General features: G+C 28.0%; 1 protein-coding gene across 1 annotated transcript; it reads left to right on the forward strand.

The window, feature by feature from the left end:
* The first annotated feature begins 87,412 nt into the window (after nt 1–87,412).
* On the forward strand, nt 87,413–230,678 carry LOC148233862 (opioid-binding protein/cell adhesion molecule-like). Its single transcript, XM_088188806.1, has 7 exons — nt 87,413–87,629; nt 151,794–152,095; nt 172,300–172,529; nt 180,006–180,219; nt 199,104–199,281; nt 217,528–217,664; nt 230,012–230,678. Exons 2-7 carry the CDS (start codon nt 152,023–152,025, stop codon nt 230,101–230,103), a joined length of 924 nt encoding a protein of 307 aa, XP_088044932.1. The 5' UTR covers nt 87,413–87,629; nt 151,794–152,022; the 3' UTR covers nt 230,104–230,678.
* Nucleotides 230,679–288,358: the final 57,680 nt, after the last annotated feature.

Below are 288,358 nucleotides of genomic sequence, written 5' to 3' on the forward strand. Positions count from 1 at the left end.
ATAGCAAAGCAAATCTGTCCGGCAATTATCCAATAGACTGAAAATCTGGGAATCGGTGACATCTATATTAATAAATATAAATTATTATGTGTAATATAATTTATAAAAATATATGTTACTGCACCTGGGGCTGTTTTTTTTTTTATTAATAGCGCACTTTTATAAATAATAATTCGAGTGATGCTGCCGTGGCTCGAACCCGTAACCTCAGAGTTAATAGTCTGAGACGTTACGGACTACGCTATTCCGTCCTTAATGTAAACACTTATACCAAAAATGCAAACTGTTTTAATTCCGACTATAAATTTTGTATTAACATTTTACATTGTAAGTTTGTAATGCATTTTTTTTCAATTTACAAGAAATCGTGTATTTATGGATTGTATGAAGTAGTATCCAAAAATTCACCATTGCATTCAATAGAAAATACAAGGATATACGGCACAGCCATTTTGGCGCCGATTCTCAACCATTACTTATTTATTTGTCCGTATTTGGGTATTTTATCATAAAATAGTCGTACGTCTCGTTAGACGTTTATGATTCGCCGTATATCACATTCCGCATTCGCATGAACGTAAAACATTCGAGGATTTCACTGGTGGAGTACCGCAACAACCAATTCGTCCCTGGGCTGCAATTTGTCAGCCCTTTGATGAAAGGGTAGCTTCTCGGAGCGGCCAACCCCTCAAATCTGTCATTAATCTGAGGGGGATGCAGAATGTTTACGCATTGCCGTTTGACTTGTGACATTTATCTTCAGTTCTTGAAGTGTATAAAGTGGAGATCCCTTTTAGCTGTCGCTTACGATTTATGGTATGTTTTTAAAGAGAAAATAATTTACAATAATGGTATATAAAAACATTGACGGATAAAACAGATTAGATCAATGAATTACTTAGATGATCAATCGATTATTTATAGCATGATTTATACAATTATGCAAATCAGAATTCGATATATCAGAACTATCTTATTTTATTCGGACATTACCTTACTCAAGCGTTGTGGTCTTTTAAAGTGTTTAAGACTCTTTTTTTTAAAACAATAGTGTGCTCAAAACCATAATAATCTATTGTGCAAATAAAATAAAATATAACTAAGCTTTGAAAGGTGGCCCATTTCAAAACAAACCAGTCCATTAATACATCACACGTGTTAGAGTTTAACCTGATATAAATAAAATAATAAATCAAGTACTGTATAATCAATAAAATATTTTTAATAAAATATATTTTCCGCAAAATTTAAATTCGATTAAATTAAATTATCTTGGGTTTATTAAGGTTATTGTTAAAATATTTATTTATGCACAATGTATTCTAAAAGTAACTTCATTGTAAGTAAATAATGCCTTTATTGATAATTAAGCATCGTGTGTGAATATTTAAGACTTGAACTGAGTTTGTTCGTTTGCTTGTTAATATTTCATCGCTATACAAATATCGTGGTCGTGTAATTTCATAATGTTTCGCTGAGTAAAAAGTTTAATTTGTGAGCTAAAATAAATCTTGCGTAATCTCGCTGAAAAGTTTGGATGTTAAGCGATCACGCTGTTTAAATATGTTTCCATAAATAAATAAATAATCTTATTTTTGAATCTAAGAACATACATATATTTATTAATTTTTTATTCCAATTATAATATAGAATATTATATTGAACAGTGGAGAAATCTAAAAAACACCAATATAAGAGTTTCTATACACAGTATGTATTTATAACTAGTTTAAACGAATGCCCTAATTTTATTCGCTAAACAAATTAACTAAACCTAAAAATATCAGCTTTTCCATAGCCACAACAAAATATGACTTATTACAATCAAAGAAGCAACAAAAAAGGTTTTAAAATAAAAACAAGTTGATATATTAAACAATTTAATAAAGATAAGAACTTCTAAGAAAACTTTTATTTTGTCTCTTTTCTATATAATATGACCTTTAACCCCGGCATGTTCATACTCTTTCGGAATTAAATCATCAGTATTTTTATGATAATAATACCATTTATATATATATATATATCATTAATGTATTGATATTGGTATATGGAGAACTGGTGTAGCTGAACTATTATTTAATATAATAAAAAAAATCTTTTTTATTTTAAATTCTAGACCAGTGTTTTTCAGCGTGGGGCGCACGTTCCATCAGAAGACAATTTGAATGTTTTGAAGGGAAATGCGCAAATTAATAAAACTTTTGGGTTTTGAGGCCGAAGTGGTTTGACTCTTTAGCCAAAATAGAGGCCGGAAAAATCTGGTAATAAATAATGTCGAGTTGTAAATATTTTATAGATTAAGCGCTAATGAAGAAGTGATGTTCTCTGAATGATCCGCTGAGATCTGTTGTGTTTGTTGTTATTGCTTGTTTTTAGTCTCGGTCTAATGGGCTGCCTCTTCGAATCGCGTGCTAACCTCGTCTCGAATCGTGGACATCTGCTCTCGATGCTCGTCTTTAACCCTCTTGTCTTGAGTCGCTTGCTCATCTACTGACATGACAAAGTGTTCGATAGTATATACTCTTGATTTGAGACGTCGCTGTCTCATCTCAGTAGCAGATGTTGGTTGGCCAATTGCATCGCTTGCATATTCGAGCAATGAAATATGTTCACGATTTTTACGCAGAAGATACGCATTGTCTATTGCATTTTTTATGCACAAAAATGTGTTTTTTGTAATAATAACGATCAGTTAAACAGGCGGCAATATACCAAAATTAAATGGTTGTCGAAGGAAAGAGATTCATGAAATTATTTTATTATTTTTTTGAAAAGTCCGAAATGACACTTTTAAAAATGCGAAATTGAATATATTTGGCTTTATTGAATATCAGTAATTGTATAAAAACTGTTTCAGACAATAATATTGGCTAATTAAACGTGAGGTGAGTGATTATGCTATACTTCTTATTGTGAATTATTTGGGTAAAATGGCTTATAACCTAAATAAAAAAAATGAAACTACAAAAGAAATTGCTTTGCCAACTTAGACAACTTAACCGATGTGAGTAGTTAAAACTGTTAAGGCCGTGCAGTATTAAGAAGAACTGCAAAATGATGAATCTTTTTAAACACTATTTAACATAAAAAATACAGTAGTGTGGCTATGTGCAAACAAACAAATTACCAACTTTTAAGAAGTTTAACAGAAAAATTATAATTGCTATTTCTATCGTTATATTTAAAGAAATGCAGCTATATAAATGATTTATTATTGGAAAAATCAAAAACCATAGAGATTTAAGATTAAACTTGACCAAATTAGTATCATACATTAGTATTGTTTGTAGCATATATTACATTTACTTGCATGTTATTTTCTTATAAATTGTAACATATACAAATATATATTTACTTACGTAAACCATTTCGGAGGAGTTCGTCCATTTTCTCTCTTTTGTAAATAAATATTGGTAATTAGTTGTAAGGTAATTTTCCTGGATTACTCGTCGAGACTGGTATAAAAATAAATAAACAAGAATATCTAAATTATAAATAGTTATGTATAAATTAACATCCCAACTACATTTACATAAGCAGCACAAATAAACAATTAAAATAGCATGTTTTTATCAATGTAATAACTTAAGCTAGGTACTTATTAAATTAAAAATTTAGGTTTCTTGTTGTAAAAGTGTAGTAAATAAAAAATAAAATGATAAACTAGGACCTTATAAAAAATTCTAACCAAAATTGTTTTATAATAATTATTGAACTTCATTTCCCTTATTGCTATATATTTTGAAACTTTTATTATATTACTTATTATTATTATTATCTTACAATTTCTTGACTATTTTTCCATCTAACTTTAACTGTCCTTTTCTTCTTTAATTTTTATGTTTCATGAACCTTGTGTTTTAATACAGGAGAGGCATTAAGAATTACAGATTCTTTAGTGCGGCATGACATAAAATGGTTTATAAAGACTGCTCTAGACCCTTTTGACGATATAATACGTACTAATTTTATTTCATTACAATGCTAATTAAAAATACATTTATACAAATATGCAATTAAATCTCAACTTAAAGAAACAATCTTAATATAAATTATTATAATACTTTTTATTAACTTTCTAACACAAAAAAATCATATTTTTCTTTAATTATAAATAAGTATTGATAAGTTCATATCTGAATATATTGATCTAATAATAAAAAAACCTTGTTTCAAATAGCAATAAAGATACCAAAAATATCATAATATTTATATTCCAATATATTCTGCTATGTTTTAAATTAAGTCAATATATTATAATTTAGTCCACAGTCACCTTACATTTTAACCATGTATTTGGGGACTTTAGATAGGCTCACTTTCACGTGATGCAAATTAGAGCTTTAAGGAATCTTTTCAAATGGAAGAAAGATAAGCACATATACAGTGAGTCACAAAATGTCACATGGTATTACCGACAAGAAGCATTACATACAACAGAGGATATCTAATAAATTACATAACAAAAATAAATCATAATTTTGGCTCAAACTGCTAAATTTTTGTAATTTATTCTTTATAAAGCATTAAAAATATTAAACAAAGTTCACAAAAGCAATTTATTCAGATATGATTTTAATCAAGAGGTGATATTTGTAAAATTAGGCATAACTATAATAAATGATACTATATAAAATCGATAAAACCTAATTCAAATTTTCATTTTTAAATGAAAAAACTACACAGTGGTTAAAGTGAGCAGATACTATATTTGCTTTCGATTTGCTTTTAACCTCATTGTAAATACGATATCTACCATACCGCGCTTTTGTATTATACAAAGACAACATAGAGAATTTTTAAATAGAGCACTACGTTAAAAATCCAGTTATCATCGTATCAAAATTGGTGTTTGAACAGGAAAATTAGCTTTTTCGAGAAAAAAACTAACATCGTTCATTTATCAAACGGTCAAATAAACTGGCTCGTTAAACTGAAATATTCCGTTCTTATTTCTTTTCGTGCAAAAGGTCCGTCTTGACATTGTCTTTATTAAATACTAGCCAGACCGTACTTGAACATATTTATGAGTAACCATAACAAATAAGCGTGGAAGTCGTTCGTATTGTGTACGAAAATATATACGCGGGTCATACAAAAACTGTTACTTGCTTAACATACGAAGACGCTCGCATTAACGTTGTTTGGATGTAGGAAAATATAATAATATATTTATCATTTAGACTTACATAAGACGCTCCTAAAATAGAAATGCTTAAGATATTAGTAAAAAAATTCAATATTGTTATTCAACAAAAAATTTATATTTAAAAAACATGTAGGTATTATATTTTTAAAATGTAGTTTAAAAAGATTTATTTAATTATTGCCTCAGTATTTATTTGTGAAATTTTATAATACAGGTAATACAATTTACAATTGAAATTATGTGGGATAGATCCCAAAACATATCTATAGCTAAATGTTTGTTAAACACCAGAGTTTAAAACTTATTCAAATTAATTTTCCTTTAATAAATCGCTTTATATGATACTTTTAGCTTTGTCTAATGAAATTAAACTTTCAAGAGATTTGACTAATTCCTGAGAAACACCGTTTATTCGTTTAATTATAATTTACACGTTTTATATTTTATTATTAAAATAGTTAAAAAAAGGTATTTGACCATCCAAAAAAAATTTAAAAATAAATAATAAATATTTATCTCTAATATTTTTTTTAACTACACATGAGGTGTAATTTTCCTATTGTTTCAAGCAAAAATTTTATTTTTTATAGAGATATTTAAGATTAGGTTATTTTTTTAAATCCCTTTTATTTATTTTGTTATTGTTTTTCACCAAAATTTTATTTTTTATAAATATAATTGTGATTAAGGTGTTATTTTAGTATTAACTGTACTTTAGTATCGTTTCTGACTATTTTCTCGTTACTTTTAGCACTAACTTTATTTTTTTAAGAGATATTTAAGGTTCATGTTATATTTTGCTTTAAATTGCACTTATCATTTTTATTTATTTTTCTTTAATTTAAAGCACAAACCTAATTTATTTTAGATGTATTAAAGTTTGGTGTTGTTTATAGATTCTTGACTGTGCATAAGTATCTTTTCTATTAACTTTCCTATTATTTCCAACACAAACCTTATTTTTTCTAAGCCTTTTGGTAATTGGGTAAGGTTTTCAAATGTTACTTAAACTATTATCTACTTATACCAATATGTAATTTTTAAACCTGTTTAAAAACTCTTTTTCCTATATAATTTATATAGCAGTCGTCTCTCTGACGTTAACTGTATCATCTACGACGTAGACTACGTCGTTATCTAATCCATCTTGTAGTGCCAATAGCACTCAACTAATACGATCGTATTTATTTTTTTCACAAACATTATTTTATTTTTTGAACATCTTAGTCTAACGAGAAATAAGAATATTTTAAAAAAGTACAAATTTACTTGCTAATTTGTTAGTATTGTACAAAGACTTTTTCAATCGTAATTCTTTTTATGCACAAACTGATAAAAATAATATTTATTATCAGTATCAGTACTCATATAAAATAATTATACAATAAAAATAAGTAAATAAATATGCCATCGATAAAACGATTTCACTTTATTAGAAATAAAATTTCGACGATTGTTTTTTAATTATAATCAAGTAGTTATTTCTATACGGTTAATTGTATTGTTCACTATTTTATTTAATAATAATTAGATTATTCTTATTTATTCTAAACTACATAAAGATTAAAACATGTATGTCGAATTAACAAAAACGGTATACAGGATGTAGCATATAAAACATGATTGAAAAGATGATTAACTAAACGTTGTGTCTTGCGTTGGTATAGATTTGCTGGTGGCTATATTGCATGGAGTATTAGTATTTTTATTACGACTCCATAAAACAATATAAAAACGACTCTGATAAAACAATATAAAAAATAATTCACGGATAAATTAAAAAAAAATAATACCTTTAATAAAAAACTAAATTTGACTAATAATTCCTTATAGAAAACAGTTGTTGAAAATTTAAAACTTATATTCTACCGTAAAACCCGAAAATATCAGGCACTACTAATTTAAAAAAAATGTGAGATGCTAGACAAAAAATTGCACTGCTTGAAAATGCTAAAAAAAGTCACACATATAATTCGAATATTAAAAAGATTGTGATAGATTTTTTATATAACGTTTGTTTTAATAATATAAATTCTTTAAACCTTAATTATAAATTAATGTTAAATAAAAAAAACCTACTACGGTTTCTTAATTTTTGAATCATACGTGTGATTGATAATAAGGCAGTAAAACTGGAAATTAGGAGTTATGTTATAAATTTTAAAATAAAAAATAATCTAGATTAGATAGCTTTCATAAAAAACATTTTTTATAGCTTTCACTACTTTAATAAAAAATGTATTTCATGTTTATTATTTGGGTATTTCCCCACTATATGGACAACAGCCAAAATTCATCCAAATAAAAAACCTGGTAAGTATTGTCCTATTAGATACTGACCATTGCATTTTAATTATCGTGCTTAAGAGAATATATTAGTAATTTAAGGTTTAAGAATCCTAGGGGGTGTGACTTCGTGGACAGTGAGACGCTTGGTGGAATCAAGTTAGAGTTTTATAAGATTATATTAAAATAGCGACAGACGATAAATGGTGAGATGTTTTTTCCGAGCGGTGGTAGAAAAGCTGGCGCTGGTGATAATGTCCGTGGAAGGTCTTAAAAGGTCTTTTAAGTGGCGTAGCAGCGACAGTATAGCGGAGTATGATCCCTCTCTGCTACGGTGGTGCTCGTATGGAGGAGTCCCTCTTGAGATATGAGCGCCCATGACACTATGTTGTTATTCACACTATTCTCGTCGGAGTCCAGGCTTAAGTATCCAGATCGACGATAAGCTGCGCTTTGTAGCCCACGCGGAAGTAGCTGCAGCTAAAGCCGCGAGAGTCGCGGAAGACCTCACCAGGCTAATGCTGAACATGGGTGGACCCAAACAGAAAAAAAGATAAATGTACATTGAGGTGGTCTATTTGATCCTTCTCTACGGCGCCCTTATATGGGCACAAGCCACAAAAGTAAAGAGGACCAGGCTTACGCTGGCGAGAGTCCAGCGCAGAAGCGCCCTTAGGGTAGCTTCTGCTTACAGGACTGTGTCCGAAGATGCCATACTTGCCCTGTGCGGCAAACCGCCACTTCCTCGCACTAGAAAGGCAGGCAATTTATTACGGTCAGGAGAAAGAAGCTGCCAGAAAGGTGACAACCGAACAGTGGCAGCGCAGATGAGATGAGTCCATCAAGAATAGGTGAAAACACAGACACGTCGGTGACCATCCCTCTGGACGGGAAGGACCCACGGTGGCGAGCTATCGTACCATCTAACGCAAGTGATGACCAGGCACGGCTGCTTCGGTCAATACACTACGAGGATCGGCAAGACAGCAAGTGCCGCTGCGACACCTCTGAAGACGACGACGCAGAGCATACCGTCTTCAAGTGCACAGCCTGGTTGGCAAACAGAACGGCGCTGGGGAAGGTCATAAAAAGGCCCGCATCAACAGACACTATGATCCAATCCATGCTGGAAAGCCGGCGCAACTGGAAGGCATGAACGGACTACGCGTCTGATATCTTGAAAATCAAGGAAGAAGCTGAAAGACAGCGAAAAATAGCGGCCCTAACGGGACAGAGTCTTTAAGAGAGGGCTGGCGAGAGGTTTTAGCCAGTAGGCCCGGAATCCGGCACAATCACCAACAACCTGGTGAAGTCTTACAAAGATTTTCTCTCCTCATAACAAAAAAAAAGGCATAAGTATCCAGAGCTGCAAAGTTTACTGACCAATCACAATCATGCAGCGATCATCCAGCCAATAGATGAACTCGTTTCTTAGAACAGCAAAATAGATATACGCCTTTATAAAGCGACATTTTCTTGATGGGAATTGTCCAAGGTCGTATACTGCAACTGGAATCTTGTGGATCCGGTGATTTATTATATCTGTGACCATCCTATACTTTACGCTGTTGTCTTGTTTCCTTGATGCTAGATAATCATTTGTGTGTGGTCACCACAGTAAATATTTAGTTGTTTCAAAATGCATTAAACAAAGCTACACAGTTTATAAAAGACGTTAAAAAAGTTGTGTAAACAAAATCACCTTTTTATTTTATGTTGATAATTTTTTTTTTTTCGAATTAAAGTGGTTTAGATATAGTTTACCTAAAAATGTTTCTATTTTTAAAACAATTTGGTTTAAATTCTCTATTTATTATTGCAGTCGCTAACATGTGCTGAAAAGTATGTTATTGTTATTTTTTTAAGACATGTTTACAAAAATTTATGATCTATGATATGAAAACTTTCTAAGGTAACAATACGCTAACTATAAATAATTTAAAATATACATTAGACCATTAAACGTATATATTATATCGAATGATCCCGTTCGTTTTGAAGATATTTATAATGGAAGTATTTAGAATAAACATTTTTAAACAGTAATATATTATTATACGCCACTCTATATGCTCGATAACTGCACTTATAAATACGGTAAGTAGTAAACCTATTATTCGCAAAGCACGATGAACAATCAAAGGCAAACATGGTCCGCATTTTTCACGTTTCTTTTTATATTATCTCAATCTTTTGCTAAAAGTAAGTATGTAACATACGCACCTTTTAAGTTATTTTAATAAAATAATATTGTTTTTTTTGTCTTTTAGAACATATATTTTGTGGCTACCAAAGTTTTGATCCTAATATTAATTGTAAATTCAAACCCGACCACATTGAACCACTTTCATGTACTCACATCATATTTAATCACGTCGGAGTAAAACATAATGGTTTAATTGATATACCTGTTTATAATAAAGAAACTTTTAGTAACTTTAACAATATTAAACTTAAAAAACCTGGTTTAAAGACAATACTTCAAGTTGGTGGATGGCATGATAAATCAGCATTTTATATAGTACAGTATATAAATTAACCATAATATTATAACAAATTAAAACAATAATAATTAATTCATTGTTAAAAATAGATATCACAACAGAAGAATAAAATAGAAAAATTTGCTAAAAATATATTTAACACTGCTATTAAATATAGATTTGATGGCGTCAATTTAAATTGGTTCGACTATTATATGAAAAACAAAAAGCTATCAAATAAAACAATCAATAATTTTTCATTGCTTTTGGAGAAAATGCACATCGAAGCCAGCAAAAATTATATGATTTTAACGTCTACAATAATTAGTGTAGAAAACAAAGTCGTATCTTATGATATTCCAAAAATTTCCAGGTGACTTTATTAGCATTTTATATTATTTTTATTTTATTTTTTAAATTAACTTTATATTTCTTTAAGCTTTGTGGATTTTCTGTTATTATATAATATGCCATCTGATGAATCTCATAGAACTGGTCCTAGATATAAATCAATAAATTTAAAACATACTATTTATAACATAATTAGAGCAGGAGCTCCTGCTGAAAAAGTAATTTATTTTATAAAAGATTTTCGAGGGCAAAAATTTACTCTTAAAAATCGTTTTGTAAATTATTTGGGCGCTCCCTCAGTCAAAGGACGTTTGAGTACATATCATTATAAAAAAGTTAGCACATTTTATTTTATAGTATTAAATCCTTGTGATTCATTTAAAATGAGATATTTATTTTCAGATATGCCCGAAAAGTTTAACCCGTTATACAAAAGTTTGGGATTGGGAAGAATCTATAAATTACGCTTATAGAGAGAAAGAATGGATTTCGTATGAAAATAAGAAATCTATTGCAATAAAGGTTAAATTCATGATGGTGATGAATCTTGCTGGAGTTATGGTCGAACTTGATGAAGATGATGATGATAATTCTTGTGGCGAGGGAAATTATCCAATGTGTAATCATGTAATAAAGGTCGTACGAAAACTTGATGATTCAGATGTATTTATTTATACAAATATGGCTGATACAACTAGGATGACACGCCAAAATTCATTACAAATTCCAGTGGAGAATCTTTGTACATCTTATGGATATGGATTTAAGGAAAAATGCAATACATTTTATTATTGCCAGCATATTGGAAACGGAACATTTAGAACTCTACAGCATAAATGTCCCAAAGCAAAGGTTATCAATGAGGGTCTTCCAATCTGCAAATTTTCAGACGTACTATGGTCGTCACAAACTCGAAGTCGTTATTTTAGCGACAGCCCTGAAAGATTATATAACCATTACAGAAGGTTGTAATCAATATTCAAAAGAAAATACCACTTTTTGACTCATATTTAACATAAAATAATATACCTTTTAATTTTATAATATAAAATATACTGAGTTAAGGTAATACACTTTATATTTTTGTTTAAATTTATTTATATTTACTACCAATAATATTATATCTGTAAATTTCATAAAATATATTTTTATACTAAATAAAATATACAATTTTTAGCTGATTTTTATAATAAACTATTATCTATAGGCCTAATTGTATTGTCAAAAATTTTTATTATTTATTTTATAGCCTTAAAATAAAAATAAAAATGGCTTGTTAAAAACAATTAAATTTAATAATACAGTTTAACATCACAATTTAAATTAACTGATATATGTATATGTATCATATGTACAATATATAAACCCACATGACTTAGTGTGTTTTTATTTTACATTATTAATTTATAAAGCAGAAATGAATTAATATAAAAATATAATGATAAAACATCATATTTGTTATTACTTATACATATAAAAAATGTGTTTGTAATCGAAAGTATAACTGAAGTTGTCGTAATCTAATATTATCTTATATTAAAGCTTATTAAAAGTCCACTGTTTTGCAGGTTTTAAGTTTTTCATATGGAACAAATGTCCGGCCATCTGAAGGTCACTTGCGTCTATATCTTGTGCCTCAATTCTGTTTTTATATTTGTCAATATTTTTTTAGTAAACTTACTGATAATACAATAAAATAAAACATTAAATTTTTAATAAATCAACATTTATTATTTTAATCTTGAATACGTGTTTATATAAAAGTCGATGTCACATAACGATAAAATATTTCTTAGCAGCATCATTTTAATACAAAAAAAAATTTTTTTCATGCAAATTGATTAATAATAATTTGAATGTACAACTCAATATATTTATCTTATAAACACAACAATATAAAAACAGATTTTGGTAATTCTTTAGATTTTTACTTATCCGATCTATGTACATTTTCTTGTTGAATTGCTAGTAGAGGTATTTTTACAGTGTAAAAATCTGTTGATATTTTCGAACCTGACACGTCACTTGAGAGTTATACCAATATGCATTAGTTTCTCGTTGCATCCGTCAATATAGTACTCTGCAAAAACCCGATAAGAGCAATCTTGCAAAATATACATACATTTATTCCGTAGAAACTTTAAAATCCTACTTTCCTTTAACATAAGATATGTTTGAAATTCGTTATATTTATTTTGCATAAAGTCTTACACTTATTTCTTTTTTTGACTGTGTTGTAGTAACCTTTTAATTTATTTAAAATTGTTATAAATTTAATATGTTTTATAGCGATATATTGCCTAAAAAAATCAATGTTTTGATATTTTTTTTGATTTTGTCAATAGATGTTTTCACCTTAATTTTGTTACAATATAAAACAAAGACTTTTATTACTAATTATAAAGAATTTTTGTATATTGCATTATTGTTGTATTTTTTAGGTTGGTTTTAAAGTTGAAAGCGTTACACATTTATTAGCTAGTTTAAAAAAGTAAATGCCGATTCTTTGACCTTTACAATTATACTTACAATTTGGATTTATCAACTACAATACAATACAATACAAAACAATATCAACTATAATACAATATAAACTACAATACAATACAATATAATACAACTATATTTATCAACTGACTACGCACGTACAAGAGGGTCACTGTTTCAAACTCTAAACTCGCGTTAATGACTGTGACCAAAAATTATCATTTAATAACAATTGCGATAAATAATTTAATAGATTTGCGAGAACACGAGTTCACATTAACTATTCTTCGTCGTTAAGAAAATCCATTTAAGTCGAAATGGTCACAAATATCATAAAACACTACATCCGTGACCGTTTTCGAAAAATTCAATACAACTTTGAACGAGCGAACGTCGCTTTCTAAAGGCGTAGACGTATTTCGCCGTTCTACAAAGCCATTGCAGTGATTGGCTGTAAGATTGCTGCACATATGCGCTTGGCAAACAAGCCTTAAGGTATATAAGCCCAGACTCCGATGAAGAGAGGCAGACGGTCAGAGAGGAAGACAGCCAGAGAGACAGACAGTCGGAGAGTGAGAGTCACCAGCAGCCACTCGAAGAGACCAGCAGACGCGCCCTCTCTGACAGACAAGAACTACCTCTTGACGTTCGCTGCAGGCAACCACAAAAACCCTGATGATCATTAACGGGCATCAGCACTTGGAGGAAACGTGTCGCCGATAATCATCCGTCGCACTCATGTAAATATATCGACAAATAGTCTTACTAGATTTATATTGAGTCTCATTGGCAGCGAGGTCAATCACCCCTAAAATAGACTTTAAAAAGCTGGATGACTCGAGCGTTTGCGCTATGGCCGCGACGGGCAAGAATAAAAGAGCCAATCGAGATTATTAGGGCTCTAGTCTCCTTAACAAAAAGGAATATTTTGCTTTACTGTAGTTCCAGGCAATAACTCGATAAAATGACATGCGTACGTTCTAACAAAGCCAAGCATTTTTGCCGTCTTATCGTTTGTGCATAACTTGTGCATATTAAATATCCACTACTTGAACATTTACTGTTAAGTCTATGACTGAAGTACTTCTAATTCAAACGCTTATGATTAAACTATAAGGTACTTCCGGGAAAAAAATATAGAAAATTTATAAATGTGACATTTATTAACACTGAAAAAAAAACAGTTGTCAATCGAGTTGATTAAAAAAGAATAAGTTTTCACACAAAACAATATGCTAACCACACACTTAGGTTTTTATACCAAGGTCCATACCAATTATACATATCATATGTACAGTTGTATGTAATAAGACCTGGTATTATTAATAGGCTTCGCAAACCACGATGACGTCTAACGTCACGTTTGATTGACGGCAACGGGGTGAGTCAACATTTAAACAATTCATTTCCGAGGGTTGAAATTATAGGAGCGTAAGGAGGTCGAACCCCTCGCGGATATTTGTATAATGTACATAAAAGGGAAGAATATCCTCAAAAAAATATTCTTTTTTCGAGATCAATTCACAATATTTACATAAGCCGACGCTGGACCAGAGTTTTACGCTAAAGGCCTTTTCCTGGCCTTATATGTGAAAGGGACGTTTGAAAAGTTTGCGACACTCCCTATGCTAATGGTGTCCAACGTAGTGTGTTTAGGTCCAAGCTATTGGTGTGCCTTTATGATATAAGTTAATTACCTCTCGTTTTTTAGATTTACTTTGTGGAAATGATTTGGTTTTAAGCGTTATTCTAATATACATAAACCATATTAAGTACGATTTTGAACGTATTTAAATAGCGATTACTAAGCTAAATAAAATAAAAAAGTAAGATATAATTAAAAGAAATAAAACTACTAAAATCTTAGACTTTTAATATGTCACTCTTCCACCGCTGTTTTGCCTCTTCTAACATACCGCTAATCAACATTTATCATAGATGCATTGATAAGTATTTATTGGTTACAAAAAATTCTGGCAACGCGTATTTTAATCATTAGATTTGTATATTTTGCTTATTAAAATATTAAATATTTCATTGTATCTCATTGTTGCTTTTGTAAATTAAATCTCATTGGGAAACATACATACATATATGAATTAGATTTTTCTTATTGCTGTAGAAAAACGATTATAAAATAAAATTTAGTAAAGATGATTGTTAAGCTATATTATATTTTGTGATGTACTTACAAAACTCTAAAAAATTAAACTAAAAATTATAATGTGTTTAATTAAGTTTAAAACAGCATTATCTTCATCTCATTTAAGGTGAGCTGGTAGTACTTTTGTTAGAATCCATAATACTGCTTAAATGAATTAAATATATTTGTTAGTTTTAACGTCTTTACACGGTTAAGTTATAACATTATCTATTAGCATATTATATTTTATTACAACGTTTAGTTAAGTAGATTACTAGCTAGTTTGTTGTGGTGAGTTTTTAATCTGTTCAGATATTGTATATTTGTTTTTTTATTTATTTATTTTACACTGACACAGTTGAAGTCACTTAATACATAATTGCTAGGCATCATCAACTTAAAGAAAAAATTCTGGAATCTCTCAAAAATGTTAATATTAGATAATGAGATCACAATAAATCTGACTTCCATAAGACCACACAGGTTTTTAATAATGTTATATATTATCATTTATTTTTACAATGAATAGCCTTAATTTGGTGAAACAGAACATCTTGCGTCACAGATGCTTTCCAGAGCAGACTGAAATAAATTCCAATATATGTAGCAGAGTTTCCTTGTTATATTCATTTCTTGTTAAGGGGTACAAGAGGACAAGGTTATTTGCTTAATGTAAATGTAACATGTTTGTATTAGTTTGGTTTTATTAACTCTGAATCCCCATTAAGAGATTACAGCTTGTACTTTTAAGAGATGATCTTGCAGTCTCTTTGATGCTGCATTATTGTCAGTATCAGAAGCTATTATTGCAGTGTCGTCGGCGAATTTACAAATTCTTGTCAGGTTCGTTTAAGAAAGATTTATCGTGTATAACAAATATAGCATTGGTTAGAAAAAATTGCATTTAGGCATTTTCAACAATAAGGTATGAAACTTACATAATGCATAAAAATGATACTTCAGAATACGAAAACCACATCTGTGACTATCCTAGAATTTGTCGCCATCGATTCTAAATAATAATTCGTTAAGGTGTGACAATTATATAAACCAATCTAGGAAAATACATAAGGATATTCGAAACGATTTTTTTTAACAAAATCAAGTACCACTAATTATTTTTAAAATATTTAATTTTATATGAAAAAAAATATAATAACGATATCTGTTAGAAGTAAATACAATTAAAAATATAATCAATCCATTTTGGTGCCCTAAAATATTCAAAGATGTCAGTAAGGGTCTGTTGAAGTCCCCGATAAGCATGTGATATTATAACTTGACCACGTGATCACAATGCAGCGCTTGTATGGACGCCGTCGGTCCGTTTGCTGACAATGTTCGGAAGCGCTTGAAGCTGGCTAAATCGACTGAATTACCCCAGTTTACCTCCCGTTCTCGGTAACCTCGGACAACTTCCGAGAGATTTTAGAGCGAGCAGAACCGAACTCCGAAGTAACCCACTATATTCTCAGTCTTTGGCCAACCTTGGCCAACTTCCAGAGAGTGTAGTGCCGGCATAACAATAACTATTTGTTAAGTGAAAAAGTGTATTGTTATGACGCGTATTGTGTTACGATGTGTTGATGTTGCCGTCGTTGTGTTACGATGCTCACATTACTATTAAATAATTAAATTTACTGTTTAAAAATCGAACACAAGTTTCAATTGAATATAAGTTATTATTTACTTTTTAGTTCAAAATAATAAAAATTAAGCAAAATTATATTATTAATTATTGGCGGATTTTTCATTCATTTGGAATTAATTCTGTTGCGGATACCAAGCCCAGGACTCTTTTTTATCAGTCCATCAGCTTACGGACTATGCTATTAAAATTATATGTATGTTCAAATACACCAAATTTTAATTAAGATGAATAAATATAAATTTAATCCGTACCATTTCCTAGCTATGTTTAATCATAAATCATAACTAATTGAAAACAATACGCAATTATTATTCTAATTTTAATTGTGCTATGTATGCACATAATTCACGGTTTAATTTAATTCGCGCAAGTAAATAAATTACCATTAAGCTGTAGGCTATAAATCTCATTGTGCATTTAAATATATAAAGTACATATACTACACAGATAATAAAAATCTTACCAAAAATAATGCATTATATTTTCATTCGTGGCAAAATAAAACTTTTCGACGTCATTGTGTAGTACAGGATGTCGTAAAACTTTGCAAATATTTGCCACAGCTATATTTTCAACTTCCATCAGGACTCCCAGTGCACAAATAAAAGTCAACTAACGACTCATATATATGAAAGGAACTAACAAAAGGTTAAACCTCGACACGCTAACCTTGTTTCGCCGCGTGTATCCTTGCGAAATTAACCTTAAAAGCAAATTTGACTCTTTGCGTGTATATGTGTGAAAGAGAAACGTTCAACGATCGCATCTAGTAACCAAACACGATAAATTTGAAAAGTTTCCAACTAGCAGATATAAAATATCTATGTTGTTTTTGTGTACGCAAAACGTTCTAAAAATTATTTCGGCCCAGGGCGTGAGCTCCCTGCCATTAAAGTAGATTAATGATTTTTATTATGGGACTCGGTGTGTACTCTTTCTGCGATTTATATTGATCCTTTGTTAAAAAGGTATCTGTGGAATACAGTAATTTTTATTTTTTTTCAGAACGTACGAAAAGTTGTTTTTGCTGTAATTGTTACATATAAATATTAAAATAAAATATTTTTATAAAAAATTTTAAAAGTGAAGGATGCTTAGAATTTTTCTAACAACGTGCACTTTCAGTAGTAAAAATTAAAATTAATAGAAACGTTTTTTATATACGTTCTTTTAAATAATGCATATTAATGTTTTTAAATAATGAGTATTAAATACGGAGTGTACATGTTACAGAAATGTTATATTATCACTAGTACAAATATAATGTCACTCAATGTTTCAGTGAAATCACATCCACATACCGAAAGACACATATTTTTACTAGTTAAAATAAATTAAATTTATAGGTGCTAGTTAAATTATGTGTGCTTTAAAAGTTCCAGGAAAAGTTGACTAAAACATTTGAAAAAGGCCCTTATGTTGCACTCAACCCTGACCTTTAATAACTAATCAAACATATTTATATTTTAAAAACTTTATTCATAGTAAGTTAAATTTTATTAATTTGTTTTGGTTAGGTTTAGGTTTCAACAACAAATGGACACTTTTCAATCGTTTTGGTGAATGTGTATTTTTCAGTGAAGATATATTTTCACTAGTATTGATATAATTTTACCAACTAGGCCAGTTAATACGTAGCAAACAGCTAATTTATAATTGCACTATACAATATCAGTGAACCTGTATTTATTTATTTAGGAACACAAGAAAGTTTTGTAGCCCTACAACTATTTTTCAAAACTAAATTCGTTGGTAACGTACAAGATTTTACAAGAGCGTTTACAACTGTAGTTAAAGACAACCACTTATGCCGCTTTTCAAATACGTTTTACGCCTGTTAAATAACAGTATAGAGCAAAATTTAATTTCACTAGCACCTGTCAGATAAATTATATCTTTATTAATAAAAATATTTAACGATAAAATTCAAATCCAATATGAATAAACTTAACTCAATGTAACATATGCATTTTTTTCATTTTTATATTATACATTTTTATGGTTAAATTCTGAAAATTGTGAAAGTGTTTGAGAATTAGAAATAGTGTAAGACTTAACATTTAAACGATAGAAACCTTAAAAACATAAACTTTATTACAATACAAAAAGGTAACAACAAATTGATTCTGATAACCAATCATAGCATTTTTATAGCCAACTTTTAGTACTGATTTTATGGAGGAAAAAATAGTTGATAATTATTTTAAAATAAGTAACGTAATAGAAAAAAATATTATTGCCAAGACAACAGAAAATGATCCTACAAGTAGCAAAGTGATGAGAAAATTTCCAGTAAAAGCCATCAGATTAATAGCCATCATATTCAACTCAGTAATGAGATAAAACTACTGATGGGTATAATAAAATCACCTTACATTGGGAAGAATGCAACAATAAGTTGTTTGAAACATACAATATAGCCTTATTAAGAGCAAGAAGTATTAGTTATGAAAAAAATATAAGAAAAAACCAATAAGAATAATCATAGGTTGGCACACAAAAAATATTTTTAAAATAAAAAATATTGCTCATCCGTATTCTTAGATATAATCCATGCTTTTGATAAAGTATGGCACCCTAGCTTACTGTACCTAATAAAGATGTTTTTACATATCTTTTTAATTATTTATTTCTACTTAAAAGGCAGACACTTCCTAATTTATATCGTAGAATTAAACACTAAGCTGTACCAAATAAATTTAGGTGTGTCTTAGGACAGCATTCTTGAACCGATGCTATACTTGTTGAGCACGATGGTTCTTTCCCAGACGAACTCAGCAAGAATTGCTACATTTTTCGACGATACTACAAAAATGTCGTCTGATACTGGTTAAAAAATAGCATCGAAGAGATGCAAAATCTCTTAAAACTCTCAATGGCGTATCAAAGATTATAAAAAAACTGAGTCAAACCATGTTACAATTACGCAATTGCTTATTATTATCGATAAAAATGATATTTTTACCTTGTTTTATTATTTTAGCTATTCTTACTAAGCAATAAATTATTATAGCTATAGTCAGATATTCACGTTTATATGTCTTTATTGACACTTTTTGTAGCAAATGTATAGGTAATGATGATACAGAAAATGTATGCATGATACACGTATTATGTCAAATTAACCGAAAAGCGAATGGGTTAGCAAAGCTACATTATTTTATTAGCGAACATTATAAACGCATTTAAGAAGGTTATTTGCTGTTTTCGTGTACTTAAATAATAAAATATATAATTTATATGGAGAATACTAAAATAGCAACATACAAAAATATGTTCTTTTATAAATATAATGATATAGAATCACACATTGGTGTTTTTTTGGTTAGATATTGTATATTCACATTTTTTTATTAAATTAAAATTAAAAGTCTTTGAACACTTTTAAAAAAATATTTAAATATATTTTGCATCATATATAACTAAAGATTTTGAGGATGAAAAATTATAGTATTCTGCAGTAAAATCAAGAAAGATCAATCCCTTATCCCTTTTTTTAAACTTAATATTTTTTTTTGATATTGCAAAATCAATGATGTTATAAGTTTATTATCTCTCTAAATAAAAGGTTAACAGAAAGTTTTACGTCTGAACAGAATGAGGAATATTTATTTAAAATATTTATACGATATTTTATTGACGATAATTACAGCTGTAAGTTTTGTTACCTTTGACAATCATTGATTTGATTACGTCCACTGTTACGCCAATAGTCTTCGTCATTTTTTGTCGTTGTAAAATTGAATTTAGGTGGCAAGTATATTTGTTTTTCTTTTAATATTTTATTAGTCTTTATTTTCGACTAGCTTAACGAGTTATTATATAGTGTTTTATTTCATCAAACCAAGAATTTAAAAATAATAAGATAATTGAACTTTATCAGGAACATTGACACACTAAATAGTATTTCTTTGAAAAGTAAAAAAAATAATAAAAAAAAATTTATATTAAATTATGCTAATAAATATAATAAACATGTTTAGGCTCTTTAATGCATATGTTAAGCATAAGAATGAGATATTTACAACCATCGTCAAAGAAGTCTCGTGCCTGCTTCTTTACAGCACCCAACACGCGCAGGATTTCTAGTAGTCTAATATTTTGGTAACCGTTTTTTTAAGAAAATAGTTTTGGATACGTCTTTTTATTGCTCTAGACATTTATATACTGTTAGATTTTTTATTATTTTGTTATATTTTTTTTTGATAAATGACTTGGAATGCATTTTATTAACTTTTTTAACATCAACGTCAGTGTTTTTCTTACTTTAAATTCATGATCGAGTACGTGCCGTCATTGCCTTAAACAAAGAATGAGTTTCGACAGCAGTTCATCTATTTGAGCAGAATAAATGGATCACTAAATAAAACTAGCACTAATAAGGAATTAATTTTATGTCGAAGTAGTCCTCAGTCACATAAACTACGTTTAAGTGCCTGAGGACTGCAAAACTCTGATTTGTAATGTTTAACAACTTGGTAATAAAAATCTCGCTTCCTTTTTTGTATATATGTATGTATATATGTATGTACATATTTTTAAAATAACTCTTATCATATTACCATTAATGTTTTCCACCTTGTATACTAAAGTTCAGTCTTTGAATTTAGAATAAATACAACTTATGTATTGAATATATGTATGTTTCATATTTTTATACTGTATAGTATACATTATAAAAATATGATTAATTGTAAACTTTTATGTATACAGTGTATACATAAAAGTGACAGAAATTATATGATCTAATGCTTTGGTGATTTGATTTTATTGTAGTCCCCAACTATTCGTATATAATCGAGTCATTTTTCAAACAAAACATATATCTTTTCATATCCTTTTTTTATACGCAAAAGGTAAAAAGGGGCAAAAGACTGACGGCGCCGACACTCCCGATAAGGACAATTTAAACTGTCCTTTTTTTACCCATCACAGCCGATTGCGTTTGGCCCAGAGCGCACTCAATTAAAGCCATACGAATCCCCGGAGAAGGGAAAACCCTTGATGTATTTCTGGGCGTATTCCCCTGCCGAAAACCTTGCGATAAGTATGCCGGTCGCGGGTCACGGTAAAGACCCGACACCGGCATGAATAATGTGTTGACAGTGTTTTCGCAAAATGGTAATTTTCACACTCGCCCAGTGTCTGTTATACGTGCATGAATTATTGAACGATTAAGCGACCTTTTCCGGAGGGCTTTTCCGCTCGCGGATCCGTATATGCTACTTTCACACTAACGCTGAGTAATGAGCTAGTAATGAGCGAATAATATCTGTACCCTCGCCGGAACCACGTTCAATGCAGGATTGTTTTTATTCTAATATATAGTACATAACTGTTTTACAAAAAAAAAATAGCATAAAAACTAATGAATTTTAAAGCAGATAATCTAAGAACGAACGACCAAGTTTAAGAATGGATTTATTAGTATGATATATAATATTTTTTTTTGTATACAATACATGTTACATTTTAACAAATGTCCAAATCTTAAAGAAAGTGAGAGTGCCTATTTTATTGACAAATAACATTTTAAATAATAATATATTTTTTATTTTATATATTAAATATATGTATATAATTTCAACATGATAGATGGTATATGTCTAGTTGATTATCAATCTTCCGAACCATGACATGAAATTCTAATTGTAAATGTGTTGTACTACAATGTAAATTTTCCAAGCCATACAATGGTAACGTATAGCACATCGGACTTGATTTTTTTTAAATAATAGATAAAAATCAGCATTAAATAAAATTGTGAAAAAATAAAAGTAAACTCAAATTAAAATTATTTTATTAAAAACATTATTTTGTATTGAAAAAATAAGCTAAAATTAAACATATTTTTTTATGTAGACTCCATGGAATTTATTAAAGGTAGTTTATAGCACATAAAAGAGAAATGGAAATATTTAGAAAAAAAACTTTAATCGGCAAAGTACGCAGTCGTAAATATTCCGAATTTTTATGCTTTCGATAGAAGGTCTAATGGTATAATTATCTAAAGTAAGAGCAATTCTTACTACTGCAAAAAAATAATGGCACTACATGGACAAGAACTATCTGCCGCTGATTTCACTCTTGTCCACTTGTACACTTGCTGAAATAACAAATATATTAAGTAGATCAGAAAGAAAACCGTTATTTTACGTAGTGTTGTTTGAGCTCAGTTTGTATCCATACACGATAAAGGAAGAATTTTTACAAGTTGTAAAACTATTGGTTAACCTATGTTTCTCAATACATTTTATTTTATGGTTAAGGGTAAAATGAACAGACCCGAAACAGACATAGGACACATTAGAGATCTGTTTAGAATGCTAACAAAGCCACTAAAGCAATTAACAAAAAATACTAAAGCGTTCTAACAGTAAACCTATGTCAAAATTGCTTTCGAATGTTTAAATTCGGTGATAGAAATCACATGATACTTATAAATTAATAAGAGATTTAAAATTCGATTAATTTATAATTTAATCAGAACCTTAAGAAAAACATTAAATAATTGCAATATTTAGGTCTTTTTTTAAAGTCTGAAAAAAATTTAATACATAACCACAAAAAGTAATCTAATTTTATATGGCTTAATAACCTGTATCAAAGTTACATGATTGATGAGTTGATTTTAAAATAATGCAAGCCAATTTTCTACATGTTTTTACTGTCGGTTTGATTTAAAAGTTGGAAGACTCATTCAATTACTAAGTGACATACTTTTAGAAGGAGTCCTAAAACGAATATAAAAAATACAATTACGAAGACTTCGATCGAGCATGATTTGAACGCAGCCTCACATCACAAGGGCCTCGCAATCGGACCGTGCAAACACACCTTATCTGGGTCGAAAGGCGGCGCCGTGACGAGATTCGTTCGCAGCTTCCCTAACTCAAATTGACTTAATCTGGAGTGTGGTGAACAAAACGGGAAGACCTTCTTGTCTTTTTGCCCGGAACTTAACCGGAACGACGTTAAGCGGCCGACTATGAAAAATAAATGAGCCGGTGTTGCGTGTCGAAAGGCGGCATTGTGCCCGCGTGACTCGCCGATTTATCTCTAATTACAGCGGCCGGCGCATAGTGCGTGTTTTTTTTATCTTAGCTGATAAAAACACAATTCACTTAGGACGGGGGGAATATATTTTTGTTCTGCACAAATATTATTTTATTGTATATTTTTCATATTATTTTAAATATAAGTATTATGAATTGTGTAAATATACATATATGTAGGCATTTTGATTTCTCGAAGATTTTCATTTATCGAGAAATAAGAATTCATGACTTCATTTCTCAAATTTCTCGACAAATTTTAATAAGTGAAAATATGTTGTATTATATGGACTACAGTAAAGATTATATAATTTATAATTTAATATAAAAAATGAATAAATAAATATTTGATATAATTTAAGATACATTATCATATATTATTCTTGAAATAACCATTAAAAAAATGCACGCCATCTAAAGTAGAATCAAACATTCTCGTTCTTTTTTTTGTTAAAATAGTTTCAGCCGTGGAAAAATTTCTTTTGTTTTGTTTTGATGTTGGTTTAATTGACAACAAGGTTTCAAATAGGCACTGTAAATTATTTGTTACTTGCCCGTATACTTAAATATTCTTTCTCCATAAATACGTAAGTAGGTGGTTTTCCTACACTACTCTCTGTAAGAATGAAAGAAATTTATATCTATAATTGTTGCGCTAATGATTCATTTTAAATTTCTTCAATAGACTCTAATGATCCTTAGAATTCGATAAAAACATCATTATGTTAGGTAAGTTTGTTGAAAAGCTTTATAGCTCATGCAAGAGGAGTGTTCTTGAGCGCTGGCGTCCTGGCCATATAAAATATTTATAAAAAATGATTATTTATTATTTATTATAAATGTAAAATTCAGCTAACATGTATTTCTGTTAATGTAAATTTAGTTTAAAATTGTATACAATTTTTAGTTCTATAAATTGCTCTTATTATGCAAAAACATTTTTAATTAGGTTTTTACAGTCGATATGTATATAAGCGCATCTTTACTTATTAATCTGGATTCTGTGTTAGAAAAAGCTTAAATTGGTTGTACCGCAAATATAAATATAATTTAATAAATACTATTATTTATTACTTTCAAGAGTTTTCTTCTTTCAAATAAAATATTATTTTTTATCAATCCATTCATTATTATGTAATCAACTTTCTGTGATTAATTATTAGTAGTAAATGTTACAAAACTCTAATTGGATTCTGTTTTAGCGTAATTAAATCAATTGTAACGGACTTCGCAATTCCAATCTTTATTTATAAATATTATTAATTGACACAATATATTTTAAAAACAGAATAAAAATCACGATCTTGATTTCAAAACAGTGCAATCTGACCTTGCCGCTCTATTGCCAAAGTCACTGGCTCCGTTTAAGGGTTAAAATTACTCGTTTTCCACTAAATTAACAAAATGGCTCATCGTGCGTTACTAGCATTTTTCACACAAGGCTCTTCGTCTTTGTGGACCTCTGGAGGTTTTATCGTTTAATATTATGAGATCGTTTTTCCGATCTGGGAATTCGGCTCACTCGGCGTAATGATATTGGGTGCGGTAGAGTTTTTTTTATATTACACGTGTAATTTTATTTATGAGCAGACACACAATAAATTGTATAATATATCTTTCAACGAGAATTTGGACCAATATGTATCGATTTATTTATTTAATGTGTATACTTTGCATTTTAAATATTATGTTTTAATTAAAAAAAAATTATATAAAATCTTAAATGTACAGATTATTTAGCTTATGACAGTAAAATACCTGTGGTGTGTCTTACTCGCTCCTTTTCATGTCTAATTTTTAGCAAAAATTGAATCAAATATAATTTATGAACCAAATTAAACAAATATTTTTATGGTACTATATAACCTAGTATATAAATACGTTTTATATAGTAATTCATTTTAATTTTAATCCTTACTTTATATATAGGCATAAGCATTTACCAACTATTATTTTTAAGCACTTAAAATATACGTTTTTTACATTTTTCTCATGCAAGTTTTATCGCTAGTAAGTATATATTCGTCTAGCATAATAAAGCAACCCTTGCACTTACATAAATGTTATTCTTCTTTTTGTTAACGCCTCTGTAATGGTAATTCTGAAGCTATTATAGTAACCCATTAATTTAAGTAAGTTTCCTGAATCTTTTTAACAAAAGTAATTAATGTAAAATTACAATCGCAGTTATAAAAAAGTGCTTTGATTTTAAAAATAAATAAAAAAGTATATTAAAATAGAAAAACACTCAAATGTTTCTAATTTTTCAATCCCATTATGTTTTAAATATTAAACACTTTTATGTGATTAATTTAAAAATTCTTGTTATTTTCTCCATGTATACCAAACCATATATCTTTGGGTTGGCAGTTTGGCACGCTTTACAGTATAATAATATTTTTTCAAAAAATCTTCTAACTTGTCTTGTTCGGTTTTTATTGTCTTATATTTGGCCTTTAGAGTGATGTCATCTACATGTCATTGACTAAACGTCCTTTGTCCTTTGATAAAACAATTCTTTCGTAATGCATGAATATTTTTCTCATAACATATTCATTGTACAAATTGAAAAAATCCGGGAATAAAATACATCTCTAAAAAGTAAGGTTCATTTTATTCAGAATCAACCAATCATTGTGCGTAGATCACACGTCCTTGAATATATTTTCTAAGAATGGAAACTAAATTGAAATGTTACACGAGCGTTTTATTAAACCATGCTACGTCCTTGCTCTGCCCTCGAATCTTCTGGGTAAAAGAATTACTATTAAAGCGCAAAATCATATATTAGATCTTTATGGCTCACTGTCTGGTTGAGAGAGACTAGATTTTGCACTCACCTCTAAAATACGACCATGTGCAAAAAAAAATCATACATCTATACATTCAGTGCTTTAGTGTATCGTCGTAATCTGAGTGTGTGTACGAACAAGTACGATAATCCGGACAAGATTAATTGTTAAATTATTCTTGTCAAACTAACAACCTGTATAACTAACTTTGAAAACGTAGATTAGAACATTAAGCCCACGAGTGTCGCTTTGGATCGTAATTCATAAATTCGTCAGATGGTATTAAGTGCGTTCATGTTTTGGGTTAAGGTTAATCATCCGCATAATTCACTGATATAATTTTGAATATTTTATAGTTTCATGGATGGTGTATAAAATATTTCAAGACCCAGCGGGACAAAAAGTAGGTGATTGATTGATAAGCTTAATAGCTTTTGGCTTGATACTTGGCCTGCGATGAAAAGGTGAAAGGAAACCTGAGGGTTTGCTATTCATAGGTATACGTAACAGAGTATTGTATATTCACTCAAGTGTTCACATAGTATGTGTAGTATAATAAATAAAAACGGGGTATGAAACCCATCAATAATTCAAAGTAATTGCTGCTTTTCGCCCGTTAGCTCCAACATTTATTATCTGGAAAATTGTGCCACAAGTTTGTAACTTTGATGAAATTTTTTGTGAAGTTATTTTTTAATATAAAAAACAATCTCGACTCAATTTTGTTGTAAAGCAGCAAGATACGTGTTGAAAACTAAAGATAAAAGAAAACGTTTAAACTTTTATGACATGTCACATATTTGATATATATAGTATATATATAGAACTTATTATTAATAAATTTAATTAATACAAATACTAATTTATATAAAATGCTCTTAAATTATTGACAAGTAAAATAATATAATACATATTTTATTATTGGTTTTAAGGTAAAGCAAAACTATTTTTTTAGCAGGCTTGACCATAATAATGGTGCACCTCAATAATTTTTTCATATCTTAAAAATCGTAAAAAAATATAAACGAAAAACTAATCATTGTTGTTTAAAGTGTTAATTTCAAGCTTTTTTTTATTATTTAGTAGGCACACCTTAGTTTTAATTACAGCTGCAACCTTTTTTGGCATACAGTTAACTAATGACTTTCAGATGGATAGAGACAATTTTATCTATTCCATTTATAATTTTTTTCGCAGCGTAATTCGTATTGGGCAACCTTTCCTTTTATTTTTGCCCATAAATGTTTATAAGGATTTAGGTCTGGTGACTGCAGGCTATATTAAAAGCGTCAAACTCTTTGATGCAAACTAACGTTTTCTTGCTGAAACCGGATGATAGCTTGGTCTGTGCGTAGAAATATTTTCCTGTAGGAATCCATTGAAACAATAATGTCACTATTCATATTACCCTCGCAAGTGTACTGATTTTCTACCCCTGCTGCTGCCATGCAACCCCAGAACATAACACTTCCCCCACAAATTTGACTTTGGATACCACGCAATCAGCTATATATTCTTCTCCGACAATTATAATGGCATAAAACAATTATAATGGCATGCGGACCGCATGGTTGTATCTTTCATTCACTCTCGTTACTTAAGACGCGAGCGATTAAGAGGGTATGTATCTCACCGCGCGCGTCTGATATATGGAATTAAATTTTTTTACTGTGGTTACATTATTGGTAATTTAAAATAAAAAACTTCATGATTTTCTGTTTTTTTTTTAAATATGTATTAAGCTAACCTTTTAGTCGATAATTTTAAGACATGAATTTAAATGTTTGCCCTTAATTTGGTAAGTGCTTTTATAAATTCAATAAGTTTAATACTTAGGCAAATTTTTACTAAGTTAAAGCAAAAGCGATTAAAATAATTGTTAAAATAACATATAAAGGAAATAAACATTTTAGACATAAAGTACAGTTTTAAGAAGCTCAAATCGCGTAATTATAACTGTTTTTTAAATGTTTATTATTGTTTGTACAACAGCTATTACAACGCATTGGTATAACCCTTTGATAAATGTTGGCTAGCTTTGTAATAACATTCTTATAGCAAAATATTTAAATCAATACTAGTAAAATAAATATTATTATAGTTATTATCGGTACGCGACAATTGGGCGACGGACAAATGGGTGATTTCGGTCAATTGGGCGACGGTCAATTGGGCGATGGTTATTTGGGCGACGGTCATATGGGCGACAGAAAAAACTTGCACGCTTTGCTTTATTGTAAATATTAATAAAATATATAATACATTAAAACGAAAAAGTATATTAAATGAAAAACCATTTTATTTTCAAATAATTAACTCATATTATAATTATATGCAATACTACGTAAATATTCTATGATATTTTCTCTATTGTACCTCAAAACTTTTATAAAAATTCTTTGGTCTATTCTTTTTATAAAGATATCCATTCCAAACATATTTTTCCTTGTCTTTTTGACTTAATATGCCTGAATTATCCATTTATGAAGAATATAAACACTCAAATTTGTTGTTCTCAACAATGATCTATAAAAAACAATTATCTATAAATAACACATAAAATATAACCCACATGTGAATAAAACGATACATACTTATTTTCTTGCTGTACTGATTTTTTTTACCAAAAACACAATGACAAAGGGTTTTAAAACCACGACAAAAATACTTTTCAAAGACGCAACGAAACTTTTTGCGAACATTTTCAGTCAAAATTCAAAAGTATACTGAGCGCTAGTGGTTATGGATTATTATATTTATATATAACTACCCTATCTAGTTTTAAATAGATAACTGTAAAATATGCGATTTTTGTGAATTCCCAAAGTTTATTCTCACACTAATTTCCATGGCGCAAAACATAAAAAAATTCGCGTTAAGGGCAAAATCCACGATAAACATTTATCAGCGCCAGTTCTAGGTTATTATATTTATATATAACTACCCTATCCAGTAAAATGGATAACGGTAAAATATGCGTTTTTTGAAAATTCCAAAAGATTGTTCTCACAGTAATTTATAAGTCTCAAAACATAAAAAAAATCGCGTAAAGGGCAAAATCCACGATAAAAACTTATCAGCGCTAGTTCTGTGTTATTATATTTACATATAACTATCCTATCTAATTTAAAATAAATAACTGTAAAATATGCGATTTTTGGAAATTCCAAAAGTTTGTTCTCACAGTAGTTTCCAAGGCTCAAAACATAAAAAAAATCGCGTAAGGGCCCACTATTATCATTTATAAGGTAAGTATTTATAATAAAATTATCGACTTAAGCCTAAGTGTTTTATGATATCGGGTAACTCTCTTAAATTCTTGAATAAAAAAAATCGAACTGTTTAAGTGATATTTTATTATTAAATAAGCACAAATGATAAGTAAATATATACATATATCTTATGTAGGTATATTATATTCTGTTTAGACCGAATAATGTTTTCGTCTTTTAATTCTTTTCTAAAAAATATTACTAATATTTTCGTATGTACGTATATGTATATATATATATATTAATATGTATTAAATTATGTTAATTATTTAATTAATTATTAGATCATGATTTGCATCACATTTATTTGTAATGCATTATTATTGTATCGCCCAAAAGACCATCGCCCATTTGTCCGTCGCCCATTTTGAATCGCCCATTTGACCGTCGCCCAATCGCCGTCGCCCAATTGACCGTGTATATATATACATTGAGAAGAATCCGTGCGTTAACTTTGTTATATTTTGCGTAATGACGTTTTAGTTTTATCTATTAATTATTTTTTTAATTAGTATATAACATATTGATATGTGGGCTCTTCGCAAAATGTATTTTACAATTAAATACAAACTTAAGTAAATTATTATTAAGCCGCTTTGATCAACTCGTTTTTAGTGTGTCATGATATATAATACATTTCGAATTGTACTTCGTAAATAACAATGAAAGGGCAAGGGTCCAAAATAATTAGTAGCTTGCCATTTAAGAATAATTTATAAAGCTAGTCAGTTGAGATGAAAAAGGAGACGTCTAAGAAGGTTTTCTTCGCAGAAACTACAAGTCCAGTTAAGCGTCAACAATGTTTTTTTTAATAAACTCTAGCTGATTATAGGTTAAATATTATGAGTTCACCAGATTATAAAGCTGTCGAGCTTTTATTAATAAATATTTTTTTATTATGTCAGAAAAATAAAACAATTATATTTTGGTTATAATAGTTTACAAAAATCATACATTATATTTTTAAAAGTAAATGTACCTTTATTTATTTATATAAATTTAATGCGTTAATATTAAAAATTTAATTAAATTTCAATTATTAGTTACAAGTGTAATTATAAAAATCCCTTTTAACAATGATGATTATTTTTTTACTTAATTTTAGTTTTTAATTTTAATTTCCTTAAATGAAAAAATTATATTAAAATATATATATTGCCATCGGATTTTTTTCATTGTTTAAAAAGTGTATATATTATATCATCTATAATGTTAAAATATAACCTTTCCCAACTAATAAAAGGAATTAAATCAACCGAAACAATGGGTATGTTTACCTACCGTTAAAACGGCAATAAATTATGGTATTTTCACATATATCAACGATAATATCTGTCAAAGATTAATCGCTCTGACTGAATGAGATTATTGATGGCATTTTTGCGTATTTCATATTTTAAAACCGGAATACGTAATATTCGGAAAATTAAGCTTTATATTAAAATATTAGCACATGCTTTTTACATAAAGCATACAATTTTTTATAATAATGTATTATACATATATGTATAAGAAATCTTCACACGTAATATGGCGCGTAAAACACATGCGAAATATAATATTTGCACACAAAATTTAATTTGCATGCAAATGCGATTTTGAAAATGAATAAATATATGTATGTATATAGGACGCAAAGATTCTCCCTTTATTATTAGACCTTTTGCGAGATCATCTATAAAACTATATTCGTTATATTGCTTTAAAATACATAATATTAACTCTACACCTATATGAGATTAGGCTTTGAACATATAACGCCTTTAGAGATTTTCATAATAATTAAAGTGTGGTATTATGTTGTATATACAATTATTTAAATATCAACATCATAGATATATGAAAGCAGACGTGTAAAAGGGTATTCTATATCAATTAAATAATAATAATATAAATAGTGAGTCAAACATATCTGCAATGCAGTTGTATTTGTATTTCTACTGATTTCACTTTTAAGGTGCATCATTAGACAACTTCTACTAAAATTTGAAGTTCTAAGTCATTATATTGCCGCTGACTTAATGGTAACAATAGTTTTTCTAAAAATCAACTTCAATTCCAAAGATTATAAGAGCTCACGTTAAGTGACTATTTTATAATTTCATAGGATTCATACAATGTTTAATTAATGCAATGATATTTTTGTGTTTTATTGACAAGTTTTGAAGTTCATAAAAAAATAGTTTTAATAGTATTTAAGGTAATTGACGGACTTTAAAAAAATGCATGGTTATTATGGTTATTCCGCCTATCTATTTCTAGACAATTTTTTGACGTTCCATGATTTTTAATACTATAATTAAAGACTAAATAGACATAAAACTGAATAATGTTTCTGGGTTTATGGACGGAGTTGTGTAACTCTGTCAGATGTATAAATAATAACCAGTAGTCTGTAGTAAAATAGTATATAGGGTGAAGTAATGCTTTAAAAGCTGCTATTAATGTATTTTAAAATATGTATGGGTGTGTCTAGTTTATGTTCATGCAAACCTTTTTAAATAACCCTTGCGAGTAGCTTATCCAATTAAAAAATAAGCTCACTTCGACCTAAATGTCATTATGGCTATCTCTGGCCGTCTTATTCATATTTCTAATAATGAAGCACGCTTATTTCCTTAAGGTGCGGATCCATATATAAGTCCATTGTAATAGTTTATTGGTTCTTTCACGAATATGAATGAGAACAACGTCTTTGTCGAATACAACAATGACAATTTGTTTCTTAACAAACGATTGAAAATCGCAGTGGTAGTAAACGGCTAAATATATATTAATTCGACTGATTAAAATTGGTTATTTCTTTGGAACAATCTCGTAACGTTCATTGTTTATGTTTTTGAATGTCTGGTGGAGATTTTTGATTCTTGGCGATTAAAATAAGTACTTTTTAATTTTTTTAACAACCACAAAAATTTACAGAAATATGCATTAATTTATATAAAGTTTTAATAAAAATTGTTTTTAGGAATGTATAAATAAATTTATGATTTTATTCTTTTAAATATTTGGTAGAAACTAAAATTTTAAAAATTCTTTATTTCTACGCTGCTTATTTCCATCTTTACTCCATATTTTCATATCAAGAAATGTTAAAAAAGTTTTGCTTAGATGCGTATTTTTTGATTTGTATATTTTTAGAAAGATAATAAGCGTTTGTTAAATAAATTTTAAGATCCAAGGAACATTCATCAATAAAACAGGATTTTTATAATCATAAATTTTGGAATTTTAAAATCATTAAAAAAATCTTAAATGTTTAGGAATAAATGTAATTGGTTATATATAGGTAATTGGTTTATATATTTTTTAATTTGCCCTAAGATAAAATTTTCTGTGAAATGTAGCTATGATTCACTATTTAAAACATATTTAATATAAAATTTAAAAAGCATAACGATATAATTATAATCAGGGTAAAAGTTTTGTTTCTTTCGATATATCAATTTGCTTATTACCTTTCATGGTCAGTTCATCTGTACCTAAATACATTTTTGTTGTGAATTTAATATAAATTCTAAACTATTGTAAAATTATATATACATACAACAAACATAAAGGACTAGGCTTCAAATCTCAAATGGGAAAAGCTTAGATCTAACTAGTGAATAGAAAATAAGATTAATTCATAACCTTATTTTCCATAAATACAAGTATCTGTATTAATTTTTAATTTAGCTTTCCTAATCAATCAATTAAATTAATTTAAATTTTTTGTAGGAGATATAAATACATATAAACAACTAAAACAAATTCGTTTTCAGCTAAAGCTCGTACCCTAAGAATTCAAGTCACCACTTTCAATACACAAAGAGAAGGATTATGTATATTATTATCATATACGTAAGAGCACTTATGAAACTCTTCTAGATCAGCATCCACCAGTGATTCTCAAAACAAAAGTACACTATTATTTTTTATAGATATGCGTTGACAATACTTGCTTGGTCCGCGTTCCAGTTTGCCCGGCATTCGTATTAAATATAAGCTTCGAAAGCGTCCGTCCCCTCTTCTGGATGGATTTTCGTTAAGTACACAATTGACCAGAAGACATTTATGTCCATTGGCCTGTAGGTGTACCCCAGTAGATATAAGAAATAACAGTATTTTATCGGCAGAAACGGCCAAACACAATGGCCCCGGGGAAATGGAGCGTCGTGGCGGAAAACTGCCCTAACGATTATCCACAGGATATTTCTTTTATCGGTTTGGCTTCTCCACGTGCGGCACAAATGGCCCGAAGAAAAATATTATATTTCCATATGATTAATCGCCGTCATGCGATGATGGGCCGGGCCGACATTAATCACGACGATGACAAAAAAACCTAGGGGGCGACAACGAATACAGATTTTTTTGTGAGTGGGGCTTACCTATTTCAACGCCTATTCAATATAAACCGCTGTTTTGAGGAACACTGAAGTATAATATTACCCCCATAAAAAAATGCATTGTGTTTTGGCAGAATGATTGAATTAAAAAGCCGTTAGAATGAACGAACATTTTTTTAAGCCTTATATTACAGCAAAATATTTTTGCTATGACCTGAAAAACTTACTTTAAAGTACATTATGTCTTAATTGACTTTATAAAACATATGATGTAGATAAGAATGTGTTATATATAGCAATAATAACATTTCATTGTATATACCCAATTAGTAAGAAAAGCGTTGGCAACTGCCCAAAGCAAAGTGAAGGTTTAAACAAATCACGCTCATTCAAAACATTCACTTGACTAGTCTTTATCATGCTTATTATTTGACAAAGCATAAAAAATCAGTGCTAGTAAATAAGAGACAATACTAGCATAATATGATTATGTAGATAAAAATAAAATAAATACTTGCATCGAAAATACAAAATAAATTGCGGAAAAAAATATATATACAAACATAATACAATTATTATTTTAAATAACACTCATTCTCACTAAAATTAAATATATAGTAGTTAATCATTAAAAAGTAAAAAAAATATGATAATAAAGAAGAGGCATATTAAAAAAAAAACATTCTAATATATATAAAACTTGTATTGCTTGTTTTTATTTTACACATTTATTTTAGAAATGGATGATTGCTTAAATAAATAAAGTTGCAACATCTTTATGACTATTGATTACTGTAATATTTTTTAATTGTCATTTAAATATTGTATTAAATGATTTAGTTTAGATTCAATTATAGTTTGAAAAAACTAAGTTTGTTTTTCGCAGCCAATAAATGTGAAACCAAATATAAAATCAAACCTTTCGTATAATATCATAAGCATCTATTTCTTGTGATTAATTGAATGTAAATATTTAATTTTATTATCAATTATAAATTAACACTTTAGTTTATACCTTTTATTTGTTTAAATGATCTAATTTTGCACTAAATTGTATCCACTTGAATATTAAATTCAAACTTTTAAAAGGAGAACCTTGTACAAATTAAGCATTCCGTATTCTGGGAAACTTTTGGTAAAAAAAATATACACGCATATATTTTGAGGACAATCTACGCAAAGTTTATTTTTACGATTTTAATTTAATTTACAAATGTTGTATTTATATTAAAAAAACAATTTATAAAAAATTAATTTACAATTATAATTTAAAATAGCATAATTATTATATCTAATCTATTTATATACGTTTAAGTAGATGTATTATTCTTTTACTTTATCATAATATGGTGAATTAAGATTTAAGATTATAAAACGTGTTTTTATTATTTAAATATAATAATATATGAGTCATAATGATACAATAAAACTTAAAGAAAATTTTATTTCCTATAGAATAATTTAATGAGATAAAATTAAAAATAGGTATAAGCTAGCTGCCAAAAGAACAACGATTTCGTTTCACAAAATTAAAGGTATTTTTTGCACTTTTGAGGTGCAATTCTACTAGCTATTATATATAAGTAAATAAAAACATATATGTTATATATATACGTATGGTCTTAATCGTTGAAAAATGTAGAATTTAAATAATTGTAATATTTATTTACCTTTCAAAGTTTTAATATATTTAATATCTAAAAATTTAAATTATAAACTCAACATATTTTTTAATGTTATTTTTATATAAAATTATAATTTCAACGTTTACTATACATTATAATCACAGCTAGAGTTTGTGGATATTTTCAATTTGCAATTTAAATGTTTGCTAAATATATTTACTCGCTTCAACATAAATGTGTACTTACATGGAACGTGCAAGGAAAAAAATAAATATATTATTTTAATTTCGTCGTTAAAAGCAATTTACTACCCTTTATTTATGTTGGCTAATTTAAACAAGGGTCGCTGTCCGTTTGTAAGTAAGCACTAATTTATTATCAACTAAAACACTTACATTTGCCTCAATAAATAATTATACATTAACACCTTAAATATTTTTGTAGTGCTTAAAAAAAACGATTGCGTAAAATTTCGTTGTATCGACCTATTAATCTTTAGGGGCCTTCGTTTTCTCTTTTTTCTTGTGACGTTAGTACACTTCACTATTTTTGTGTTGGAACCCCATTGAAGTACTTTATTTGGCGAAAAAGATATCTCGATGTCCCTCTAGGAATTAACCCTTATATTCCACACAAAAAATCAGACGTTGCTTCACATTTGTTGTCACGATAATAAAATGGATGTACATATATACAAAAAAAAAAAAAAAAATACATAACAGTATAGTTACTATAAAGTGATACTTAGTTTTACTTATTAAGCCACTATTTTGTATCATTTGAGGATATTTTTCGAATGTGTATGCAATATAAATATTAAGTATTTTGTTTGTATTGCTATTTAGCCATTTAGATGTCTGTTTGATGATATTTACCGATCCACATTGTTAAGTGTGTCATTCAGTGTTACATATATATAAATATTTGTAGGTATATTAAATATATTATTGAACTGGTGAAATATGTTTTATTTTGTATTATTTATACTAGATACTCGATTACACTTTTACTCCCACTTAATGTCTGATCAAATTACACGGTAAAAATGTCTATAACTGACATCAAGAAAAGACAGCAATTAAACCCACAGGAATACAAATATAACATCATAAGTACGTTTATATAATTAAACCCTTATCACTTAATACATACATTTATTCTGATATAATATAAATAAAATGCACTTATATTTATATCTATATTTTTTTAATATTAAAATTAATATTACATGCGATATATAGTTTATTAATTAATAATTATTTTCCAAACAAAAGGGTATTGATTTGAGATTATGTAACATAAGCCTTTGGCTATTCGAGAGCAAGATGAGATGGCTAATAATTAAATAATTAGTCGAGGTCAAAAGCTAACAACGAAATTTACAATGAGTTCAATCTTTGTGTCTATATCACTTTGTAATATATTTTATTAAAACAAAATTGTTATTATTAATTTAAGATGTTATTCAAAACAATAATACACAGGAAATTGGGACAGAATATACGGTTCAATTGTAATCTAATTATATTCATAATCTGATTAAACTTAGCTAAATTACCACGAATATTATAATGTAGTTTCTAAGTGACGCACTACTGCTATATTCGAATATTTATTGATAATTGAAATTCTTGAGAAATAAATCGATGTAATTTTTTAATTAAATGATTATTTTTTAATATTTTTTTTCTGTATGGATATTATTTCTAAAATTAATATTTTATGTAATGTTTATTTAAACTCATATTTCACTGTATGTGAAATTACTTTATCCCTTTTTAAATTAAAATATCAATATTAAATACATTTAATATATTATCTTATGAGTTTAAATAACCCATTTCTAAAGAATCTTTAATACCAATTATGTACGACCTCCATCGAAATTACAATTATTTTTTAATTTCTAATTTTTTCTACATGACTATAGTGATTGAAAAGCATTAAGGTACATATGGGATTCGAGCCCAGGTCTTTAAGGTCAATAGTCAGCGACTTATACCTTAAACCTCATACCTCGTACCAGTTTATCGTGTTGTTAAAATCCAGTGAGTTAACAAGTAGATATACATATATCTAAATAGATTGCTGCTTATATGTATATGTTTTGCTAACTTCACTGTTAAGAATTGTGTGGCATAAACACTTCAGCTGACGATACTTGGTGCTATTTTCGTATTTTTAATATAAATATTTCTTAATAAGAAGTAGTTGATTTGATAATACAAGTAAAATTTTTCATACATGTAAACATTTAAATCGTCAAAGTTTATTTTATTTATTTATTTCTTTCATTGCAAGTTTGAAATTACTTTAGATCATTTGCTGATTTAAAGTTATGGCTTTTAAAGCTGTTAAGCTTGTTAGTTTTGATTAGATAAACAATCAAGTATAAGATAATTTCATGGTTTATTGATAAAATAGCTAAATTAAAGGTATTTATTGTATTAGGACTAAAAAGTAATATTTGAATAATACTATTTTTGATTAGAATTTAATTAAAAACGGGGTGTTATAAATTATATTTGTTGGATTTCATTTAAATTTTACGGCCAAAACCCCAATAAACAGAAACCGTATGTTTAATCAATCTCTACTATATGTAACATTAATTTAAAGCAATATCTCTCAGATATTTACGTAAACAAAATGTTTAAAACAACAGTTTTGGGATGATCTATTGGAATTAAATTTATCTTGATTGAAATATTATTAATTATTCGTATAGTACATCGACATCAAAGAAAATCTATGAATTTTCGATCTGATGGTCTCAGACTCTAACGTTTCCTTTCTGTCTCTCCTCCGATTATCTTCATCCGAGACGACAGATCATTTGGACCGAAACTTATAACCGAGTGGTCTTTTCATTACGTAAATGGGAAAAGTTTTCGGGTTCCAAGGGCTGAGTCTTCTGAGGGCGCGTAAGTGTTTTTCGTATTCACAGTCCAACTTCAAAAACTATACTCTCCCACGTGAGATTTTCATTGGATTCAATGGACGAACTCAGGACAAACGAAGGCGGAGGGAAAAAAATATAAAAGTTCGCAAGCGAAATTATTTTCTTTGTTTCTCGGGGCGGTGCGAGTGTTTCCTTTAATCAAAACAACCCTCGGTTAATGAAGCCTGAAAGGGATAATTAAACCCTTACCCCCGTGCTTTTGAAACGCTCCAAACAACGGTGGAGAGATTCAATGAAATGTTCACGATATTTATTGATTTTAGGTTGTAAACGATTATTGATATATAGAGGATCACTCTAATAGTTGTAGTTAATAAATATTTATTAATAATAATAATATTAAAATAATACGGTTTGTTTATAAAGTTGCCTTAACAATAAAAAGTATTAAATAACATACTTTATTTCGGTGTATTACTTAGCGCGATATTTGGTTAACCAAAATAAGGAAATCCGCACATTTGTCTGCCTTGTGCTTTATCTCTCTATTCCATTACTCAGGATAACAAAAAGATGCTTTTAGTCAAGTGGCAGTTACCCTTTCTTATTTTATATAAATATAATGATAGATTAACAAAACATTATATTACCGCTGAAATAATTATATTATAAATATTATACATTTTTTAAGTAAGTCTTTTATGTTTCAATAAGAATAAGTTACTTTTTATTTTTTTAATTAATAATAACCTAAATCGAAATCTATTGGCCAACACAATAAAAGAATAATTTAACTTAAACTATTATACCAAATAGTCTTTAAATTAAAAAATCATATTTTATTTGATAACAAGCTTTAGTTTATCCTGAAGAACTATATTCTAAAAGATATTAAAAATAAACTAAAAAATAAATCTTTTTTTTACACTTTTAAATATTGGTCTATTTTCTATGTACATAATAAATACTTGTCGTATTTTTATGACGATAAAAAGACTCATACACAACACCATTCAGGATATATTATGTTTATATTATGCGATACAAAACCTGACTATATACACTCGACTCCATTGAACATCAATGCTCGGACTACTACTTCGCTCCAAGCACTTCTCCGCTGAGTAGACTTTTTCGACATCGGACCTGCTCGGCAATCACCTCCAGGACACGTGCTCAAGAAGAAGCACCGGCTACTTCTAGAAGGACCTATCGACGCAAGTAAAGATCTAATTTCGAAGATATTACGAACAATCTGTTCATTTTATTAACCAACTCAAACGAAGACTTACTATCGTAGCGATTACGTACGACCATAGCTTCAAAATAAGTTATTTTAATTTATTTTTACTGTTAGGTTCATTAATTAGATCACCCTGTAAATAAACAGCTCTATAAATCAAAGACAATGCAAATGCCTACTATAAATAGTGCTCAATGCAGACCGTGCGTGACAATAGATGGATTTATCACAATAGCCATTTGGAATCTTTTTAATTGGTATGTGCTATTTTATATTGTATTACCAGCATTTTGAGGATGCTTTTAGCTATACATGTATCATTGTGTATTTTTATATTGGTCATAAATTTGCAATCCGAAATGCAGTTTGGTGATTATTACATTTTGACAATATGTTTTTGGATATGTTAATGGACGTTTTTGTGGTCATATTTATTTTTTATCGTTCTCCAGACCATGCTTCTACTTTACTTTATTCGATATAATTTTATTTTTGTAAAAAAAATATTCTTATATAATTAGAGTATCATTTGATTACGTTTTGATTTGAAACATCTATTTTTTCATTTAAATTTGATTTAAGCAATCGAGGTAAATGAATCCATATATACTAAGGTATACAAGTTAGGTTGAATAATTTGCCTATTTGTTATAACTAGCGTTATTATATTATTAATTGAAGGTATAGAAAATTTATTATTCAAGGCTTCATTTAATAGCGCTAGTTAATCGATTCAAAAGTTATAAAACAAATTTAAAACACATTATTTTATCTTGATGCATACAAATAAAATCTTACAGGAAGTGGATGACTTCCTTTAAAAACAAACGGAACATAAAAAAACAACGATTAATGACTTCTACACCACATATTTATAGCTCGAACGGAATGTACACAATATTAATCATTTAAAAGCTGAACGTGTTTGCGTTCCTTTTTTTGTGTAAAAACATCGAAAGGGGAGCATCTTGGCAGCACTACACCGCCACTGGAAGCTTGAAGCTCTTCATATTGAACAATCCATCTCTGTTCGTGCCATAAACCCTATTACTGTGGGCGAGCGCCTTTTTTGCTGGTTTTCCGCTTCCAATTCCTTAGTTGAGTCAATTCCGGTGCAATAAAAACGAGCAAAAGTGTAACGAGTGCCTCGGCGGCCGCGATTGTTTGTTTCCATTCCCCTTGTAGTACTCTGTGCGGGTATACCGTGCCCCCAGATATTAATTGGCTCCATTACATCCCCGGGACAAAAATAGTGGAGGTTGAAAAGAAAAAACAGCAAACAAACTAAAGAGAGATCTGAATCGCGTTCGCGAAATTGGCATAGCACCAAAGCGGTAAGAACAAAGTTTAACTTTTTCACAGTTGACCTTTGATTTGTTGCTCTCTCTACCGGTTGCCTTAGTAATGTAGGTTTTGCAGCATTAGCGCAGTGTTGATATTCTTAAGCTTACATCTTAGTTATTGTATTTATTTAAAAGTAAAAAATAATATTCTCTATCGTCGAACGATAAAGACAGCGGCACGTATGATAGATGTGGAGTGAAAGCATTTTATATTATCGATAACCTTTACATTGTTACCGTGATTCATATTTAATATAAATTTTGTAATAATTTCTCCATTACTTTACAATTATTTTTCAATAAGCGATTATTTAATTATTTTTCATTTAGGATATACATATGTATTCGTTTTGTTGTGTTATTTAATGAGTATGCCGTACCTCATATCATTATATTTAAATAGTCAGCTATTGCTGTTAGTGTCTAATAAAATTTATTTGTTCTATTTAAAAATAATTTTTAAACCTTTCTACTATTAAAGTGTAGTTCATTCTTTATAATAAATACATATATAATAATGAAATGAGCATAACTAAGCAAAAATTAATTTTTCGTTGTTATATATCATATATACATTCTAAGAAGAATCGCAAATGTAATTAAGTTGAGCGTATTTTTTTTATTCATGTTTTGCAAACGTGTACCTCATTTATGATATGTAGGCCTTAGAATATGCCCATGTATCAAACACGAACGCCACCGGATTAAACATTTACGACGGAAACGTTTTTTTTTCGTGTGACGTCAATAAAAATGATAAAGGGTAACTTTCGTCTTGAGAAGTTTCTACCAAGTGGTTGTTATTGACTTGGGTGTTCCCAAATGATGCATTATGGTTCCGATATCAAACTATAAGTCAAAAAAATACGACATAAAGGGTTATCGCTATGAAAAAATAAAGTATCACTTTTTTAATATTGTATATCAAAAAGAATCTGCCATATTGTTTAGAAAATCTTTTAATGCTAAGAAATTATTCAGTAATTCAATTCTTGGATTGCACCTGGAATAATATGCAAAAATATTTATAATATGGAATTTATTAAATCTTTGGCGTGTTTGTTTTGATCCAGAGAAATATTTACCAAACAGGAATTTGTATTTCCTAGAAGGGTGAATGGTTAATACATACTCCTATTAATATTTATTTTATTATTAATATATTGCAAAATATACTTTTAACTAGCTTACATATGAAAAATCGTATTAAACTATATACAAAACTTGATTTTGTGATTGGTCATAAATATTGAGAGGTAGTAAATAATAATTTTCACAAAGAATTTTAAAAAGCACTTTAAAAATTGTGTAATAAAAAAAATAAGGTTTATAAAGCATATAAAAAAATCATGATGTAATTGTTCTACATTGATTTAAGTATTCAAAAAAATTAAATAAATGCATTACAGAAGAATGAAAGATGTTTAAAATATATATTATATAAGTATAAGAAAACGTAAAAGCAAAAAATGGAAATAATAATAGATACATGCGTTAAAATGAGACACCGCTGTAGAAAACTTTTTAATAGCTTAAATTAAAAGGTACCTAAGGAGATAATATATTTAAGAAAATATTTTTCGTGTATCCGGCATTGTCATTGGAACGGCCATTCGTAATCTACCCTTTTAAGAACTTTTTTTTAAAAAAAAAACATGCTGCTCGTTTGTGATAAGTCGTCCTGTCCAATAGGGGTGGACAACAAAATCTCACTTGAAAGGGGCCATGGATATAAATACGGACACTCGGGTAACCAGGAATTACTTCTTAGGACCCCTCTGAGACTCTCAGAGATTTATTCTATTGACATTTACTCTCGAGCTTGACTTCAGAGTTAAAAGAATCAGATTATAGTCCTCCAACTACAAGTTAGAAAAGGCTGGCCTAACTTTAGGCCATTAAAGATTGCAGAAGCCGCCGCTTCTCCCTTCGCATTCACTGGTCGAGTTCAACGTAAAGAATGTGAAACAAATCTACTTTAGAGACGCCTGACGCCTACGTACGCACCCACAAATACATAATAAAAATAACAACAAACTTGTCCTAAAAAAGTATATCCCCTGACTCTTAAGTTGAAAATAAATAATGATGAAAATCTCTTATAAAAAATAGGTGCAAATGAGTTACGTTTTCAATATTTTCTTAGCACATTCAAAACTTGAAAATATTTTTGAGTTAAAAAAACTAATAATGTAAAATATTAAGTCACTAAATTACTTATTGTTTTCACATCATAATTAATGGTATGTATTTTAAAATATGCATAAAAAGAGTTTTATGGAAATAATTATTTAAAAATCTATTATTATTATTAATTTAATTTATTTTTTCTAATAATACAAAAACAGTGTCCGGGAACATAAATATGTGGGCTATTTAAGTAAGTAAAATTATATTTTAATGTTTTTTAGTATTTAAGTTAACAATAAATGCTGTTTTGGTTTTGCCCACCGCAAGAATTAAAATACGTGTTTACGTATTTACGATGTTTTTTTCAGAAACAAACTAGCAAATAAATATTATCGAAGCAATAAAATAAATCTAGACATTGAATTGACTATTATGTTGTTTTTATTGTTTTGTTATAACTATACTTGCATTTTAGTTTGTTGCCTAATATTTATGACAACTGTTTTTATTTTATTTATACAGTACCACAATAAAATAAAATATGTAAAATTTTGCTTAAAAATGACGTCGCTTATTTATATATCAAACTTTACATAATTCTTTTTCACAGTGAAAGTAAATAACAAGTTTTCACTCGCGTCTTTTGTGAATAGTTGTTGCTGCCTAGGCGTTCCAAAAATTATGCATTAGGGTCCCCGATATCGGAGTATAATTTAAAAGCGAAAATGGAAACCTGTCCTAACGATGATAAAATGCCTTTCAAGGGGCAAATCTCAAAGTTTTCCCTTCAGCATTGTGTCGTCGGCTCCTTTTAACGACCGCAGTCACGCTCCTCTTCCACGGTAATTGTATATCCTTGATGCGGGACAAGTCGTTATTATTGAACCAGGCCAAGTTTGCGATCTGGGTCTCTAGCAAAAGACTAATGGTCCCCCAAGTCGCATTTGTACTTGCCCGGAATTAATTTTCGCTAATGTGGTCCGCGTGATGATGGTAAGCTAGCTAAAGAGTAAACACAGAGGATAACTTTGAGTGAAGGATGTCATCAATTATACAAGGGCTTACCATGAATCACTGTACTTAGGGGATGTCAAACATTAGTGAATTGTCTAGATAGATCACGCATGTTGTGTATTGATAACAATGTATTTTAGTCCAAGAAATCAAGTTAAAATTACATTGCCAAAAAATACAAGGGCGTTGCTCTGTTACCAAAACCCAATACACTTTTCAAATCGTCGTCATGGAGGCACCCTTAGCCGAAACACAATCTCAAGATGATTAGAACTCTTTTAAGGGTCTCCTTATAAAAGTAGCAAGAAAGCGTTTCATAAAAAGTTTTGTCTTTATTATACACGATGGACTGGAGTGTTTGAAATGTGTCTATTTTTAATCACATATTCGTCACAAAATAAAATAGTAATGTTTTGTTGCCAACGGATAAATTAATATTGTGCTGAATATTAATAAATTTATTTTACCTAAATAAAAGTGATCAGAATATATGATATAGTATATTAATACAATATCATATATTTTATTATCTGCGTCAACATCAGGAAGAGCTTGCTTTGATTAGGATAGAAAGAACATCTATCCCTTGCCAGGACATGTCCATTGTAATCAGCGTACAATTAATTTTACATATTTAATGTGTATAACTTAATAGTTTTAGTGTCGAACCAGTTTCAGAATAATCACGTCGATATGAAAGAACCATAACTGTTTTTTTACAGCTTGTGCTCGTAGGTTCAGTATTAAAAATCATCTGACTAGGTCGGTCGGCAAGGAGTTAAGTACTCGCCGAACAAACATTGGTTGTGTTTCAGTTTATAAGCCAAAAATTGTTTGTGCTTGCGTCAGTCTCTTGGCTTATATAATAATAATGAAGTACATTCAATGCTTAATTTTGACGGGATATATGTATATACTAAGTCTCGCTTAAGTTTTAGCACTTTGCGTATTTAACGATCTAGCTCATTAGTCGCTATAAATAAATGCCAAAATCCAATAAATTTACCGGTTATATTTTTTATGGTAAATATTCATTGTACTTGACCTACACCGCCTTCAGGTGAATACGTTATTATTTTTATATAATACAGAAAAAATGTGTTTCCATCCTTTTTGTTTTATTAAAATAATATTCTAAATTTTTACCAATGCGAGTTATTCTAAACATAATATTTTTTAAATCCATGTCAGAGTATCGTATTCCCTTAGCCATTCTCGAATATTTATACTTTACAATTTATTACTTATATTTTACTTAAATCATAGTTATTAATTATTATAAAAAATATATATTACTCTAACCATCTTAGTCAATATGTTTTAAAATTTTATTAACTTTATTAATTTATTGGGAATATTATATTACAAATAAACTTTAATTATTATTATTTTATTTACACCTATTATATTTTAATCTTAAACATAAAAAATATTCTTTAATAATTTTTACGCAATAGTATATTTATAGATTATCAAGATTATCAATAAAAATGTATTCTTTTCAAATTGAATTATTTATTAAAAGTATATTACATTTTTTATTTTTAACAATTGTAAGAAAACCTGATTAAAATATTCTATTACATTTTATATTGGCAAAGTGTAAATATTTCGTATTTAGCAACTTAAAACAAAAATATAGAAATAAAGTAAACTAGTTTGTTTCATAATAAAAAAGCAGCAAAAACTTTAAGCTCAAAGGAAAATCCAGCAACTTCAGCTATAAATACTCTGCAGTTCGAGAGAACTGTTTTTAAATACAAACTTTAAATTTAGCGAGGGTTAAGTTACCATCAGTGTTATTTCGTCCAATTGCCCACGATTGTCCCATGTCTCTTTAAAGGATTGGCTGGAGCTTTCTAACATGAAGCTTGACTCACGTAACAAGACCAATAAATCGATACAAACACAAGTTCAAACAAATTATGTATTTATTTACTCGAACTTGTAGGTATATGTGCGTGATTCGTTCATTTATTACTAATAAAAGTCATTATAAAGTTATCAAGCCTACGAAAATTTTCAAACAAAAGTTTGACAATACGATTGGATATAAAGTTAGTAAAAGGTTACCAGATGATGCACGAGTGAAATACGCCTTTGACGTGTCTAAAAACATTAGGTCCTTTCAATAGATATTTCAATCCCAGTATAATGAAAAAAAAAACTGTTGATTTAAGTCGAAATGAGTTTTATAAATGTGTTGGTTAGAAATAATATACATAATTAATGATTATTAACTGTTGAAAAAGTATAAAAACTATTTTACATTAGTTTTTGACAGCAGCATAAAAAATAAATAACCGAAGATTTTTTTATTTTTTTATAGCTTGATATAAGGAATAAAAAAGCTCGTTTAAAGAAAATTTTAGTATATACTAGCTGATCCAACCTTTCGCTTGCCGCATAGATAAGCACAACCCGAAAAATTTATTGCAAACCACAAAATATCCACGGACTGTTACGCCCTTCTATGCTGCCCCTAAACATACGTGTATAGAATGAAATATAGGTACATAAATACAGACACGATAAGCTAAATATTCATTTAAATACTAAGTGTTTCAAGTGTGACATCATAGCACCTCATATATTTACACTATTAATTGTAAGTCCTGACATGGTAATAGTTTATTGTTTTTTTATACACAATTTTACCGGTTTTTTAATAAACGTAAAAGATGGTTCTGATTTTACAGTTCAACAAATTATACGTAAAGCAAACATTACATTACACTTAATTTCAATAAAAAAATAGATACATATACGTCTGGGAATAAATGTAAAATATATTTTTCTTTGTTTTACTTTTCAACGTTTTGTGAGATTAATTACTTACAAAGGATTTCAATCATGTCTATAACAAGGAAACTTAAAACAATTTTATGTGGCGCTTTATTTTGGAAATGATTCAGTAACTTTTTGTCATAAGAGCTATTTTTTTATTAAGCCCTAATATTGATTTACATTTTTTTCTCTATACTTTGTATACATACGTGAAATTTCTATGGTACACGTGAAAAGGGAAGCCGCTGCTTTTTCGGTATTCTTAGTCTATATCGATACGCGACAATCAAATACAATAATTTGGGGCTGTAATTGTATTCGTTTATTTCAATCTGTTTTCTTATACAGAATATTTACCTAGCCGTTAGAGTTTTTATAGGTATAAATTTATAAACATAGCACTTGGAATTTTGCACTCAATGAAATCTAACTTTTAGAAACAAACTAAGTTAATATATGATATAATTGAAAATCACGAAAAAGTTAACTAGACTCGCATGCATAACAATGAAAGGCTCCAACGTTGCAGTTATAGTCCAAAGCCGTAAAACTGATCCCTTTGAAATTAATTGTGCCGTGAGACAAAGTGATGAACTATTTATAGGTTTATAAAATTATATTTTAAGCTTTCTATAAATGCACAAAATTTATTAAAACGTATAATAATATTTTCTTTCAAGTAAAGTCAGAATAGTAAAAAGCTATCTGAAAATACATTCTAGTTTAACGAAAATAAAATATATAGTATGTTTTAATAAGTTTAAGACTGTTATTTTTCAATCTTTTCTAAATTTAAATGGAATAATATTTGAGTAACTGTACAATTTTAAATTCATAGAATTAAAGCTCAATCTATATAAATATATAAAAAAAATATTTATTTATTATATAATTATCTTTTACAAGTATATTTAATAAGTACCAAGTAATTTGTGTTTCTCACATAAATTACAGTAAATAAACGTCGCTAAAGTCTTAGTGAATTTTTATTATAATACAACATAATAAAATTTAACGTGATCCGCCATTCCAATTACGTTTTTTCGTATCTTCAGCTCCCAACCGCGAGAGTATCGCAACGTTTTCCCGTTATTATATTTATTATTATCATCATTACAAAAAAATGCCCCGCTTCAATAAATCACACATTCGAGATAATAACCAGCGATATAAAGTTAATTAAAATTGTTTGAGGACAAACATTGCAATCGCGATTATCCGCCATATACTATGCGAGAAGCTTTAACGGGAAAACGTTCACCTATATATCTCTCCTCCGTTCGCTAACTTGTTACCCGCAACTTTGAATTTATGAACGCGAATTTCACTTTTGAAGTCACGAAGTGAGTGTGTGCGCCCTTTAGACACAGGGCCATATTTCATTTTAGGAAACATATAATTTATGTCTGTGCGTAAGTTGTTCGGATCACTCATACGCGCCGACGCATAATATGTATAGGCTAAAAACACGACTCGTTAACTTGCCGCGGGCACGCAATAATTTTTATTTAGACGTTAAGTGCTGCGAAAATAAATCGATCCATCAATTTGTATGTATAAATGTGCAAATTAAAAATATGTGCTTGTACAAAATTTTTTACCAAGTCAAAAAAAAATTGTAAAATTTTTAGCAGCAAAACTTTAAATTTGAGGTGCTTACCTCTATCTTTAAAAACTACTTTTTTAATGTATTTATGTAATTAAAATTATTAAAAAATATGAAGAGAGTCAGCATTAACTGAATAATACTTTTAAAATGGTTAAATGTTCGTAAACAAACTTTGTGCGTAAGCGGTATACGTCTCTTAAATAATTTTAATATTTTGAGATTCCTAGAAACGAGCAGAATTAAAGTTGCCATGTTTATTTTTTTTGCACAAATTTTGTCACGTATTTATTATGTTAAATATCTGAGTTTTAACTTCAAATTAATGGATAATTGTCTTAATAATATTTAAATGCAATATTTTTTTTTGCTAAAATGTCATTTAACGCAAATTTAACCCCTTTATATTACCAAAAATAAATATGCCTAATATCATGTGAACAATTAACAGTTTTTATTTAAATTTGAACAATAAGCAACACACACTTAAGTAATCTTGAAAATTTAATAACTACAGAATTGTTATTAGTATGTCGACATACTAATAACAATCGGCTACTGAATCGGTTGTGATCGAGCAGTCTTACATAGGCTCAGGCGTGTACGGTGAGACTCTTTTTCGTTTGGTTGTGTGCTAAGTGACGAGAATGAGTGAGCATGCCTATTTCTTTTCATTCACTCTCGTCACTTACCACGCGAGCAAGCGAAGGGGAATGTATCTCACCGTACGCGCCTGTACTTTTCATCTCTTTCATGCGCACCGGGTGCTAAAAGTTTTTCTTTAACATTTTTCGTTTAATAAACTGCTGTTTTGTTTAAAAAAATATAAATAATTTATCGATTATTTAATACAATTAAATTTATAAATGCACTTTAAAAACATATTATTACAGAAATATTCTAAACAAAGCATTTTGGTATGTTTTAAGAAAAAATCAAAATATAATATAGGAAAAACTTTACAGTTTGAGGTTCAGTAACCTAAAAAAAATATTTATTTATGCAACATTGTTCTATATCGTTTTTATTTTTTAAAATAGTTTATCAATGTATATAATAAACGAAGATAAAATATTTCAGCAATAAATTTTATTATTCGTTGTCTGAGTGATTTTATTCTATTCGTAAGCATCGCTTCAGGCCTAAATTATTTTTTCGCTGAATGAATACAAAAAACGGGTGTAATTGAAAAATCTTGGGTTATTTATTTCCTAGAGGATCTTTATTGACGCAGTCGTAATTGCAGCTTCTTTGTGGGTTGAAATAAATTTTATTGCCGCAGAACAATGATTTCAAAGGCCAAATTAAGTTCGTTTTTTACTCACACTTTCTCTTTCGCGAATAAAACAGCGTTCGTGTTACCGCGAAAACGACGCAAAAGAGACGGAATAACACCAAATGTTCACGTGGCAAATTGAATTTTATTCCTTTTCGATATCCAGTTTGAAGCCTGAAAAAAATGTAATCAACGCGCTTAATGTATGAAGCTTCAGTTGAGACTTTATAAAGTAGGATAAGATGTTTAAAAAGTTATGCTGTATAATAAACCTTAGAGTTTTATTATATATAATATATTTCCTTGTATAAATTATAAGAAACTATTTTTTTGTATTTTGGTTAACATTTATTCGATATTATTCAGTTTATCTTAACTATTGAATTAATCTTTGCCGTAATAAAAAAATATAATTTACCACATCCTTACTTAAGATCTTACTTTTGATATTTTTTTAATTAAAAAGATACTTATTTTTTAATATTAACTATTTTTATTATTTTAAATTTATAAAATATACTTACAGGTTATTTTTTTTATGTATATGCTTATTATTTTTTAATTTCAAAAATCTAGGTAAAAATAAAATAAATTATTATTTTATAAGTCAACACTTAATTTATTTTATATATTTTTTAGGTCTATAGGCTGGTATTTGCTTTTGCATTTATATTTCCTTAGAACCAAAGAATACTTTTTAAACTCATTTGAAAATCTTTCGTTAAAGAAATATTTATATCTTCAAATCCAATGTCACACTTAATATAGGTGTAGAGTGTCTCTAAAAGTTTTTAATGTATCAAAACTTCAGCCTTAAAATTTTGTTTTAAGAAAATATTTATAAAATGGTAAACTAACATTTAAAATTTAGGATTTATAACACAGAAAATATATGTATTTGCTACTGACTTTCTTAGTATTTTATTATGGCCCACTCTTGCTCTTAAATTTTCTTGACCGAAATTCTTTCATTTTCCTCTTTGCGTTTTTTAAGATTATGTAGCTGCCAATTAAAAATCTAATAATACATTGATAATAGGCCATAGAGCTAAATAAAAAATAGCAAGAAAGAAAATATATTATATATATAATATAGTTTCTTCTTTTTAAATTCTTTTTTGGTATATTTTAAATATACTAGCTGTCGAGTGTGCAAATACCAGACCTTCAACTTTTTGGGTTTTAAATATAATTTTTGCTTCGTTCTGATTTTTTAAAATATTTTTTTAAATTTAATGGTTCAAATTGGACATTACTATTTAGGATTTTCAATGATAGACAAAATAGTTCAATCTATAAAAAACTACTTAACATTTTCAATTCATTTGAAAATGGGTTTACAACTTGACTAAATATTTCCAGAAGAAAACATTTTATATTATTTATTAGATTTACAACGTTAGATTTTATCGTTATATTGAAACTTAGATATTTAATGATAAATCTAAATATTGTTTTAAATATATGGTTATTAAAATTATTTAAGTTTCACATAAATAATTTGCCTTTATGAAAAAACTAATATGATGAGTAAGACTCACTAATAAAAATATATGTATTTTTTTAAATTTTAACTAACGTTGTATTAATTAGATACGTATAAAAATATGTTTGGTTAAACTACCAACAGAAACTTTGCTTTAATTAATCTGATATTTAATATTATATATAAAAAAATACATCTTCAAAATAGCATGTATTAATAAAGGCATTTTAAGAAAGCTTTACAACTCTATTGTCTTTGTAAGTAACACTACAAAATGGAATCACTATTTTTTGTGTACCTGTTAAAATACAAAGTACGAGAATATACTAATTAAAAAAATAAAAAAAAAAATACAATTTATAACATTATTTTTGTTGTTTAAATCGATTTATACATTTATAATAAAAGTTATTTGATTTTTACATTGATAATAAAAACCACGTGCTACCTTTTTTATGATATCTTGGTCAATAAAGCTTTAAATATATATTAATCTATATTATAAAATATATTTCAAATAATAAATATTGTAACATAAAACTAATAAATTAAACTAATTTTGCAAATAAATACCGTATATATTGAATTTTACTTCGTAAAACTTTATTATTACCTTTTAATACATAAAAATTTTAAACTTGATAAATATATATTTTTATTTTTTACATAAATTATTTAAATTAATCTACAAGTTTAAATGTAAAATATGTTCACGATTAAAGAAAAAAAATATATATGTACAGCATAAAAATAAATCGCTTGTGCAAATTAATGAGGATTTGAACCGACTTTAACCTGAATGTCTAATTAGTCTTGATTAATGGTAATTAAGTTCGAATAGGCGTTACAAATTCCTTAATTCGAATTGAATACATTTATTTTTGTATTACGGAACTTTGCATAAAACATTAGGCGTATTTTTTTCTACATTGAACACGGCCGCTGAAATTGACAGTCAACGATCGAACTACACATTGTTCTCATCATTGCAGCTTCCGCAAACGAATATTCAACATTTGCGAAAGCTGCAATGCTAGTGAAACGCTGCTGAATCACTGACGATAAGCAGTGATAATTATTAAAGTTAGTATTAATAACCGAGCTAAGTTGTACGATGTTTGATCAACTTGTTTAAATATGTGTGGTTGAACGCCTACCTGAACGCGTTAATGCTATACTATATATAATAACTATATGTTCTATCAATTTAGAAGCATTGTTGACTGAGGGCAGCAGTTCTTGAAACGAAAAATCAAACGTATAGATACTAATATTTTATTTTGAAATATTCTATACGGTAATTATAATGAAAAATATAACTACTACAACATGAATTTTGGATAATATATACCTACTCAATATGTAAGCATTTCACTGCAATTTATAGTGTGTCTCAAACACTAAGCAAAATTGGATATATAACGCCCCAACGCTAAAACTACTATTTTTCTTTAAGAACTTCATCGATCTCAGACTAAGGACTCACCTTATGTGATATCCAAATATCACCTGCAGAACACGCCCTTGAGAATAAGCGCCCACGACTTCAAGAAGAACTTACCGACGCAACCTATCTGTACGATTCAGTTAATAACACAAAAGCATGATCTATGGTAAAACCATAGAAATTGGTTTTACCTAAACAAAGATAAATATTCACACTATATTTAATAGTCAAATTAGATGGCAAAAGCATTACAAAATTTATAAAATATTTGTGGTATATATTTTTTATTCATTCACGGTGATATTCTAAAATAAGATTTGTTTACCGTGATTTTCAAAGACTTAACTTTTAGGCGACCAGGATTAATAAAAATATAGAGTGCTCTTCTCACATGTATTTAATGAATTTATTTTATTACTTATTTCTGAAAACTTGTAAATGTCATTGTATAAAAAAGTTCACTGTATCTCTAAATAGGACCAAAGGGATAACAGTAAAAATATTGTATCTTGAATATCGTGCAAATGAAAATACATAAAAAATATAAAAGATAATATTTGCGTTCCTACTTTCACTGCATCCAAATCGCTTTCAACATTTAGATAAGCACCTAATAATACACCAACCAGCATGACAAACTTATGTGGATTAAAAAAACAACTATTCATAGTCTCGGTGTTTTCACGCTTTTCATAATCATTAACTATCTATCTACTTGACTAATATATTAATACATATAATGCTGTATAGTATGGGCCCTAAATAACAAAGGGCACTTGTCTGTTTATGCCAACTATCATATCCACTTGAGCTACTGACATCATTTATTTGTTTTTAATTATTCAATGATCACAAACAATCGACCAAGTGTCAAGTTTTACTAGTTGCTTAAAAGCAGATTAAAATAGCAAACAAATATTATATTTCTACGACCTACCTCCGATGGCATCACAAATGAATGACAATAAAAAATTGTATACTATCACTTACATTTTTAGGCGAATAATAAGTTACACAAATATAAACAGCGGTTTGAAGGGACGCAATTTTGACTAAAATAAGCTTTTGCGACCACTTAATAATACTCCACCCCCTCACGTGGCTCTGTTTCTCCGAAGCACTACGTAACAGCTATCAAACAACTAACAGGATAAAATAAAATCGATTAACCAGGCCTTATTTTAAATATTTACGCACTTAAAATCTCATAACATATTGCACAATCAGCTCACTTTCTGATATGACAGCGAGAAGCCAATACACTGTTAGTGCGTCTTTGATACTGATGTTTATTTTTGTACTTATTACAATCAATACGTGCACTGACTAAGTAATGTATGCATTGTCTAACATAACTAATAACAGAGTACACGAAAAAATGACTTGATACTTTAGCTAGCCAATGCATGCACTAATTATGCAAACTTAGTTTAAGTATTCACAAATTTAAAAACTTCAGGTTTTTAAATACTTTAGCTAAGAAAAAAATATAATTAAATATAAATAATAAACATAAGATTTCCAGACGTCAGATCGGAACATTTGGCCGAACTGATTCTAGAAAATAAAACATAACTTTCATGTCGTACATCGGCTGCAAAAACGAATTTAAAAGAAAAGGTAATAATATTAATATTGCCAGATACAAAAATTATAATAAACGATCTCTTTATGAATCTCTTAAACCTAAAATTTAAATTGATGTATTAAATTCTTAGCTTTGATTTAACCTTTTGAGGCATCGTGGAGATGTCTGAAAAGACACTTGACGAAGTATTATTTTTGGAGGAGATATCTTCCGGATGTCACTTTGGAAGGACCTCATTCTGAGAGACTCTTTGCATGTGACCAGATGACAAGGGCCGGCTCTAGCTTATTTAGCATCCCAGGTAGAACCTAAATTGCCCCCCTAAATTTTATATATGTCTTTATTTGACAAGCGTACTCTTTCAATAGAGCTCTGTACAAAACTCTAAGAAGAAAGAAGACCGATCGTGACGGCATTTAATTAGCCAGATGATCCAGTACGAGCTTAGACCAACCAGCCATAAAATCAAAATCCTATCTCAGGCAGCTTTGTGGCCTTTCCATTTCATTCAACAGATGCTGGTTCAGCCCTGCTTTCACTTTAGAGCAGCCATATATGCCATACATCTTAAAACGTTCAGATCTTATGATCTGGACGTTTTAAGATTTATGGCATATAAGATTCATCTACGTTTCTATTTATATATTGTATATATATATAATATATAATTACACGCACAGAATTTGTACAACATAATATTAATTTTAATTTTAACTGTAATAAACGTGGATACCACGCATAAGTATGACACAAACATTTTGCTCAGACTTAATAAACTTGATAAATACAGTTTAAAGCTAAGCCACATGAGAAAGTACTATATAATATAAAAAATAATGTATATCTTTTTACTTATGAAGCACCTGTGTAATATCATATAATCCACTTAACTGAATTAATCCATCAACCTGAATTCACAATGTTTGTTTTTCTGCCTTTCATGTTTTTGTAATAAAAGGTCAGTTCCGTTTAAAATCGACCGAAAAATCACAAAAAATCTACCCCAAACGAAGGTTTCCGATTTTGGTAAGCCTCCGCTATACTTTACATTCCAGCCGCTTTTCCCACGGCGCCTGCCTGTGTTTGACACCTCAGGAGCTTAATAAAACGTCACGGCTGGATGATGTAGGGTTCGGCTCCAGTTTCTAAAACTTTTATTGCATACAAATTTTGGCACATAAATAACGAAGAGCGTAGTGGTAGAAGAGAAAATCGCAATTTCTTACGAGCGTGCGTTATAAATAAACAGCGAAATATCGCCAAGGGAGAAGAATGACCCTGCGGTCGAATTAAGTGCCTTCGGGCCCAACGGCGTGTTCTTTGATGAAAACATATTTTTCTCATAAATTTTGATCTCAAAGTGTGTCCGCCCCCTTCCCCTGCCGGGGGTATACCTGAGTATAAACATTTCTCAAAGGGTAAGCTTGTTCACCTTACACTGCGGGTCAAAGGCAAGACTTGCAACGCATTAGGTCTTATCCTCGTTACATTTCGCCCAGACTCTAATTAATTGCTCGTCTAATGAAATAGTTTAGCGCCCTTGCCGTATTGTTAAAATATCTACCACCTCGTTCTATAGATTGTTAAGTCGGAAATGTCGGGGTAAAGGCACGGAGATAAAAATCGCACGAATTCGAAATCCAATTTAAATAGAGCTTCAATATATTTTTTTTAATTAGGTTTATTATTGTTGGTATCTAGCTAGAATGTGTATTAAAAATTACTTTTATGACTTTACTTTAGATAACTTATAATTAAAAAAAAACAGAGACAGTGGTGTTACCCCACATCTAGTAAGCATACATAAAAATGTGTATTATTGTCATAACTACAAACAATTTAGAGCAAATATAAAAAGGGTAATAGATCAATTTAATTATAAAGACCCTCTGTACTTAACGCTCAATTTTAATTTTATATTAATAACCCTTTGAAAACTTTGCAATATATTAGCTTTGATTAATTTTATTAACTTGCAAAATATTTATTTTAGCTTTCTACGTATATGATCAGTGTATATATAATAATTGCATATTGCGATATTACTAATAAATGTATATGTAACAGTAAAATTATATTTTTACTGAAATTTTAGTAATTTTATTTTTAATTACATTTTTAATCCGTAGATACATGTAGATGTATATATATTTTTTGAAGAAAAATATATTTTAACTGATAGGCGCTAGTAAAATTATATGCTGCTTTAAACTGTCGCTGAAACCCAAAATGTCAATTTTTGAGACTTAGTTTAAGCCCGAACCTAACTAAAACTAATTAACAATACCAAGCTTGACCCAATTAAAGTTCTAAAACTAGCTATCATACAATAGGTATGGTTTAGTTTATTTTTAATATGTTAGTATTTTGTCGAACGATATGACCTCACAATTCTATGGTATATATTTACTGTAGCATGCATATATATTGCGGTCAATGTCCAATTTTAGTGAAAACATGTTTTTACTAGCAATTAATTTAATTTATCATATAGGAATAAATTTTTACCAGTAGATATATATATACTTAAAAATATACGTAAAAATGTAATTTATCTGACAGGTGCTAGTGAAATTATATGTTGCCCTAAATTGGCATTTGATATAGTTCTCGGTCGCGTCCACTATTCTTGCCTGTTAAGTGTAGAACTAGAGCACTTGCCAACTCTTCCCTGGCCAAGGCCATTTATCTGCTCAATTCTGTCCATAGTAATATTGACATTTTCTCTTGCACTTATGGAGTTTTGGTTCAATTCGTATGGGACAATGCACACCTGTTGGGGTGATTTGTGTCTGTTGTTTTGTCTTGTTTATATTTGTATGTATTATGATGTATTAGTACTTTTGACTATCGTGACGCATTAGGTTTGCCTGTCAGGTCACGATGGTTATAATTTTAATAAATAAATAAATAAATAAAATAAAGAAAAACGTGTAAAATTAGCGACGCCAGTTAAATCTTGTACGCCACCAAAGAATTTTGTTTAAAAATATAGTTCCTGGGCAGCACATTAATATTAAAAACGTACTTGTACAGGAAATGATATTGACCAGCGAAATTATAAATTGTTTACGACATTTTGACTGGCTTAGATGGAATAATTATTACTGAAAAATACACAATACATTAATCTAGACTTGATAAAACTTTTGAATCTAACCATATTTTTGTTAATTCGATAAGGTTATTTTCTTCTTGATTTTTTAAATTTTAACAGAAAATGCATTTTATTCAATGGAAAAATTAGGTATTTTAAACATTTTTATCTAGCATCTTATTTCCATAAAGCATATAAGTTAAATTTAGTTTTCCTTGAAAAAATATATGTATATATCGATAAAAATATATTTGGATTTATTTGACCTAAACAATTTTTGAAATTAAATTTACATTAGTAAAAATATAACTTTTCTGAAAAATACTCGTTTATTGTAACATATATATCAATAAAGAAAAGCCGTACAAACAAACTTTTCTCGCTAGACTTTTATGCGGTATCAAGTATTTATTATTTAGTAAAACGATAAAGCATTTACTTATCAGGTATAAGTATATTAGTATTTTATTTGTAAAGTTAGTAAATAGAAAAAAAAACACATATTGGAGTGATTTTTATACATCTAGTAAAGTTTGGTCAAACTACTAACTACATATATGTGTCGTCGAGTGGTTTTTACTGAAGCCGTACTGCTCTTTAATAATTTACTTTAAAGAGATTTCTTTGAACTTGATATTATTATTTTTTAATATTTTAAATAAACTGATAAAAGCTGTGGCTTCTTTATCGAGTTTTTTAATTAGGTGGATTTCTCTGGTTTTACAAATAATAAAATATTGATAAAATTGGCAGGCTTTAAGAATATTCGTAAAATAATAAAGCAATGTTTAGAATGGCGTTTAATCAATAAGTTATTAAATATTAGGGGTACCGGACGAAAATTTTGCGTTTCAAATAAAAAGACAAATATAGCAGTAAAACATTTATTTCTTATTTAATGATCTTTAATATAATTTCTGCTTATTTCTATAACATTCTTCTACCTTTCTGAAACATTTTTAATACCATTTGAATAAAATTTTACAAGATTCGATGCAAAGTATTGTTCAAGTACCGATTTTATTTAGTCGACGGTATTGTAATTTTTTTTACACAAGAATGATCTAAATAGATGGTTAGCTGATGGGGCAAGATCAAGTGAATAGGGTGGGTGGTAAATTTTTCTTCTAACCAAGATTATTCAACTTCTTGGGAGTGATTTTAGCTTTATGTGACCGCGCATTTTCATGTTAAAAAAATCTGCATATTGAGGACTCTTTAGTTTTTATTGCTTCGTTTAAATGGTCAAGTTGACGGCAGTAAATCTGATATGTATATGTCTAATTAGGTTTGCGAAATTCCGGTAATGAATCTTGGACAGCTTATTTATTTTCTGACAGGCAAGGCAATTTAAGTGTCATGATTATGTAATACGCATATTATTAATTTTTAATTTGTCGAATTATTAGAGGCACCTACGAGCGTTTTATTTTTTTCAATTAAAACTTACTTCATCAGAATATTTATATTAAAAAAAAACAATTATTTATGTATATATTAAAATACAATACACACATAAATAATAATTAAATACACCAATTTATTATATCTCAAATAAAATAAAATTAATCTTTCATCACATGTTCCACGTGTAAGTTTACCAGCATTTCGCCCCAACACACGTGCTCGCGATTTCTGTCTTGTTTCTGTGTTCCAACACGCGCGTCGTGTTAGACTGTTATGTCTCTTAGCAGTCGCTTTCACCTTTAATTAGGGGATGAACGTGGTTCGTTCGCTAGACGTTGACGTTTCGTTTTTAATGGAAATTCTGATGCTGTGGGTGTCGTTCAAGTCAGATCAACTCGCACACGTACAGATGGCTGAAGGGTCAATTATCACGGGTTGCATCTTTGAGAAAATTTCACAAGACGTGTACCTTTTTGCAGCCACTATATATAATAATGTCTTCTCTCATGCCCTGCAGGAGAGGCAAGAGACAGAGAAGACATTACCTTTAGCATGGAAAGCATGCAACATTGCGACTGGGATGAAACGAGCCAAAACATACATACACACGTTTGCTCGTATAAAATTTATCCACGTTTAACGCGCTGGTGTTCCAGAGGAGATTATATAATACATAAGTGTGTATACCCAGACGATCTGCTTGAGATGGTAAATTTATAGACCGTTATCAAAATGATCTCTAAAAAATGAGCGGCGGAAATTTGTGAATAAAGATGTTAAGTAGATATGGAAATAAACGACTATCAACAGTGAATTTATTCCATATTATATTACAGTATTTTATATTTTTTGTAGACACGTATGCATTGTTTAATAGCTTTAATCCACTGTACTTTGTGCATTTTAAAATAAAAAAAATTAACAAAAAATTGGTCTACTAACAACAATTAAAATAATATTTAATACATGTAGATTTATTATTTTCATAATTTTAAACTTAAAATTGCACAACATGTTTAAGTTATATTTAGAATGATCGTTATTTATTTTTATTTAGGTATATAATAAAAAATATTAAATCTCAAATATAAATTTATTACTCGAAATATATTTCATTTAAGAATAACTATGTATGATAAAATAAAAACAGCTAATAGATTATTTTACAGGGATGTGTACATATAATTCAATAGTGTCTCTAGGATAATGCGTTAAAGTAAAAAATGTCAGGGTTTCTTTAAGAAATAAGGAATATATTAGTATCACATAATTTACCAGTAGGAATGGTATAATTGCTGACTATTGGCCTGAAAGTCCTAGATCCAAATCCTAAATGGACGTTCATGTTTGTATATTTCTATCGATTTTCAGAATAATTTTGTTTACTTAAACAAAAAACAATTCTTATATTATATCAATATATTTTTTTCTAATTTATCTCAAAAAATAGGCACTTAAGGAAGGCAACATAAAAATAACAAGTAAAAAGTCTCCCAGTGGAGGCTTTCTTTAAATATTTAACATTGAAATTTTATTAAAATTAAATCAAAATCTTATCTGTTTATAATTATATAATATTATCAAAGGTTAGTTAATTATACTTTTAAAAGTATATTAAAAGGATTGGATGATTAGAAAAATGTCGTGTAGAATCAGTCATTTAAGTTTGCCCATGTTATATCTAAGAATTCGGGTGAGCGATATTGTTTATTTTCAAAGTCATTATTAATATTTTTGCCAACCTTTGCTCTATTGTAAAATATTTATTACTAAATTCTAATTGCCGAATATTAAGCTCTTATTATCTATATATATATATTACCTTAATCTAAACAAGTAATGTAAAAAATAACAAATCGAACGTTTACCACAAAGCCCGCGGCCGTGTGCCCAATACGTAAAATTTAATCTTTGCCAAATGTAAACACCGTCCAAATTACCATTTTCCATGGGTAGGACGAGTATCGAATTTTATAGGGAAATTCGCTAAATTCAGCGCTTATAACAAGACTGTAAAATCAAATTAGTTTGCATAGCCTTCACTTAATAATACGCCCGAATCACACGTAATCCTTTAAACGCCGCAACATGCTTAACTTATTTTATATCAAAGGAAATTTCGTAATTTCGTGATGGTAATAATACTAATATAGTCCATTTCTGTGCTAATGTTATTAGAGTACTCTCAAAAATAACTTGAATATTTACAATAGAAACATGTATGAATAAATTAAATAATAATTAACCTATATAATTTACTTATTCCGTCACAGTTATCCAATATTACCGCATGGTACTGCCAAAGGACTATTGTTAATATTTAAATTAATTCTAAAGAATTAAATAATAAGTAAAAAGGAGAATTTACGGTTTAACTGATATATTTAAATATTTATTTAATTAAAATACCCGTTGTTTATCAAGACAAGAACATTTAAGAGTAGTTTAAGACGCTCGAAATGGATTTTTAGTGCAACAATGGTGCTCAAAATTTATTTCTTAAAAATTTTTAGAGAAAAATGTTGAATTGTCAATTTTTATGTCTTTGGAATTTTCATAGAGCTTTTTTTCGACTGAAATTGATTTTGTGCAAAAATTTTTAAATGTTTTTCAACCACCGCATTTTTTTACTATTGCATATAAAAGTGGATCTGTACCAGATGTTTATAAATATGCTTTCTCTAAAGCTTTTTATAGAGGTCGAGAGTATTTTAATGCCAAAAAATTGTTAACGATTTTCACAGCAATCATCATTATTTTGGTAATCTAAGAATTACAATATAAATCAGATGAGAAAAAACCGCTCTGCGTGAGTATCATCAGATTGCAAAAATGTATGGGAGCTTTTCACGCCATAAAATTTGCTATTATAACAGAAGAACTTTGTTATATTTAACGATCATCTACTTCTCTGTTAATAAATAATATAAACAAATTTTAAATAAATTACTATATTATTATAATCATATTTTATATAATAAATATATTTTTATTTGGCAAAAATTTTCGAGAATTCTTGAGAAAATCATTATGAGAATTGAGTTACAGCATTTACAGTGTTTAGCAAGGTTGCAATATAAGACCACCTGCTTTCTTAATAATTCCTTTAGCGTATGATATTGTCTTTCATTTTTACACATTACTTTATACGTATAATACCAACTACACATTTAATATCGAAAATAAGTTTAATTTAATCCTAAGTCGTTTATTGTCTACTTAAGAGTTTTTATATTTGCGAACATTGCCCTACTTATTAAAAAACACAATTAAAATTCACATATGACTTGTTTTTTTATTACAAATTTTTGTTGTTTTTTTATTTTTGAGTAAATATACTAATTGTTAGCTGAACCATGAAACTAAAAATTATGCTTTTATATACGTTAACTTTTAAGTTAGCTGTTGGATATTGTTATTATTTTTCTTCTCTTTCTAACTAAGAATAAAAAAATACTGATTTAATGATAAATAATGAACCAAAAATAAGTAGGTACACCTAGTATTACACCTAAGTGCGCAAAGCAAAGCGCGAGACTATGAACGCGTTGACATAATATAATAAAATGCATTTTACTAATTTATAAATATATTTTCTCTATATTTCAATAGTTTTGTTAACAAAAATAAATTTAATTTAATTTTTTAATTAAAAATACACAGTAGTGTACTAATATTTATTTTAATGACTGACATCATTAGTTTTGAGAAATATGAGCAGATATTCTTTATACTATTTTTTAAAAAGACGACCTATATGGTAGTGGGTCATTTAAGTGTGAATGGTGTTTCGTGTTTCTTTATAAACATTACCTGTCTTCATTATCTATGAATGTAGATTTTTACATTTTGCATTCCTAACATTTTTTTATAATAATTAAGATAAAAATGTATGATAAATTTCACAAGACTTTGGATTGAAGTCCACTTTTTTATATAATACTCATTAGATCACAGGTAATAATGATATATAAACTAACCATTTGAACTCAGTATATAATACTATTTTTTTATAATTTTCGAAACATCGATCAATGGGTTTCACACTTATTACTTTAATGCTATAATTATTGACACTTTAATAAAATCTGAAAATTATGATCCTTATAAATTATTCTCAGATTTAAGGATTTATTTATATCTATAAAATATGTATATATTTTTATTGAAAAATAAAGTTTTTTTTATTTTTTATTAATATTGAATAAAATCGACTTTATTAAATTAAGTCGTATGCAAGTCAAAACCTCCGACCAAATAAGATTAACAGTGTAGTAAACCACAACTATGAATGTGTGAAATAAAAACAGGAGTAGCTACTAAATATTTTTAAAGAAGTTTTAAGAAGCGGTTAAGATTAATTACACGGAATAACATCATTGAATAAATACTGAAAAATGTACTTAGAGCAGAAACAAATCTCTTAGTTCGAAGATATTATATATAATAGCCGCACCTGCCAAGTTATGCTGATTTATTAAGTAGACATTTGTAGATTCAAAAACACTCTATCAAGCGTTATTGGCTAACTCAAAAAGACCAGTAGTATAAATTTAAATTTCAATGAATATTTAAAAAAAAAATGTACATATATTAGTGCAGGGCAAATACGCAAAATTAAAACTTAGATTTGCGCTTTTACAGTTGAGCGTGACTTGAGATTTGTATTTGTATAATTTGTACACTGTAACTCGCTAGAATATTTTAAGATATGAGACTTGAACTATCCTAAATGTCACTTCAAAGAGCTAGGTTCAGTACATGAATTTAAAGGTTTGGGAACCCTAGAGGGGTGTGATTTTGTAGCTAGTGAGTCGCTTAGTGGAATCTAGATAGAGTTTTATTTGATTATATTACAATTACGACAAACGATAAATGGCGAGATGATTTTTGCAAGCAGTGGTGGAGAAGCTGGCGCAGGGATGATGACCGAGGGAGGTTCTGAAAGTCTAGAAGGTGTCGTGGCAGCGAGTGTACATCGGAAGTTGATCTCTCTCTGATATAATAATACTCGTATGGAGGAGTTCTTCTCGAGATGTGAGCGCTCATGACAGTGGTCCAAAATCCAAAGGCATGTATATACACATGTCATGTCCAAAATGAATTTACCATTGTATTCCAAAGGTAACTATGGCATGCCTATTATAATTTATATTTTCTAAAGCCGTTTTAAATGATTGAATGATATAATTTCTAGTATTTTTTTTCATAAATTAAGCAAAATGTTTTGATGATTTTGTCTGAAATTGTCAAATTACTCAAATTTGGTGCATAATCTGTTAACTCATCAATTAATTTAAGAAATATTTTTTTACCAATCTGTACCGAAAATCCGCCTATTATTTTGTGAACATCTAATATAAAACATATAAATTTTAATCCAAAAAGTTTTGTTTTAAAATTATTACCGTGTAATAAAAAATTATATGAAGTTAATGTTAATAATGGGAAAAAGTAATAATATTTTAAATAAAATCTGGTTGACGATAATTAATAAACTTATACCTAATATATTATTATATTAATAATGGCCACTTATATGACTACCATGGCAACCGTTCGCCCAACAAGATAACAATGTTTTAAAAATAAAATTCAACTGTTTCTCGAAAACTATTTGTCAGTCAAGATCGGAAGTGTTAATAATATTTTCTTAGATATATAAAGTGTTAAACCTTGTGTGTTAATAATATTTTAATAATATTTATAGTGTTAATAATATATTTATAATATGTTATAATATTTATAGTGTTAATAATATATTTATAATATGTTATAATATTTATAGTGTTAATAATATTTTAATAATATTTATAGTGTTAATAATATGTTAATATTATTTATAGTGTTAATAATATTTTCTTAGATATATAAAGTGTTAAACTTTACATATTTTTTACTTATTCAAAAATTTGTAAGTGCTTCTAAATAACTCTGTCTCTTCTACAGAAGCTTGAGATAGCAACAGCCACGTCCAGCAGCTTATCCTTTGTCGTCAACCAAAGTAGAGAGGTAAGTGCACTTTATTTTCTTTGGCCTAAACCGTTTTTAATCTTGTCTTGGCCTTGACCATCTAGCAAACCAATACCATAGCAGCTGCCATTCACTAATTTTCTGTCTTTCTGAGTTCGAAGTAGTCAGGCGTTATTTAAGGTTTTCTTTAAAAAGAGGCTCTTATATTATATAAGCCTTTACATTAGGGCTTTTAATCAAATATTGGAATTCTTCGCTAGATTTGAAACTATACAAATATACAAATAATGAATCAAATATTAGTAAAATATTATTTTATATAAAAAAATTCAAAGAATATTTAGAATGAAATTATTTGCACACTTAAGTCGTTTTTTATTGCAATATAATCGAGTGACTAATGTCACTTCAAAATTCACGGTCCTCTTATTTTTATTTTTGGCATTATTTTTTTTAAAAATATTGTCTCTTCATCTATATTTATTATCCATTTGCTAATAGTTGACCGACTAATAGTCGAAAATCGTATACATAGAAAGCAATAAAAACGGATTTTTTTTATATTTGTCGAAAGTCACTCTTAAGTCCGCTGAAAATTTGCTTTTGACATTCTTAGAAATACGTCTCTGATCAAAAATAATGTGAGATAATAAATTACGCATTTTTATTTTGACGCTGTTACTGATCAGTAACTTGCACATCATTGTGCTATACATGTTTTATAAAATTATGAAAGTAATTAGTGATTAGTTAAGGTAATTATTATTAATCAATAATCATATCCAAATTAAAAAATATTTTACAGGCAATAAGTTGTTTTATGATAAATTAATATCAGTAAAAACCGAGAAAAAAATTATGAATATTTTTAAATATTCTAATACTTCATCTATGTTTTATTCAATATTCGAATAATTAAAAAATAATAATTATTAAGAACCCTTCTCTGCAGCCTCCATGCTGCGTTTATTATGCGTGTCTCTGCCTCGGGATAATGTGCTCCTTAGCCGGTGTCTTCAGTGGTGTTTCTTATCAGTGTCAACTTTATCAAATAATGTAAATCCAAGAATGTCAAAAATTTTTTTTTTAATAATTTATAAAACTGATAATTTTTACCAGCAACTTAATATTTTGACATTTTTGTTTAGAAATGTCATAAATATTGCGTATAAAAAATTAAATCACTAAAAAACTTTTTTGCTGTTATAATATATAATTTATATCGATTTTTGCTACACATTATATAATATTATATAATGTGTAGCAAAAATCAATATAATTACGAATAAATCGTATATGTAACTATTTTAATTTATTCATTTTCTTGATTCGGTCAAGTCTAATTTCATTCGTTGAATATATTAGTTTACTTTTAAAATATATACTCACCTATTGACATGCCCAGTTGATATATAAAGTTACAACATGAATTCTTTTACTTTGAGATCAGGGCGATAGTACTTTTTTGTTGTAAAATAAATTATTTACGTTCAGGTTACGTGTAAAGGTTTAAAAGGGGTCGAGGTGTCCACGTTTGGGGATATACATTTTTGTTTCGTGTTTATTGAATGTCCTTGAAACTAAGAGCACAAAATAACCATATAACTGAAACTCGAACATTTTCTGAAAAATTTTATACAATTCCGTTATTTTTGTTTAATCTGATACTGCAAATATTTTTATTAAATTAAAATTGATAATTTATTTAGAGTATATAATAATTATTCTTACAGTTTAGACTTGCTATTATAATTAGCATGATAAAAATGGTTTATCTGCTATCTAATTTATTTATATGCCTAACTTAGTGTTTAATCTTTGTACCGAACTGATTTTTACAGTAAACTGTTTATCGATAAAAAAACGTGATTAAATATGTAAAAATATTTGTTGATAAATTATAATATAAATATACATATAATAATAGTAAAATAATAATATTCTTTAAAATCCTAAAATAACAGCTTTTGATTTCTCGAGAACGGCTTAGTATTAAATATTAGTTTACGCAACTGTTCATTTTGCTTTGATGACAACTAGTTAATTGCATTCTAAGCTCAACACATTGTAAATTTAAAACTTTTTTTACATATATTTTTTTAAGATTTTGAATAGTGATTTATCTTATAAACTGATTCTTAGAGAAATGATAGCATAGATAAAATAACTGTTTATTTTAACATATTATTGTTATTTATATTTTTAAGTTTTATATATATTAGGTTTTACATATACATATATTACTATTAAACAAGCTTTTGCAATTTAACAGAATATTTCTTAACATTTGGTTTCTGCTTAAAATTTTTAAACTGACATATTTATATTTTTTGTTGAGCTGGAGTGCAACTTTGGTTTTGTAGATTTGTGAAAAAAAGCTATCCCATGATACTCCTAACTCAAAACGGTATGTGTGCACATAGCTTATATTGCAAGTTAAGCGACGATATATTGAATCTCTCAGATGTTTCTCGAAACGGGATTGGAAATTGTTTTATGTTCCGCAATAGTAAATCGTAGGATAACGACCGTAGCTCTGAGTTCCGAGTCTTATTTCGCAATTTTTGACAAATCGCTTTATTGACGTAAGAATCAATCAATTTGGATTATCCGGGTCGTTTGCAATTCGGCCGATTGATACACAAAGGCTAGATTACGACGTACTATAAAAAAGACGACACAACGTAGGATTTAATGCTTCTCGTATTGGTACGGTTTCGACGTGGGAAGAGAATATCTGAAAGTGTAGCACAGAAAGCGAGCATTTGTATTCAACCTGGGCTTTGGACGTTGAATAAGATTTTCCGGGCATAAGGCACTCTCGGCACTTTGTTACATCTTATACTTGATATAGGAAAAACACGAGATGAAGATTTTTCCGCCCAACTCCACTGGGGGGTGTCCATAGCTCGCCTAGGTATCGGAATTATGCTCCGGAAAAATGCTTATTTAAACGGAATGCGATCCGTGGCCCGGTTATGGATGGGGAGTTCCGAGTCTCGACGGGGATCGAAACGATGTGTAAGGAATCGAAGAGGACGTGCAGAAGCAGCAGGAAAACAAATTTCTGAAATGTGTCTATGCTGCTTGACGTGGAATTGCTTCATGTCTTAGTTTTAAATTTGTTTGGATTCAAGAGGTAATTTTTTGTTGGTATTAAATATCTAAAATTGACGAATTATAATAGACTCGATAAATTTTTCTTTAAACCTTTTTTTTAATACAATAAAAAATTTGGGTTCCGAAACGTCTTCGAGAATCACGATTGCGTTCTCTTCTAATGCCTGTTAGAGCCTGGACTCACTTATGATTGTCATCATCTGGCTCCTTAATACGCTAGATTTGCACATTGATATATTTAATGTCAGCTATGAGGAGCTAGTTTATCTTGCTGGATAATTCATCTTATGAGATTTACTGCTATAATATAATGGTATAAATTTTGGGTTCTGAAGACTGTTATAATCCAGATGGAGCTTTCTCGGAGTCATCTCGATAGCGAAATTTGCGTAAATGTAGCTAGTTTAAGCATGGATGAACTGACCTTTCTAAGTAAACCTGTGGACTCAAGTTCACCTCTATTCTGATATAACTGTAGTTGAATACTAGACTCTTATTCAGGTTCGTACGATGAGATTGATTCTCTTTCGCTCACTTGCGTATTAGGTAATGAGAGTGAGTGAGAATAAGCAGGCATGCGGAACGCATGTAACGCACGCCCTCATCTCTCACTCACTCTCGTCACATAACACGCGAACCAGTGAAAGGGAATGTATCTCACCGTACGCGCCTGCACTTAATATAATATCTTAAATCAAATACTATATATCTTAATTTAAATCTGGAATCGAAGTCACTGTCCAAGGCTATTTACCTATTTTAGCTAATCAGCACTTAAAATAATACCAATAACACTGTTTCTTATTACTATTAAATACGTATATTAATACATGGGGCCTTTTTATTATTATTATATTCTACCTTCTGAGAATAAAGCACACGTATCTTCCAATGATATGATTTATTTAAGCTTTTTATAACAGTGTGCGTAATTGAATTTCTGGAAAAAAACATTATTTGCTGTAAAGCAAAGATTAGATTTTTTAAGCCTAGTTTATTTATAAATCGTAATAAAATTTTAACTTTCTTTATTTTGTGTTTTTAAATTTATGACTTACGCTCGATGGTGCAAGAACACATTTTGTGTTAATTTCAATAGTTTCTTGGACTAATATGCGTTATCTTATTTATGCATTTTTTTATAAAATTATTTTTTTAATAATCGTGTGGTTTTACTGTTTTATATTATATTTGTACACTTTTTTCTCTGATGTCCAAAAGGTATTTCGTAAAATAAATTTTATTGAACATGTATTGTGCTTTAAATTGAAGTGTACGTTCAATCACTAATCGTTCAACTTCAAATAATGACATACTTAAGGTCTAGAGGTCTAGACCACCATTTTAATTTGATTAAAAATTACGAGTCTGAGGATTATTGACTGATTTAAAAACCAATGTTGTATCATTAGAGAGTTACTTACCACATTAGCACATAGAAAATATATATACTGATATATGTAAAAATATATTGGGATTTGCTCACGCTCATATCTAATAAACCTGCGCCTTTTGTTGTAATTAATAAATAATAATTAAATTAAAAATATATTTCTTAAATACCTTTATATGAAAAATTATAAATACCACCTATGCATATGCTCAAGAGTCGTGTAAACCAGTGAACAAATGCTTTGCTACGATATTCTGGGGTTGGTTCTTGCTTTGATTAATAAAACAAAAATTATAATCTATAGATAAAGGCTTTAGTTTTGAGCAATATTTTATAAATTTAAACTGTGAGAATTTCTGATTTTTTTCAATAATCTCAGGAGAAGCCTTAAAATGTAATAGTAGCATGTGCGATTTGCGTCCGCGATCTTTTAGTCGTAGAAGCTTACTTATATTGTTAATGTTATGAGCGAAAACATCGTGTACTTTTCTAAATAAACATGCTGAAACTTTATTATTAACTTTTATAAAAAATCTGCTGCTTCATTACTTTGCTCCCTGGAGAGGGCGAAAGCCAATTTATATTTTATTTTATCATCCTATTAAAACTCATTTTATTCTCTTTGGCAAGACTTATTATTATACAACAGTTATTTAAAGGCATTCAAACTCTCGGCAATAACAATTACCTTAATTCAGCTAATGGACTAAATTGGATGTAAATGTTTTTTTGCCCCTCGATTTATTTTATATGGTGGTTTTTCGTTTATCCCATGTGAATCTTTCCGTTCAATTCATTACACGACTCTGCCATTAACGCACTAGCATCCCGACAGTAAATTTTCTACAAGGGTAAACACGGTATATGCGTTTTGCACCGTTCGCTTAGCATATTTAACACGATTTAACGTTTTTAAAAAAATACTAGAAAAATGTTCAACTCGTTCTGGTGAAAATACTAAAAACATATATTTTAACTGTTTTTGTGTTGCGGGAAAAATAAAGTAAACAAGAGTGTTGCAATACTAGAACCAAAATATTTTGCAGATATTTAAAAAAATACTTATGATGGGAATGTGGCTTATAGCTTTTAATATAATAATAAACTTTGTATGTTTTGTGTTTTTTGTATTCATTGAATTAGGTACAGGTGTGTTAGAATAAAAGGTACATATTGGATTTTTCCTATCTATTTATATTTAAACTATCTGTCCATCACGTAACTTTTTAAACAACTTTATACGCTAGGAAATAAAATAAAACCATGAGATAAAAACTTTCTAGCAATAATTATGTTTTTGATCTGCTCTTTTTTTACGGATAACACTAAAATATTAAATATATTTTTACTACATTTACAATGTAACTAATAATAAAAAAATAATAAATATCTTTCTTGAAACATTATTTTATTGCTCGTAAATAATTTTGTGAAAAATGTAGTGAAACTTACTCGTACATATTTAAATATGATCTCTCAATTGATTATGACATATGATATAAGCTTTCAAGACAAAAATGTAGTGAAAAATTAAATTTTAAAAATAATTTTAATTCTCATAAAAATCATAACAATTTTATGTGATATTTTTTTTATATTAAACCTCTTATTTTAATACAATATTTTTAAGTTCGAATTTGATGGCAGCACTGTAAATCAGACAGCTGTCAGTAATCACGCTTGTTCAATGTGTCAAATATAAGCTTGTATCAACACATTTTCATTCTTTAAAAAGAGACGTCTACTTTTAGCGCCTTTCCTTAAAAAGGGTTAAGATACGACTCGCTAAGTTATTGCAAAAATATTTATGTCACTAAGTACATCTTGAAACTACTGAAGGGTACAATCGACTATTTTTAAAAATTCCAGTTTTGAGATGCAAAACGTCTTCTTAATTTACTATCGCGTCCTCTTCTGATAACTGTTAGAGTCTTGCAATCCGCACTAGCCAATTCACCATCCGGCTCCTTAATACACATTGATAAATTTAATGTCACCTACGAGGAGCTGGTTTGTTTCGTATCAATCAATTTTATTATTTTTTTCTTTCTTATTTTGTGTTATGTATCGAAATAATACTTTTTTTCGAGCACTATGATTTATTGGGATATATTTTTAGGTCACTATAGTCTTCATTTAATTTATATAAGTAAAGAAATAAACATCCAGTAAATCACATTATTGAAATGTTGATTCAATTATTTTTTATATCAGGTGCTAAATCACGCATTTCAATGCAAAAGAGTTTATATTATCATTACCAATAAACGTTGTGCGCAAAATAAACGCAAAAAAAGTTAGGAAAATAAGAAAAAACCAAAACTCTGGTGTTTAATTTTTTTTAAATATTATTTCGGAATCAAAATATTGACTTTAATGCGTGGATATGATTTTAAAAGCTCAAATAATAATTAAATAACGAATTTGTATTGTAACACGTCAAACTGATCAAAAGACTGGAAATCAGTGACATACATTTCATAATGAGAATATTTTATGAATGAAAATTCAATTTTGCTTGCGAGAGCCAAATCTACAGCTTTAGATTTTAATCAATCTGGATTTAGCACCTTAAATATTGCGTCATTCCAGTTATGCTTTTTTCGTTATGGCGTCTGTAAATGGATTATTGTAAGATATGTGACTGTAATATTACCGATATACAACATATTTAAAAAAATAAACTGTTACAATTACATAATACTGACATTAAATTTATACATTTTTTAATTTTTATAACACTGTCTTGACTTTTCCTTACCCTTAATTATTAAAACATTTTCATGGAAATAACATGTTTTGTTTGACATATTCTTATACTAAAAAATTTAGCCTTAATGTCAAAGCTATTTTAAATTCGAATTACTTGAGAATTTGCAGTGTTAAAAATTGTATGTAGGTTGTTAAAGTATCACTAGTTTTGGTATAGAAAATAAACGAATTTAATTTTTAGAAACATTTTTAAGATAAACTTTATTTAATCGCTGTAGTATAACCAGACTTTCTCTACAAATGCCAACAAAATAATTTCATATTTATGCGTGTTCAAGCGATGAAAACACCGAAGGCAATATCGCTAACCCGCAAGGAGCTGTTACTAACAAATTGCTTGCGGTCTTTTGACAGGCGAAACGAGATGAAGTTCAATAAATAAATAAAGAAAAAATGAAAGGGAAAGAGGCAGCGAAATAATAACATAACCGACAGAACAGAGCAGAAAAAAATCGCGAAACGAAAATATTAACTAGCACATGACGCAACGCGATCGATACCATAGACACGTTAGCAAATTTGTTTTCAGTTGCCTCAGCATATCCTTTCGTTCAACGTCAAGACATGGAAAATTCAAAGTTTATATATGCAATGTGATATCTGATATGTTATAAGATATCTTACATGTGGAGATGATATTATTTTAATTTAATTACATTTCGATTAAAGATATTTTTCTGGGGAAAAAATAAAAATAAAAACTGCAAGAAAATTCTAATGACACATTGATTTTTTAAATTTTAAATTAGTTTTTAAAATAGTAATCCGATAGTGATAAGTGATATTGTAATAAATTAATTAAGTAATTATTTAAGAAAATACAGTATATCGTAATATACGAGAGTATGAATTCAGTTTGCGAATAAAGTTATTTTTAATTAACCTATGATACGTTTATTTTAAAGAAACAAGAAAAAATATCATTATAAAATAATAATATAAAACCTAAGTAATCATTAACTAAAGGCAAATAACACAATTTTTTTAATTAGTTTAGATAAATTTATGTTAGATAATAATGGTAAGAAAGTAACGAATAATTTTATAAAAGATTATAGTATGAAATATTAAAATGTTATTAGGGAAATATTACTAAATTACAATTTATGTAACTATATGTTACAGTAAATATGTATTTAAGTTTTTTTTACTGGTATAAATTAATTCCACTTACTGCTTTAGTAAATTTATATCCCAATACATTTTTTTTAGCGAATAGTCGCTATTGTAATTAAATGCTGATCTAATATGTTTATAAAACTCAATTTGGTTTGCGTTTGAAAAGGAAATGGAAGTTATATTTTTACTATTATAAATATAATTTCATTAACTAGGCCAGTTAAAATGTATATAAAAGTTATAATTTACTAGTCAATATCAGTGAAACAATATTTATTCATTGTACAAGTGATATGTCGCACCACAAATATTTTTTAAAAAGAAATTCGCTGGTGGTATATACAACATTTAAATAACAGCTTAGAGCAGCATATAATTTTACTTATACCTGTTAGATAAATTAAATTTTTACTAGTAAAAGTACATATTAACTAATAAAAAGGTATTTTAATTCAATTTCATTAAAATGCCAACAAGAATATATTTTCACTTGCAATATAAATTCATTATAATATATAATAAGAAATAAGATCAGTTTGAGTAAATTCCGACTGCCATTTTTTACGACATAACTTTTTCCTTTCACACATTACTTTTGGATAAATCTCTGCCCTTTTGTATATTGACAAACTCACCTACATACGCGACTACATGTATATTTTATATTAGATTGGAATAAGGTCGGAAATAAACTTGCGGTTATAAATATATATTACACACAATCGAAACGTATTGCCTTCAAGCTTGTGTCTGAGTTAAAGGAAGCGGAAGTACTTTCACTACAAGCCAGTTGCAAAATATATTTTTATACATCCTGTTTATCCCGTTTATATGTGTTTTCAAGTTGTGAAAACGTTTAGGCTCGAGTGCTCCCCGTGAATTATATGACCCTTGCGCACGTTTTACGTTCAAATTGAATTCTGTCAATGCTTCGATATGCAAAGCCAGAACTATCGCATTTTTTTTTAAATCAGTTAAATTGACTAACTGTACTTTAGAGTAGATATAAATTTAAAATGCTAATTTTTCCTATCATACTAATACAAAAGCTATAATAGTCTTACATTTCAAAAAATATCAATACATCATTTCATTACCTACTGCAAAATTTCTAATAAGATTGTTTATGTAATGAACCAAATATATTTAAAATGCGACTTTACTACTATTATATCATTTTATGAATTAAATTAAACCGAAAGGTTTTTTTATCTGAACCATTTGTTGGTACAAAATTCAGAGAAGATCATTTCATTACAAATCAACCGGTCACAGCTATTTTTTAAGGCCCTCGTTTTTTTCTTGCAAAATTCGACATCTCTTTTTAATTTCAAGTTGAAGACCCTTAAGGTGAGAACGATCATAACCATTGTTACAAGATATTTTGACATTTTTAAATTGTCCTGTATTTTTTATGATTCACATAAACAATGAGGTGACAGACAAGTGTTACAAAAGTATTTAATTCCAATACCGCAAAGATAATTTAGCAATATACTGAAATTCAAATAAGTCGTTCAAACTAGTTATTTTTGTGAAAATTTTTAATAACGACCCATATCTTAAGCTCTTGGCGTTTAGATTTAAAAAATCAGAAATAAGTTTGCATTATTAAATAGGCGACTATTGCGTCTAAATACTACAATGGCAAAAAAGCACAAAACCCTTCGAATAGTATATTTTTATAAATTTTACGTAGTATATTTATAAAGGCGATAATAACAACAAATTTATTTAAGCCTCATACATAAAATAACCGAGTAAAGAAATTTTCAAGCTATAACCAAATAGTAATCAGGATATCTAGGAGTCCACTTCGTAAAGCCCCAAATAAAAAAGCTACGAAACTGCTACGACAAAGCCCATCCGTTTTTGAGCCGAATCAACGTTTTTGCCGCTCACTGAGTATATTGTTTAATTAAATTGTATTTGTAGCATAGCAATGTGTTATGTATCTAATAACATGATATAAAATTAAAATAAAAAATAATATAATTGGTTTATATTATTTATTAAATTATTTATTTATGTGCATATATTTAGTATATTTATTTAAAATATCCTTACTATTATTTATTTTATTGTTTGAACATTACTGATACATATAAATATATATCAAACCAATATTTGACCCAACTGTGTGATAAAAGATAAACGGGCGACAATCTCCAAAAAGTGTATAAAATTAGATCTCTGAAACAACCTTGTGCACCTGGTTTCTAGGGTCGATCACTGACCCTGGGTTTTCAATCGGGCCCTGTTTTGTGACCTATTATGCTCTGAACGTTTTACAACGCACGGGTCTTCCTTGATCTTTACCTGAAATTTGCCGTTGTGAAAATGACAGGCGTCCTTCGCGTAATAGGAGTTGTGGGACTATTGATCGTAATTGAAAAAGTTCATCTACATAGAAATGTATAAAATGAAAATATTATTATTAATAAAATATAATAAATAAATTATTAAAGCTGTATTTTTATATTGAATTATTTATTCACTAGATAAAAACAAATACTACATAATATTATCAATAAGTAAATTCAGCAATGTCGTCAATAATGTTTGGCATCTGCGATGTATTTTTTCCACTAAAATGTCAGCCTGTGCTTGAGATTAAGATCTCCAAATCAATCAAATATATTTAGCTATTCGTTTTTTTAACAAAGCCTATCTGCAAATTACACGGACAGACCTTCTTTATCGAATTCGCATCAAGTCACTGTGAAGGCCATTCCAGCGTATTCATTGTAAACCAATTCTGTATTTTGCGTCACAATTTTCCCAATATTGTGAGAGTTTATGTCTGTGACTCGATTAGCAAGTCCAAGGCAAGTAATCAAACATTATTATTACTGATCATATAAAATAATATCCTGAAAGGAATAACGACGAAATTCGAATAAATCAGGGATGGTTCTCTGAATGACAATTTTATTGACAATTGCCTTTTACGTCTTGTGCACTATATTAATTTTTATTAAGTAATTTTAAATGCATTTTATGTATATATATATATATATATATATATATATATATATATATATATATATATATATATATATATATATATATATATATATATATATATATATATATATATATATATATATATATATATATATATATATATATATATATTGATTTATGGTGTAATTATTAAAAAACAAGAAAAAAATAAAAAAAACAGGCGTTAAACATCTAAGCCATTGAAATCAAGAAACATAATTCTAGGTTTCAAAAAATGTATTTAGATTAGTAACAACTATATCTAAATGTATATTGTATAAGTATTATAGAGGTGAGTCGAATTCACTTTTGTTTCTTAGCTTTCTAATTACTTGTCGAAGTACCTAAATAATTTTCGTTGATGCTGCTTAATTTTCTACTATGATTGTTAAAGTATTAAAGAACTCTCTTTCTAAATTAAAGAGTACGGTTACAATGTTCGCAAGTGGTAATTTTAAAATAAAATAACTAAACTTTATAAATTATTTTTAGTTTAAATTTCGGTTCGAATTTCGGCCGTTAAAACCTGTGCAAAGAGTTATTATTTGGATATATATTTATGCTGGCGCTTTGCGTCATAGTATATCTTAAAAATTTAATATATAAACTCTCAAGGATTTAAGGTTGTCTGGACTGGCGTTAACCCAATACATTACAACCTAGTCAACATATTTAACAGACACAATGCTTAACTAAAAGTCTTTAAATCAATTTTATATATTTAATTCCTTATAAATTATCATTAGCTTAAAATCAAAAAATATAACTATGCATTAGTCAGCTAAATTTTATTTTAACTTTTCATCACAATATTTATCAGTTAAAATAAGAAAATCTAATCTGTGATAAATAATTAGATTTTTTAAAGATAGAAATAAAAATAAAGTGGTTTTTATGGTATTTAAACCATTATAGGGTATGGCAATCGTCACTTCGATGCGTATTTCGATTACTCTAGAGGACCATAAGAATACAATCTGGGTCCTTTGTTCTGTTTGCTCCTAATTAAATACACATGCCACAATAAATAACTTGAAATATTTTTAATATACTGATGACCTGAAAGTATTTTGGAGTATTGGCACAAATTCTTATTCACTCTCTCCACAGAAAAACCTGGAGTTGTTAGGGAGAAGGAAATCGATCACTTTCCAATATCGCAAAATGTTACAATTTCCATATTCCCTTACCAGTCAAAATTCTTTTACAGTTAAGGCGGAAGTATTTTAAGCCAAAGATTTTGATGCATATCGCTGAAATTAGCGATAAGGCTTCGAAGATACTCGGCTTCGTTATGGAAAGCGCGTGTCGCATTCTGTACAATACGCTAGTTTGTAACGTCCTTGTATGGTGTCATTGTCTGGAATCCAAATGATATGAATTGCTTTTTGTCGATAAAGAGAATTTAAAGCAAATTTCAAAAATATCTCTATAAAAAAAAAGTATAAGTATCTTTACAATTGAAAAAGCGATTAGCGATCCTTTATATCTCTGACTCAATCAAGCATAGATGTTTTAGTGTGAAACTGTAATCTCTGTTTTTATATTGATAAATTGTTTTGTATATTTATAATAGATTTTCTTATGATGGTAGAAATCTTGAAAAAAGCGTTTGGTTTTGGTCATTATATATTGATAAAACTGTACTTGTGATTCACCATTTTATATTTTGCATGCATTTGATTTAACATTTACTTATTTATTGCCAAGCAATCTTCAAAAAACATCTAAAAGGGTTCTTTGAAATTAATATTTCGAAAATATAATGGTTTCGATATACATAAAACTATCTTCCCTAGTATACAATTATTTTGACCTCTTTAATTTCTTAACAAGTATATGTGACCAAACTAATATCTCTGTAGTTTTTATTATGTAACCAAATCTGCAAAAATAAAATATTAACAACCGCCTTAAATATACATATACATATGTAACGCGAATATATAAAGAGAAGAGAAAGGATTGTGGTCACTGAAACGAAGCTAAATGTAAATTGAGAAAAAACCGTCCAAAATGGCATCTGTTTCGAATACACCTGCTGCGAGTCTGGATTTCTAAAACAAAAGGTATTTTTTCGTCAGACGTCAACATCCGGCCGATCCGAAGTGGGCCGGAAAATATCTCGTGAAAATCGTTCTGTAGCTGAGAGAAAATTCCTGAAAAGCTCTGGCCTAATATTCAGAGCAGTGCTCTTTAAATTTATGCGTATTAACATTATTTTATATTTGCTTATAAACGAACAGCTCAAGTATTCGAGCTACAATTTTAATTTTGAAACTATAATTAAATTCTAGATTAAACGCTGCGTTCATTTTGTATGTATTAAACATGTGTATGTGCTCAAAGCATATTGTTGAGAACAACAATGCACAACTCGCGGTCTTCGTGCCAAATGTGGCCCTAGAGCCCGTTTCGAATGACCCTCGTTGCATGTCGAAACTTCTAACTGAATTTAGTTAAGTGAATTTTAAAACGATATCACATTCGTTATAAATCGCGTTAAAAGGCATTCCTCGCTTATATTATACATTCAATTTGCTTAGAAACGTTAGAAATATAAATTATTGTATGTTTATTAATACAGCTTGTGATATTTTTTGCAAATATTATTCCTTTCTATTTTAAATCCATTAGAATAATTGTACAGTAATTAATCCTCTTTTAAAAAAGTACAAAGGATAATGCAAAGTGTTCCTTTGTATAAATATTTGACTATTTATATATTAAAATATTTATACAAGGAGGTTACATCTTCATCTATATATACATCTTTTGCAGAAATTTAGTTATACACATCAAAGTGCTATAAAACATGTATTTGGATATTTAGACAAAAAATATCTACGTAATACTCTATCCAAATATCTGTATAGCCTTTCTAAATAAAATGCTAATAGCTAATAATAATTTTGTCGTATTTTTGTATTAAAAAATATTAGAAACCGTTCAGATATTTTAGTAACAGTATTATAAGAATCCTACTTTAACATTAAAAATATCCTAGACTATATTTTGCTTAAATAAATCATTAAAATCATACAATTTTTAGTGTAATAAAAAATAGCATATGTGATTTTCAGTTGATTTAGTTTTTCTAGAACCTATTTCAAAACTTATTTATCTTTATAAATAATTTTGTAAAATATGATATTTTCGAGTATTATTCACATTTCTTTATTTATCGACGTTTACATATCTTCGATATGAATTGATAAATATTAAAAACAGGTCACGGTTGAAGACGGGTCTGAATACTCAAGGGTAGAGGGTGGAATGTGACTGTGGAATTCCAATATGCACCAGTCGCGACCATGCCACCCCTGCTCCTTACTGTTAACGATCACTCGTTTGTGCTTCGTTCTTTAATACACAGTCGAACTGTTCGCATGATCGAACTTAATTAATATGCAGATAACGTTGCTGTTTCGTATCATCGACATGATCATTGAATAGATTACGTTTGACGATTAAAGGTATATCTATAATTATATGTTTCAATATCTCTAATACTACTAAGGTTCAATATTCAATCGGTATTCTGTATAGACCATTTGAATACAAATAGTAATCTCTAAATCAATTTAATATAAATATGTTAGATAAAAAATATAAGATCATTTATCTGATTTTAATATAAATTGTTATTAACCTATTTATACATCTATAAGCAAATTGAAATTTAATAATAATTAGGAAATATTTAAAAAATATTTATTGTTGTAAATTTATTATATTTAAGTATATAAATGGCATAAGAAGCATAAAGTAAAAAATCAACATATGTTTTACACTGCAAGTACTATCTTCCTTATGTGTTGTTACCAACAGTGTTTTTACTTCTATAAATGCAGTTTTATACACGATTTAGCTAAAGAAATCTATGCTGGTTAAACTACTTTAAATATTACTGAATTTTATAAAATGTTAATTGAAAGTCTTTGTAAACTTTAGTCTTATTCTATGTTTAGTATGCATACACGATAAAGTTTTATCCTAGTGTTTTTGTAGTAATCAATCGCGATTGTTGCCTCGTTGTAACATATTGTACTTTTTCTTTTAAAATATTTTTTATCGTTGGAATTATATTAATAATAGTATAAAAAAGGGTTGAAACTCGCAAGCGACAATCCTGAATAATCTATTAATGACTTTTAAAAATATGAAATTAAAAGCTCCTGAACTTTATATTATTTTTTGGATCATAAACTATTTTAAACACATTTTGACACATGTTAGATGTATTACAAATAATGCTTTAAAATATTAAGTTTAATTTCACAAAATAGCAAACAATTTAAAAACTAATAAATTTTAAAAATATGTTTAAAATAAAATATTCTATAAATTATATCTTAGTTGAAAAAGCAATTTTATTTCAATAAAATCAAAAACTCTAAAATATGTTAATTTTTAACTTAATAAATGTAAGAATATATAAATTAAATTTCTATTCTGACCAATATATTTAAATATTTTAATTAGACAATTAATTTTATTCCAAACGTATAGCTACATTTTACACTTGATCGTAAAAAAAATAAAAAAAATAAAAAAAATGTTCCTATACTTAAATATATTTTTAACAAAATACATGCTCAAGTTTAAAACAAGTTTAAATAAATTGCATTTTATAATTGAGAATAAAATATTTTTATAAAATCCTAAATATAACCTTACAAAAAATAAATTTAAGAGCTTAAATTAGCGTGCAATTTACATAGTTTTACTAATATAAATGTTGATAAGTTTGATTGTTAAAAAAATAGTATTATTGTTTAACTGAAATTATTTTTATATCCAACCTCACTGGGGCGCTAATCTTTAAAACGTTTTCGCCGATTATTAAGCGAAATTAAATTAAATATTTTGGCTCGAGGAGTTTCGCCTGAAACATAGGGACACACATCAAAAGCGCTCCCTCGCAAAAGCTTTCGGTTGAATATTCATGGGCGCAATTTCCACTCACACACACATACACCAAAATTATGTGAAATATTTTATTTCATCCCTGTGTAAAACCAACCCCGTCTCTCTTATACTATACTTATGTATTCTCGATACTTACGTATTTTTTAACAGTCACCGCCAAATGCCCCAAGGACGAAATTCTGACGACGAATACGAAATTTTCTCAGCCCTTTGATTTTCGTTATTCGTAGGCCATTCAAAAAGTTCCTGAACTTTTATTTTATCATTTTGTGAAGGACATTTATAACTTATTCAAGCTTGACGCTTGTGAGTTTTAACCCTTTTATATACTATTAATATTATAAGTCCATCGATAATACATATTTCAATGCATAAGTTCAATGCGTTACAACGGGGCAACTATTAATACCTACAATTAACCTCTATAAATAATAAATCTGTAAGTCAGTAATATATATATTTTATCTAAATCGTGGCTTTAGAATAATAATAATGCGCAATATCAATGTATTCAATTGTAATTAAGGTAGTGAAAGGATGAAAAGTGTTTTAATTGTATTCTTAGCGTGCAAATAAGCTTTATTTAAAAAATATGACAAGCAATATTGTCATGATCTAAGTGTCATGTGTTTAATTTTTTAGAAGTCAAAGTTATTTTATTATAAATAATTATTATTGTGCGTACAGTTCGTGTAATTATTTCAATTTATACGCAGGTTCTCGGTGGTTTGTCTGTGTTCGTAAAATCCAGCAGTTTTCATAGAATGGGGTTAACTTTGAATTTTGGACGTTGGTAAGAATTTATATAAAGAGGGAAGCAACTGCTTTTTTAATAAATCCACCTCTGCTCACAGTCGGCATGGCTACAATTTGTGAGAGTTTTGAAAAACTCTTTTGCGTTTTTCAAAACTCAGAAATATCACGTGAAAGTTCTAAAGTATTGAATTAAGTATTGTTTCGAATAAAAGTATGCGCTTTTATAAGCTCTTATATTATTGGTTCGCCAAAAAAAAAATGTTTTTTGCTAGCTCACTTCACCCCAATGGCAAAAATCGTAAAGTTGGGGGTAACACTGAATTTGTTGATGTTCGTTGGTTTTTTTATTGAAACATTCGTATTATATGAGCGTTTGAAGTTAAAGCAAGATGACCATTTGCCGACGTAACACTTGTTATTTAGAATTCCAATTTGGTACATTTGTTAACATAACCCAATAACAATTGCGTAAAGGCATCACCGCTGGATATTTTTAGCCAACCTTCTGAAATTTTAAACCCACACGAATAAGATGGAAACTGAAACTCTACGGCATAGCAAAGAAAACGTAGCATCGTAAAGACTACTGGCATTTGTTTTACGTCGCTTTTAACGCTAGTGTGTTATTTTTTACTACGCTTTGTATCTGTTTTAATGGTCTAGTTTAGAAATCATGAAACTTTCTAAGCTATTACTTAAAAATATATTTATTTAATCGATATTACCATCTCTAGACACAAAAAATTAAAATTAAAATTTGTTCATTTATATGGAGTATATTATTTACTATAATATTTTTTTGAGCTTTTGCCATATTTATGTCAAAGTAATTAGAAAACTTTATTTAAGATAAAATTTATTCATGTGCTTTTTTATATTTTTATTAAAGTAAAAAGTCCTTGTTGCCATTTACTAATTGTTGCTAGGGTATACATTTTTTTTGAGAACCCACTGCCCCATAAATTATTCAAAAAAACTTATTTTTGGGTCATTTATTCCAGTTCCTGATCTATCGATTTATTTTTTAATTTATTTTACATTTAATATCGGAAGAAATATTATTTTTTGTTGGACTTAAAGTGCAATAGAAGACGATTTGGAACGTGATACATTTATTGAGAGACCAACGTTTTTGACCAACAATCGTTTTACGAATCATTTATATGGAGTAATATATATTTGGCTATTGTTTATGCTTTTACAAGCCTGAAAAAACATTACTTTTATTTTCACAAGCTAAGAATGTACATATATTTACTAACCAAATTCTCCTGTATGTACGTACATATATGGATTTATTTTAACGATATTATCGATACCGGTAAATAAGCTCTTAAGTTTGTTATTTTTACAGACATTAATTATTATCTGTTAGGTTAGCTTTTTGTTGATTTTTCAACAAGTGCTATGCTAGTACAGTATAATTCATATACAGTCTATGTATTTTGTATTTGCTCCAGTTCGCTCGGTTAACTTTGGGATGTTTTAAATGTATATACACATATGGTAATTCTTTACAAACCCAGATCTCAGAACAAGTCCCCGATACTTCTTTGTTTATGCTAAAAACGGATAATGGAAAGGAAAACAAAACATCTTTCGGAAAAGGCAATTTTAATTTATGGCGACATGAAGCCTATAACTTATTGAACCATGCAAGGTTGTACTTGTATTTGTGTTAGTTATAAAAGCTCTTTGCTCTTTTTTCTAATAAAGTTAATATACATTGAATATTATATTATGAATTATATTATTTACGTACAATTTATCAATTGTGTTTTAAATTTTTTTCTAAAGGTTCGCGAATATAAATATTATTGAAATCTCGGGGTTCATCACGATTTAAACTAACTTATCTATATTAAGGCTATGGTTTAATATATGCTTATTATATTAAATGCAACTACTCATATCTATTGAGTCGTAACAAATCTGATCACTTTCGCACTGTTTCCATTCAGAGATAATAATACGTGACTGTCCGTTAATTCACGTGAGTAAATGCTAGAGCAAATATTTAATATAAAACCCTACTAATTGTCTGCTAAACACGCAAAACACCAGCACTGTTGTTAGATAAAAGCTATAAAGTAATTTTTATTTCATCTTTAAAACATTAATACTTTTTTTTAATATATTGTGAGGTAATGTAAAAAAGGAACTCACACTACATCGTATAAAGGTTAAAGCCACCAGACTAATCAAAGTGTCCAAGGGAAATTGGTAATGAAATTGATGGTTCAAGTCTCTTGAGCGTCTTGGTGTATAAAAAGCGAAATCAAGCATTGATTGGATAAATGTGTATTACAAACTACTACGTGTATATAAAAATATATAAATCTACCGTAATTTAAAATGTTTTTTACTGTTAATTTTAAAATTAATTTATAATAATATTTTAGTTATAAATTACCCATTATTAAGTTCCATTATATTATTTATATTTTTTTGGTACTAAAATTTTCTCGACACTCGTCGTAAAGCTTTTCTTATTCCAGTAAACACTTCCATAAACTCTTTTTAAGTGCTTAATAGTTTTAGGTGTTCGATAAATATTGAAGTTTGAACAAATAATCCTTGTTTTTCTCTCCATTAGAGAGTTTAAACATATTCCGATAATTCCCTTCGATCAAAATCATATATTTGCCTGATTAAAGGATTATCATACATTATATAAATAATAATATATGTAAATGTATGTTATATAATTTTATGTTTGTTTTTAAAGTTGATGTAAATAAAAAAAACTGTTTGGTATCTATATGCAAATCTGTTAAACAAGTTTAACTCTTTGTTGTCATGAAACTATCTACTCACATGGGACGTTAGATAACTATGTGGTTTTACGAAATACATAAAAAGATATTCTAATTTAAAAATCACATAAAACATATATTTTTCATATAAGCTTTTAAAACAGGAAAAATAATAGAACTATATAAAAAATATTCTTTCTCATATTTTTATTATTAAAAGCAATTATTATTTTACTATAGTTTTTAAGTACATTTTAATAAAAATTTGAACGTAATTTTCGATGATTTAATTGAAAAAAATATTTGCTCGAAGACTTTTATTTAGTTAAAAGCTTTAGTTGCTTTTTTGTCCAAATAAATACGTATCTAGAACTCAAAATACGCATATATAAATTACAAATTAAATTACTTTGTAAAACTTATATGTTATTTTTATATATAAAATTTAATATTTTTGTTTAGATCTTATTGCACGTTGCGCGAATTTTAATTACGTATCTACTTTCCTTTAAAAATAGACGCGTTTAATGTAAAATACAAATACAGCCTACAGTCAAAAATAAAAATCAATTTTGTTGTCTTTTATGAAATTGTGTTCAGCCAAATTAGAATTACTATTGAATTTTTTAACATCATTCTCTTGGTGTGCGATACGTCTATTAGATTGTCCAATATAATATTTTTCGCAATTTTCACACAAGATTTTATACACACCTTGAGATTAATTTTTTAATCAACCTTTTCCGTTTGCAAGCATTTAACTTATTTTGTTTTCAGATTGAGAAATAGGTGTTTCATTAGCAGTTCTTTCGATATTTCCCGTCACCCCTCGGATGTGTGGAGGACGTGCATGTCCAATGTATTTTTTTCTTTTCTGTTGTCTCCAGATTTTATTTTCTGAAACCATTTGATTGAAGTGTAACTTTCACGGTTTTGAGTTCGGCGTAAATACGTTCTTGGTTATTTGATAACGTTTTTCGTTTGCTCGGGTATTAATAATTTTAGGTATGCGGGGTAAAACTGACAGAAATCCGTCTTATTATGTTATGTTATGTCAGAGACCATCAGTAATTTTCGCGTCAGTTTACCGAACTGCAGTTATCACTTTAGACAACCTAGATGAGGTAAGGCCCAGATTTAGTCCACGCAGTGTACCGAAAAGAAGCCTTACAACGATTTATATCGTAATAGCATAGTCCCCACGGTTTTGTTTGGCAGCGACTCGAGTTTTAATTTATAAAATTGCGCTTTTTTTATAAAAATTAGTCTCAGCTTAAAAGTGGCATTTACTGATTATAAATTTTAGTACATATAATTTTTTAAAATTTAAAAAAGCAAGAGAACATCGTTATCCCCTTTTTTACAAAAAAAGTTGTAACCGCTTACTACAAATTCATATGACTAAACTATTAGTTTATAAAATGGTGGACTTAAAATAAGCTCTATATTGTTATTTTTTATTAATTGACACCGATAATCGATTGCAACTATCATTATCATTTAAATCTAAGTGACATTGCATGAGGACTAGAAAAAATAGCTTATAAAGCAATGCCTCGAATAAGCTAGTAGAAATATGTAGATACTATTACTGTGGGGCCTATTAATTTACTATGGCCAAAACTTGGCAAAAATCTTATGACGGAGGCGTAGGGCAACACGTTATTTAACGAACCTAGACAGGAAGACGACAACTTACGGAGCCTCGTCTGCCGATCTCACGTATCATATAATTTCCAAAATCTAATACAACGTCCAAATATACTACTGCAGCTGCCCAAATTACTATGTATTGTATATATGTTAAACTTTTATATTTTTAAACATTCTCCTTGTTGATTTTCCGTATGATGTTTAAACATCGTACAAAAATAATTATTTATAGTACTAATGTGTTACATAAGAATTTATATCACAGCATATAAGTGGCGATTGAAATAAATAAAATTTTCAAAAACCCAAAATTAATTAGTATTATCTTCTGGACATAATATAAATAGTATAAATAAATGTACGCCTGATTTTTTTCGTATAAATTATTATAGAACATGGTTATTAATTAGTAAACTGTATTTAATACTTATTTTTCTTTATTCCCTCTAACTGCCCTGTATTGATTTTTCAACATGTACTAACATTTGATTTAAAAGTATCTTTCTCAGATATATAGCGCCGATTGGTGGCCAGCTGAGTATCGCGCCTAATGGAGGGTTTGCTCAGAAGGGACCTATTTCAAAGTGGACTAGGTTTTTAACTAAATAGATAAGTTAGTTTTTTTAGCATAGGGTTAGGTGATCAGCATATGTACATATTATATGATTCAGAGAATTTTTCAAGCAGCCCTAGTACCTAGTAGTCAATGTTTTATTTTGGCTTTTTTTTAATCCTCCTGAGACGAGGGGGGCTCTCAATTAAACGTCCGATGGGCCGAAAAATTTATATAAATGATCGTAAATTATAATAAATCCTCGGCTGTGACAGTGAAGTGTGGCAGCAACGCCGAAGAAGTAATAGGATACGTGGCCAAAGAGAGAAAAGAGAAGAGAAGAGGAGCCCGCGCAGGCCTCGGCGCTAGCGCGACCCCTACACTTTGAGTTTAGCCTCAGTTCAAACTCGATCGCCGAGCACCGAGCACGTTTACCCCCTGAAAAATTTACAACCCCGACGAATAAGGGACGAATAAACGTCATTCGTGCAACTGCACAGTGATCCCCCACTGCGAAAACTCGCCCGTTAGCGGCCCACAGTGAAGTTTCGAGCACTTTAAAAGTTTGTTTTCTTTGTTGGTATTGCGTATCAAAAGTTATGTTGAACTGCACACCGAGGGAGAACTAGTTTTTGTTTAACGGTATGTGAAACTTAAAGTTTATAAAATAGGTTTAAAGTGTGTGATTATGTGGGCGATGGTATAGATTAATCACGATTTAGCTTAAGACGTTGATTATCTTACTCCGCCTGAGTCGGTGATTAATGATGCTATATTTGTAGAGCTTGGGGTTGCTTTTATATGAAAATACATGTCATTGCACTTATGTGTATTTAGATTATATTATTAGTTAAATATATTTAAACGAATTATAATAATGGCACAAATTATTTTTTTACGATAGCATATATTTACCTATAAAATCTGCGTTAAGGTCATGATGTCTTAGAAAAAAAAATTTATGTATTTAACAAAAATGTTAAAGAAAATTATACATTTTTTTTATTTAAATTTGGATTTTTTTATACTTAAAATATGGATTTATGTAGATAAAATTGTTTAATTTTAATATGTTCCATGCTTTTAATACCAATTCGCAAATTAAAATTTAGATTAGGAATTATAAAATCGAAAATTAGTGGTTTCGAAACAATTTGTAGAAATCTTAAAAATGTGAAATAAAAATACTATTTTAAATTTACGATAAAACATGGCTAAATATATATAGAAAAACAACACAAAAATATAAAATTTATAAACAACGATTATTAAATTAAATTTAAAATTCAGCTAAAATTATGTACAGATAATTAATATTAAAAAATGTAGATATATTTTTATCTTAATTTAAATAAATTTTTATATATTTATAGAATGCAAAATTTAAGTCCTTTGCTCTTTGCTTATATGCAAATGTGTGCTATGGTAAAAAAACTCTACTGTTATAATTTATATTTGATTTTAAATTATGTACAGAATATAATAATGTGCTAATTAAACTATTTTGAAATTAATTATATATTAAATTTAATTCAGTGTATTTTTCATGAAAAAGTCTTTATTTTATACTTTATAACAGATTGTATATAAGCATCACAATAATAAAATAAGGATATATCATAAGTTGTTTAATGTTTTCGTTCGTTCCATTTAAACATAATGTTTTAAATTGTGATAGATATTGTAATTTATCTTAAAATTTATAATTAGATTAGTACATTATTAAAATAAAGATTGCCTAACAATTTTAATTAAGTATATTCTTTTAATTTTCAATACACAAAATTTGTGTTTAATAAATAATATTTTTTTTAATAAATAAAAATGACAAATATTTAAAAAAAATATTTTTTAAAACTGTATATACAGATTCAATTTTTTCGGTAGTTGATCGTTTAGATAATGATCTGTCTGCAAGTTAGTTTATCGGGAAGTTGCTTTTCGAAAGTCTATACTACACAGATATGTAATAAAAATACATCACCGACGTGGGACATTTTTCTCGTGTTTCTTCAATATAAAAATCTCTTTTTCGACAACAACGTAATAACGTTTTGTGTGTAGGTTATCAAAACTCGTCGAAAATCACAATACGAGAAAATTCTATTTCGCGATTCGATATATAAAGAGCGCCAAGGGAGAGAGCTGTCTCTATAACGTCCAGACTTTGCCACTTCACTGTGGCAAAACCTCCCCCAAGTCTTATTTTGTGTACATAGGTGGTGAAACTACGTCATCGTCTAAACTCATCATCCCTTGCCGTGAAAAAGTGCTTTCGCGCAAACGAGCGAATCCCGAAAATAATTTGCTTTCCTTTCGCTTTGTTTATTTATTCACCCCCGTTGTTGTTGAAAATTATTTCCAAGCGCGATGATTTATTTTTGCTACAAACAAAAATACAATTATCAAGCTTTTGAGCTAAAGATCAAATTGTATCAATAGAGGCATCCGCCTCGTTTTAATTTCTCATGAACAAACACTCAGTGCGCTCTTTTCTGTGTGTGTGTATCTTTCGTTGGAAAACGTTAAAAAGGACAAAGGAAACTTCGAAAGGAATACACAACGATAAGGAGTAATCTCCAGATTTGTCTTTGCCGGTTAAAGAAGGCGATGAAAACTGTATTACGTATAATTGCTTTCGAAATTTAGATAAAAGTTCAAATTCAACAGATAAGGCGACTCGAAACGCTAATTCCTAAATAATTGCGATCCAAAAACGACTAACTGGGATCAGATTTAAGAACTGCCAACTCTGATCTTAATGCCATTAAGTTTATTAAATGTACAAACATAGATCCCTAATCCAGTTGTGTATATATAATGTTAATAAAACTTTACATAGAAGTATTAAAGCAGTGATGCTTATATAATAACAATACTTTGAAACAAATGCTTTCTGAATTTCTCACACGTTCGATCCAAAGCGAAAAATCTGATTTACGATCCAAGCAACCCAGGCTTGGCGTTTTCCGGCAGTCGCCGCAGTTTCAATCTTATTTTTCAATAAACTCGGAGGGTTTCGAAAATAAAACCCATCCTTTATAATATCAAAAAGTCGGGTTAAGTTATAAACTTGTCACTTGATATCGTTTCGTTGTAATATCGTATAGCATATATAAATAAATCCGTTTTACGTCAGGACTGAAAGTCGCTTTGTTAATTCGTTTACTATCTATCACCGCAACAAATATACGGTAACACCAAATCTAATAAACATGTGTAGGTCTGAATTAACGAAATTATGTTGTATTTTAGCAATATTATTGGTTTTTCGGGAAAAACTCTTGAAATACGTAATATGATAAATATATTATATACGGTATGTGTATATGCTGACCCAGGAGGTCTAGAAATATTTTGACCGCATTTTTGCGGGTCAATTTAATATACGGTTAAATCTGACGGATATATGACAAAAATGTTTCATTTAAAATATGATTTTTTTCATATCGAAGATATGTAATATAAAAAGGAAGCTGTAGAAAAACTAAAATAAATTTAATATTAAATAAATGTGTATATTACAAACAAGATACCATTTTTTTAATTATCATAATATACGTCAATCGAATAGTTCTATTATCATATATTTATATATGTGAATAATTTTGTGATTTAAATAGTGGTTGTGTTTTTGCCTATCTTAAAACAATTATTATTCACTCTAATAAATTATTATTAAATAATTTATTTTCAACTAATATTAATTCACAAAGATATTAAATTTTGATTTATTATTTTAATATCCTTAATAATTTGTTTATCAAATATCCTAATGTGGAAATTAAAAATAGAATCAATTAATGAGGAAACTTGGCTTGATGAGAATGGTCTTACATTATTTGAGGTTGCTTACCATTAACATATAATTGTCAATGATTAAAATTAAAGTTTAGATAAATCCTAATATGTTTAAAAAATAAAATCGTAACTTATAGTATTTAATTTATATATTCTAGACTTTTGACAAAGTGACTGCTTCTACACAACATCTTATTTATCCAATCAACATGAAAAATAAATCGAAAAAGTTAACACAAAACTGTACAAAGTAGCAAAATTTGTGCATCAGGGCAGCGTTCTTAGACCAGTTCTGTATTTTTAATACACGATAGATCTTTCTCAAAAAATCTTGTTCCTTTTTATCGGGAAATGGATACAAAATCGTAACTCCAGCAAATACCTTGAAGTTAATCTCTACAGAAGAGTGGCATACTCAAATTTAGTACAAAATTAAACATCTGGGACTTCTGAGACTGTAGTAGCTTACAGGATAAAATTTAGGTTTATCTTTAAAAAACAAATTAAAAATATGTAACTCTATCATAACACTGGCGTGGTTTTAGAATGCTCAGGTTTGGGGTTTCACCCCAAAATATTTATTATTACTATTTTTGAGATATTCTAAAATTAAATCAGGTTAATTACCAGTGCTCTGTGGTTTAGGCATGGCAATTATATATTAAGTGATTGCAACTGTGTCACTGTTAATATAAAAAAACAGTAAGAAAAATACATAGTATTCACACAAATTTAAAACTCACTATATTTGCTATATAACAATGTTATAACTAAACGTAGACTTGAGCATGTAAATATGTTAAAACTTACAAATAGATTTAATTAACATATGCAATATCATGACAACTAAAAGTACTACTGCCTAACTTATAACAAGATAAGGATAGGACTATAATATCATTAATTAAACATATTATAATTTAGCCTTAATTATATAAAGAAAACTTCCAGTGGGAGAATTCCTTAGTATTATTTTTATCTTCTCGATGTGCCCAGTTGATGGGAGAATATTTTATCTTTATTTTTTTAATAAGTTCATCAGTAATAGCAAATGGTCTTTGATCTCTTTTTAAATTATAAAAATCAGATTTGCTTCTTAAAATTGTATTTTTATAAACTAAAACAAGTTAGAAAAAATCAATAATGGTACATTTTAATCAAGCACAGCAAATTTTTTTTGCTGCAATTAAGTTTTAAAAAATAAGAAATCAGCAATGTATCTAAAAAAAATTAAAAAATGCCTGATTTATTTGTTTTATTAGGTTTTTTATTACTATTTATCTTAATCGTTTAACTTTTTTACCTTATATTTAGTATCATATTGTGTACAATATTTCTATACACATTAGGCCACTAAATTATTGATGGCCATAAGGATGAAACGAATAAGAAAATGCGCGATCCAAACATGTTGTAGTGTTGCTTGGTAGCAATCACGAAAATGGAAATAATAAATATGTACTATAATGGCACTTTATTCAGTATATACCAGAATTCATAACGTCCATGTCCATTACAACCTCATATTCTGGCATCTTTATAGTGATATTAATATCGAGTAGATCCATAAAAAACGAATTATAATAATTTTGCCAAAGCAATATTCTTGTCGCTAAACAATCACAATCGCGGCTGCCATCATGATAATATAATAAAATAACATACAACCACAATATTTTTAGTACTGGAAACTTTTCAAGTTCTCGGTACACGAACGACACGCGGTTGCGTAACAATTTTCATATAAATAATGAATTTTCATGGCGGCTCGAGAACAAAAACGCCCGAAGGAATGTGTCCGACACGCATGGGTAGTATTTTATTTTTCTCATTAGTTATATGGGGCTGATGTATTCAAATTTCGCCCCGGGCGACCAAAATCAAGATCGGACTCGGAGAAATAATTCCGCTCCCTTTTTTCCATTAAACGTCTCAATACACGTGCTCGATATTTTACCGTCCGACTGGCGCAAATTGAATCAAGTTCTTTTCTATGTTTGTGCGGTGGCCCTATTCCATTACATTTATTTATGCTTTTTCGTTAGAAGGTATCCTGACGAAGATAAATAGGATTGTGCCCATAAATTTATTTATCATATCCAAAAAAATCTTGCTTGACATTACAAATATAAAGCAACTTTGAATACTAAAAATATCTTCACATTATTATCTCAGTTATGGTCAGTGGTAAAACTTTTCGAAGCATTCGCAAAAAATAATTTATTATCTTAATTTATATAAAAAGCTATATTTTTTGTCATTCGAATACTGTATAATTTATTTGTTAAATAAATATAATAATATGCTTTGGTTATATGATGCTTAAACACGACAGCATATTATTTATTAATATATATAATTAAAGAAAAAATATGTAAAGGTATGTGATTTTTGCCTTTGGCTCTTTTAAACATAACTAGATATATTTATAAATATTAGTTGCATATATTTACAAATGAAATGTGTACATAGTGGCATATATTATAATAATTCACATTCTGGTGTAACACTACTAACAAGTTTATTGTATTTACGCATTCGTTATGTTACGACATAATTTTTACAATATAAAGCTTCATTTTTAATAAGTTAAATCTCTTAGATTTTTTTTATTAATAATTTTTTGAATTTTATTTGTAGTAGAAATAAAAAATAAAGTAATAAAGTAGAGATGAAAAATATTTTTTTAGTTAAACAGATAAACTCTAATAAACACTTAACAAATCATTGCTATGGTATCTTTATTGACGTATTTGTCGGTTAATTATTTTTATGTTAAATCATTACGTTCCGAGAAGAAGATTGTGACTGCGTGCGTTAAGTGTTTGTGAGCATTCAAGTTGTAAGGGATTATTCGCCGCAATAGGTTTGCGGTATTTTCTCTTGGCTTTTTCGTGTCTGTGGCCTTCATCTGTCTATTTGTCATTTCTGAAAAGTAAGCAGTGCCTATTACTCTGAGCAGTGTATAAACCTATTTTTGTTTTTAATTAGAAACACCATGCATAAAATGAGTAGCGTAAACAAAAAAAGTTCAAAATTATTCAGATGCCTATTTTAATTTCTAATTAATACTATTTTTTTCAAATTAAACATTTACTATTCTGTATGTTATGCAAACATAAGTTTAATCAGCAGAATAATAAAAAAATTGTTTCAAGGTACACTTTAAGGGTATTATGTAAACTGCAATACGAAAATGATAAAATACGTATTTAATATAAAAAATCACTTCTAGCGCTAAAAGCGCAATAAACAAAATACTACTAGTCTTTAGGTGTTACTGATTTACGAACGCATTCAGCTATCGCAATTTTCTCATTTTTTTTTATTTATTAATATGTATTTTTGTGTATTATTATATTACTATGTATTGTTTATGGATGACGCATAAGTGTAACTTAATAGGTCACAATGATATTAATTGTACTGGAAGACCTGGGTTTAAATCCTGCTTGAACCCAAATTTTTTTTATTTTTATTATATCTAAGACGTCGGAATTAGTAATTATTATTCAAAAATAATTTAGATTGATCAAAACAACTTAGTTTACCAAGATTTTATTATTTTCATGGATGAATATTGTGATAAATATTTCAAATTGAGCTAGATTCATAAAATTCTCTAATAATTATTTATTTTCGCTTACAGCTTATATGTATTTAACAAATAAAATATACAGTTCTAGAATTTAAAGTTTTGACAAAAAACTTAAATAAGAAGTGAGTTTTAAAAATAAAAATTATTAATACATAAAAAGTATATGTATTTTCATGTTTTTTTTTTGTAATTTTTAATTTATTATAATTCTATAAATTTATGCTAAAAAATTCTATATTTATTAATAAAAAATTGTAAATAAGAAATTCTAGCTATTTTTTTTGTTCAATAAATACAATATTTTACTTTTAAAAAGTTTAAAAGAAAGATTAAAGTATCTATAGACTGTTATCAACAACAACATATAATAAATATGTTACAGTTAAGTTATATTTTCACTGGTGTCTTAGAGAAATTATATTCAAATACATTTTAATCGGTAAATATATATAGCTGATAGGTGCAAATGAAATTACATGCTGCTCTAAAATATTCATGAAATTCAATTTGACGGTTGCAAGATGTTCATTTGCTGTTTAAACCCAAAATCTAACCTAAACGAAAAAACCAAACTCAACTTATGAAATTTCCTTAAATATTTTATTAGATTAATTTATTAAGGTTTGGTTTAATCTATTAAAAATCTGTATTTGTCGAACAATGTGACGTTAAATTCTGTGGATTTTTATTTAGATTATCCATTTGTAAACAAATATACTTTTACTGATGATGAACAGTGAAATTGTATATCTATTATTTAATACATATTTATTGGGTAAATTATTAAAATTATATTTATTTTATAGTTTTATTTACCAGTAAAACTTTTAACATTTGCTGTAAAACTAATAAAAAATACGCTTTTCAATAACAAAGCATGTTCAAATCGCAGATAACTACATGTATTGAAAAGTTGCTGATTTTTTCATGTCTAAATATTTCTCTAAACTAAAACATTAATTTTAGAAATGTTTCATTGTTTGGTTGTTATTTTATTAAAAATGTTAAAATCCCCATATATATCTATAATTAAATTATATATTTTATTATTGATTTTTTATATTTTTATACTAATTTTGTAACCCATCTCTGACACTTAAGAATATTTTTTTGATTAGTTGCAAAAAATATCTGTTTTGAATCGTGTTATGACTGGTTTGAGAAATTGAATTTTATTTGGATACAATTCAGAATTAGTCACGTAGAAAAATTATATGAGTTTAATATAAGTCTTACAAAATAGCTCTTACTAAAGAATTCATTTTATTTTTTGATTGACACATTTGTGTTATTTATAAAAAAAATACTTATTTGGAATATATTATATTTACAAAACGTTTATAAAAAAACTTCAATGAAAGTTAATAATGTTTTATTGAGCTATTGATGTGAAATCCTTTTAATTTACTTAGAAGTCTGGTTTTGCTTAAATATAATTAAGTAATTAATTAAATTTTTAGTAAATCCTTTCTATTATGATTGTCTTAAAAGATGTAGTACTTTAAACAAATAAAAAAAAATTTGAGTCTGTAGAGTAGCTAGAAATATTTTAAAAAAATCGTTTTTTTAAATATTTCTAGCTATTTATTAGGAAAAATACCTTTTTCTTATAAAAGCTTATATCAATAATATTCATAGGTACAGTAGCACACAAACATGTTAAAGGTACAATACTGGTTTATAACCTTTTTTTATTGTTAATAATTAGTAAAGGTAAAACAACAAAAATTTAAGGAAAAATACATAAAACCTTTTGAAAATTAAAAAGAAATGAAAAAAAAAATATAAAATATAAAGATACTTTAATTAGCCTTTTAAGAGTTTGGAATTAACATGATTTATTTATTTGTGTAATTATCATTTATTTAGTACTACAATAGTATACCAAGAAAAACCAGACATTTTAGATGAACAGAAAAAAACGTTGTTTTTTTGACATATGAGTTCACGCGTTTAATAGAACTGACGTTAGCAATTAAAAGATTGCCAGCGCTAAAATTATTTACATTTTAATGTTGTTTTTTCATACAATAAAATATATATCTCAAATTATTACCTTTTTTATTTATTGTATGTAAAATGTAAAATTAAGCCCTGCATTTAAACTTAATTGTGGTGTATGTAAATTTAGCCACAAAGTGACGTAAGAAATAAGCGTTGATATTTATGGTTTCACGAATTTTGAATCACCCGGTACACACAATATTCGTACGTAATTTGGAGTATGTAAATCATATAGCGTTTCGCATTGTAGACATATTTGTCAAGTTTGGCCGCTGAACCTACGCATTTGGAATAGCTCCAGAATCGTATTCCCGAATAGTCATGTCGGTTTTCCAAGCCCGACTTTGCCCAGCAGAGCATTCTACAAAAGAATTTTAACACGAATTATATAATATAATCATTTTTCACAGAAATAAAAAAATATATTTGAAACAATTCACAGACCGGTACGTGCGCAAAGACAGGGTGAGAGGGAAATAGCCGAGCAAGGGCTGTTTCCGTTATTATTTTCATAACGAATCTGTCTGGAACAGAAGGTCAGCAATATTTTGATACATAAATTTCCATATTTTTGTCTTCACACTGGAAGAATTGGGATTAGCATTTAAATGAAACGTTCAAAGATCAGGGCGGCTCTGTCTCCGCCCATCGTCATATTCGTTAAGTGACAATTTATGAGGCTGGCTTAATTAAATTTTTCTTTCATATAGACACCGATCAAAAAAATCCCCGAATAATGAGCTTTTTATTGATTTTTAAATGAAGCTGGAATTAATTATGTGTCATTAAGTTTTAATATTTGGCTGGCAATTCCAAAATGATATTTAAAAATTCGTTATTTTTTATTAGCATAATAATGAAAATCTAACTTGAAAAGTACATCGTAAAATTTGAAGCCTATGCAAATTGACAATTTATTATGAAATGGAGTGTTAATATTTTCTTTGTTTAGTACAATTCATGAAGATAAAAGTTATGCTTCTGATTTACTTAATATATACTTAGGTTATTCGAAAAGTTCGCAACCTGATATAAATATTTCAGCTATGTATATATAACGCAGTAAACAAAGCGTTTACTGCGTTGTATTGATACTTATATTTAATTAACAGTTGTCAAATATTTAATAAATTACGTAGTTCTTATAAATAGTTGTTAATTATAACTCTCTATTATTGTTTAAAAATGAATAGCATGTTGTAGTAAAGTTAAATGTTAATGGAGATTTTTAAAAATCAATATTGAATAATGTGAATCATATAAAATGAGTTCAAAACACTATCTATACCATGAATCTGTATTATGCTAATGTAATGTTATAATTGGATATTATTTCTTAAGCAAACATACTGTTTTGCAGTTTTTTATAAATATGCATAACTTCATAATTTTACTTCAGCTTTTCTTGAATAAAACAAAGATAATTTATAGCACGTTTTTGATTTATTACGAATTAACAAAGTCAACAACATATTTAATACTGTGATATGTTAAACGAGTCGTTTGTAATAATTCAAATAGGTACTCCCCTCTTATTTATTGTTATAGGAGAGAAATGTGGAAGCAGTAAAAGAAATGTCGAAAGATTTATTGCGTGAGATAAAAGATTAAGGACCTCACAAAATAGGCGCACACACACATATTCACATAGCCGCACTAAGGGGGAAAGAATGATTAATTGCACCTTCAACGGCGACGAATAACGACAATAAAATTATTAATTTCATACTTTTTCGCTCTGCATTAATCTCTATCGAGTGGATAAATCGGAAAAGTGTCGCGGTTAATATTCGTTCATATAGCACACAAACCTGTTCGAGAGTTGATGTCCCGTAAACCTATTTATTTATGAGATTTATGTGCTATGATAAATAATTAACGTACTGGAATGTAAAGTTCTTAAAAAGTTCATATAGGAAAAAATAGAACACGGCCCAGACACACGCTTTCATTTTTATTTCACTTACATTTGTAATTTATCATATTTTTTCATTACTTGTTGCAATCAATTTGATAAAATACTACGGCAGTGGTTCAATCTGTATAAAACTGCCACCCGTAAGTAGCCAAAGTAGTTTTTCCAAATAGTAAACGAGTTTATTTTGACTAATTAGGCTAAAAGACTTTCCCGCCCCCTCTTGTTAGATTAATGGACATAAAAAACACACTTGTTTCAATATTCTCTAAGATCACCCATTTATACCTGTCTATCTTTTATCTGCAGGTCTTAACGATCCTTAAAACGCGTCGAATCAGGACTATTCTATCGTTTCAATTAGACTAAATTGTGACTACGATAATTACGCTAGCATATCCAAAAAAATAAATATGTTTTTCATGCTAGCTACTTGTCTTTTAAAGGGTCCATTAAGCGCTTAATTTGACATTATAAAAAATCTGGTCACCTCTAATTCTAAGTATTCTTATCTTATGATTTAAAAAATACATTTTTTAAGATTTTTATTTGATGTAAATATCATAACAATGAGTACAAAGTTTAAGCTTTTACCTTAATTTATTTAACCGATTAAAACGTACATCAATTATTTTTTTTATTTTAAATATATTTTTTATTACCTAAAGATTAAAAATACAGTATCATTAGATGTGTTTTATGAAAAAAAAACATTATTATTGGTAATAAACCATGTTTTTGCACAAGGCATATCAATTCGCTTCTAGTCTCATTTATCAATATATGTACATTTTTAATCTTTAAAATGTACATATATAGTAAAAAAAATTTCATTGGAATTGCCTTTTTACAACTTAAAAACGTGCTCTTTATAAAGATTTTTAATTACACATTGATCTGTATTAGAACGTTTAGTTTTTGCACTATAAATTATATATAAAAATTCAAGTAAAACTGGAAAGAAAGTCCTGTGAAGATAAGAAGTTTATAGTAGGGGAATCATAAAACCACAGTATTTTTATATTCAATAGTTTTCAGTAAAGTTTTCCGTCGGTGCATCCGTAGGCTTCAGGCGTCTCTGAAACAGGTTTAAATCCGGTTTGCGGACGTGGTGGGGAACCAGGAAATGCGAAGAGGAGAGCGGTGACCTCTGCGATCTTCGATGGTATACAATTAGGTCGACTTCATTTGGGTTGAAGTTCGTTCGAATTAAATGCGTCCAAATTAAAAAGCTCTTTAAGATCATATAGAGTGATTTTTTTGCTGTGGGGCTTAGTGCTCCCGCCCACTTCCTCAGGTTGTGTGTAAGCCCTTACCTATCGGCTCACTAGCGACTCTTACTTGAGTTCAATTGCTTCCCATAGTTGACGATAATCCACTGCCAAATCTCAATGAAAGACAGCCACAGAGTGATGCTATTAGACCATCAATACTTGTCATAGTCGAGAACAGAGGTGGAACACTTCGTTGGCGCACAGTCGACTATGTAAAGCTTACATATTGTTGAAGCTACTGGTTGCTAATGGTCTGGAAAGTAAAAACCTATACTTGCCCATAAAAAGCAGGTAGAAACATCCAGGCTTTCCTTAGCTCTTTAAGTATTAATAAATTTAACTCTGAGATAAATAGAGAAATAATAAAATCTTTAAAAGAGTATCTGAAAACGTAATGGTTAGTGTTCTGAATTTCCGTATTTATGCCTATAACCTCTTCTAATGGAGACTTGGTTTTTCATCCCTTACGGATGAACGGCCAATCTCAAAAGGGTAGCCGTCAGGTATTTTTTTTCAAAACAGATTATCGTTTGCCAATAGAGTTTATTACGAATCTCTCTTTTTCAAGGCATTCGCGACAGATGATTTTAACCTTTTCAGTAGGATCTTTTCCAAGAAAAGTGAAATAGTAAAAAGTTAAAAAATTACAGCTTTAAATAGTTACAATAGCATATATAGATTATTATTGCATAAATAAAATATGATAAACAACACAGCATCGCTTAAAAAAAATCAAATATAACGAATTACTGTACCATTATAATAACATTAAAAAACAATGTTGTTGTTGTTAGGGATTAATTTATGCAATATTTAATAGTGATTGATTACAGCCAAAAAAAAGATAGTGTATAAATTAGATTATCAGATATCAATATTAAAATTTATGGTAATCATACCACTTTTATGTACATTTCAAAATAGAAAATAAAATGTATAGTAGTACATTATTCTTCGAAATAAGTCGTTACAAACACATACATATGACGTAAATACACACGAATTTATGAACGGACCTGATATATTATCGCACTGAATAATAGTAAAAACGTGTCTAGTTAAGCGTATTTTTTTGGTACTTGTATATCTATTATAATACATCCGTGTATATTTTTGCCCTATTTTTTCACATACATATTACGTTTTCGATTTGGAAGACAAATGGCGTACAGAGAATAGTACTCTAGGCCGACGGATGAGAAATAGAAAAAATTGCGGTTGAAGATGGCTATAACAATTAAGTGTACAGTGCAAATTTGCCTGCGGACTTTGTTTTTAGGAAAAGGCAAATTTATTCAACTGATAAAACGTCCCGCCATTATGAGAATTGAATGCGAGCCAACTGTCTTAAATGACTGCGCCATGGTGAGATCTTTTTTATTTCGCCCTTTTTTTATCTTCAGACTGGAAAATCGAATAGGGGAAATGTGTATAAAAGCCTTTAAATTAATTCAATTAATTCGCTATTTTTATTTATGTCTATTAGCAGAAAATTCACACCTAATATATAAAAATAGAAAACATGTCATTAAATGTTGATTATTATTATATTCCCTTGAAAATATAAACATAAAGGTGCGGCATACGTCACGGCACAACTACAGGCAATGATACACATACACGCTAATTATATAACGCACGCTAAGGCGATACACAACTGAATGCGTTGCGAATAAAATTCATCGGTCGTCGTGACGTCACAATTGTGACGTTCAGCGTGATGTTTTACCAAATATAAAAATATACAAATATGCGGTTCTAAAATTCGAAACCGACATAAGTCTAAATGCTACAAAAAATATTATTTGTAGTATTTTTGAGTTTAAAAAACAATTTTATTTCGTAATTTCGTGATAAATTATAGCGTATATTTATTTATAAATTAAATTTCTTGTCCCAAGAATACGTTATTATTTATTGCCTCGGACGAATAGAAGACGAAGACAATTGAAAATTAATCACATTAGCATCTAACAACACCTCTAAAAGTCAACTGCCTTTGTTAAAACAATATAAGATACTTAGCTTATTGTCTGATAATCACAAAACAATATTATTTGATAAAAGTGTTTTCTCTATGTGCCAGTCTCAAAACTCATATGGGTTGATTTTTAATGCTGCAGTAATAAGTAGGTTTTAAAATATTAAGTCGCTTTTATGTAATATTGGGTGTTCTGCACAATTTACATATTAATTTTTGACGGGATCTCCAAATCACCGTTAAATTTAAAAACATGTTTTACTATAATAAACTAAGCATCAAACAAGTTTTTAATGATCCGTGAGATTAGGAAAATGTAGAAAATCTAAATATTTAATAACTTTTTCTGATCTCCCAGACATAATAGAAATTAAAAAACACAAGTCCATATGGGATTACGCCCAGATCTTTAAAGTCAATAGACAAAGAATTAAACGACTTGCTTATCGTACTGGCTGACACAAATTCACTTTTATGTATATACATAATATATAAATATTTGTACCTCATTATTAATTTCGATTTGATTTTTAACGACATGATAACAATCTCCAATATATAAAAGAATCAGGCATATTTTGAGGCTTATAAATACATGATATTATTATTATATAATAATAAGTGCTTCTTTACCACGACGTGAAAATATATTATTTTCATACAAAATTTTATTAATATTATCTTAAACAAATCGTATGGGTACGTTCGGATTTTAGTTAAAATCGTATATTAAATTAGTGTCTCTCGCTAACGAGCTGATATATACTCTTTAGAAAATCTTTGAGTCACGACATGTTGCCCTGCCAATTTATATACCCCAAGGGAAATTTGTAACAGCTATAGAAAGAGAGGATTACCGCGTTCTGTGTATACAGGCACGAAATATTATGGAATGGAGTGCGTTTTATATAGTTATGTGTGTGTAAGGGGGTGTCAGCAAATATGACATGAACAGGCTCGCGTATTAACACCATAAATCGTCCGTGAAAGCCAATATGTATGTATATGAATTAACAATTACACCCAATACCTTGTTCGGAAGGTGTAATTTTGTGATACCCGCGAGAGACTACGCTTTGGAATTTTGTCAAATTGGGTCAGTTGATTGAAGTTCATAAATATTTAGCACTGTCGAATTGATGAGTGAATTGGATCGTAAAGGCAATTCAGTGAAAGGTCGCAAAATGTACACCTAATTAGACTAATGACTATAATTTAAAACAAAGATATTGATAAAAAATTGTATTATTTTAAATAAAAATATGTGTACAGGGCGTAACGTTATTACACCCTGCACATAAAAAAAGCAAAAAAAACACAATAATGACTATATTACAATGCATACTAATTATTATTTTTGACATATGGTTAAAAAGTCGGATTGATGTGCTTTTTGTGAGTTGTTTAATACCCGTGCTCCTTAAATAATACTCAGAAACAGAAACACAAAATACAATTTTACAACACAAAAATTTTAGAATCACAAAATTTAATATATTTTTATATTTTTACCAGGAGCTAAAAAGGGTGATTTTATAAATACACTCGTTGACATGAATCACGGGAATCATATCTCTGCATACCTTGTAAAAAATAAAAATTAATAATATTTATATTCCCTAAAGTACAGATATCTGTAGTTTTTTTTATTATATTTTGAAAAATGCAAATATTATCACCCTGTATGTTGAAGATTTTTTACAGTAAATGTAAATCAGGAACTTTAAATAAATCATAAATTTATCAGATTAAAGATATTTTATTATTGGCAAAATACTATGGGGGTCTCAACCACCTTAATTTAAATAGTAATACAATTATAAAGGATGATTAATTTTCATTAGGAAGAATATTATTACTATTATATTTATTTTATTATAATATATGCTGGTTATTAACATTTACGGTAATTTGTTAATATTGTAATTTACACGTTTGTCTTATATCTTAAAATTTTATTCGATATTCTAAGTAAACACCATCCTTTTTGATGTAACATTTTATAAAGTACACATATATCTAGCTACTTTTAAAGTTAGAAATACAGTGATAATATCAATTTGCCATATTTACTTAGGAAAATAATATAAGTAGATTAACACATTACAATGGTAATTTGTTCTTTAATTTTAAGTTTATTAATAAATTTCGCTTTTTAAAAATAATATGTCTAAAACAAATAACTTTTAAGCTACAGTATATTATATCGTTTTAGATACATAATTATTAGGCCATTAATTTATGTAAGTAAATGCATTTGAGTAACACAATATATTATTATATATTATATTTTTACATACTGTGATAAAAAAAACTTATAAAATCATAAAACTTGTAAGTTTTTATTTGCATTTAAAAATATATTTCTGTACCATAATATAAGCCATGCTTTGAGCTGGATGAAAAGTATCTTTGCAACTGCATATCATTAGTGTTGTTCAATTGCAAGAAACGCTTTGCGAACTTGCCCATTGTCATGAATCAGCATCATGCCTTTGAAATGTTAACTTGTATTTTCACAATTTATTTTTAAAACGATATAATAGTTATTTGTATCATTGATTAACATAGGCTTTTTTATAAGACTTATATAACAATGAATTTAAAATATTGCCTATAAATAGCAGATAAACATTTAGACTTATTTTCCGTCGTTATCTTAATAGCCTAAAATTATAATATATTATACTTAAATTTAGTAAGAAAAATATGTTTTGATTCAGAAATTCTGTTTATATACTTTTCAAAGGTTTCACAAAAATCTCTGATTTGTAGTCTGATGATATTTTAATTTTTAAATGGCATGTAAAATTATGTTAAAGTGCTTTTCATATTTTTTCGTTAAAAAAATATGAAAAATTTCGAATGAAAATATATTATTTTTATTTTTAATTTTTTTTCAATTAGTTGATTTTCAAACTATTTCACAAATATTAGCTTAAATTTTTTAAACTAAGTATTTGTCGCAATTTTTATTTTTTAGAATTATAAACACATAATGAATTTTTAAAGGATACCTTTAATCGTTAGTTATAACGCTAATACCGCTATATTTTATATTTTAACACAAGTAGCGCTTATAACGTTTAATATGCGCTTTAACAAAAATTATGCAACATAAATAGCTAGGAGAGCTTCTAAATGTTGTTTGAAATTAAGGTAAAATAGTAATTACTATGAGGTAACACTGTAACCAATTTTATTTATATTTTTACCTTTACTTGATTTTGATTAAAACATTACAATATTGAATAAAGTTACGAGAAAGTTAAAAATACTCGTAAAGGAAGTCCTTTAAAGTTGTCGCATTGCCAATTCACATTTTATAAAACAAATAGCATTTTTGTATACATTATGCTATACAATAAAACACATATGTTTTTTACATTGAAGTTACAAATTTATTAGAAGCATAAAAATGAATGAATATGTAACATAATGTTCCTTTCAGGAGCTTTTGGAGCGTAACTGTAAAATTTCAGCCCATCTCAATACGTAGGAATATAGTAAAGCTTTAAAGGCCGTTTATCTTCCCGCGCTCTTTGATTCAATGACTTTGTGGTTCACAATGGAAGCGAGTGCGATTTCGCAGATTACTCTAGTACCAATTCACTGGGAGGACAAAAAGCCGAATTCTAAATGTAAAAATACGTTCAAACAATCACAGCCTCGTAAATATGCTACGTTTATAAATTTTATCCAGAAATTCATTCAAGTAAAGGGTGGGTGCGCAATTGAGTTATACACCAAGTTGAGAACAATTTGTTTAAATAAATGACTTCCGGCCGAACAATTTATTTTTCTTCTCGGAACAGTCGTATTTTAGAAACGTCGATTGCATCACACCTTCGAAAAGTTTTCATTAAAAACTTATTCTATTTTCTTTTGTGCAAACTTTGGCGGCGAGTGGCTGTCGAATGTTAAACACTGCAGTGTTTGGGGAAGCGCCTTTAGGTGCACATATACATACACACAAGTCCACAAACAAACCCAAATCGAAACTGCCTTTCATTCCACTTTCATTATTTTCTCTTGGAACTCAATTGAAAAGCCATTAATGAACCATTCAGTCGACAACCTAAGGTCGATAGCACAACGGTAAGAGATTCATCACAGACACATCTGAAATCGGAGCTCAATCTTAATTATCAATACATTTAGATGTTATAAATCGAACTTACGCAATTAAAAGTCATTGCAAAAGTAAGAGTTATTAAATTTATATCTTTATATTTACTAAATTTATTTTTATTTTAATTAATTTATTTCTATATATGTGTATGAATATGTTAACACCATGAATACCATCAAAATAGGGTTTACTACTTGGAAAGGCAAACTTTGTTATCTGAGTAATTTCCCATGAAAAAGACGTCATATGTTCAACGACAGTGTCTGCTTTACCGACCTGGTAGTTTTGCGATTTTAACGGCGCTCTAATTCGGCAATTGCGTTTTATGGCCAAATTAAGACCAGAATTCTTTCGAGCCTAACCCATTGTGCCGATCGTGCGTGTATAATTAAAAGGCATAAACGTGTGGCTACGGTCATTTTCGTGAGGAATGGCACAATGACATGAACCCTAGGTATGTGTCACGCGAGCGAATTAAAAAATAAATGTACCAATGTATACTAAACCGAGTGTCATCTGAGACTTTAAGATTTTACTAGACAAATTAACTGTGGCCTAATATGACCTAAATAAATTTTCTCTCAATATATTTTTTTGTGCGAGTACTAATTCAAAAGAATACAATCTTATTTTGCGTCCAATTGTGAGTTCGTGCTTGTGCAGTGACCCTTTTATATGATAAGACTTCACATTAGCTTATAAAATCGCAGTAAAATATGTGTGTATGGCAAAATTATGAATTGTGTAAAAAAGAAGGATGCTGTAATCCACTTCCTAGTATGCTGAGAATTACACTTTTGTAAAAAAATCCATTGTTTTTACACAATAATAGTTTTGCTTTTTATTTAATGATAAAGTCACGAATTGTTATAAAAAATCGGGTTTATTAGCGCAATAGTACGTTTTTTATTATTATTTTGATTTTATTTAAATCAGCTATAATTTTTTTGGTCACAAAACTTAAGAAATAAAATTATTTAAATTTGATAACAAATTACTTAGTATTAAATATATGTGCTTTTCTCCGAGCACTGGTAGAGAAGCTGGCGGAGAAATGTTGTCCTTAGGATGGTTCTATGAGGTCTCTTGTTGCTTGTCGTCGTTTGTGGTATGTCAGCTGCCTCGTTTTCCTGTCGTTTCTGCAGTATGTTATGCAATGTGTGGTTGTCTGCGATGTGTCTTCAATAATTTTCCGCTCTGCAGTCTGTCTTAATCGACTTTCTATCAGCCTGTTTGTACCGTAGGTTGAAATGGTTAAATAACATTAAATGAGTGATTTTGCGATTTCAACCAACTTCTTCAAAATATAAATAAAACTCGAGTTGGCAAAATAATATGGCAATTTTATATTTGTATGACTTTGATTGTAAATTTGTTTTGTACTTAAAGTTTATATTACATACAATTTAACGAGCATTAAAACTTTTATTAATTAAAAATAAAACTATTTTATTGTGTTTTGTACTGTAAATAATATAATTTTTACATATTGCCTAAGTTTATGAATAGAAAACTTTTACCTTATTTCTGTTTTTTCTTTCAATAGTAATACGATGATCCTGTATTCAGACTTTCGGATACCGTGGCCAATCAAGCATCACTTACTAATTAACACAAAATCCTAAACAATTTAGTTAACACACTTTACAAATAGAGCGTGTTTTGTCTCCACCCTTTATTTACTCGCATTCCATCAGCTTTGTAAGCAAGCAATCCGTGAGGAGTATGTTTGACAGGCACTCTCTTAATCACAATTTATTTCCACCCAGCGATTTGGCAGTCTACAAAGGGGAGTTTGTCACTTTTGATTCGGCACCCTTTCACACAGTACGTTTCGCGTTTTTCTGCTGTGTCTGTATCATTGTATGGCAGTGGCTTGAAAGGGCAGAGTTTCTAACACGACTTGGGTTACAGTTTCGATTCCGCGGATTGGCTTCCTTAAAATACGACCCGCTTTGTTCAGCCTCACTACAATAGGCTTCGACGGTGTATCGAGACGTGAAAGCAAATCCGCTTTGTTTCCCTTCTCCTACCTCCAAATCTGAAAAAATATATCTTAACTTTAAAAAAACTATATAAGAAAAAGGGATTATTTATTAATATATAAACTACAATAAGAGCTTATAAAATAGTTAGATTATATGTGAAATCACACACAAATTTTAACTGTATTGAAGATTTGGGCATAACTTTTATTGCTTAGTGATACTGAATAATTGCATCTAACACATCTTATTCAAAAAAAATCATATAAATACAGAACTAAATAATCAAAATTTCTTGAGATAATTTAAACAAAATTTTAGCTGTACATTGTATTGTCCATGTTAAATAATAAAAAAAATATAGTGAAAAAATACAGAATGTAGGTCAGTCTAATGACATTATCATCACGAACGTACATGCTTTTTGTTTGTCACAGATACGTAATAGATTTATTTTCCTTTTTGTATGTGAATATATTTCATAGTTTACAAAAGCACGCCATTTAACTGCAACGTCGAATAAATTTATTTTAATAATATACGACATTAACCAACAGCAGTTTAAGTTTTATAAAGACAATGCAGTACTGCTTTATTAATCACATAATAATACAGTGATTTATAAATACTATGATGACTCATTGAAGCACATTATGTGTATATTTTCTACATATAGAATGTATTATAATAACAAAAAATATATTAATAAGTATATTTTTCAGTTCAAGTTATATTATAAAATATATATATAGTTAAAATATGAACTGTTTTACATAAGAGAGCTTTCGCTGAAGGAATTTTGTCATTAGCATTCTCAACGGCCAAACAAACAACATCAATTTGTCTGAGACTGTCAAACGATTAATCTATCAGAAAACTTTTTTTATATTATATGTATTATATAAAAGTTTAAATAAGAATGAGCGATCGTCGAAGGATCAACGGAAAGTAAAATAAATGGTATTCAATACTGCCTCGGTTAATTGACGGTTAACTTCTTTAACAATTCGAGTTCGTAAACTTGTCAGACAATGACGCTTTAAAAGCTGAATTAATGTTGAGATAGAAAATAATACGACAGTCGGGCATATTGAAAAAAAAAGTATCGCTTAGCATTGTTTAATTTATTTGTACTACAAATTTTATTTAATTTATATAAATTTTGAAAGTACTTATAAATGCGCTTGTAGCCTTGTTTTGTTTTCTCTAGATTTTGGATGCCAAAATGGAGCAAGAGATGCGAAGAGAGAAGCAGAGACTTCTGTAATCTTTGCTGGCTTAAGGTTGAGTTGGCCTTCCTTTGATTGAAGTCTAAATCAAAGAGCCCTTAAAAATCAGATGCTTTGAAATTGAAAGTGAATGTTAAAGTATGTATTTCTTAGATGAATTGTATCTACAAAAGAGATTCTTAGTTTCTCGCGTTGTTGTCCGCCTTTTTACGGTAGGATGACTAATTACAAAAATTATGGGTGGCAAGTTGTTTGAAACAATTCGCCACTGGCTGTTACAGCAGATTATAAACTGTTATTTTGAGGAAAACCCCAAAGACCTACGCTATTTTTTCACAATGCGACAGATAATTTAATCTTTTCTTGTGTTATGCCGCGTACTTTTCAATTTAAGCTCTCAAAAGCTGTTTCACGGTGGTGTCCCATTTTAACTAAAAGTGAGTTAGTTTTTTGTATTTTATTTAACTTTAACGTTTTTTTAGATATTCAGAAAATTTAAGCGATTAAAATAATATATTATTTTTTCAAGTAAGGCTTCTTATTTTAAATAGTCAAGAAAAAAATGCAAGCACTACAAATTTTAGTCCCCACATTGGAGAATCTAAAAAGTTATTTTTATTGTATGATAATGCACTATGACGTATTGCATGTTTGACCCCCTAAAAGGTAAATTAACTGGGTTATAAAATATTGCATCATCCACTTGACAAACTTAGACTTAGCGAATTGTTTGAAATAAATTGCCACTGGCTGTTAGACCAGGTTAGAAACCGCTGTTTTGTAAGGAAGCTCAAAGGCACGCGTTATCTTTTTGCAATACAACAGATCATTTAATCCTTCTAAGTTATGCCACATACTTTTCAACTTAAGCTGTCAAAAGTTGTCCCACGGTGGTGTCCCATTTTAACTAAGATCAAGTTACTCTTTTTCTTTTACTTAGCTGTGATGTTTTTTAGATATTCAACAAAATTGCACGATTTAAATTTTTAATTATTTTTTTCATGTAAGATATCTTATAAATAATTAAGTATTTCTTTAAATAATTATGATTTTTTTTTAAAAACGCAAGAACTACAAATTTTAGTGACCGCATTGTGTAATCTAAAGGGGTGGTTTTATTGCATTATAATGCGCTATCACGTATTGCACGATTGACCCCTTAAAAGCTAAATGAGTTGGTATATATTATAAAATATTGCATCATCTACTAAACATACTTAATTTTTTTGCATACAGGTAATCACTTTTTATACATTTTAAAAATGTTTTCAAAGTGCAAACTACTGTAAAACATTTTTTTTAGAATTTTTCAAACAATCGGAATAAATAAATATTTTAATAAATTGCTAGATTAGATTATGCTAGAAATAGGTTGTTATTATTTAGTATAACCTGTCAGTAGATAAAAAAAACATGATTTATTTATACTTGCGATATAAATATGTGCCTTATATTATTATAAAGTAGCCTTTTTAACTTACAAACGTACATGTATAGAATATGTACATATGTAATGTGAATACCCGGTTTACAGTTTGAAACAATATATTTTGTTGTGCGCGCTTTACATCTTAGCCAAAGACCAAAAGTTTTCGAAAATTGTTTTACTTAACTATTTTGCTAAAATATTTAATCCTAAGCGTCGTTAAATAATTAAATCGCCCTAATCTCAAATCGCTATATACACATGACGGCAAAATACATACACACACATTCCGGCAAACAATGTCACGAAGACAAAGTGATTAAACCGAATATAATTAGCAGGTGGAAAAGTTTTAATCGAACCCATACGACTTGATCGTTAATTCAAAAATCGGTTCGACAAAGCCAAACAACCAAAATTACAACGTATTAATTTTGTTTACGTTAATATTAAACCAGACGTTTAATTAAAAAGTGTGTATGTGTGTGTTTAATGCTCAAATTACATGCGAATAGCGTAAAAAAATTTAGGTGGCTTTACACATCTATTAAAAAAACATGTATGGCGTGTTTGCTAGTTATATTTCTTTATGCGCAGAGTTCTAAAGCATATAAAAGATCTTTCTACCAAAAAAAATCAGTGTTGAATAATTAAAATGGGGCGTTTCTCATTATGTGAATTTTTATAAACGACGAAACAACGCGATGTATAATACAAACGCTTTTTTATAATAGGTTACAAAATTTGAGCTTTTTTTTTTAATAGATTATACAACTTTAAATAACGTTAATGTATTTCACGAATAAAAAAGTTAATTTTGTATAAAAAGCGATTTCATGTGTCGTATTAAATTTTACTCTGTAGTTAACTACTTATTATATAAAAGTAACTAAATATGTATTCAATGTAAAAATTATTTAATACATACGTTTTGCGTATTTATTTCAATTAAAAAGCTTTATAAATATATACAACTCCTATTTAAAATTTGTGAAATCATTAACGATAAATATTTTTTTAAAATACGTAGAATTATAAAATATATATATTTTATTAAATTAATATGTAATTGAATTATTTTTGTTTAAGACAAATTTAGCAGTGACAAAAATTAGGCATTTCAATATTTTATAAAAGGATACATTGATATAAAAATCGCATATCAATAAACTCTCAAGATAAACCTTGAAAAATAATTTCTTTAAATGTTTTTAACACCCTGTTTGTGATTATTCGTAATAAAAATACATAAAATTGATTTATATTCTAATATGACAAGTTTCAACGTGTCAAATAGAATTTTTAGTGACATTACAATATTGGAGAATTTCGCATGTCGCAAGACAAACCCCAGTTAGATTTAAAAATAGATAAAATGTCAACTCTTTTGTGAAATTTCCACTTTTGTGAAAAATTTCATCGAGATCGTAGCAAAATCTTTCATAGTCATACTTTCTAGAAAAGGTTACAACATGACATATGTATATCAACGCTGAACGGTAAACGATTTACCAAAGGCAATTTTCACATTATTTTATTTTATTTATTTATTATTTTATTTTATTAATTTATTAAGCTTAATAGCTAATATTTACATCTAACAAATTTAGTAAACATATATAAAAATATATAAAAAATACATAACAGAAAGAAAAAATAAAAATATACAATAATAAAGTCTTAATATTATAATTTATGTCTATATGTACGAAGATGTTTTTTTATTCCATTTATGAAACCCGTTATATTTTTGCTGTTTCGGATTTCTCTTGGAAGACTATTATATAAATCAAAACCTCCGTACATAATTCCCTTAGCCGTACTAGTTTTCTTATACTTAATTATCTTTAAATTTTCTTTATTTCTAGTATTATATTTATGTACATCTTTATTTCTTATTAAATACTTATTAAAATATTTTGGTAACATATTATTTTCTAACTTATATATAAATACTAAAACATTCATACTCAATATTTCTTAAACATTCAACCATTCTAATCTATCAATCATACTTTTACAATTAGTTAATCTATTTTTATTTAAGATTACTCTCATTGCCCTATTTTGTAATTTTTGCAACATTTGTTTATCTAATTTATTTAACATATTTAATAGTGTTGCACAATAATTAAAATGGGGCAATATTATACTATTGTAAATTTTTTTTTTGTATTTATACATAATATATTTCTTAATCTAGATAATAAACCTATTTTTCTACTATTTTTTTTAATATGTAATTACAATGTTCTTTATAATTTAATTTTGTATCAACAATTACTCCTAAATATTTTATATTATCCACTATTTCTATACTAGAGTTATTTATTACTATTTTGGTACTATTATCTAACACATTTTTATAATTAATAAACATACATTTAGTTTTATTCTCGTTTAATTTAAGTACATTATTCTTTAACCATATTTCTAATATACCTCATTCATTATTTAAATTATTTACAATTTCTTTAATGTTATCACCTATGCAATACATTAATGTGTCATCCGCAAATAGATGAATTTTACATTTTTTCACGTTATTAACTATATCATTAATATACAAAACAAATAACAATGGTCCCAATTTAGACCCTTGTGGTACTCCATAAGACACTAATTTCTCTTCAGAATATACATTATTTATTTTAACTTTTTGTTTTATTTTATGTGAGTAATTATTAAACCATCTTAAAACTATATCACTTATACCTATACTCTCCAATTTCTTTAACATTATTTTTCTGTCTATTGTTTCGAAGGCTCTCTTGAAATCCAAGAAAACTGCTCCAATGATTTTGTTTGTATCCTTAGCCAACAGCCAATCATTTATTACTACTTGTAATGCAGTTTCAGTGGAATGCTTTTCTCTGAATCCCTATTGTTGTTCACATATTATGTTTTGAGAAGTAATAAATTCCTTTAATTGTTTGATTACTACTTCTTCTATTATTTTTTCTATACACGGTAGCATGTTGATTGGTCTCATTTCTTCAACTTTTTTACTATTTTTTATTTTAGGTATAGGTACAATAGTAGCAATCTTTAAATTTTCAGGCATTTCTCCTAAGGAGAGTGCTTTATTTATTAAATAATTTAATTTAGTTCCTATTATTTCCCATGTTTCTTTAATTATATTTATATCTAGTTCATCAGTACTAGTTCCTTTTTTAAATTTACATATTATGTTATGAATTTCATCTAATGATACTGATTTAAATATACTAAATTTTACAATTATTGCTTTATTATTATTTTGTACTAAATTACTAATCCTTGGTATTGAATTCACAATTTCTTCTATGCACTCAATGTAATATGTATTCATTTTTTCTGCTATTATATAAATATTATATATTTATTTTAGATATACAAATTCAGTAAATTTTACAATGGGTTTGAATATTTTTGAGCCTTTTGTAAATAATTACAAATAAATTGAATAATTAACGAGTTTATATAAACAATCCAAAAATTAAAGCATCTCTCACAAATTTAAATTTGTAATTTTATTAAATAAAATCATTTTCTATTTGGTCTGCATCATTTTAAAATCACTATTAAGAAGATCAGTAAGATCAGTCAGTGTACGGGTAAAAGGCATGGATACTCACTTTAGAGTTTAAGTGAAGGATCTTAAAGAACATTTTCGCGCCTATATGACATTAAATAAAACTTCTAATATAGACCATACATTTGCTCTGCATTAACGACTTAAAATCTGCAAAGCAACTTCCTTTTTTAAAGCTTTGTGGTAGGGGCAGATAAACCAAATCTAGATTAGGTAAACAGTAAAGGATAGAGCGGAATAAGAAATAATCTTCAATGATGTTAATTCCCATTCTGGGCTATTATGATGCTTTTCTGACTTTAAAATCTTGAGGAAAATATAATAGTCGCTCTCTTACGTTTTTTTTTCTTTTAAAATGTGAAACAATTAGTTATTTTTTTCTGATTTTAAGGCCAAAAATGTTTGATTTTGCACTTAAAATATAAGCTGGTAACTGATTATTTTAAAAACATATAAATTATCACATATATTACACATGCTGCTATTAATCGGCGGAGTTGAAATGGTAGATCATGTATTTTGGAGTCTTCGCTGGCGTGCCAAGTTGTATTATTGTCAGCTGTAATTTTGGTAAAGCAGCTAGAATTGTTGTGATGTGTTCTCGCGATGCTCTCTGGATTATCCGCTGATTTATTACAATATTTTTTATTGCTTTTTTGTGATAGCTCTGGCAAATTCCAGATAAAAATGTTTGCGAGCCAATTGCAGAGATTCGAAATGTGTTCATGCTTAAAACAAAAAACAGTTTAGATGGGCAATCCGGCGATTAGTAACCGAAAGATAGAAGAGCAATATTATTATTTGCAGGGTATTTTGTATTGTCTATCTCGTTTCTTCTTTAAACAAAAAGTAGTTTTTGGCGGTACTTATAAGTGATTAATGTCTTGGATTGGATGTATTATTAGGTGGCTCGTGCAATATTTGTTAGGTCACGAGATTTCTCTTTGATTGCTTTGAATATACTGTATGTGAGCTGACTTTCGAGACATTTGATCTCTCTTTTAATTTGTTTAAATAGTCGCTGAAAAACCCTCTAAATTTTAACAAATAATGCAGGCGGTTAAAACTGCCATAACTTAATAATCATAAATTTGAACGAAATTTACATTTTCATTTATTTTTAACTACTATTAAGGGAGTTAGGGAAATATGCTTTTAATATAAATAGTGACAAAGCTTAAAACAATAAAATAACCGTATCGTTGACTAATGCATTATTTTTAATTTTTTTCTGAAAAGTCTTCTTTCAAATTATGTTTGTAAAATACATAAATACAGCATCATATCAGTCGCTGGGACACTTTAAAGTATGTTAATTAAGTATTTTCGTTCAACAAATCAATAAAAAATACTGTAAGGTTAATAAGAATTCTGGTATCAATCTTGGTATCAAACTTGTTTAATATAAAGAATTATTCTCATTTAAAATATTTTTAAGGAGCATTTTATTATTTACCCATTTATCTAGCATATCATTAAAAGTGTAAAATAGTCGTTTAAGTGCGAAAGAAGAAACTACTACTGAAATTGATCACTGACTTATTTTTAATTATTGCAGTGATGTTATTTATTGTAGTGTATAAAAAGTAATAAATATTAAATTAAATAAAGTTAAGTCTGTTATCATTGATAAATTAATTATTTAAATTAAATACAAATTTTTAATAGGCGACCGATTAATTTGTTAAAAAGTGTCCAGAACGAATTTTCTAACATGGTTTAGGCGGTATAATAAGGGTGATAAAAAGGAGAGTATGACTTTTATATTTAAAAAATCAGTAACCTAGATTTTAAATTAAAAGAATGCATTAATGAAAAATAAAAAAACGTGCTAGTATTAAAAGCACGAGGGATACTAAAAGTATCCCTCGTGCATATTTCGAAACATACATCTTATTTAATTTTTGTAATATTTTATGCGTAGTAATATACCTTCTTAAACTTTCATAAACACATATTTTTTTACCTGTACGAAACTAGGGTAATTCTGTTTACTATTTTTTGCTGAGATTGCTTTTACCTTGATTTCCCTTGAAACCTCAAATCGCGTTATCGACTGTATGGTTAGAACTTTCATACATACAATAATGAATTAATAATATTTTCATAAAATAAGCTTCTTGCGACAGTAATACTTTAATAAATTATGCATAACGGTATTCTGACGTTTAATTACTAAGATCTTAACGGTCATTGTCGTATCAATTTGTATTCACGTTATTATTGAGTAGTATAACTGTCAAATGTCTCGCATATAGTAAGCACATATTACGTGACTTAATACACGATATAAGTAAACGTGTAATTAATTTACAGTTAAATAATTTATTACAATTAAATTTTCTGACACCTTTGAGATTTTACAATTCTGGAATGATTTACTGTCGAACGCGTTCTAAAAGGATCTTATATCAAATGAGAGCCAAGCAATCGTATTTTTTGTGTATTCTTATGGGTTTTTTTTATTTTGTATTTTATATTAAAAATTCACCGAGTTGATGTTAAACATATTCACAAGTTTTGAATATTCACAAAGTTGAGTAGAAAGAAGGTTATTCATTCTTTATATCGCATTGTCGTAAAATATTGTAGTATTTTTTGCACGTCTGCGTCGCTGATACGTCCTTATTTATTAAATCTTTGACATTGTATTGTTGTCGGAAAAGTCGTGTAAAGAGAAATATAAAGAACATAACTTTGAACTAAAATATACAAAACGTACAATGTAAAATTTCTAGTACACGTTTTTATTTTCGCTGCGTATTTTTATTTTCTTATTGAAACGTGTTTTATCAATATCGGAACACTTGTAGTACAAAATTTGCATAGCATTTCTGCAAATAAAAATAATACTTTTCATTAAAATATTTTTTATCATTTCTTTATTACAATAACAAAATTATGGTTTTCTTTTTTCTATCATCGCAAATGCTGTTAAAATAAATTGAAGTTTTTTAACCTATTTGTATGTAAAATTTCTGTATATAAATAAAAAAAATATGTATGTTTTCAAAATGTACAATTTTATATAACTTAATTATTCTACTATGATTAAAATAGAGGATTATAAGAAAATAGCACGTAGATTGAAAAATAATAAGAAATAAAAACATTTTTATTTAAATTTTTTTAACTTTAATTTTACCTTTAGACAGCAATGTAAATTCACAAAAAATCTAAGCCTAATATATTTTTACGATACCAGAGATAAGCAATAGCACTCGACAAAAAAAAGATACTATACTCTACAAGTCACATGATTTTTTTTTATCTGACATATGTCCAAACACATAATAAGATTATTATAAATGTATATTAGAAACTGAAACGGAACCTGTTAATTAGCGAAAACTTGCTTGTATCTGATGCTGACAAATACCCAAAATCCAATTTATCAAAACGGCCCGACTCTACTCACTAGGTAGCAATACTGGCCTTCTATGATAGTTGAACCTTTTGGCTAATCTATAATAAGAACAAACCGGGGACTACTCTTATCGTCGCGGACGCTGTTCCAATCATGCGGCCCACTAACCGGAAATATCACATACCACCACCGTCAATAATGGCGTTAACAGATGACCTCTTCCAGATCGTTTGCAAAAGCCAGAATAACCCATGCGATATGACAGAAGAGGGGTTGAAATGAATAAGGTCACGTCGAAACTTTAGCGAACGTAACTTTGATCGTAAGCTGATTATATTGAATAAAAATTTATGCACGTAGCTATTGCTCAATATTTTTTAGCTAATTATCACCGATTAGCAAGGATCAGCAAACTATGGCCCACAGGGCAAATCTGGTCCATTCTCTACTTGCGTGCTGAAAATATGTTTTAAATTTTCAAACTATTTAAATATTTAAGTTATGCGCTGTAATGGATTATTAGGTGGTGTTTCTGTTGCTTCACATTCTTTTATAGCAGCATGTGTAATATATCTGAAAATAAATAATTAACAGCTTAGAGTATAATTACATATGTTTTTTTTTTACTGTATGTATCTAAGATTTTTTTTTTTGTAAAATATCTTATTTTATCTGCAAAAATATATCCTTTTCAATTACAATATATTTTTTCTATTTGCTCTACACAATCTTTATTTTGTACAAAACCTTATTGCTTTCAAAAAAATATATTAATTTATCTTATTCTGCTACTTTATTTATAATTTTTAGCAATTCGTTTAAAAATTAAGGGTATGTGTCTATGTCTCACTAAGGATAAATAAATAATTTTAATATAAATCCAGTTGCTGCAAAATACCCTGCATAACATTTTTTTACTATGTCTAATATTTATTTTTTACAATAAACTTAAAAATGCTAATCTTGTTACAATTTATTTAAATGTACCTAAAAAGTATAGATGATTATAGTTCTTTGTAAAAAAATTATTTTAATATTAAAAATGATAAAATATGACAAAATTTCACGAAAAAATAGCACGAATGAATTTTACTTAATTCAATCCTGAATAAAATTAAAAACAGATTTAATTGACTAATAAAAATAATAAATTAATTTTACGATGAAATATTAAGTTTTTTAGTAAAACATATTATTTTAACAGTCATTTAAAGTCAGTGTTTTATTTCAGGAACTTAATAGTTAATAAATATTTTTTTGCAGTATGTATTAATAAGTATTAACGTTAGTTTGGATTTTAAAATGACAATTAAAGTTAAAATAAAACTAATGTTGATACTTACTTTTAAAAAATATGGAAAATGATAACGAAATAAGTGAGATTTTATTTTTTTTAAATCAAAATCTTCATCAAAATATAAAGGTGAAACTACATATAAGAAACCATAGGTGGTTTTAACTCAGAGTTTTTATCCTCATGTTGTAGTTTTTTAATGTGGAATATTTATTCTGCTTCTTCATAATGTTTAAGATAGAGGTGCAAAAGATGATTACAAAAAAAAAGTTTTTTATATAAAGTAAACATGTGATACAGTTTTTTTTAAGTGTAGACTAAAAAACTTTTTTTTTAATAAATTTAAAAAACATAAATAAGCCTAATATATTTTTGTATAAATAGTATATATGTATCTTCAGCAGCCCTTTTGAAAAGGGCAAATTGACGTATGGTTTGCACATTGCTAATTTATAGTATTGTGCGTCTAATAAATCCAGAGATTTATTGGACACAAATAGATTCAGTTTTATAAGTCAATTACTTCCTAATAGCCTAAAGAGCATAACCCAAGAACTAATTTATATTTAATGTCTAATAATATCCATGTATTTGTAAAAAAATTGCGTTTATTATTTACTTTTCAAAACAACACACAGCGCATAGTATATAAAGCATATATTTATTTTTAATTTTTAGGAGCTTTTGCTGTTTTCTTACTTTAAGATATTATTTATTATTTTATAATGAAAACGCAAGTTCAAGATAATACCCTATGTAATATCAAATCATCTTAATTTTAATTAATATACAGTTATTTGGGAAATTACAAAATAAACAGTTTAGTATTATAAAATGATCGAAATATTTATATACTATATATAATATATAAAATTGATACTAAAATACTTATATTTTTATTAAGTAAATACCTATAGTAAAAACTTTAAAGATAGACATATAGTGACGTGTTTTTTCTAATATTGAAAATCTATTTTTACTGGAATTGCCGTAAAATTATACGAAAAAACATTTTTACTGTTAAATATATTTATACTAGGAAAAATTATGTTTATTTGATAGGTACTAATAAAAGTATATGCTGCTCCAAACTGTCATTTTAAAATCGGGAAATGTATAAAAAAGCATTTCTAATTTTGTTTAAAAAAATATTTGTACGGCAAAACCTTCAATATTAAGACTAATACGTTCCAAACGAACGTTTAGGTCTTAAACTTGAATACAATTTCAATAATATCGCCCATTCAAATTAAATATAAATTTTTGATACATTTTAACGGGCCTGGTAATACTAGTTAAAATATGAATTCACTTGAAACTGAACATTTACTGTTAAAACCCAAACCAGATCAATATTAATGAACCTAATGAAAGTTAAAAAACTATAATTAGTTCAAGAACTTATATTAAATTATAATGACAAATGGTGAATTAAGTTTAATAGACATTCTTAAGCAGCATTTAATTTCACTATCATCTATCAGTTAAATTATATTTTTTTTTAGTAGAAAAATCTACTATTAAAAATGTATTCATTTATGATTTCACTGAAATATGTTTGGAACATACATCACATTCCATGTAACATACATTTCTTACACATTTTTACCTTGAACCTGACAGCTATCAATATATAATCAGGTGCAGACTTACTTTTTAATAAAGCAATGTTAGCTTTTGCTTCGAAATATCTACATATATGTGAAAATTCGATGCTATATTAAACATGTTACCAGTTTATCGGTAGTAATATCCGGTACAGACAATAAGGAAAATCGGCAGTTGCCTCGATTAAATTCGATATAAACACAAAATGTAGTAGAAGTATACAAATCCTGATATCAAGTCGCTTGTATATTTTTATAAGGTTCTCATAATGAAATTCAAAAGAGAAATAAATCGAATTCCAATGAAACTTCCGAGAAACTCTCTCATTACGAAATGTCACAGCCTCTGGAAAGTTTATCAGACAAAAACGAGGACCGCATATATAAATCATCGTTCATTAAAACCGGCCATGAAATAATAATTTTTAATAATGGAATACCACCGTTACGAATTTATCTAATTGCGTTAACGTCCACCGCTCGTGAAATTATCAAATAAACGGATATTGATTCTGGTTTGCGTTTTGCTTTATAAATATACAGCGCATTGTTATTGTGACCGCAAACGGAACCACGCACGTATAAATTTGCGATTTGCTCTTTTGTGTGTAACACGTTTTATTAGCGCACAGCTGTATTTGCAATCATGCGAGATTATTTATGTTATTGATGCTGATTATTCATTGTGTTATAACAAAAAATAATATATATAGTTTAACATACTTGTGAAACATAGTATTATAGTATTTATGATTTTTGACAAAAAATTTAAGAGGGCGGGATATTTAAAAAATCTTGTTCAGTCATTTACCGTGTTGTTATTTCTATATTTAAATATTTCAGGTGTTCCTATCAATATTTATTTAGACTCTATTTTAGGTACAAATAATAAAATTTACTATTTTTTTGAACAAATGTACAATAATTATTGCACATATAGAGAAATAAGCCATTTAGACTTGCTTAAAAATTTAATAAACTCATTTAAAATTTAATTTAAAAAAATACACTATTTCAATGTCATATAAAGTCGAGTGGTAAAATAAAGCTTAATATTTTGATTTGACGAAAAAACTTTTAATATACGGTCAACAATATTTTAATATATTGTCCTAGCGTCAGCCAATCGACTTTAATTAAAGCATGCTTAAAATTGTTTGTAACGTTATTATCGTGTAGATATAAAAATAGATTTCGATACTTGCTTCTGAAATGAGGTTAAAAATTTTATTCTTGTTTCTTTTCATTTATGTAATTTCTACACCTGCATGGCGGAGTGGTAACTTTTATACGCGGCTTCCCTTGTCAAAAGAAAGCTTTCAAATGTCGGGTAAAGTGACTTATTCTTTGGCGGCGATGTAGCATTGCAAATAATACACCTTTGTGTTTAATATATATCTTTTGAGCTCCGTAAATGCATTATGCAATTTAACGTCAAAGCTTTTAGCGTGTCTGCTATTGTTCAATAAGTACAAAATTTGTTTTATTCGTAATATTTTATGATCTGTATAAAATATTTATAGGACACTACATTGTTTTAAAGTGGTGGAAATGAACATTCAAGTAATTTATTTACTATATATATTAAAGATCTGTCATAGTAGTGGTGACCAATATTCGATCTATTTTTTTTTGGAATAATAATAATTTAACAATATAACATAAACAATATTATATTTAGTCAATACATTAATTAGAGAGTTGTTCATCACGACTGCAAAATTAAACTTAAAAATATGAAAATAATAATTGTCGCAGGGCATTTAGGTCTGGGGAACCTTTGTATTTCTGAGGGCCACATTAATTTATCAGATTCAACATAAGGCTGCACTCAAAAAACGTTGACAACCCCCCTCCCTCTAATAAATATTTTTATTTAAAAAATCTATTAAAAAAATCACAAAATTACAAATTGATATTTATTGTTAAAAAAACATATACTGAAAATCACAGGAATGTTATACATATTAAAAGGAATCATATTATATTATATATTAATTAAATGTACGGAAGATTTTTAATCCAATCCAATTTATTCTTATTTTTATCTCAATTTTTTTTAACTACCTTTCAGTCATCCAGCTACGTATCTACAAGTACATGTTTAATTAAAAATATTTGGTAATGTCACAATTTACCAACCTTTAATGGCTGATTTGTGTCTGTTTTCTGTTGGAAAGCATTTGAATATTTGTTTTAAACCTAGACGTTCACAGTTTCAGTTGATCTTCTAAATGTGTGTCAGTTATTTGTGATCGTAATTATATCTTTATTTGCTTTAAGTATAAAAATTAAGATTCACAGCACGACTGTCGAATATATCATGAGTTGATTACGCTCTTTTTCCAAAAGCTTGCGTTTAATTCTTTGAATTATGAAATTGTGTATCAATTTTATTTATTAAAAAAATTCTGGCGTCAGTCAAAAGGCCGCACATAATTTTCTCTGTGAAAATTCTAGGAATTCACTAATATACAATATTTAGAATGCAAATTTGTAATAGGCAGTTTCAATTTATCTGGTTTCATACGATCTTCAGATAAAACTTTTGTATAAACTAAATACGTTGGTTTTACGAAGCCATTTATTATATCATAATACTTGTGAACCATAATGAATTTATAATCAATAAGATGAATCATATTTTATTACTTAAGGGTATATATTTTTTATTCTATTCCCACTATCTTGCTTTAGCATCGGTACAATTATTTTATTGAAATTTCTGTTTTTATCAGTAATAAATTCGTTCTTTTAATCATCTTATAATAAATGCATTTATAATAAAAAATTAAAAGAAAAAGTTTTTGAGTCTAATATTAAAATAAAATTTAATATATTTTCTGCAATTAATTATAAATACTAAACCATAAAGAACTTCCTGTCTTTATGGTTTGGGTTCTGAGTATGGGTTCTGATACATGTACTGAAATATGATTCTGCCATCTGATTAAATCTTAATAAAGCTTTTATATAAAAAATCATAGAAAATGTTAATTTAAAATTTAATTCTTAAATATATTTGATCGTACTTAATCTAGAATTTGACTAACATTGGATAACTAAAATTTATTTGCTGTCGACCATAGCTAAAGTATTTTTGTATGCTTGCTATACAATGATAAGCATTTAGCAATGTCTGAAAACTAGTTACAAACGTTCTTATTAAATTTATGAACGTGAAATAAAATTTCAATAAAGATACTTCATTAAAAACAAATAAATAAATGATGCTACACCTCGCTGCCGATCGCTTAGCTCTTTAAGTTTTGCTAGTATTTTTTTTAGCAAACACCATCGCTCTTAAATTTTTTCACCCATCTTAGAATTGTTTCACAGCTAATGATGTAGCAAAACAGACCGTCCCAAATACGTCCCATTCCTCTGCCGTACTTTGTGCTATTACATACCTATTCTATATATATTTTTTTACATAAAAAGCAACAAACTTATCCATTATCGCAACGACATACTTGAGAATCGAAGTGTCCCCACAATGGCAACACACACACCCAATTCAAGACACAATCAATTCAAATTTGTCCCTCAAAAGCGGAAAGCTTTTAAAACTCCACCGTGGGGAATTTTCGCCGTGGGGCTTTTTTAGGTGCAATTTCTTCTCTACGCTTTCAACTTTCACGTAACTTTCGAGTTATACAATTGAATGTTAAATGCCCCATTTCACTTGTCATCGCTTTTATCTTTCTCTCTTTCTATCTACTTGTGCGTTAATTGTTTTGGAAAAAATTACCTCACCAGAAAATTCCACTCGTTCAACATCAAACACCCGCGTATTGCCGCATAAATTATTTATAATGTACAAAACGCCCATTAGCGTCGCACAAAATGTGAATTATGGCCTATTTTACATTTTACTTGCCTATCCCATTATCCGGTCATATTACAAATAGAGTTTGCGGCTTTCGATTAATATTTTTACCCTTAGTCATATGCATAAGCTTTATATAGATAATCGATCATCAAAGAGTACATACCATAAAAGCAAAAACATTTCTTTAATACACCGACACAAGTGAACTGTTAAATTAATGCCGTAAGTAAAATATACAAACCCCTGTATATGGTTTTCGTTCGCGTCGTTCTATGCTCACCAATCTGTAATGATTTACGACGGCGATGACCAAATCCCTTGATGCTAAAATTCAGGTTGACGTCGTCCATACCAAATTTCAAAGAGCATTTAACAAAGTTTGTCACGAGCCACTTCCTAGTAAATTAATTGACCTCGGCTTATTTAACAGTCTTATCAGCTTATTCTATAGCGACTTAAGATGCCTTCAATACTGTCGTCTGTTATTGTCGTGCAATTTTAGCCCACTGTTTTTTATTGTTCGTCAATAATATTGCACGCAGGAGGTTTTAACGCCTCCCTAAAGTTTATATTTTATGTTGAAACCGTGCTAAGTATATATAATACTTAGGAACACTTTGTAACTGTTAGAAGAAATTCAAGTTTTTTAAAACAATTGTTATAACTTTAACAGCATATAACGTAATGTGATACTGATTAAATAGGTAAATTGTTATTTGTCAATCATTTTTATGAAAATATTTTTTAGAGCTTCTCAGGATAGGTTATGTTAAAGTTTTTGGAGGTGCTCTAATGGCGCAAGTCCTAAAGGGCACAGCTACTTCCCACAATGGTCCCCATAGTACTGTAAAGTAATTTAGTCAAGTGACTGACTGAAGTAAAGTGAGAGTGCCTGCGGCGTTGTTCCGACGTTTATACCGTGGAATTAATGAAAGGAATACACTTTTTCATATTTTAAAGAACTATTTTTAATGTATTATGCGTTATTGGTAAATATCCGCTTATTATTTTATAAATAAAAAAATATTATGTCACTTGAGTTATTTTATTATTTTATTTTATTAATTTATTTAGCTTAATAGCTAATCTTTACATCTAACAAATTTAGTAAACATATATAAAAATATATAAAAAAAATACATAACAGAAAGAAAAAATAAAAATATACAATAATAAAGTCTTAATATTATAATTTATTTCTATATGTACGAAGGTGTTTTTTTATTCCATTTATGAAACCCGTTATATTTTTGCTGTTTCGGATTTCTCTTGGAAGACTATTATATAAATCAAAACCTCCGTACATAATTCCCCTAGCCGTACTCGTTTTCTTATACTTAATTATCTTTAAATTTTCTTTATTTCTAGTATTATACTTATGTACATCTTTATTTCTTATTAAATACTTATTAAAATATTTTGGTAACATATTATTTTCTAACTTATATATAAATACTAAAACGTTCATACTCAATATTTCTTGAACATTCAACCATTCTAATCTATCAATCATACTTTTACAATTAGTTAATCTATTTTTATTTAAGATTACTCTCATTGCCCTATTTTGTAATTTTTGCAACATTTGTTTATCTAATTTATTTAACATATTTAATAGTGTTGCACAATAATTAAAATGGGGCAATATTATACTATTGTAAATTATTTTTTTTGTATTTATACTTAATATATTTCTTAATCTAGATAATAAACCTATTTTTCTACTAATTTTTTTTAATATGTAATTACAATGTTCTTTAAAATTTAATTTTGTATCAACAATTACTCCTAAATATTTTATATTATCCACTATTTCTATACTAGAGTTATTTATTACTATTTTGGTACTATTATCTAACACATTTTTATAATTAATAAACATACATTTAGTTTTATTCTCATTTAATTTAAGTACATTATTCTTTAACCATATTTCTAATATACTTAATTCATTATTTAAATTATTTACAATTTCTTTAATGTTATCACCTATGCAATACATTAATGTGTCATCCGCAAATAGATGAATTTTACATTTTTTCACGTTATTAACTATATCATTAATATACAAAACAAATAACAATGGTCCCAATTTAGACCCTTGTGGTACTCCATAAGACACTAATTTCTCTTCAGAATATACATTATTTATTTTAACTTTTTGTTTTCTTTTATATAAGTAATTATTAAACCATCTTAAAACTATATCACTTATACCTATACTCTCCAATTTCTTTAACAATATTTTTCTGTCTATTGTTTCGAAGGCTCTCTTGAAATCCAAGAAAACTGCTCCAATGATGTTGTTTGTATCCTTATCCAACAGAGTTGGGAAGTATCTTGCGTTGCGTATTAAGTATTATTTGATAAAAAAAGTTGTAGTATTGGCAAATATCATGTTTTTCATAATATTCCTCTCTTTAAGAATTATTTTTTAATTTACAAAGATACATTATTCGGAAATGCTACGTTCAATAACCAATGAAAAAAATAGTTGCAGATTGAGAATGCTAGGTTTTTGTGTAATGAAAATTCTCGTTTTGTATTACACGGTAGTTCGTAGCGTCTTCAAATCTGGGTCATTCGACTAGAATCTCAGCAAATAATACTTGTTAGAAATAGTTGAGACAAAATTCCACCAGTGTCTTTACAAGAGAAGCGTCTTTCAGATTTTAGTTATTTATTAAACAATAAAATGTTTGCCTACAATTGAGACTATCACACTAAAATGAATTGTAAACAAACTAATATGTAGCAAATTATTAAACCCTTATAAAAAAAGTTGTATCTATGTGTGTATGTACATTAGCAATTAATATTCAGGATAAGTACAAAAACTATAGGAAAGTGTAAAAAAATATATTGTGAAAAGAAAGGTATTTAATAATATAGCAGTATTACTAGTATCACAAATAATATTCATAAGTTAAAAAATCAATATCCATAAACATTTCTAAAGTATTTAATTTAGAGTGTAATATCTAACAAAGTGTAATGTGTTTATTAAACTTAAAACCAATTAAATAATTACAGTCACACAATTTTGCTTTGTTTTCGGCACCCAACGCGCGTAAAGTTAAAAATAATCTCAACTTTGGTAAGATAAAGTAGTTTTTAAGAAATTATTTGATAATACTTACATACATTTATAAAAATATATCAATTTTTTAACGCCTAAAGAAACAAGTTTATTACATTATTATTTTAAATAAGTTTATCACTAGCAATGAATGACTATATTCATACTTATACCGACAATGGTATAAAAATAAACAAGTTAACATTTAATTTAAGTGACAATTTTTCTGTACGCGCAGAAAAAAACAAAAATTGCACTTAGCAGGATTAAGAACAAATCCTGCCACGGTTATGGTAATCACATACTGTAAACTTTTTACGCCTCTGTGACTAGTGAACGCTACATTTACATTTCAAATAACACTGGTTTAATTAAAAACATAATTTAATCACTGAGTTTGGTTGTAAAAGCTTTAAACTGTTTTTATTATAAATATATGCCATTGAATAAATTATAAAGAAAGTATTTTCAAATACCATACGTACAATATATAAATAACTAAAGTATAGCAAGTTATTTGGTTATTTTAATAATATTCATAGATTTTAGAATTTAAATTAAATTCAATAACCTTTTGAAACTGCAAATTTGCGAAACGTAAAATGCACCATCTGCTAATGACTAGCGATGTTTACAAAGTAGTAACGATCAGATAACAAACATAGTGTTGAACTTCGCAGAAGTTAATTTTGAACTTAATTTTGAATGCATTAATTATTCAAGATAGAAACATACCAAAGTTTTGGATCTTACTACTATTGGATTAAAGCAGACTTACAGATTATGTAATTTATACCATAGATAAATATGTTTAACATAAAAATATAATTTATGAATATTATTTAAGACATTTATACAATTTTAATTGACTTACAATAATTTGCAACATTATAATTACCCACACTCAGCACTGTTTAAATATTTATAGTACTATAATTCACTTTGGGCAAATTTGATCCTGCAGGGTTCCCTATACATTCCTGAGTAGCCGAGGGCGTCATATTTTACAATAAAATCGGTTTTCTCTCTCGGATAGATTAAAAGTTAGTGTTTGACACGTCACATAACTAATGTACTTGTTTTTAGTCCCATTTCGGTCGCTGTTTTGAGATCAAGCGGATAATAAATTTTAAGATAATTTATTTTACGACACAAACTCTAATTGATTGTACGTATGATTTTTTCAAATACAAATATAATCACTATAGTTTGAAAAATAATAATTACGTATAACTGAATGTAAATATTAGATTACCATATTATAATAATTTAAGTATTTGTTTTTCAAATAAATTTAAGATAAATGTCAATATTTGATCTTTTGCCAAAAATGTAACACATTTTTTAATTATTTTTACTGTTGTATTACACTAACACTGGGATGCTTTTAGTATCTAAAGCTTATATTATTCATCCTAATCAGAAAAATGATAATGCAAATATATGCATAATCAAAAACACATTTTAATATTTTATTAGCTCTTTTTAAGCAGTAAAGATTTAAACCGTAATTTTGCTTTTAAGCTTCTGTGTTACCCACAATCCAATCGCGTTTTTATATTTCAATTAAAAAATAATTTAGCAAAAGACATATTTTGCTATATGTATAAAATTAATTGTTAAATGTTTATATTATTTATGCTTTTCTTACAATTGATTTGCGTTTCTTAAACGATAAAAGCGTCACGTATAGCAATTCGAAGGGTTTGTGCCATACAACACATAGCAATTAAGCTATACATATATAATATGTGTGTAGAGTTCTATATATTCGTAACAATTTTAGGGTTCAGAGAGAAATTTTTGCCTTAATTTCGAATATATTCATCAGTTTGATTAACTTGTTAGCGATGCTTGGTTTGCGTCTAACTAGTCGGAGATTATCTTTTATAAGACAAGGCTTTGTATTAGTAGAAATTATAACTGTATGTACTTGTCTAATTCAATATAAAAAGTAACAGCTGTCTAACATAAATCGAAACGTATTTAATACTCTCTTAGATACATATTAAAACTATTATTTGACAAGTACTTCGTCCAGTCTGTATTTTCCCAACGTTTATTGACTTGAAAACAAAATGTTATTATGGTAAATATCGTATTATTATTTATGCTTGACATTTATTACTTTAGACATAAAACTAGCACATGTTATTTTTAATAGCAAAGGCGTATAAAATTTATTTGTACACCCCCTGCTGTGTACACTACAACAAAAAATAAATACACACTATCGCCGAAAGTCTTACGTTTGTTCTCCGGCGTATTTTGACACTGCGTCGGAAATGCCGCGATTGTTTGTTGTATCATCACGCCAGTTTCAGTAGAATTTTCCGTAGATAAACATGTACATAACTCGTTCTGAATCGACCAATAAGGGGTGTGTTGCCCGGGAGGCATATAAATCCACGTCCCTTTTATTTTATATCCCATCGAGAATTTTCCCATATTGAAAAATGGAAAGGTCACGTACTTAACTATCTGTCGTAAACGTTCATCGAATCCTCTTATTCTTTTTTTCCCTTCTAGCTGCTCTTCTACTTATTCCCGAAGCGTCTGTGTGAATAGACACGGATGCCTGCTGAACGCGGATATATTGGTAGTTTTTCACGGGAAAATCACAAATGTGTTTAACTCTCTGATTTTTTTTATCTCACCGGGAGGCCAAGTGGTGGCAAGCCTAATAAAACGTCGCTATGCGGCGTTTTACGTAACGAAAAATAAATTTGACATTATACTTTTGACCTCACCGTTAGCTACGAAATGGTTCTTTAATTTTATGTGATGTCACCCTCAGATTTTTACCGAATCGTGAAGAACATCTGTGGTTCAGTAACAAACGTTTAAATAATAATAATATTAAAAACTATTTATTAATTAAAAAACTTTTTGTGGATTTTAAGGCCAAAAGGGTGTGACTTTGCAGTTTAATAGTCTAAAATCATACTATAAGTGCTTAAACTTTTTTCTTTGTGACTACAACACTCAGTAATGAAAGGGTCTGTATCTCAAAACTTTAATTTACTGCGACCAAAATGAGTGTTGTTCTTTCTGTAAATATTATCCGTCATTGAGAGAATATTTCTTTGTTGCGAATGTCATGGATATAATAAATCACCGGATCCTCAAGATTACCGTTGCAATGCAATATAACCTTGGACAATGCTCATCAAGCAAACGTCACTTTCCAAAGGCGTATACCTATTTCGCCGTCCTAATAAACGACTACAGCGATTGACTGGATAATCGCTGCATAATTGTGATTGGTTAGTAGGCTTTGCAGCCTAAGATATATAAGCCTGGACTTTGATGAGGAGATATAACTACGTATAATTCATTGTGTGCACCACTGCCGTTACCGGTAATAAGACGTTATAAGTCCAACCCTTATGGGCGGGCACCCAGCTTTTACCGCACGGGTGAGCCCCGTAGTAATAAGTTTGTTATTGAAGATGCATTAGTGTTTCTCCGAGCGCACAGGGAGACGTTGTCTGATCTACATTGCTTTGCACTGCATGCATTGCGTATCATTCCAGTAACAGTTCCACTCCCCAGCTCTACGGGGGGTATGCTGCCTAAGGCCCTCGGACCCCAGGAAAGGCCGACGCTTTTGACCCTGCTTGCGTTACTTTGCTATGTTTTGTCCGTTCTACAGAGTGACTCGAGCTCTACCTCAGACGGCCAGCCCACAAAGTCACTACCCTTCAATGTTTTGGGTTTTAACCACGTGTGTGGACTGGCGCCCAACTCCGATGAGGAGAAGGCAGTGACCAGCAGCACTCGAAGAAACAGGCAGATTCATCTCGCCTGGCAGACGCGCCCCCACTGACAGATGCGAATATACGACCTGAGAATCCAGAACACGATCATCACAGCAAGAGAAACTGCCTCCAGACACTCTCAATGCAGTCACTAACAAAGCCTTTGAGGACCTCCCATGGACATCATCCCAGCCAGCTTCTCTACCACCACTCGGAGAAAACATCTCGCCATTAATCGTCTGTCGCAACATTTGTAACTCTTTCGCAAACCCTAAAATATCTTTTAAATTTTGGGCCAATAAGACTATGTTGTTGTCTATTAATTTTCTATAAAAAAAGACTATGTTGTTTTCGGTTAATTTTCTGATAAAAACGGCTTTTGCGTTACGGTCATAATTCGATTTTACAAATTTAATTTTTTTTATAAGAACACTAACTGACATTTATTAAGGTCTATTGAAAACATGCCTTTTCAAATCCAAATCTATGATCGCTTCGTAAACTTGAATAACGTCGGTGTGACGAATAAACTTGTTTTGTTAGGCAAAAATACTACCATGTATTTTGCAAACGGTTTCGATAAAATAAATTTAAAAGAGTTTGCTGTTTTTTAGCAATGATTCTCTAATATTTCTTTGTTTTTTTGCATTCATCGTTTAATTCTCCAAAATTTCTTACCGTAATTTGTTCTCAACTATTACAAACCATTTTCAGTTTCATTAAGATGATAATTTTGGTGTCTTCGCATTTTTTTGCATAATTTTTAAATAATCTAGTGTCAAAGTTATGAGTTTTTAAAAAATATTTGTGTTTATAATATGCATAATAGTATGTTACTAAAAAAATAATAATACTCAGCGAATAAACTTTTTTATAAGAAAATCATGTAAATTTAACTTGTTGATAAACTCGACCCAAATAATTTTTAATTTGTGTAAATATTGATGATTCTTAGGTAGACAACGAACATTATTTGGCAACCACTCTATGAATAAAATAAAAATTAAAATTTGAGAATTATTATTACTAAGAAAATATGTTGCAATATTGTAAAATAGAGTAATAAAAAAATCTAAACATACAGTCGAAACTTAACTTTACCTTTAAAAAATCTTGTTGTGGTTGTATTATTTTGTGATTTAAATGTCATGCATTGTCTTTTGGGCCAACTCTTTTAATGTTTAATCAACATAAATGTTTAGCGTTAGCTATGAAAAAGATCATTGCCTTTTTGTTAGCAATTAAAAATTAAACATTAAATTTTGTGTTTACCATTTAAGAAGAAATACAAGTGCTAATAGGATCATTATCTACATCACAGCTATTTTCTTCACTAACAACGTGTACAAAATCCACCAGTGTTTGCATATAACCGAACTTTACATAATTTTCCCGCGCAATGAAAATTATTATGCTAGGAGAGACGGTCCAGTGTAGAATTATACCGGAAATTAAAATTTAAATTTGAAACTATAGCGAAACGTACTTACTATGTATAATTTTGCTAGTACGTAATTGCGCCATAACCGGGGCTTTTCTTTCCCGCACACTATATATTATCAAAATGATATTTTGCATTTATATAACGTGAAAATGCACGTGTCACGTGGCATAGGTTTAGCTTGCGTGTTAAATCTCACAACGCTTTCACCATCAATGCCTTATCACGTAAATATACCGCGGTGGCAATGCGTCAAAATGCACGTGAACTAAATATTATATTAAATCATTTTTATTTAATAAATATTTACACGAATATGTCGAATTATTTTACTGCATATAAAATTACGCATTTAATTTTACATAACATATTTTAGTATTTAATATAGACCGAAATTAGAACTTCTCATATTTTGATATAATTAAAATTTGCCTACAGCTCTATTATGTGAGATATTCGTAGAGTAGAGATATTAAATTCAGAACATAATTAAATAGCAATCTGTAAGACTAAGAATATATTTCTTTATTCAAATGTCATCGATGTCTTGCTTACCTTATTTTTTCATTTACTGTCAGTAAAAATCGGCCGCTTTCTATAAAACCACCTTATACATTTATGCAATAGCAAACATTTTTCTGATATGCAAAGAAATATAATAATACTTAAAACTAAAAATGAATATAAAATTTTATTGGTTGCTACTGATACTATTACTATGACTGCACAACTTCTCCTTTCATCTATCAAACGTAAACTCACATAAAAGCCCAATTTCATGTGTAAAATCTCTTTCTATTTGCTCTCGGAATAAAGTTTAATATGTGTGGGTGTTTATATGTGTGTATATCCTTCCTTATTATCTTTCCACTTCATCGGGTCCAAATAAAACGTGATGTAACAAATGAATTGCAGATAAGTTATGGATATTCTGTCACGTCATATTCGCTCTCTAGTGGCGCGGCAAACTTAGATATAATATACTATAGTTTTATATACTTTTCAGCTCCCATTGTAGTCCCCTGGGTCCAGTGAAGATTTATGACAAGAAAATACTCTCGAAAGGCCTACGATTCCTATAAACATTTGTCGCAATAAACTTTTCCTAATGGTCACTTGACCCGGAAAAGTTAACGACGTAACATGGCTTCGGTTAAGCAACGGGAAAATAATAACGTTCGGCTTATTAATATTGATATAAGAATAACCGCTTTATACGAAAAGTGATATTAGTAAGTCATGTAATTCATACAGATTAATCAATCAAATAATTATTTTTAATAATTTACCCTGTCCCTTAAAGTCTGAAAAAAAACTCTATATAATCGATATACATATTTATAAACAATGTATATTTAATACATGTACATATGCATTTATCTAGTCACATACATATGTATGTATTCCCTTATAAGAAATAGTGGCAATATTTCATTATGACCAAATGCTGATAACGTTGCTCTATGATTTATATATCTTGATTCCCCAATTTCATGAATTATGGATTCTAAATTTCTTTACGAAGTTGCTTGTTATTTCAATGATAAATAATTATTATCTTATATTAGAGAACTTTATTAGCCTAATTTTTTTATATATATTACATATAGTCAATTTTCTAAATGTCAATTGAACGTACTTAATAATACATAGTTATATCGGTAAATTGCTATTAAATGACTAGCGTGCTTGCCTGATTTTCAGCACAATATTTAATTATGCATTTTCTGACAAGTCCTATTTATAAAAGCAAATCTTAACTTTCAAGACTTCATTAGCCATTAAAAAATTATAAAAAAGGGGTTTTCACTCCAATAACTTTTTCTGCGTCATCACTTTATATTTTCTAGTAAAAAATAAAATATTTTATTGTGAAATACATTATAAAACTGTCTGGAATTCAATTCACGTTACATATGTAATCACGCTTCATTTGATAAAGCGCTGAATCTGATATGCGTAACAAGCTTTTTCAAGTCAAGCAACGTAAAAATAGATTTTATTTTCCATTAGGAAAAGAGCGAAAAAATAAGAGATGAAATAAATCAATAAAAGAGAAAGCTGAGCTAAAAAATACAAATATCCGATGTCATAATTTTAAACACTGGAAATATAAAGGTTTATTTTTTATTTTCGAAAATATTGTTTTTTTATAGCATATATTTTTAATAAATCATTTCAATGTTCTGCTTATTAACATATGTTTTTTAATTTTAATAAGATAAACCAATTAGCATTTAATTTATTTATTTATTATAAATATAATAGAATATACATAATCAAAACCATCAAGTCGTTGTTGTCCCACTGCGACGGCGCCGACACGATTTTATTGCTTTTGACGTAAATTTTTGACTTCTGAGAAGTCATAATTGTTTTTGCGCTATCTTATTGAGCAAATTCTATTTTAATTCACTTTTATCAACACTCTTAAATCAATAGATTTTGAAATAAATAAATCTATCATATAAATTTTCTTTAATTTTGTATGCGCTTGATGGCATAGGAAAAGCTGCTTTAAATTAAATGTAAACGATATTTAAATATAATTTTTTTTAGTTACACTTATTTTATTTTATGGTAACTAAAATATTGTCATTTAAAGATATAATCAAAATTCGGGCCGTATATAAACTATTCGTAATATGCCAAAAAATCATTTAACCTCATAATATAAATAACAGCGCAAACCAATCCATATGCTTAATTGTATTTTAAAAAAGCAATTCATTAAACAACAAAATTTATAAAAGTATAACCTTAATCCAGAAAAATATTTAAAAAAATTAAGCTTAGATGAACCTGTTTCACACTTCTAGCCCATTAAAACAAAACTTTTACAGTTAAAATATTTTAATATCAGTAAAAACAATTTGAATAAATGTTCCTTAACAGTCGCCAATAATAAATTCACATAAAAATGTATTAACATATACGTAAAAATTGAATATCTAAATAACAAATTATTTTACAGGAAAAAATATAGCAAAATTTCGTCATTTTTGTAGATCAATTTAATTAACAGTTGTTGCACTTATAGTATTCAACAAAATTACTTTGTTCAGAAATAAGACAAGATTGTTAATGTCTATGCTAAGAAACTTAAAAATTAATATATTCTAATTTATATTATTTTGTTACTTCAACTAGTACGACTCTCGGGCTGTCCCTTCAAGCTTTCGGACCCTAACTTTTCCGTATATAATTATAATATTGAATTCTATACAGCACAGAAGCAGAAGCAGCAGCAGCAGGTGTCTCGGCAGACATGCCAGAATGGAAAACTCTTTTATGGATTAGCATATGCAAAAGTTTAACGGTTCATTAGCGACATCTGTTAACTGCTAAAGTTGATCTCGAGCTTTTGTACGTCGACGGACTTGTGAAAGCTCTCTAACGTTCATTGGAACGCTTTAACAATTTTGCGTTTTAATTAAAGCGAATTTATTACACGTTAATATCGCGATCAATTTTGTTAAATGAGTCGCAATAAAAGCAATTCGCGGTATAATAATGTTCGACAACGCAGTAATCATTGAAGATAAAGAATAGATTAAAAAGCTCATCTTGGCGAGATACTATAAAATATAAATTTCAAAAGAAAAACTAATTTAAATAACTTAAAATTTGATCATGAAATCCAATTATCTAAATATTTTTTAAAATATTACATTGTACAATATTATATTTATTTCTTAAATATTTGTGAACCACAAAATAAGTAATGGTAAAACCAATTTATAAAAATAAAACATTTTAATTCTATACGTATAGGTACATATATGAACAAAAAAGTATAATAAAATAATTTCGTTAGTTTCAAAAGCATAAGTACAAGTGTATTACATAGCTAGCGACTTACTTGATGCGTTACATGCGAATAGCCGTGTTTATATTATAATTCTAAGTTAGTACTGTTATTGTTGTCGTTACTTCTTTTACATACAATAACAACGTTACGCTTTACTTAAAACTTCAGTAGACCTCGTACACTTAATTAGCATACAAACACTATAGTTATTAATTTATTTTTTAACAGAGATAGTTACACATTGGCGCCGTCGTTAACACGACTATCACACAAGTTATCTCGGCCATAAAAGTCGTTAAAAAGCGTTGGTTCTCAACATCATGAATAACACCACAAAACGAGAATAACCCGAAACGCGCAAGTTATAATTTTTAAAGTCATACCCGGCGGCAGGCAGCACATGGCGGCCGTAAATGTAAATAATTAAACGGCAGATAAGTTACGTTTTTACGGTATGTTACGTTTGAGAACCGCCGTTTGTTCGTGCCGTATAAAATTATGTACGTTAGGTTTTCATACAACACACACTCACGCGATATGCCCGCATACGTCACGACTTAATATTCGACTCTTATCTTAATTCTTCTAACGAAAGCTTCTTAAATGTGTCGCTGAACGATATGATCTCTAATTATTTTTATTCTATTTATTATAAAATTTTATAATTATAAAATGCGACCACAAAAGGAACCACGCAATGGTGGAATAAATAAAAATGATTTATATATTGTATAATATATATATACATGGTCATGGTTAATTAATCGTTTATAAAAATAAAATGCTATATGTTTTTTTATAAAATAGTTTCATGGTTAACTGTTAAAAGTTGGTGAAAATTTGGGTTAAAATAAAAACTTAAAAATGTAATTTATTTTATATTTAAAATAAAAAAAAAATTGTCTTCATAATTCTTAGTCGAAAGCTAAGCCATGAAACTATTGCTTTATCACTAAATTAATTATTCTTGTAAAACATATACACCTTGTATCTAAACCTTTATAAACTTTTTCATATGTATGTGCAATGTTAAAATAAAATGGTTTAGTTTCTCGACCAACTGATGCATACTTTAAGTAGGATTTGCTTCCATTTCTGCAGATAAGACATCATTGTCTATATTTGCTCAGGATTATTTTGGATATCGTAATTTACTGTTCGATTTTTTTTAATATCTTTACTATCTCGGGATATGTTATAAATCACCAACCACTTTACAAATGTTTTAAGTAGCCCTAGCTAGCAATTTTTTATTATAGAAATTGAATACCATGCAACCTTGTATAAGTTTTTCATTTGCTAAAAATTCTGCCATCGTAAATTTTGAGGAAAATTTTTTATATATATTAGAATATGTGATCCAGATGTGTACTACACAGATGTAACAAAATACGTACTTAGGTTTCAATGACTGTTTAAAAAATATTTTTTAAGCATTGCATATTTTTTTACTATCCTAATTTATTTTCTCCAAATAAAACACTATATTTACTATGTTAAATTATTTTTTTTTATAGAGAGTCAATAAGTTTATTAGATACAACTGTCACGGTTTTTTTTAGTTTCACATTCTCAAATTTCGAGTTCAATAAATATGTATTTCAATGTACGAGTATATTTCAATGTTATCATAGCAATTTAAGTTTTGAAGCACTTAAATAAAAATGTATGTTTTCAAAAGAAAAATATGGTTTTAGCATAAAATGCCAAAATGTTAAGATTACAGATAAGTGTTATTCATAAACTACACTAACCGCTTTTAATTATTTATTTATTAAATTATTAATTTTTATAAATATATGTATATGATTATCTATTTATACGAAAAAACTGTCTATAGTAGATATATAATTTTTTTAAGTTTTAAATCACCCTATATTAAGTCACCGTAAACTATTTCGCCTCGTTGAACTTAATTATACCTACAAAAATATTTAAAGCAATTACAATGCTTCACTTATGTGGGTATAATATATATAAAACGCCCTTATTTTGACCAAATCTCTCGATATGAAAATATCAGAAATTCTATTTCTAGTGACCATAACTTTATAGCTTTCTCCTATTTTGTGGAAAATTGGGTTAAGTGCGAATGTACACGTTTTCACGTTTTGGGAATTAGATTTCTATATATGAGATATTTTATACTATATGAAATATATTTTTACTGATATGTATGAATCATATATATTATCAAAAATATTTTATGATTTATTTTGACATTAATTAAAATCTTGTTATATTCGTTTCACAAGCTTAATGTAATATAATTAACTAGATGTGTATTTTTGTTACAAGCATCACAAAATTACACCCACTTTCTCCAGGAAACCACTAATAAAACAAAAACGTAATTTCAACACGTTCCGGCATATGTAATGGAAATACTCTATCGAATATGTTTACCTCTTAGTAAATGTTAAGTCATTCATTTATTATATATTTTAGAAGGGAAAGTATTTTATTTTATAATGGAATTGAATATGCGACGCGTTCATTTTTAGATGCTTATTATATATTTCACAATTAAATCATCAGTGTTTTTTATACTTAGCTAGTATCTATATAACACGATATTGGATTTTGTCAAAAATGAACATTTTCAATTGTGGAAGCACTTAAGTTATGATGTTGTAACGTTGTTCTACTCTATGGTAGCAAGTACCTATAGATCATTTACAACGTTTGTCAAAAATTTATATACTAATACATAATTTTAAAATTAAATATAATAGTGGTCCTTTAAAAAAATTTAATAAATAAAAAATAATAAGAAATATTTGAAAACGATAATATTTTTTTAGAAAACAACGAATTAGAAATTAAAAACGTTACATTTTTTTTTTATATTTATTAATTTTTCGTTTTCCGGTAAATATTTTTCCAACTCTAGTTTTTTTTATATTTTGAAGAAGTTGGTTGAAATCGCAGAATCATTCATATTACGTTATTTATTCTTAATCTCAACTTATTAAAAAATCAGTCATACATTTATTCGCTTCGCATATTCAATTATTAAAAGTAAAAATTAGTTTAAAATTATATTCTGTAATATAGTATTAAATAAAATCTATTATTTAATAAGCATCTTAATTTTATTTAAATTCATAGCAAAATAAAAAGATATAGCGATAATTATAAAAGCTAACTAAAAAACATACTATGATTGCAATAATAAAGTTCACAAAATGTTGTTCGGAAATTATTATGAATTCTGTTAAATATTTTAAATTGTGTTTTTTTTTATTTTTTTTTATATTATTATTTGGCTAAGCATTATAAGTCTTTTTACAACAGTTATCAGCTCACCTAATAATAGTCGATTTTTTTTAAACGCATATTAATAAATACTAGGATTATATAATAGAGTGTACCTTAGTTTATTCTAAACAAACTAGGACCTATGATATTTTTTTAGATAAAATAGTTTTCATATACAATTTAAAATATAAAAAAAAGTGGTTTTTAAATTGAATAAATTTATTTAAATTAAGTTTTGTAAAATAAAAAGTTTATTTACAACTACTTATTTTGTCTAAACAAAAACAAAGATTCTGGTTTCACCCTGAATTGTCTATATTAGTTAAAGAATCGATGACTGTCGTTTCCAGTTAGTTTCTCATACTCCTTAATGATGCATTTTAAGTCAGAACATTGACGTGCATTACATCTGTTAGTTCTTTTACCAAAACTTATGATTTATAATAACAAATTAAATTAAAAACTACGCAAATTAAACGAGACGACAAAAAACAGCCATTTGATTTGGTCTGGTCGAATATTCAACCCAAATATTTTAGAGTTTAATTTGCTCTTTGATATGACTTATTGTACGGCCATTTTTTACAATGTTGTAATTAACAAAAAATGGTATTAAAAACGATATTGTATGAAGTATGCAAATAACATTATATATTACAAATCTTTTATATTTTTATTTACTTTTTATTGAAGTATGATTATTAAAATTAATTTTATTGATAAAATGTATAGCATTTTTTTAAGGATTAATAACATAGAATATTGAGTTTTTTCTGTTTTTGATTACAAATATAGTTATTTTAGTAATACAAAAGCAATTTATTACTAAACTTGAACATATAAATTTAATAAGTAAAAATTATATATGATTTTGAATATTCCAATTTTTTTTAGAATTTCCTATTACGTATTTTACTTATAGAAAATATACCGATCGATTTGAAAACTGTCACATTGTTGTTCAGGCTTACATGCCCTTATTTTTTCGTAACGTAAAAATGTACGGAGAGCTGTCAATAAAGAGAGATTCTTTTATACACTTTTTTGTAAATGAATTCCACACATGTATTATATAAAAATACAAACATAATACATATTTATACATTTATACAAAAAATCCAATATATTATATCCACTAAACATACAAATATAATGTAATATATACGCGACTATATGCATAAATACCGCACGCTCGCTTTTTGCAAAGCGTCCTTCAATTTTTAGGGCTAGAAAAACGACGGTTGCATATAAATTACGAATATTTTCAGTTTCGCGACTACAAATCCAAAAAAAGGGTAGGATCACGTTCCACGTCAATGAGACAAAGGCAGGCATCCCTGTAAGATTGTGCAACTAAGCGTGGATACACTACATAATATATGTACGTACGAATATAATACATACACATGTGTAAGAGGAAACAGGACAAAAAGAAAGTCCCTCTGGAATATTTTAATATATGTATATGGAATATTCGCCTGTATATTAGATACAGTTAACGTGAAACGCGAGTAACACATTTTAACGTTAAATGTGCACATCTGCCGTCGGGTTGATTTAAACGTTACTGTGATATATTATTTCACAAATTGAAATAGGGTGATATTTATATGGGTTTAATGTAGTTCATGCACTTTGTACTTATCAATGTATGTGTGTGTGACTTTAAAAACAGGTCACGGAATAATGGTACCTCAGGTAACTGCCTCTGCAATTTTCGATTGAGGTCAACCGCAATTGTCATTCAAAGCTTTGTCTTAAGGTTATGCTACTGTGTAAGCAAAAAATTATAGCTTCTAATAGATGGAAAATTTAAATAAAAATCCAAACTAACACTGCTTTTAGCATATTATTTAAGAAAAATCGATTCCCACAGATGTTTTTTTTTTGTTTAATAACATAATAAATTCAAACGGAACTAAATGAGATGAATAAGGTGAGTTTGGCACCAAATCGTATGTCAGTTCGGTGATTTGCTATATTGAAAGGAATGTGCATTACCAATTTTTTTTTCATAAAATTAATCTTTTTTATGTATTTGATGGTTTTGCTTGCCATTTCTTAAAAAATTTAAGAAGCAGCATTAGCTTTTCTGCAATAAAAATTGCATTTGCCTTCTAACTAAATAATATTTAAAATGTAAAATAACTTTATCAGTAATTACATATTAGAAAATGATATAGAATAAGACATGTCCGTTTACATGTAATGCTCATACCTAAGTCATTTCAACTATATTTAATCTACATTCCTTCAAAACAAAATTTCCCAAAAAAAAGTTATATATATAGACTATTTTTTTCAAGTAAATACAACCTAGTTTAAATTTTCCATTATACGCCAAGGATTAGTTTTTTAAATATTCTGCAAATATGTACTTATACAAATCAGTTAAAGTTTAATGAAAAAAAAAAACTTTTTAAATGATACACGTATATAAAAGGCATAGATGTAAGGTAAAAAAACGTTTTTATCATACAATTACCTTTTTTAAAAAAATCGAAGCTTTACATAGTTAACTATAGTCAATAATCTTTACCGATATTGACTATAAAGTATGTGTATTTTTTCAGTTTTATAGTGTTTTCACGAAAAGTTTATAAAGCAATGAATTGCACCCCAGCACTTCTGTCACTAGGATATATAGAAGTTAACGATATTTTAACAAGTGATATGATAAATACCTACTGATTATGCTACATAAATTTTGAATAGCTTATAAAATTTTAATAGCTGCTATAGTTAAATGTTAATTGTTAAAGCATCAAAAATTATTTTAACTATCATTCATAAAATCACGCTTCCTAATGCCTTCTGTGTTATAGCTTAATTTCCTATGATAGAAATAACCCAAGAATTTATTTAACATTACCCATTTCTTCCATACGGAAATGAAGAGCGTCGCTTGAGTTCTAAATTATTGAAAAAGGGTTATGTGACACGTAGCAAAGTTTCAAATATCCCTGTCCCCTTTTCAATTATTCAAACACTCCTGATACTCCAGTGTAATACTAAACTTTATATTTGATTTTCCCTTTATTACTATTACTGGCTATTTTTAGCTACAACCAATATTAGAAAATGTTCAATAAATAAATAAGAATTATTATTTACAACGCATTTCTAAGTCCCCATAATAAATAAACTTTTAAATATTTACATTTATTAAAAATGTTTGGGATTGATTATTTTCATATTTGATTATAACCTTAGGGTATATTATTTTATTTTTATTTATTTACAAGGAATATAAAAACTGATTACAAAGTTTACTCTTATAAATTTTGATAAAAGCAGAGGAGATTTTTTTCCTAATTTATTATAGTTTAAAAGCACATATTTATTATGTTTTATATAGATATACAATAAGTTAAATTAGTATTATTTTGCTTATATGAAATTATAGCAAGAGACTGTTTTATTAATAAATAATAATAAAAACACTCCAGACTAAATAAATATTTTTTTGTAGTTTTAATTGGACATAAAGAGTACCATTACGCTTTAAACTTTAAGTATGCTCAAATACAGATGTTTATAAACATATATAGATAAATAAAAAATATGAATGTGATTTTATTTTTTATTGTGAATCTGAATATCCTATAAAAAGCTATACATGGTTCTCCAATGCATCATGATGGACATTATACAAACAATAATTATGCAATTAAACAATAAATACAATATAATTTTTAAAGTCAATATTTTGTACAACAAAAAAATGAGGACCATCCAACATATTTTTGCAAGCTCGTTAATTAGCAAGATGACTCGTGCAAGAGAAACGTTCTCAAACGCCGACGTTCTGACCGCAATAAGAAAAAATAAGGGATGCAATCGCGACTCTCTAGAGCTTACAGCCGAAAGCCAAAGAGCTCCAGAATTTGCAAAATTATTATTAGAGCAACGATTGTCATAGCTCACATGCTAGTGGCGGCTACATTAATAACTCGAAAAAAGCTAAAAAGACAGTTTCAAAAACTGAAGTTTTAAAGTACTTAAGATTGATTGAGTCGGATTCTCGGTTCAGTAAAAAATCATATCTCTCTTTATTTTTTTCTCTCTTTTCCTAATATATATGTATATATATACAAATAATACGTATATAAAAGGAAATTAAGTTTTCCTACTGCCGTAAGCTCACGATTATATTGAAAACGATTGTCCGATTTATACGCAGCTTTCTCCGTCGTATTGTATATTTTTCCAAGAAGGTTTAGCTCCATTATTGAGATGCTGAGTAATTAAAAATATCACGTCTTCATTGTTATCAACTACAATAAAAATAATAAAAATAAAAAATTCTAGAATATATAATATAATCTAAAAATATGTCATACATAGAAAAACCCAAGTGATATTAGTTGCTCTTGTATTGAGCCACAGAATTATGTATGTATGTAATGACGAATTTGTAATGTAAATCCAAATCCGAAAGTCAACGGTGTGCGATTTGGACATTTCCAGATTTAACAATGAATTATTGACCATTGTATTCGGTACCAGCGTATATAATGTAGAGGGTGTCAGAATCGGTCTGGGGGTTGGACCCCCTAAAACCCCACCACATATATAGGTATCATATAGAGTTTTTGGCTGAAACGCTTGGCACAGAAAATATAAATTTAAACAATAAGTTTTTTGAGCGCAATTGGACCCAAATTACGACACCAGTACGCGTGATTTGGGATAAAAGTTGTGGAAACACCCCTTTCTTATGTATTATTGTACGGGGGCGTAATTGCCGCAGATGAAAATTAAGAAGATCAAGACGGTATTATGTCTGTGAGTTTTCGGCCTTTTGGTGTGTGTGACGGAATTGTGTATCACAGGGAATGCACAGGGTGGCCGTAAAGTCGCGCGCTTACTTTATGGAGGTTATCCGGAAAAGTGAGCGCGCAGCTGCGCGTGTAATCTTATTAAAACAATATTTATGACCAGCAGAAAATAAACAATCCTAAATGTGATGGTTTTTGGAAGCGTAAAGTAAAGAAAATGTACGCTGAGTAAAATTTAGGTTCGATCGATTTTGAAAGATTCCGATGCTATTATTTTTTTGAACAACTGGTTTAATCTTTAAAAATAAAATAGTTTTATATTGACAATTTTAGTAGAACAGATCAACTTTTAAATATATAGTATAGAATAATGAATATTTTATAATCATAATCATTTCGTTACAACGCTTTCCCATACATTGACTAATATAAATAGTATTTTAGAAACCCTTGACGTCCTTCAACTGGATCATCATACATTAGCTTATTTATTTAGCACAAATTCAAAGCTTAATATTCCAATCGCACTCGAGACGCTACAGAAAATGGTTGTTTAATCTTTAGCACTCGTGTACCGGAATAATAATTGAATTTCAACGCAACGTGTTTATTATGCCGAAACGTCTTTTGCTTTAATATCAACTTATATTTACATTCGCATGTATATTAATTAATATTATTTGACATTGAAGTTAATTTCGTATTGGGGTTAGCAAATGATTCTAGAATCTCAATTGTTAGATTTTGCGTTTAGATATGCGAGACACGTCCGACATTTCTAATATTTAACCATGGATTTAATAATGAAATTATATACATATAAATATTTAATAACTCAAAACAATACAAAGAGTCTATGTAATTCAGAAAATAATAATTAGCTGTGTATTTTTTAATTATAAAAAAATTAGGTTTATTCGTGTATATTTATTTTAACATTTTTTTAAAAATGTTTATGCCGTTAAAGAAAAAAATATGCCTTACTTTTTTAAGTAATAAGTGATAACCAACAATTTTTTAATGTAATCTATCTATACCCTTTATGACACTATTATTAGAATTTTAGGTTTTAACGACCAAAAGCTTGTCTCTTCTGATAGTATCTTATGTGTTTTACTATTCCTAAGCCATGGTATCTTATCAGCGTATCTATTTTTGCTAAATTTTTGTTTTGAAAAAAATCACTTTATTAATTTTTTGTAGTTTTTGTAATCCTGAAATAAATGTCTTTTTTTAAATCTAATTTTCAACAGTCATATTTTGGCCGTATTTGGTTATCTGTGTTAGTACAGATCTGGACTCCATATTTCGATATTAAAAAAAATGACCCTCAAAATTTACGATGGCAGAATTTTTTACAAAGTGATGCGAAATTATTTATTTTTACAAATACAAAATTTCATATTATATGATTTTTTTTTTTTAAATTCAATCTATGATCACCAAAAATAATTGTAAAGCAACAACTGATTCATTAAATTTCACTTGATAGCAAAAATAGTTAATAAAAAATCGAATGGGAAATTACGATACCTACTTAAACTATCTATCATCTGTCATTAAACCAGTTCGATTAAACTGTGCATGGACACATAATAAGATTGAGGATAAAGTGTATGAATTCCACATGAATCGATGAAAAAATTTGACGCGTATATGCATATCTAAAGAGATTCCGGATCTTGAAGCTGGTCGCCTTTTCTTGATCATTAAAAAACAGGAGATGAAAAATGTGTGTTATACGACAACAATCGCTATAGAAAGCAATTGTTATCTAAAGGTCATGTAGCAAAACCTACGTCAAAGTCCGTGCCCACTATAAAATATATATTTTGTGTGTATGGTGATTTTTCAAAGGGATTGTTCATTATAAAACACTTAAGCCTAGGCAAACAATACCAGCAATCTTATATTATGATCAGCTGGATCGTTTGCATTAGGAAGTAAAATAATAAGCCCGTAATTGTCCACAAAAGTCGAATAGTTCTACAACACGACAATACAACAATGCTATTTAAGAAATTTAAAAAAAATTTATTCGTTATTATTTATTACAAAAACTTTTCGTCTTGGGAATTTTTTTTGGTTCTCTTAAAAACATACTAAAAAAATACATAAGCTAGTGTAATAATGATTAATATTTTTATCAAAGAACATTTTTTTTATAATTATAATTTGTAACACAACATAAAATAATAATAACATAATACATAAAAAACTGTTTTTACTATTAAATAAAAAAAAATACTATTTCGATAATCAAAAGTCAGGGAATATTTTAATGATCCGTTTTATTAATTATTACAGTTGGCGTAAAACTATTTACTAAAGTTAACAAATATTTTATCATTTCACTATTTGGTTATTAAATAGAAAGCGGCAAAATATTCGAATATACGAATGAATGAAAAATACTGTCAATATTGAATACAGATTTATACACACATAATTACGTTATAAAAAATGAGTAAAAGCTAGTTATTTTAATTTAAAAATAATAATGCGCAGTCTTTTAAGCTTTAAATATGTACGAATTGTAATTATTAATATACTTAATGTAAAAAAAAACATTATTATAATAAAGTACTATAGACAGTTTTCAACCTAAAAAATATTTCTTTTGATTTAAAGATTAAAAATATATATTACAGAAATTTTAATATTAACTCTAAAAAATAAGTAAATTCTGAAATTTCTGCAATTGCAAAGTGATTTTTCTTCATTATTTTGTAAGCCAGCAATATGCTGCTATATATTTATTAATTATTTCATTAATTTATTTAGCTTTTAAACTATTTTTATGGCTATAAATAATATAAAGATTAGAAGATAAACAAGAATGGGAAGAATTTGTCTGTAGGTAATGTAACAGTACCTCGAATAAATATGACTACCTGCGTTGTTGAAGTTTGCCGTTAAGGTTGCGGTTAGTCGTAAGGTTAAGGTTAGTCGGTTTTTAATGTGTTTTCAGAAAATAAAAATTGCAAAATATTTTTCTTAAATTATAACTAATACTTTACGAATAGTTGTTCAAATATCCCAGTATTAAATAGTTTAAAAACAAATAAATATATTAACATATACTCGAATATAAATATATTCACATACATGTTACTCGAAAATGATATAAAAATACTGAATTACTTTGTTAAAACATTTATAATTTATACCTAATTATTTTAATCAACACACTATATTTATGGAGTATCGATTTTAATACAACTATTCTACTTCCATTTTCCCCAAATAAAATAGTTCAAATATATGTAGATTCGCTGGAAGGATATCAAGGATATCTGTTACTATCCGAATTAGTCCGATTAGAGAGAGGTGTCTTTGTCATAATGACCGCCGATGGTCCACAGAGACATAATGGAGATATGAAAAGGTTTCGTCCTATAGGGTTGCTCGAAAACTTTTGGGACTTGGGTTAAGTTTTGAATATGGTAATAATAGCGACGGTATTGGGAGAAGAAAACTTTTTATCTCGAAATATTTTACAACGCACGCGGCCAAGAATGTGTTGCGATAAAAGCAAATTGCTCCTTTCGGTTTGCGGTATTAAAATCTTGACTTGGTTGACGATGTTCTGAGCAAACTTTTTACATAATAGTAAACGGTCGCAGTTATAAACATAAATAAAGTTTTTTTGCACCAAAATAAAATATACTTTTTATTATCTTTTTTTAAATAATTATAGTATGCATTGTGGATTTAATTATCAGAACTTAGTTAATTCTTAATAAAAAAAAATAATAAACTTTTTAATAAAAACTTATAGAAAATATAGGTATGTTAACTTTTTATTTATAACTTTTTAAGATTTCATATATGGATTTCTCATCTTCACAAATATGGATTATATAACATACCTTCGTTATTATTTTTAACTTGTATGAATGAATCACTGCCTAATTAAAATTTATAATTTTATTTAAAAAATCTTTTTTAAACTATTTTTTTGAGCATTTAAATAAATATTAGTGTTAGAAATAAATTACAGAATTTTAAAAAATTTTATGAAAGTTATGAAGCGTTTATTTGCAACAAGTTAAATATTTAGTAATATATGTAGATTCACTAGAAGGATATCAAGGATATTTGTTTATATCTGAATTAGTCCGACTATGACCGCTGATGGTCCATAGAAACTATTGACATCGGCAAAATTTGCGTTAAGGTGTCAAGAATGCTCGGCTTCGATATGCAGTGCGCGTGTCACTTCAATAATTTATTTCTAATTCGGGTATTGTTAAGCTCATTAAATTAGCTTTACTTATAATTGTTGCTACAAAATATAATTTATAAGTATTCTCTAGATAGCAAAACAAGTAATTAAACAGACAAATAGTCTGCAATGATAAATACATAACGTATAATAATGAAAAACTAATCCTGGGATTTTTTATTATTTTGTTAGAAATTTTCAATAAAATCTCAGACCGAATTCCTAGTATCCATGAAAAGACTGCCAGACAAACATTATCAGTTCGAATATTCCTCGAGTAATTGGAAAGCTTTCAAAGGAAAAACTCGACAAAAAGCGATAAATGTAAAAGAGCGATTCGAACAGTCTGAGATAGTACACTAATTAATTTTTTCAACCATGTTTATTTTAATAAAACAAATACTTTAAGATTATCCTTTAGCAGAATTTTTAATATTACAAATTATAATATAAATATTTATAATGTCATATTTATATATTTACTCTACTGTAATAATAAAACAATATTACTTTAATAAAATGTATTAGATAGCTGGATAAATTTTGAAGTTTAAAGAAGTTCGAACACTGATCCTAATAAATTTTACACATATATAAGTCTTGACAAAAAGTATTTGTAAAAATAAAACTCGTGCTTTGTCTAAAAAAATAAATCTTAAAATAGTTTTTCTGTAATAAAACTATTCAAATCTAGTAATCTTAAGAGAATACAAAAATGATACATGATTCTTATGGTTGTTTATTTTCATCACAACACACGACATATCCGTTGTGTTGATTTATATGATGGCAAGAGTATATAGAATGGTCAGGAACGCCCTAAAACAGTCATTATACGTCTTTCTCCGGTTTCGGTGAACTTTTCCAGTCAAGTAATTTGACAAACGGCCCCGAGGGTCGTATCGTTTGTATACTTCATGGGGTATAATTCAATTTTCTGGCTTATCTCCGAAAACAAAGTCTCCATGGACAGCGGTTAATTGTAACGACGAACAAAGCATCAAGTAACTGATATCAAAACAAGGAAGCTCTTGAATGTGAATACGACGAGAAATACATGCTTTTGGACCTCGCTAATGAATCGCTATGTTTATTTTTGAATATTAATATATAAAAAAAGCGGAGAAAACATTTATTCCATTTTTATGTGTATACATTTCTCGTAAAAAAATTTTCGTCTTCGTGAGCATCTTAATAGAAAGTTCCAAATATACGTTTAAACTTACAAACAATGATTTTATTTGCTTAACCTATTACAACACGACTTATTGTAGTAATTGGATTTTTAAAAAACAATTAAAAATGTATTGTATAATTTTAAGGTATTTACATTTTAATTTTGTTGTGAATTTTCAAACACAGTATCAATAAAACAATATTTTACATGAATTATTTTCCAAATAAATATTGGCCTTGATGTTTTAATATAATATAAATAGAAATAAACTTCTCAAGATAAATACTAATAAATAACCAAGCCTATAAAGTTTTCATATAAAATAATTATCAGGTATATGTAACTTTCAGCATCGTTTATCATTGATATAAACAACACTCGAGCGAATATATGTAACATCAAAAGCTTTCATCTATTTTTAACACGTATGCACGGTAAATAACAACTTTTCGCAAACAGTAGTTAAATTTCAGAAACATATTCCGAATTGGTGCGGCTAGATTTTATCTTTGCTTTACGAGTATATTACGGCAATAACCGTCTATTATTTGAGAGATTAATTAAGATAGGCTTGCGAAGCAGTTCAGCATTCATTCTCAGGCATTATATATTACCAATTAAACAGCCTCATTGGATATCGATCTTCGGCCATTTTCCATATAGATTTAATAATCTACCCTCTTGTCATCTGAAAACGCAATCGTTTTAAAAATAATAAGGTTACGCTTTTTGTCGATTTAGCGAAATTCCTAACGTGGTGATATTGGGTCGTGATATTAATACCAGCAACCGCTATAATTACTATGGTTTTATCTTCAAGCTCTATGAAGCTTGATTAAATCGTAAATTGGCCATAAAAAATAAGGGTTTATGTTGTTTTATATATGATGAAAATTTAATCTTGTACAATACACATATGCAATTGCACAGTATATAATATATTTTTAAGAAAAAACAGCTCTTTAAAATTTAAGTTGAATTGAGCTATCAATATTATAAGAATATGATATCCTTCAATTTAAGACAAGGGAAGTTTAAACGCTGTCATCTTGACGACAGCCGTTTCAACGCAGGTATCATTTATATTAAATATAAATAACGTCTGTTATATTTACATACAATTTTAAATTTTAAGCTTTCAGCTAGCAGTACAATTTGTTAAATTAACAAGTTGTATGTCCAGATTTAAAGATTAGAAAATCAATCATAGTGAAAAAAATTTAATATTAATTAAATATCATATAAATCAGCAATGCTTACTTTTTATTTCTTATAGTGTAGTTTTAATAGGCTGTTACTTTTACAAGCTTCTGTTACTTCAATGAAGTTAGGAATTTTAATACGGTTATGATTAGAATTTATTCTATATGGTTCATAATTTAAGAGATCAATATGCATTGGTCAGAAAATAAGCCGCCAAAATATATATACAATAAGATAGTCATAATTTATAATAATGAGCCGAAATTTAATTGAAATTTCGTTGTTATTTCAGGAGCTACTCTTATGGATTTTACCCCTTTGTGATGCATAGTATTATGCCACAACGTTAATTTAAAATACAAATCATATTAAACAAGTGTTTGCATCATACTATACCTGTACTGCATAATTGCATAGCGTACACGTAAAATAAACAAAAACAATATAATATTTTTTTAGAACGATTTTAAAATAACTATATAAAATATGTATTTGTAAATAACTATATAAAATAAGTTATATATGTAGTAACTTTTAACGTTTTTTAATGTAAATTTCAAGCACCAGTAGACCGCTTTTAATTCAAGTTTCAAAAGTATGCCAGTGTAACTGATACGGAAATTTAATTAAAAAATATCGTTTGTAAATTACTTTGCTTTAATTAAATTATTAAAATAATTTAAAAATAAAATAAATATACGTGTGCATTATTAAAGTTTTTCTGTATCCTTGCGATTTAAATATATTTATTTAATACCAAGAAGCATGAAAAATAACTTTCAAATCTCTGAAACATATTCAGAGTCGCGTAATTTAAAAGTTATACTTAATCAGGGAGCAGTTGTGGATGTTGTTTGCGCCGCAAGACGCTCAAGAAACTTTTGATAAATTCTCTGCTTCATCTAAAGACGCTCCATGAAGATTTGCATATTTTTCTTTCGGAGAATCGTTTTAAGGAACTGATCGCGTATTAGTCTTTTAATATAAATAGCATATAATAAATTTATTTATGTATAATAATGATGTACTTTTTTATTTGTTTCAGGTCTCAGCCGTTGCTCGATTACGTCAAAGTGATTATTGATTACCGATAAATTTTATTATACTTATGTATACCTACTTTGCCGCTGTGTCGCGATGAAATGTTTGTTATTATATGAAAGTTGTGTACAAGTGGGTTAATTTTGGAACCGTAGTGTATTGATGGTTGTGTTGTAAACTGCAAATGAAGATAACAAAATTCGTCGAGGGATATTATAGATGATGGTGACGTAATGTTCCCATCGCCTTGTCGCCTGTTCTACGCGGGTTTTCTGCTCTGTATAATGATATCACCTTCAACTCCAGGTAATTATTTATATTAATAAACTTATTATAAATGTTTTACAAAGCTAATTGCCTTTCACAAAGTGTCAAAAGACAATTTAATAAGGAAAAATGAGATAAATATATTTATTTATGCATTTATTCATATTCGACTATTCAACAATTTATTTATTTTTAAATATATTTACATATAATAAACTTAAATATGTAATAAATATGGTTAGTAAATATTTAAGTTAATAATGAATGTAATAAAATATATGATTTTTAGTCAAAAATATTAAAGAAAAACTTAATATATGTATGATTTCTAAATATTACTGTTTATTTGAAAAAAATTATATAAAAAATACTAAAGTCTCTAATTAAAATTAATTATTTAATTATAACATAATTGCACCTTATATTACTAATTTTTAATTATATGCATATTCCATGATACATTGTTAGTTATTAGAATAATCTGATAATGCCAAAAGTATGACGGATATAACTTCGTAAACATTATGTAAAAACTTATTTTGATAATTTGATACGATATGGAAGATAAGCATTTGATATATAATAAATGGTTAGATTATGGTTGAAAGTTCGAGCTAAGTTTACCAATTTGACAAGTAGGTATACCAAAGTTATGTGGTAAAATCGATGTTTGCATGAAGTTCTGCTCAATTTCGAATGTTAATTACAAATTTACTGCTATTTTTATACTACAAATAATACGAACAACTATATATTGACAATGTAAATTATGTATGGCTTTGATGTTTCATCGCAATATGGCATTCATTTTCTGTCAACAACCACAGATTGATGTGACAAAGCGATGACCTAAATGAAATATGTGAATCGTGAATTGTCATCAACGATGACTCATTAAATTAATATTATTTGAACGAAACGAGAAATTTAAATTGTTAATAAACATTTATTATTTTAGTAAAATAAATCCTTATTCCAGATTTATATACATGTCTTTAAATTAAAGAATGCTTGAAACGTAAATATCCTGAGGCATATTTCTATGTATTATATATTATACATTCATAATATAAGGTTTGTGTACTATACTTTTAATAATTTCATTTTATGTTAGTATAAATATATTTTTCACATTAAATGGAAATAATAATGTCCTTGTTTATTCCGACAAGGGTAAAAATAAACCCGAAAAATCTATTCGCAAAATATTAAAAGTCAGGAAAAGTGCCTTTTTACAGGCACTCATCTGGCGAATCTCGGATATTCGGTCTTAAAATTTATTTATGCGTATTCAAATACAGAACGACAAAAAAATAGCAATATGGTAAATACAAATCGCTTTTCAGTATGCTTATTGTTTTTGAATCACCAAAGCTACATAAAAAACAAAAACATTTTTAAGCCGAATTCAGTGAATTGAAGAAATTACAATTTCACAAAATATTCCGAACCTTCCAAAATTGTTACATCTACTTGACAGGTCTTGAGAAACAACAAGGTCGTAAATACGTCTAAGAAACACAAAATTGTAAATTACACCTCAATCTAGTTTTAAAGTTAAAAATTAATCAACAGTTATTAATTTATAAACTAAGTTTGCTATATTAATTTTAATGGTTTATCTTTCAAATTTAATAATTCATTTTATATATTAATGTGAATAATATTAAAATTGCTTTTAAAGTAGATAATCAAAATATAAAAAGGATCTTTATCCGTAATATCATTTACAAAGATTTTAATATTATCTTAAATGATATTGATATTGATATTTAAGATTTAGTTTTCGAATTTTATAAATATGATCGGCCATTGAAGCGCCGCCAGTTTTTGTCTTCTAGTCGTTGTCAACCAAAGAATACGTTGCTCATGCCTTCGCCACGTTAATGTTGCTAGAGTGCTGCTTAGCTTATGACCAAATAAATCAGCCCTTACAATATTGAAAGTTAGTTTTAAATCGTTATATATCTAGCGTTCTGAATTAGCGTATGTAATGTTCATACACTCGTAATAACAGTCATCTTATCCCCATAAACTGTATTTTTAATATTTTTAAAAATTAAAATAATATTTTTATATTCCGAAGTACGTCGTTATCAAAAAATCTTTTGAAACATTTTTTTAATTTAACAATTTTAAAATATATAATTGTGCCAAATAGTAAATATCATACAAGAGTTTCCTGTGACACATTTCTTATATTGTTACTCTTTAATGCGCAAGTTTTTTTGTTATTTATTCTTATGGTAAGATAAGTATAAGGACCATGTTTATTACAATATTATATAATATAAGATATAGCACTTATGGGATCTCAAAAGTGCCCACTTTTTCCATTTGCGCATTACAAAGATAATATAATTATAAAAATATAAAAAGACAGTTGTCATTGTATAAATTAATGTTATATAGCTATATTTTTATTGTTTATATCTTATCAAATATTTTATAGAATTCTTTAAAAAATCATAATAAAAATATAAATTGCTTATTTCGTCTTGAAAAATCTATCTTTGTTGGTTATGCTACAGCGTGGCAGCTATCGTCTTTTGAACGTGGTTTTGCTTCTTTGGTAATAAATTGTGAACGATATTCTACGATTACCGAGAATATGTATCTATATGGATATTAAAAATATATTTTTTATTTGCTAAATAAATTTGTTTTGTAATATTTAATAAACTATATAAAAATAAACATATTTATTTAAACATCCATCTTAAATCAATTAAGCAATAGAAAAGATGATTACGACTTATAAAAAAAATATTTCTAATCTTTTACTGTATTTTAAAGATTAAACAGTATTAAAAGCTCCAAGTTGTTTTGTTTATTTAGAAGTGCAATTTTTTATGTATACCCAGAATATATATTATTTTTTCAAATGTTGAAAATATACATTAGGGGAATTTAATAAATACATATTAATATTTTTTGCTCAAATTTATAAGCACCAAGTAACTGAAAAATACGATTCTGAGAATCCTCGAACCGATTATCTAAAAGTCTAAACAAACAAACTAACACTAGTCCATTTTAAGTTTATTGAAATTTTACGTGTTTTTAAGTCCCAATAAAAATAGTGAACCTTTCGATTTCTAATCGCCACGATGCGATGTCTGCATCAATGTGATCAATGATCTTTTTCTATATTTAATCGTAAAATTCAGGTTTGTTAAATTGCAGATAAGGATGTTTACAAACCAATTACGTATTTGAACACACCTCTAAAGTGTGTTTACGTCTTACGAGAAAACATGGTCTTGATGGCTACTTTGGCGATCGTTAACCAAGGAGTTTGTAGTACAATAATATTAGATGTGTTACTAAGATCTTTTATTTATTGTGTGATGTGTAGTCCAAGCTTTTTAAACGAGTTGATGACGATATAGTATTGGAAATTTTTCTTTTCGTTGTTCAAGTTGTCGTTACGGTAACCAATAAATAACCAAAATAATTAGTAATATTACGCGAGATACAAACAGTAACTGATTTAAATTAAAATAGCGTGGTTTACAAGCACGTATACAGTACATATTTTTATTTTTATTTCCTAAAAATTTAGCAAAATTCTTCACAAAAATATTTAAAAGAAAACGCAATTATTTTTTAGCTCTGATGTTAAATGTTTTTGGTCATGTAAAATAAGGTCACTTACAAATTATGTCTAAAAAAGACCATTTTTGTGAAACATTTTTGAGACGTCACGTAAAATTCTACAATGTGTATAATTTAAGTTATTAGCGATAATGTAGGTGATTATTACACTAGCCACTTGCCCTGTAATTGGCACTTTGCTCTATGAAGGGTTAAAATATAGTTCATTAATTTTTTTAGCCACTCTGTATATTTTTTTCACAGTCGGAACCTTCATGTAATAAATGCGTATACAATTCACGCCATCGGCCGAAAAACCAATCGCGGCCCGCGTGTGAATGTGCGATCGTAAAAGTGGCATTACCACCATAGTCGAATTACCATATCTCTTTTAACGCGCCCCCTTTAACGCCCATAAACACTTCGGCTCCAGTGTTGCCATTTTTCGTTCAGACGACACCTTGCCGCCGATTCCACTCCCCGTGGGCATATTTTTTCCTTCTCGCCACACTCGCGCACGATTATGCCCGATATCTTTTGCGTCGATATTTTATTCGGCGAAAGGCGCGACAAAAACCTGATTGTGACCGTTTCAGTCGTAAAAAGTTTATTCGTTTCAGTTGTAGTAAAAAATGATGCGCGGTGTTGAGGGATTCTAAAGGATTTGTTATACGGCACGAGCAGTGCGTTGGAATAGACCCGAATAAATTGCCATGTGCTACATGATAAAATAATGCCCCATTTCTTGTCCCATCATATTTAAAAATAAATATAAAATATGTAATAATAGCTAACTTAATAAACTATACAAAACAATATACATAATGAAAACGGACATTTAAGAAGGCAAAAATAAAATCTTTCTCTGATTTAATTTGCAGTCAACAATAGTATTTCAAGCCTTCCTTAATCTTAAAAATTGTTTCTATTTCAGGCCTATTGTTTATTAAATTTAAATTGTACTATTATGTCTTTCCAATGTGTTATGACGGCCTTAATACACAAAAAGTATTATTGATCATTTCATACAAATTCATATTCGTAACTTATGCTTTACATAAATCTAGTTCTATAAATCTGTCAAGTTTGTTTTTCTGAAAAAAAATATTAATGCATATTTTTATTGTTTATTCGAAAAATTTTCTAATTACTCGAGAATTTTACAATCTTTATTTGTTGAAAATTAAATATGTTAAAATATTTTAAAATGTGTATAACCGCTGCATAAAAATTGGTGATTCCGTGCCAGATGTTTAAAAATACGCATGTTTTTTTAAAAAACGTATGTGAATAGCTGAAAAATGTTACGATTTTCTCAACTACCTTAATCGGCTTTTTCTTTGTTTTGTTAATAAATGAACTATTTTTATTTTCATAAAGTAAAAATAATTGCTCGTTATTAACGTTGCTCTGTTACGTCGTTGACATATATTTATTATATAAAATAAATAAATATAAATACAATATCCCATATCCAGCATTTCGATCGAACGCAATACCTTACACAATTTATTTGCTGTATCACTACATAGTGTATTATATTTTGCTTAGTCCATTTTCCTCGTATATTGTATATCTTTCACAAAATGCTCTTGATTGACGTGCTAACAGACCCAGGGTCTCATGTTGTTTCTCATATCAACAAACAAACCCTTTGCGAATATCCATTTATTATGTAAACATGAAATATATTAGATCTACTCTAAAACGGCTTTTGCATAGATAAAACATTTCCATATTATTGGGCAATATAAAAATTACATTTTATATTTGAATACGCAGCTCGTTGTATCACAATGTTTTATAATAAAAAGGTACATAAATTCTGTGCACTTATATGTATAATGACAAACAAGCTTTTAAATATAAAGAGCGAATTTATGTTACTATTAAGATAACAGTTACCTACTCGTGGAAGTTTTTAATGCCAGTTATATTCATTGTGCCAAAGTTTTACAAAGCGCTGTATATTAAAAACATTTTTTTTCTTTGCCAATTGTTTGCTTAAGTTTTAATCATCATTTTATTTGCTTGTACTTATAATTAAAGAAACTGCGATAACGATTTATCTATATTTAAATTAGAAAAAAAATAATATTTAGCATTAAGAATGAAATGAGAGTATGTAAATAATGTTGTTAATGTAAAAATTAGAATTATAAAAAGCTGAATGTTAAAAGTCATAAAAATAACATAAAAAAGTATTTTTTTACGTTAGATGTTTTCATGACCTTTCATAGGAGGAAACTTTCACATTAACGAGCAAAACTTTTCGGTAACGTTAAGTGAGTTCTCAATTACTCTAACCAATTATTTATGTTTTTTTATAGCATTTCTTATTTTTTAAATCTAATCATTCGATATATAAATAAATATAATACAAAAACATTTATTTAATATAATAATCCAATTAATCAAGTTAAAGTACGAAACATATTCATAATATAAGATGCAACATTTAAATAGTAACGTCGTCTTCAATAATTCGATCAGTTATCGAACTAAACATTATATATAATACCAAATATCATATGTTTCCGCGAATTATTTATTATTGTTATTAGTATTTGAGTCTTACACAAATTTGCTTTGACGCGTAAGCTGACTAAAATATAAATTGTATAAATAAATCACTTTATTATTACCTAAATATATTTTTTTAGTTCTGACCCAACCAGTTAATAATTTTATGTTCCTTATATATCTTCTGCTGCAAATTTGTGTTTTTTTTTTTTAATACGAGCATTTTTGAATTGATTGGTAATCCACAACCAATTGACATGAAAAAACATTGTGTCAGCATCGACAATTCTAATTACGCGCTTACAAAACGGAAACCCATCAAAGAGGCAATCCTTTGTTTTCGGTGGAATATAAATGGTATCGTATAACTGATTTATGTAGGTATTTGTATCAACTATATTAACTATACAGCCTTTTTATTCAATGTTATAAATATATTTTTATTATACATACATTACATAAATATGTATGTTTGATTATTTTCAGGCAAATTTACCCTGAGATGTGTTTCTAAATTATTGTTAACCTAGATCTTTTGAATATTTTTATAAAAATCAAGGATTTGGGTGGATGAAGAGGTTCTCACTTTTTTTGCCAATAATATAAATTATCATTTAATTATTTTTAATAAATTAATCAAATGTTTTTTTATAAAACAAATATTTTTTAACGCACATAGATTTAAGTAAAAATAACATAATGCAAGTTTTAAATTTATATTTAAGACTTTCGAAAATAAATTCGCAGAACTGTATAGCGATAAGCGATAACGATCAGCAACTACAATAAAATGCATTAAAACTTAAAAGGAATTGCAAATCGCAGAGAGATAACGATATTACGAAATCTTGAGCGCAGCGGTAAATTGTGATAACGCTCTAATCACTTTTATGTGGCTTGAAATGCTTATTATTTTATTTTTGAACAATTCGCAATATAAATATGTTGTGTTTATAATATTTTACAAAATAATATTGTGCCTTAGCAGTTACCCTATACTATTTTTACGTATAACAACAAGTGATAATCTGACATGAAACTGAAATAACAAATCGAATTACATTCAGTTATTTTCAATCAAATATCCAGATTTTTATCTTACGATATTTTTATATTTTCCTACATGTCGTAATACGAAACCTATATTCTAAAAATAATGCTTGTATTTTTTTAAAACAAAACCTATATATTTCATATGTGATAAAACATCTATTGATTTTAATCTGCTCGCGTAAAGTTATCCTTATATTATAAATAAAAATATAAAAGAAACAATATTAATGGATTCGCCGCTGCTTTACTAACCGTAAGACGATGCTTTAACTTTCAACTAATTCGATCCAAATATTTCCTTTAGATTAAGGATCACTTTCAACATGTTTGCATATATGTATATATTGATATGTTATGCTAAAATCATTAGTAAATTTGAGAGTTAATTTAAGATATGCGTATTAATGTAAGCACTGTTTTGAGCTCAAATATATGATATCATATTTCCGGCCTTGTATATTGACGGACCAGTTATAACTTTTTTAAAGTATCAGTATGCTTCCTAGAAAAATAGATATTTGATATAAGCGTATTATAGAGATATTTGATCTTTAAGATAAAGATGTACTATAATAAACTTATATACCCCAAACTACAACCCGCTGGTCCTACAACGCATGTAAATATATCCCGCGGCCGCTTTTAACATGTTATGTAAACATAACCCTCATTAAGTATCTAGATTTTCAGAAAAAATGTCGAAAGATACGGTGATCATTGACTGATAGTATAATTATTGTCCAGATCTATATATAAACTTAGCATACACATATGTACGAATATGATTTCAATAGGAATATTTTTATCTAGTCTAGTTTGTGAACCCTTGCCATACAAAAAAGATTGGGCAATACAGTAGCCATTACCAATTATACGGGTAAAGGTTAACTGATAATGTCTACTTTACATATAGTCGCATCTTTTTGAGTCGGATGAATATATTGTTATTATTATCCCTCATTTAAAAATATTTTAGCAATTTTTTTTTATATATAAAATAACTTTAACTTATTACTAAAATTATTTTAGAAATTGGTTAATAATAATCTTCATTAATAAATTTAAAATTATAATTGTATAAACATTCTTACTTAAATATTTAATATTTTCTAAAATGACTAAAATTTAGTACAAGTCTTATTATTAAATTAGATTTTTTTTTATTGGTTATTGAATATAAAAAAAACATGATTTTAAAGATGTTTGAATAAAAGTTTCAGTGACTTTAACAGTCGACTGATTAGAAGAATATTGTTTCTTATTGTTTTTTGAGAACTAGGTCCAGCGATTATTTTTGTTTTAATTGTATCCGAATAAAGATTTTACCCCTTTGTGCTACTTCGACTATAAGGTGTTCTTCCGCATTTTTTTATGGTTCTTCGCCAATTTCTTTTTCATTAGATGTACTGACAGATATCTCTATTTATTCTTTGTTCAATTTACTAGACGAATGATTAATAATATTGCTCTTAATAATTATGAACTTCTTTGACACTAGATTGACTATTTTTTGTATTTGTTCCTGTCTCATCCCTGAACTTTAAACGTTTTTTTAACACTTGCAGACTTTAAGTTGCCTAAATTTTTAGTCTTTCTTATTTAGCACTGGATTGACTAGTTCCAGCTACTAAAACAGACTAGTTCCAGCTGCTAAAACAGCATATTATTTGATGGATAGGAAAATTGGCAGATTAATTTCAGTACGCGTTTTACATAGTGTGTGCTTCTTTTTCTTCTTGTTATATTTCTGGTCGCTTGATTATTAAAAGGTGTTTACCGTGTTCCGATGACTTCAATATACTCGAAGAAGCAAAGCAGGACCAGGCAACCTTCAGAGGTTGACGTAAAAAATAATTCTTTTTTGATTTCAATAAATTTATATATATATATATATATATGTAATTTCTTTCAGATATGCAACCCCTGTACAAAATTATTTTTCAATCACCAGATCATTTTTTACCGTTGTAAATGCGTTCTGTGACATGTTTATAAAATCATCGTCAATATTGTTTTTTATAGTGATATTCTAGTCAAGCTTTTTAATTTAATCTAACATATGTAAATCATTAGAGTAGCGGATATAGGATGGTTCTTTTCGTTCGATGGCTCCCAAACTTTCGCCCTATTTTTCTTCAATCTTATCTAACCTCACAACGCCTCTATTCCGAAGCGGTTCCACATAGAGATGGAGCATATTTCACTGAGAAGTCACACGAGACTCGGCGTGATATATTATATCGCACAAAAAAACATGCGCTTGCGATTCGGATTGCTCGCACAGAAATTGGGGTTACAGAATCAAAGATCACGTAAAAGCAGCGTCACGTACCACTTGGAGATTCAGAGTGTGGCCTCGCGACATCTGTTGTGCTCTGCTTCCTGTGCCCACCAGTGGAGGATGCGACGACATGTTTTTGTTCATTACACCGAAAGAGGGCGGAATATACGGCACTTCGTTAAAATTTATACTTTATGCTACGGGAGAACGCTGCTGTTTTTTAATGCCGCGCGCGTGCGACGCTGCCTTTATTTTAGTGTTTATTTTTTTCATTTCGAAAATTTATACGCCTTCAGGTTTGGTAATGTATCGCAAGATGATCTTTTTATTTAAAAAAAAATATAGTACTTTTATTATATTATATTATTATATAATAATCCCTTTTTTGTATTGAGCAAATTAGTAGTAGAGCAAATTATATCAATTGGTTATTTAATGCTTATTTAATTATAAGTATTTTGAAAATTAAAGGTAAGCTATAATAATATTATATATTTTTAAAATTTATTTGGCTTTATAGCTAATTTTTACATCAAAATAATTTTAACTAATTATATATATATATAACATAAACAGAAAATAAAAAATAATATTATATATAACATAAATAACAATGGTCCTAATTTAGACCCCCGTGGTACACCGTGAGATAATAATTTATCTTTGGAATAAGCATAATTTATTTTAACTTTGTGTTTTTTTTTTATTTAAATAATTAATAAACCATCTTAAACCGATATTCTCTAATTTCTTAAACATTAATTATCTATCTATTGTTTTGAAAGCTCTCTTGAAATTTAAGAAAACTGCTAATATCAATTAATTAGATTATATTTTCCATACAATAACCACACGATCTTTAAAATTTTGTAATCGCGGTAAAGATAGGAATAAATATCTAATCAAGTAGTTCTTAAAGAAGTAATCATACATGCGACAAATATAATATTTAACTATAAAAAGTTATAATTAACTATTTGGTGTTAAAAAAATTATAAGTAAATAAAAAAATACTTATAGCTATTTCTTTACAATATTTACATAAATATCATAGAAGCTCTTAATCGAAATAAATAGTCTTTTTCATATATTTATTACCTTATCTAGATTAACTAAAATATAGTATATCATTTATGATATATATTATATAATTCAAACTGCTTTTACAATATTATTTAGTTATATTTTAATTACGATTCTTACTAAAAGTAGCATTAAATATTATTAGATTTTACAAAGCATTAATTAATTTTATTAAAATTATTTTTCAGAGTGATAAATAGTCTATTAAAATTGAATAAAAAGTAATCACATGATTACTTTTTATTAAGCAAATAAAATATTTAATGCACTGTCAATTAATAAGGGATTTGTGTAAAATATAATAATAAACATTTTCCCTTAATTAATTTATTTACAACTGTACAGCTATACATATATTACAAAACATTTTTTTGTAGATCATTTTTTAATTTTAATATTTTTTTGATTACATTTTTTCGTTGCTATTGTATATTATACATTTAATATTTGCTAGACATTCTAGTATGCATATTTAAATTCACTAGCTATACACAACATTTTTTATATTTTTTTTATTTTATTATGATTTTTAATTTTTTTTTATATAGAAACTATAAAAGTTTTAAACTCACATATATATCACTTTAGCTTAACGACATTTTTATACTTAAATATTCTACGAGCTTATTGACTTTTGGATCGTTCATACTAAGTCTACCCATGACGCTTTGATATTTTTTCATCATCCTATGCGATTTTTCCATCTCGTCCGTCAGCTTTGTACACGATCTTTCCGTTTTCTCCTCCCAAACTTCCATCATTACATTCTTCTTAATCTTGCACACTCTTGCAGATTCGAAGTCTTCCTTAGTTGATTTTTTACTTGGCACTAAGTTTCGCTTCATATTCGGATTGTAAGTAGCGATTTTTTTATTTATTCGTTTGGCTGCATCGATCCGTTCCGCGGGGGTCATCACTTGAGCTAATGGTCCTAAATCATTGCAGGTCACAACAGTTTTGACAGGAGAAGATTTTTCATTACTAGTGCGGCTAGATTGTTGATCGTCCGATGATTCGTCGTCTTCAGGTGACCATTCATCATGGGGAACGAAGACCTCTTCTGAAATTGAAAATCTTCTTTGGGTAGTCGAACGCCCGTTTCTAGGCGATTGAATGCTTGAAGATGCAGAATCTGATACATAAGCAGATTCTTTAGTTAAATTAGGCGAAATTCTTTTTTTGTCTGAACTGGGCTCACCGAGTAGCTTTTGTAGAAGTCCTTGTTGCAAGCGCTCTTGAGCATTTGATGGCTCCGAACTACATTCCTTGCTTAATTTATCTATCCAATCTTGCTTTCGCTGGGACACAGGGGTGCTTTTAGCTACTGTCTCGTCTTTTTCCTTTTTATTTTTTCCTTTTTTTCCACTTTTTAAATTTGATGGTTCCGGTACAACCACCGGTTCGTCTGCAATAATCTTGACGCTTCTCCTCTTTGCTCTTATTGATCTTCTCACTTCAACAGTCGACTGATCCGGAGAATCTTGTTTTTTATTGTTTTGAGCGATTATCTTTGTTTCCGTCGTATAACTGCAACCAGCCACCGGCTCAAAAAAAGGTTCTTGCTCCTTTGTGCTGCTTCGAATATGAGGCGTTCTGCATATTTTTGGTCCAACCGCAATTTCTTTTTCGTTAGGTATACTGACAGATATTTCCATTTGCTTTCGGTTTAATATGCGGTTTTTAAAACTCCAAGGTATACTAGACGAATGACTAACGATATTGCTCTCAAAGGTAGCATATGAACAATTTGAATCATCTGAGTCGTTCACAGTCCGGCCTTTGACACTGGATTCACTATTTTTTGTATTTGAACCAATCTCATCACTAAACTTCACATGTTTTTTAACACTTGCACACTTGGAATTTGATTTTTCTGAATTTTTCAAGTCCTTCTGTTCTTTGGCACTGAGTTGACACTTTTTTATGGAAGAAGAACTGGTTCCAACAACTAAAACAACATTTTCTTTGATGGGCGGCAAAATCGGCAAATTAGCTCCAGCATGCGTTTTATTAAGAGCCTTGGGCGTCTGCTTCTTTTTTTTTCTATTAGTGTTTCTGCTTGCTTGATTATTCATTTTCTAAAAAAAAACATAAATTAGATACAGATTAAAAATATAAAATTATAATATTTAATGTCAAAGTGCTTACCGTATTCCAATAAAAAATGACTTCAATAGACTTGTAGGATCTGTTCAGAGATTGACGTGAAAATAATTCGTCTTTGAATTCAATAAAGTTTAACGCAAGGAGTGAACTTGATCGTTAGCCTTCATAGGCTAGCGTAGAAATGATTTTTGTCTTGTCCCTTCCAGGCCTTTTATACCATCTGGTGAGACCTATTTCTCAATCGTCCATTAGAAGGATAAGCCATCGCAAGGTGAAGGTTAAAAAGCTTCCCAGAAATTTGGCAATTAAAACGTATACCTGTGTGATAACAATTCCTTTAAAAAATAGATAAAATTAACAAACGTAAAAAATACATACATTTTTTATAATTATTATTAAAAATATTGTTATTACAATAAAAAGGTATATGAAATATTAGACTAATATTCTTATTTAAAACTATTTAAAAAAATAAACATTTTAGTGTGTGTTTATGTTAAGAATTAACAATAAATTTTCTAGCCATAACACATACAATTATTATAATTATTATGGATACTCTCTTATGCTTTAAAAACATTGCATATTTATTAAGCAACATTAGCTAATGTTATATAAGTTTGAATATACTGTGCAGCGTTATGGTAAAAGTATGATAGATATGTGAAATATTCAACAGAAATGTAAATGTGAATCATTGTATTAGAGTCGAGTTTTGAAATGCTAAAATTTCTCGGTTAATGTACATGTTTAAATTTATATATAACATATTAAATATGTACATTTATTATATTTATTTAAGCACTTAAATCAAATAACATATAAATATAATATAATAGTGTATACTTTATAGTAATATAAACGTTTTGATTGTATTAAAAACCGTCAATAAATAAACTTAATTATATCAAAGAAAAAATAGAACAACAAATCAATATAAAAAACTTATCGTTGCTGCTTATTATAATATATTTTTTATTTTTTTACATCGTTAGGTAGATAAAAATCGTATTTATTTTTAAATGTGTACAAAAAACTTTGAAATAATAGGAATATTTGAAATACAAATTGAAATTTGCAGAATATATAAATTTATAATTTTCTAATATATGTATATTTTTAAATATTTTCTGTTGATCATTTATCTAATTTTATATTTCGTGACAATCTAATAATCATGATTATAATAGATTAATTTTATAAGAAACATTATCTGCTTGTGTATTTACTGTCATCCTCTTCTCAATAATTGTTTTCAATAATTTATTTGCAAATACATACGCAGAGCTCTGAGCCTATATATAATAAAAATATCTGTATCATTACTTATTTATGATAAATTTAATAAATATTACGAAATAATAAATTTTAAATTCGAAGGTTATCCAATTCAAGATATGTCTCCATGTATGTGATTTTATTTATTAAATTTTATATACACAAAATAAAACAATAATTTTGGTAAATCTATATCGATCTAAGATTTATAAAATATTAAATAATCCCATGGTCCCTAAAAACAGCACTTTCGGCAATTATCGGAATCGAAACTTATTTTTTGATAAGCCAAGCGAATGCTTGGGATTTTCGGTTTTTATCTATATCTTAAATTTGTATATATTTATGAAATTTCCATGAAAAAATATTTAATGCTATAAAAAATTCCAACCTTAATTATAAAAATAAAAATAAACTGTATTTACTTTTTATAAACAATGACATTTATATGTAATAAAATTTTGCATCTAAATATGTTTACACATCTTTATTTTATCTAAAAAAATAGAATTTTCAATAATAATAAAGTTATTTTTACCACAAAATTTATATAAAATATAATCAAAAACACCAATAAGTGTTAACATACTATAAACATATAAATGTAGTAGTTCAACTCAAAAATCTTTTTTTATACCGATAAATAAATGTTTGCCGTTACATTGATTTATAAAAATATTTTTAATGCTCTAACAACTTCTTAAATGTATCGAAATAAATTTATTTATGTAGACCCTACGTCATAATCAATAAAAAAAAACTGATATAATAATTACCAATGAAGGAAATAATCAATTAAGTAGTAATCACATATTTTTTAAGCCATCAAAATGTCGTTTGAAGATCACAGATATTAAAAATTGGAACAGTATTTTATTAATGATTAAAAAAATGTTTTTAAGAAGTAACGGTAATATTTTTTAAAGCGTATAGATAACTTGTTGGGAGTAATGCACATTTTTATAAAAAAAAGGATTATCCTTAAAGGTAAAACCCTTTTAAAAAAGATATAATTTTAACGGATTCCTATCTCGATTTTTTCATAACATAAAAAAACGGTTTTTCCAAACGCATATTATTTTTAACATTGCAAGCGCAAACTTTACTCATTAAAATATGTAAAAATAACGATGTTTTAACCCATTCAAATCATAATAAGTTCATATGTAAATACATGAATATATTTTTCATCCTATTGCGAGTTCTTCACTTACAATAAAATATCTAAAAATAATGATTTTTAAACCTATTTAAAACATAATAAGCACGCGTCGTACATACAGTATGCTTATATTCAAACCAGTTCCGCATAAAGAGAAATGAAAAAAAAAACTCAAAAAGATTTATAATTTCTGCGTGCGTGCCGTATTAATTCTATGACGAGTGCGGACCTGCAAAAGTTGTCGGCTCTAATTAGTATTCATTATGTATACTGACGATTGTTTGCGATTCTTCAAACTCTCTCTCTCTCTCTACTGCAAAAGTGGCGGTAATTACCGAGTTTTCAGTGCAGGATTTCTGGCACATCTCTTCTAAGTACGTGTGTGTATGTAACCGCAAATTTCATTTAGTTTACAGAAATCTTGTTGTGTCTGATAATTAATTTTAATGAGCGCAATCCGCATTTGCTTTCGGCACGATAATGGCCTAAACGCCAATTTAGACTGTTATCACGCAGCTTTATCCGGAAATGATACGCATATGTTGAGAAACTCTGAAATATTTTAATTTAAAACAGGAATGCGTGTTTGAAAATATTCATATGAATATTATTTACATGGAAGTATATCGTGAAAAACGGTATACAAGTTATTTTAACGTGACTATGTATTGCCTGAAAGAAATAAATATCATGCTATATTTTAAACTAAAATCGTACCCGTGGAAAAATTAACGCATTGCTATCTAAATCGGAATAAACCATGTATGAATTAAAATACTTTTAAATAATTTATAAATTAAATGTATATATTACTTAACTGCACAACTGTCTTGATGCGGTTTTATAAAAAAAAACCATAAATTTAACAAAAAATAAATAAAAACTCTTTTTTAAATGTTTTGTAAAACAAGATTATGATTTTTAATTGGACCATTCTATTTATTTTTAGGAAAATATTATTTTGTAGTGTTATTGTGCCACGAGAAATAAAAAAATAAGATATTAATATATATTTTTGTAGCTACAATTGTATCCCATTCACATAATTTACTGATACAAATTCAATACAAGAAGTATCCGAAAATTTACATTTAAAATTTTCTCTATTGCGTTCCTGACTGCAAAATCCAATATCTGAAAACGTAGTTAGGTTTATTCGATTTCGGCAGTGCTCTATGCACAATATATACCCACAGTAGCAAAATTCATAACATAACTGCCGTAGTCGTAGGTTTCTCATTGCCAGCGTGTCGTACAGTCGTAACCCGGTTACGACTCCTGTCTTTGGCTTTTAACACCAGAACTGCTTCTCCTGTGTTATATGGTCTAAGAATTAATTTCGAGCCGAGGTTGTATTACTACGCGTCTTATCATGTGGGTGATAAAACGGCAGAAGGGTGCAATTAGGACTGGAAAGTTTGCGAGATTGAGATATTCAACGTTTTTTTCGAGGGAATAAAATAAATTCATAATAAGTCATTTTGATTTTATGAATTCTTAAGATTTTTTTTTGTCAATAATTATTTATATTTTTGCAGAAATTTTACATATTTATTAGGTTTTTACTTAAAATTATAGTTTATATCTTTCGCCTTTCTCTTATTTTATAATATCAATGTTATAAACTACGTTTGTTTAATTAAAGTAATTTTATATATTACATAATACGCACGCACTGTTAAGTAGCCTAACTTAAAACTTTGGATCCTTCCGTACAAATTAATATTAGTTCCTCTTTATTAAAAAAATTCTAAATTTCCGGGTGGTTTAACTTATTGTAAGTTAAATAATTTGGTTAAATTCAAAAAAAAAAAAATTCGTGATAATTAATATTATGTATATTTCATTGATAATAATACGCAACAACATTACAAAATTTACTTATTACATGATCTTACAGCTAAGTAAACATCACTTTTAATAATAATTATTGGCAGGTAGAAAATATACATACAATTTTTAATTTGGTACACAACAACCAATAATGTATGTCTTACTATAAGGAAATTAATTTAAATATACAAGTAGTCGATATTTTATTAAAGTTAACTTTAACCAAATAACTAAAAATTTTCTTTAAATATAAAATTAGATAAACAAACTCAAAAAAAATTTGTAATGATATAAATATGGACATTAAAATATTTTCTACTGAAATTCAATATAAACGTATTTATAAAATTAAAATAAGCCAAATTTATTTATTTAATGGTTAAATAGACCTTGAACGGTATAACTATGAATATTTAATTATTATAACATACCCATACAAAGTAGCTAACTTTTAATACTTAAGACTGAAAATATAATATATAGTTTAACTAAGTTAAATTTGTTGCAAAGTGCGAAATTTCTAAATAATTTATATCAAACCCATATTACGATAGCAACCTACTGGGAAAATTTAAAATATTTTGTTACGTTGGGGTTACCTGTAAAGGTACGATAGTCTTAATTTTATTTTTATCAGCTTGATAAACGAGTGGTATAAGTTTCTGAAAAATCTGGCTGCGAATCCCATATGTACCTTAAAGTTTTTGAATCAATATCGTATCTGTAAAGGCAAAATTAGTGAAAATTATATAATTGTAATTCCGTTCGATCATCAAAGATTAAGTTTACCTGGATTTTCCTATCCTCATGGATGAATATCGTGACAAGTAATTATCATCGAGCTGAGTCGTACATATTAGGTATGAAAAATAATCTAATATTGTGCTACTATAGTTCAAATAGAATATTGAATTAAAATAAAATAAAAACTGCAGTTTTAGAAAAGAGGAAAACAGCATTTTAATTTCTTACGGTAAACATTTACTCAGTATTTATTTTAACCGATTAGCATAACTAGAAAAGTACATTTAAAAATTCAATTGCCTTGTCAAATGTTAGTACTATAAAATACTTTAAAGATAATCTACCGCTTTAAATTTGCAATTCTATACAATAAAAAAATCCAGAATTTTTATCTCACATTGTTGGAGCACCATCAGTGCAAATTGCAGCGAAATCACATTGATTGAAAACATCAATTTCTCTCGATGTCAATCAACTCCAGTGGCGTTTTTTTTTATTGTTGAGAATTTTATTACTACACACAGTGAAAATAAATCTTTGAAAGTCTCACTTGAAAGTTGTTATTAAGTGGTTATCAAAAGCCAATGTTCATAAAATGTCATTGATGTGTGAAATTATATAATTAAAATTTAGCAATATCGATTTCTCGAACAGCCTTGTCAGCTTTTTCTCGAATTACTCAAGTGACCGCCATCAGTGTATGAGCTATGATAAATGCCGCTCTATTTGCACAAATACGAATTTGCTATCTTTACAAAAACACATAGTCATTGCAATTTTTAGCATTGCCAAGTGACACATTCTTACATTTTTATAAGACTTTTTATCGGCAGAAGTGTTATATGCAGAAATACTTTCGTCGATGATTTGGGAGTGACATTCGAGCAAGGATGGAGATTTAGTATGTACGTCAAAGTCTGCAATGAGTCATCAAGGATGCTCGTCTATATTATGCGGGGCGCGAATCACTTTAACAATTTATTGCCGATTCGTGTTCTGTACGATACGCTAATTCATAGCATATTTAACAATTTATCGCAGATATGCGTTACGTATATTACTCTGCTTCGTGATTTCTTCGGATATATTCTAGCAAAGCAAACCACTCAAATTTTAAATATATCTACAAGGAGTACATTTTAATGTTATTTGTATGCTTTGCTAGGAACGTCGAGATGCAATTCAATGTGATGTTAAAGCACATTTTTAAATTTCTAGAGATAGTTTCAACAATCTATCAATGTATGCAACTGCGTCCTTTATTGATCTATATTAATATACGTAAGACAAGGAACATATTTTTTAGATATGTGCCATATTTATTTCTAAAATAATATTATATACGTATGTATGTAAATGGGTGCAAATATAATTTAACTAATAAGCACTGGTAAATTTACATGCTGCTATAAACTGTCGTTAAAATTCAGTTAACAGTTGCAAAACGACAATATTTAAATAAAAATCTAACATAAACGAATTAAGCAAACTCAACTTGCCCTATTGAAAGTTCTAAAACTAACTATAGTTTTAGAAGTATGGCTTGTTTTTTAACTGTCACAGCTTAGGTCAACATTTAATTTTAAATATATTTTCAAAGCATAGTTGTAAGGCAACACATGACATATTAAGGTTAAAATGTAAAAAAATCAAAATATTCCGCGCTAGTGAAAATGTGAAGAGATCATTTAATATTTTTTAACTGGCTTAGTTAATTTTATTTATACTAGTGAAAATGTAGCTTTATTATAAACACTTTCACTGTAATGTACGTGTATGAAATGTTAAATAAAACGATGTTGTATAATGTTATATGACACGTCATATAACTTGTCATGTCATCATAGACAAGTTTGTAATAAATTCATTTATATTATAATTAAGTAATAAGAAATCTAAATCTCTCTTAGCCGCAGAAGTTTTTCGTTTAATGCATGTTTTGTTAAACCATGCAACAAAATTAATGTATGGATTTAATAATACTTTATAAGGACTACGAGTTTCAGATTTCAAAAAGATACTAAGAGTGAAAAAAATGATGGTAAATAATATATATAGAGACCGGATTTTTTGATAATAGGTACAAAGGAATAATCTATACATGCGAAACACGATTTTAAATACAAATTCTTTGGATTAAAAAATATTTTTATTCTCTATGGTTTATATTTAGAATCTTTGAGAGTTTCGTATTAACAAAAAAGATCTACTGCAAAAAACATTAATAAATTAAAAGCGTAGATGTGAAATTTAAAGCATCGACGCAAATATATAGCAATATAGTCGCTGATAGCAATATAGGTCATGATAAATTTAGATTAATTGAAACATATCTAAATAATAATGTTGCTCACCCAATAATTCTCATTTTTCTTGTTTCATTGTGCGATGATACGATTTTATATTTTTATCTTAATTAAAGATAAATAAAACGTAGTTCAAAATAAAAGTTGTACATGAAATATATATGTATATATATCTTCAGACTTGCGTCACATAGTTCTGCTACTAAATTGTCAACCCAACTATAATAAAACGCATGACTTTGTACCATTTATATTTTTATATTTTTATTATTTTCAGTTGAGAAGACAAATCAACCCACATATACCCATGGGGTTGGCGGCGGACATTATTGGCATGAGTTTCCACCCTACACCGAGGCATACGAAGACGACGACGATCACACATCTAGCACTCCAATGCCTGAACCCCAACCACACTTCCTGGATGGAAATTCGACAAATGTTACAGCACAGCTAGGTGGGAAGGTGACACTGCATTGCAGGGTCGGACACCTGGCCGATAAGACGGTGAGAGTTAAACGATTTCCCATGAATACCTATAATATGATACGTATGTAGACTGTGCCTGCCTTTAAAAGGAGCTATAGGTTCGAATATCCATTTCATGAATATAAAATAACCTGACCCTTGATATTATGAAAATTGTATTTCGCTACTTGTCTCAATCTAAACTAGTTATAATATTCTATGTTATCATGATCAAACATTATATAGAAAAACTTTAGAATATTATATCTCATATTTTTATTTAAAACTTAACTACGTTTTAAACTATACAGGTAAGCTTGTTTTTTTATCGATATCTGATATTTTTTAATTAGCGTGTTTCATAAGATGTGTTCATGTTAGTAAACACGTCAAAATCATAAACTCGCCGTTTTATTCAGAGTAACGAAAAAGTACGCTATTAACAAAAGGGTTTTTGTCACCTGTCTTCATTTTTAACATACGTGAGTACGTGCCTTGAGGCGCATTCATGCAACTGACGGAATTAAAGAGGATACAAGTTTTTTTTAATAAACATAGGGGGTCATATAAATGGAGTTTTGTTACATAGCAAAATTAAAAATACTGGTATTGTTTGATATTAGTGCCATAATTTTACAGTAATTAACTCTGAAATATAATTATAAGAAAGCAACTATTACACCATAATATCTAATAATAGTAACTTATCATCGTACGTCGATATTTCATTTATTAATATCTAGAAAAGTAATTTATAAATTCGCGGTATAGATATCTATATATAATTGTGAAAGATCTCTATTTTTAACTAATATTATATTGTCGGCAAACTATCTAATATAAATATTATATTAATTTTATATTTCAGTATACAGTACAAAATAAAATAAATTTTATTTGTAAAATATATGAGGCGTCTAGAATATTTAAATTATTTTTTAAATTAAGAAAAGTATTGGTTTAATTTAAATAATTAATAAAGTAAAAATTTAACTACATACAATAGTATGTATATTAGGTAATCCAGAAATGAATTTGAGTTTTAAGAGTCAATCGTGCTTTGCCCAGTGTTTCTTTAGTACATTTTTTTGATAAATCTGTTTTAGTGCACATCTTGAATCTAAATTCCGATAAAAAAATAAATGGGTTCTATAATTTACGATACACTAAATTACATTTTATATGAATTTATTGAAAAAATCCAAAAATACGACCACTAAAAATTTGTTAAATAATAGGTAATTAAATACTCGTAAATGTTAAAGATGGTTTGAAAAATTTCTATTGTGAAATTACGACATCAAGAATGGTCCTGGATGTAAGAGATTAGAAATAAAAAACAAATCCTAGTTTAAATAAACCAGTCCAATTCAACAGTGTACTCCGAATATTGTCACCCGCTCTTTATGGTCGAGCACAGGCCCTTACATACCGGCTCATTAGCGACGACCCGTAACTGTAACACCCTGTATGCTTCGCATAGTTAGTTGTGCGTCAATGAATTGCTCCACCTCAGTTCTTGACCTAAGTTGTCATATGGTGGTCACCCGACATCACAATCTATGTTTAAGTTCCACATTAATTGAGCGAAGAAAACAAGTCTGGATTTTGAGGCTGTGTCGCATTTTATAAATCATTTGATATCCGGAGATGATAAATCATGTTGTACGACAACAATCGTCATTAAAGACAAAGATTATGCAAAGGTCAAGTAGCAAAACCTACCTTGAAGCCCTGGTTTATTGTAAAAATATTTGGATATAGGAGTGACATATCATTTGCACGAGGAAGTAAAAAATATCTGCACTTGTCAACAAAAATCAAATAGTTCTACCACACGACAATTCGTGTCTATAAGTGACGAAATTGATTCTTGATAAAAGCAAGAAACATGATTGGAAAGATTTATCTGATTTAATATATTATCCAGATCTTACTTCTTTCCACTTCAATTTATTTCGATCGATGGAGCACTTCCTCTATAAAAAATACAAAATGCAGACGATATGAAAAGGGGGGCGATATGGTAATATTTTAAATTAAAGCCGCTGATAGTTTATGCAAATGAAGTTTGAAAAATCCCGAGAGATGGAAAAAACCTATATCTTTGAAAGAAACTTATATTTTAAATCAATGAAATAAAATAAAAACATTTAAAGTGATATTTTCGTTTTATTAATAAAACGTCATTAATTTATGGATTATCTAAAATATGTTAAATTACACTAAATTTCTATTTAAGGTTTGCCCAAAAGTAAATAAAACAAAAATCTATGCTAATTAAACTAAATTAATTATGCGTATAGTTGACCACTTATGTTTGAAAACACTAACTTTGTAGTAAATTTGATCTAAACAAGCAATTGATGAGTGTGCTTTTGATATTTTAAACGCTTTATTTTAATAATAATAATAATAATATGTCTCAATAATAACTAATTGTACATATATAATGTTTCTAAAAGTCTTATATATCATAAATTATTTGCCTAATAAAATTAATTATTTTTCGATAGTATTATTGTAGTAATGTATATATATTACAAGTTTTTATTTAACACTAGGATTCCTTAACCTTCTAAAACTGCTATTTTTTTAACACTAATGAATTACACAATAAAATATACATGCTAAAAAAAAGTTATTTTACCTTGAAGCAAATTCTCAACAACTAATGTATGCATCATTATCTATAATGCTGATTTCGAATCCGTGAATTTTTGACTAGTCAATATAACAAATTTCAGCAACCTGTTTGTTTAACTTTTTATTGAAAGTTTTTTTATTTAAGCATTTATTTAAACATTTAATTTCACGTTCAATGCAATATTAAATTTTTAGTTTGACATATTTTTATTAAGACATAGTTGAACGTTGATTTCCAACTAGATTTAATCTCTAGTTAATGGGGCAGTATATCTTATGTGCACTATTAATTTACTAAATTTGATAAAAATGCAGTTTTCAAGATTTTTTTAAAATGATATTAGATGTTATTTTATTTTATTTAATGTATGTTTATTGACCCTCGCTGTATACATTTATTAGTACACTATGATATTTTTTAATTCTAGGTAAATATTGATTAAACTCTGCCGCAGTAAAGAAAAAAAACATTTTTTACGTGAACGTGAACGTTCTACTTTAACAGATGTTAATGGAGCATATTTAAGAGCCATTTTAAATTAATCAATATTCTTTTCAAATTAAGTATTACCGCATTATCAGTGCAAATACTTGTGATATAATATAATCTATTTATCCATTTCTAATTACGATTTCCATTACCAGATTGAAGATGAGTAAGTGTAAATAATGCATCCTCTTGTTTAACACCCAATTTCATTTTAAACTCTTTTGTATATTGTAAATTGCAAATATATTAACTCATTATGGTTTATCGTAATTTTTTTTTCCTAAATTAAACGTCTTTAGAATTTATATTATTATATTTAAATTATAATCTTAAAAGAAGCCTATTATATCACTGAATGTAGAAAAACAAACTATAAGGAACTTTTGCGTGCAAGTACGATTTTTGCACCCAATGCTACCCCATCGGAAAATCTCTCTTTATTATAAAAAGATAAGCTGTAGTTAGGTATCAAATAAATCGGCATTATGATAACATTTCTTAAATTCAATACATTAACGTTTTACTCTGGTAAGTTATAACAATGAGAAATTAACAAAAAAGTCTGAAAAACAGTATATGGGATTAATAGTGTGAAAACATTTTGGCCCACTATTTAAGAAGGCATTTATTTATGTAGGTGTATGTAGAGTGTATATCGAGTAGTAAACCTTTTCACAGAGCTTTTAATATGATGTCGAACGTCGCCTTTGTGACACGCAATTCCAGAAAGGTTTTTATTTATAGAATCGGTTAAGTCCATTTACTCGTGCCCTTAGATTTCATTGTTTCGGAAAAAATCATACTTTCACTTTTGTTATTTTCTTTTCCTCGATTGTTTGACGTGCCACTAAGCGTAACAATGAACGATCGTAAGTGGATCAAATAAATTTTATAACGTTTCTAATAAAAGCAACTGTTCCGAATAATGTTTTACAAATATCGGTACAAGAAATTAAAAAAGGGAGAAAATTATAATATCTAAATGTTAACATTTTTGACGCATCGCGTGGAATCCTGCATAGATATAAATAGTTCTTTCGTTATCTGGTTTTAGTTGGTTTATTACGGTAGACCATGTTATCGAGATATCCTCATAAAAATAAATTGTTGTTGAATCGATACTCTTAGAATTGCCAATTGCTTTCTGCCCTTCCATTTTTTTCGATATTACAACTTTTGCAACCCCTAAAACGCTCCGGATGTGTGAAAAGATGCACCATATTGGTGAAATGTTGTATTAGGAATATCGAAAACTAGTGATAAAAATTGGTTATGTACATAAAAGTTGTTTAGTATTTGAATTGGCAATTAGCACGAAGCTTTAAACGATTTCAAGTATGGCCCAATAAAGCCTTTAGCTCAGGGGTTCTTAATCTGTAGGGTACGCCTCCCCAGGAGAAATTTTAGGGAATGCGTTATTTTCGCTTACTATAAGTTGTTTTGTTTGTATTAATAAAAAATACTAAATGTTAAAGAATAATACATACAGATAAAATTACTAAATGTTTTTTAGCAAATAAGGAATCGAAAAAATAGGTATTTTTTACAAGATTGCATCCGATCTATATTAAATTCTAAGGACCCTTAAATAAGTTTTTGGACTAAAAAATCCTAATTATTTAGGCCTCTTATTAACACAAGTGTATATATTTGCAAAAAGCAATAAACCTGTATAAACATAAAATTACGAATTTAAGTCCAAGGATTATACATGAAGTATGCCTGCCATGATAGCTCTAGATGTATAAATGTTTATTTTATTTAATACTAAATGCTCTGATTTTGAGAAACGGTTGTATAATTTTATTCAGTTTCATCAGTACCAGTCGCGTGCTATTTAAATGCTCAAAGTTATTCTAGGGATAATTCAAAATAGAGAAACAAATAACTTAAGTTATTTCGTCACATGGATATATCGCTCGTTTTGTAATATTAACTTATAAAAAAACTTGAAGAAACGAATTAAATAAAAAAATTTTGATCTTAAAAGGAACTATTGTTTTTTACCACAAAATTTGCTGATGAATTAAATGATATACACCGTAAATGTAGCTTGGCCAGCAATAGTAGTGTTTACTGTTTTATATATTGTTATATGCATATGCACTAAAAATCTAAAAATAATCAGGTTTGTCTATAAAAATGTTGTTACCTTCGATGATTTTAGAGAAAATATTCTGCTTAAAAACTTAGCCACAGAATATTTTCAAGAAAAATAAAAAGAATTGTCTGTGTATTTTATTATTTTTTATTCCTTAAATCGAATAAAAAGTCACACTAAAGTATGAACCAGAATCAAGATTTTGATTAATCCAAATTATATTGGACTAATCCTTATTTTTACATTTAAAAGAGTTGCAACAGCAAAAAAAATATAGTTAGAAATTAGCAATTAAACTTAATTAATATTTTGAGCAATATAAAAGTCAGTTCTTTTTTAAAGATTCGTAATGAAAATTTAAATATATACTATTATAATATTAAAATATATTTAACACCTTGCGTGTTTTTATTGACTTTAAATACATGATCCTCAAAGTTAAATTCCTATAAACATTGAAACGATTTTAAAAATAAAATGTCAACGGAAGCAATATTTCTAAATAGTTTTTATCATCATAGAATATTGTTATTATTAAATTTAAATTCACACGAAAACTATCAATTTATCAATTAAAAAAGCATTTATTTAGTCCAAAAAATACAGTAGTAAACTTTCCCAATTAAATCATACTGGGACTTTTTTTCATCGGTGATTTTTTTTGTCAAACAAAACAACGAGATCACTGCAGCAATTTATAAAAAAAATACATTACCCTTACCTTAAAAAATGTAAGCATAGTACAAAAACCTTACCTTAAAAATGTAAACATAGAACAAAAATGGTTTGACTAATCTCGATAAAAGCATTACAGTCATCTTTGGCCGTATAAAAAAACCCATATGTCAAAAATAACTTAGACTCAATTTAAAGTAAACAGTTAAATACTTTTAATTTAATTCTTGATTCCAAATAAATTTAAAAAAAGATACATTTAACCCTTGATTCCAAATCAAATAAAAAAAATGATTATTATTTAACATAAATAGTTTACTGAATAATAAAAATAAAATACTTCTCTACAAATCGATCTATAAACTAGTAATATTTAATAAGCCACCAATGCTTGAGATTTTATTAAAAAATCAGACTATCATTGATTTGTCCGTAACAAAAATATCAATCAGGACTTAAAAATGTAATACTTTAAATCATATTTTAATAATCAAACGTCTCAAAAATTTATATATCGTTTGAACCATTTTGAAAGTAAAAATTAAAAAATCTTCACCAATAACAAATAAATATTTATGGCCTTAATATTTTTTTAACATTTTTATTATAACAAAATAAAATGGAAATACAATTAACTATCTAAATGGCTTTATGATAAGCAAACATTTCCTATAATAAATGTATAGTAACACGTTTTTTACAATTCTCGAACGCCTTAAAAAATGAAATTAATATAAATAATTACCTTAGGATCGTTTCTAATATAAATTACAATGTAATATATAATATTTCCTATTTTATTACAAATAATAAAAAATGAAATTTCTTTCATAATAATAATATCTAAAAATACGTATTTTTTTAACTTCGTGTATATATTACATGTTAAATAAAGTAAATATTTTTATGTTTCAAGTTTTTATTGTGTTTCAAATGTGTTTTGCTTACATTATTATATTTTAATTTTAAATAAGTTATTATAATTTAAAAATAATATATACATATATTTTTATAAAAAATTTAAACAGTAAAAAACAAATAGTTTTGCTTTTCATGTTTATGAATTAAGTACATAAGTTGACTCATTTTAATTATGTGCTTAATTTATAAACATGATCACAACAATCATATCTTAATTGTATAGAAATATTTTACTGTAATTAAAAGTGTAAAGTTAAACTTAAACAGCAAAACATAATAATATTTTTCCATTCAAATAAATTTAAGCTTTCTCCTTTCGACTATAAGATCGTCAAGTAGCTAAATACAATGTAATAAGTAACTTTTAATAACAAAAGTAAGAAATGATTCATGTTAATAAATTATATAACAAGCCACTGTGATAAAGCATGTATTTTTTCTTATATGTGTTCAAACTTCACGCTAAACTAATAATACGATCTAAATTACAATATGTTTTTAATCTTAATTTATTGTTTTATGATTTATTTTACGTTTTACGATCTGATTTTTTCATGGCACATAAATATGATACGGTCGCATGATTCGAATTGATTTCGAAAACTGAATAATACATGCCTTATCTTTAATTCATTTTATATTATTAATAAGCAGTATTATATCATGTCGAAATATTTTATAGATTTCTTGGGTGAGGAGGCGAGGCGAAGAATTAGTCCTTCTCTCTGCTGGAAGATTGACTTTGGCCAGCGACGGAAGATGGACCCTCCAGGCTATTCCTCCAGGAGATTGGAGATTAGTACTGAACCCGGTGGCTGCCAGGGATCAAGGCATTTATGAGTGTCAAGTATCTACGCATCCGCCTATCGTGAGACAAATCAGACTGACAGTATTGGGTAAGTTCTGAGAAACTTTCTAAAGTTGCGAAAAACTCAAAGCTAAGTCTATATGTCGACTACATACATATAGTTAATATAAGAAAAATATTAAAGTTTGCGCCAAATATATGTAACATGTGTTGGTGTGTCTCAAATAAAGTGTTTAAATAGTTTTAGACATTGGTTATAATAGGAGAATAGCACTTTAATGAAATATATCTAACATATTAAAACAAACTGTTTGATAAACTATGAACCTATTTTTAATTTTGCACCTTAAAATTTTCAGTAATTATAGCAATGTTATAATTTTTATTTATTTTAAATCAATAAGTTTATTAGTGTTCAGATTTATTCAAAAAAAAAATTTGTATTAAAAATAATGAGAAATATTCATAACTAAAATAATGGTTAAAAATCCTCTTTAGGTTATTAGTTACTTAATGTAATATGTTACCATTAAAACATTTAGAAAGGCTTTAAAAATTAAGCTATATCCATTTTACACACAACATTAAATAACGATGATTTCTGAACCCTTTTCTTTACCGCTGATAAATCGGTTTTTGCAAACTTTAATCGCAGTTTTCTCAGATACCATTATATTTTGACTTGGTAGTAATTGACCCGTGTCTCCTATGACAAGCAAATAAATGTGAAAGAGGTCTAAGAACTTCTTGTAAATCACAGATCAAACGCGTTTTTCTCGAATGAAAGCAATGGTGATATCATCGAGTCCTTTGATATGTTTAATTTTAGATTATGAGACAAACACATTTGGTCATCAGATGTATTGACTTTAAAAATTTCATGCAGTTATATTTACTCGATTGATGTAGTCCGCTATCATTTAAATCATAATACAAAAATACACCTAATTATTTTTTTATATGATATCCTTTTACTTTAAGTTTGTCAAAGCTATGCAAAACTTTCCAAAATTACACCCATCGTTGTTCACAATGAATTCACGGCGATACAATCCGTCTCTTCAGAGTTAGCGAGTAAAAAATTAAAACTTCGTTAAAAATAGATTTTCGAAAGACTTTTGTAGCGAAGTTGGTTTTATCGCCTACGGTGAGGGAAATTTTTAAAAGTTTTTCGGTAAAAGCTTCATTATCTCTTGCCTCTTGCCGTATTCTTGTGCCGGATTAAAGTTTTCCGACATTTCGAAAACATTTCTTAAGAATACACACTCTCCGTTATTGGCTTCATTAAGAAAGGCCTTTCGGTTATAAGAATAAAACGCGGCCTATTTGACGTCATTAAAAAAGTCGATGATTGGATCTGTAAACAATTTTATAATTTTGTTAATGCAGTCAATTTGATAGCTTAAATTAATTTAATTTAACATAAAAACAAATTATTATATATTTATCGAATATAATAGCCCAATAAAATTTAATTAAGGCACTGTTACATTGAAATTGAAATTTGTTATAATTTTATTTGGCTATAAACACTACGGTATATCAAAGCAATAAAATTAAAATAATTTGGTGATATATAATTTCAAGTGCTTTCCTTTGATACTTTGATTAATTTATAATTGATTTTTTGACCAATTAGAGAGTATTTCTGATCATTTTATATATCAAATTATATTTCAGAATAGTTTATTGATCAAATTTGATTATCTCTTAAGTTTATGATATACTGAATTTAAGAAAATCCTCTGAAGTTTCGTATCGCAAATATTAATCATAAAAAATATGATATATGTGACTTGTTCTTTGCCAAGAACCCCATTCTACGTGAAAATCTCGGCATGCGATACTAAAACTTGCCTTGGGACATAAGCGGCAAGAAAAAGCAATAAAAATAATCAAGTCAAGTCGAATACTTAATATTGAACTCCTACTTTTTAATTTGGTAAACGAGGTTTCTTGTTATTACTTTTTTGCGTTAAATAATAATTAGGCGTTTGAGAAACAAACTAGAAACTTGCTTGTTAACGTAGACAATAATTTTTTTAATAAGATAGTTAAAAAGTTGTCAATCGGTGAATATTTTCTAATACTTTTAACAATATTTTTTAAAGAATTACGGATTTGTTCCTTATTATTTTTTTAATTTTACAAAAGCTTGTTGTTAAATGGATGCACACAAAAAGTGAATTTTTGTTTTTACTTAAATTAACACATTAACACTTTATTTTAAATTGAATATAAAACGCTGACCTATACCTACCTAATTTTTGTATTTTATTAACATTTATAAAGCTTCCAAATATTAGCAACCATTTTAATAATATAAAAATACGAATAAAAAAAACATAATATTCATACATATAAGATTAAATATTTAAAAATAATTTTAAGTAAAATAAAATTAAAAATAATTTTAAGTTCATTCGATAATATTATTTTATTTTTTGTAATATTTTTTTAATAATTGGCAAATCTGTTATATAGATTAATAATCAAATTAGAATAAAAAAAAACATAGAAAATAGCAATTTAATTTTATTAATGTTTTTTTGTTTAGGTAAGGTTAGGTTGGTTTAAATATGTATGTCATTTTTTATTTTATTTTTTTATTTTTTCGATTAAATTAAGACCATCGTGGCCTAACAGGTTACCCCAATGCGCCACGATGGTCGAAAGCAAATTATAAATTTATAAAACATAAAAAAACGTATATATATAAATAAATTTACCAATACTTGAACATAACAAAAAAAAATTATAAAATATTAAAATTAAAAGATATAAACCGGATCAGATCCTCGTAGCTAACATTAAATAAATCAATTTTCAATGCCAGCGTATTAAGGAGCCGTATGGCCACAGCTATAGGCGAGTCGGCAAGTGCGGATGTTCTAGCCCTAGCTGCCAGCAAAAGAGGTCTCGATCGTGATTCTCGAAAATGTTCCGGAACCCAAAACTGGAATTCCTCGAGAATAGCTGGATTGTCGACAGCACCTTTTAGTAGTTTGAAAAAATGCTTAGCGACATACAGCTTTCTGCGAGAATTTAGCGAATCATATCCCAACGCTCCTAAAAGAAAGGCGCTGGGATATAAGAACGGATAATAACCAAATGTCCTTTTGTAAAGGTATCTTAAATACCTTTTTTGAATTTTTTTTACTAAAAGGGAATATTTGGCTATTCGGGGATTCCAAATTATAGATCCCGATTCAAGAATGCTACGAACTAAGGTGTCATAGAGGATGCGAATAACTGACGGATCGTCAAAGTGAAAGGCATTCCTCATAACAAAGCCGAGCATCTTGGAAGATTTATCACAGACGTCGTGTATGTATAGAGAGAACCTCCATTTGCTCTCGAAAGTGATTCCGAGATCTTTAATGGAAATTTCTCTAGTCAAAATGTTACCACCGAGATGGTAGAAATAAGCTGATGGCGAACGGGATCTAGAAAATGACACAGTATGGCACTTTCCGACACTAAAGGGCAGACGGTTAACGAAAGCCCATCACCACAGAGAGTCTAAATCACTTTGTAGAGAGAAGGAGTCCGCAACAGATCGAATGCATTTATATAATTTTAAATCATCTGCGTACAGAAGAAAACTTGAATATTTAATCTGTATTTATGTCATTAATAAATAACACAAAAAGCAGAGGTCCCAAATTGGATCCTTGAGGAGCCCCCGAAGGGGTAAAATATTCTTTTGACAATCGGCCACCATAGGTTACAAACTGTCTACGATTGCTTAAATAACTCGAAAATAACCGAGTTAAATTATCTGAGCAACCGAGGTTCGACAATTTTTTTAATAATAACGTATGACAAACTTTGTCAAAGGCTTTCTCAAAATCTGTATACACGACGTCTACTTGAATTCCGGCATCGAGAGAAGTTGTCACCGTTTTGGTGAACGACAGAAGATTAGTAACAGTGGAACGGGCAGGACGAAACCCGTGCTGTTGGTCTAATAAAACTTGCTGAAAGTGATGTATAATAATAATTTGGATAACTCTTATCATTATTCTCAATCGATATTCTGAAATAAATTCAATTGATAAAACGTCAGACTTAGACTAGATGTAACTTTTTCTTTTATTAATTCTCAATGCTATATTTTGCATCACATAACAGCTACACACTATACAAAATTTGACCAAACATTAAATTGAACTTTTTGTATAAAGATATTTTGTATAAAGTATAAAGATAACTAATGTCTTTGATTATTAAAATTAATAAAAATAATTATTGATTGAACAACTTCATAAAAAATGTAAACAATTGTTTAAAATTGATTTTAATTCCCTCATTAGTGACATTTAAAAAAAAAAAAAATTTTCAATAATCCTACTTTGTCACATATTCATCTTCTCATAACAATCATATTATCAAATTCAATATATGGGGTATATACGAAAAAACACACTAACGCAGTAACAAGTTCTTAAATTAAGCACCATGACCTCAACAAAAATAGTCGTTACCATTTATTTATTGATATCATTAACAACGATATATTGTTGTTTAGCAGATTAGTATATCATAAATTACTGCAAGAATAGTATAGCGCTGGTTGCCAAAAAAATTAAGCACACGTAAAGCTTCCATGTCAATGGAATAAAATTTGTTTACTCACTAAATGAATGGTAAGTATATTTTAAAAATATAATAAAATTAGCCATTATAGTTATTATTTATTTATAAGGCAAATGGTAATATATTATTAAAGGATAGCATATTTTATACTATTTTTTTTAAACCTTTTGTACGTCGATAAATTATTATGGTACACTATTTTACCAATAAAATAGCAATTATTTAAAGTATTATTAATAAATAAATTAATTTTTATAAATAATAATTAAAAAATAGTTTTAAACTAGTGATAAAATTGTGTTTAAATTAAAGAAAACGTAAGTTTAATATAATATGGGGCTTGAAAGTATCTATAAATATATATATATAATTAGTATGTGAACAGAATTTTTTTTAAGGATATTTTATAACATTTCAAAGAGATAACATAAATAATTTGTTTGTGGCATATATTTGAAGAAATAATCATAAATTTTAGGAGAGCTTTTGAAACACATTCGTTAATATATTAGACAAATTCAGAAGTAAAAATTTAGCAGATTATCTTAAACAAATAAAAAAAATCCTCAATAAATAAATAAAACACTGAAGGTATATATTCTCTATTTGTTAATAAATATTATCGAAATATAAATAAAAATCATAATAAGCATAGAACTAAATGGTGATATATTGCCACATCTCGAATACTTAATATTCACATATTTTCTTTTTCTAATTATACACGGATCTTCACTCGCCCAGTTCGTATCCTATATCGCACGCTAAATACCCAACAGAGTGTCCTAAACGCTAAAAGCGCATTAGCCTCGTCCTTCTAGAATTACACAGGCAACCGCTAAAGGGGGCCTAATAATTCTGCGGCAAGTCCCAGTTGCTGCGTTTACCTACGGCAAAAGGAGGCTTTCATCCCGGGTCCAATTTACACTTGGCAATTTTCATTTTTATTATGGCCCCCTGCGAGAGAGAGAAAGAACAAAAAAACTTCGTCAATTTGACCCCCTGTTTTTTCCTCGAGTTGAATAAGTTCCCCAATATCCATTCGGGCACACGTGAAGCATTCCGGCAGGACGCATTAAAGATAATCGACTTTTTGGAATCCGGTCACAAATTATAATTTTTCATTACCGCGAATTTGTAAAATGGATACTTTTAAAGCTCTTTGTAGTGACCGTTATATTATTCTTCTTATAAAAATCATGAATCTTTGCTTATTCGGATTAATGTTAATTATTCAAGAACTAAGTGCGCTATGTAATCACTCTTAATGGCAAATCTCAAATAAGGCATTACTTAATAATTTTTTATTTTATTAAGATCTACACTATTCTAAATAATTAGTTAATACTATCAACAATATAAACAAATAAGACATATCGTATTTAGAACACTGCTTGATTGTCTTAACCATGGATCTTAAAGCATGTAGTGAGCATATAGTAAGATTTCTTTCATTGAGCATCTTAACGATTAAAATATAAAAGTTGGTATCATTTACCATTTTCGACTGCCGCATAGTCCATAGGAAACTTCGCTATATGAGGGAACGCTATAGGGGGGCTTATTTAATTGCAATAAAACAACCATTTTGGAATAGATTTCACTTTACTTCGCAGCATTTTTGAGTCAAGATCTATAATTTTGAATTCCTGATTAACAAAATTCTCTATTTTAAATTAATTAGTTCAGAAAATGTTCTTGAGATACCTTTATAAAAGGATATATTATTATTATCCATTTTTTCTTTTAGGGCATTAGGATACGACTTGCAGAAAGTTCTTGCAGAAAGTTGTATGTCACTAAGAATTTCTATAAAACACTGAAATGTGCTCTCGACCATCAAACTATTTTCAAGACATTTTAGTTTTGGTTTTTGAAGCGTCTTGAGAAACGCGAACCAGGAAGTCCGCACTAGCCGATTTGCCTATGGTTATTGCCATTCAGCCTCCAAATACACTAGCATTGCGAATATATTTGTTCAATGTCAGCTACGAGGAGCTGGTCCAGCTTGAATCACTTAATTGAAATATTTTAACATTCTTTTTTATTGTCTCGTTCTTGTTATGTGTTATTTTTGTCTTGTTTTTTGAACATCGTGACGTATTGCGGTAACCCATCAGGTGACGGTGGACTTAATTTAATTTAAATAAATAAATAAATGTATATTTTACTCAATTTTGTCTTATGTACGGCGTTGAAATTAAACGCAACTGTATGCACATTTGTCTGAATGTTCACAGAACAACCAAATGCAATTAACCGAGATTCGGCAAGATTAGATATCTCTCCGGTTTAACGCTCTCGCAATAAAATTTAGAAAGTCTTATCTGAAATAAGCAACATTAGCACGATAATTAATTACAAATTATTTGCTGGTAACATTTATTAATAACTCTTAGCGAAATACATGATTCTAATAATATAAAGAGAAAGAATTATGTAATGAGATATTATGAATAAACTCTTAGATGATATGACTAAATTTACAATCAACATTTCAGAATTATGACAAATGGACGCAGCATTAAAACCAAGAAATATTTAACTAAAATAACAAGAAAAAAATAACATAAAATAAAAATAATATAAGACTAGTCTAACAATCAAAGAATATTGTTTATATTGATATACTACATTAATCCATATCTTTTTTTAACTGACAATGACTTATTCTTATTAATATAAAATATATTTGTATTCGCAATAACCCAAATATTTTGTTCTGTAAGATGTAATACAAGTTACTACCTTTAATTTAATTATAATAATTGGCAATAAATAATCACATATTAAATGTAATTCATTTTGATTAAAATGAGCTTTTTACTGTTACTGCAAATAAATTATACTAGACATTGGGGCAAATAACATCATCTCTTTTTATTCTTCTTTTTATAGAGCCCTACAGATTGCGGTTTAATGGTTATCTTTTTTTTGTACTCCTTTGTATATTGCTGATTAGCTTTGTCGTTTCTCCATAACGGCAATTATTTCAAATAAAATTTCATTGATATAAAAAATAATACTATTTTGAATACGTTGACTGTTCAAAAAGTTTTCGAACAATAGATTTTAAAAACGTAGCACGGGTCAAAAGACGCTCACAATTTTGCAGACATCCTCGGGCTTTGACCAAACGAGTGTTTTTTGTTGTTGTGAAAAAATGGAGTGACCCAACATACGTTTTTTTCCATATCTCTCTCGACGTTTCAACCTCCGAGGTTGGGGTCATCGTCGGGGCAAAGTCTCGATCTTACTTCTACGACGCATATTTTTTGTCTGCACCTTTTTATTATTCCTGGTTAGGTCATTATTAGTGTTTTTCGTGTTATTAGTATTGCCATATGTGTACTACATATTTAATCTTTGTGTTTCGTCGTATAGAATACAATTTGTACAAGTCTATTTTTGTTGTCTTTGATGATCTTGATTCGAAATCGGTAGAAAGTTGGTGCATAAAGTAAATTATATGATCGAATTCTAAAATCGTCAGACAAAAATCAAAGACGATTTTTTTAATTCCTTATGCTACTTTTGCTTTCATTTTAATTTGTATAACAGAACAGTTATAGATGTTGTGACAGTCTGCACAATTTTATATTCTCCGTGATATTCTCGGATATACAGAGGATACACATTGCCTTATAACTAAACCATTACCAATCGACAATTAAACAACATATTAAAATCTAGTTTCAAATATTGTGAGTGTGCCAAAAAAATACCTTTGTAAAAATTTTTAATTCTATTAATGCGATAGTGTGAACGATCGGTTAGATTTTTATGAGTTTTTCATGACATGGAGTTTATATGTTCTTTGTCGGCCGTATATTTAGCTCAAATATAGCAGTAAGCTTGCTGTTTATATTATCATTACCGATTGCTTAGACCAGTGTTTCAACTTTTTTATACCTGCAGATCACTAAAAATAGGAGAAACATTTTGCGTATTTTACCACTAACGCAGGAATAAAACATATTTATATAGTACCATCTGAATTGTCTGACATTGCTCGAGCAAATTTTTAGCATTGGCATTTTAAAATGGACGGTAATTTTTTGTGGATTACAAGAAAAGTTCTGAGGATCCTCAGTATTAAGCGGATAACGATTCTTGAAACACTGGTTTAGACTACGACAAAACAACTTTATTGTTTTTAGCTCTATTTTTTGTCTAATTCTTACTTCTTGCAAATTGTAAGACCATGCCGTCGCTGTCATAAGAACACTCGATAATATTTCTATAAAATTTTATTATAAAAAATAATAAAGTTAAAATCATTGTACAATGTTTATATCCATTTATAAAACTAAAAATAACATTTCCTTCACGCACAGATAAAATCTAAATTTAGCTACTATTGCCAAAAGATACTTTTTGTTTTAACGATTGTTTCTCTTTCATCGTTTTTATTAGTATTCGTAAACTGTTGTCATCTTATCAGGAGTCTTGAAAGCGCTTTATAAAGTTTTCCGCAATTCTTTTACTATAAACTAAACTATATCGAAAATCGCACTCACGCAGCGCTAAAACTATTTACAATAGAATAATGCGATAAATTATATTGCCTAACCATACATCGCTACACTAACTATTTTTAAAGTTCAGAAACTTTTTGCACATGTGTGTATAATTTTGCAGAGACTCGTAATATCCAATTTTCTACAAAATTTACGATAATTTCCGCATAATAAATGCACGGATCGATCCGCGAAGCGTTACATTATTCCACCCCCGAGTCGTCATTCCCTGTAATCAGGGTTGTCAACTGCGATTCAGATTTCACATATCCATATTCATGATAAGGTAATGCTATATGCCACGTGCACTATGTACGTCCACGGCTCTGCAAACGTTACAGTTTTCCGCATAATCATACTCATTATATACACTGTTGGAAATTTGCACAGACGTCTGTCATACATAAAATATTGTCAGATTTTGAGGTACGTTTTAAATAACTTATAACACGTTTAGAAGTACTTGAATAAAAAGGAAAATATGATGCGTGGATGTAGTCCTTGAATACTTTAACACAGTGCGTACCGTGTGCACAAATTTGTGCGTTTCGTCATTTTAACTTTATACGAAAAAAACCCATGTAAACTGCGTATTTACTGTAACGTATTTATTTTGGGATTTATATAAAGATGTAATAGTTTAAAAAAGTAGTAATCCTAAATTCCAGAGGCTCAAATTTTGGGTGAAAAAAAATTCGTTTCAAGATGTATGTTTACATATATTATATATACAATTTTTTTTCTATGGAATTATCTCACATATTATTTATTAGAAATAGTAAAATCAGTCAACATTAAATTGTGAATCACGTATCAATAATATATAAATGTATTTTAATAATTTTTAACACTTAACGGTCGATTCACGCGGCGATATTTGCAAGACACCTAACCATCCAAGTTTGAACAAATGTAACGTTTCCGTTAGGCTAACCGCACGCTGTTATAAAAAAGTCACTGAAAAACCCCATCTTATCGGTTTGATTCTGGTAAAGATTGTATTTTTTTTTAGAGATATGTTTCTTGAAATTCTTATCTACAAAATTACAAAATACCCAAAATATTCAAAGGTAACCGCATTTAAAAAACAAACTGTTAAGCCAGATCTAATATCTCAGTATTATCAACCCAAAGCCATAATGCTTAAGTTAAATTAGTGGATCTTTCGTACAAGAGATAATTAACACACCTAGAGCCACTTGATCTAAGAAATCTAGGCAAGACATTTTGGATTCCACGTCAATTGTCAAATACTGATATAGATCGTGGATTAATAATTTTTATATCGTTATTGACTAAGCACTAAAGCAGAATCGTCACCAGTGATAGTAAATGGGCTGCTAATATTTTGTCTTTAACGGATATTAGAAGAAACAGCAATCGTGATTCCAAAACCATCGCTTTTTGTACATCCCCCCCCCCTAAAATGTGTTCATATTTTACTAGAAAATTAGATTTCCACTTAGAAGATCAATAACAAAAGAGAAAAACAATAGTAAATACTAAGGGTAAAATATATTTTCTAGCGCGCGTCCTTTCCTAACAAAGAGTAGTTTTTGACGAAATTTTTTGAGTAAATAAAGTTTCGGGTCGGTTGTGCTATTAGGTAGTCCGTGCAATATTTATAATTATTATAATATCTTATTCTAATTTATAAAAAAAAATTGTAGTTGGGTTAAACTCTCACAGTTTGATAACTTTAAAAATTAAGTCCCATTAGACCAGATATTTTTAGATCTACATACAAGCGTATTAAAATTCAAAGCATCCAAGCATATCTCAATATTGTAATTTATCACACGTGACACTAAACACCCGCGAGTCTAATAAAAAGTCGTTTTATATTAAAACCGTAAAACAACCACAGGGGTTGCTTTTGTTCTACTAACGGGGTAGAAAAAAAGAGCGATATTTACGCGAATGGTAAATCTTTTTGAATAAACACGTCAGACACAGAGCCCGACTATAATTCAGGGAATTCAAATTTTCGGTACATAAAATAAATACCGGTAAAAAAACATATAGCTTCCGTGTGCGGCAAAATAGTCTCCGAAGAGAAATAAAAAAACTGGCCGCGAACTTACTATTTCGCAGGTGAATTGTGACATTTTTCACCCGTCGGGGCTGTCACGAAAATGTTTCTAAATCGTAGAAGAAATTTATTGCCGATATATATCATTTTTCTGCGGTGAAAAATTATAACGCGAATAAACCCTCAACGGGTAGCGCTTTTTCACGTGTCGCAGGTACACGCCATTTGCTAGACGTTATACGTTTGAAATAATTGCGTTATAAGTATTTTATGCTACCCTTGAGGTTTTCATTCATTCATGGCACGAGTGCTTTAAACCACAGGTATAACATAGGTACATGCTCGTAAAGTATATATTTCTTTATATAGCGAATCAAGTAACCAAAAATTGGAGTGAGGTTTTCCGCAATAAAAATAAAATATGTACATACTAATAAATATTATTAAAAATAAATACTGGAAGTTGACAAAATTAATCAATTTTAAATGTAAATAAGCTAGTCTAGTTTTAGTTTAAAATACAGAAAAATAAGCAATTGCTTTAGCAATTCTAAAAGATATGTATGCTATACAAATTACACATATGTTTTCATTCAGTCTTTTAAATTTTAGGATCATAGACAGTTCGTAACCTTTAGTGGCCAATTGTCAAAAAAATATTTTACCCCTTCGGTGGCTTATTAATGGTGCATTCTGGGCGCGCCTGATTGAGTATACAATTTAATATTATTACTTGAGAGTTTTAAAAATAATATTTTTTTAATTATTACAATCAGGACAAGGAAGAGTCTTTGTAACAAATCCATCACGTCCTGAAACTTGCGCCAGATCAGCAAAAAGTCTAGATATTTTACGAAAAAGCTAAATTACCCAAGCAAATAAAATATGAAGGTGTATTAGTAAATATGTAATAATAGTAAACTTGTTTTTAAAAAAAAAAAGTTTTTTTTATATTTTTTTAAAATTTAGATTAGGCTCCTGAACACTTTAATATCTAATAGCCAAATAGCCAACTCACATATGGCTGTATATTTATTGTGAGCTACTTCAAGTTGGTCTAGTTCGTATTATTTTACATTTTTATTTTATATTTTAAATATTTAACTTACATGGTGTTACGTGATTAAGGTTAAAACTAGGTCAATGGATTTAATTTGACTAGCAAAAGTTTCTTCTCATTATGGTATATAATATTTGTATTAAGAACTTTAATTTAAACTTAGTATTATAGATTAATCAGAGTTTCGCGTTATATAGATACTTCACCAGCTGCAAGTGGCTTTCTTAAGTCGCTTAAATTATGCAAAGTCCGTCTGAACTGGAAATTTAGCTCCTAAATTATAAACGTTGATTCTCGAAATATGATGAATAATAAACAAAGACCGGGTGTGGGTATGTTAGGATTTGTTTTGTTGTTCAGAATTATTTGATTTAATTAAAGCAAACTAGTTCTGGTGAACCGTTATAATGCTCCGAGTGCGGTTTTATAACGGCGAGATTGCACTCCAGAGAATGTCCCTTTAAATTGAATTATAAAAGCGTTTACGCCAAAGTCGGAGTTAAACGCGATCATTGACTTTTTAATGCAAGTTTTTTATTAGTTTTAGTCCTTTATGTAGTTATAAAGTTTCTACGGTACCAGATTAACTGGATTGGGTTGTGCGCTAATTGGATTATGGAGCTTTGAAGCGAGTTATTTGTTTGAGAATAGAAATAAAAACAGTATTAATTTTGTAAAATATTTACCCTAACTATTAAAAAACAATAAAGCTTTAGCTGGTCGTTTAGTAAGTTTGCCATCTCCATTTTATAGATCGTTAACAGATTATTTTTATATTTTAATAAGACAACTTTATGTCCTTAATACTATCATCGATAATTGCCACACAAATTACTTGAACAATAACAATTTAAAACAATGAAAAAAGCTGAAACAATAATTGACTATATGGTACAGAAAACCATATAGTTAATTGTATTGTTTTAAAAAGTAAACATTAGTTTGCCAATAAATGCATTTATATTATATTTAATAAAAAAGATATGATAAATACATATTTAAAAAAAATTTAACAGTTTCTTATATTACTTAGTTAGTGATATTTAGAAAGGTTGAACTTAACAGATACGATTTTCATTATTTCGCATAAATTTATTATCAAGTGTTTGATTAAATTAAAAGATACAAACGCAATGATTGTGTTTTATGTTTTAACCTGATTGTAAAGTACTTATGGGGGTTAAAAACAAGCAGTGTTCCTTTGTAATATAATACATGCGATATTATACCTGGAATCCAACCAGTATTAAAAATAGTATTTATTCTACAAATATATGATGGCTCTGAAGCAGAGCACTCCAAACACTGCAAATGTAATGAAAATTGTTTATATATATAGTGAACAATTTATGTTTTTTTCCTTTCATATTATTTATATTGTAATGTTTTTGTTTTGAATATTGTGACGCAAGTTACCTGTTACGTTACGATGGTCTTAATTTAATTTAAATAAATATTCAGCAGGTACCTGAGGGACAGCTCATTTTCATGACGAATGCTCATTTGCCTGCGTGTCAGTTACACGATTAGAATTCATAATTACCCGACGTTAGCTACAAAGCTCATTTTTGCTCGCATTAATATTAAAATTACAAATAAACTAATTTTTATTTTTTTTTAGTTTTAAGATATAGCTTAGTTATAATAGGTAAATTGTATTAATAATTAAGATGGTTCAGTTATTTAATTAAAAAGTCAGTACGTAGAATATATTTATTATCTATATTTATTTATTTATTTGTTGTAAGTCTTTCATTTCGACAAAGCGTTATAACAGTGTTAACACAATTAATAACTACTAAAAAGTTAATTAGACTTTTGACTGAAGATTATCAATCAGTGACATATTTTCTTGTATATATATATTAATATTTATAAGCTTACAATAATTAAATGTTATTATGTAAGATCTAGCTTGATTTTATTTATCCGTGAGATTAGAATAATCTAGGTAAACCAGTTTAGGACTACCGATAAAAATTATAAATTTAAAATAATTTCTAATTATGATCTACTAGGCATAATATAATATGAAGAACTCTGGAGTCTACATGAGATTCAAACTTAGGTCTTTCTGGCCTCAGTCATCGACATATACAAAATAATAAAACATATTAGTTCTGATGGGTCTAAGAAAATTTACTTAAATTAATAGTATATTAATTTAAGGCGTTAATTCAGTGATTTTTATTTTATAAAAAAAGTTTATAAAATAGCAAATCACGCGATTATTATGTTTATATTAAAATATGCAATACCATAAAACAACATACGGTCGGAAAGGGTCGTTTTGAAGATAAACTCGACTTCATGTTCTTCTAATGGCGGCGAATATTAATCCTTTCTGAGTCAAAGAAACCCATTTTTTTCTTTACTGGTTAAAACACTGAATCACAAGTCAAACCGGCCTTTTTATGTAGTATGTATTAATCCCCCCAATTGTAAATAAAGGCTCATTTTCTTAAATTGTTTTTTGTTTACTTCATAATTCGCAGAGATGATCTAAGTGACCGAATCAAATATGATAAAAATAGAAGTTGAAGTATGTTTATCTCTCTGAGATTAAAAACATAAGCAATATTAGTGACGCCAAATATTTTATGACGATATTTTGAGAATTGGAACTATTAAGAAATAAATATAAGTACGAAAAAAATATATGCATATTAAAATATGTTATTTGATGGGTAGATGTATTTTAATAATCACATAGTGAAAAGACTATTATTTAAACAATAAGTCAGTATTAAATAATACAATATAGCTAGGTTAAAATTAAAGCTAACTAATTATATAATTAGGTATGTCATAGTACATTTTAAAAATATAAAATTAATGTTTATGCAATCTTTAGAAATAGTTACGTTGAGATAAGTCATAACTTAGAAGCTGTAATATTTATAGTACTATGTACATTATTAATAAGAAATATCTTTTAGCATCGCTGATATTGTTTATGTTTAGTCTAAGCGAGATTTAAATACTTAGTTTTAATTTTTACCACCTTTGGTTCGGTCGTTATCATCATCTCTGCATAAGGATCCACTTACACCTTACAAAATATACGAATTAATATTTAAGAAAAAAAGAGAGAGTAAGTTAGGACATTAATCATAAAAAAGGCCGGTTCAACTAGAAATAAAGCGTTTTAATCGTTACAGAAAAAAATGGATTTCTTTGATTTAGAAAAGATTAATATTCGCCGCCTTGATAAGAGATAACCTGTGGATTAAAGTTTATCTTCAAAATGACCGTTACATCTAAAAGAAATATAAGGAATTTAATAAAGAAATAATACAATTGTTAATCCTTTGAAGTCAAAATATTTTAAAAAAATAATAGTTCAAGTTATTAGTTATTGTAACAAATACGCATGTATTCAATCAAATTGGAAGATTTGAAAGTTTTTAAGCAAATAGTTTTTCGACCTTCCAAAGTTTACTGATATAATAAAAAGGTTTCTTTGATAGGTAAAATAAGTTTTATTCCATTATCCTTATCTAAAAATAAACTATATTACATTCTCGAGTATTTTACTGCAATAGATAAGCTGTTTCTTATAGCAATCGTAAACATTTTTACTGTATTTTCTGCTAATGAAATCATTTAACATCAAACTTGGTCTGAAATTGTAAAATGCAAAGTAGAAAAATATATTTGGTTGTACTGATATATTTTGTGTATTTTTTTAATTTCAGTTTTTAGTTTCAATGGTGTTTAAATGGAAATGCAAAGAATTACATAAACTCAAAACATATCATAACTTGTAATTTTACAATTCTTCACAATCAATTTAGTAATACATATTTGTATAGAATCACAATTATTATTATTAATTGAGTATAAGTAAGTAAATTATTATTTATTAATAACTTAAATTTAAAAAATCAGCTTTTATGAAAACATTACGTATAGCATAAAAGCTTATACGAATATAAACCATTTAAAAACTTTTTTCTAGAGCTTAATGTATGTATGTATAATAAATTTAATTTTTAATGACGAAGATATCCTTATATTTCAAAGAAGTATACATCAAATCGTTAAAACGTTTTATATAAATGTACAAATGTTATTTATAATATGAATATGAAAAGCCATGCTATCATTTTTATAAAATTGAGTATTTTACTCATTTATGACTATTTTATTTAAATAAAATATCGAGATATATTTACCTTCGCAGTCAAAAATCTTAAGAATAAGCTATGAAAATAAAATTTGATTATATTCACTCGCGCGTTTTTTCTAGTCGCAGCTAAATTAATATATCTTTAATTAACTGTTGCTTATAACCTTACAGTTTCATTTATATCAGTTTGTTGGTTTAGTTGTAATGAACCCTATTCGACCTATAGCGGTCTATGCCCTAGTATTTTTAAGACTCGTCCAATTAACTCTGTGATGAATTGGCCTGCGTATTCGAAAAACGTTTTTTTTTGCTTTATAATTACGGGTGACCTCACAAAATTGCTTGTATTACCGCATAGTAGGAATCACTGTCTATATTGTTCCTTATATTCATATTTTTTTTTTATAAAAGCAAAAATATTTTATTACAGTTCAATCAATTGCCATTTCGAAAGATGCAAGTTTGTATAAACGAACTATTTGGTGCAATTGGCATTTCGGAAAACCCAAGAATTTTTAAATCCTTTGAACTTTCATTTTTTTATAAGCTTCGAGACACGCCTATAAAAATATTTATGCCCTCGCATCAAACGAGCCTTGAAAATTAGGCGTATAATTATTAGATTGATTGCAGGTAGAGCTAAATAATAATGCTATTTGTTTTAATTTAATTTTTCCTTCTATTCATTGAGCTTCTTTATTAGCTTCTTCAGCAATATAAAAAATATCGTTTTTTTGCAGAAAATATCGATATATTATCTTATGATTTATATAGAATTATTATAAAAACATTAACTTGTTTTATGTAGCCAGCGAATAAATCATTGCTTAATACTTAATAATATACAGCAAATAAAAAATAAATCGAAACGAAATATTTTGTAATATGTGTACCTAGAGTCGGTCATAAAACTGTCGTTTTTTAAGTGTCAATCAGAAATCCCTGTCCCGTTTCTTACTACCTGCTCTGAATAAAGCTGAAAATGTTTCTACTATCGGATCTAAATAATTGTTTTTAATTTTTTTAAAGATAATTAACGATTTAAAATTACTCGCACCAATTATCGAAATACCTAGAATTTTTTTATATAAAAAATCATTCGTCCCCCACCTTTCCAGTATTTCTAAACTTCTGCCTTTCACTTGAACGGTGACAAATCTCTCGATGCAAGAATTTAAGTAGACGTTGTATAAACGGATCTTATGAAAACCTTCGACAAGGGTTATTATTAAAAAAAGGTTAAACCTCGGTTTATCGGATGATTTAAATCTAGTTATTCTCGAGTTATTTGAGTGATCGTAGACAGTTTTTAACCTATGGCTATCTATGTTATTTATAAATTACATAAATTCATTAGTTACAAATTTAAAAAACAATTGTGCGCAGATGATTTCAAGTTATTTAAACACAGTCGATCTGTTGCGGACTTCTCCCTACAAAGTAATTTTAATTCTCTATGGAGATGAGCTTTCGTCAACCGTCAGCTTTTAGTGTCGAAAAGTGCCATACTGTGTCATTTTCTCGATTAAGTTCGCCATCATAATATTTCTTTAGTCCCGGTGGGAAAGTTTAGGCTAGAAAAAGTTTCACTAATGAACTCGAAATCACTTTTGATAGCAAGTAGAGGTTCGTTCTACATGTAAACGACGAAATCTTTCAATACATTTTATTTTAATGATTCATCAGTTATTCGCAGCATTGTTGAATCAGGATCTATTATCAAGATGCCTAAATTTTAATTTAAAAAGTTTAAAAATTGTACTTTTGTAAGAGGTTATTTTATTGTTATCCGTTCTTGTATCTCAACGTCTTTCTTTTAAGAGCGTTAGGATATGATCCACTGAGTTCTCACAGAAAGTTATATTTAGCTAAGCATTTCTCAAAACTACTATAAAACGCTCTCGACAATTTAACTATTTTCGAGGAATTCCAGTTTTGGGTTTCAGAACGACGCGGAGAATCACAATCGCATCTACTTTGGATTCCCGCTAGATTCTTATTTTTTTATATTTCAAGATTTTTTTTATTTTTTACTTCGTATTATTCTTTTCTGCAATATTTTTCTCTTACTTGTATTATATTTTTTGTGTATTGTAATAATACTATGTATTGTTTTTTGACCATCGTGATGCATTGGGATAAATTGTTAAGTCAAAATGGTCTAAATTTCATTTTAATTAATAAATAAATAAATGTTTTAAAAAAAATATCAAAAGTTGGGATGCTTACTATTCGAATATAAATTTATTAATTTATGTATATGTTTTTTTATAGTTTTAATATATTGTGTAATATTTATTTTAGGGCGCATTATAATCACATTTTATACCATTTTAATGATGATGATAAATTTATAGACGCCACTTTAATTAAACACACGGTTTAAAGTAATTTTAACTTTAATCGTTATTAAAATAGCTTGATGAAGGACCGTTACGTCTTACTCTAAAACTTATGACGTAACGGGTCTTTCCACAGAAAATTATGTATGTATGAATATAAAGGATAAATATAAAAATATTTTTCTTATAAAATATTGTGTGTTAGACCTTGCAATTTATTTAACGACTTTTTATCTAACAATGTATTTTATTTTGAAATTGTGTTACAATTATCTTTTTGTTCACAGTGCCAAAGGTCGAAATTGTTGACGAGCGCGGTGTGGCAGTTTCCGACAAGTTCTACAAGGAGGGATCCATTATAGAGCTTCGATGTGTCATCAGTAGAGTACCGCAACCAAGCGGTCAAGTGGTATGGACCCATGCTGGTAGACATCTCAACTTCGACACTAAAAGGGGCGGAATCAGGTGAGTCGACAATAACTATCTATTGTTAGCCAACTATCAATTTACTATCATTGTGTCAAAGCCTGCGCTACTTTCGCTAACCGGATGATAAACGATGTCACACCATCCATTGTCGAATTATCGCAATCTGAAAAAAAAGATCCAACAGGCCGAATAACACTTTACACTCGAATGAACAACACCACTTCATCGCTTAAATCAAATTACATATGTACATACAGAAAAAAGATAATAAAAAAGTCTAAAGCATTCGCACGAATTTATTTTAATCGATCAAAAACCTATTACCAAAAAAAAACATTTCGGTTTATCCCTAGGGATGCTTATTTCCATTTTTTATTATTTTTTTCTCTTTTTCTCCGACCATAACGTAATAATGATAATTGTTTGCGTGTTTCGTTGATTTTTTAATATATATTATTTCGAAAACGCTTAAAAGAGGGCTTTTGACCTTTTTTTCAGATTAACGGTACAAAGTAACAAAAGGCGCATCAAAAAGCGGTATTAATGTAATCCAGCGATTGTTCGTTCCCTTTTTTATGTCGCTCACAAAATACTGAAATAAAATATTTGCTTTTATAATTAATTTATATTAATAATAGATAATACTAAAAATATGAAAAATAGTAATAATTATTTAATTCATATACGTACATTTGATAAATAAAAACATTAAAACTTTTATATATTTTTTAATATTATTTTATTCGTGAATTGTTATGTTTTTATTTGTGGGTAAAAACACCCTTTTTCAGCATATTTAAGCAATCAATATAAATAAAATTAACGTATAAAAAAACTCAATAACAATTAACTATGTTATCTAGTATACATATATAACATTTAATGTTGCACGTAAAGTTATAATTCAGTACTTAAAGTTGATAAGATATTAACTGGTATTTTATTTTAATGTATATAAATTCAATAATATGATAAACTATTATATATCATGATTTATTAAACATGTACTTAAAAAAGGTAGTATATAGATACTAAGAATCATTATCTAACATTATGAATAATTCCAATGCGTTTTAAATTATTTTTATTAAAAAAATAATTTAAAATGCATCTTCTGAAAATGTTAGTACTTAAAAAAATAAGCTTTATAAGTAATTTTGAGTACAAGAATTATATTTTTATATCGAAATACATTACTTACTGGTTTGATAAAATAGCTGTAACTAAATACTTTAAATCCGATAATTAGATTTTTTTATTAAATAATTATTGTATTAGATCATCAATAATAAGATCAATGTTTATGCTAAAGAAATAATAAAATACACTAAATAATAGTAACTGTATAATATATTTGTGGAAAAAATATTGTTTTTTTTTATTTTACATTCAACGCAGAAATATAAACTTTTTTTAAAAAAACTGTAATTATTATATGATATATATTTCCACTCTGCTTAACACACATTATATACATAAAAATATACGATTAAAGTTTAATTGCTTTATTATTGAAAGAACATCAAAAAAATATTAATAAGTGTATTTGTCAGTATGTGTTTTAAAAATATCATGATTTATTTAATTATATATAAAGAAGTATTACCTTAAATAGTTATAAACAAAAATAAGTATAAAACTATAATACTATAAAACTAAGACATTACCATTCTATCATTAACATAAATAAATAATATTAAGCTAATGAAAATTTGTATCACAAACTTGTACACAAATTAAATTTGTTTGATGTGAATTTTATAGTGACGTTACACATGGTTATCAATAAATAAACATTTTTCTTATATTTTATAAATATTTAAACACGAATATCTAAATTTTTATTTTTTAATCTCTAAATAAAAAAATACAATATGCTATTAAATTTAATATTAAAGAATTACTAGAAAACGGGTAAAAAGGTTAGAAAGCTCAACTCGATAAGCTATCCAAAGATCTCAATCTTACGTTTAGCGCTAAATCCATTTGTTGTTTATTTATTTTTTAACACGCTATCCAACTATTTTTCGGGCTTAAACTGTAAAACCATTTTAACGGTTATTTTTTTATTTGACATCTACAATTTGATTTACGAGCTATATAAACCTATTTTATTGTACGTGAAATTAATTCATCTTAAATATAAAGCAAATAGTCAAAAGCAGATTGGTAAATCGCGACACATTTATTATTTTATTCGGATAAGTATGACACATTTTTATTGCAGGGAGAAATGCGTTTGTAGGGTTTGGCCCTTTTTCAATAAATCATGTAGCTAATTTCTAAAACAAACATTCCTATAATACTTATAATTCCAGTTTATGGATTTATATTTTTACATATTATTTTGTATAAGGGGCAATTGTGTCGATAATAGAACACTAATTTTTATATTTTTAACATTATTAGATAATAATTAAAAAACATATTATGATATTTCTAGATAAAATGATATAATTATTTTTATAAAGCTCATCGTTTATGTAAAAGCCATTCATTATATATTTATGTTTAATACCCTGTTTTTCGGATTCGGATCATAATAATCGATTTTTAAAGTTGATAAAAAAATGTTTTTTAGTTCTCAAAAAATTATAAATAATGATATTTTAATTCTATTTAATACATTCTTTAAAAAGGTTTTTTAATAATATATTAACCAAATTTGTTTGGGGTGAAGTTATTCATTTTTAAGAACTATATCGCTTAGATTAAATCTAATAATAGTTCGCGACATAGTTTTAATCATCTGATTTGTATGTAAAATTATGCGCTGATTTTATATATGTTATTAGTTATTTTCTTGGAATAGTAGTTTTATTTAATAAAAATAATAAATTGCTGCCCACAAGCCATAAATAAATATAAACTACATAATCATAACAAACTAATTTCTAAAAATTTTAATTTTGATTTTTACAAAATCAAAATCAAAAATTTAAAACATGTTTATGATAGACAAGAACTATTTAGTTTTTTTAGCTCATATTCTCAAAATTTTAAATTATATTAAAAATCTTAGTAATCGCCAAAAAAATATTATTATCATTATCTTTATAAATTATAATATATTTCTAAAATTAGGATTTTTCATTATCATTTATTACTTATATTTATATCGCTAAAAGCTGTTAATTAAAACAATTCAATTTTTAATATTTACATATGTATTTATTTATTTTAATACGGGTGTATTTTAATAAATGACAAAATCGATATGACCGTAAAATATGAAAACGACTGTAGCAATAAAATATAGATGTACATAATGGAAGAAAGTACTAATTACATTTTAAATTACTCCATAATTATATATAATATAGTATGTATGTATACATATATACATACATGGGCTTATTAAATCGTTGTAAGTAAAGAAAGCAAAAATAACTCTTGTAAAATATTAATTATAGAAAAACTTAACTATAGTACATAGTAATATCAAAATTTACCTGTTTTTTTTTTATCGCGTTTTTAATAAAAAAAAAAAAATATCGTTAGCAAATATTCATATACATTACAGCACTAAACTATGAACAGCATCAGATTTTACAGTATTAAAAATTACCATATTGCAGCAATTTATATAGTGATTTTTCTGAAGTAGATTTAAATGTTTTAATTTTAAATATTCATTATATTTACTTACAAAAACTCTACTATAAATTAATTTATTTATTTTTACAACGTATTTTATTTAAAAAATATTAGTTTGTGCTAAATTGTTTTGTGTAAAGTTTATTAAAAACAATTATAATAGTGCATTTTTAAATATAAATTTAATCAAGCTTTAATGATTTTATTAAGTTAAACGACTCTTAATTTTATACTTTTTTATATACATATATTATTGCAATATAATATTTTTGGGTATTGAGATCCAATTAATGTGACTTTGCAATTAAAATAGACACGTAAAAAGCTGGTTTTAGTTTATTGATAGTAAATACAATTTGCCACAAAAAATAGTGTCGAGTTATAAATATTTTGTTGGCTGAACGCTGATGGAGAAGTGATGTCCTCTGGATGATCTGCTGAGGTCTCTCATGTTTGTTGTTTATTTTTGGTCTTAGTCTGGTTGTCTGCTGTCTCGAATCGGTTGATCGTCTCACCCGATGCGTGTGATCGTCTCTGACCCTCTCGTCTCGAATCGCTTAATCGTTTGTGACCCTCTCGTTTCAAATCACTTGATCGTTTGCCGATGTGACAAAGTGCCAGATATTTTATACTCTTGATTCAAGACACTTCTCAGGCAAATCACAAATGCAGAAATTGTTTAACCAAGTATGTGACCAACGAAATATATTCACGCCTTGATAAGTGAAACTGCAAGGTTAACACATTTCGAAGATCTGTAAAACAAGGGGTGATTACAAGAGTGGTTTTTATGCTATAGACGCATTTTCTATTGCATTCTTTACGCAGAAAACGGTAGTTTTTATGGTGCTTAACGAGCGGTTTAACGGTCAGATGTGCAAATAGGGTACCTGTTAAAAGTAACGCAATTGTATTAAGTGAGTAAGCATTTTGTCAAAAAGCGTTGTTATTTCCTTTTCATAAATTTGCAAGAGTCGTTTGAATTAGCTGAGGGGTACCACACTATTCACAATAAAATATAAAAATAGTATTAATTACAACATTATTTTAAGTATTATATTAATAATATTATATAATTAAATATTATTTTCACCTATAATATTCAATAATCATAATATTAACTCAATAGTGCTGTTTTAAATTATTAAAATACTATTTCATGTGTATTGTTATATTTTTATATAATTAAGGTAGCTTTAAATCAGTATATATATATATATATATATATACAATAATTTATTGGTGTTTTTTTAATATCATATGTATGTGTTCTTATGCTGTCTAGTTGAATAATTTTATATTGAATAGCTTTAATATTGGTAGTAATAAATATTATTATGAATACTGTTTCTAGTCACTTGTCTTTGCAAGTATTCTGGAATATTAGTTATTATAAAACTTCAGTTGCAACATATCAAGCATTAGTCCAATGCGTTATAACAATCAACAATCGTGATACATTAAACTAAAATAAAGTATATTTTATTGTTAAACTTTACAGTCAACATGTCAATATGCAGAATTTAATTTTAATAATTTATCACTATATTCTATAAATATATAATAATCAATCATTCATTCTTTTCAGATACAAAATAAAATTTAAAAATAAGCTACTAGAATATACATATATAGGATTCGCACCCGTCTTTCAGGTATGATTTACCGATTTATACCACTGCTGGTATTACATGTGTAAATGTAAATTATACGTAGTCTGATTATTTTTTATATAAAAATAGCGAAAATAAAATTAATATAGTATAAAAAGTTACAATACGTGTAATTTAACATTTTAACTTAGTTAATATGATAAAAGTATAACTTTACATTGTAATTTTCAGGGTCGGTCTTAGGTTGGATCTGCCCCTGGGATTTAAGATAAAATCCAGGTATTCGTTTATTGTGCGCAATCCAAACGTTTTAGTATCGCAAGCTTTCATAAATACAAACCAGTATTATTTATGGGTTTAAATAATAAAGAAATGAACCTCGCTATAAAAAATAAAATAATACGAGTATAATTAAAGGCAAACAATGCAAACCACAACGCGGCAGTTAACCTCTCGCTTCGTTACCTAACGGCTTGTGTGAGTTGTCGTATTTTCCAGCTCGTGTGTAGTATTATTTCAGTGTGTTGAGAGTAACCTGTTTAATTTTTTATTAGATACTTAATCTCACGGCCGGTTAACAAACAACGAAACAGGAGTGTGCAAATAGTCTGCGTTTTATAACTACTACACTTGGCCAGGCTAATGGAATTCGTAATGACGATGAGCCTGGGCAAACTTCACCGCTTCAATGCATTCAATTAATGTATCCAAATTGCTGTGCAAGCAAACCCACCACCGCGGACCGCCATCGAGATATATATTTTGGCGGAGAATTAGCAACACGTCATTAGGGAAACGTATAATTTCAATTCGCATCATTAACCACCACCGGTTCATTAGACTTGCAGTAATTTAATCAAGATCCGTAGACGAGAAATTGAAATGAGATGGTACAGGTATAGTCCAAAAGTGTTTAATCGATTAATCACATAGGAAAATTCAGCAACATAAAATTTATTACGCAAATGGCACATGTTTTTCACTACAGTAATTGGATCTAAGTTGCTATCAAATGAAAATTAGTACAAATAATTCCTAAAAAACAAAAAACACAAATCTTTACAATATTTATTAAAAAAATATTAAATTAAAAACAAACATGCATTTTAAAAAACAGGGCACCTACTATAATTAGGAACAAAACTAAGTGTTTTGCAATTCGTTGAAAGTGTACATATCGCTGCATAATATGAAGTAGTTAAGAGCAAGTAGTAGTTAAGAGCTGAATAATACAACCTTTTCACTCCCATATAAAGAAAGTTATTCACAAAGCTTTATTATTTGCTTATAAATTATAAAACGTGGTTGCCGATCAAAGGAGCTGTTTTTGATGTATTCAAAAAGGCTGTTATCAATATAAAAGATTTTTTAATTAAGAGCGAAAACAATAACCCTACTTATCTTCAAAGCTAAGCAAACTAATGGCTTTTAAAATAAACATTATCAACCATCATAATCTCAAAGTTTAAAATACAAAATAGGATTTAAAGAGTAAAAAATAAGATTTTAATGAATCTGTGATCAAGTTTGAAAGGTGAGATCTGTGATTTTTACGAACATATAGACTTAATAATACAATTTTATACTACATATTAAATCAATTTAAAATTAAATTCAATAATAAATGTATCACCGTTAAATCATGGTTATTTATTTTAATAATTTATTTGGATAATATAGCAAATTTTCACACTAAACTAATTTCAACTAAACATACATATATTACATTATATAAATAAAAACAGAAAATAAAAATATGTTTCTATCTGGACTTTCTTTATTCCATTTAAGAAATCCACTACATCTTAATTTTTATGGATAGTCCTAAGAATATTATTATACAAATACACACATCCATACATTATTCCCCTTGTCGTACTAATTTTCTTAAACCTAACTATCCTTAAATTGTCTCTATTTCTAGTAATAAGTCTTTCAACATCCATATTTCCTAATAAATACTAATTAAAATACTCTGGTAACATGTTATTTTGAAGCTTATATATACTTAAACATTGATCTTCAATTTTTCTTAGGCATTTAACCATTCCAATCTATCAATCATGCTTCTACAACTAGTAAATCTATTTTTATTTAAAACTATTCTTATTGCCCTATTTTGTAATTTTTGCAACATAATTTTATCAAATTTATTAAACATATCTGATATTTAATAATATTAGATATGCTTAATAAATTAAAATATTTAAAATATATATATATATATCTTGCAACCATGACTTTTTTTTCTTTCGATTCATTTTTTACGTTTTACAATCATTAAGAGAATTGGGTCTTTGTAGACCTTTAATCTTTATATAATCTAATCAGCCAAATATCCTCACTAAAAATTCCTAAAAACTACTGGCCCTCGCGTAAATCTTAAATGGCAAAATTTCCGAAACAAAATTTTTAAATCACATAAAATACTTTCTAAATTTAATATTTATGTATATTGCATCACAGGCGTTTTTAACTGCTATTGTCTGAGTTATTATGACCAAGTTAAAACTCACAAAGCATAACTAAGATTTTTAATCTTCTGCTTTGTTAATTTAGTCTTAAAATATCAAAACCAAAAGTATTCTGTTGCTAAAGTGCCTAACCAATGCGACTACTGTTAATGGACACTATAAAAATGCTTAAATTATTGTTTTAAAAAACTTTTGAAACAACTTCATATCATTCTTTTTTTAGAGAACGAAAAAGTTGTAATAAGAAAAGTTTATATATGATATTTGTTAGAGTATATCTCTTGTGACGTGTCTAGGAACTTCATGAGAAATAAATCGATTATAAAAATAATATACTATTTGTAGTAACATCATGGAATCCATGTTTATTTAAAAAATATCACATAAAAAATTGTGTGAAATTACTATAATAAAAAAAATTATAAACGCTTAAATGTTGAGCTCCAGAATTCTAGAAGGCTAAAATAAATCAATGTTTTGCAACCTTTTCTCGCCCACAGCATACCAAAGGTCTTCTCAGAATTCCGCTGTACACAACAGGCCAAAATATATTTTTTTAAATGTGATACAAGGAAACAACCCTACTGTATGTTTCCAAGAAAAAAAGGAACCTAATATAATGTTTGTTCTAATACCAATACTAAATAAGTAATCTTAAGTTAATAATTATATTTTATTTAATATTTTGTTATATATTCAAACACAACTATACTATATATACAAATATAATTAACTATTGCAAAGCCTTATATAATATAATAAGAAAAATGTCTTTAGCCCACATGTAATGATGTGTACATATTACTAATATTTGCAAATCGATTATCGCTTCAGCTTTCTAGAAGAATAAACTTATTTATTCAATTATTGCATACCGTTTATTTAAGATCTAAAATTATTTTTGTAGTCCGAAGCACTGTGGCTAATAAAGAATGTCAATTTCACTAATATGGGTTGTGTGACACACACATCCAGTTTCAATAAAAAAAATTGCTATAATATTTTAAGTTAATTTTTACATTTAAATCAAGCAATAAAAATGAGATTATGATGGCAAATAATTTGTTATTAACATAATAAACTGAATGCAGTAAATTGTTTTCAATGTTAATGTAAAGCAACATAAGATATATCAGTACAAATTTTATAATTAATTAATAATTCGATAGCTTTTAACTTAAAATCCAACAAAAAACTCAAAAACTGCAGTGAAATAGATAATAATGAAATACAAGCTTCCATAAATTAATTTGTTTATTTAATTAAAAATACCTATATAGTCCAGTCAAATAAGGCGAAATTAAGGCTAAACCTCGGAATGAAAGATACCAAGCTGAAATTTTGCACAGATCTTCGTTTTGATGTTCTAAGGACAAGGTGAAAAGTCTCATAAAATATCGTGTCTGCTAATCAAGATATCAAAGGTCAAAGGTCACAAAATTTGTTTTTTTGCAAATATCTCACGTTTTATGCATCGCACGTCTTTAGATGCTTTACAAAACTTGTAAAGCATAAAATTTTCTACAAGTTTGGTTAAAATATTTGTTTTGTATCATTAATAGTTTTTGAGATATAGCGTGAAGAATGGGAGGCGTACATCCGTTTATAGAATCCAGCGAGTATTTCTACCTGCTTAACTTGGTATAAGCTTTGAAAAAGTAAACAATCATGAAAAAAGTGGTCTCGGCAAGTCGTTTGAACCATAATTTTATTACTTTCTTCATTGTTTTATTAGGAATTGAGAATGAAATATTGCTCGACAAGAAATTTGTGCGAAAAAATTGAAAGAGTTGAGAGATGTCCTTACGGAGTATGTACCAGATGATAAGAAGATCATTTCCAAATTAAGAGAAAAATATTTAACTGATATTATAGTTATAACGAACATTGGATCATTCCCTATTTTTTCTTTTCGCGATGCTCAAGCTTAAGTTTTATCCATAGCTTGGTATGAAAATAAAAAAGGCACTTCGGAAGAAGAACACTTGCGCGTAGTGGAAGCTGCTGCGGCGATTATTAGAGAAGATATTCGATCTTCTGTTGTTGAGACCAAGTCTTATCCGCCCCCGAGTAAAATATTAATGAAGAAATTCCGAAAACTTTATTACATTTTCTGCAAGAAGTTATTATAAAGAACAGAAAAGGAAAGACACGGCATTTTAAAACGAAATACACAGCTATAAGTCATGCTATAATGACTTCCATACGAAAACGGTCCTTTTCTTCGCAGTTATTAATAGGCCTATCTGTATTTCTTCACAGAAAAAATACAGATAGGCCAAACATCCAAAAAGACTTTTGGATGTTTTGTCAAGTTTAGGTATTTTCGCTTCATATAGTGATACTGTAAAATGTTAAATTTCAGCTGTTTATCACCCACAGCCTCGTAATCAACCATCATAGTCAAGTGCCTTAGTACAATATGCAGCAGATAATGCAGAAAAATATTTATACTCTTGATGGTTATAATACTGTTCATATAATGGGAATGATAAAAATAATAACTCCAAAATCTGAAGTTATATCTGATGACCGCATAAAGAAATTTACAACAAAACCAAGTGCAAATGAGTTAGCAGCACTATCACATATACCCCTTCTAGTGTATGAAAATCATGTCGTACCCGGATTGAGCAAGAGATTCAAGTTCAAAATTTTAACGATGTAGAAGAACTAACCGAACAAATATTTAATGTAGTTGATTTGTTGTGGAAGTACGGAAAGTGGAAAAATATCTCACCGTTGCCAGGGTGGAATGGATTTATTGAACAACTTACAAAAAACAATGAGAACTTTGTAACTTCTCGGATTCTGTTTCTTACTTTTATTTATCATCCTGTGAGTAATATAGACACAATTTACACTACATTACAGTGTGCTATAAACACTGCCAAGAAACATGAACAAAGAACATGCTTAATAACTTTTGATCAGCCGTTGTACATAAAAGCACGTGAAATCGTAGCAGCTTCAGATGCTAGCTCAGACTCGTCCAGAGTAGTTGTGAAACTAGGAGGCTTTCATATGCTTATGTCTTTTATTGGATGCATAGGGTATATAATGAATGGAAGCGGAATCAAGGAAGCTCTCAGTACAATTTATGCATCGAATTCTGTCGACAAAATGTTGGATGGTCCCGCTTTTGCAAGAAGTATCAGAGGCCATACGTATTACTTTTTGCATTATCGATGATGATTTTTGAAGATATGGAGATTGAAAGTTATAATGCTTTAGATGGGTTCATTCAGCAGATAACAATTTGCGATGTTTTCTACGAAACTGTAGAAGAATGTACGGGTAACTCTGGCTCCATAGTTTACAAAGCGTTATCCTATAAACGGATGCGCGCTTCCCACTCCCCGCGCTATATCTCGAAAACCATTAACCATACGAAGAAATAAATTAAAACAAACTTGTAGAAAATTTTATTTTCTATAAGTTTTGTTAAACATTTAATGACATGCGACGCAAAAGAGGCGAGATATTTGCAAAAAAACGATTTTTATGACCTTTGACCTTTAATATCTTGATTAGCAGACACTATATCTTTTGAGACTTTTTACCATATATTTAGAACGCCAAAACAAAGGTCTGTGCAAAATTTCAGCTTGTTATCTTTCATTCCGAGGTTAAACCCTTATTTGACTGGACTAATACCTAATGTATTATATTATAATAAATGATTGAATATCGTTGAAATTAAAACAGATAAAAACTTTATATTTCTCAAATACCATTTAGATTCACACATATTAAAATAATTTTGATATTAAAATGTACTTAAAAGTATCAAATTTAGGTTATGTTATATCTGAGGATAATGGTTTTTTATTAGATTTAATTATTTAAATCAAAAACTACACAATTTTTTTTACTACTTATAAATTTGACAGTTTTAGAGTTACACTTAATGATAATTTAAATATTAAATCAAGTATAATTTTTTACAAACTTTAATTAGTGTGCTACCAAAGTTTGTTTCAATTAACATGAAAGTTTTATATTTGGCTTGTATTTAAAATGAAAGCACCCTTTAAGAACGACCGCCTATCATTTTTAATTAGAACTAGGGTTGAAAAATGTTGTTTACGTGATACGTTGTAAAAAAAATTGCAGCTGAAATGCGATAGCCATGTCAAAAACCCGAGGATATTATACCCTAATTAACTATAATTCAAAAAAGGCTTATATTAATTTAATGAATTTTATTTTTAAGAAAATATTCTTGAAATTTTAGCGCACGGATAATATAAGGTTGTTAAAGATATTTATATATAACAGCTCCATTTTGATAGTATTCAAGTAATAATTAAGTTAATTTCGTGGATGATAATTTTACATATTATACATCTAAAAATCCTTTAATTTCAGATAATATGCCAATCTAGAGATCAAGGATCTATATCAATATCTAACTTGTATACGTAATTAAAAAGGATTTCATAGCTTTTCCTAATCTTTACTATGAATTTTATAAATTATAAATAACATTAGTGCATATGACACATATATATGTGAATACATACTTGATTTTTAAGTAAAACATATTTTACATTTGTTTTTCGTAATGTGCCTTACTAAAACGTATGTTTTCATTATTAAAATTATATTAATTTTAATGTTTTTATAATAAAGTTTTTAAACAACGTATGTTTTTAAGAATATTTAATGAAAAAAACTGTGAAATTTATATTACGTTGTAAAAGTATAAACATGATTGCTTTCTATATGTAAAAGTTATAAAATTTTTATAAACCCTCTTTTTATAAAAAAATATGACAATTTTGATTTATCAAGAAAAAGTTTAGTAGCACTTAAATTAATAATGATAATAAAGTATATTACTATTCATGAAACTTTGTTTCTATAAATTGTGTTATATTTTTTTATTATAATTTGACTAGTCAATGATTTAATATTATATCATAGGTACGTGTTATTAAATATATATTTTATATTCTGATAAAATTATAATGCTATACAATTTATATTAAAAAAATATTTTTATGTAAGATTATGTGTTGGAATTGTGAGTTGTAAGCCACTAGAATCTTATGAGATATGAGTGCATATAAATTTTATTTTATTTATCATTTCAATAATAAAACTTTAATAGATTTCCTAAGCAAAAAAAGCTTTTGAACTAATTAAAAATTAAAAACCCCTGCAAGATTGTAATTATTATGTCATAATTTTTAGCAAAAATAAATTTTAAATAATTTTTCACATGAGCTATTAACTTTTTCTACTTGTTTATATAAATAAAACATTAATATTAACACAATAACCTAAATAATAATATATTTGTGGACTTTAGTTAGTAATCTGTAAATTTTGTATTAAACTAACATGTATAATAATCAACTTATAATATAACGCTTGACAGAATTAAGCATTGGTTATGATTGAGCAGTTATATTTTAAAGTTACGAACGTACAATTATGAAAAAGTTAGGTTATTACTAGATTCTGGTAATCATTTGCGTTTTTTTTAAGTATTTATAAAAACAAATTTGCTATAGAACATATCATCATAAATTAAATTGTAAAATATTATTATATATTTTTACATTTACAAGTTTATATTGTATACTACAAGCAAAATATAAACTTGCTCTCGAGTAATTGACAATAATTGTAGCAAAACATTACAAAGTTTAAAAAGCTTTGTTCTCAACTTATTAAAATTGGGGTTAATTTAGATATTTTCCTTTAATTTCTGAGTTATATTTGAAATTGCTGTATTTAATTATTTACCTTTTTAAATATTGATTATCACGCATTATTAACATTTTTAGAATATTTGTATTTATTTGTGTCCGTGCAGGAAAATATTTTCTGATATTTATTTCTGATATAAGTGACACTTTCAATGACATTGCATGTACCGCCAAATTCACCTCAATCATTTTTTACAAAATTCTACCTTATTAATAACAATAATAAAATTTTACCCCCCACGGCTAATTAAAAATTTATATTATGCTTAATAAAGTAAAATTAAATATAATAAACTTGTGTCGATTACCAATAAATATAATTTTTTTAAATTATAATAATTATTTATACACTTGTTATAATGAACTGTCCCATATTTACTTTAATAATAACAAATTTTTTCTTGATTAATATTGAATAGTTCAATTCTGGGTAAAATAGTTTGCACGTTTGTAGGCATTCAATATTAAATTAACAATTTCGATTTTCCACTTGGGTTGATTATAAATTTAAACAATTCTACAGGCATGGCTTAATCGTTACGGATTTTGAATATCCCGACCGAATGTGCAAATAAATATTTGAGGACCTCCGTAATTAATTAACATGGCTACGCTAACGTATATTATAAACATAATATAATTTTACTCAAATTTAACCGCAACCTAAATAATAATAGAAATATTTTAACATCTTATATTTTATTTTATTGTTCCAGAGCGAGAAAAATTGTTCACTCTTTTTACAATTTTACTTACTGGAATATGTAATGGGTTTAATATCAAAAGCTCTCTCGTCTTTTTTTACATAGCAGCACTCCGCTGAAACAATAATAGCCTTAGCCCTATTTTTTTATTGGAAAATCCCACGGTGTCTTACTTTGAGCACAGATTTCTATCCTTTTTTACACCTCACTTCATATAATTTCATAAGAAGTTCATCCCTCTCACTCGCTTCTATATCCATCTCGTATCCTCTTTATTTCCAATTCTCTGCGTACACCAGAAAAACGAACAAGTGGGAAACGGAACTTTCGTATTGGAAAAATTTATTAGTTTCTCTCGCCTCGGGACAAATTTTCAAGACGTGATCAGAGAATCATTGAGTGACTTTGAACAGGGAGAATAAGAATAAGAAAAGAAAGAGAAAATAAACATTATGCGAAATCTATAATGCAGCGGTTGTGCTCTAATAATAAATTCCAATAACAAACTGATCCTATATAAACACTACACAAAATATGTTATTATAATGTACATTACCAGTTATACAATAAATTTATATATTTATACTAAATAAAAATAATTTTAGCGTATATACGACATTTAAATTGATTGAACTATAATATTATATAATGATATCAGCAAAATACTCGTTAAAATGCATGCAATTTATTATTTATTTTTTTATTATTCATAAAACCATTGTCAGTATTATTTTTATAAAACGATTGACAGTATTTTTAACAACTTGCTGACTTGTACATGTTAAATACGGCTTTTAATTAAATAGTGAGCCTTTTGATGGTGGTTTGAGGATATGTTTACTTCATTTGAAGCTCGTATCAAAGTGAATTTCCATTATATTATATGTATCTACGTAACTCGTATTATATTTGATTTCCTTGTTTCACTTTGACACATTGTTGGAATTGCTTTTACTGGCTTGTAAATCTCATAAAACTTTAATTCATACATAAAATTTGTAACAAATAAGTTTCTGGAAACACACATGATCATGTGCTTAATGCCTTTATAACGAACCATTGTTCTATTGAATAGTGTTATATTTAAATAATTAGCAACATACCATGGATACCAGTTATATATATATATATATATATAATTCTAAATAATCAACTAGGATTGGTGAAGTTCTATCTTTCTGTACAATATAAAAAAGTAGGTTGGTTTATCAATTAGTCGGAATACTAGTTCTTGGTAAACTGATATAAAAAGCACTAGTAAAAACAAGCCGCATGATTGGTATTATTTCTATAAGCAATAGCAATAAATTCAATAAAATATATATGGCTATTAAGTCAATAAATAAGTGCAAACGAGCGTTTGTCGAACGTATGATGGTGGCAAAATACCTGAGCGACGGAAAGCTAAGCACCAATTAGCTCTGGCTTTTGTCATTGAAACCGGCGGTTAAATATTCCGTTTTGAATGGTGTTCGGCTCATTTAATTCCGCCGGTACGCACAGTAAATACATAATAACGAGGTTGTTCCGAACATCACAAGGGATATGTGGATGTGTGATACATACGTGTGCGAATCGTTTCGGGTTACTGCGCAGTCGACGTGCGTGGCATCGAATTGCGAGCGAAGGGTATTTTGCTAAAAAGAAATACGTTCAATTTGGCGCTCTGATTACGCGGAACGAAGGGCTTTTAACGCTTTAGAGATAAACGGTAATTAAAAACGAGTTATAAAGGGACAAACAATACGTTTTTGGTGTCGGATTGCGATTTTTATTACTCGGCATGGAGATGGATGTTCAAGTGCCTATTCCAATATTTGTAGTATGTCTATGGATAATACCGGTATTACAGAGAGAAAATATAGTCAATACCGGCATCAACAATGTACCGATATTATTATTATAATTATTATTTTAAAAGTATTACAAAATGACCAAAAAATTAATAAAGTACCGCTTGCATGTTTTACTATGTTTATTGATTAGCAAAACCCAAACATTCGAATGCTTTAATAAAATCTATAGCTTAATTTTTAATTAAAATTCAATTACATTTGCAGCCTTTGAGTTTTAAAAACATTACTGAGCCCTGTGTAAAAGTAGGTTGATTTCCACGAAAATATGTGGGCTATTGATCATTAATTCCTCTTTGAATATAGCGTAAATTTGACAAAATATTGAACGTACAAAGGGTTTCAAATATATATAGCACTATAGCACGGAAAAAATAATACTTTTTATTACTAAATAATATATGAAAAACAAATACTAACTATTTATAGACAAAAAGGTGCATAATATATATATATGAAAGTGTATATAGTTATAGATTTTTATGTTCAGTGTTAAATTTATAATTTTTAAGTAAATATATTTTTTCAGAGCATCTTTATATTATTAATAGATGTTGAAACGTTTATATTTAGATATTTAGAGTTCTATTCTATCATCATAACAAGTGCCTCGAAATCAAAAGTTAAATAATACACTTAATTTCAATGTTCTGAAAATAATATTCAAGAGTAACCAAATTAACATAATATTTAGTAAATTCCCTTAATTCATTATAACACCAATTAAGCGCCCGTCACGAAGCCTAATTAATATTAACATTTAATGAAACGTCCATTAATTAAATATTCATTATCGTAAAAACATTTTAGAAAGCGATCGTCCGTAATACCGGCAATCTGATCCCAGTGCTTAATTATCTACCTAGATTGTTCACGAGAAACTCGTCGAGAACTAAAAATATTTATTCAATTCCATTTATCATCGTCAACGACAAATTTCATCATCTCCGACGAACTTCTGCATAATATTTTTAATTATTTCGTCTCGGAGAATATCAAGACGTAGTACATTGCGGAAAATTTATAACCTATTCGCTAATTGTATGTATACATAAACCAAAAAATATCGAGTAGAAGTAGGGGTTAACCAACTGGGAGTCGTATTTGGATCTTTTTGTTTTCCGGGCCGTTGTTCTCGTCGCTGATTTATTGCCTATCCCATTTTTTGTGATTTTTCAAACATTATTGCTTTTATCATGCCGTATATATATATAAAGTTGATAAAAAATAATATCAAAATAAAGAAGCAACAAAGTTTCATAAGAGATGGAAAAAAATATTAAATATTAAGGATACAAACATAGAGTGTAAGTATCTACATTGTGTAAATTTATATTTATATTTGTAATACAAGAAAAATACATCGTACATAAATTTCGTCCATAAACTTATATTGAGTTTTAAATATAAAAGAGCAACAATAACTAAGTTCATTAATTTTAATTTATAAATATTACTTATAAGCACTTAAATTAAAAATATTTAGTAAGAAAGCTATAATTTAATTTGTATATGCATATAGTATTAAATTCATGCTATATTTTCATACAATTAAAACAATATTTTATTTTTCATATTATGTTAACATTTAATAATATGTAAATTACAAGTTAATTAATATTATTTTTACAACTAAAATAATATAAGACCCATGGGTTACTTAATGTTACGTTTAAGTTATATTAAGATATGTTGGATTAAGTTATGGTTTTTTAAGTATGTTTCTTAGCTTCATTTTACTCTTCTTGAAAAACGTTTAATTTTAATTAAGTCATATTTTAAATAAATAAATAAATTATACACAAATTATCAATCATTTTGTTACTAATTAAATTAATTTTTTGTTGAAAAAAAATATGTTTCGTGAAAAAAAAAAGTTTTTTTATTTCAATATAATTATTAAGACCTAATAATTGCTAACAATTAACTCCAATATTTAGCAAAGCATATTGATCAAACTATTTAAATAAAAATATGTTTGAATAGGGATAAAAATTCACAAATAGTAAGAAGAATTTTGTGTATGAAATACCTGTTTTTGTTTTTACTTCGCCAGCCATCCCTATCCCCAAAAAGGGCGCGGTCGCTTCTTTGTTACATAACAGATATACGTAGAACTGCTTTTTATTTTATTTATAGTAAATATATAATACAAAAAAATACAATACTAAAACCGTTAATTATTCAATAGATGTGATACTGCAATAAAACAAATTAAACATTTGTACATGTTTTCTTATATTCTTTTTAAATGTAAATGTAAACTTTTTAGTAGGTCACAGAAACTTTTGTTATACAACTATTTTATATCCTTGTTTCAGCGTCAAGACTGAAGTCCAAAACAGCGGTGCACTTTCAAGGCTCTACATCGCCAACGCCGCAAAGAGGGATTCAGGAAATTACACATGCGCCCTGGAAGATGTCTCAGCTACCACAGTTGCCGTTCACGTATTGAGAGGTACCTACTTACTATATACAATTTATATAAGTTTCAATTGTACCCGATACTTTTTGATACAATTTTAATTAATCTCCAAGGGCTTCTCGCGCTTAATTGCCGAAATTTTCCACAGAAATACTTACGGTCGTAAAAGCGGGAATAAAGTTTCCTCCGTGACAGGTTACGATCGTGCGCTCGTCTCTTTGGTCATTTTCAACTGAGTTGCTTTTAACCCTTTGTTGGAATTACACGGACCCCAGAGTTAGTTTTAAACTTATAGAATCTTTGTCTGGACTGAAATTAGCTCGAACTTAAAATTGGTAGTTTAAACTATAGTGCAACAATACCTTATATATATAGTGTTAGTAATTGAATATTACTTTATTTAAACCTAATTAAAAATCTATTAATATACGACAAATAATCGATAAATAAATATACATAGTTAGTAATAATAATAACAATTATTTTACTAACACTGTTGTTACCGCGTAACGATCGTGCTTATAAAATGCGAGTCGTTTTATTCTTATGGAATAAGAACGAAGAGTCGTTTCTTCTGTAAAAATACGAAGAATGAAACTGCTTTTGATATTTATTGCTAACTTGTTTCTGTTTTTATCAATGACGTTTTAAAAAAGCAATAACGCAATGCTTATTTAATTTATTAATGGTAAATATACCAAAGAGTCAATTAACCAAAAAATTGTACCATGTAATTGAGATCGCTAAACCGATTTTTAAATCTATGCAATACATCTGAAATGCATCACCTACTTTTATTAATTGATATTATGACGTAAAATGGTGTCGTGAGTTTAAATTATTAATAAATACTTTTTATACGAAAAAGAGTGACAGCTATCTTTTTTGCTAATAAAAAAGATAAAGCAGATGGTAAAAATTAATTTTTAAAGGCGATTAACGGCTGATTTTATTAATGCCGTTTTTTAATTTATAAAATGATTAGTGACATATCAAAATATATAAAGTCATAGAAGCAGATAGAATTGTATATGGCGGTGGAATGAAAAAGCTTTTTCAAGGATTACCAAATACATTAAGCTCACAGATGACCATTATAACCAACAAAATATGAAGGATGAGCCTAAAATATTATTAATCAACTCAAAAATAAAATATTTTTTAGAATTCGTAACTTATATTCAAATGCCCATCGTTTCTTTGGTATAGTATTGACTGATATTATAAATAAATATTAAGCTTATGAACCGAAACTACTACAAAAATACTATTAAATATTGATATAGAGTTTCGGTTTTCTCGGCATTTATCGTTTCTCGTATAAATGTCGAAACTCTATTTTACTTGAATATTTAAAAAATTACTATATATTTTTAAAATTATAAAAATAAATTTAAAATAGGATAGAGATATTTTACTAAAAATATTTATTTAAAAATATATGTTTTTATTTTAATTAAATCTTTCGTTGTAGCCTGATAAACGTAAACCCAATGTGTTATACCGGGGTTAATCTGTACCAACTGAGTAAGTCAATCAGATATAATAAATACATTATACATATGTGAACCAACGGACTGAAAGTCTGGGAATCAGTGACATCTATATTAATAATTATAAATTATTATGTGCTATTTAATTTATTAATAATAGATGTTACTGCAGTTGAAGCCAGTTTTTTAATAATAGCGATTTTTTATATATAAAAATTTGAGTGCCGCGGGGCTCGAACCCGAAACTTCAGAGATAATAGTCTGAGACGTTACGGACTACGTTATTTTGTCCTTAAACCAGTATAGCAAAAATAAAATACAAACTCATTTACAAAAACTCTTTATATTAAATAATAAAAATATCTTTATTTTTGTGAGTGTACGTAAAATAAACACTATATTAAAAAATATATACTTATCTTAAATAATAAAATCCTGAAAATTACCTTATATTTACTTTAAAATATAATAATTTTTCATTGCAAAAAAATTTTGGTATTTTTCTACGAATTTATCGAAAAAAACCAAATTATTTCAGATTTTTAAATTAATCTAAGCTGTATATCTATTATATTAATAAACCTGTCGAAAACAAAGAGTATATAGAGCATTGTAGATAAACTAGCTGTCGGTACCTCACTATCGTGAGGTACCGATAGCTAGCGAGTGTGCGAATACCGGACCCTCAACTTTTTGGGTTTTAAATATAATTTTTGCTTCGTTCTGATTTTTTTAAATATTTTTTAAAATTTAATGGTTCAAATTGGACATTACTATTTAGGATTTTCAATGATAGACAAAATAGTTCAATCTATAAAAAAGTACTTAACATTTTCAATTCATTTGAAAATAGGTTTACAACTTGACTAAATATTTCCAGAAGAAAAAAATTTATATTATTTATTAGATTTACAACGTTAGATTTTATCGTTATATTGAAACTTAGATATTTAATGATAAATCTAAATATTGTATATCATTTATGAATAGGTTTAAAACTTGGCTAGATAATAATAAATTAAAAATTGTACTATGAAATTTCAATACAGCGAAGCTCACGGAACCAATGAATAAATTTTGGTGTACTGAAAATTCGTTATATTGAATGTAAGGAAGATGATATATTTTTATTTTATTTTTAATTACTATATTACTACAGCATCAATATAACCTCTTATAAGGTTGACAGATCGTTTTTTGTCCTTGTTTAAGGAAAATGTATGAAACACAATAAAATTTGTGAAAAAAATGTTTTATAAAAAAAGTTTGAGGGTCAGCGAAACACCTGCAATGTCGCTTTTGAACACATCTGGCACACGCCAAGTCAATGATGAACTGAATTCTTAAAAATATTTGTCAAGTTATAACGTCATTCTTAAATTCGGATCAAAATATTTCGTTATACTGAGATCAGTCTTCGTTACAATGAAAACATTTTGTATGAAAGTTTTTCGGGGACAAATTAAAGATTCGTTATACTGGAATTTCATTATTTCGCAAAAAGTTTTGACATTATTTAAAATTAATAATCAACTAAACATATTTAAAATCTATAATAAATTAAGAATATTTAAAATCCATAATAAAATTAAAATATTTTTAAAGTTGAAAAAAATATTTTGAATAAATCTTGAAATTTTATTCTAAAACTTTATAATTTAAAAAATATTTAAATTAGTGTTACACAATTTTGTGTAGTTTCCTTTCGAAGGCGTCAGTAAGAGGGATTTTTACAACACTATGTGTTTAGTAGTTGGTTGGTAATGAATAGTACTTATTTTGAAACTTTGCCCCTTTTTGTTGAAAATGTTTTTTCAAGCGAAATTTTAAAAATTCTCTAAAAACTAATACTTTAAATTGGCAACGTTTGCCAAAATTTAAGTACACATTTTTTCTGTTAAGAGAAGCTAATAAAAAATTCACATTATTTATATTATATTTTAAATACCGTATAAACTAAACATATTTTAAAAAATATATTTTTTTTAGAATTGGATGATTTTTATACATATATTGATAAGTGTTTTACAATTTAAATCGATAAAATCAATTTCGTAGTTCGTTCTCAAGCGCGCCGGGGAAATACCATTACCGGTATTCCCCGGAATTTGTTATATGTGACAGTTCTTGTCATCAGTCAAGCGCGCGCCGGGATACAGCTTAGTGCGATTAAATAAACAGTGAAATATGTTATAATCGCAGCATTCTTCTTCTTACAAAGTTACAATTGAAGATGATTCAAAGTGATTTACCATTGGAATTATAGACTATATCGAAACTAAAAATTATGAGTGTGCCAGTAAGTGTTTGGTTATATGAATACTATATCACGGTTATTCTAATTACTATTGACTTTCTAGGATCTAATATTAAAAGACAAACAGCAGTGATTTGGCAATTGAAGATATACATGCCAAAGTTAATTAAACATATTACAATGGTAGTAATAATGAAAAATCTCATATTAGTGTAAACAAAAAGTTACTTTTTACCCAATATATAGTATCGTTTACAGTCAATTTTCAGAATCAATGAGAGATCTAATAACATTTACGTATGGCAAACAATTAATGTATGACATATTGCGACTATTTTGAAGAAGATGAAGATATGTCAATCTACGTGTTTAATCCTCTACAGTACATCAATTTTGTTCTTCAGTTGTCGGTTAAATTTAATTTATGGATTATATTAGTAGTAATAATGTGTTCAATGTTTACTCTTATTGTTTTTTAATTACTTTTCAGAAGCAATGATGGAACAATTTGATGACCTATATGGCTACAACGTAGAATTGGTATATATAAACAAAGAGTGAAACTTCTCATGTTGAAGTCACTGTCAGCAAGTATTATCTTTTTATAAAGAACATATACTACATAAACTTGATGTAACTGAATATCTTAAATTTGGCTATTCCGAAAGAGGAATGATGGCACAGAACAAAAATTGAACATATTTTGCCACATCGGAATTAAAAATAACCCACTCTTAGATATTTTGGCTATCGATTATTCCAGGTTTGCGATCACATATTTATAATCATTGTAAAATGTCGTTATTAGATAACATCCAAGGAAATACACATTTATAAGCTGTCAATCAAATCGGCGCTGTCGTCCACTGCGACAGCGCCGATTTGATCGACATTAACTTTCAATCCTCATACATACTAAGGATATATTACACGTTCACGTTTAAAATTGTGCATTAAATCGGAAGCAATGATAATGTTTATGTAATATAAAAGGAGAAATTCACTTTTGGGCCCCGGAGCCCGGCGACGGGAATTCAAAATTTGAATATTTCATTACGAAGATTGTTTTATGATTGTTTATCTAATTTAATCAATGTATTATTCTAATCCTCAACACATTATGTATATATTTAATTTTCATAGTCATAACACACCTAGTTAAGTTGCAATCTGATTATTTATAAAAGTAAAAACTCACTTTTCGGCCTCGGAGCCCGTCGCCGGGAATTCAAAATTTGAAGATTTCATTACGAAGATTGTTTAATTAGTTTAATCAATGTATTCTTCTAATCCTCAACACATTATGTATATATTTAAGTTAACATAGTTATAACACACCTAGTTAATTTGCAATCCGATTATTTATATTCAGTCAAATGACGAATTAATAAAAATTATTGTCGCGTAGCAAAATTTTATTATTAAATAAAAGCGTTGTCACGGTACTGTCTATTTGAATTCGAATGCTTATTTTTCATTGGTCGAAGCTATTTGAATATTAGAATGCTTATTTTTGATTGGTCGAAACAACAGAACGCATTACCGGCGGCTCGAAAATCAATCGGAGCAAATTCAATTTTTATTTTTATTATGATTTATTATTATAATTCTTTTGTTTACGTGTATTGTTACACACCGTTCATACAAAGCGATACGATTTACAGAGTAGACGATTGAACGGAGAATGTTTCATTTAAAGTTGTGCGCGTCCGGAAGCGGCTTAGAACAATTATATATAAGATGAATTTTAGGGATAAGATAATGTTGACATAAATATCAAGTAAAGGAGAAACTAAAAAGTTTAAAAATTTAAACGACTAGAAAAAGATCAGAATATTTGCATCAATGAAAGGATCCTTCCCTACGGTTTTATTTTTTTATAAAATGATTAAAATTAGATATTTTAATAACATGCTACTAGATAAAATACACGTGACTATAATTCAACTTTACTAATGTATATATTTGTGCATTGTAACATAACATAAACGATAATAAAAATATAAGTTAATAATCATACTTTAAGAAAAAAAAATATAAAAAATAATTAGAGTAAAAGTAAAATAATAACCCCTAATAACCTAAGATGATTTTGCGTTAATTTTAAATCAATTTGTGTTCAGCTTTTATAATTATTGTAATATATTCGTGAGTTTTCATAGCCTTATATGCATTTAAAATATGTGCTCGTCTCCAAAAATCAGGTTGAACTTGTGTTTCCGGACGTTCTTAACAAAACTGAAATTGACGTAAAGAGGAAAGCGACTGTTTTCTTGATCTTTCCTGTCTATGTCGATGGTCAGGTCAGCTTCACTTGGTGAGAGTTTGTATTTTAAGTCGAGGATATCAGGTGAAAGTTCCTGATGGAGTGTTGACGGAAGCCAATTCCGAATGGAAGTAGCAGTATATGCCCTCTATATGCATCTTAATCGGCTTGGTCTGCCTAAGCACACTGCAATGATTTAAGAGACTGTGATTGGTTTTATTCATATGTTTGTTTTCTTATTATAACTTGAGTAGCATTACCGTTTTAATATAAATATGCTGAATTTGTCAATATCATACAATAACACTTGCTTTTATAAAGGTCCCAAATGACTGTTTTAATGAATTATCATACGAGTATTTAATCCTTCTATTGTAACGTACGGTATGCAAAATTCTTAACAACTTTGCCGCAGTGTCACAGAGACTAATGTCATTTGGTTTATGGCACTTGTAAGATGCGAATAGTTTTTTTCACACGGTCAATTTCCCAGTGGTCTAACAGTTATTTTAGTATATTTAGTTAAAATCTGAAACTGTTAAAATGCGTGCTTCTGCTTTAAATCAATATGTGCTTATATTTAAATGTATGGTTGTTTTTATCGTAGTTTCTGATATTTGCCATGAATCGGTTAATGTGTTTAAGCAAAATATTTCTACAGTATTTTTTATAGTACAAAATAAACAAACAACTAGTTATATTTTTGATAATGAAATAGAAAAAAATATTAATAAGTATAAATAATATAAACAGTTTTATGTATTCAAGAAACAAGATACTAGTCTCTCATTATAAAATGTAAATTGTTTTTTATAAATTGTAAAGTATTAAATAAAATAAGAAACGTAGTGTCGTTTTATATCTAATATAATAACATCTACTAAAAATAAAATTAAAACGCAATAATAACCTTAAATATATTACCATAAGGCTCAAAAGTATCCGGGTAATGATAAAGATGGGTTTCTCCGTAAAATAAACAAATGGTTCTTTGACAATCGATAAATAAACAGCTAAGCGATCCGCCTAACGAAATTGTACGTTGTCGTCGTTTAGGGAATATTATATTAGGTTAAAGGATGGGCTTTTGAGACCCGGTCGATTGAAGTTAAATTAAATCTCCAGCGCACTCGCCAAAGGGTTAACTACGTTTCATATCGACAATCGGACCGTGACCGTTTAAGGATTTGCCCGTCACGAATTTACTGACATGCCTCCCCCTCCTATTAATAAATTTGGAACTTTCGAACGGAGCGACTGCGTCTGTGAATTGACGGCCGAGTAATTAGAAGCGCGACGTCGGATCGTAAAACTTATTGAAAATTTGTGCTGCGCCTTTTTCATCATAATAAATTAGGATTATTTTGACAAGAGTTAGGCGTAACCGATAGAATCGGCTTTAATTACTTTCATCAATAATTAATTATTTATCTTCACGTATAATGCAATAAGGTTGATGCACGAATATTGATACAAAAAATAATGGGAATAGATAATTGTTATATTTTGCTATATTTTATTTAAAATATTAATCATTATTAATTAATATATGCATTGCATCTGACTAAAACTTCATTCGTTGTAGTTGATAATGTGAATTGTAATTTTGTGATTATAATATGTGTACACCACTTGCTAACAATATATCTTTCGGGCTTTTATCACGTCGGGGGCAAAATTTTCGAGCTTTGAGAAAGAAGGAGTGTTACTCTGCAGCCAGAGACAATGGAACATATAGTAATAGTCTATTTACTAGGTACAATTTACAGCACTATTAAAGTAGTATCGTATCATAATGCGTCTTTTGGAAGTCAGAGAGACTTTGCTGGTGTGTTGAGTTATACTTGTCAGCTATGTTCTTGTGGAGTAGCTGGGATTGTCTATTGACAATAATATACATCTACCAGTATGTGACTGCCCAAGTATCTCTCTCTGCTTTGATGCTGTCCCAGAGTCTGCCCCAGATGTGACAGTGTCACATATTTTATATCGATCGTTTGAGACATCTCTAGCGAACGAGGATGATTACAAACCAATTTTATCGCCTCTTGAACATACCTTTAAAATGTGTTCACGCCTTAAGAGAAAACATGGTTTAGGTGACTACTTTGGCGGTCAATAACCAGGGTGTCTCTATCACGTCTTCTCATACAAAGGTTTGTTTTTATTAGCGATAGTTATAAGTGATAAAGATTTTTTTTATTGATTGTGAAATTCATGTTTAATTTTCATGCACGATTTATATTATTGAAATTGCTATTTTGTAATACAAAGATCTGACGTGTGACGTGTGGTATTAACTTTAATAACGAGGTTGATTATGAGATTTTTTCGTTATTCAAGTAATCATTGTGATGATCTCACAATTTCTAATTAATGTCGTAGCTCGTTAAAGCCCTTACATATCTAAATGGTTTTTTACAAGCATAAATATCCGTAATTACACATATTTCAAGTTGTTTGTTGGTTTTATTAAGTTTAATTATTATATGTTGTTATTTAGTCTGTACAAGCCACTCAAGATTACATTCTGCGTACTAATAATAACGATAATATTACAGTATTTGGCCCAGTTATGCTATGTTCTAAAAATAAAATAGATAGATTACATCACATGGTTAATGTTAGACACAAAGATGGATTAGATAAAAAGTAGTAAATACTAAACATTGCTTTTCGCCAGCATGTAAATTATTTTGTTAATGATAATTACATTAAAATAAAAATTAAAAATTCTATAACATGTATCATTTAATAAAACATATTAGTATGTGCATTATTATACAATATATAACTTGTATAATACTCTTAATATACCTTTTTAAAATGCACATTCCCATCTAAAATAGAATCGGGCATCTTTGTAATGAAATTTTCAGTGAAGAAAAACTCCGACCGACCTTTATTTAAAGCTTTCAAAAAAGCATGCATATTTTTAAGCATTTGGCAAAGAACCACATTTTCTTATGCAGCAGTATATAAAAAATCAGCGGTTGCAATTTTTTTTTTAAATTTGTATAAATTTATTTTTTAACCAAAAAAATCTGGGTTTGTCATTTTCTCGAGAAATAATTTTCAAAAAAAAAAAACACTATTTACAACTATTCTGGAGCCTTAATAATAGCTATGCATTAGCAATCCATCAGTTATGGGTTATTTATAACAGCTTAGAAAATCAGATTAGTTTGACAAATAGTTACCAAAAAATCATCTTTGCAAAGTATGTTCTGCGCTTCTTTTACAGTAAAAAAAAAATCAATTCCTAGACCGTAATGTAAAGTAAGATTGGGTCTATCACAAAAACAGAAAGTGATCTGCATTGTGCAGATCACTTTCAGTTTTTGTGCAGATCACTTCGACAAAAATGAAACTGTATGCTTTAATGTTATTGAATGTTAGCGAAATCATTACAACTAAGAGTTTTTAACAAGGAATCGACATAATACACTTGAAACACAATGTACAATTGCGTAAGTTAAACTTAAAAAAAAGATTGTATTCACCATACGCACCAGAAATTTTACTTAACTAAGTACTTAGACAACTTATTATAATACAAAATTTTTAATTTACCAAACTGCTGTCAATTGTGTATTTTAAAATTTAAATAAATCCAAACTTTATAACACAACAAATATTTAAAAAAAATATATAGATACTAATGATTTTATTATTTGTAAAAAAAAGCCGCAATTGTTTTATATTTTCCTCAGATTTTATTATTCTCAAAGCTTATGTGAATATTCAAGATTGATAATCAATTATTTATGAATCCCTTTTTTCAGTGTCACCCTATTATGACCGACAAAGTTTATCTGTCATATAAATATATGTAATAAATTCAAGAATTTAACCATACAGCTAATTTATTATTTATTTTAATTGCTATAGATGAATATAATATGTTATAAAAATGTATGTGCTTGTCTTACTACCAACTCATAAATATTAAACTATCAATATTTTATTAACATCAAGGTTGAGATCACCGAAGCTTTTTTCAATTGATATAAAATATTTAGTCAATTAAATAATAAAAATATTAAAGACGCTGTATGAATGGCGATAAACGGCGCATTTTTTTTTCAATTAATATAAATAACTTTTTTATTTTAGGTCACTTAATAAAATAACATTTTATTACTTATATTTTTACAACAGCTAATGGAGTTATAAGATTAATAAGAATAGTTATTAATAATTTTAAATACATATATACTTTTCATAAATTTAGAGAATGAACGTAAATAATACGAATTTCTTTTAGACAATTAAAATTATTGTTGCCATTTTATAATATTTATTTAAATTATTTATTAACTTAAAAACTTATTTAATTAATTATTAAAACAGTCATAAAATCAATATAAATAGTTTATATTATTTAAATGCCACATTTACTTGTAAGAGATTATATATTAAAAAAATAATTTTAAAAATAACTTCAAATATACTTTTATGATTTTTTTTAATAATAAAAAATATGAATAAAATTATTTGCTTTAATAGCTTTAAAATAAGCATTTAATTATTGTACCATTTATTTGTAGGCAGCTAATGCAATTATAAATCAATATAAATTGTTTTAATTAATTTTAATGAAAGATTTATTTCTAAAAAATCATGACACGGATAGTAAAAGATAGGCTATAATATAAAACAGCCTAACCATTATAAGCTATATTTAGTTATTTAAATAACAGTCACCAACATAAATTTGTTAAGCAATTAATTAAACGCGATAGAACTTATTTTAATTCAAGTAAGCAAAACAATATTTTATAAACAGTCTTATAAATAAAAATAATGTTAGATTTTTTAAACGTATCTATACTGACCAAGTTATAATATTTTTTAATAATTTAATGAGTAACGTGATCCATATTAGAATTTTTGAGACAGATAACATCCAAAGTATCCATCCTATTAATTTTACTTATCCTGCTGTCACTGTTACTCACTTATTTTGTTTCCATATATCATGTTTTGTTTATATTCATGTATAAACTATATTCCGCTGCGGTTTTCCCAAAAGAAGTAAGTATGTTTAAAACAGCCTATTACATCTTCGTCGTTAACATATGCCAGCATAAGACATTCATCTCTCGAAGGGCCCATATCCCCGACAATGCCTTTTAATAGTGATCATAAAATTTCTTCGCGCAGTTACTTATACCTGTATATATTTTTTAATAAAAAAGGCACAATTCACAAAATAAAATCCGCAAAAGAACTCTGCGACAACTGAACGCGAAATTATAAACCGCAGGACATTTATCATTCGTCGCCCCTTTCTTTCCTTTTCTCTCCATCTCTCCTATTTTTCGTTTATTGTACGCATAACGGCCGCACGACTTTGGCTCTATGACTGAAAGATGGTTAAGCAATTTTTCCGGCTTTGCCCGTCTGCGGTTTTTACGGCTGGAAAAAAATCGGCAAATTCTTCACTTCACGGGCCCATCTCAATAGCCGCCGAAAAAGTCGTTCAGACACAAAATCCATTCATGGCCATCCATCGTCTTGGTGGATTTTGTCATTTTTTTTCCGCTGAGACAATAACTTTCGCCTAATCCGATGGGATTATCGTGATTGTGATGGTGCGATCGCTTTGCTTGTACATCTTTTGGGTCATTTTTTTCTCCCCCTGTTCCAATAAAGGTGACGAAAACAATAAATTACATCCTTAGATTTATATATGGAAACGTGACAATAGTATTGGTGAATTATATGATCTACGTTCCGTTTTCAATAATAACGCAGTACAACAGTTTTTCACCTTTTTTGCCACATAGATAAAAAACTTGATTTATATTTACAGTTACACCCTAATAGCAAATAGATTTTTTTCTTTTTCTTTATCTTATTTTTTACAACATTGGTTTATGTCCAACAAAATATTATATATAGATAGATATAATACATATATTCATAACTGATATTTAATTCATTTAATTTTAAGTTTCGTAACCTACATAATTATTATGTTTATCAAACTTAAAACAACATCGTATTTTATTATAACTATATATTTTATTTCTTTCAATTATATTTTTTATTTAAAAAGTAAACCTTTTTTATTAATATCGATTTTATCATAAGCTCGTGCTACTTTTTGCCATATTCTATAAACATATAAAAAAATATAAAAATGTTTTACTAGCTTTTTGTACATTTTACAAAAAAAAATCGGAAATATTAAATAAAAATCGATAGTATGTAGAAAACGAAACTTTATTATAAATATTAAATTATACCGAATTATCTTATTTTTAAAAAACTTAAAGAAATCAGTCATCAAATTAAGCACCGATTCGATCGATAGTATGTAATATATAACTAATAATTAAATTATATGTGTTCACAGGAGAGAATCCATTAGCCATGCAACGAGGGGACGGAACGTCAAACGCTTCGCCGACTTTCTCCACATTTCTACTATCGAATCCGTCCAGCTGACAATTACTACACAAATGGTCACTGATATTGACTGTCTTAATGACTAAATTTTTTATAATGTGAAAATAGGACTAATAAAAATGTATATAAATGTATTTAAACTATACCGTAAATTTAACTAGTTGATGTATATAAAATTAAATCGTAGCTAGATACGTGTAATATTTATAAATATTTAGTAAAAATAAAAGATCAGATCATACAAATCTACATATTATGTATACATTTTATTTTGCTCTATGATTTTTGTATTTTATATACACATACATATAAATAAATTCACTCAAAATTGGTACCAAATTAAATCAAGTATTTTACTGTATTTGTTCGTAGTTATTGTATTTAACAATTTGTTTATAACTTATATTATTATTAACAAGCATTGCATATTTTTTATATTTAATGTATCATGACATTTGCGATATATGAGAAATTAAAATTGAAACCTGCTCTCTCGCTTTAATATCGCGAAAACTTCTCATATTTATTGCACTCTTTGAACATATTAAACTGACATATTTTATTCGTACTTGTTCATTGGTACCAATTTTTCAGTCTTTATATACCATATTTATATCTATAACTGACACATTTTTGTTTTCATTTAATACAAACATAAATAATATATATATTTAAAACTATATACTATATAACTTTATTCTGTATTCTATATAATTACACCTTCTACTTTTTGGTACTGTATATTATACTTTGGTATTTTTATATAATTATCTCTCTATTTTTTGTATATTGATCATATGTAAATATTACAAATCAATGCATTAACATTTATATGTTGATTTTATGCGAACGTTATCAGTAACCATAATTCATACAAAAGCAAAAAATAGAACGAAATTGTCCAAAACGCAAATAAAAGCCAAACGAGTGCATTTCCGACATTCACGAAAATATAAAAAAATGACCCCGTTTAAAAGCTGGTTCGTTATGAAACTTTTCGCATCAAATAGTAACTTTTTAGCTTAATCCATAATTCAAAGCCATTTTTAACGATCGTAAATTTCCATTCAATATTTTTATTACTACCATTAACTCTATAATATCTTTCTCTATATATATCAAAGTGTATCAAAACTTAAAGCGTAATTAACTCGTTAGATAAACTTTTGCAAATCGATGTTAAATATATTATGTATTATGTGTTATTTGAAGATATGCGTGTACAAATATGAACGTAATAAAACATGGAAAATATACCTGATATATTTATTTATTTTATCGATATTGAAACGATTTTCAAAGTATCCCAGAACAATTGTTTAAGATCACTGCGAATATAACACAGCTCCCTTTGAACCTAAAATGTGTTTTCATTTGTGAAAACTCTTTGTGGAAGACTGCAAAGTAAACGATTTCATCTCGAGTGTTTTCTATGGCGATATATTTGGAAATAGAGTACTTTACATTACATCTGATTCAAATTAAATTTATAAGATCTAAATTCTTAATTAGGTCTTTAGCATGTTTAGATTGATTAAGGCACACCGAGCGCAAAAAATACCCGCATATAAATTATATTACAAAATTACATATTTTTTAATACACTTCCATAAGGTATCTAATATTATTTATATTACTTAAATAATAATTAAATACTACCTTATAATATATTTTCATAGATAAATCTAGCAACATTAAAAAAGTGTCTCAAGATAAATTTATAACTTACGGTTGAATAAAACAGTAACCGCTGGGTGCTGGTAAATGGGAAAATAACGTTTTGTAGTAAAGGAATGCGGATTTTATAGTAGCTAAATCACAGCGGTTTAGGAATACCGCACATTTACCATGGAAACCTTATTTACGGCAAATTGTTTAAGGATTGCTGCTACAAGTCAATTTTTTATTCGATTTAATGCAATATTTAATCGTGTGTAAAAGGTTTAAACACGATTAAGTAATGCATTAAATCGAATACAAAAATCGATACTTGTTGATAAATATTAGTGACCTAGCTAAAATATAAGTGCAAGAAAACTAAAATATACACATACGATTAAATAAACGTGCCTACTCTATATACAATATATAAATATACATAAAAAAATTAATAATTTGGTTATATGTACTATCCAGTGAGCATATTACGCGACAGACTTAAAAATATTGATATACGAAGTATTTTTAAAAACTTTAACGATAACTCTGCCATCAAACCCAACGGTTAAATGCTAAGTGAACTTTTGAAACGTCTGATAAATTGTCTTTTGCAAGAATTTGCCAAACCTCTTGTATCTTAATTTTCATCAAACGTTGCTATATAGAATTATTACTCGAAGCATCATATGTAGCAATTTATTAGAGAAAAAGTAATTTGTTTATGTCTGACAACATCTGTAACGGTAATGTAACGTTAAATTAAATTCGGAACACGTTTAAGATACTACCCTTGAATTAAATTAAATGTCTTATTTTTTTATATTTTAATAAATTGGATACCTTTTAAAAATATACATAGAAATGAAGATTTTTTTACATAGGTACACTACTTTGAAATGCTTATGGTATATTATTTGTAAAAAATTATAAATAAATTGTAAGATAAGCTTTAATGGATCAGATATGTATCTAATAATAATTGATTTTTTATAGCTCACCTTTATTAATTTAAGAATAATAAATAAAATTGCGTTTTTTATATAACAATTTATAATATATAAATACTACTACAATACACTTTCATCCTGAATCGTAATCCTGAAATGAATGTGGCTTTTATAAACTTTAGTTTTAACAGTTAATCGTGCATTGGTCGTTAATACCCAAGTACGTATTTTATTTATCTGTTTTGGTGCACATCTGGATTCTACATTTCGTTATATTGGACCCCAAAATTTATGATGACAGAGTTTTTATTAGGTAAAAAATGTATATGAATTTACATTTCATATGAATATCTTGGAATAAATCGGTATTTGTAAAGTGGTAGATGATTCGTTACATATCCACAAATGACCAACGAAAAATTACGACATTAAATATAAAATTACGATATTAAATATTGAAAATTATGATAATAAGTACACCGGCAAAGATAGACGATGATATCCTGGCTTCAGAAATAGAAGCAAATCCTACTCAAACTATTTATCAACTGGCTGAGAAGCTAAACCAGTTTGACTAAGTAGGGTATAGACACATAAATATGATTGGGAGAAGACTAGGTGTATGGATTCCATACGAATTGAACAAAATAAATATTCCATGAGCTTTTGTATCTTGAAGCTCATTATTTGATAACCAAAGTTGCGAAATAAGTATTGTACGACAACAATCGCCGTAAAAGACAGTAGTTATCTGAAAGTCAAGTAGTAAAACCTATCTCGAAGCTCATACTCACTGTAAAAAAATTGTTTTGAGTGCATGGTGGGATTGCAAAAGGATTGTGCATTATGAAACCTGTTAACCTTGCTAAACAATAACAGCAAGCTTATATTAAGATCAGCTGGATCTTTATACACAAAGAAAAAAAGGCCTGAACTTGTCAACAGAAATCGAATAGTTATATAATACGACAAAGCGCGTCCCCGTAAGACGAAATTGACACTCAATAACATCAAGGCATTTGACAAGAAAGTTTTCCTTACGACTATCATTTATTTTGACTGATACAACACATCGTAGATGAAAAATAAATCAAAATGTTGACGATGTGAAAAAGGGACTATCGGAATATTTAATAAATGTCTATATTTATTGATTCTACAATATCCTCAGAACGATTTTTCATGTTTTATAATATGTTTTCAATATTATTTATAAATTAAATAAGCAAAAATATCAATTGCATTTCTTAGTATAATATTTTGTGGTATTGTCTTTATTATAAATTTTATAATTTGATATGAAGCAATATTGTGACTCTAAATGTCACGGGTATATAAAATAAACTGTTTTATATAGTAAAAAATAATTATGTTGTATATTTTAAAAAGGTTATTTGTGATAATGTAATAATAATGTTGTTATTTTTAGTAATGTTTTCCTTATCGTTTTAAACGTATATTATGTTTTATAGTTTTTTTTAAATAATTAGAATTATTTTATATATTATTTATAAAATTCATATTGTTATTATAGTGTTTTATTACACATTTATACCAATGTTTATTGTAAAAAAATCTTTAAGAGATATAGATTGTCTTGATAAGGTTGATTATAATAAATTAAATTAATAACCATTTTCTTTAAAGCTATATGTATTTATATTTATTTTAAACTGAAAAATCGGCTTAGTGATCATTGCTCACATGGCTATTGGTTACAGAAAGATTGCTCATTTGGACTATTGCTTACACGAACATTGGTCACAAGGAACATCACTCACAAGATTTAAGGAAATGTTATTTTTTTAAGGCAAGTTATTTCTTTTCAATATTAACAGACACATAGTAAAAACAAATTTATTTGATTAAAATAATAATTTTACAAAAAAATCTTCGGGTTAAATAATAATGTGGCAATTAGGTACTTTTTAATTTAAAATCTAAAGCATAAAAATCATTCTAGTTGTGAAAACGGTATGAAAAGTGCTGATTCGTTAAACAAAATATAGCAATCAACGGTGATTGCTATATTTTGCTTAACGAATTTTTATTTCTCAAATATTATCTAAAACATATAACAGGTGCCACACAATAAAATACTGTTTAAGTGTGTGTACATGTTGTTGTTATTTTATGAATAGCAAAGACCTTAATATTTAAAGGCTTATTTAATTAATATTTTTATAAAAAGTTGCTATGTTTTACAAGTTATAAAAACGAAAATTTTTAATTAATAATAATTTTAATCTATTTGTAAATCTTGCTTTTCGATAAATTCGTATAAGCGTTGGTCTATTCATAGATGATTTATTTTGTGTACTTTGCTAATCTATACTTTTTCTTAAATATACTTGTAGATAAAGCATTACCAAAATATTTATACTACTATTTTTTTATTTATATAAACCTTGTCTGCAATTAAATAGCACATCAAAAGCAGTCGCAATTTAAGCGTACAAACGTTTTAAAGTAGCATAAAGGAAAATTAACAAATCTTATATTTATTCAGCAAATCTTGAAATCTTCTTGTTAGCATAAAATAAATCAAGAGTGTTGAATCAAGAATATATACTTATATGTCGGTCCCCAGCTGTCGCCAATCTTGATATCTAGCAAACCTTTACTGTGACACACACATACCTACGTACAATTTTCTTGTCATGTTCCTCAGAAAAGCGTTTGCTGCGAATACCGTTTTATAATATTTGCAAATCCACTGAAGATAATCGCCTTAGAGCAATTTATAGCGCAAAAGGCGCCTCGGTGTATTTATTTATGAAAAACTTCAAATTTGGTTAGAACTTTTCTCGGAAACCTTTTGGCGGAGCAAATACGCAGACGCTCATTTCGCTGTTTGATCAAATCTTCAAATTTTCAGCAATAAGTTATAACAATAAACAAACATTATACACGCCCCATATGCAACTGGAATAATGAGAACGCTCGGCACGGTGCAGACTTAACCCTTCAGCTGCGCAACTCAAGTTAAGTCGGGCTGCACCTCTTAAGAGGTTATTGTACCATTTCAAAGCAAGGTTTTTAAACAAATCTTTTGTTATTTAATATAAAAAATATCATTACTTAAAAAACATTATTTAATCCATTCTTCAAAAAGGTAAAATATAAAACGACTTATATAAATTAATATAATATCCTTCAACACCTGTTCTATAATATATATTTTACCTTGATTACAATTTCTAAATGCCTAAAATTTGATTTTACACAGAACATGAAATCCGACCTTTTATATACTTCAAAACCGTTAGCATTGAAATCTCTTATTACTAAATATTTGCGATTCAATATAAACCAGAGGATCAATAAACGTTTAAATGAGACTTTAAGGTATGTCAAAACAAACCGACCCAAGGCTAGTGTATATGAAAAGTACACGATCGAAAGGTTAAGTAAAGTAAAACCTTAAAAGATTACTTGTGAAACGTTCATAGTCTCTTTGACTCACGTGACCCAGATATTTTGTTTGCAAAGCTTGAAAGCTAGTGTTCCGTTCTAATAGATGATTTTGCTAATATTGATTCAATGTCTCATTTGAAAGGAATATATACGTAGATATATCCCTCATTATATGAGGTTTAGGACCATTACCCACTGAACATTAACTAAAAATCACCGATCCGTATAATGATAAACACTTAATCATAACTTTAGAGCATATCATAGCTTAGATATTGGGATATTAAAGATATTTTTCACGTGTTTTTCTTACGTTCTCTTGTATATTATGATTAGAAGCTGATCAGTAACAATAAATAAAATTAATGTCTTTATGGATTTACGTATAGCGATTAAAGCAGATGTTAATATAACGTTTATTTTTAAGTATTCAATTTAATGGTAATTTAATTTTTATAAGTGATTTATAGTCTGCCTTTTTTTAAATGTATATATAAGCTAAAAATTTAGTCAATATAGAAAATTTGTTAAGATTCACGTAAAAAAAACTTAAGGGAACTGGCATTAAAGTTAATAGATGCACTTAAAAGCAAGTTAGTCTCTCTCTCTAAAAGTAATTACTTCTCGACCGGTGGATTGTTAAGCAAAGATTTTGCATCCGAGTTGAATATATCCGGATGCTCTTGTATCCAACAGATTTATGCCAGTTGAGAACAACTTAGCCGGTGGATAAACTATGTTGTTTACCGCAGAATTTGGACGGTTTCGGTGTGAATTTACACAAATCTTATAGCGTCGACAGTATGTTAAACCGTGGGCGAAAATGCACTCGGTAGAAATCTGAGCGTTTAGTAAACCGGATCTGAGTTAGTATGTTAGGATTTTCAGATCGACCCGAATGTCTTTGAAAGCTTACGAACCGAGCTTTTGTTGAATTTGAATTCGGTTGCGTAAATAACAATATTGTTTTTTGCGCCACTAGTTTTACTCCACAGCATGGGCGTGTCTTAATGGTTGTTAACTTAACTAACTTGGCAACCCTTGCAGTTTAAAATCTGTTTCAAAGTATTTAAGCCCTTTTTGCACGTTAGGGACTATTATGTTAATCCAGTTGTTATTGCTCTCTTACATGCATTCAACATTTTATTACATTGTTTTATTATTCTTACCTTTAGGAGCAGTTAAATTTTGTTATGGTAAGATAATTTAAACAAAGGGAGCGATAGAATTTAAGTCAGTAGTTTTACTTAAAATTAAATTGAAAACACATATTTAACACTATATTTCAATTTGATTGAAATGTAATACGTATTTTCATATTATTTTTGGTGCATTTTATGACTAAACTTTTTTAAATAAAATATTTGATACAAATAAAAAGTTAGTGTGATTCACTACAACAGAATCATACGTGCGAATTAAAAAGATTCACGGCTACTATAATATTTTTTAAAACTAATAATAAATAATACATTCAAATAAAATTTCATACATTGACAAACTACATAAAGCTATAAATAAGTTAAAAAAGACCTTATTTTTAACAAATATATAGTATTTTTTATGAGAAAGCAATTTATAATTTTTAGCCTTTTATTTATTTTTTTAGTTTCAAAATTTAAAAAACCCAAAAATATAATAAAATTTCTGTTGATTTGTCTAAAAAAAGCTAAAAATTTATAAAATATTTTTTTAAAGCTCCTAAATTTGATTTAAGCACAAAAAAAAATTTTAAATATGATTTAAGCACAAAAAAAAATCAGTATTTTGATTTTTCTTGCGATAAGCATAGAAATTTGTGAAAAAATATATTTTTACTTGAGAAATTTTTTTATGGTTTATGAGTACAATGCCTTTCTTTAAACGACGCTTTTTTTAACATAATTATCTTTTTTAGATACTAACATATTTTTTTTTTAATTTTCAACAAAATGTATTTTGCATTAATACGCATTTCACGTGTGCCGCATAAATTTAATCAAAACTTACTACTAAACCACAAACAAATTAAATACATTCTATCTAATAATAAATCATATATATATATATATATAGTGGTGAAGCACTGACATCTGGGCAATTGCCAAGGGCACCAATAGTAAGAGGGCGCTCTCATTACTATAAGGGTTCCGTTTTATTATTTTGCCAAAATTGAAAAGCAAAAATAATAAAATACAATTTAATCATTGTCAATATATACGTACCATAATAAATTAGTATTTTACTCTACATTAAGTATATAAGTAATTTATTTATAACCCACTGCCATTAAAATTACTGCTGCATTGTCTGAAAAAAAATATTGATCGTATGCTCATGTTTTATGTAAAATAAATGTTGCATTTTTTTTAAAATAAGATTTTCTTTAATGTCATGTAATTTTTATTATTGTTTTCATTTACATATAGCTCAAAACTCGGTAAAACTCTACATAAAAATCTACGAAACAGATAAATACTTACAGTCTAGTAGAAAAACTCGCATATATATATTTGGAAAGTTCCCAGACAACATTGAAAACTCAAAATGTTTTTGTATAACAATCGCAACATTTTTGCATCGAAGCATCTCAAATTTCGAAAAATCATAATAAATAAGATGGACACTTTTTATAACTTGTCTCTATGTTTTTAACTTATTTTCTCACAATAAATCATTTTAACTATAGAAAATACATGAAACCCAAAAAGAAATCGAATAAAATGTTTAATTATTCTAGTAAAAAATAACTAATTTCACCCATTTTTTTACAATGTTATAAAGTTTAAAAAAATATCATGAAAAACGGTATTATGAGATAATATCGAAATAAAATACTATTTTTCCATTGCTCTTTGCTCTACAAAGATTTCGATGTACAGATTTTGCATAATACATAGAGCTTGCGAAATTTAAATCGTACCATTATTTTCGATAACTTGGATGAAATTCAAACAATCCAAATGGGGAAATAAATATCAAGTAACTTCGTAGAATCGGTGGCCCGCGGGTCCAGGACTATTGTTTATATGCTTTTGACTCAAATCGAGATGACAAATATAATTGGTTATTTTAAAATATTATATAAATGCACATATTCTTATAAGAAATATTATATATTATTTTATATATGCGTAAGTTAAACAATATCGATCAAATATATTAACATCGTCATTGAATGGAATGTGAATTCAGGAATGCTTGGTACATATTTTAGTGTTTTTGTTCAAAAAAGGTATTTAATCACAGACCTTATCTTTTTAAAAAATTACCATTTACCATACAGAAAAAATCGAATATAAAAACAATCACGTAAAAAAATTGACTAATAACTTTTAATATAATATCTTCAAATATATGTACTATATAAACAAATCATATGCCTGATTGGAGATACGTATAATAAAATAGTTTGCGGCGTTGATTATTATAAGATAAAATATACTTTATTAATAAAAAATAAAATTTAATATTGCTAGAACCGCCATTGCTCTATTTTGTTCCTAAAATGTAAGCACTCGAAGAGATTTTATCGCGTTCTGTTGTAAAGTACCCATGTGTATTTTATTACATAGAGTAACATTTTCACAAGGATATATTGTATACATAGATATAGATAAAGTAATTATCAGATACGTATTACATACATACATAAAATATATACGACGAATAAAAAATACAGTATAAAAGTATCGTTAGATGGATTTGAAACATCGCTAACATCAATCTTCTTCGCGATTTAGAAAGTGTAAAGAGAAACGTCACACACAAAAACCAACGCGGTGGTATTTGATCGGAATTGAAAAATTATTTTTAATTATTTTTTTTACTTTAATCTATTATAATTAAAATATACTATAAGAAATGTTATGATGAAGTTTTAAATTTTCGTTGTATTATGTTAATTCGTTTGAGATTAATTAATTATACAGTTTTGTTTTCGTTGTGAAAAAATTTTACATAAAAAATTGATTTATGTTTATTTTGTTAATTGCTAATCAATTTTTGAGTGTTTTATTTGTATATAAGCTCAAATATAAATTATTTCTATAGTTTTAAATTTATTTGGTATATTGAAATATTATTGGGAAAATACTAACTAAATGATACGTATATTTAATATAGGTTAATAAAAATTAGATTGCTTGAAAGCTTAAAGCATAGTTTAAAACACTTCTAATGAATATTTGGAACTAAACGTTCAAAGAGAAGTTTTATTATATTATATTATATAGTAACTTAGTTTATGGACAAATTTAATAACTAGATATATCTAAACATACCCTTTCAAGTATCTATCATTGTTGCTGAAAAGGTTATTATATTATAGGTTATTATATTATAGGCTCAATTATAATATTTATATGTGTATATAACGCTTGGCTTAATAATGTGTATGCTACAATAAATGTTTAATACCAGTGTAGCTATATTTTCACAGGCGTTTCAGTGAAATCATACCTGAATAAACTTTTACTGCCAAATATATATTTCTATAAAAGCACTGTTTTTTTTATCTGAATTGAACATAGCTTTATTCTTTTAACAAACACTTTTTCTGTGATTTGAAAGATTACCAACATTGGTCAAAATATTTCTTCTGATTTTCACAATTTTTTTTCAAACTATAGCCCAATAATTCATAATTCTGTGTTAAAGATTTATTTTCTTTCGTTCTTATGGAACATTTTATTGTTTTAGCTGAGAAGAACAAAATACCGGTAATTTTTTTTCCAAAAGGTGATTTAATACAATATTTTCAACGAATTGTGTAAATATTTTTTCTACATTAGTTTTTTTTTTATGATACATTCTAAGACGATTTTTGACTCTTTGGCCGACTAATACACAGTATGCGGCTCTGGAATTTTTCAATCTATTTTATTTAATGTAACTGCTATTTACTTAGCTATTTTTGTTACAAATTCTTCCCCATTACACGTCGTAAATTAAAAAACAGATTTATGAGCGAACCGACATTTACGATATTTTTTCTTTCGTGGATAAGCTCGTTTTTTTCGGTATTTTGCATATTTGTTATTTCGTAAGTATAATAAACGCCCACAAAACAATTACGTATCACAGAGAGCATCTAAAAATAAAAAGAAGCTAAAATTGTTTAAAGAAAACTGCAAAAATAAATAAACTAAAGCCAACACAATCATGATAAAAGATCACAGTATTACATCAAGACTTTTGTGGATTTATTTTTTAACAATTAAATACAATCTGTCTTTGAAGACAATAATCAATTCTTCTAATGTATAATTATACATACATATTTACTTTTGTCTCCTTTCTCCAAGCAATTAGTCACATGGATAAGGAAAAAGAAAAATAACATATGAAGTATTCCACTGGAGGCTTTCTTTAAATAAATTACATAAAATTATTAGTATGCCTAATTAGGTATAATTATATTCTTGTCTCTAACTTATTAAATAAAATTTTATTGATAAGTTGTTTGTTTAACTATTTCATAGATACATTGGAGATGAAAATAAAAAGTTCATATCTTCTAAAGTTAAATACAATAATGAATTTCGCCGCGAAAACATGTAATATCATCATAAATATTCGCGTAATTTTAATTGTGATTTTTAATTAATTAAAATAATAATCAATAATATTTTTGAACCGATTTAAAGGTTAAGATACAAAATATATATTAAATCAATTGATCCTTGTGCGTAATTTTAGATAATTTGTAGTTAATAATTTTAGTTTTTAATAAAAAATATTATTAAAAACCAATATAATACATTATTCCATGTGTGCTTAAATACGATTTTATCTATAAAGTAATCAAATTTTCAATTTTCACTGGCAATTTAACCGTCTAGTTATAATTAAATTAAACCGCAATCAGAATCAGACGGGTGGGATTATTAAAAATCGATTAAAGCTTCTGCCTTTGCCGAGGTTCGGTTTCCAATCTTTACGATTAGATAACAAGATAACGTTCCGTTTTTACGGTGGCAATAAATTTACATACACTGTGGTATCTGGCGATGAACCAACCCTTTCAATTCGCCCAATAATATTAGGGATGATTTACGCCTGTGTGCGTGAAGGGGCTCTCTCCCGTTCTCGGTTCGGAATATCAAAATTCAGGCACGAGTCAAATGCCATTCGAATTGAATGGCACTCGGAATAATTTCGTGAAAAATGTACGAAGAAAGGTGGATTTTATTATCGAAAACACATTGCACGATGGGCGACACATTCCTCAAACTCGCGCTCCCGCGCAATATGAGCAGCCCGGGAAAACTATTCCGCTCTTGTCAAATACACGCATAGTCTTACCACAATGGAATGTATCACACATACATAAACAAAGACACTGGTACATTATATTTTACATGCATATATGTATATAAGACTCACAATGGCGTTATCGTAGAGTTACTGTGATAATAACTTGGGTAGTATTGGGTTCAGTTTCCGCAGCAGAATCGATTATCATTACGCGAATTACATCTTTTTTTTTAATATATGTATTAGCTCGGAAAGATGTGTAATTTTGAGCTTTCATTTAAGTAAATGTAAAACAGTAAGATTTTATAAAACATGTAATATAAATGTATACGATATACAGTTATAATCTAGGTAAAATATTTGATAATATATTGACTTATAATAAATTTGCTTTAGAAAATGTTCCTTAGAACACTGAGATTCGTACTACGAACTTTTTTAAGATTATAATACTTTTGGTTACTATATATAGCAATTGTAAGAAGTCAAAAAACATATGTTATAGTGTTTTTCATGTTTTTTAGTTCCTAGACTATGATCTATTACTTATCTATATTTACTAAATATGCCGATTTAGGATAAAAACAGACTATGATTTTTTTCTAATAACTGTAGATTTGGCAACGCAAGGGATTGCGATATTACCGGAGTTGTTAATACTGGTATTACCAGGAGAGAAAAAAAACAATACCAGTATTATTGGTATTAACGATATTGACATTATTATTATTATTATTTGAATTTATTGATAATAAAAAACGCAAAAATAATTCGAGTATCAGTCGCATGTTTAACCATGTTTATAGATTAGCATAACCAAAGTACTCCGACAATTATTGTTTATATATATTAAATATTTTATCTGCTTACCGTCCGGAGTTTTTTGCTGAACTTTGCTTGGTGGCCTGGCGATTTTGCAGAATAATGGCAAACAATTATATTTGTAGTAAATTCCCTATACATAACTTGTAAACCAGTAAGATATTTTATTGAAATTGAATATATAGCTTCCCTGTGATTTTTTGCATAAATATATAGAGACATGTCTTTTAAAAATTTATCTATTACAGTATATGACGCACCCCGAATTTGGGAATTCCGCAGAGATAAAAAAATGCATTTTATAATCGAAGGAATGCAGTATATTTAGTCTCTTCTAAACTATTGTCCGAAACGTATCTCAAAAATTGCTCTTCTCTCATTGATCTTTTGTGATTGTGATTTTAATTTGAAAAAATTATTTTCAATCACCACAAAATGGACGAAAAAATTTAAAACGCATTTTCCAATGCTATAGTGATATTTGCGAAAGTGATTATAATTCAAGGGTACGTGAGGGTGATAGTGATATTATTTCAGAAGACTGAAGTGAATTTGATCCAACAAGCGATAATCAAGATTTCGAAGGTATTCTAGAAGAACAAGTTTTTCTCAATAATACTGAAAGCATCGAAGAAGTGGCCAATTTATTTATTGGCGATGATATGTTCGAAATAAAAGTTTTGGAAACAAATTTACATCACTGGCAAACAACTCACAAATATAAAAATATAGAAAATACGCACAATGGAAATGTTGTGACAGTAAGTGAACTGAAAAAGCGATTTACTTTACTTATCACAATAAAATGGGTATAGTTCATAAGTTCAACAAACCTCATAATCAAGACGCTGATATTTATAAAAACTATGTCAAGAAATAGATTTAGACAAATTTTGTTACAAATGCAAGAATTGCAAATAGTACAGATAGGCTGGTGAAAGTGAAACAAATTGTTAATTACTTTTTAGGTAAATTCAATAATATATGGCAAAGCAAAGCTTTTCCCTGGTTAAGGGAATGATTCCATGGTTAGGTAGACTTATTTTTCGGGTATTCAGTCCTCCACTAAATATGGAATGTTGAATAGAATGGTTTGCGAGTCAGATACCAGTTATATTTGTTATTTAAAATCATAAACCAGAAATGCAGGAAGATAAGTAAACATGGCGATAAAAGTACTAAATTCATATCTGTACAAGCGGCAAGTTTATCCTGACATTTTTAAAAAAAGAGTTTTACTCGCAAAATATGTATTTTTACGGAAAACAGAACTTTGTGAAACAATACAGAAAAATAGGGGTCTGCCAGAATCTTAAATATATAATATTAAAGTCCCTACAGATGAAACATGCCAGAAAAGATAAATCACTTATCCAAATTTGAAAAACAAATAAGAAATAAGATATCAGAATATTTACTTTTTATAAGAACCAGATGATAGACACAAGAAAAAAAAACAGAACGACTGGCCTCACAATGTATAATTGATCCTAGTTACCTAATATTTTGAAAAACAATAGAATAAACAAAAAATTTTGTTTTTTTATTTATTTTAATACGTATTGATTGTTCGATCAGTGTCGGTCAAAATTTAAACCGTAACATCAAAATTTAATTCAAAGATTTTCTTTTGCGTAAGGCTGAAGGGTGGATGCATAATTCGGTGGAATCTATCGATTCTGAAGACATTTCACCAGTTTCTACCTCATCTTGTCGTGCCCGTGCTATCGATCCACCAGAAAGGCTTTTAGATAAGCTGATAAACCATCAGCCAATAAAAATAAAATTTAGGGAGTGAACGTATCAAAAAATAATAAAATAAATAAAAAAAGTGTAAATAATAAAAATAAAGTGTGGTTTATAAATGTAGTGACGAAAATTAACGTGTCTGTGACAGTTGTAAGCAGAAAAAGGACGCCGAAAAATTTGGTGAGTGCAAATTATATTATATTATAAACAGATATTTTTTAAAAAACGTTTATTCAAAAAATTATAAAAGCATTTGAACATACATATTATTAAATTATAAATAACTGGTTTGTAACCATTGCAACCATTTTTAATTTATACGAAATATTAGCAATGAAAAATACATAGTTATTCGTTAATGATTTTATTTCTCAGAGATTCACTTAAGTGCAATATTTTTTTTTCAAATATTTTATAATAAACTAATATGGAGATAGTTTATCCGAATTGTAGCTTTTCCCCCTGGTTTAATAATCTGTAAATCATTGCGGTTTTCCAAACATACCGTATCGATTTTACTCTTTGATTTTGCAATACCATACAGAATTTAAGGTTAAAAACTTTTTTAATTGATGTACTATCAACAGAGATGTTTCGATTTCTATTGATTGGTTTTATGTTTACCTAGCCAGTTTGACCTTGAATATTTTTCTGTTCAAGAAGTGTAACATAAAATTATATTTTTCATATTAAATTAATAATTTATAAAAAAAAATTTACGTGCCCCAAAAAGGCGACGTCTCATTGCATTGCTTCGCAATGGAATAAGACTTATTTTATAAAAAAATTGAAGTAAAATAAAATTTATTAGGGCGTAGATAATTGTGAAACGGTTTGTTAGAAATTTTACATATTTTTTCTAAAAACAGATTAATGTGATTGATTGATTGTAATATTTATGTCATTTATTGATATATTTTTGTTTTCATACTTGCACATTTTTTCTTTAGTTCGAAATTTTTCAATATTTATCTTTATTTATTTTATTCTCTGCTTCTGATGTCAAAGTACCGTCTTTTTTGTAGTTCTAAGCAATGGATATATCGTTTTTGGATGGATTTGAAAACATATTATTTTTCGGTACTATTAATATTTTAGTTTTTAATACCAGTAATATCGAAGGCCGATTTCTTGCCTAATACCGGTATTACCAGCATCGGTAATACCGGTATTGTCATGTGTCAATATATCAGTTGTAATCCGGAAAGCCTGCTATCCACATTTCACCAATTTGTCAGCACTTGTATTGGTCTCTTCTGTTTAATTGTCTATTTGTTTATACACAGGCTGTTCCCAGTTTGTCTTTTTGAAAAATGCATTTTCAAGTAGCTTTAAACCGTACAAATCGGCAATTGTATAACCCAAATGAGAATAATAAACTTTTTCTGTAAATTTCGATTAGATTATTACTTTTCTTATAACGAGTAATTACAACCATTTTTAATCCCCCGCCTATCTCTTAAAAAAATTAGGCTGATTTATTTACAGTATTTGTATTATATTACATTAATTATTTTTTGAGATATTTATAAGATAAATATAAAATTAAATATATGTAATTGCTTTTTATGCAATAGGCATTTATGTATTTAGATATGCTCTGCAGAATAATAAAAATATATAATAAGCACTAATTCTATTGCGCTCTAACTATTTTCTCTAAAATAAGATATAAAACTTAATAAATATCTATATGTTTACTATTTTATTCTCATATTTTTTTCTATACCGCATAATAGAAACATTTTCTTCCTTTTAATTTTTCAAGCACTTCCCAAACACACGATAATTTTCCACTATAATAAAATTGTGAAAAATATAAACAAAAATATTTTCTATTAATTTTTGTTGAATTCTATCTCTACGAGTTTAATAATTACTTTATTAAAAGTATGGCGGAAAATAATACACTTTATGCTGTGGTGAACCACAGCAAACCACTGGCGGCTTTTGTTCATTAAAATTTCGGCTTATACTCTTAAACGAATGAAATTAATAATGCTACTAATCAAAGAAAATGTTTTTTTTTCTCCTTTTTAAATATTTCAATTACTATTTTATGTAAAACTACAACTTATGCATCAACATATATAATTGATTCATAGTGCATTATATTGTATTACATAAAATACTCGTAACTTAATAAATTATGCAACAGTTAGTTATTTATATATATAATAAAATTATTACCATGTAATTATAAGGGCTATGTATAGCCCTAATTATTTATTATTCAATTTATGTAATAAATTGTTTTGTAGAAATAAGTGAGTTTCATGTTGCTTTGGTCGTTTATAATAAGTTTAAAATTTTCTTATTAAGCAACATTATATATTTTATATATTGAGAGATTGCGAAAGTACGTCTTTTAAATTATACTTTGCTGAGTAAAGTAACAAATAGAAAAAGAAACTGTTAACAATTCTCTTGCCCAATCAGACTTAATAATAGTAAATAGGCCAGACGATAGAGAAAAAGCTAAAGATTTGGCGATTACTTATATGATTCATTAATATTATTTCCTAAAAGAAAAAACTTGTAAAAAATCAGAATAGTGAGAATTTAGCTTAGGAAAAAAATTTAATACAATAAAAATTTATTTTTGAAGTGCAAAAATAATGCTCAGCTGTATTTTTAGATATAACCCATGTTTTAGATAAAGTAATGCAACTTAAATTACTGTCAAAGATCGTTTGCCAGTAAAATATCTTTCTAATCTTTAAAAATTACTCAAATATATGAAATATATACAGATTATAATATGCAATTATCCAAATTTTATAAATTAATATTTTTTCATTGTATTCTTGTTTAATAAAATGAGATCCAATAATATCACCTATAAGCTTAGAATGGAAATGGCTTTATTAATTATAAGTTTATTTTTTTCTATACAATTTTACCCACTTTCAATTAAGCTTACAATATCAATTAAAAGTAATGGGGTGTAATCAGATTATTACTTGCAAAACCTAAACAATTCATATAATAAAATAAATTATATTTTTTACATTTTCTATATAAAGTAAAAGATATTGCTTTATACTACATAATATCATATAAATAACTCATATTTTTAATTTTTTAGAATACGTTTGATATATGGTCGCTTCGAAGTTACGCCATTGTATTGTTTGCGATTTCTTATACAAATTATCCTTTTGTGTGAACCTTCAGGTTTTGATATACGCTTTTGAAATAATATAATAATTTTAGTGAAAAAAAATTGTATACGCAGAACAACAAAAACCGTACACCGGACGTAAACGCTAAAACACAACCGCGGAAGTCCGTTTTAATTTCGTTCCTAACTTTTTCATACGTTTACCCGTTTTAAACTTGGTTATCTCTAAAAGGTTTTTTATGGTTTACGCGTACAGAATTTCAACTCGAAATATTTCATTATGCGCGCTTTCACTTGCAAATAATTCACGTGTGATGCTTTAAATTGTTTCAATCGCAATTTGTCAATTTTTTGTTCGCTTTTTGATTAATTTGTTTTAATTTAAGAATTTTATTGCCCCACATATTTCAAATTTCAATATTATATACACAAAATAAAAAATTGCACAATCTTTTAAGATAGAAACAAATATAAATTTTCTATATCGTTAAAAAAAATCCCAAATGTGTTCAACAAAATATCAAATTTTATTTACATACATATTCATATTATCATTTGCATCCGAATAATTGTATGTTGTATTCCATAAGTTTATATTTATTTTACATGTAAAATTGTTATTGATATTTGGAATTTTTACCTTTGCCTTTATTATCAAATTAATGTATTTACATAGGATCTTTTACCCTAATTTTGTGAAATTTACTTTTCCGAGAGGCAAAAGACACACTTAGCTAAACGGGAATGAAAAATAAGGGACCGTAATAAATATTATAGCATAAGTCTTTCCTCAGGAAGTACAAAATTTAATGGTTGATATTACGAGTATGTATAATTTTAACACATATAGATAATGCTTTATAGTTCTACTTGCTTAAAAATATATTACAGGTAACCTTAACAGGCTTCATATTAAAAGCAGATATAAATAATAAAAAAAAATGTAAAGTAAATATTAAAAAAACGTAATACACGTGTCCTAATCCAAACGTAATGAATTAGTTTAAAAAATTCCATACTAATAGATTAACTATAACTTTTATTGTATTTATTACAACACAAAACGTCTAAAAATAATAGCATAAGAACCCCTAAATATGTTTCATAGAACATAAAATGTTGTTTTTGATAACAATTAAGTTATCAAATATTTTTTTAGTATAATTTTCATGAATAACTGCTATTTAAAAATGTAAGATTTTCATAGCATATTTATAGAAATTTCGATCCGGGTATAACCAAGACTGAGTACCTGGAAAAATTAATAACCTGTTATTTTTAAAAATTATTATTTGATTTAAATACATATCTCACACAATTTTCAAGATGCAAAATTCTTCGGCTATTTTTGTATTTCACAAATCCCATTTAGAGAATAATTGGGTAGTGAGAGCGGTGTATCGAAAAGGGACAAGAAATCGCAATTTAACAGTCTGGGAGTATTGTTTCACAATGTAAGTTTTATGACACATTTCGTTTTGACATCCTCAAATATTTGCCGTTTAACAAAAATATAAAAATGCGAGTATTTGCAAAACTACGCACGACATACTCGGGGGACGATCGTATTCATAATTTTTACTGTCAGTGATTTATGATCGTTGAGTCTTGCTATCAGTTGATATTTATTCTCCACTTTTGCAAATATAAAAAGAACAAATTCTTTGTGTACAATAAAGGTTATTCATAAATAGAAGATAATTAAACTGTATCATGCTTTCAAGTTTATAACCTGCGAAAGTTCATAATGGTCGGCACTTCATCAAGTTTCTGTTAATTCTTTGACTCATTGTAGAAACACTTTTTTCTGTAAACAATATATTGGGACGGGTGAGCCGTTTTATGTATTTTTACGATAAGCAGATTTATATAATGAAATTGTCTTACGCTCTGAAATATTTATTCAGCATTTTTTCTAACTTACTTTGAATTCATGACAAAATATATAACATGACAATTTTTTTTTCTTTAAATACAATTTTATAAAAATTACATTAGTTTTATATTTGGTGTTTTATCCGAATATTTATTCGCTATTCTAAAAATATTTTAAAAATAATACATTGCTCAACCATAATAGTTTTGTAACAAACGATAAATTTTGCCCCCGTTGTTATTAAATTTTAAGTTTTATTCCTAAGGTTGAAGCTTAAGAACTGCTTTCCTTCTTCTTACTTAGATTTTTTATTTAATATCTATTTTTTGTTTCCCAAATGCAATTTTAAGTTTACCTGTATTCTATAAATAAAATTATTTTTAAATAAATATTAACATTTTAAATAATAATTAAAATATAAACATTTTTTATTTTCATAATTAAATACTATTTGAGCAAAATACGAAAATCAAATATTTCGGTTTTTAATATAAGTATATAATATAAATTATAACTTTGTTGCGATATAAAGTAGTAGACAATAAAATTACCCGGGACCGAACAGTGTACTCGGTTAATTTATGAAAAATATCCGAGAACCGGGTATTTGGACGCCCTATATAGCATTAAAGTGATTGAGTGAAGCTAATTAATTCACACTTCAAGCATATTGTAAATAATATCTAATATATATATATACGTTGCTTCAAAAAATATTTATTATGTATTATTTTTTAGAATTTTCAAGTCTTAAACATTTTGATTTTAAAACTTAAAAGGTTCAAAGCTTAAGCTTTTTTATAGCCTATATTAAAATGTATCTTATATTGAATATTTAAAAGTCGTAGCGATCTTTTACAAAATACACATTATTATAAAAGGATTTAACCTAATTATTCCTAATTAATTGCTATAAACAAAATAATATTGATATATATTTATTTAAATGTATTCTTATACACAATTAATTAAATTGGACTTTTAAAAAAGTATTAAGTTTTAGATTTTGCGAATTGCCGACACCGAATTACCTTTTTCAGGTATTTTATCAATTTAATACGCCATAAACGCCAACGTGCATTAGCGTAACTTTTATTGCGCTAATTCGTGATTTTTAAAATCCGGTTCGGAAAAAATGGGCAGCATCAGCTTGTGTACGCAAATAAAAAGTTATTTTCGGCCGTAAAAAATTAAACTCCCGACTAATATGCCCTAAAATATATTTTATGGATATCTCTCCCTCGGGCGGTTACTGAACCCAGCGGCGGGTTTAGATTATTATTAATATAATCATTATTATGTCATTATGACGCAGCAAAAGCCACGCGAATGATAATTTCAGGGACTTAATGTAATTGATTATCTGAATTATTCTAAAACTACACAGTGCTACATTTGAGGCCGTTTTTTAAAAATATTTGATTCGGGATTAAGTCGTTGCTTTTATTATACATATTTGGACTTTATTACCATTTTATTTAAATTTCAGACTATGGTATATATTAAAAATATATTTTAGAATACTATAGCATGCAATTGCTATCTTTTATTTATAGTAATTACTAACGATCGAATAATAAATCTAGCAGATTAGATCATTTTATTGAATCATTTATTTATTATTTTAAAAATACCATCGTGTATTAGGTATTATCAGTTAACCGAAATACATACATATGTATATATATATATTGCAAATAAAATTATATAAACTTGATTTTTCTTATCTAAATATTTATAGCTAACTAAAATATACTGTATCAATTATGTTGTATTTTATAAATCAAACAGTAAGTAATTATTTATTCAATAATATTTACTATTGATATAAAATTTAAATATGTAGTATTTAAGCATATTTATATCAAAAATCTAGTAGTTGGAGGAAGTATATTTCTATATAAGGACATCCACAAAGGGACATGGTGCGCGCCAGATAGAAACACTACCTAATACCTTTGCGATTTCCAGCATGTAATCAGAAAGATCATCTCTTGATACACCGCTCTAAAATTATATATACCGTAGATTTTAATCACATGCTTGTACAAAGCTAAAAGCGCGAATATTAACCACAAATATAAGGCCTCAAGTGAATCGCCTCAAACTTCCAGGTGTCAAATAAGCGTACATTATGGAACTGAACTCTTATGCTAAAAAGCCAAATAGCACAATAATTGAACAGTGCACCTAATGTCAAAATTCAATAAATCAAGCAGTGGGAAAAATACCCTTGCAGAGAAGATGTGCTGAAATAACGAACCAAAAAAACTTGGGAGTAAAAAAGTCGCTTCAGTCATTTAATACGTAGTACCCAAGAGGATCAAAATAAACGCAGGGAAAAGAAAAAAAAATGATAATATTGAACATGGGGATTTTCTGCAATTGAAAAAAAAGCAAGATTAGCAACGGTGACTTTCTGAATAAAAAAAATATATTCTCAACAGATAGTCAGAGTATTTTTACTATAATTTATTAAGCTTCTAAACTACAGCAAAGATAATTTTCTGAACATAATACATGATTTTTAATAGAATTACCTTTTATGTTGAAGGTTTAAGAAACACACATTTTTATAAATTAGTCAGTTATATCCAGGATATCCTAACAACATAAATAGATTTATAATTTTATCAACACAACAAACCACTTTATAACACTTCTTTCAGTACCCGAAGCTCCCGCTGGAGTAATCCTACTTTTATCTCTGTTTTTCGCAGTTTACCGAATAACACGTGTCCTTACCGCGCCTGTAAGCGAATTATTATGACACATGTAGTAAATCAAACTACACCGCCTTTTCGTAATACACACTTGGAAAGTATAACGGGCCAACATTTGGAACGCAATAACGTTATCGGTGCAACTGCATTATTGCTTAACTACGCCCATCCGGCGACGATTCTCGATACACATTATCCGACATCACTACGCCATAAAGATCATAGATTTCCATGATACACAGACGTGCTATTTGCACTTCGATTCTGCACTATCATATTGCAGTTATGCCATATTACGGCGGCGTGCTCGATTGCTGATACTGCACTGCCGTATAATGTGCCAAAAATTGCAGTGGAAATAATGTTGTGAATGTCTATAAATTTATTTTATTATTCATGGTTGAACTTACAGTATTAAATTACAATGTATAAATAAATTTATTATTTATTAAAAAATGTCTATATTTTAAGAATTTATATTGTTATACCCTAAATATGTCTTTGTGATCCTTTTCCATTGTATTTTACAATACGTGAGAAGAGATTTAAAAAATTAAGGATAAATAAATATTTAATTAATCCTAACACAAACTTAATCAGATAGCAAAAAAAAGTGGCACATCGGTCATAATTTTTTTCGAATCGTCAATTATGTATGAGTAAATTTCACTGAAAAATAATAATTGATCACAAATAAAAAGTAGCTAAATAATCAGATGTAAAGTATCTTTATATCGAGCAAGCGCATTTTCCACTAATACTTTTAATATTTTTTATTTAAGCGTGTAATTTAAAACTTAATTAGCTAACAGGATTTCTCACTGCACTGTAGTGTTTCATCCCCTTTTTTGCTTCAGACGTTTACACTTTGTTTTTGTATATAATATTAGGTACCAAAATTGTTTTTTCGGGATTTGTGTTACTTTGCAGCCAGTAAGACAGGTAGACATTTTAGTGAGAATTGTATGAGATTATATTATATATTGTGACAGATGATTTTTTTTCAAGCAGTGGTGGGAGATCCTCAGAGGTCTTGTAGGTGGCGTGGTAATGGGTGTATAGCAGAAGTTGATCCCTCTCTGTTTCGGTGCTCAAATAGTAATGTCCTTCTTAGAACGTGAGCCTCCATGACCGTAGGTGGTCCGCGGGCAGACGAGTGTTTGCCGGAGTCTGCGAGTGACTGCTTGTAACTGCCCTCTCCTCCTTGGAGACAATCCTTAATTACTAAAGACTGCAAAGCTTGCTGATGAATCACAATCATGCAGCGATCGTCCAGCCAATATATGTTCTCGTTTCTTAGAACAGCGAATTAAGTGACATTCGCTTGATGGGCATTGTCCAAGGTCGTATACTGCAACGGGAATCTTGTGGATACATAAATTTCTAGTTTTCCGTGAACATTTCGCAACAAAGAAATATTTTTTCAATGACGAAAAATATTTACAGTAAGAACACTTGCGTGTGTAATTCTTTCTGGTAATAACGAAGGCTTTTGTGTGGTCCCATCCTTTATGCTATTATCTTGTTTATTCGTTAATGCATAATTATTTTGGTCACAGTTAATTAGCGCGAATCTTAAGAATAAAACCCCACAATTTAAACGCTGTAACATATTATTTAATAACCTAATATTAAGATTCTCATGCCTGTAAATTTGCCTTCGGCTGTGTTTTGACTTGCCGTTTTTATCCCTTCATTGGGAGGTCCAATTGTAAATTGAACGGATTATTTTTATTTACCCGACGGGACAAAATCAAGACAGGTTATTTTGCGTTCACTTAATTAAAAATATATTTACTGAAAGACGAGTAGTTTACCGAAAGAATGTTTTAAACAAACCAAAGAGAGCAACGATGATATTGTTATCATATTTAATCTTTGAACAGTAGTAACTTTTTAATTGTAGTATATGAATTTGATATATCATACTTCAGTAGCTCTTGCTATGATTTTGAAAATATTGTTTGTACGATTGACTGAAATATATATGTTGAGCACTACAATAAATTTTAATATTTGTGCACATACTCCGAAACATTTCCTTATATTGTTCTGCAAGATTAATTCAGTATTATTATTTAAAAATTTACTGGAGCAATTTATCAATTACTCCTGAATTACAAAATTTACACTTGTATTAATCCAAGATCACCTGTACTAAAATATTTAATAAAAAATGATGTAACACAAAGAAATGGACAATCATAAATAACCCTCCTCTTGACACAATGGAATTATTGCGTCCACTTCCTTTAAGGAAATTGTGCTCGGCTAGTTTTTCACAAAAACACAATCCGGTCGTGACGAAGGGGAAAGAATACGCTGACGTACAACCACGCAGTTCGTTAATCAGAATGTTGCTTTCATTCAAACATCTTAATAATAACCACCGACGTGGTTGAAATATTAAAGAGCGTGCAAATTTGAACGTTTTATTCAATTTTGATGTTAAATTATGTTCGTACAGCGTGATTTATAGATCATTTTTCTCTCCCCTATTTCTTGTTATTATTAAGATAAAATATGATTTTCCAAACTGATCATTCTCTTTTCTTACTTTGAGAAATATATGACGTATTTAAACCTACATTTGGGTCTAACTATACAATAATTCCTAAGTCTCAAGCTCTATAAAGAATAGCGTCTGATGCGATTATATTTCATAGCTCAGTCGTAATCTTTCTAAAAGCTTAGTTTCAAAATAAGTAAGCATTCTGGTTACTTGATGTTTTCTATTTCTGCAGAAATAAAAATTATTATTTTTAATTCTCGATCTTCTTAAAATATTAGATATTTTAAATATGTATGTTCTAAAGATTTATTATTTTCATAGTATAGTATAAGAATCGCTAAATAATTAAATTAAGAAATTATTTTATTGTATCAGACTTGTAAATTATTTATTTCGATTTTTTGTAGACAGAAATTAAATTAAAGCTATTTTATTCAAGAGCATTTATATACTGCGCTTTTAACAGTTCCACAATACTACGGTAAGCTATACTGTACGTTGTTACAAACGTACTTTACTGTTGTCAGTCTATCGGTGTCGATATTTGCAAATCGTATTTGTTCCGTTTGCGCTTCACATCGTTCACAGTAAACATTCACACGCCCAAAATTTCAGCGTCGATAGCCACAAAGCGTGAAGCTTTCAACTGTCGAACGGAAATATTTCAGCAAACGCATAATAAATAACGAGGCCAATGTTGTTGCCATTGTGCCCCAGGCGGACTACTGTTGCGGAAGCTCTGGGGCAAAGCGACAACCAAAAACACTTAAGTTAACAATGGCGGTTTGCCGATAGGTCTCCCACTAAAAAGGCTATTGTATGGAGGAAAATATTTTTACTAAATTTTTGATGTCACACTATCATGAATTATTATACAAAATAAAAAAATATAGTAAAAATACGTTTATATTTTTTACAACTAAAAAATAATAAATTATATTTTAAGTAGCATGTTATACTTTAAAATATTATTGATCTCGCTTCTGTATTCTTTTCTTGTATATATTGTATAAGATTTTTTTAAATAATCTTAAATAATATAAATATTTAAAAGAGCCTTCAAGCTCTCGAATCTGAATTTAGTATAAACCACCATTTAATTCATCTTATTTTTAAATCTATACAAACCTTTTATTGTTATAAGTGACACAAAATGGTGTAGATTTTAGAGCGAGCGTGTCATGTTTTATTAATTTAAAGTTATTAATTTATTAGAAATTAACTTACACTATGACTAATTATAAATATATAAACGTGTTTATTGTCGCTGTAGTCTTCGGCACAGAGTCTAGAAAACCAGGTTAAACTTTAAGGATTCATAATCCCTAAACCTAGTCTGACGTAGAAAAATAATAGAAAACAGATGTTTTCTCACTCTTCTTATAGTTGTCTTACTCAATAATATCTTAGTGAAAATTCAGCCTAACTTTTACTAATTACAAATTCAATTAAGCATTAAGAACATTATTTAAAGATAAAAAATATTAGTCGCTTAAAATTAAATTTAAGAAACATCCATTATAAAAAGTACCACTACATATACTTTTTTATAATAAACGTACCTAAGGCAGCTATTTATTGTTTCATGGTACATTTAATTCAAATAACATTAACACAACATACATTTTGCGCTGAAAATACATACCAGAATTCCTAAAATCTAGGATTTACATATTGCGAGATTTATTAAATTCTTGATTTCCGGTATTCTAAGTTACAAATATCCGAATCCCCACCCCAATATGGAAAATATGGAATTAATCTACATAATATATCATACAGCCAAAATGTAATTGATACAATTGTTTATGAATGAGAAAATATTGTTTTACATTTATTGAGCGTAAAATAACATAAATATAAATAAACTTATTCAATTTCCTGTTAAAAAGTATACGAATTTATCATCAGGAATTAGCCAATACTTCCAGTCATCCATTGTTGAGTTATTACTTTCAAAGTTACAATTGAATCGGGAAAATTTGTTTGCCATTCGTGAAAATACGTCGAGATATTATATAAACATAAAAATATGCTTTGAACTTTTAATATGATTTTTTTATATGAACATTAAATAAACACTCATAGGTCAAAAAACATCTGTTTTTTTATTATAAATGAACTTTTATTGGTTATTGCTTAAGTCTAGTAATTATTTATGTAAATAACACTCACTCTCTCTCGAATAAACTTATTTTTCTTTTATATTTTGTATATATATTTTTCCTAATGGTATTTAAATCTCAAGGCTAAGCATAATTTATAAAAAAAAATCCCTTGCAAAATAAAATGTGTGCTTTTCCATATTATTTTTCAAGCAAATGGCAATTATGTATATTCACTAAATTATAAAAAAATATCACAATATAATTTATCTTGGATTTATTCTTTTGAAGTATATCATTGTTTCTTGTTTTACGATGGATAACGTTCGTAAGATATTTTTTTATCATCATAATCGAATATATTGTTATCGGTCTGAAAATTCATCCGTTAAGCGAATTCGATCCACTTCTTAAGGATTATCCTCTTAGACTTATTCGGTAAAAATAATGTTTGCAAAAGTTTATCTTAATTTTTGTTTTCTGAATAATTGTATAATACATATAGACAATAGGAAAAAAAATATAGAATCAATAAAAAAATATATTTTACTGCCTGTTAAATTGTAGCAAATACTTTTTTATTATATTGTCATAGTTATTACAATTATTTATTATAAATTAGTTATAATATAGAAAATAATGATGTTATTAATTTTTGTTACATAATAATGTATAAAAATATCTTTTAAAGTAAAATAATAACATAGACGCGCGTTTTGAGAAACTAAGAAACTTTATGCATACTTGACCATTACAACTAACATTTTAAATTTACGTCATTATGTATATAGTATTTTTAATAAATCAATATATACTTTTATGGAAGTAAAATATATATATTTAGGGTGCGTAACCCTAGGGGTGGTTGACCTCGCGGCCAATGAGACTCCTGGTCGAATCCTATTAGAATGTTTATTATTTTATATTTACAAGTTTGTTATGGACGAAAACGGCGTGACGTTTCTCGTGATGTCGGAGTTCGTGCAATTGATGATGCTCAGGATGGCTCAAGCTGCATGTGACCGGTGTCAGGAGTGTCAGGTGGGGGCGCGTATCTGGTTCCTCAGGAAGGCTGCTGGTAGATCGAGTGCCGCTGATTCCGCTCTCTAGCGTCTGGTCTCTGTCTCGTGCCTCTCGTCTCTCACTTGACTGCCTCGGGCTATCTGACAAGGTCTTGTGTCCACTCGGATCAACTGCCTTCTCCTTTTCGGAGTCCGGGCTTATATTCTTTTGGGGGATGCACCATTGCTGGCCAATCACGCTTGTCGATCTCCTACCCAATCGCTGGAGTCGCTTCGTAGAATTCGAAAAATCGGATGTTGCATATTTGGAAGCGAGTTTTTGCTTGCTCCGACTTTCGAATTCTACGGAAAGGGTTTGCTGTTGTGATGATTAATTGCATCCGCACCGTTTGGTCACAAAAGGGATTCTCTTAACGACCCGTGTTGTGTGGTCAAAAGAAATCCCTCTTGTGCCATGATGTTTGTCTCATTGTTAATGGTGAACATTCTTGGTTACGGGCATTAACGATGAGACAATTGTTCTTTTTTGTCTGTTGCTATTCATGGTGGTCGCCAGTCGCCACATATAAATATAAGCTTAATAGAAAATCTAAAAAATACTTTTATATTTTATTTTTAATAGTTTATTAAATCACCTAACAGGTTAACCTTATACGCCACGATTACTAAAACCATATATCAAAAATAAAATATTTAATTAAAAAATAGTCCCATAAGAACTATACCAACTATCTAGTAAAGTGTTGCCAAGTGCTCCAAACATTGGCTTCAGGGTAAGAACAGAGGATGCGACCAAGAACTATGGCCAACCTCCGGTGCATACACTTTGAGCTGCTTGAACGCCGAAGGGTGATCAACTATACCTCTGAGCAATTTCCAAAATTGTTTAATTTCTAAATATAAATTTATTATAATTTTTTACGTTTTGTAAAATAGTTTGATAGCGAAACAGTCTTAGGCTTCAGTGAGATGACGTCTTTTGCTCATTTAAAACGCTCATTTATCGCACCCAGCTCTCATTTCCTCTCAAGTGTCTCATTATCTTGTGTGCTCATATCTTCATTACTTTCACGATTCACATAAATTTTAAAATTAATTAACAAGTGGCAAGATATCAAACGGGAGTGTGTGAGCGACGGTAGTACAAATATTTCAATTAGACGAAACGAAATACGCGACGTGCACGCGAATTGAATTTGCATACGTGCCGCTTCGTACGGTTTATCTGGCTCGACCGGAAGCCGGCGGGCCGTTTGCTGATTGCCGCTGCAGGCACTTCCGGTTTCATTACTTCGCTCTCGCAGTTTTCAAAAATTTTCCAACCGCCCTGTCCCCTGCCATATTTCTCTCTTATTTTCTCAGTCAAACTGTTGGGCGTTCCATTGAGCATGTAATATATAATAAATGAATACCCGACGAAGTCTTTGGGTAGTATGTGTTTAAATAAAATTTGTATAAACATAAATTAATAAACAGAAATTATTCTAACTAGCTTTTATTCTTATCAGTATAGCTATATAGATATATAAACTTATAAATTTAAATTTATTTTGATAGCATTGCCCTTTCCTTGTAAATCATTCGCTCTTTATTCCACGTATTTATGTATGAAAGTCATATTTATTCTATAAACTAATAACTGGTCCAATGGTTTTTGTTTTTAAGAAATTTCATCAGACCGAATTCAAAGTCTGTAAATTTGTTATATCTATTTTAAAATTATAACTATTATTACAATTTAATCAATAGATGACACTATGAACGACCTATATAGCTCGATTATATTTTTTCAAAAATAGAAAAATCTTAAAAAGCATATCTGTGATGATCGATTGAAATGGAAATTATATAACAATTCCTAATTTTATTTTGCCAGGCAGCAAAAAATTAAAAAAGCAGTAGCATAGGTTTTTCAGCTATTAATAACCAATTAATATAATACTGGTTATGATATACGCATCAGCTTATTGCAAAAAAATCCAATTATATGAACATTCTATATTATTAAAACTGTGATATATTATTGGTAACTTAATTTAGTCTTATTTTATGTGACTATAGTGCTGAATCGTCCAATTGAGCAATTTAATTCCAAATTGTACCAATTTCAGAAGTAAAAAAGCCGTAGAGGTTTATTTTTAATCGTAAAAATGTACATGTTTAACACTTTTACATTTTTTTAAATATAGTTTGGCCGTATATATAGATTTTAATTTTATTAAGAATAACTCTTACTAATTTACCATTAAAGTAGAAATGCGTATCTAATATTTGTTTAATTTAGATTTAAAGCGAAACGATTATAGATACAATATTAGTTTGAATTTTTATCAAAAAGTCAGGAAGGTACCAAGCTTATTTATTTTAGAATAATGTGAATACGCTATTTTTTTATTGTATTTTTTAGTATGAAAAAAATAACTTTTATTGCTGATATTTATAAGCAATCGTGAAGTTTTTTTAAGATAAATATAAAAAAGTGTATTCTATGTAATCTTTAATACCTGAATTTGCTTATGATATATTCAAACTCATTCTTTTCATTTATAATAATGTCAAAAGTTGAAAACGTCATAATTTCCCTTAAAATGGCAGCTAGAATGACATGTGCAAATGTCACTTCGCTACTGTACATCGTTTGGGAAAAGTTCTCGTGATTAATAGCCACATGTTTTCTCTGTTTTGTAGTATAGATTTGAATCGCTTTATTTATAATGGTTTACAATTTTAAAAAATAGTATTATTTATGGTACTTTACACCGAAAAAGTTATATTAATTAATTCAACATTTTATTTTTAATAGTAAAGGGTCACAATAGCAGCAAGCGATTTAAGGCCGAGTGCATAAAATAAACACATTGGCAAACATAAGATCATATTCTATTTAAATTATCTTAATTCTAAAAGGCAATTTTTAAGTTGTTTTAAATTCCTGATAACTTGATTATAATTTTGAATTATATTAAAATAAAATATATATGTACATAATTTTATATAAACACTATTTTTTAATTAAAAATATTACTTTCAATGAACTTGCCTTAAGCCCGAATTTGTTAAAATAGTTGAATAAATATATTACGAACGTAATCTCACCGGACCGCTATCTGTCTTTTCTTACTTTGGAGAAGTTAAGTCGAAGGGATTAAAATTTGCCGAAAATGTGTATATCTGAAATGTCAATTAGATAATTAAAATGTGCTAATCTAAGTATTTACATTAATAATAAAATATACTAAATTAAATAAAAATAAAACTGTATAAAATACATTTTAGATGCTTCGTATTGTCAAATATCAATTTATCGATCGTTGGTTAAAAGTTGAAAAGGAATTTATTTGTACACTACTAGTGTTATATTTATTATTTAATAGTTTTTATCGCATACTGCAATTAAAATCATATAATGCTTATTATAAAGTAAAGTACTTTAACGGTCCTAAAAATGCGTAATTAATTATTATTTTACCATAACATATTATAGACACTGGAATTGTGCCCTTTTTTACAGTTAGTAAAGTTCGAGACAAGATTCGAAACAATTTGCTTCAATTCTATTTCGGATCAAATCTATTTACGTAACTGAATAAAATAAACTTTATCTCGCGTGTGTAAATACAGATTTTATCAAAAGCACATATTCTTTGTTTCATAAAAAATGCGGTTATTTGGTCTTATGTTGGAATATTCAAGTTTTCCATAGACATATGTATGTATTATAATATGAACGTAATAATTGCTATTTTAATCGATAATTCGTGTTATTTTGAAACATGCAATCGTGAGATTATTTTTTTATTTTACAATTTTGCTCAATATATATTGTATCATATATTTGAATGGTAAATAGTTTAGATTAATTTGACTTGAAAAATTGATAAGACACACCCTAATTTTAATTTATGTTTACACTCTTACTTTTGTAAAGATATTACGAGAGTACGAAAGTACGCTGATAAAAGTGATTTTTAATGACATAGTACATTCAGATAGTAAAGTATAGTTATTTATTAAAACTTATTATCTGACTATTTAAAATTAAACGCGCCTTTTATTGTTGCTGTGTAATTTTAATTAATGCAAAAATTTTTAAGTCCTTCGTATTAACTAAACAAGATTCAATATAAACTTTAATAGCAGTGAATTTATGATAAAATTAATATTAATTAAAGGTCGGGCAAATAACGAATTTTTGCAACAGTTTGGTCAAAGTTGCGTGTGGCTTTCGAGTTTGCCAAAAATCTCAACCGGGAAGAAGAAGAAAAGTACGTACCTACAAAAGAAAAGGAAAACTCTCACGGAGTGAAACAATGGAGGAGGCAGAAAGTTGTCCGAAAGAATTAATTCCGCGGTTTGGCGTAGTGGCTGGTTCGGAATAGGAAATGGACTGTGTGGGGTTCGGATGCGGGAAACACGAAATCAATATCTCGTTTGCGGCTGCTGCTGGAGAGAACATCTTTCCTCTACTTGTGGCGTAACGACGTACGCATATGCGCAATTTGCATACGAGCCGATGCGTAATGGCGGTTGCCAGATTCAAAAATCGAACGTTTCCGAATCGGGGCGAAAATACGCCCAAGCGTGTGTGAGGAATGATATGATGATGTAACGTAGAAATGGGTTTAATAAAATTAATGAGAGCTTTCATAAAAAAAATAAGGAAGAAACACAATATTTTCATTTTTCATTAGCATATAATAAACATTAAGAAGGATTAAAAAATTGCATTTAATATTTTTTGTTTTATTAAAGTATGATTCATTCATATATTTTACCGTAGTGAAATAGAATATATCTCTACTACTTTGCAACTCATTTCTTACAATTTTTCATAGATTTAAGTATCTTTTTTTCATTGAAATAATCGATTTTTTAAATTTATTATTTTTATATAAATTTTGTATATAAAATTCTTTACACTATTGTCTAGCTTATCTTTATTGATGAATGAAATTTTTTCTCATAGTCATTAAAGCGAATTTCAAGAATAAGATCCCCTACAAAACTTAAAGCTATAATATTTTACATGTAGTACTGAGCTATTTAAAAATAAATATAAATAATACACAAAAAACAAGGATAAATCATATATTTTTATTGGCGCAGACTTCTTAAACGTAAACAGTTTTAATATCAATTTTACAAATATTTTTACTTCTTTACAGACAATACACAAACTGACAAGAATCAGCGATGCATTAATATGCGTAAAAAACTCATTAAAAATGGCAAATTATAATTGTAATAATGGCTATAGCCATTATGGCTGATCACTTCTAAAGATCACCATCACTTAAAGTCATATTAAAAAATCATTTTTTAAAGTTTCTTCTTTGATTCAATTGGTAAAAATAAACAACAATTAGTGTCAAACACAAGCCTATTTAAAAGATCTTAAAAACTACATTATTGCAATATAAATAATAATGCAATTTAGGCGTCAACTGCATTTTATGGATTTTTGCTGAGTCAAACAGCTTTTTGCATAATAAATAAACACAAAGCGTTTTATTAACCTGAAAGTCGCACATACTAGGCACTGAAAATCTAAAAAGAATATGAATTAGTTTCTTAAGAGATTTTTTAAATTAAAATTATTAAAATAAAATTTTATATTATATATGTAGAAGTACATATTTGCAAAAGTATTTATATCAACTATAATAATTAAAATTAACAGAAATATTTTGACACCTACCTTCAATATAATTTTGCTATCATCCGATTCACATCCGATGCGTACTAGGTATAGCGTAAGATAATAATTGCGTCAATATATATTAGAATTATTAAATAGCACCAATATTGAATTTAAAATTATTTAGCGTAAATTGCGTTCTAACAGTAATGTCAAGAGTGTGAGAGAGAATTTTTTGTGCAACAACTGAGATCGTTATGTATAGTGTGTATATGTTAGTTAAACGATAAGCTTTCCGTGGGTGCGTCCATAGACTCCAAGGGTCTCCGAAGCAGTTTTAACCACGGATTCCAGACGTCGAGCTGGACCAGTGGATGCAAAGAGAGAAGCGGCGGCTTTTGCGATGTTTGATGGTACAGCTTGCAAGTCATCCTTTTCGTATTTAAAGTCCCTAGAAACGTATTTAGTTCAAGTGCTTTGAACTGCAAAGTGGATGATCAACCGTAAATGTCAGTAGGATTGTCAAAAAAAGTATCTGAGGAAGTGATCATTGGTTATCGCTTTTCGAATTTATACATATCTCTTTTATACATAACATTATCAAATTTGTACATAACTCTTTAAGTAGAACGGCTAATTACTAAAGTGTAGTTTCTTCATTAGCTCAAGACTATAACCTAAAATTTTATTAATAAAATTCTATTAAGCTCTGTCTTTGAATATTTACTTTCTCACCTGGTTTTCATGATTAAATAGCATGATATTTTAATTATATTTGCCCTATCGGGTTATCCAATTGTTAAACAAAAGGGTGTTTATTTAGTACAGTAATTTGTTTAATGTAATAAGCAAAAAGGGAACAAACGCTAAGTTTTTAGATTTTTTTCGTCGATAATTGTTCCTTTGTATTATAGTTTAAACACGCTCTAAAACTACCTGTCTCACTCTTACTAAAGAAAAAAAATTAGAGATAGCAAAATAACTTAAATCTTACTTTAAAAATTATTGTGTATTTTTAAACTGAACTGAAAATGAAAAATAAATATGTATTTTATGCTATAAAATAAAATTATTTTAAGTTTATTATTATTTTTATTTTACATAATTGACATAAGTATCTAAAGTATTGAAATATATTTATTATTACCTTTATTTTTTATATAAAATAAATATAACTATATCGTTTAAGATTTTAATTTTTAAAAATATTCAGTGAAATTTATAAAAAAAATTGTAATTTTTAAATTTAATTAATAAATAATAAAGTTAAATACATATTTTTACACTAAACTTGAGTAAAAAACAAGAAACGCAACATTATAGAACTTATTAACAACAAAAAATCACAAATTATCGTAGAATGTTTCTAAAGAATAAGTCGTTCAAATTGTATTTTCCAAAATCAGTGACACATGTGTTGCTTCTCTTTATATTTTTTATATTTATATTAAAGTCAAATGTCCGTTTGTTGCAAAAATCATTTATGATGCTAGTTCTATGGTGAGATTTATGACAATCGTATTATTTATTAAAATTGTTTTTTTCAGTTTTGTGTTCCTGAATGTCTCCGAGAATCACGATCCCACCCTCTGTTGATGACCGTTAGGACCAGGACGTCCGCACTAGCCGGCTTGCCTATGACTGTCGCCATTCAACTCCTTAATTCACTGGAATTTCACATTGATCTGCTTAATGTCAGCATCGAGAAGCTGATCTGGTTTGTATCATTTGATTTAAATATGTTATGCATTGCTTCTTACTTTTTTGCGTACTGAAATAGTTGGTATAACCTTTTAGGTCAAGATTATCATATTTTAATTTAAATAAATAAATATTACGTAAGGCAATTCGAGCTCACCCATGGAATCATTTCACCGTTTATCTTACTTAATACAGGAGTAAAGGACCGCCTTTGATTTACGAGAAAAATAATAGTCTCTGTCTTTGTGTCGTTTATTTTGACTTTTCATTTGCGATAAAAATTCAATCACATTTTAGCTTTGTACCGAATATTTTTATGCTTAATGAGGACGTACAATATATCGCTAGGTTGGCAAAGAAAATATAAAGATAATAAATTTTAGTACATATAATGAAAAATGCGTACGTACATTTATAATATAAGTTATTAATTTGCGATGGTATGCTTAAGATTAACTGCGATAAAATCCATCCGATCTGATTTCGTCCAGCTTAAGAAAATATGTGATGGATGTATGAACGATCGATTGCTTTGATTCGTTTTGAGTATTTATGGTAAAAATTTCAGTCGTAAAATAATAGTTCTAATTAGTATACATTAAGTATAGTATGAGCCAAGTAACCTGCTCTGTAGCACAATGTCTTTGTGTTTTACTCCAAAGTATAAACCAATGTATATATAATGGTTTCAGAGGCTATATATATTATATCTGATCATTATCTTGTTTCAAATAAGATTTTATGTGATTAGCTCTTCTATGCTATGCATTTTTATTTAAATCTGCATTTCTACAAAAACTTATTAAATGATTAGAAACATACATATTTATTTGTTGTGCTATAGTAAGCTATCACTTTTTTATTATTAATTTTATGTTATTTGGAACAAAGCTTTACCTGGTATTTTAAAAAAAACTAGGCTGTTACAGTGTACTTAAAGAAATTTTAAATAACCGCTTGGGGGTTTTTTGAACCAGTTACTTTATTTAAACTCGTGAATTTTATCTCCTTTTTGAATTCTGCGTAACGCTCTCTGTTGATAACATTGTGATCTATCATATGCTACATTACTTTTGGTTCAATTTCTCGTGATTCCAGTGCTGCAATCCGGAAAGTAAATTGCCACCCCGTATATGTGTTAAGTTAACATTATGCCCGCGTACGCACCCGCAGAAAAGAAACATCCCCACCAAGCCGAGATAATGTTTTATCTGATTGTGTCGCGGGGGTGGTTTCTACCCAGCCCCGCGGGGACTAAGCAGAAATCGCGTATACGCAATGAAAAATATGTGTTCGACCAGGGAAAATAAAAAAAACAATACAACAACACAATGAAATATGACTCGGGTGCCGGTCTTTGCAAACAAACAACACTTGTAAATATTTAAACAACTTTCTAATGTAAATTTGAGCGCCGAGATTGTATGGCGTTGGATGGTATGATTTATTTACGGCGGCTGCGATATTAAAAATTATCGCAGTTATTAAATAACAACAGAAAGTTCAAGTGATGACGATTTATGTAGTTTACAAGTGCTTGCCCTGAATTATGAAATAGTAATTAGTGTGAACAGTGATTTAATTACGATAATTTTGTAGTGGTTGTGTATCTGATTTGTAATTCCATACTTTTAAAATTCTTAACCTAGATATGATTACATAATTTAACTAACACTGATAAACAATATCTATAATTTTTGTTCTAGTTTCTTAAATTATTACTCACACATTAAAATTTTGAGAAGCAAAATTAAATTTTATATTTATAGTTATTTATTGTATGTATTAACTTTAATACCACATTTATGTCTTACTAAATTTATTGAAAATGAATATTTAAAACAGTAACTTTTCAGAAAATGTTTGTTAAGGCTTTCATTATATCTAATAATCGAAATTGGATATCCAGCAGTGAAATATATCGCCTAACTCTAGTAGGTCGGATTTAACTGGTTTAGTGTTTTAATGGATTCACCGCTGAACTTTGATTACATATAAATCTGCCACTACTACAAACTCAAATCAATATATTTAATTTAACTTATATATATTTTATTAAAATTTTCTCAAGAGTAATATTTTTTAATATCATTATTGTATATTTTATCTTGTACTATCAAAAAAATATTTGTTACAAGGTAGATAAAAATGTATTATACATATTTATATACATACTTACCAAATCGGTATCAATTGATGTTTCCGTTAAAAAAAATAATCTAACCTTATCTCTAGGCAAGGTCGCCGCCGCATTACATCGATTTTAGCCCAATTTTTTCCTTTTATTGGTGCCAGATAACACGATTAAAATCATTAGCACGAAATTGAGCCTACTGTACAATATTTATTTTTAAATTTCCCACGTTGGTAATTGGCAGTATGGAAGGTGTTTACCAAAGGAGATTATACATAATCAGAAACTGGGTATTCCTAATAAAGACCTCTGTAGGTATCATACATATTTTGTATATGTGCACGGCGTTAGATACGACTAGGTATTTTGCGTCAAACAGCTAAGTGGTTTCCCACCCCATTGAAAAGGGCTTCACATTCCGTTACCGGTAGCTTAACAGCGTATAAAGATCTATTAAAATGGTTAAAAATGTATGTATACTTGTAAAATAAATTTAATATTAGATATGCGTTCATTCTGCACATATACACTAAAATAATAACTAGCATAATGATACAAAATAGGTTACAATTAAGACTTTAAAATGTTTTAATATTATTAAAAATAATTTATATGTATTCATAATAAAACATATGTTTAAATACACATTACTAATGGACTCATTAAGCCTGAAATCCATATATAATAATAGAGCCAGCTTCTAGTATTCGTATTATATGTATTGCTTTATTAATGTATTTTATGTATGACATCCATTTTAATTCATTCGGTAAGAAATGAGTGGTATAAGTCGCTGACTATTGACTTAAGCGACATGGGTTCGAATCCCATTTTACCCTAGTGTTTTACAATTTCTTTTGTGTTTGGGAAGTCGTGGGAAATTTCATTATGATTATTATATAATTCTAATTACGATCGATCACCACAGACTAGATTTACCTAGATGTTCCTAATATCACAGATTAAAATCGTAAATAATAATTTGAGCATAATAAGTTTTAAAAATTCACTAATATATATTGTATATATATATATAGAAAAGTATTTTTTATGCATTGAAAAAAATAAAGAAATCGGTCAATTTTTTCACAATTAGATTATAATTAACTAGTAAAATACTTTATTACAATATTTAATATGAAAGCAGTAAATAATATTTCAACTTGAAAAATCGTCACCAAATAAAAGTACATATTCTGATAATTATAAAATTTTATCATAATTATCAAAAAGCACAGGATCCAATAATATATTATTATAATACACAAAAATAAATTATATTTTATTTAACCCCAAAACCGTAATCACTTACTAGAAATGAATATAAAATGTTTACCTTAACAATTTTCAGAATCATATAAATTTATTTACCATACTAAATGTATTTTCAATTTTACTTTTAAAATACTTTTAAATAAATATTTGCATTTCTGAATTCTCGAAATTCATTGAATATGTTTATTGAAAATATGCTAATAAATTATCCTTTATTTAAATGAAACTTATTTGTTAAGAATTAAACTTAATTTAAGTTGCATAAAAAGGGTCTTGTACCTGTCCATTCTTTCAAAGCTCGTAACCATCCTTTTTAATTTGTGTTGAAGTCAATCCGGAAGTAGAACTACTGAGCCCTAACCCTTTAATAAATATGCTACTCGGATTCCGAGGATATTACTTACGTGCGTACTTTGCATTTTACGTGTCCGGATTTAAAGTCTATTTATTCCAATTTGCACCGAAAATATATATAAAAAATAATCTTACAGGTAGGTAGAAAAAAATGCGATATATATATGCTTTTTTACCAAATATATTGATTTTTTAACGTATAAAATCCAGTCTTTACTTTATAAATAATGTTGAGATTAGATTAATAAAGGGTTAAAAAGACAAGACAATTGTAATCGTTGCAGTAGTTTAAACTTATTGAATATCTAGATATACACTTATTTAATCAACTAGCGTAATACTGCATATTACTAGCTAGATCTTAAATAATCTTAAAGATTTTTATCATCTTTTTTAATAGACAAAAATGCATGATTAACGTTTTACTGGTAATGTTACAAGCCCAGAATCACATAAATAAACATAATCTTATATCTCATAGCAATTGATTAAATAATTTTCTTTTCTTTCTCGTGACAGAGGTCCGAAAACTAATTGCATAAGTTAGCGCGCATAGTTGTTTTTTCTAAAGAAAAAGTTTGGGGATTTTATGGGTTCATGAAGGATTAAAACTTAGGTTTATTAAATTATCTTGTGATTTTATTAGCTTTTATTATTTTTTTTGTACCTATATTATTAATAAAAAAATAATTCCTTTTATTACCATTCAAAAATTTTTATTTTTTACAATTACTGTGATAAGAACCATAAGTTTAATTTTTTTGCTTACATAAATAAGATATTTAGGTTCTTAGCTGAATTAATTTTTACCAGCCTTTTAAGATCATCTCTTGTTTTTATATATGTTTTATTTTATAAAGATAGACAATTACTTACACAGATGTATAAAGACTGTTAAATTTTAATTAAAGAGTTAACATTGAAAGTTTAATTTAGTGGTTGCAAAATGTTATTTGTCCTTAGACTGTGTTTCTATTATATGTTAACATACTCGCGTTTACATATAATATATATATACAAGCAGTGCTTTTATGTGAGATAGAAGGTGCCGGAACTCATATATTATTAATCTTAAAAAAGTGATATGTGTTGTTATTTTCATATGTTTTGTCGTCGTGTTTGTTAATATTCCGGCGTTTTTATTAAATTGTAGTCGAAACGTACCTGCTAAAGTTTTTATTTAAAACTTCAAACACGGTATTTGGCTTAGTTTGAGTTTTGTACTAAAATTTGAAAGGCAGTGTCAGACGGTCCCTATATTTTAGCATCCAGAATAATTTGCCTGTTATCTATTTTATCTTAATTCCTTTGAGAAGTAACGCAGCTCTTTGTACGAACCGCCACTGCTTGTATGTAACCATGTTATAAGTTACTTTAACGTATGAGTTAAATTAGCATTTCCATTTCGGCGATTGCGTAAACTGCAAAACACATTTATATAATTTAACCAATTTACCTTACGTCTTCTCAATTTTGTTTCAAATCCATTTGGCTTGTTTTAATATGCGAAACAATTAACATGTCTAACGATTCGCAATTTTATTTAGAATGTGTGTTTGTGCGATGTAATATTATACATGGCTTAACGCTCGAAGGAAGCAGAAAAAAGTTAAATAAACGTTTGTTTGGTTTTGATTTTTTTCGGCAGGCGCTTAAGCTTGAAATTCTATCTGCAAATTGTGTGTGCGATTTTTTTTTGTCGTATCACATACGTGACAAAGCCTCAGGCAAGTTTGCTTTAAGAAAATCTTTCTCATTTTCGCGGGGCTTTCGGGGAAATTTTATTAAGAAAAACTAGAGGGATTTTTATTTTTACAATGGTATTTTTATATTTATAACTGAATTCTAATTTAAATTTTAAAAATATAAGATCAAATTGAATCATCCGGAAAATTGTTTAAACTCTTATACGGAGTATAAAAGAACTACTTCACATAATAATCAAATATGTTTTTTATTTTTACATAAATGTTTAAATTACATTTAACACTTAATTTTATTTAATTAAATAAAACTACATTTTTATTTATTTTATATAAATGAACTCGTACTTAGTTTCTAGTATGTATTAATTTTTTTCCAAAAGCATACATTATTCTAAACCACTAATATGTACTTTATCTCGTCTCTTTTCGAACCTTTCCTAACTCAATAATAGCAAGATTGTGTCAAGCCGCTTTATAATCTTGAATATTCTATTTTAACCGTATTAAACATCGGAAATAATAAATTAACGAGACGATCCTGGCAATTGCGATCCCGTTTCTGCCCTGTTTGGCGATATCCGCTTTAATTATTCATGCGTTTCCGTTTACTGCCCAATCAGCTTTCAGGAAGACACGTATATGCTGGCAAATTGTTAATATTTATGGCAGCTTACCAGTTTATATTATACATATATGCATTTGTATTGAAATTTAAAAATATGTAAGTATATGAAAATCATTAATATTTATAATATTAAAATATAAAAAGTAAGCCATATATTTAAAAAACATAAATTCCTGTGTATTTTTACACTAAGATTTAAATAGATCAGATTAGTTTATAAGTGGTGAGAAAAAATATGAATTTCGAAGAGTTATTCTAATGGCCAAATTCTGTTCTTAAGCTCTCTGAGTAGGAAAAAAAGTTTAAGTATCACAGTAGCAATTTAGAGTTAGGTTCTCCGGCAAACTTATCTGTCCCGACCCACAGAATGTTTTACATAGAGGGTTCGCCGTCGGGGCTCTGCCTTTTGCCAGTCAAGCACCTATTCAAACCCTCAAGGACTGCTGTCATAAAGGCTCACTAAAGTGTGTCTGCGCTACTGCGCCTACGCCTCCACGTGATTGACCGCACCCAGTGAGCACAACACCCAGATGCTGCGCCCTACGAATAGTGCGCTGCTTAGTGGCTGTACTTCATAAGTATTCTTTTTTATATTAATTTAAAAAATAAAACAACATGATAAATAATAACATATAAGGGCATGAATTGCATTTTATTAGGCAGATTTCGAATATATATATATATAAAGTTTATGCATACTACATTAATTAAAATTTAGGTTTTGTGAATCAGGATAATAAAATGGAAAAAGAGAGACAGTTTTATTTATTATATAATAATTTCTGAAAAATCACTTAGTGTTTTTACATTTTTTTATAAACTTAATGACAAATAGATTTTAAAAATATAGATCTCATTAATATACGCAAAGCCAGTGCAAAATCAGACTCACAAACTTATCTCCTCACAAACAGCAAAATACGAGAAACTTATGTAATTAGTTTTGGACATCTGTCGTAGAAATAAAATTAGCTTACCTTATCAATTGTTACATTAAATGAAAATTTATAAATATATATACATACATACACAGTTATTATCAATGACTATTTAACTACCTAACTTCTAAAAACAGTATCTGACTTATAAATAATTTTTAGAAAATGTCTATAACGTATCATTTCTAAAAATCGATATTAAGGATTGTAGTTTTTTAAATAAAGATAAAAAAATGATAAAGCTTCTAATAAAACAAATAAAAATATATAACTTCTTGAACCCAATTTGAAAAAAAATTTAAATTTATAAAAGATTAATTAAATCAAAATATGTGTAAATTTTATAATTTACTATAATATAGTACGTCTTATTATATTATGTGGATAGACTAAAGCTTTCAATATTTGTTGAAATATCAACAAATCATTTATTTTTTTATTAATTGCAAACTTATTTTTTATATGTTCTATCGTGTTGCATATTTTTTCAATATTTTGCATAACATTTTACCTTGTAGCAAAACAATGTATAATTGTTATTAATTAATAATATTTAAGTACATATATTCACTAAAGTTAAATATTGTAAAATATTTAAATACTTTAATGATTATTAGTAGAGTTCAGAAAGTATTTCTAAAATATTTTCACTATTGATCTCAATTTATTTAGTTGGGCTCATAACGAGTCATATAAGTTTCGTACTTGCTCTTTTTTTCGGTATCAAGTTTGTTTAAAAGTTAAATCTAGCAGCTTCTGACAGTTTCAAGAAACAGTTCTTGATACTTTTTATTATATTTTATAAAGATCGGAGATCAAGGCCTATCATGATTGAGCTGATTAGTGACAACAGATTTTCTTCTTATTAAGTGGAAGACAATCTGCTGTCCACTGTTTCTCTTGTTGCACAGAAAAAACATTACCATTTAAAACACACAGTGTCGTCACAACTTTGCAGCTGCTAGACTCTTTAACTTTGTGTCACGTAGACCCTAGTATAAAATTAAAAGGTTACAAACAGAATTAAGAAAATCGCTCTTATTTTTACCAATCTTGTATTCTTTCTGAATAATCCGCATATATTTATAATATATGAACTGTTTATTTATTGTTGTTTAAATATTCGTTTTGTCCAAAAATCATTAAGCAATGTTTTCAAAAAAATTACAGTAGCAAGATACCCTTTTTTATGGTTTCGTTCATAACCTTATGAAATCATATATTCATTCATTTCTAGGAAGGCTTTCTTTGTCATCAAATTCGTATTCGACAGAAGCGAAGCTAATGCGCGTATTTCATACATCAAATGTAATATATTGTTACAATAACACGCGAATTTAATACAAGTAAATATTTACGTTCCGTGCGTATGATAATAAATAATTATTATTATCTTAGAATAAATAGTATATACATCTCGTACAAAAGGCGCGCGCCTAGCTGGTAGGTACAAATCTCTCAAAGACGATATGACAAAAGCACAAGCCGAGAAAGTCCTTTAATGGGAAAATTCAATTAAAAACGCGAAATCAATTACGCTAATCGAAAAGCTTTGCGAGCACTCGACTCGAGTCAAGTCCTGGATTGTTATGGTAATCTGCGCGGGCCAATTCGGCGCTAATAACACATTGTCCCTAATCCGTCAGCACTTAATACAACTTTCTCAGAGACCTCCCCGGGAGAGGTCCTCGATTGCTTCGTTTCATGGTCGGGGATAAATTTTGAGAGGGGGATTCGAGAGAATTTTATTTACGTCAAATATCAGTCGTGAGAGTGAAATGAAAAAAATAATATTTGTACCGTCTGTAATTCAGCAAAATGATATTAGAAAGATGTATAAAAAAATAATAGCAAACAATTTTTCTTAGCATAAAAATGATTAAGACAATAAATATAAACATTTATTTTTAAAAATAATTGCAAAGTGTACTTTAAAAACTAATTATTGCTATACAATTTTAGTAAATATTCCTTTTTTATTTATTAGAATTGAATTTTTTAGTTTGTAGTCTCTTAATAAAAAAAAATTCTAGTGGTTTTAATATATTTTTAAAGATAACAATCATAATGGGTTTAATTATTTTGTTTGTAGCTGCTCTACACAATGATTTTCTGTTTCAGTATACTACTCCCTTAAGTATTTCAACAAAGATATTTATTTTTATTTTTCTTGCACTTCATTTTTCGTATACCGTTTTCTGCAAAATTGTTGTGAATGCATCTTAAAACTTTTCTATGTTTCTGAGGATATCTTTGTTGCGTACTTCTTCGAGCTAGGTAATATTTACTATAATGTTGTAGCCCTATATTTTGAAAACTTCTATTTACTTTACGGTTTCCTAAGAAAAAAATAGTACTTTAATCAGTAAAAAAAAGTATTTTAATCCTAATTTAGATTTTTTTTAAATCATTCTAATATTTTAATTATTTCAGCAACTCTTTTATCAATGCACATTTACATATTTTTTTAATTTCTGACACTTAGCGATGGGTAGACTGACGCTTAATAGATATAAAACCTGCTATTTCCCAATATATCAGTCAATGTAAGATTATAAGTAGACAGAAAACAGTACCTTTTTATTATTTTATCTTGCACTCCTTGTCTATTATAACCGCATTCAACATGTAAATATTGTCTCGTTGCGGAAAGCGCCGCGCAACCTTTCGTTTTCATTTCGACAACTTTCTCACTAAACAGTGGCTACAAAAGCACTGCAGAAGAGAGAGGGAGCAAGAGAGAAACCGGAATGTTTGAAAATTTAACAAGATATGATCTTTGCGTATTGTGGAGAGGAGGCTTTCAAATATTAAATTTCTCCCGGGACCGAAACCCCGGCCGTTGCGAATTACCGTCTTAAGTCTCGCGCAATTTATCCCGTTTCCCGCCCCATTGTGTTTATCCGCAATTCTAATGAACGGCGTTAAAATCCGAAGCCGTTGTTTTATTGTACGTCTTTGGGTATTGGTAAATTAATACGACCAGACACAAATGAAACGAGGTCGTTACGGGCAAACATTTCGACGATTTAATGTCTAACCAGATACGTTCCGAGAAACACATCATTAAAAGGTCAGAACCGCCCCGGAGGTCCTACAAGGCTTGCAGCTCAATCCTTCTTAATAATATTAAATAGATAAACAAAAAGTAATACAGTGCTGAGACAGATATTTATTCATGAATGAGTTAAATACCAACTGTAGAACCGAAAACGTCCACAAGATGGCGTTCTCAACAATAGGGAATTTAATAATACCTTTCAAGTATTACGTTCACGCGTATATAATCTGATCAAACTAATTTAAAAATATAGCTTAAAGTGTCATTCTCATATACCATATAGTTTATTTTATGTACTGGGTACTAATTATTATTTGGACTATAATCAATTGGAGATATAATGCTAATATTTCAAGCCTAAAGTTGTATAAAAATATTTGAGTAAATTAATTATGCTCAATGTTACCCACATCCATATAAAGATTCTTCAAAGTCAAAACATACCAAATAGGTTATATGAGGACCTTTAATATTGCAATAAAACATATTGTTAATCTTAAACACATAAAATTGATTGGGCATTTTCGCATCTAAAATGCTCGCTGCTTCACTTTAATAATGCACCGTCTCGCACCTGAGCTAAATTTTGTAGTTTTGTTTAAGTGACTTATTTTTGTTTCATAAAGCTTTATAAATTAGTGTACATATGTATATTTAAACAAATTTGTTATATAGCGTACCAAAGATACATGTTTTGAAACAATTTCTATTTGCTTTATATTTTTTTCTTAAGTAATAATATTTTTTATTACGTAATATAATTTCCTTGAAAAATTAATTACACACTGCATAATATCTAATCAATGTCTTTAGTCTAAATTCAATACAGATAAGTATAATTCAAAATATATTTTTCTTCGTTCTATATTATCATTATCTCGATAAATATCTTTTTGTGATGTTCAAGTGGATACTTACCGCTGATAATATGGGGCTTTCTTGTACACGGGGCGTGTCAAGTGGATTCATTGACCGAGTCACACTAGAACTCAAAATCGAGATAAATGATTAAACAGACACAATAAAAGCAGACATTGCGGCTCTAACCGCTGAGTACGCAGCCAAAATGGTTGGCAATATTACACCACTTCTGCTCGTTGTGTCGGTCGGATTTTGCTATGGTAAGATTATATTTACTACGTACATCTTAGTCAAAATTGTTCTGACTGTCTAGCCGTTAACTTCAAAAATAGGAATAAATTTACAGTTAATTTTTGTGGGTCATAAATAAATAAATGTAAATATTTTTAATCTGACTTAAATAAATTAGTAGGTATGTGTATTTAACTAGACTTACACACAAATTATTTTAAGCTATTCACTAAAATCAAAGTACTAATTTTTTTTTATGTGTGTGTAGGTTATACATAGCTTTGTCATATGATACAATTGCTTTTAATATCAGTGACCGATCTTTCACTATGCTTTATATACAATAGCTAGCTGCTGGTTTTTTCTAAAGCAATGAGTTACTATGGTTGTATTTATTTATTTGTTTAGACTTGTATCAGTAATTAATGTTTTTATGTCTATATATCTAAATTGCAAATCATATTTCGACAATTCTGTTTATTTTTAAGGAGCAAATTTCATGCCAATGCTACGATCTGAGTATCGAGAGGGAAAAATCGTAGGCGGAGAAAGCATAGAAATAACCGAGGCTCCATATCAAGTATCCTTACAGGTGAAAGGCTTTGGCCACAGTTGCGGAGGTGCTATAATATCTGAATATTTGATATTAACAGCGGCGCATTGTGTGAAAGGGTAATATTTTTGCTACACGTATTATATAATATAAAACTTTATATCATGTTTGGTATTTTAACTGCTGATGATGTATCGATATAATATGAGGTACAGTACAATATATCGATGTGATGATCAATTTCTTAGGTTTATAGCCATAAAATATGAGATGAACCGTAAAAAGCGGATCGTGCAAGATAATACATAAATTATATGTTACGGGAAATAAAAAATGTCAGGCAATGACAGGTTATGGGAAATAAAATATCATAGTTTACGACTATTGGTATATGAGACATAATGATCATTTACCTTACTTATGTATTTATGTGTTTAATTAGTATAGTTTTATATAAAACTATTAAAAAAACTTAATTTTAAATGATTGATTGAAATTGCAGTTATGATATTTTTGAGTTAAATTAAATTTCCGTTACTTAATAATAAAAATGTTTTATTAACTAGTGAATTACATATAATTTATTGTATAATATATGCATATAACATTATTGTATGCTTCAACTATATACATTTTCATTATTCACTGTGAGATTTTTCCATATTCTCGGTGATTATTGATTAAGCTCTGCCGCAGTGAAGAAAAAAACATTACACGTTCACAGATATTAATGAACCATATTCCAAGATATATAACATATAAACCAAATCTCGTATTTTCTTTAAACTATAAATTTTTATAATATTTGATCAACTATTACAACAGTTTTACCTACCACAAAAATGTATTTATTTGATTGTTTCTCAATATAAAAAGATAGTCATTTATTCCCAAGTTGCTATTTTTATTTTATTTTTAACATAATATATATTAAATTATAGTATTTTGCTTTAAAAATCTTGTTCATTTATAGCTTAAAAATTATCATATTTTTTTTGTAAATATAATACATAATAAATAATCTTGTAAATATCATACTATTAGGCAAAGTCAAAATCAGGCGTAATCGTAGTTTAAAAATGAAAATATAATTCTGCCAACATCAATAATATATATATATATACATACATATATAAAATGTAATATAACATCAAATATAAATAACGTGTTTTAAAAGCACTTAAAAGAGCATACATGTGCTAGGTAGAACTTAATCACTCTTCGTTCTATATAGATGAAGACATTTTACAGGATTTTTATTAGGTTAATCAATTCCCAAATTTCAAGTAAATTATATGACCATTTATTTACAGATCAGATGTTGATAACATGCAAGTGAGAGCCGGTTCTACTTACACGACAGAAAATGGCCAACTAATTGAAGTACAGAAAGTAATAGTTCACGATTCGTTTACTTATTTTACATTAGACTACGATGTCGCTCTATTAAAATTAGAAAATCCTTTGATCTTCGGACCAACTGTTAAGCCAATATCGATTATAGAAAAGAACTTTTTTTTTAATGAAGGGCTAGCTGCTAAAGTCACCGGCTGGGGAGTAACCGATGTAAGGCCATTCCATTATTATGTTTTACATCAAGTCATTTTCTTTTAAAAATGTATATTTATTATATTTTCAGGAAGGTGGCGATAAGCCAGATCTACTTCAAAAAGTAATTGTCCCACTGATTAATCACAAGAAGTGCGTTGAAGCTTATGAACATTTCCAAGCCGTCACCGATAGGATGATCTGTGCAGGAATGGCTGAAGGAGGCAAAGATGCTTGCCAGGGTGACTCTGGAGGTCCTTTCGTTGTTCTAGGAAAACTTGCAGGGGTAGTTTCGTGGGGTAACGGTTGCGCGAGACCAGATTATCCAGGAATTTATACAAGACTTTCTGTACTGACTGATTGGATTGATGAAAACAGCGTAATCTTAATGCGTGAATAATATATAATTATTTAATATGTATTCTGTTAAAATAAGTGGGACTTAAAATTCTAAATAATAATAATTCGAATCAATATATTACGTATTTTATTTTTTACCCTAAATTTTAAATCTGATCAGCGTAATTTGCCTCAATTTAACATTATTTATATAAAAAGTTCAAATAATTTAATTTCTTTAAATATCTGTTTATCAAATCAATTAAAATGTTTTTAATTAGTTGGTTAAAAAAAAGTAAATATTATATAATATATTGTATAAACTTATTAAAAGTATAATAAACCGTGATTCTATTTCATCTAGTACGCTGAAAAAAATACAGGAACGCAGTTATTTGTTTTTAACATATCGTTGAAAATGCGAAAATGAGATATTGCATCTTATATATAATTATTCTTAGCTGCTTCTACTTCCGGGCGAGCTCGCTTCAAAATTAAAACGCTCCACATTCAAATTTGTACTTTATAAGCCGTATCGCTCTTAATGAACGGTTTATAATAATACACGTAAACATACCAACAATATTTATTTGAAATTAATAAAAATAAAAATTAAGTTTGCATGATTAATTTCCATGCCCCCGGTATTTAATGGCAAATATCGTTACAAAAAAATATGATTTCAGTCGTTTCATTCCAAGCGTGGCAAAATACCTTATCTACGTTAACGGTTTTTATCCATTTTTGTTCTATAAAATCTTTTTTTTTAAGAATAGCAAAATTCAGGATATACTGAAACTCGACAGCAAAGCTAAGCTTTCTTAGCGTCTAAGCTTGCAACCTCCCTGTACCTCACAATAAAAGTATCAAACGATCCTTTGCTTGATTTTAAGGTTTCTTCGGGACACGGTCAATTGGGCGACGGCGATTGGGCGATGGTCAAATGGGCGATTCAAAATGGGCGACGGACAAATGGGCGATGGTCTTTTGGGCGACGGTCTTTTGGGCGATACAATAATAATGCATTACAAATAAATGTGATGCAAATCATGATTTTATAATTAATTAAATAATTAACATAATTTAATACATATTAAAAAATATATATATGTATATTATATATAAACGTACATACGAAAATATAAGTAATATTTTTTAGAATATAATTAAAAGATGAAAACATTATTTGGTCTACACAAAATATAATATACCTACATAAGATATAGTATGTATATATTTACTTATCATTTGTGCTTATTTAATCATAAAATACCACTTAAACAGTGATTTTTTTATTCAAGAATTTAAGAGAATTACCCGATATCATAAAACACTTAAAACTCACGGCTTAAGTCGGTAATTTTATTATAAGTATACTACCTGATAAATGTTTATAGTGGGCCCTTACGCAAATTTTTTTTATGTTTTGAGCCTTGGAAACTACTCTGAGAACAAACCTTTGGAATTTCCAAAAATCGCATATTTTATAGTTATCTATTTTAAATTAGATAGGATAGTTATATATAAATATAATAACAGAGAACTAACGCTGATAAGTGTTAATCGTGGATTTTGCCCTTTACGCGATTTTTTTATGTTTTGAGACTTATAAATTACTGTGAGAACAATCTTTTGGAATCTCCAAAAATCGCATATTTTACCGTTATCTATTTTAAACTGAATAGGGTAGTTATATATAAATATAATAACCTAGAACTAGCGCTGATAAATGTTTATCGTGGGTTTTGCCCTTAACGCGAATTTTTTTTATGTTTTGCGCCTTGGAAATTAGTGTGAGAATAAACTTTGGGAATTCACAAAAATCGCATATTTTACAGATATCTATTTAAAACTAGATTAGGGTAGTTATATATAAATATAAAAACCCATAACTAGCGCTCAGTATACTTTCGAATTTTGACTGAAAATGTTCGCAAAAAGTTTCGTTGCGTCTTTGAAAATTATTTTTGTCGTGGTTTTAAAACACTTTGTCACCGTGTCATTGTGTTTTTGGTAAAAAAATTCAGTACAACAAGAAAATAAGTATGTGTCTTTTTATTCACATGTGGGTTATATTTTATGTGCTATTTATAGATAATTGGTTTTTATAGATCATTGTTAAGAACGACTAATTTGACTTACCACAGTTTATATTCTTCATAAATGGATAATTCTAGCATATTAAGTCAAAAAGACAAGGAAAAATATGTTTTGAATGGATATCTTTATAAAAAGAATAGACCAAAGAATTTTTATAGAAGTTTTGAGGTACAATAGAAAAAATATCATAGAATATTTACATGGTATTGCATATAATTATAATATGAGTTAATAATTTGAAAATATAATTGTTTTTAGCATTTAATATACTTTTTCGTTTTAATGTATATTTTAATAATATTTACAATAAAGCAAAGCGTGCAAGTTTTTTCTGTCGCCCATATGACCGTCACCCAAATAGCCATCGCCCAATTGACCGTCGCCCAATTGACCGAAATCGCCCAATTGTCGCGTACCGGGTTTCTTCATATTCTGTCGACGTACCTGGTAATTCACCTATGAATAACTTACTAGTTGCTTCTCATTTATCTACAGCAAAACAACTTTTTCACATAAGAAAAAAAAGAAAGAGAATAATCGTCTCAATTAGAAAGAAAGTGTTGCAATACGTACTGCTTGTATTGCAAGACAGCTTCTTTATTAAATCAAAATTGATTAAATTTCACGTATTGCAAAACACTTATGAACTCGCAATTCGAGGTTTCACAGTGGTAAAAAAAATCATAAGCTTAACACAAATATTTATCAAATATTAATATAAAAAAATGTTTACAATTCTAAATTTCGAGAAACCTCCTAACTTTCTAAAACAATTCCTGGGAATTTTGCAACATTGCCCATCATACATATTGTGCTCACTACGCATATAACCGCTTTCGCCGAAGGGTATATAAACCAAGTGGATTAATAGCCCATAATTCAAATATTATTCAACATCACTGAAAGGGAAGAGGAATTCTTTTCGGGAATATAGTATAAGGATTTGGAAATTTCTATGCTAATACGGATTTGACTGCGGCACATGTAGGTATTCCATTTGAATATTCCTCGAGTGTTTTGAGCACCGCTGCCGCCTCTCGGACCCGATTTCATCTCGTTGGGGGTGAAATTTTTGGGATATTTACAAAATTTACGGACACCGAGAACTGTCCGTTGTTCGGCATCATTACGTTATTCCTGCCTCCCTTAACCCACCCTGTTTCTCGATGTTCCGGTGGCTTTTTTACTCCTCGTTCCTCCTCATTTCCCAGCAGCGTATTCCCGGTAGACGCCTAGCCGATTCTCACTAACGTCATATGTGACAAAGCACTTGGACGCTTTCATGTAAATACACACAAACTCGCCGAGCTCGCTTTATCAGATTGCGTTAGCTCATGTGAGATACTACTGGCAATGAATACAAATTTTTCCCATGTGCAGAAAGTGCGCTTTGTATTTGCATTTGATTTTTTTTAATGTGATCACTCCAACATACATTTTTGTGCAAATACTCGAGAATTAAAAATGAATAGTATCGAAATAAATGCTTTGATTTATGTAATATTAACGCTTTGATTTTATACATAACATTTTATGAAAAGCTAGACCTACTAAGATCTCAAACGAATTTTTCTCTAAAGGAAAATTCATACCATTTATCTTTGTATTTTGTTCATTGAGAATTTTAATTTTTACCTCAAACGTATTTAGCTTATAATACCACAACGAAATGTTTGTAAATAGTAATTTATTTATTTACGGAATGTTTAAAATGAGAATACCTTTGGTATTTATATTTATTTTATATCTGCATAATAATGCTATTCACTCTTTCTATAATTTTAAAAAGCGCAATACGTAAATGACTAACACTTAAAATCAATTGATTCGAATATCACACAAATCTCAATTCCGTATTTTTTTATAGTATTCTTTAGATTTGGATTAGTATTTATTATAATATAAGGACCACCTGGTCAAGTAAAAATCATTTAGGTATTTTTCATTACTTATATGCGTTAAAAGCGCAATAAACAAAATCCTGCTAGTCTAACAAGCGCATTTATACGTGACATATACATGCATCCAGAACGCGCGTTCGGTATCTTTACAAAAACAAAAAATGTATGAGTTGAAATGTGTTGATAGCTGGCAATGAAATGTGGGACAGTATTAAATAATCACCATCTGTGTAAATTTTATTGGTTTTTATCTAATTCGAGCCCCAAATCATTGCTATTAGTGAGCCGGTGAAAATAAATCTCCTCTATCGCGACCAAATGTATATAAGCACATTTATTTAAATTCAAAGTCTACTTCAGACAGAAACCTTGATCAAGAACTCCCACCAGTTACTCACTAAGCCAAAAATTAAACGAAACATAAAAGACCGATAAAGTAGCCGCTTCTCTCTTCACAGCAATCCTGACCCAGATACATATAATTACAAAAACTGTATGTGACTCAAAAAACTATCCCTTAATAAATTCACATTATATATTCCAACGTAAACTTTCATTAGAAGCTTTAACCAATCACTTTCAATCAATCTTTAGACATACAATAGTTCATTTAGACTCACACTAAGCATCTACCGAGACTAATAAGACCAAAAAGGCAGCCGCTTCCCTCAGCACAACCCGACTCCAACTTAAACGCTTAAATTTAAAGTATTGTGGATACAACTCAAAATATAAGGAACGGATTGGGATTTTTGGCAAACAATGATTTATATATATATATATATTAGAACTACCTGTGTTTAATAATGGCAAATAAAAAAAGACTTGATGTACTCTGGCTCAATTTTACATATATACGTAAAAATAACGTATGACTTAATTATGAAGCCGAATATATACCATAAAATAAATTACATTGCAGCAAAATAATTGTATTTCAATCATTTTAAGATAAAACAATATTACTGTATAGTACATTACATAATTTAAACAATACAACATTAATTAGAACCGTGAAATACGCATTGTTAGAAAATGACTACAATATGTATATACAAGATCTTATATTAATTATAATTACTTTTACATTTATGGTTTACTGTCAGTTAGGTTGGCCTTTTGTTTATGTTTTAGCGTGTATTATTAAAATTATAAAACGCTAAAATTATTAAAGTTGTTTAATTTAAAATTGTTCTTAAACAAAGTCTTATCTTTATTAAATCAATTTTGTCGGCATCATACTACAAAATCTACCAAAAAGTTATATAGCGCATTATATTATTTTACGATGAATTAAATTGCATATTATTGTCTTGTTAAATCAACCATTAACATTATAATAATAAAACGTTCTTTAAGCCGTATCCCATATTTTTATAACAAAAATGAATAATTAATATTCTAAGATCAGTTTTATTATAATAATATTAATATCTAAATCAGATACAAGTGAATTATTAATCTACTTGTATCTAATTTAGATAATAATATAATAGTATGTAAAAATAAGAATATTTAATTAGAAATATGATTGACAATCATGTCTTTATGTTTCTTAATATCAGTATATATATACTTAATGTGAATGTTTTGTAATGCTCAGATGGTTTTAAAAAAAATATAACATAAAGTTAAAAATACGTTATAATATTATGTGTATGACGTTAAAGGAATAAATAAAAATCATTGTTGGAGGTGAAATGTTTCATTCATTAATGTAAATAAATGACTAAATGTTAACAGCGATGTTAACAGTTTAGATTAACAATCAATATGGGGTATGTGGATTTAAATTAAATAGCAATACACACTATGAATAAGCTACAATCGTATGATTTACTTTCATTATATATCAATATAGTTACTGCATTTTATAATATTTTTTAAGGAGAAACGATAAAATGTTTATTAAGTAAAATGATCTATTTTTAATAAAGAATCTATTTTTTTGATATTTTTTTATAATAATTTATAGAATGTTTGTTATTTTTCTAATGGGTTCTATGATAGCAAATAAATACAAATCAGCGATGCTAGACTCGTGAACATCTCATCCGACACGTGCCTCACCCTGGTGCCATTATTCTGGAAAACAATCGCTTCTATTACAAAGGTGCTAACGTACCTGCTCGGCCGCCATTACTAAGCATGGATTCCGCTCTTGCGGAAAACAAAGGCCAGACTGCAGTTACTAGAGAAATAATTTTTCCAGCCGGCTTTCATTCCAAAATGCGCATGGTCCATTGAGACGTGTGTCTCTGGAATATACCAATTTTCCCAGCTGCCGAAAACCAAAAAACACAATCTCCACGAGTACAATTATATATGTTTTATTAACCCGATGGCGCAAATGTAATATTATAAGCAAATTGTATTACACAGTTATATATTTATAATTAATATTATATTCTAACAATATTTTTTTTTAATTTCCCTATAGAAAAAATTGAGTTGAGGCAAATTAGGTGATCGCAAGTGATAATTCGAATTTTATTGTCTTTCTATGTTCTGTAGTTTCATCATGTTTTAAAAATACTGATCCTTAACCTGTAGTTCTGACATCATTACTCTGTATTAAAAGTCATTGGGAGTAACCATAATATTAAAAAACATATATATAAGTAGTTATTATTGCATTAACTGTTCACCCACTACACCGTCAATAAAATTGAATGTCGACTTTTCTAATAAGGTTTTACTTTTTACTAAGGTCTATATATCTCTACTTTTCACAATTTTTTGACGTTTTACAAAACGTAAAAAAGTAAAGTAGATCTATATACGAAAAGTGTGGCTTTGTCAGCTAATGAGATAATTTTTAATTAACAATTATTGTATGTATATAAATACATAATTATGGATTAGGCGTCAGTGTCAGGCACCGGTTTTTAATGCAAAAATATCTGTAAATCCAAAACAACTAAGTAATTCATCGATCAAGTACCAAAAATTAAGTAGTCGTACAGGAATGGTATTGGTGACTCTCTAAATAAATGCCTGAAAAATTTAAGTATTATTTTTAATGCTTATGCCAAATAATTATTCTTCATTATCTTAATGTTCATCTTCATCGTTTTTATAAGATGTATCAACAAAAAAGTATATTATTTAGTTGTTGTAAATTCCTTTCACGAAAAATATAAAAACCAGATTCCGCTTTATTCAAGCAAGTCGCGGCGCCCATATGCCTTATATCATATCAAAACATTATTGACATTAAATTATATTTTCAATAAAGCCAATACCACGACCATTACAACTTTATTAATGTTTTATCACATTTTAATGTTTTCTACCTCTAAAAATATTTTATATTAACCGCTTAATGATTGACTTTTTTTGCAATGTTTTTCTCTAAGTCCCAAGGAAGTAAGAAATAGGACTAAGAATAAATACTTATTATATAATTAGCAAGCAAGAAGAAGCAGGCGTGTGGAACGCACGTAACGCACGCCCTAATCTCTCACTCACTCTTATCACTAAACAAGCGAGCGAGCGAAAGAGAATGTATCACCGTACGCGCCTGATAAATGCAACTGTATTTTTTCGCAAAAAACATTTTCTGAATTATAATAGCTATAGGAAGTTAAAACTCGTGACTAAAATATACAACAATATATAAATAGGTATATATAAATAAAATATATACTAATAAAAGTTTTAAAATGAATTAGGTATTTAATATTTTTTATATTAACCAATATTATTTTAAAATTATCTCAAAGTTAAATTCATCGGACCAAATAACTTTCATCCAATCTTCAGATGTTCAATCTCGGTGTTTTCGGGCCTACTCTAACCTTCAAGATTTATTTATTTTTTAAATAAATGGTTTGTGTCGGGCTTTACAACCTTTTAGTCCCATATTGTTAAGCCTTCTTCTTACCATCCGCAAATAAATAAATAGCCATCCGCTTGCAAAGACTTTAGCAGCCAGCTTTGAAGACATTTTTCGACGATTTAAAAGGGACTCACGAATTAAGATTCGATCATCCTGGGTACTTGTTTTTCATTTTCTTCTAATTTTTTATTTTAATTTGTAATAATCACATTCGGTAAACCGTTTCAAAGCATTTTGGACAGCGTGTCGTGAACATTTATTGTGTTTTCTAATTTCCGACATATTCAGTCAATAATATGCAATATGCAAATGCAATAGAATTAGATTTGCCCTTTAAGCTTTACTGAAGTCGCGTTTTTATAGAATTTTAAAATGTTTATTAAATATTCGAAATAAATTATTAAATAAAAAAAATATAGCGACAAATGAAGACCGAAATCGCGCAACTAAACATATAGGTCACATAGGCAAGACTGAACAGTAAGACCTGCAAACCCGTTTTAAAACTTTAGTGAGCAATAAGAAACGAAGAATTCTTTTGTTTAGTTTTTAAAATTATGGCTTGAACTACCTGCTTAAAAATTTCGGTCAGACTAACAACTTGTAAGGAGTTACACACCATTTTAAGGAGTGCCCCATTATTAAGGCGAAGCACCTAGGCTTCATATTATAAAAGAGGTCGCAATTTTCATTTAAAAGTAAGAAAACTAACATGGTTAGCAAACAGAGCAGTTATAAATTTAAAGTTTATTTTAGAAAAAATGTTAGATGTTTAAAACTGCAACAGTTTCGTGTCTTAAAAACAAATATTTGACAAAAATGTAAACAAATCATTTTTTAATTTTTTATTTTAATATTATTTTTATTCATAAACATTTTTACTCTCAATACTTTTTTCTCTAAAATGCTTTTTAACAAAGATACGATTTTTTTTATTTTTTGAATAGCCAACATTTTGTAGCAAAATGTAGGATATAGCTGGCTAACAAATATATCTGAGATGTTTAAAAGGTCTATTTTTCCGCAAAAAAATTATGCTGATATAATAAATGCAGCGAAAGTTATCGTGTTTTTTAGTTTGAGTAAATTCTATTTATAAACCTATTATTTTCTGAGAAAATGTGTTTTTATAAGGTATTAAGTTAGGTTGAGTTAGGCTATGTTAGGGTACGATAAATCTCGTACCCTAACTTAGCCTAACTCAAAAGATTTTTGTTTAAAGGAAAATATAAATTTATTTACGTGTTCTTAATTTTATTCTTTTAGGTACACGTGGAGGCGGTTAACAGGGCGGT

This window comes from Plectrocnemia conspersa, unplaced genomic scaffold (assembly GCF_051122295.1).
Source record: "Plectrocnemia conspersa isolate PC_06_02 unplaced genomic scaffold, ASM5112229v1 ptg000007l, whole genome shotgun sequence".
Classification (NCBI taxonomy): Eukaryota; Metazoa; Arthropoda; class Insecta; order Trichoptera; family Polycentropodidae; genus Plectrocnemia; species Plectrocnemia conspersa.

Bases quoted from the DNA above. Each gene is read 5' to 3' on its own strand.
- LOC148233862 (XM_088188806.1), top strand. From the start codon at position 152,023: ATGTTCCCATCGCCTTGTCGCCTGTTCTACGCGGGTTTTCTGCTCTGT. The intron at 180,220-199,103 runs GTAAGTTCTGAG...TTTTGTTCACAG, and splicing joins AATCAGACTGACAGTATTGG to TGCCAAAGGTCGAAATTGTT. The intron at 217,665-230,011 runs GTACCTACTTAC...ATGTGTTCACAG, and splicing joins TGCCGTTCACGTATTGAGAG to GAGAGAATCCATTAGCCATG.